Here is a 231,346-nt window from a genome sequence, read left to right as displayed (position 1 = left end):
AATACACATCTTTTTGTCTCTAAATCCTCTCAGTTATGCTGCTATCAGCTATGAAATCCCTAAACTTAAATATTCATTGTTTGTAACTGATATTTTATGTCCTTGGAAGAAGAAAAAGTTTTGAAATGGACGAGTGCCCTGGACTTTTCTTGGATGTGAGAGAAATCCTTTAAGTATTTTGGAGTACAATTCCGATAATGTGTGGTGCAGGGAGAAATTAACCTCCCAGAATATTTGGATTCCTGCTAATTAATATTGCTGTCATCCTGGAGTATTGTGGCTTTGGATATTGATGCATCTGTTGTAATGACTCTCATATTTCGCCAAGTGGGCTGTGTGGAAAGTTGGGTATACCACATAAGTACTCAGTAGAGCCCCTGTCAATACCAAATAAGTGGAACCAGTAAAAGATCATTCTTAAAGGGAGGGAGTTCTAGATTCTAGTCCAAAAATCACATTAAAGTGGCAGTTAAATGAAGAATATGAAGCCATAAGTAAGTGTTCAAGCCACATGTGATTAGAATTGTACCCATTGGTCTCACCCCTGATTAATCCCACCCAGTGCTGGATTTATGTATAAGCTAAACAAGCTATAGCTTAAGACCCCACTCTCTTGGGCCCCCCAAAAAAATTTAAAGGGAAAAAACCTGGATGTACTTTTCCAAAATATAAGATAAAAAACAAATAAAATAAAACCTACATACAGCAACAGTGTTTTGTGTAGGCGTCTATGATGTAAGTAATGGGCCCTGCCTGCTCCCTAAAATATTCAACACAAAAAACAGTGACAATTTGTGGTTGACAAAGGACAGCTGGACATATAAAGGGCCCCATTCCCTTCAGTAACTTAGGGCCTCATCAAACCTAAATCCTGCCCTGATCCCACCCCTGCTCTGTGCATTGGAGACGGTAAGCAGAGGAGAGACGGCCCGTCCCCATGTGATTTAGACCCCTGCATGAGTACAACAGACTTCTATCTGGCTCATCATTATCTGCACTGACTGGCAATGGTTCTACAGGGTTTTGCGCATGGGGTATTCTCAACCCTACAAGGAGATGCTAGGCTTGAACCTGGGACCTTGTTCGTGCAAAGCTATTGCTCTCCCTGAAAAAAGTTCGTTATTTCTCTCATCTCTAGGAATAAACATATAGAGTGATAATTGATTCAACCATCTGGTGGGAACCATTTGAAGGAGAACCAAAATTATAATACAGCAAATTAATCAAGTTGATTCTGTGAGTGGGCTGGAATCAAAACAACTTCCAGCAGGTATTTTAACTGAAGTTTGATTGTATAGTTTTAGCTGAGCTTTACTTGTGATATATAATATATCTGTATCCTTGTAAAATGCTTAGAGACTAGTGTTGTTAAGTGGTATATAAATCATTTGAATAAATGAATAAATAGCATGATCACAATAAATGCACTTGACATAGAGCACATTTTGTGACTTAATATTGTATGTATCCAAGAGTCAGGCTTTCCTTTCCTATCCCAAAAATTGAAATTATGCTTTTTCAGTCTCGTGAAGAAAATTTTGATCAGTGCTTTGACTAACAACCATTTAAAAAACAACCTCAGAGGCTATTTTACAACTGCCATACATCCAGATTTTCCGGGACATTACCAGGATTTCAAACGTGAAATTTCAGGGTGTCCTGGTTTTTACTTTTTGAAATATTGCCACCCTATTACAACGATGTATGAAAAAGCTTTCTTGTTTTCCCAGTAGCTTCTTCTCTAGGTCCATAGTATTCCCTAGACACTAAATAACAGATAAAGTAACATTGAGAATCATTTTTGCAGCTATGGATACATGTTTTTGTTGGGGTTTTTTAAATATTTTAATTTAACTATGCTAAAGAGGAATGGATACTTCTGTGCAATATTCTGGTTTTATGACAGTTGTATAGCAGAACAGATAATATACGACTGCTTGTTTTCCTCTGGGTTTAGAATCCATGTGTTGCATATCTCAATCCTTTCTTTGCTATTTCTGGCTTTGACCTTTGTAGAAGAAAAGTTTAGACCCAACCAATCTTGAGGATTAGATCATTGTCTACTATTTTTTTCTCTATGAGCAAAATTTTTGACAGTCTGAATCAATATCATTCCTATAAAATACTTCGTTCTTTTGTAATCCTCCTGGGGCAGAAACTGTGACATTTCTGCGTCCTATGCAGTATCTCAGAAAAATGTTGGTGCCACTGTCAATAGTAGCAGATAAACCAGAGGCTATGGTTATTACTAAACATGAGGGGAGAGGAATAGTATGGCCAGGTAAACACACCCACACAACTGGGCAGAAATCCTGTTGGAGTTTAGCAGGTGTGCCACTTGTATTCATTGTGCATACAAATATACAATGCAATCAAAGACAGAAAGGGTATGGAAATAATAGAAAATACTAACATAGCAACACTAAAAAAATTGATGATTTTTAGAGCAGCAAGCCATAAACCTAAAACAAAGTAGTCAAGTAGATCTTTGTCTTTTCTCAAACCCCCTGCTTCCTAAACGGTGTATTCAGTTAGTAATTTTCTGAAGATTTTAAATATTCAGACTAATCTAAAACATTTCTAATTCAGCATAAGACTAAATCACTGAATGGGTAATGGAAGAAAAGGATGTGCATTTGATAGAAACTAAATAAATGCATGACAACTTCAGAAATAAAAGATTGGTTATTTCCTCTCTTTTCTGCTCGTGACAATGTACACTGCTGATTGCTTACAGGAATGAAGGGATTCTGCATTTAAAAAAAAGTCTTATGGAAGTTTGTTGTATGATGCCAATGCCTGGGAAAAGGATGATAAATCATCACCTAAAGATAACAGACAGAGCACACAGACAGCTCCAATGCACAAAACAATGACAGGGAGCCAAACAGAGTCATGAGTTTAAGCTTGGAGATGGAGAACAGTGATGAGAAGGTCAGGGTGAAAAGTTTATCCAAAGATTGGTATCGAAGGCTGCTTGCGAGCTTTCACATGGAAGGCCAGAGATTAGTTTCTGCTCTGACAGATCTCACTCCTTTGCTTGCTTTTAATTAACTTTGTCACCATCCCTAAAAATAATTGTAACACTTTTATCAATGATCAGCAGCTTGCCATCTAAATTGCTGGTGTGTGGAGGGGCACACTCTCAGTCACCCATTTCCATGATAATCTGAGATGCGTGAGAGCTTCATTCTGTAATATTGCAGCTGCAAATTGCTTGATGGGATGAAATATCTTCTCTCAGTGAATGTTCTTTGGGTTGAAACAGAATCTGTCTCCGCTGTTAATATAATGGTTTTTCAGGGGGGAATTGTATCTCAGAGTTTGGAGGAAAGGCAAAAGTCCTAGAAAAGTGCTACAAAAGTCATCAAAAGCTCTCTTCTGCTGGAATAACTCGCTATGCTACAAGACGTCCTGAGGGCAGTTCAAAACTTGCAGAACAAAGAATGTCTTCTGACATCACCTGAAGGTTTTGCATATAGATTCCTGTTTTTGAGTTATGTGACCTTAATATGATGAGTGGGAACCATGCTTGGACAATGAATCTTGCTAAGCTCTACTAATAAGATTCATATAAAGGTTTCAACAATGGTATTTTTAATTCTTAAGTATAATCTTTTGCGGCTAAGTTGATTGCATGGGATTTAATGGGATTTGAAACTGAACATTCTGTATTATGTCCTCTTCTTTGGGCTTAATGGCTTATTATCTTAATTCTGCATTATTGGGTGGTTAGGACTGAACCTGGAGAATTCAGTATTCACAGTGGATTATGATATTTTAATAATCCACTCGTTAGCTCATAGTCCCAACCTATGAGTCACTATGCTGGCAAATAGACAAATGCTGAAAAATTAAATGAGGATGGTAGGTGTACCCATTTGTTCATTTAGCTCAGTATTATCTATTCAGGTTTTCCATGTGGATCCCTGCTTGGAGATGTATAAATCTGGGACAGTTTTCATGCAATAAATATGCTCTGCCACTGAGCTTTGGCCCTTCCTCAAGGGAGAAGGGAGCGGAAGGATTCAAGATGGATTAAACTGTTTTGAAATGGGTATATTGCCAGGTGTTGTGCCTACCCTTGACTGGTATACCTGGTGCTATACCAGCTGCACTGGCTCCCGGTGGAGTACAGGATCAGGTTTAAGGGGCTGGTGTTAACCTTTAAAGCCCTATACGGCCTAGGACCCTCGTACCTACGGGACCACCTCTCCTGGTGTGTCCCACGGAGGACCTTACGGTCTTCAAACACAAACATCTTGGAGGTCCCGGGCCACAGGGAGGTTAGGCTGGCCTCAACCAGAGCTAGGGCTTTTTCGGCTGTGGCCCCGATCTGGTGGAACGTTCTGTCACAAGAGACTAGGGTCCTGTGGGACATGACATCTTTCCGCAGGGCCTGCAAGACAGAGCTGTTCCACCAGGCCTTTGGCCAGGGCACAGTCTGACCCCCTCCTTTGGTAATCCTCACAGAACTCTAGCCCAATGGTTGCCATTAATTTGATTTGGAATTGATTTTAGAATGAATTGATTTTAGAATGCTGTGTTACTTTTATTGTTGTTAGCCACTCTGAGCCTGGCTTCGGCTGGGGAGGGTGGGATATAATAAATTATTATTATTATTATTATTAATAATAATAATAATAATCATACCAGACATGGAGCCCTCAGTGGGTAAACCAGACATTCCTCAGGTCAAGGGCCTTGAGGAGCAGACAGGACCTCTGAATCCAATGATGATGGATCCTGGATCACTTGGTCTTTTTTCTCAACTACTTCTCTCAAACCAAACCAGATTGCTAATTTAGTATAGGTTTCCTGAAGTCATTGCTGTTAATGACTTGTCCATTGGAGGGGGTTGCACCAGATGACGCTTTGGGTCCCTTCCAGTTCTATGTTTCTAAAAGATGGTGCCACGCTTGGTAGCCTGAGTACAGTGGACAATCCCAGTATTATCTTGGTACTTAAAACCCAGTCATTGGCTGAACTGGTTTGGGTAAGGAGGGTGGCAGTGGAGAAGGTTGGGTTGAAAGGCAGAAAATCTCCATTTGCAGTTCAACTCTTGGCAGGATGCAGGCTGTTGCGGTTTGTTTGTTTTTTTAAGAACTGCTTTCAGACTGAAAGGTCATACCTGCCACCAAGGGTGAGCAACCAAGTAGCTTTTGTGCACCTTTTTATGTGATACGTTCTGATCGGTATTGCAAATCCTGAGCAGTGTTCCTGCTGAGGTGCTGACCCACACAACACACTCAGAATGTGAGAAGATATATGCTCCCTGCTTCTTGCTGTTCTTATTTTGCTAGAGGTAAGGCAGAGCAGACAAATTCACCTCCCTGCTTTTTCCGGCGAAAGCACTGAACCTTTCGATTTTTAATGGGCAAAGTCTAGCAGCAAAACAACAACAAGCGTTGCCCCAAAGGGAAAACTAGGGAAACATAACAGGTGTTCCAGAGTGTACAGGCCTCTGCAGAAGCATGACCAAATGCAGAAACAAGCGATATTCCTCAGCAGCATGTTTCAAAACCAATTTATTTCAAAAGCACTCAGCAGTAAACCGCCAAAGCAAAGTGGTGCAGCTTCTTGAAGGAGCAGTAGCTTATTACAAGTCTGCTTTATGTATTGTCTTCAGGTCAGGATCACTTTATGGCCTATATACAGGGCAGTTTGTGGGTTTCAGTTCACACACAAATGGAAGAACCCATGGCTGTATTTTCCATTCAATAATAGACCATTGCATATTCACTTTAAAGTGCTTCCATATTTTACTGCAATATGTTTTTTTTTTTAAAAAAGGAACTCTTTTCTGGCTGAACTAATCCAAGTACATGTATAAAGGTGAGTAACCTCAGGCCCAAGGATGGATGCTTGGATGGAGCAAATATATGTGTTTACAAAAACAAACTTTACATTCATTGTCCTGCCTACTTTTGCCTCTGGCCCCACCCACCGCCAGCTGTGGCCCCCAGAAGGTTACCTAGAAAAGAATGTGGGCCTTGGGCTAGAGAAAGATGCCCCACCTCTAGCATAGGCCAAATGTCATAGTGCTGCTTCCTGTCTCCCAAGGCTACATTGCAAGACATTTGTGATAATTGTTGGGGTTCAAATAACCTGTTTATGAAGTGCAGTGGGCAGAATGAGGGGGGCTGCTGACTTGAAAAAGGATTTACAATAAAGCACATGCGTGTGCGCATACACAGAGTCTTCTGTTTAAATTGCCTACTTCTGGATACAGACAGGCTTTGATTTTGCATGGGTGTTATGCATCTGCAACAGTCAATGCACACATTTTCCTGTCTTGGGAGCATGGGTGTGACCCCCCCCCCCACATGGAATAAGGATACCTTCCATGAGTCAGTTATTCTATCATAATGTAATTTTAAAGACGGTTCTAGACTGGACAAGGCATACGGAAGCAGTGAACTGATAAATATTTAGATGTATTTTTTAAACGGCCAAGTCACCTTTTTGTCAAACTTTGGAAATATAAAGTTAAAACAGGAAGAATACAATAGATATAGGACAATAAAATTGGAAACATTTTAGAAGCCTAGTAAAAAGTCATATTAAAAAATAATAATGCCATTGGCATTCCTGTTTCAGGAAGTTTACCAAGGTTCATCTTTCAGCTCCCTATGGGCTGACCAGATTCATTCTGATGCATAACCACTTTATTCCACACCCTCCATTTTACAGCAAGCTACTTCCTGACACTGAGAGTAGGTTATATGAATCAGCCACAAGTGGCTTGTAAAATCATGCAGTCTAGTTACATTTTTCAAATATGGTACAAAATCCCTTCGGATATTGCCTCTAAACAATGCTTACCATTAAGTAAATAACAAAGCAAAACAAACCCAGATGGAGTGAACAAGCAAACCATAAGCAGTGCATTAGTCCACATTTCATTCATTATACTGGACAATTGGACTATTACTGAGAAAGGTATACCATGTATTGGACTTAACAACTGCATTTTATAACTTTTTACAACAAATCTCTTTTCACTGATAAGTTTGTGCAGTGGTTGATGCTGTTATTTCCTTATATAATTCTGCAGTTCTGATAAAGTTACACATGCCATAAATGACTCCTCCTTTATGGATGCTTCTGTTCCAGGATCCAACAAAACATTAATATCACAGCAATTGATACTGGATTAATAATGCATGTATAGTATTATGAATCTGTGGATGTAAAGGTAAAGGTAAAGGGACCCCTGACCATTAGATCCAGTCGTGACCGACTCTGGGGTTGCGGCGCTCATCTCACTTTATTGGCCGAGGGAGCCGGCATACAGCTTCCAGGTCATGTGGCCAGCATGACTAAGCCGCTTCTGGCGAACCAGAGCAGCGCACGGAAACGCCGTTTACCTTCCCGCTGGAGCAGTACCTATTTATCTACTTGCACTTTGATGTGCTTTTGAACTGCTAGGTTGGCAGGAGCTGGGACCGAGCAACGGGAGCTCACCCCGTCGTGGGGATTCAAACTGCCGACCTTCTGATCGGCAAGTCCTAGGCTCGGTGGTTTAACCCGCAGCGCCACCCGCTGTAAGACATCCTAAATTCCAGGTCAAGTTAGTGTTAGAATGTAATTGAGGGCAATGTGTTAAAACTGGTTGCTACTAGACCTGTGTGTTTTAAGAGGTGTGTTAGATGCTTTTAATTCTCTGGAAATAGTATGTGTGAAAAAACTAATATGGGTAGCCAAAGTTCCTAGGCTGTTTATTAGACAACTCACCAAACCTTTAGAATCTACATGTGTTAGAAACTAATAGAGTCAGGTAATTTCCTTTGAGATGTTAGTCTGGGGTAATGGGATCATTAGCACCAGGATCAAAGGACTAGATGTGAAAGGGCCAATGGGTGGGGGCTTCTGTCTGTGTTAGAAAAGGCCAGTGCTTAGGTTAGTGAGCTGGGATGTGACTTGAGGGACCAAGGATGCAGCTGTGCCTATGGGAGAAGCAGGACTCTCTTGGAATGCTGATGCTGTGAGCCCCTCCATTGTAGGCTCGAGTCGTATGTATTTGTAAATAAATCATATATCATTAAGGCACCACACAGGGGTCAGCAAACTTTTCAGCAGGGGGCCGGTCCACTGTCCCTCAGACCTTGTGGGGGGCCAGACTATATTTTAGAGGGGGAAAATGAACGAATTCCTATGCCCCACAAATACAGTGGTACCTCTGGTTACATATGCTTCAGGTTACATACGCTTCAGGTTACACACTCCGCTAACCCAGAAATAGTGCTTCAGGTTAAGAACTTTGCTTCAGGATGAGAACAGAAATCGTGCTCTGGCGGCGCGGCAGCAGCAGGATGCCCCATTAGGTAAAGTAGTGCTTCAGGTTAAGAACAGTTTCAGGTTAAGTACGCACCTCCAGAATGAATTAAGTACTTAACCTGAGGTACCATTGTAATCCAGAGATGAATTTTAAATAAAAGGGCACATTCTACTCATGTAAAAACACACTGATTCCCAGACCATCCACAGGCCAGATTTAGAAGGCGATTGGGCCGGATCTGGCCCCTGGGCCTTAGTTTGCCTACCCATGCAACCACAGTCTCCACTGTGCCACATTTTCTGAAAGGAAACAGACCATGGGTAAATGTCTGGAACTCCCTGGAATCTTGCTACCACTCAGCAGAGACTGGGAGTGGCATGTAACAATACTGTTTTAGGTTTAGTTTGGTAAGATGGTAGGGAGACCTCTAAAATGGTAAATAAATTTAAGCTAAGTTATCAACAGACAGTGGTGCTACAGTCTACATATGATATGTAGGAATAAAATGCAGTGCCAGTTGTAACCCCTGTAAAAAGAATCCATTTTCTAAAGCTGTCAAAGTCTGAAAGCATTTAAGAAATAGGAACTCTTGAAATGAAAGGGATTGAACTTTAAATGCAATGCACTCAAGAGTGGGGCAGTCACATTTCTGAGCTGGTGTTTTGCTTTGAAATGGGCAAAGTGCTCCTTGTTTCTCAAACCCTGGAAGGGGGGCCATGGGCACAAACTATCAGAAAGGTTTCCTTCAGGCTTGCGCTCTTGTACTGCTCTCAGTCAAGTCGATGGAGTTTGTGCAGGAAAACCTCCCCATGAATGGTGTTCAAAGCTTTTTAAAGCCCCATTCCCTGGTGGGGGAAAACTCAGCATTGAAGATTCTCAGGCTAAATTGTGGTTGTGCTAAAAAATAATGGATACTAAATGCTTTTATTCATATTGAATTTGCTGGGCGACGGAGCAACTAGGACAAGTTTTTTCTAGTTACAAAAGTGTGTAATATACATTTTAAATATTAATTGTAGAGGACAGCAGTAAAATATGTACCCTTGTTGAAGCAAAAGCTTGTTGTTAAAGAAGCAAACATAAACATGCTGTTTAAAAAGCAGCAGCGTATAATGAGAGATTGATTTGACAATCTGTTTCAAAAATACCTTCCTCTTGCATTACTTCTCTGGTTCATTACCCTTTAGGGATTACTTCTCTACGTAATTGCCCCCCCCCAAAAAAAATTCTAATGCATGTACTCTATTTTTTGCTCCCCCCAGCATTTTATGCTACCTGCTAATAGTGATCTTGGTTCTATTGCCGAATCCCACTGAAATGGGAGACAATTTGGCCAATAGTAGGATGGAGTCTTTTCTCATGACTACCTCTAGCATTGCACCTACCATCTGCATAGAAATCTAGCCACCAATGCCATTTGCACAACACTGTGTGTGCAGGCTGATGGTGTGCACAAGACATTGCATTCAACAGTCCTGTTCAGTGGTGTGGTCTTCAGGGGAAACCCAGCCAGATGGGCAGGGTATAAATAAACAACAACTTCTTCTTCTTCTTCTTCTTCTTCTTCTTCTTCTTCTTCTTCTTCTTCTTCTTCACTCTGGGATAGCCAGTGTGGTGGACTCCAGTTTTTGTTGGCCTCTAATTGACACCCCCTGCCCCCTCAGCCAGCATCAAGGGTGTGTGGGAGTTATAGTTCAACAGCAACTAGGAGGCACCCTGTTGGTCCCTCCTGATAGTCCTTTTCCATGCAGAACCATGACATGCTTAAGTAGCTAGAGAAAGCTAAAGAAAGGACCACACTGCTACGGTTAAAGTTAGAGTATTCAAGAGTTGCAAGGTGGCTACAGCTCACAAGCAACCAGCAACTTCCCAAATATGTTCAGGTAGGTAGCCGTGTTGGTCTGATGCAGTCAAAATAAATAAAAAATTGTCCCGTAGCACCTTAGAGACCAACTAAGTTTGTTCTGGGTATAAGTGTGCATACACACGAAAGCTTATACCCAGAAGAAACATAGTTGGCCTCTAAGGTGCTATTGGACAATTTTTTATTTATTTACCCAAATATGTGTGGGATGTAATCCATTGGTGCAGTCAAATGCAACATTCCTTATTTCCCCAGAGTGGGCAAAGGCAGGGGAACATCCAATCAGTGTAATGTCCTGTTCCACTGGTCTGGAGCTTCCTCTCCCTGCATGTGACCTGGGAGATGGGCGTGGCTCTGGCTGGCTCCATAAAAGAGCTGAGTCACGCAGAGCATTTTCTCACTTGCAGTTTTGTCTTGTTCTATCTTTTGCTGCCATTCTGCTCTCCTGCAGCCATTTTATTGTCTTAATGTAATTTTGCTGTCTGCTGGCTCTCAGCCAGCAGCACATGAGTTCAGTCTCCCTATGAGATGAATACACACTTTGTTGCGTAACAACTAAGTAAAGCCTGTCTTTCAGGGATCATATCGTGAACTGAAATGTGAGTAAACTTTTTGTTACTTTACTCAGAAAGACTATCATGTCTTTATTCTTTTAAGAGGGATTTAAGGGGACACCAGGAAAGAATCTTAACTAAGAGATTTAAACGAATCTGCAAACTTGCTTCCAGCTATATTGAGGGGAATCTGCTCTGCTACATCACTTACTAGCGTGAGTGAAGGAAGTATAATACTTATTTAATATATCCTTTCCTACTATCCTTAACATTCCCACGATATGGAGGTGGGAGGTACGGCTGGTCCACCATCCAGACCATAATACACAACCAACATGTAGGCTGGTAATGTTGCTTGAGGCACTTCATTAATTAGCAAGAAAACTGACAGTCACCTTCTCACACTGCAAGAGCTTAAACACTTACAAGATTAAAGCAAAGTTGAAACACTTTGTACCTTCAGAGGTGGGACTTCTTGCCGGGATTTTGAGGAGAAGACACATTCCTGATCTTCAGACAACAGTTTTTATAGTTTCTAAGCTGCTTAGGCCCAGCCTCAAAGCATCATATCAGGAAACATCTGGTTTTACATCCCCTTTCCTTCTGCTTCTAGTTCAGCTAGATCAATTCAGCCTTCTCCTTTGCAAGCACCTTAAAATATGTGGGTAGCTCCATCTGCTGCTGCCGCTTTGCCGGTGAGTCTTGGAGAGGACCGCTCCCCCTGCAAGCCCACTCTCCACCTTGGGCCTGGGGGCGGCCCCCAGACTCCACCTCAGCATATAAGGCTCCAAGGAGGCCTCGGGACATCGCTGCTGTTCTTCTGCCAGTGAGTCTTGGGGAGGACCACCCCACCTGCAAGCCCATTCTCCACCTTGGGCCTGGGGGCGGGCCCCAGACTCCACCTCAGCATATAAGGCTCCAAGGAGGCCTCGGGACATCGCTGCTGCCGCTTTGCCGGTGAGTCTTGGAGAGGACCGCTCCCCCTGCAAGCCCACTCTCCACCTTGGGCCTGGGGGCGGCCCCCAGACTCCACCTCAGCATATAAGGCTCCAAGGAGGCCTCGGGACATCGCTGCTGTTCTTCTGCCAGTGAGTCTTGGGGAGGACCACCCCACCTGCAAGCCCATTCTCCACCTTGGGCCTGGGGGCGGGCCCCTTACTCCACCTCAGCATATAAGGCTCCAAGGAGGCCTCGGGACATCGCTGCTGCCGCTTTGCCGGTGAGTCTTGGAGAGGACCGCTCCCCCTGCAAGCCCACTCTCCACCTTGGGCCTGGGGGCGGCCCCCAGACTCACCACCGCCACAACTCTAAGGACACTGCTGCTGTGGCAGCAAATGTTTAAGCGTGTTATATATTTTAAAATGTTTTAAAGGGGTTTTACTTTTTATTTTGTTGTACCACCAGAAACGGTGGTTTTTTATCCATGTATTTTTATTTTGTTTTGTTTTATTTTGGGTTGGGGTGGGATGGTTTGTTGAGTGGGGTGGGGATTGGTTTTGTTTCGGTGTATTTTTTGTTTGCTTTTATATTCTGTAAATGGAGGCGAGTATGAGGCTTGGGATTCCTACTGTGGAGGGGCGAGGGAGGTATGGCGGTGGGGGCAGATGGCATAGGCGAAGGGGATCGAGATACGGATATGCTCGTACCCCTTCCAATCTGCGCCCCATCCCGAGAGACGAGGGTAGGGTGAGAAAGGATTACTCACCTCCGTCACTGGTGTTGTGCAATGCCAGGTCTATAGGCAATAAAACCGCCACCCTGCGAGATTTCATCATCTCGCAGGGGGTCGACCTGGCTTGTGTGACGGAGACCTGGGTGCGCGAAGGGGTAACTGTTACCTTACGAGAGATGGCGCCCCCGGGTTTCTCCGTCCTCCACCAGTCACGGACTGTGGGCCGGGGGGGAGGGGTGGCATTATTAATCCGGGAAGATTGTTCTTTCAGGGCTCTACCACCGCCATCGATCCCCGGCATTGAATGTGTTGGCCTAGTGTGGGGCTCCGAGGTGAGCTTGGCTGTCTGGCTGGTGTACCGGCCACCTAGCGCACCAGCAGCCACCCTGTCAGGCCTGCTGGAGGCGGTGGCCGGCTGGGCCTTGGAGTTCCCTAACCTATTGGTACTGGGGGACTTCAACATCCATGCTGATGCCACTCCCTCCTCACAGGCTCTGGACCTGGTGTCTTCCATGGCGACACTAGGGCTCTCCCAGTTTGTTTCGGGCCCCACACATCAAGCAGGCCACACGCTGGATCTGATCTTTGGCGTTGGTATAGATGTGATCATGTCTCCTTCGATGAAGGTGCCATGGTCTGATCACTACGCTCTGAAAGCCAGGATTGATGTTCCACCCCCACCCTGCTTAGGTGGTGAGCCGATTTGGGCTCGCCCGCGGAGGCTGATGGACCCTGATAGATTCCGCCAAGCCTTGCGGGACCTTGCTCCCCCTGGCGACTCATTGACTGAGCTTGTTGAGGGCTGGAATACCCAGCTCCTGGCAGCCATCAATGAGATCGCACCTAAGCACCCTCTGCGACCCCGCAGAAACCGGGCTCCCTGGTTTACTGAGGAGCTCCGGAAAATGAAGCGGGACCTCAGACGGCTAGAGCGAGTATGGCGGGGTGCCCGTGACGGAGCCTCAAGAACATCTTATAGGGTTTTTATGAAAACCTACGAGATGGCAGTGAAGGCCGCTAAGAAGTCCTACTTCTCGGCCTCCATTGCATCCGCTAGCTCTCGCCCGGCACAATTATTTAGTATAATTCGGTCTTTAACGTCCCTCGAAGGACAGCCAAATTTAAATAACAATTCGACACACAGCTGTGAGGCATTTGCGAGCTTTTTTGCGGAGAAGGTCCTGTCGCTCCGCCATGACCTCCCTGCCAATTTGGATACAATAAAGGAACTGGAGGCCCCTCGACTGTCCTCGGGTCCAGTACTGGACCACTTTGACTGGATATCCCCAGCCGATGTGGACAGACTCCTCCGAGCTGGAAAGCCCACCACTTGTCCTCTCGACCCGTGCCCGTCTTGGCTGATTAGAGCATGTCCAGACGAGGTGCGGGCCCCCCTGGGGGATATCATCAATTTGTCCCTTGGCACCGGGACATTCCCAGGGGAATTGAAGGAGGCAGTGGTGCGTCCGCTCTTAAAGAAAACATCATTAGATCCCTTAGATCTATCCAATTACCGCCCAGTTTCGAATCTTCCATTCCTGGGTAAGGTGATTGAGAGAGCGGTTGCTGAACAGCTTGGTAGGTTTCTGGATGAAACATCGGCTCTGGATCCATTCCAGTCCGGCTTCCGCGCTGGTCATGGGACCGAGACGGCTCTGGTCGCCCTAACAGATGATCTTCGTAGACAGCTGGATCGAGGTGGGTCGGGGCTGCTGATTCTTCTAGATCTGTCAGCAGCTTTCGACATGGTCGATCACGAACTTCTGGACCACCGCCTCGCCGACGTGGGGATCCAGGGCACAGTCCTTCAATGGCTGCGCTCGTTTCTCTCTGGTCGGGGACAGAGGGTGGCGCTTGGGGGGGAACTGTCATCCCGCCACTCCTTGGTGTGTGGAGTGCCTCAGGGTGCGATTCTCTCCCCGATGCTTTTTAACATCTTTATGCGCCCCCTCGCCCAGCTTGTCCGGAGTTTTGGGCTGGGCTGCCATCAGTATGCTGATGACACCCAACTCTATCTGTTGATGGATGGCCATCCTGACTCGGCCCCAGACACACTGATCAGATGCTTGGAAGCTGTGGCTGGATGGTTACGTGGGAGCCGGTTGAAGTTAAATCCTTCGAAGACAGAGGTCCTCTGGCTGGGACGGGACGATATGGGATTGAGGGGGCAACTCCCATCTCTTGCGGGGGTGCAATTAGTGCCAGCACCGTCCGTCAAGAGTTTGGGTGTAATCTTCGATACCTCCCTTTCTATGGAGGCGCAGATTACAGCTATAACAAAGGCGGCATTTTTTCATCTCCGCCAAGCTAAGCAGTTGGCCCCTTACCTCTCTCGCCCTGACCTAGCCACTGTGATCCACGCGACGGTCACCTCCAGACTGGATTATTGTAACTCGCTCTACGTGGGGCTGCCCTTGAGACTGACCCAGAAACTCCAGCGGGTGCAGAATGCCGCAGCGAGACTCCTTACGGGGTCCTCGCTGCGAGATCACATTCATCCGGTGCTATACCAGCTGCACTGGCTCCCGGTGGAGTACAGGATCAGGTTTAAGGTGCTGGTTTTAACCTTCAAAGCCCTATACGGCCTAGGACCCTCGTATCTACGGGACCGCCTCTCCTGGTATGCCCCACAGAGGAACTTACGGTCCTCAAATAAAAACATCTTGAAGGTCCCAGGCCTCAGAGAGGTTAGGTTGGCCTCAACTAGAGCCAGGGCTTTTTCGGCTGCGGCTCCAACCTGGTGGAACGCTCTGTCACAAGAGACAAGGGCCCTGCAGGACTTGACATCTTTCCGCAGGGCCTGCAAGACAGAGCTGTTCCACCAGGCCTTTGGTTAGGGCACAGCCTGACTCCCTCCTTTGGCAATCTTTACAGTACTTTAGTTCATGGTTGCCATCAATTCTGATTTTAATTAATTCTTATGATGTTTTTATAATGTTGCACTATTTTAGTGTTGTTAGCCGCCCTGAGCCCGGCTTCGGCTGGGGAGGGCGGGATATAAATAAAATTTATTATTATTATTATTATTATCTGTTGTTCAGTTAGTGTGAGATATATTGATCGAATGACTGCCAAACATTTCAGTTTTAATCTAATCAAAGCCTTACTGTACCAATGTACATATTGGCTACAGAGAATTCTGAGACTGGAAATGACCTTTCTAAGAAGCACTGTACACTAAAATGTAAGTCCAGCTACCCTGTTTTTGTTAACAAACCGTAACTTTTGACTAATGTTGACCAGGTGCCTGTTCTTCCACTGTAAAGCCATGCTTCTCCTCTTCATGCCCCCTACAGAAAAAATGAATGATAGGTATAAAGTCATTCTCTTAACTCTTATTCTTCCACCAGCTTTTTTGTTTTTGCCACAACATTCCCATCGTCCCTGTCTTCAGAAGCTGAAGCAGTTTAATGCACATCTGCATTGACAGTATTCCCCTGCGACCTGTTCTCTCTCTCCCATTTCTGGGACAGCCTTCCATAGTGAATGACTTGATCACACTTTTTTTGCATGTTCTCAATAAAACTTCATTTCTGGAAGAGCTCTGATCTTGTCCATGTTGCTCCTTTGAGTACCTTACAAGGGCACACTATCTTGACAAAACAATCCCAGTTACTCACGCCTGGTTCCCTTATGTTTTAGATATGGCATACTAGTTCTAGGTCAGATGTGCCATCAGACAAGGCAGAACCCTGCCCTCTAGAGTGTAGCAAAGTTTTCAGATGACTGAGATGAATTGGTGTCAGTCATCAGTGTTCCAGAAGCACTTGTTCCCTGAGCATGGAGGAGGAGTCCGCAGATGTGTTTAGACACATGAATCCAGAGCTAATGTAGTAACACCTGCCAACAGCACTGAAAGGGCAGCTCGGCTTCAGTTACACGTTAATCAATAGCATTCTTCCTTTCCCCCTGCCCAAATTTCTTTTCCTTGTCCCTGTGTAGGTAAAGTGAACAGACAATTCGTTTCTGATATACAGTTGGCAAATTCACCTTTGAGAACGGCTGCAGTGTTCAACCTGCTTTCATCTTGCTGTTATTAATTGGTTTCAGATTCTTGCACAGCTTGGATATTTAAACAAGATCTACTATATATTTACTCAATAAAACTCCTTTTGGTCCTAAAGCCAGCAATTAAAAAGGGCAGAAGATTTGCTGTTTAGAAAAGAATGTAGGCTTATACATTGTTGACTTCCTGCTGCCATCTCCCATTAAGAAGCAGAGTGGTCTATATAATATGAGTTCAACAAGTTTGGAACATAATTTCCATTTGAACAAGATTGGCAAGATGCCCCATCATAAGACACGGCTATTTTCATGCAGAAGTATTAAAGCATAATTACTTGTGTCTACAGTTATGAATATAATTATGTGTGCAAACTCCCCAACTGTGATAACCAGGGCTTAAGTTCAGAGGACGGCCAACATCCATTTGAGGAGGAGATGGATGATCATTATGATGATTAATTTGAAAATGAACAAGTCAGACCACATATGCCGGAGCAAACTGAATAAACATTTCATTTCATGTGTGAAATTGAGAAGTTTCTTTTGGGGTTGCTATAGTTGACAGTGTCTTGTGCAAAAGCAGTGGGCTGGACTCCATTCTATGGCTTGTCACAGGAGACATTTCTCTGTTGGTGTGGATGTGCCATTTGGGGTGGTCCAATGTTTATGTGGACCAATGCATAGCCACAGTTCCCTAATTTATAAATGCAGACTGAGGTCATTGTGTATTAACATGGATTTGCATAAAAATGACCCTTTTTGCCCCAGAGAATGATAAGAAGAATAAGAATAAGAAGAATAAGAATATCTTTATTGTCATTGCCCTTTGATGCAATTCAAAGGGTAGATGTATAACATGGGGCATTATAATTCATATTTAGTGTTGTATTGTGACTGTTCACACACTCTTTGTTGAATAAGAAACTTCAGCATCATAAAACACACATGCAGCCGTGAAAACTACAAGATCACCACCTGTTTTCCAGCTATTGAGTTATATATACATCTTGCAAGAAATCACAGCCAACCTATTTGGTACCACTTCATCATTTTGGGTGGCGTGGCGCATGTACCAGTAATGCCATGTTGAGAAAGGGTAGGGCTGTTCACGTGGTTTTGTGTAACACCCTCATCTGGCCAGTTCTAATTTGATTCCAAATGCCAAACTAGCTTTAGAAGCAAATCCAGAAGTTTAGATTTGCTCACTGCTGCTGCCTCCTCACCACATTTTCTGCTGCTCTTGTGCCCACCGTTGCTGTTACCTCCAACAAAGATCACAACTGCTTACTGCTGCCTTTAAAAGAAATGAGCATACATTTTATACAGATGATAAACAGAAGCCAGAATCAGTGGGTAAAATTGTTGGGGAAATATGCATCTGAAGACACAGGGCACGATTCTATGGCTGAAGCTAAGCAGGCCTGACTCCATGAAAGAACAGTTAGTCTATTAAATAATTTGGAAGCAGGGGGCTGAGGGGGGGGGATAGCAGGTAGATCAGCTATCTCCTTGAATGTGCCAAATTTGTCCAGTCTGGAGATGATCCCCAATGCAGGCAAAGGTGGTCCCCCTAGATCAGGCACCCCCAAACTTGGCCCTCGAGCTGTTTTGGTACTACAACTTACATCATCCCTAGCTAACAGAGCCAGTAGTCAGGGATGATGGGAACTGTAATCCCAAAACAGCTGGAGGGCCGAGTTTTGGGGTGCCTACCCTAGATACTTTTGGTCCAACTCCCACCAGCTCCACTCAGCATAGCCAATGGTCGGGAGGGATGGCCATTGCCATTCAGCAGCATGTGAAGGAGTACAGGTCATCCCTGCCACAGAGAAATTGCTATGTTTAGCATTAGGCTTTGCAAAATTGAAAGGGCACAACAGTGCCATATTTGATTTATTTCAGGTAAGATGTGTGGGTGTTAAGCTTCCTGAATAGATTGGTGTGGAGAACTGGAGGCAGCTAACAATGTAAACTAATTGAGTTGAATGAGCAACTGCTCCTAACAGTAGGCTCTGTAGGGGGCTGTTGTGGTGGAGAAGTGAACTGTGGAAAGTTTTTGAGATGTAGGCAGCCACTCTATACATACTCACCTGGATTAAATGGGGCTTATTTCTGAGTATACATGCACTGGTAGCTGGGTGAGAGTAGGATAGTTTGAGAAACTCCTGAATCTGTACATTTTTTCTGCAGTTGGAAAGTGAATCTGAGAGATATTTCAGGTCCTCTTGAAAGCTACACATTTTAGTAGCTCATTCTCAGAGTCTGCCCTAACAGTTCCCATTTATATGTATTCAGAGCTCGTTCTTTCCCAGGATAGGCAGGTAATTGTGGTTCTGCATTTTTATTATCTTAGGATGTGTAACCCAGATTGCTTTATACTGCCGGCTCGATTTAAAAATTGGACTGCATACCTCTGAGAGCACCTGACTATTAAGTTGCACCGCAGTGCCGTGGGTCTGTCTTCTGAAGTATTAGGCAGATTTCAGTAATAAGTGAGTCAAACGCAGTATCAAAGCACCACTATTTCCATCATCCAGAGGACACACTTCTCAAGGGCATCGGCAACTTGCCATGGATTCCTCAGTGCTGCTTTCCGTGCTGTTCTAATGCATGCATGAAAGGCAATCCCGACTCCCCAGCTTGTCTGCATATAGCAATTGACACAAACAGAGGATTGGCTCCTCCTATAGCCAGTATGTAACACATTTCTACGGGGCTGGGCCTACCACACGCCCAAGTCATTTTGCTACCTGAAGCAAAGGACGAGATGATTCCTCCTGCATTCCACACACACAAGCCAGCTAGAGCATAAAATGTGGAATTTGCTCCCCTAACTTGGATGTCTTTAGAGGGAGATTAGGCAAACTGATGGTGAGTAAGACTGTCAGTGGCTACTATCCTTGGTGGCTGCGTTGTACATCACATTCCAGAGGTGTCCTGTCTCTAAATACTAGCTGCTGGGAATTGCAAGTAGAGGGAGTGCTGCTGCCCCGATGTTCTGCTTATGGGCTTCTCATAGGCATCTGATTGGCCACTGTGGGGCCAGGATGCTGAATCAGATGGCCTTTTGGTCTGATCCAGCAGGCTCTCTTTATATTCTTATGACAGTTAAATGTTACTCTGGAAATAGAATAGCATCCTCCCTGGCACCTGAGGGTAACAGGCTAGTTTAAAGGGTGCTGTTTAGAGAGGCCCTTGAGGGCAATATGCTAAATTAGGAGAATGTTGGCTCCCAGCATCTGCTGCCTGAGGCGGTTACCTCACTGCCTAATGACTGACCATTCGAAGGTCTTGTAACATGAGAAGCAAGCCTTGTTCTATCTGGAATGACCTCTTGTGAGAGGCTTTGTTTGATAGCAACCCATACAGTTAAAATTTAAACTTCCCTACGCACAAATGTCAGCAGTGTCTTTATCACCTGTTCATTTATGACAGTTGTTGTATTGTTTTGGTCCCTTATTCATCCTCAAGATCTGAGTTACAGCTAATAACTTTTCATCCTTTTTTAAAAAAAGTACTGAGCAGAGGAAAAAAGAAGAGTGCTGCATTTTCACTTTAAAAATGAACAAAGAATGCACCTTCACTGAGAGTGGTTTGGTAGGTGGCAACAAGGGAGAGAATCATTTTGGTTGCAGCCTGGTGTTTATGCAATGCACTCCCCAGTGAGGCCCACCTGGCACTGACATTAACATCTTTCAGCACCAAGTTAAGATGCAACTGTTTCCCCAGATTATGATAGTGTAGAGAGAGAACCAGTGTAGTGTAGTGCTTAGAGAGTCAGACTAGGACCTGGGAGACCAGGGTTCAAATCCCCACTCAGCCAAAAACCTTGAGACAGTCACTTGCTCTCGTCTAACCTACTTCACAGGGTTGTTGTGAGGATAAAATGGGAAGGATGAGAACCATGTAGCTCTGTGCAGGAAAGGTGGGATAAAAATGCACTAAATATATAAATAATCATGCACACTTCTGCTTCTATGTGGCTGGGGTTTAAAAGGTTGTTTTGTTTTTCATTATTTGATTTTATTGTTTTTACTATTGTTTTATTTTTAAATTTGATGGTGGCTTTTGTGTATAAAGCCACCAAGAAATGTGTTGTGTTGGGCAGCTAGTAAATCAAATAAATAATAATTGTCTATATGTCCAAACGGTTTGAATCGTCCAGGCTATGCACTTATCCACCTCCAAACCAAACTTGACATTAGTAAGTTGCACAGTTTTGAATGTTCTTTGCCTGCGGAAATTCTCTCTTAAATCTGTGCTTTATTATTTCCACTATCACAGACTGTTGAAATGAGTTATGCAATGCCCAAGGTGATGAATATACTACAGTATTACATTTACCGGTGTGTACACACATATATCATCACCCAGAGATTTGACCATGGCGTGTCCTTCATGCCGAGAGCTCTTGCTCTTGTCATAAATTTCCTCGCTGAGTGCCAGCAGCCAGGAAGCCTGAGAAGGAATCATTACTTCTTCCTATGAAAGCAGAATCCTCATCTTACAGTAGCTCCAGATATTAATGTCTTCAAGCCTCCAGTGTATTGCACTCAACCATTGCATGCTCTGCGTACCCAGAATGCCAGCTCTGTCCAAGGAGGTGTGTGAATTCAATCGATCCCAGCTTCACAGATGCACAGTAAATGCACTTGCTGAGAGCACATATTAATAGACTGCCTAAACAATCCACTTCAAAGCAATTAAAATATGAGATGCTTTAAGAAATATACTCTTTTGTGCCTGCTCTTCTGGCTGAGTTTAAAAAACTGTTGAGCAACTCAGGGGAGAGGGGTAAGGTAAAGGTAAAGGGACCCCTGACCATTAGGTCCAGTCGTGACCGACTCTGGGGTTGCGGCGCTCATCTGGCTTTATTGGCTGAGGGAGCCTGCATACAGCTTCCAGGTCATGTGGCCAGCATGATGAAGCCACTTCTGGCAAACCAGAGCAGCGCACGGAAACGCTGTTTACCTTCCCGCCGGAGCGGTACCTATTTATCTACTTACACTTTGACGTGCTTTCGAACTGCTAGGTTGGCAGGAGCAGGGACTGAGCATCGGGAGCTCACCCCGTCACAGGGATTCGAACCGCCGACCTTCTGATCAGCAAGTCCTAGGCTCTGTGGTTTAACCCATAGCGCCACCCGCGTCCCTGGGGAGAGGGGTACTATAGTGCAAAATGCCAGAAGTGTACTACATCCATCCATTATCCCATAACACATTATTGGGTATTTTGTGTTTTTTTATATTGTGATTTTATGTTGTGAACTGCCCTGAGATCTACTGGTATAGGGCAGTATACAAATTATAACAACAACAACAACTACAACAACAACCTGGATTGTGGCTGAAGACTCCATCAACATGCTTGAATGTTCCACTGGTTTCTAGAGGGTTTGTGGTATAGGTATGTACCAGCTCCTAGATTTGACTTGTTTCTGTATCCCTGCAAATAAAAAAAAAAAAATGATGACCTGTTTCTGAGATGCTCTGTGCTTTCTATGCCTCAGTCTCTTACTTGGGTTCCATGCTGCTCTGTATAAAACAAAGCTCTAGTTTATCCATTCACAATAATGAGGCATCTAAAAACACACATAATTTTTCTGCTTTTGGCCAAAGTGGATGAAATTTATAGGCACAAGAGTCCCCATCATTTGGGGTGGATAAAGACTGCCAAATTGCAGACATATAGGCCAGGGTCTTTCAAGTTGGGTATAAAAGGGGTTTACTTTCCTCCATAATCCATATTAGGGCAATACAGTTTTTCAGTCTGCAGATTTGAACAAGCTTTCTGGTGCTTGTTTCTCCATTAGACTTCACAGTGTGAAGCTATATAGAATGTTGCTTGTGGAGTTCTGAAGATCTCTGTGTTCTTGTTGCTGTTGCTGTAGCGGAGTAACATGGTATTTTTAAAAAATAAGGCTTTTGACATTGAAAAACTCCTCTGCTGCTGTGCTTTAGCAAAAATAAATAAAGCTAGAGCTCTTTAGTGGGCAAAATTTTGTGAATCTGTACTAATGATGGTGATGATAATAAATATATATATATAGTGCATACTATTAGGCATTGAATAATTCTTCCTAAATAATAGCTTTAAACATTAAAGTTTCTAGCTCCTATTATTAATATTTATTATTTACATAATGCTTTTACTCTGCATGCTGTTTACAAAGTGCAATAGGATTTATCCCAGGCCTGAAGGGCTCACAAAATAAAATTCGATACAGGGGAGGCAACAGAGATATGTGAAAGTATCCCTTCAAACATCTAATTATCTGTGCTACTCTACCCTCCAGAGTGAGCCAAAGTGACTCATACACACTTCCAGGGGCTTAGGAACACTTACAAAGCAGATTTCAACTCCATTCTAAATGATTTCAGAGCAATCTCCCTTTTGCATCCAATTATTTTGGGGTGTTTGTTTTTCTAGTTAATGAAAACTGATTCTCGGAAGACCTCTTGCCGCTTTGATGATATAAACACGGATAATGATTTAGATTCAAAAATCTTCTTTTCCCCCCTATGGCGCTTGCCAGTTATTGATAATGTGTAATTAGAGACAATTTCATAAGGGATGCATAAATGAGACAGTACATTTGGACCTCTTGAAACACCTGCCCTTTCAGTTTCTTCAATACAGTTCTTTCTTATTCTTTATTTTACAGTAACTTTCCTCTGCTGTTCTGGCATAATTAGTGTAGTTTCATACAACTTGGTGGAAGTTGTGAGGAGTCAATTCAACACTATTGAGAATAATCCTGTCTCAGCTACTTGAAATAGTTCCTTTCTTCCTTTCACTTTCTCAGTTGTAAATGTACAATGGTCACTGACTTTCCATTTTACTGATTAGGAGTTGCCTGTAATGTCACTCTGTCAAATTCTTACAATTTCTGACTCCTGTTGCAGCTCCACACACACCACTTTAGAGAGTTGTGACTCTCAGGAGTAGCAAGTGGGGTCATATGGAGGCTGTAGTGCAGGGGTCAGCAAACTTTTTCAGCAGGGGGCCGGTCCACTGTCCCTCAGACCTTGTGGGGGGCCAGACTATATTTTGAAAAAAATAAAATAAAATGAATAAATTCCTATGCCCCACAAATAACCCAGAGATGCATTTTAAATAAAAGGACACATTCTACTCATGTAAAAACATGCTGATTGGGCCATCTGCAGGCTGGATTTAGAAGGCAATTGGGCCAGATTTCGCCCCCGGGCCTTAGTTTGCTACCCATGCTGTAGTCTGTCAAGGAGCTTGGAAACTACAATTCTGCCCACTTTTCTTTAGATCCAAGTATCTTTGCAGCTCTGCTCTGCTAATTTAACTCCTGCAGTGGAAGAGAAATCTATGGTCTCAATTAAGGCCTAAATGAACAGAATCAAATTTGCCAAAAAAAAAAAAAGGAAAGAGAAAAAGATAAATACAAGAAAGAAAACTGAAGAATGAATAAAGTGTAAATCTGACATAATACATACCAACTTCCAGTAACCATTGGTACAGCATTTGCTTCCAGGAGAGGGTGTAACTAAGACTTTTAGTTCTTTCCAATTTAGTTGCACCCTGCAGATACTGGCCCATATTGCATATGGCTGTGACAAGCTGTGCCCCATAATTCCTTCCTTATGAGGGTTTAGGATGTGGTGCTTGGTGGCAGCATGAATCCTTTGCAAAAATAAAGCAGAGCAGCTCTGAGCACCTCTGAATGAGAAAGAGCATTCTGCAGCCTACCATTCCATCACAATCTTTGGCAGAGATCGCCTAGTAGCTCAAGCAATTCTCCGTCTGCATCCCACCGCTAAGCTCTTAACAAGAAACCACAGCAAAGCATGCCATGGCTTGAATGTCTGAGTTTACATTTTCTACATTAGGACAAGCAGTTGATTCAGTTTAATTCACCTCCTTTGCAGCTTAGGAAGCTCACATATATAACTGTGCCTTAATGGAAAGTTGAATCAGGTATACTGAAGAGGCACACCTGATCAGTGGCAATATACGACCATCGGGTTCAAATGAATCTACCATGTGAACTCCTGGGCAGGGCAGGGACAGAAGAGCATCAGTCTTTGTGATGGAAAATTGATGCTAGGCTTTGTGCCACCTGCAAGGCTGCTGCGGAAACATCTGTGCACTGGGCCGCTGAATGTGAAATAACAGAAGAGCAGCAGCTAGATGGATGGATTATCCACCTCATTCTTTCCAACCTGTTAGCAACTGAACAGTGAGCAGGAAATTGAATTGGGAAGACGTCTCGAGTGTGATTCTGCAAGGTTCATTCTTAGGTTTTGTGCTTTTCGCCACCCTCATTACGGGTGGGGTGAAGTCATTAGAAAACCATTAAAGTGGGCTAAATTTAATTCATTCGTGTTCTGGTGTGGCTGCACCTGCTGTTCCCTCACTGCCATTTATTTCCCAGCGTATGCGAGTCTGAAAACAAAACAGATAAGTCATATTTATTTCTCGTTAATGACCACTTACTGTCATTTGGTTGTGCTGCCTGCAAGATGAGATAAAAGGAAATGGTGGGAAGTTAAAGGGGACGTTCAATATTCCATTCTCCATTTGCTTGGCAGAGGCAATTCTAGTCGTCGGACAGGCTTTTAGTTTTGTAGTCAAGGCTACAATAGCTTTGTGGCACCTTGTGTGAATCGAGAGGTTAGAGGCGGACAAATTTCCTAACACCCACATTTCATGGCAGCTGGGCAACTCTCCTTCCTTTTTGCTGTACTCATCCCAGATGCATATGGAGGGTGTCCATATCATCAGAATGTGGGTGCCAAGCATGTGCATGTCTGGAGTGGGGGCAGCAGGGTCAATCCCACTTCCCCTCTAGGTATTTAACATATTTAGCATAGGCACTGTGGCAGCTTATGAAAAGGTCTAGAATACCTTCTACTCCTGCAAAGGAAAATGAATATTGTAGAACTGAATAAAACGCAAAACAGGTCAGCCCAAGGTTCATCTAGTTCAGCCGACTGCAAGGCAAGAATCACAACCAAAAAAATTCCTGTCCATCCAACCTCTGTTAAAAAAACTTTCGTGAAGAAGAGTCCACTGCCTTCTGAGGTAGTCCTTTCCAATATCAAACAGCTATCGCTGCCAGACATAAATGTATACCTGTATACCTGTGGCTCTGTATACCTGAAGGAGCGTCTCCACCTGCATCATTCAGCCCGGACACTGAGGTCCAGCTCTGAGGGCCTTCCAGTGGTTCCCTCACTGTGAGAAGTGAGGTTACAGGGAACCAGGCAGAGGGCATTCTCAGTAGTCACGCCCACCCTGTGTAATTCCCTCCTATCAGATGTCAAGGAAATAAACAACTATCTGACTTGTGGAAGACATCTGAAGGCAGCCCTTTTTTAATGTTCAGTGCTTTATTGTGTTTTCAATATTCTGTTGGGAGCAACACAAAGTGGCTGGGGCAACCCAGTCAGATAGGCGGCATATAAATAATACATACATTCATACATACATTTTATCATTGAAAGTTATTCCTAATTTTTAGCTGGAATCTCCTTTCTTGTAATTCAAATGCATTGGTTCAGATCTTACACTCTGGGGCAACAGAAAACAAACTTGCTCCATCTTCCATGAGCTTGCTCCATCTTTTGTTATGAGGTGACTGGAAGAACTCACCTGTGAGAAAAGGCTGCAACCTTTGGAGCTTTTTATGTTAGATGAAGAAAGGCAAGTAAGGTGTATAACACCTTACAATACAATAGAGATGTGTAACATTATGTATGGTGCGGAGAAAGTGGATAGTTGTTGGTTTTTTGCCCTGTTTCACCATACTAGAACCTGAGGTCATCCAGTAAAGCTGAGTGGTGGGTGATTCAGAGAAGGCAGAAGGAAGTAGTTCTTCACGCAGCTACCACAAGATGTGGTGGTGACCAGTGACTTGGACGGCTTTAAAAGGGAGATTAGGCAAACTCATGGAGCATAAGGATAAGTCTACATTGGCTGCTAGGTATCATGGCTATATTACCTTCAGAATCTGAGGAAGTATGCCACTGAATGCCAGTCGCTGGGAAGCACAGATGGGAGAATGCTATTGGGTTCCTGTCCCACCTCCCATGAGCATCTGTTTGGCCACTGTGGTGGGATGCCGGACAAGATGGGCATTTGGTCAGATACAGTCAGGCTCTTCTTGTGTTCTTAACTTGGGGTCATCACTGAAATTGACAGGCACAAGTTTCAGGACCAATTGAAGGAAATACTTCATCATACCGCGTTGGAATTTATGGAATTCTTAGCCGCAGCATGTAGCGATGGCACCTGTCTTAGACAACCTAGAAAGGCAATTAGACAAATGCACTCAGGACAGGTCTATCAATGGTTATTAGCCATGACAGGTAAATTGAACCTCCCTTTTCAGGAGTCAATAGTCTTGCAAGTTTTCTGGTTGGGCACTGTTGAACAGAAGATGCTGGACTAGAAGGATCTTTGGTCTGATCCAGGATTACTCTTCTCATGTTCTGCTACACAGGTACATATAGGACCAGGCTCTCAATTAAAGTTGTATCTGTTCTGTCTATGGTGCCCCACACAGAAGAAATAGGATTATGGTAAAATATTCGACAAAAGCCATTTTTTTCAGGATGAAGGATGACCTTTCACTGACACCATATTAAATCTTAAATAAAATGATAGACTGCTTTGCTTTCTGAAGCTACGTCTTAGAAAGGAAAAGAGAAATGGAAAACTATTTCAAGAAACTGGGGTGGGAGGGACAGCTATCAGGAGAACAGGAAGACAGAAAAACTTGGGAAGTGCCAAATGAAGAGAACAGGCCAGAAGCAAATAGAAGTTTCTTATCAAAGACTTGAGGATTTTTAATGCCATTTGCCATTTTAATCATTTATGAGACTGGAAAGTTACCTTTCTATTCTAGGTCAGCCCCAGCCTATGAAAAAGAAATAGCCTTCAAATGAGACCCACCACTAATGAGATGAAAATCCTGTTTCCAAGGATGTTGCATTTCCTTCAGGTGAGGATATTTAATCTTTGTTGCCATACTTTGAGCAAGCCTTTGCATCTTCCCTGTAAATCCAAAAGTGAAAATGGAGTAGGGTTTATCCCATTAGTTAACCAGAACAGCTATGAAAAATATAAACATAATACAAAACTACTAAAACTGGGGGGGCGGGGGGCGGATCAGTCAATGATCAGAGTGTGATTCTGTCATCTTTCAGCCTCCTCAAAATATTGCTTGGATTAGCACACTGTAATACCTCTTGAGCTATTTGAATTTCAACACACTTAGCTCTGTGTATGTATTATAGTCCATTGCCACATGGAAGGATCTATGGAAACAGACACCTATCCAACCAGTGAAAATTATTAGAAAAGGAATAAAACAAGATAGCTCAAATTTCCTCCTAAAACCAGAAAGCTGGAGAATCCATCTTGCCCAATGGTATCAGTGACTGGCTGCAGTTGTGCAGGTTGTGGTCAGACAGGAATCTTTTTCAGCCCTGTCTGGAGGACCAAACCTGGCGTTCTCTGGATGTTTGCTCTACTACTGAGCTACAGATCTGTGCATGCGAACAAACACACGCCATGTATCTTGCACCTCCAATAAAACATTCCCTGAAATTTTACAGCCACTGCAGTATAAATGTTATAATAGTTTAAAACAAAGGGATTCATCAGCTTTAATATAGCATAACCTTTTAAACTTTCCCCTTGAGATGAGCTCCTGTTTTGTAGAGAATGTCCCATAACAAGTTAAATTTAATAACACTCTCCTGTCAACAGCACACTGAAACGTAATCAAATTATTCCAAATGGCTTCAGTACAAAGTCTAGGATGTTTGTGGATTAAGTAATAACTGTAAATTCCAGGTGGTAACTCATATACTGTATATTGCAATTTTCTTCTTCCCTTCGGTTCATAGCCTGAAATTTTTGGCATGGACGTTTGCTGTGCAAATCTGATTTTCAGCTTCTAAAAAATAAACAACAAGTGATGATATGTGTTTCTGGCTGTACCCTTTCAAAGTACAGGTGTCAGTCAAATATTATGCCTGAGTAGGAGCAGCAGGACAAGCTCCAGGGCCTGATTTAATTACAGCAATTTGTTTTGGAAGCTGGATGTACTTTGGGGGCTTTCAGTTGACTATTGTGGAGGAAGGTAGTGTTGGAGCAGAAAATACGTTGCGAGGGCTAGAACTGCACTCTCACCGAGGAAACGTGTAGCTGTAACAATGCCAAACAGGGGCAGTATAAAAGCAGAGGCTGGTCTCACCACTTGCAATTCTGTGTTGGATGGTGCCACACCCTCACCACCTTCCAACACCTCCATTATGGAGGTTCTACAAACAAGTTCCACCAATGTAGCTGAGATCAAAATGCATGTGTGGTGACCTCTGCAGATCACATGGAACAGAAGCTGGGCTGTCTGGAAAATTGGTGTCTCTGGTGTTGAGGACTAAAAGAACTCTACACATAACCTCCTTAAAGTCATGAAGACAATGATGGAGAGCCCTGCAGAAATACAATATGCATTGTCGGGGTGTGGTAAAGAGAGGCGTGGGGCAACCCAGCAACATTAATTGTGACCCACCCAAGAGATCTGCTGGAACTTCCTATGGATTGTTCTTTGGATATTGAGAGACACCATTGTTCACCCAGCCCAGCCCCTCATGGGATACCTTTACTTTTTCTCACTGTGGGGTTTCCCCCCCCCCGCTTGTTTGTTTAGTTAAAACTTTGATTAAAGTATTAATTATATATATAAAAACTAGCTATGATATGATACCTATTTAGGAAAGCTTTTAATGTTTAACAGACCACTGTATTTTAATACTTTGTTAGAAGCCGTCCAGGGTGGCTGGGGAGACCCAGCCAGATGGGTGGGGTATAAATAATAATAATAATAATAATAATAATAATAATAATAATAATAATAATAATAATAATAATAATAATGTATTATTATTATTATTATTATTATTATTATTACCTAACCATCTTTCAGAAGTTACTGATATGCATACGAACCACAGAATAAGATTTTTTAAAAGCTAGACTGGCTTCCATAACTGTATTGATCAGAATTCCACTTGCCAGAAATGATCGTGTAATTCTCTATAAATGACATTTTACAACATCTAAGCACTAATAGAAAACACTTGTCCCACATTAGGAGTTCATTAAGCTCATCTTAGTGTGCAGTGAGATGGTTCAGGTTTTATGGGAAAAATACTCATCATAAAATCTTTACTTGTGTTCAGAGCTCAGCTACATTTTTTTCTCCTTATGAAATTTGTGCTGTATTGTAATTTACTAGTTTCCCACCAAGAATGTGGCTCTTATTTCTTGTGGATCTCTTAGCAGTGTAAAGATTATTATCGGACGTTACTAGCATAGCCTTCCAGGTAGAGGCTACTAGTTCAGCAGGGCGAGTGGGGTCGTGCCTGTCTTCTAACATACAACCAGCTGGGGCAGCTCTGCCTGTCATTGGCTCTCATCCCTTGCCTTGCACCTGACCAGACCCAATGGGCAACAGCCACCAGTGTTCCCGTCTTATTTTGGAAAGGCTGATGTACCTTTAACAAATGAAAGACAGCAGGAAATTTGGGAGGTACAGCTTTTCCCTTCACTGCATCTTCACACAGCCAACAGCTTCATCTATTGGCTTTCAGCTGGTTGCAGCTGGTAAAAGTCCCGGAGGTCTGTCTAAAACTTGACAATCCTACATGTCTGTACTTAGGCAAATGTTGCTATGCATCGTATTTCTGTGCCTTAGATTCTACAGCTTCAAAGTAGGGGGGTTTTCATTTCATAACGTAAGCTATACATTTTGTGTGAGATTTTTAAATTTGAGTTTAAGGCTTGTAAAGGACCATGCTGGGGAGGGGATTTTGAAAAATAAATCAAGCAGCAAAGGAAACACAGGGCTGTTATGAAAATAAAAGTGGGAACAGGAAGACACAGCCTTGAATGAGTAAAACCAAGATTAAAAAAATATACAAGCAGCAACAAATATGCACAATTTCATAACTCTCAGCAAACTCATACACAAAACATTTTGCCATGCAAAAAGTATCCATGTCTACAGTGTGTAGGAATTTTAACTTGCTGCTGCTGTAAGCTGTTTGCTGAATCATTTTCTATTATTGTGTATGTTTACTGTATATTGGTAAGTGACAGTCCAGTTCTGACAAGCAGACTAGTAATGACTGGGTGGGGGACAAGGAGAACCGGGGATGGGATTGCAATAGCACTTTTTTTTCTAAGCAGGAAGGAAGCCTAATTTTTTCTCAGGGGAATTACTTTTGAGTAAAATAAAAACACCAAAGCCAGCCAATTACATTCCATTCTGCAAAGGCAGCACACTTGGGAAGTGAATGAAATAATTTGTGTGTGGAGGACAGTACTTAAGCAGACATACTCGTGTATCCTCCTCTAGCCAGTTTCAGGCCAGAAACCATTAGCCTCTCCTGCTTTTTCTCCTCTTGCGGGGGGGGGGGGCTCCTTCCATATCCCACATGGAAGCAGCCATATTTTCTTCCTCTGATTGCTTAGCAACAGTGAATAAGCGCCCCTAGCAACACCAGTGCCTGCCTGCTGAGTACTGAAGCCTTACAGCTGCCTCTGCATTTTCTGCTCTAACTTTCTTCAAATATATTTGATAGATTTCATTTTTTAAACGCTACAAATCTGGGCCCCCTGCTGTACCCCATGTGGACAGTCTTAAGGCTAGATATTATTTGAAATTTAAGTGAATCTGCTTTGTGTTGTATAACGTGCTCCAGTGCAACAGAGTCCAAAAAAGTTCCAGTTCAGGGTTTACACAAAGCTTAGGAGCTCTAAAGGGACACGGGTGGTCCTGTGGTCTAAACCACAGAGCCTAGGACTTGCTGATCAGAAGGTCAGCAGTTCGAATCCCCATGATGGGGTGAGCTCCCGTTGTTCGGTCCCGGCTCCTGCCCACCTAGCAGTTCAAAAGTACGTCAAGTGCAAGTAGATAAATAGGTACCGCTCCGGCGGGAAGGTGCACTGCTCTGGTTCGCCAAAAGCGGCTTAGTCATGCTGGCCATATGACCCGAAAGCTGTCTGTGGACAAATGCCAGCTCCCTTGGCCTATAGAACGAGATTCGTGTGCAACCCCAGAGACATCTGTGACTTGACCTAATGGTCCAGGGGTACCTTTACCTTTAGGAGCTCTAAATACTAGAGAGAGTGAAGGCAGGTTCAAATATAGATTCTGGTGAGGTTTTCTCATGCCTCGTGTGTGTTAGAGTTTTTTAATCAATAAAATGGTTTTGCAACCATCCTTTGTGTACAGAAAGGATTACACTATTGTTCCAGATCGTACTGCCGAATCTCATGCTACCGGTGATAATACTGCCATCATGCCCTGATTAGCAAACCAAAGAAGCATTTATAAACAAGCAGGATTTCTAAATCCTTTTAAGTGTACAACAGCTTAGTACACAATGCGGAGTTTTGCTTATTGAAAATTGGTATGCGCAACACCACCTTCTCTGTCACAACATAATGCTAAATCTTTCCCAGGCTGACTTGAAAATATGACCTTGACATATTCATAGATCACTACACAGTTGTTTGATGCTTAGAGACAAGAGCTCAGAAGAAAACGAGGAGTACAGGCCTAAACAGGCCTAATAGCAAACGAAACTAGTGCTGAATTTTCCAGACGCTCAGCTGTTTTGGGAGGATAGGGAAGCATATATATATATATATATATATATATGCTCATTTAGTGGCGAGGAAGCTACTTTCTGTTCACTGGTTTTTTTATTTGTTTTGTTTTACCTATTCATAGCTGTTGTTTCCCGTCTGCTACTACTTTAGGTGAGGAAGAAGGAAAGGAACCTCCCAGACAATTAGATCAAGGTTCTCTCCTGCCTTGTTACATTTCATGGGCAGTTTCATTGCCTGTCAACATGGAATTGCAAGATACTTTGACCCTAATCTAACTCTAGCAATGTGAAGTCACTCACATTGGCACATGAAAAAGGTGGGAGGGAAGGACATCAGTACAGGAAAGGATAAGAAGAGGGATCCTCAGAAGATGGACAGCAGGAATTCATTTGTTCAATCGGTTTTGAAGTAACACAATGAAAATTAGCACCCCAAACTCTTTGGAGCAGCTCCTCCCTTGAGGAGGAGCCTCTTGGCTTGAAATGTTTTCAGTCCGTGTTAACAAACCGTACACTCTTTAGGTTTCCTCTTCTCTTAATTGTGTGACTAGTTGGGGACAGAATGGGGACTGGGCTTTGCATCTGGAGATACATCAAGCTACGCCCCTCATCAAAAATAGTGTGGTGTAGATGGATGGCATTAACATGTGAGTGTCGTCCAGACACACTGCATGACTTCCAATGGGATGTGCATTTGAAAGTTTGTCTTCTCTTCCAACCAGTCAGCTATGAATCACTGGATCAGGGCAAGGCCCTGTTGCCCCAGTTGCCTCAGCAGCTAAGAATCTCCTCAGTCTTCCTCTGACACCTGCCCCCCTCAAAACCCTTTTATAGTGGGGTTCAAAACCAGCAAGAGTGGAGTGAGTTGCACAAAGGGCAAACGTTTTCATGAAACACATCCCCCCCATTTTGTTTCAGAATTATACAAAATGCCCTTTTAGCATTTACACAATACTGCCTCAGGAGTCAGTTTAAAATTGCTTAGATATAGAACAAGTTAAAGTGGGATTTGTAGCAAAATGTTGCAATCTATTCTTACCTTCTAAAGGGATCACTCATGTTCAGGCTTCCAGTCATTGCCTTTTCCAAATATTCCATTTTAACAACCACCCCACCCACATTTTTCATTTTTTGTTTCTCACTGGCACGCAGTAGCTACTGAACATACTGATTTTTTAGCTGTTGTGTGTGGTTTCTGATTCATTTTTTTCATCAGGTGAAAAAAGTACTTCTGCAAACTTCATGCAGATACCCCCATCATGTTTCTCACCAGTCTTGTTGTGAGTACAATATTGTGTGCACTGACAATATGTGTTTGCTATGTGTGGGAATTATAATGTTGATGTCTTCAAGCTACAGTATTCCATTTTTTTTAAAAAAAACAATCTCCTGTCAGATATTTGTTTACGTGCTCTAAACATTTCTTTGGGAATAATTAGAGCATTTTAGGTTGAGGTTCTCTAATGAGGTTTTGACAGGCAGAGATCTAAAAATAATGAAAGCAGAAAAGAATACATCCAGATAGGAACTGATTGCATCTTCAGTTAGAATAACAAACAGGGTGGGTGTTCCAGAGGTCTTTTTTGATATATAAAACCTCTGCCACATTAAAGTAATAAATGGCTTCAACATGCATTGCCTGTATTTTTCCCCTGTGATGTGGCTACATGATGTGGAAATGTCTGCATGTGGATGAGTGAAGAACCAAAAGGGGTTCGCCCACACTTAGAACATCGTATCTGGATGGGAGGAAAGACTGGCAGTCTAATTCATTAGCTTAAGTCATGAATGAAAATGGCTGGTAGTCATCTAAGGCATACCCAGAGAAGACCCAGGGAAATCAATTGATTTAATTTTACTCAGTGACTAATGTTCAATATCACTATTACAATAGATTAATGGTACCATTATTCCTAAACATCCTGCCGAAGATTTCACAGATACAGACATTCTGTAATTTGATATTAACTATCTTCATTCCTAAACATCCTGGGAAAGCGTGCCAGGAGTGCTACATAAAGATTTTCTGGGCTAATTATCCCAACCATTTTACCTAGAAAAATAAGCATTTCCTATTGTCTTATACTACAAATGTAGGACATAACACATTCTTCACATGCTGATAAAACTATAGTGAAGCATACACTTTTTGTGAAATACGAATATATAGTTTTAAGCCTATTCATTCACCTGGGGAGTTACTGCAGTATTTTGTTTTGTTTTCATTTACAAGAAACGAAGGACAATGATGGAAAAGAAACTGGGTAGTGACTTTTCAAAGATGAATGACTGAATTTTCCACATTTTTGTGGAAGTGTGCTGCCTGAAGAATCACTAATAAAAACTGTCTGTAGTCATTGCTTTCAAAACTAATCAGCCTCTACCAAACATATGCAAGTTGGAACCTGTTAGCATAGCCTTGCCTTTCTGTTCTTGCTACCAATTACCCTGAAACATAAAAGTGATGTAGGATACTGCCAATACCTACGACTTGTTTGATAAAGTGTTATTTGTTTTTATCTATATATCCAAAAATAGCATTGCTATAATCAACTCAAAATGCATATTTTACTTAGAACACAGGAATCTGTAGTTGAGGAAATGAAACCATTCAGCCATTTTGTGTTTTGTTCTTAGTTATGAAATGGTTTGTTTTCTGTTTAGAGACTATTCTTGCCAGTGGATTGGAAAAGTCATAGAAGATTCAAAATGTGACTTGATGGGTGAAGGACACTGTTCATGGCAGCCCTGAGATCACTGAATGAGACAATATTTTTAACTGTTTTTAGAATGTTGGGTTTTTGTTTTTTTAAAAAAAAGTTTGCTTCCTAGAACTCCCTTGGAAGGAAGCATAGCATACAAATTGTTATCATGGGGTTATGATAACACAGTTTCTCCATAATAGGATTGTATACAGCTACATCATGCCATTTTTAAAAAAATGGTGAAAGGTTCCCTTTGGTCCTCAGTATAAAACAAGAGTAATCATTTTCATTTTCAAAATGTATATATTAGAATTTCACTATTCTGTGAACTTTCGTTGCTGTAAGATGACAGTACTACAATGTATGGCACAACTGGTTTTTGATCATGCTCCTCTCTTGCGTAGGGGGCATCACTTGAGGATAGGAGTTGTGTGACTTTTCCTATTTTTCATACTCAAAGTGATTCGCCACACTCTCTTGTTCTCTGACATAGGAATAAGCTCAGAATGCCGCCGCTCAGGCTTAATTGTTCATTTCTGCTTCTGTTCTCTTTCTAGAAGACAAAGACTTTCAATTACATTCTGCTGATAAAACATGACACATGAAGTAGCACAGTCCCAGGATTTGATGTGTAAAACAAACTAATTTTGATTTTCACACACCCCCCCCCACCATTGCCACCAAAAAAATCTAGCTGTTTCTGGTTTTCTGCTTCCTGGGACTGGTATTTTCACTGTTTGCTTTGAAGCCTTCTTTATATATTGAAAATATTATCTGGATAAGTCTATAATGAAGAACAGTGCAGACTCTGTGCCTTCTGTGCCCCTTGGTATTGACTCATTCCAGCAACAGTTTCAGGTTAATGCCTTTGTATATATGCACAGTGTTCTTATGCATACCCTTGGGTATGTGGGCAGTTGAGCTCCCATAAATTACAACACGTACTGCTTGAACAGCTCAAAGGTGACCAGAGGGCAGGCTTGCACAGTTTGTGACCCATCTAACCTGATGGGCTGGTATTTGTAATATATTATGACTGGGTCCTTTGCAGCCCCCTGACTTTGCAGATAGAAGATTCATTGAACTCAGAGAGCAGTACTCTTTATAGTGAGTAGGACTGCCAACTCTCGGTTTCAGCTTCTGCCCTCTGCTTTTATGTGCAGACATCAGCTCAGTTTTATATTCCCTGTATTAAATTCAGGGCAGCATTCTGGAGAGAGGAAGGTTGACAATAAAGATAAGCTTGCATGCACACATCTTTGAATTTGAAGCTGATGTCTCTGTGACCAGCAGATTATGGAGAATATTTGCAAGAGATATAAATCGGAAGCAAAGCAAAATTCATGTCAATAATATTCAGGTAAAAATAATAATGCTAAAGTATGGGTACAGTCCTCTTTTGAAGCTGCAATGGTTGAGGGGCTTTGGGATTTGGCGGGAACTGTCCTATGGTAGCGAAACACCAGCTATATCACCACCATGGTATGCAGACAGATTTCCCTGATGTATTTGCAGAATGCTCCCCTAGCAAGACTCCTTTGCTGCTGAAAGGCATGCTGATGGAATGGCCAAAAGTGTGGTCAACATGGAGAAGGGGCACCCTCATGCTATATCTTCTATTTCTTCAATCCATGCCTGTACCTCTGCTCACAGTGCAACTTGACACCATCCCCAGATCTGATGCAAAGGATTTCCTTCCTGTTGATTTCAGTGGTGGGGAAACCAATTTTTTAAAAGCTCTGTGCCATGTGGATGATGACCTCTCCCACCTGGCCACAATACAGCAGAGCAGAGGTTACAGTATAATGCAACAGCAATCACAGCACACCACCACCAGTATATAAACCCCACACAGGAAGACCACAACCAAAGGGATAGGCTACATGGGATGGAGTGATAGCTCTCTGGCACCGTGCTGTATGCCCTTGGAGCATACAGTGGAGACCTCTGTAATGGGAACTGTGGAGGGAAAGGCACTTTGCCCACCAGCACTGTCATGTGCATTGTGCATATTGAGGAGGTGTGTTATCATCGTGGCCACACCTCTAGGCTCACAGGAGTGTTGGCTCCTTCCATTCCTGGGCAGTGTGGGGGCATCACTTCCATCTTTTGTTAGGACAGATGAACAGTGGTGACATCTTCACAGTGCCATGCATTTTATTTCCAGCTTATTTCTCTCTTTCCTCTTGAGTTGAACATGTGTTGGATGTGGGGGATGTTCTAATGTAGTGGCGGCATATCTTCAGGCTCAGCATATTTGCAATAAAAGATTGCTCTGCTGATTACGCTCGTGGGTCTGCCATTTTGTTTTGCCTCCAGTCATAGATGTTATCAATAACCATGGACAGAGGCAGTAATGCTTCTGAATACCCATTTCTGGAAACCACAGGAAGGGAGAATGCTCTTGTCCATGGGTCCTGCGTGAGGCACCTGGTTAGCCACTGTTACAACAGGATGCTAGACTAGATGAACTATAATAATAATAATAATAATAATAATAATAATAATAATAATAATAATAATAATATATTACTTATACCCTGCCCATCTGGCCAGGCCTCCCCAACCACTCTGGGTGGCTTCCAACAGGATATTAAAATAAAACATAAAGCATTAAAACCTTCCCTAAACAAGGCTGCCTTCAGATGTTTTCTAAAAGTCAGATAGCTGTTTATTTCCTTGACATCTGATGGGGGAGGCGCATTCCACAGGGCAGGCACCACTACCGAGAAGGCCCTCTGTCTGGTTCCCTGTAACCTCACTTCCCACAGTGAGGGAACGACCTCAGTGTCCGGGCTGAACGATGGGGGTGCTCGGAAACATTCTGGGAGCCAATGTAGGTCTTTCAAGACCAGTGTTATACGGTCTCGGTGGCCACTTCCAGTTACCAGTCTAGCTGCTGCATTCTGGATTAGTTGTAGTTTCTGATTCACCTTCAAAGGTAGTCCCACGTAGAGTGCATTGCAGTAGTCCAAGCAGGAGATAACTAGAGCATGCACCACTCTGGTGAGACAGTCAGCCTGCGTACCAGATGAAGCTGGTAGACAGCTGCCCTGGACACAGAATTGGCCTGTGCCTCCATGGACAGCTGTGATCCAACAAACCTGATCCAACAGGCCCTTCTTATTTTCCTAGTTAGACAAAATAATAGAATTTTTGTCCAAACTGTATCATAATTAAAAATAATACTTTGTATGCACATAACACTTCATTGTTCAAAGGACCCTTTAAAGTACATCAGTCTTATTATCCTCGCAGCACAGATGTGACCTAAGCCTAGAGATAGATCACTTAACAAGCTTCTCTGTTAAAACTGGACCTTTATGCTACACCAAGTCTTATATATAAAACGCAGAAATTAATTGGCAAACCTTTCTGGAAATTATTATTCAGATTTCAAATGTGTCAAGGCCCTGAAAATGATCTCCTCTACCTTTAAACATACTCAGTCTGCTCATCAAATATCCTTCTGATATCAGTGGCTTTGCTGCAAGTGTACTTATTTCTTCTCTAAATCATTTCGTACCATTAATGCAAGACCTACAGTAGCCAGAATTCCTGTTCTAATTAAAGTGCCTCTCTCCTGCTTTCTATTTCACATTGACGAGGACCACACATTCACATAAATAGTTCTGGAAAGGCTCAAAAGCAATTTAAATCTACTTGTAAAAATGCACTTTTTAAAGTGCTCAGAGTATTATGTTGCCCAGTTTCAATGGGGCAATTTTTTTCAGGGGCTGAGACAGTGCCAACTCCAGCTTTGGGGGGGGGGTCCTTGGGCAAGATGCACCATTTGAGCATCATTGGGTAGAAAGGTGAGGTGTAAATCTAACAAAGAAAAATAAATAAATACGGTGAGTCAAATAACATCACTTTTGTCAAAAGCTAAACTGCAGCACGGGTGGTGCTGTGGGTGACACCACAGAGCCTAGGACTTGCCAATCAGCTTGTTTGGAGGTTCTAGCAGGGGAGCGCAGCTATCGTATACCCTTGACCGAAGAACAGTACACTCCTTCTATCTGGGATGGTCGTCCTCTTCCACCGAGCGCGCAGCTTCGGGAGGGACGCACATGGAGCGGTGAGGGAGGAAGGGGACACCCGCCTAGCCAGCCAGATCAGCCGAATCAACCCTGGCGATCAATGGGGTGACAGATGTCACAGCCAGATCGCCCTCACAGGCCTTCTGGGAAATAATCTACAACGAGTTAAAAAAGGTATTTAAGTATACCTTCCACAAGAAACCGGAGGCCTTCCTCTTGGGCATAGTCGGCCAAGGGGTGATAAAGAAGGATAGAACTTTTTTCCTATATGCAACAACAGCAGCAAGAATCCTTATCGCCAAACATTGGAAGTCACAGGAGCTACCCACACTGGAAGAGTGGCATACGCAACTGATGGACTATATGGAGTTGGCTGAAATGACTGGCAGAATCCGAGATCTGGGAGAAGAAACAATAGAAAAGGACTGGAAAAAAATTAAGGACTATTTACAAAAACATTATAAGTTATATGAATGTTGAGAATTTGCTGAATTTTGGAAGAATTTGCTTTAGCAAAAATTTCTGAAAAATGGTGGAAATTAGGTTATAACTATGAAAAGACCAAAGTTTTAGAGTAAAACCTTTTTAAGTTTGATGGTAAAATAAGAGGTGATTTAATTATGAGTGCTCTAAACCTAAAATGTAAATTAGAGGAAAGTACAAAAAACGCATGAAACAAGGTTACAATTTGCTGTTATTTTTATTGTAAAGAATGCAGAGTACGGAAGATGTGGGGAAGTCCAGTAGATCATGAAAAAACTGTTCTGGAAGGATGAATATTTTCTTTCTAACTTTTTTCTTTTTTTCTGTAAAAATGCTTTTGTTGTGTTATTGATGATATATTTGAATCTGGAACCTAGAAAAGAGCAAATAAAAAATATTATATATAAAAAAAGGACTTGCCAATCAGAAGGTCGGCGGTTCGAATCCCTGCGACGGGGTGAACTCCCGTTGCTCGGTCCCTGCTCCTGCCAACCTAACAGTTCGAAAGCACGTCAAAGTGCAAGTAGATAAATAGGTACCACTCCAGCCCAGAATTGGTCATAACTGGACCTAATGGTCTGGGATCCCTTTACCTTTACCTAAACTGCAGCACAATGGAAACAACACTATGTACAATGAGCCTGGGTCAAAACAGAAACTGATACCTTCTTACATCCCTAACACTAAACAGTTATTTTGTCTGGCAATCTGTGCTTGACATAGAAGCATTATGGGCAAACCTGGATGTGGGGTTTTCTTGCCTCACAAAAGTTTTGTGCAATGCTGATTATGCCTACGAGGCCAACTTGCACATACAAGTGAATTTCAAATTGTCCTTGACAGATTGGGGATTTTACAGTAGAAAATATACATTTTTACAATGAAGTATGGATCACTTACAGTTCTTGTCAGAAAAATTACTTTTTGAAGCTGATATACTGGTTTCCTAGAATGGATGGAGTCTCTTGTCTGGGTTGCATGCATGAGTCACCACAATGAAGGTTGCAGTTGGATATAAAACACAGCAGCATCATATAACTATGAAGAGAATAAGAGCACTTAAGTAGCTTCTGTCTGCTCCAGTAGGGACATTTCAGTGGCAGAGTATGTGTTGTTAATAATTAATATAGGAAGAGGCCATTCAGGTTTTATTGTTTTTGCCTTTGCCGCTTGAAAGAGATTCCACTTCAATGGAAGTCACGTCAGTGTAGTAATTTCAAAGGCTTAGTCCTGATTCCAGGTGGGGCGGGGGGTGTATTGTTTTGTGGCTCTCCACATTTCAGGACAACTTGTGGGCAGTGCTAGCCAAAGACATTTTGCTGCCTGAGGCAAAGATGATCCCACCCTTCTCCTTTTCCATGCCCTGGCTTCCCTCCAAAACACACAGATAAAGACCTATAAGTGAGAAAGAAATGTTTATGCAGGCAAGTCATGGCACAGGCTCTGCAGCAGACACAGAGCTCAGGAGGTCAGGAGCAGGGTGACATGTTCAGAACTGGATATAAGTGCCAGAGATTTCCCAGCTAGTTTCCCTACCTCTCTGTCTTGAATTTCTGTCATTTGTATTGCTTGTATTTGAACTAGTGTGTGATTCTTTGTAGGCCACCTTGGGGCTTTTTGGGAGAAAGTCAGCATATAAATAAAACAGTAACATAACATGCCTCAGCTATTTCCAAAGTCCAAAAGATGCTAGTGGTACACAATTCCTACTTGATACAGTACTCCGTAGTGAGTATGTGTGTATCTGTACACTATAAACCAGGTATAGGCAACCTCAGCCCTCCAGATGTTTTAGGACTACAACTCCCATCATCCCTGACCACTTGTCCTGTTAGCTAGGGATGATGGGAGTTGTAGTCCTAAAACATCTGGAGGGCCGCGTTTGCCTATGCCTGCTATAACCCCCCCATTCTTCCTGAAATTTAAAGTACAATGAAGTTTAATCACTACTTGTCTGTCTGTTTTCATTGACCTGCTGAAGCAATTTCTTATTATTGTAGTTCATCCAACTTTCAAGTTTTGATAATTAATTATTTTCCTCCTTGTGCTAGTGTTACGTTTTCTACAGCAGCTATGCCAAGTTTGTCAGGCTATCTTATCGGTTTAGCATTCCAAACTTTTGGTCATTTTCATTACTTGTGGTTGAACACTGTCCAGTTGGCTGGATTTCTGGCCAGAGCTGCATTTAAGCACCATCTCCTGTCTCCTAAATGCCACATTTCTGCTACAGCAACACAAATCAGTGCATGCCCTTTTAGGATCACCATCACATTCACTCCTGCTCAGTTTGTCATCCATAACCAATAGTGGAGAGGGTGCTGTTTTAAGATCTGGGGGTTGGTTAAAATTAGACGCATTGGTGGCTGGTCCACTAGTCCACTGAAAATATCTAGCAATTTAAAAAATGGTTCTCAAAATCTCAAAGCTGTACACCCTTTCCTGCCCCACATGTTTTTTATGCTTCCTTGTCAATCTCCTTTTCTCTGGCCAGTTAGCTCTCTGCACCACTCAGCCATTCCTAATCCAAAGGACAGCTATTCAAGGAGGTATCTCCCATGTGTCTCCAAGCAGAAAAACTGTAGGCCTGCCTGATTTCCAGCTTGCCTAAAAAAGTCCCCACACCATGAGGTCCATCCAGCATATTAGAGGGGAGACAGGACTGCGTCAAGGACAGCCTCACTTGTCACTTTTCCCCAGGATGATGAGGATTAATGTGCCCTCTTTGGTTTTGATCAGAAAACCAGCTACAAATTCACCTAACAGTTACCTCAACCAGCCCATATTTTATCAGCTTCTGCACGAGAATATAATGGGGGACTTTGTCAAAAGCCTTACTGAAATCAAGATACGCTACATCCACAGCATTCCCCTGATCCACCGAGCTTGTAACAATAAAAAGAAAGAAGGAAATGAGATTCATCTGGCATGAGTTGTTTTGAGAAACCCATGATGGGCCTTAGTAATCACAGTATCCTTTTTTAAAGTGCTCACAGGCTGACTGTTTAATTATATGTTCTAGGACCTTTCCTGGTATCGATGTCAAGCTCATCAGCTGGTAGTTATCTGGACCCCCCCACTTTTGAAAATGGGGACACCTGCCCACCTCCCATCTGCAACCCACCTCCCATCTGCAGAGACCTCACCTATTCTCCAAGAATTTTCAAAGATTATATATATATTTTTAAAAATAATATTTATTAGTTTTCCAACAAATTGAATTGTTCAAGTTGAATTTTCAAAGATTATAGACACAGACTCTGAGATTACATCTGCAAGCTTCTTTAGCATCCTTGGGTGCAGTTATCAGACCCTGGATATTTGAATTCATCTAGGAATTATTCCCTTACCACCTCTTTTCCTATCTTGGGCTACAGCTCTCTCCTTGGGTTACATTGCTCTCAGTATTTATATGTAAAATGTTTGGTGTGGATTCCAAGAGTTCAGTACCTTACAAATCAAGGTGGGTAAAAATTTGAAATGGAGAATAGATGGGCTCAAGCTCCATGCTATTACATGTAAGGAAAGTAGTGTTGACTGCTCTTGTCTGCAGTGGTCTTGGGATCCTTGATTCTGAAGAGGCCATCAGATTCTAACCCACTCACTGAAATATTGATCAGAATGGAACCTAAACACAGTGGAACACACTTTGCTATCCTTTCTCCCTTTCACCAGTGACTCATTCATGTTGACAAAGTGCATTTACCTCCTCCTCTGCCTGTTCATGTTGCAGTATTGAAAGTCTTAGGTTTGGACCCAAGAGCCCTTTGCAGACTCTAGCCATCAGCAGGCCTCTCTGATATGGCACTGAATTACCTTCTTACTTCTGCCCACAATTCTTTTTGTCCGGGTCTTTCAGTGGAAAGTTTTCACCAAAGATATAAAGCAAACAAGTTATGAAACTGATTACTGGCTTGCTTTGAGCATTTGCAAAATGACATAATAGAAAATGTATGATTTAATCCTGGTGCTTTTGAATGAATGGAAGTTAGCTTAACTGAGAGGTGGATATTGCACACTTTTCCCTAATAAAAGAAAGAAAGAAAGAAAGAAAGAAAGAAAGAAAGAAAGAAAGAAAGAAAAGAAAAGAAAAGAGTATAATTAGGAGACAAGAATGTTCTATATTAAGAATTCCGGAGGATAAAGGCAGCTTAGATAGATATCTGCCTTCATGTAGCACATACTGCAGAAGTACTGAGTCTTGTTCTTTGTGTTCTGAATATAGCCTGCTTGAATTCCTGAGGTATCAAAAACGCTAGTAGCAGCATTTTAAACTGGTCAGCTTGCTGGTTCTTGCTTGATGGAAATTCCCCTGAGCGGAGCTGAACTTAGCACCTCCTGCCAATTCAAGTCAGAGCAATCCTTCATTTGCTGTGCGTAGTATAGCGCTGTGCTTGACTTCTTCCAACGTAGTTCTTAAGTTCTTAAACAGAGTCAAGAGCAAAGCAGAAAATGAACACAATGACTGGGACCAAACAGCAAGCAATGATGGGAAGCAGAAAACAACAAGGAAGGACTGGGAAGACTGGCCAGCAAAATACTGACATTGATTGCAATAGAAATTTGGTGAGACAACCCATTGTTTATACTGGCATGTTGTGCCTCTGCATTTGAACAGGGAGCCCAATTGTGAGTGGCTACAGCAATAAGTGAAACTGGCAAGGAGGAGTCTACAGAAGAGTGAGTGTTTTTTATGCTAGTAATGATGTGACGGAAGATGCTGGCAGTGTGTGTGGTCTACTATTGTAGAAGAGGAGCCTTCTAAAGCCTATATTAGTATTAAGGGTTTGATGGCTAAAACAAAACATTAGGGGTTGGGTAAAAATGCTTCCTGAACAACATAGAAATCAATCATATTTTTTGATCCTGTTGAATGCAATTGTTTCTGCTAGTTGCTTCTCTTCAGAAACATTTCTCTCCACTATTCATGGTGTCTTCCTCCTTACTGTGATCCCAGCCAATCAGGAATCAGGTAGTGAACAGCAAGACATCAGTAAGAGCAATAGTTTTCAGTCAGCCTTGTTGCAGATCCTGCATTTTGTTCCTTTTTGTTACAGTGTCTCAATCAAATCATTTTCTCCACTTGACAATGGCAGTTTTAGTCAGCTTATGTGAATGTTTATTCATCCTGTCACATCGTATACTTGTCCATTTATTTACTTACTTTCATTTGTTATCATTTTAAATGCAAAACATAACAATCCGATACAAAATATGATTCACTATGTGAGATGCTTGGTTGTGTGGATCTGCTATCTGTATGGATCTGCCATTCCCATGCTGTTACAAACCGTTGCTGTGGTGGATCCATGTTGACATCTGCAAATGATGTCAGCACTCCCATGGCAGCATGGGTAAAAGTTGACACTTTTGACTAAATATTCCACCTATCATTCTCAGGAACGGTTGTGAGAACAGGCATTCAGTCTCTACCTGAAAGAGTGTCTCCACTCCCATTTTTCAGCCTGGGCACTGAGGTCCAGTGCCGAGGGCCTTCTGGCAGTTCCCTCATTGTGAGAAGTGAGGTTACAGGGAACCAGGCAGAGGGCCTTCTCGGTAGTGGCGCCCGCCCTGTGGAATGCCCTCCCAGCAGATGTCAAGGCAATAAGCAACTATTTTACTTTTTAAAGACAACTGAAGGCGGCCCTGTTTAGGAAAGTTTTTAATGTTTGATGCTGTATTGTTTTTAATAATCGGTGGGAAACTGCCCAGAGTGGCTGGGGAAACCCAGCAGAATGGGCGGGGTATACCGTATTTTTTGCTCTATAAGACGCACCGGACCACAAGACGCACCTAGTTTTTGGAGGAGGAAAACAAGAAAAAAAATATTCTGAATCTCAGATGCCAGAACAGCAAGAGGGATCACTACACACTGAAAGCAGCAATCCCTCTTGCTGTTCTGGCTTCTGGGATAGCTGCGCAGCCTGCATTCGCTCCATAAGACGCACACACATTTCCCCTTACTTTTTAGGAGGGAAAAAGTGAGTCTTATAGAGCAAAAAATACGGTAAATATATTATTATTATTATTATTATTATTATTATTATTATTATTATTATTATTAGAATTGTGAGTTTAACCCCTTCTTTTGCTACAGGTACTTGATTGGGATTCCAGTAGGATGTCAGGCACCTGTTTCTGTAATTGTTATGGGGGTGGGGAGGGTGTCACGTTGAAACCTGAGGCGGTAATTGCTGAGTGTGTGGCCTGTCACATGGAGGCCAAATTCTGAGGTCCTTCTTTTTGAAATCTCAGTTATCGTGGTTTGGAAGCTGTAGTCAGAATTTCAGCAACAAGTGTTATTCTGTTCTCATCATGATGATTGTTTTAACGTCACAACTATTTCACACCCCTAGATACCTGCTAATGATGGCAAGTAGTACACATTTTCATTGAATTTTCATTTCCACCTTCTATTACTGTGATAATATGTGGAATATTTTCATGAAAGCCTGCCTTCTGATTTGCAACAGGGGTATAAAAACGTTTCCCCTTTCTGTGCAAATTTAGCCCACCCCACTCACCTTGATGCCCAAGGTTTGAAATGTGTTTCTTAAATCAGAAAAGCAGCAAAGGCTGCAACTTTTAGGAGGTAACAGCAGCTGTAGCATATAAGCTTTTGCTTTGCCCTCTGTGGAAATATAGAGCCCTGGCTGAACCTTTCACATCTATGTTTAAATCAGTACATTTTATAGGTGATGTTAAAAAAAAAAAAATCAGGGCAAGAGAAATCCTTTTTGCAGACTTGCTATTGCCTCAGAATAACCCCAGGTTGTGTTAAGCATTCTAACAAGAGGTTTTATTCTTGTACCAAGAGCAGCAGCAAAAAGATAATCCTTTGAATTAATGAGCATTTTAATAGATAGTGTTCAAACTATAAATGGATCCTGGAAGCTTGTTTTTATATAAGAAAAGGGCAAGGGCGCCAGAAGAGCCTGATTTACATCAACGCTCAATTGGTACACTTGCAATGTTTTCCCTTTCCCTTTTTGTTATCTCAGTATAGTGAAGACATAAAAAGCAGCAGAGAATTTAAAGAGTAGCAGTCCCACATTTAAGTCACAACTTCAATATTCATATTTGATGACAGTGCAGTTAAAGAAGGAAAGTATTTAATATAGGGAAAAAATGAAATGTTGGAGTGAACTTTCGAGATACTGGAGTATATTTGTGACTAAGTACAGTAAGGTTGCAGCAAGAAACGTATTACCGGCTTTCATCTCTTTCCCCTAGATTAAAAAAAATACATTCTAGCTTTTGTTTATTCCAGGCACTATATGATTGCGTGGGGGGGGGGGTCGGAACCAGAGATAGAAAAGTAATGGGAATTAATTGCCTCATACGTTTTCTATAATGTGGGGTCACATCCACACCATGCAGTTAAAACACGCTTATATCACGTTAACAGCCACAACTTCCTCCAAAGAATACTGGGAACTGTGGTTTGTTAAGAGTGCTGAGAGTTGCTCACAGCTTCAATTCCCATCACCCTTTCTTTGCAGGAAGCCATGTGACTGTCAAGGTAGCATATAAGAGGGTTTTAACTGTATTGTGTGGCTGTGGCCTTAAAGAGCAAATATTTAGCATCTATACGTTAATATTTAACACATGTACCTATCTAAAACATAGTTACTATCAATTTAGGGAGCTAAAATATGGAGCCGAACTATACTTTCAGTTGACATGGCTGGTTTGTGTGATTTATTCTAGGAATGTATTGTAAAATCTGGACTTCATTTTGTGTTCTGCCCCTATTTCATGTGCAAATGCTAATACCATAGCTTGTTAAGCACCTAGTCACGATGGACAAAGTGAATCACATTTATAGCTTATTGATTTCAACAAGAGAGTTAAGCATATGCTCACCTTTTTCTTGCTGAAATCAATCGGACTTCTTTTTCACTAGATTGTATACCTTCTAATTTATTTTTAAAGAGTATTTCTCTACTGCCCTCTTGCAAAACATGAGGCTGGCTTACAGCAACATTTTTAAAAAATCCCTTTAAAAGCAATACAAGTAGTGCTTTTTTTCTTAAAAAATTGTTTAGGGGTCCTCTTATTTTCCTCCTCATATTGAACTGCTGCCCCTCAATGAGGCCAAACTTAGAGTCACAAAATGTTTAGGGGTTTGCATACCCCTGCGTACCCCCAGAAAAAAAGCACTGGGCAGGGTCATGGGCATCAGTCCCCAGAGATATGGTAGTGATAGGTACTTATTTACATCAGTCACTGGCCTTTGCCAGTTTGAGTATGAAACACATCATTGTCATTTGAGAATAAAATATAAACAGCTATATACTAGTAAGATGTGGAAACCTGGAAATTGCAGGAATCCTGACACAGATGATGGTGCAGGATTGCTCCAGAAGCAGGTATTCTCTTGCTCAGGGTGTCTGAGGTCATGTGCAGCTGATGGGGATTGCAGGCTGAAATAAAATGAATGGTGCTATGATTAGGGGGGAAACAGGACACCATATAGGTACCATATGCTAGGAATGGCCAATCCAGAGGCTTCATCTTGTCTGCCAATTTCAAGGGTCTGCTTGAATACTCTTGTCACTTCTCAGGCATAAGTTCTAGGTAGCTTACTTGACTATGTCCTGGCCAGAGGGTCCTTAGTCCCCGAAGCTCTACAAAATGTAAAGTTTTGTTTGGACAAATATGTCACAATGACTCTCCTATGGACCATTGCCATCTCTCCATCTCTACTCTCAGAACATTTTATACTTAATGGATGGCCATCTGTCATGGATGCATTAGTTGAGATTCTTGTTTGAGATTATCCTTGGGGTCTCTTCCAACTCTACAAGTCTATGATTCTGAATTTGCACATGTGCACCTGCTCTACCAACAGGAATTTCAAACTGGATGTTCATGTTTCCAATATGCTCCATCCTAATTGCTTCGCATTCACATTTAGATGCACTAATTTCTTTTTTTTAAAAACCCTATAAATCTCAATGAAAGTTGCAAAGCACTCACAAATTCGAAGCACAGTTGTTGTTGTTGTTTAGTCCTTTAGTCGTGTCTGACTCTTCGTGACCCCATGGACCAGAGCACGCCAGGCACTTCTGTCTTCCACTGCCTCCTGCAGTTTGGTCAAACTCATGCTGGTAGCTTCGAGAACACTATCCAATCATCTCGTCCTCTGTCGTCCCCTTCTTCTTGTGCCCTCCATCTTTCCCAACATCAGGGTCTTTTCCAGGGAGTCTTCTCTTCTCATGAGTATTGGAGTCTCAGCTTCAGGATCTGTCCTTCCAGTGAGCACTCAGGGCTGATTTCCTTCAGAATGGATAGGTTTGATCTTCTTGCAGTACATGGGACTCTCAAGAGTCTCCTCCAGCACCATAATTCAAAAGCATCAATTCTAATATATAGTTATAGTTTTGAGAATGATCAGGCATGAGTCAGGGGGATGCAAATAGTGCCTTGGAATTGTGCCCCACAAGCATATATGACCATCTGAACCTTACAAAGACCGTTTAGAGTACAATCCTATTTGTAACTAGCAGGTATGCTGCTGCAGCCTTAGTAGCGTTCCCAACCTTCACTTTAAGAACGAATTTTAAGAATGTGGCTGTGGGAGGAAGGGGATCCCACAGGAGCTGAATACCAGCAGACTTGTTTAACTAACTATGGAATTTGGTGCCAATGCCTAAATTTGAACACTTTGGCCCGTGTTCCTTGTGAATCAGCTCTGCCCCTGAAATAGGATCTCCCTCAGCAGTGCCAGTTCAATTGTCAAGGTCAGCCAAAGCACAGACATTTGAGCTCTCTTTCCATTTAATTAAGGGGCTGCATTTAATTTCTCTTTCCTTTCTGCATTCAATAATTGCAGGCAATTAATGTCTAATGCTACTGTTATGATCAAGACAGGGCAATGAATATATCTGTCTCCAGTATTTAAAGACCAGTCTCCACCAAGAGAAGTCTATATGTAAACATGTTCATTTAGAAGTTATGTCTCGTTGAGTTCAGAAGGGCTGACTCCCTAGTGGTTGCGTTCATATTGCAGCACAAGTATTTAAAATCTATGAGATGTGATGATTTTGTAAAGAAAGCAAAGCCGTTTGCCCCTTTGCTTATACGTGAATCATGAGAACAGGTCACAAAGATCCCATTAAGATATACTTGCAGCTATACGCAGCTGTCACTCACCCATGGAACCATCCCACAGTGATTGGACCAAAACAAATCAAGGACTGCCTCTCCCCTTTTGAACTTACCTGGACCCTTTAATCATAATCTGAGGCCCTTATTTGTGTGCCTCCCTCCTTGAGAAAGTCAGAGGGTGGCAACACAACAATGGGCCTTTTCTGCAGTGGCTCCCCATTAGTGGAATGCTCTCCCTGGGGAGACTTGACTGGCACCTTCGTTACATATCTATAAGCACTAGGTGATAATGTTTCTCTATAATCAGGCCTTTGGAAGATTAACATTCAATAGCCTTTTAAATGTGCTTGTGGGAAGTGGGTTATTGGTTTGTTTTTGTTTTATTGTGTATTTTATGTTCTCATTTTGTATTTTTATATTGTGATCTTTGGGTGAAAGGCAGTATACAAATTTACCAATACAATGCAATGCAATACAATACAATACAATACAATACAATACAATACAATACAATACAATACAATACAATACAATACAATACAAATACAATGAATGATCTAAGCCCATGAATGGGGAAAGTTGTTCTTTGCATCTAGTTGTTGTCTAGCCAGGGGAGAAGGCACTGACAGAGTTAGCAGACTTTGGACATTCCACTATCAGAGAACAAATTATGGGAGGTGTGGAAATTGGGGGCCCTTAATTTACAAGCCTGCCTATGCCCCCATTGCCTTATCAAAACAGTACATTTTGTGTTATTGCCCCATAGGAAATTGAGTTGTGCAGCCAAGTGAACAGGATTTACCACCACTCACTTATTAGCTGATGAGTGGCAAGTTAAATCCTGCTGATCTTTGTGTCGGGAACCAGCACATGTAGTCAACAAAGAATTGAACTCCACTTCCACGTCCATCAGCTGCTATCACCCACCCATCAACGGGATGCCACCCCACCTCACAGGCCAAATTGGAACCACTATGGGCCAATATTGACCCATGAGTTAGAGGTTCGCCACATCTGCCTTAGCTCCCCCATCCTCCTCCCTGTAATTTGAGCGCAGCTGTCAAGTCAGTGAGAAGAAAGAAGAGAAGCAGAGGCAGATGTTTGGTTTTGGTGTGAACCTGCAGGGACCCACCCTTGCCCTCCTGTTTCTCTCCTGCTCTGACCCTCCTTACTTGCTGCATAAGAAGTGACAGTGAGGGGCTGAAGAGCTGAGCTATTTGGTGCCAAGCAGTTTTATTACCCCTTCAGCTTTCTGCCTTCTTCCCAGACCATTACATGAGAGCCAGTGTGGTGTAGTGGTTAAGAATGGTAGATTCGTAATCTGGTGAACCAAGTTCGCGTCTCCGCTCCTCCACATGCAGCTGCTGGGTGACCTTGGGCCAGTCACACTTCTCTGAAGTCTCTCAGCCCCACTCACCTCACAGAGTGTTTGTTGTGGGGGAGGAAGGGAAAGGAGAATGTTAGCCGCTTTGAGACTCCTTCAGGTAGTGATAAAGCGGGATATGAAATCCAAACTCTTCTTCTTCTACATGCAATACCTATCACATTTGTGAGCTGTTGGTGTTCTTGCTAAAGAGTGCCTTTGATGGACATGACCAGCAGGGTCCCTGGGGAAATCGCTATCCGGAAACATACTGATTGGTTTTTAAATGCCAAAGCATTGTAAGGCCACATTTGTTGATTTTCTTGTAGACAGAGCTCATGTTGCTGCTTGTTTGATTGTTTAGTTTTTTTTTTTTTTTTGGGGGGGGGTGTTCTGGCAAACATACTCTCCCTAACTGTGACTGTGGAATCCTTCTAACACTGAATCTGCATAATGGGGTGGCAATGTTTGTTTAGTAAAAATATATATTTAAAAATCACTTCACAATAATTAGATAATCTGAGGGCATTTGCTGTCATAGGCGTCCTCCTGGCATTTTGGAAAAACATTTTGCCCATCACTCAGAGAACGAAGCCATGATTATCTCGCCCCACAAAGCACCAATAATAGCTGACGACTAATTGTAGTTAATAGCTGGTCAGATTGCATTTTTCACTGCAGACCCTTTGCTCTTTTTCTCATTTTGGCTGCCATCCTAGACAACCGCATGTCTGGGCAAGGCCTTTGCATGGGCTCTGCACAGTCAGGGGTCTTCTCAGATATTTAGTGCAGTTAATCATTGCCTGGTTTTAAATAGAAATGCAGCCTCTTACAGATGGACGGATCTGTCAATTTCGGTTTTTCTCACTTTCTCATTTTCCCACTCTTAAGTTCTCCACATTTCTACATCAGTTTGTGATTTATTTATTTATTTAAAAAACAAGTCCTCATGAAAATTTACTACTATAAATTTCTACTAAGTTAGTTATCCTTGCTGTAGCAGCCTAGGGCTTGATCATGCGGAAGGCAGCCCTGTTTAGGGAGGTTTTTAATGACTGATGTTTTCATGTATTTTTAAACTTTTGTTGGAAGCCACCCAATAAATTGTTGTTGTTGTTGTTGTTGTTGTTGTTGTTGTTGTTTGTATAAAATTATGCATAATAGGTACAGTTTTGCAAAGCAATTTCCCTTATATTTTTGTGTGCTGTTTCCATTGATATGTGCATTTCGTCCATGCTTTCTGTACTTTTCTATGCATTCTGTACACATTACTTGGCGGTAGAACTGCACTACAAAATTTCAATAAATGTGAATTTCAAAGGATGGTTCATGTATTGATTGGAAAATTGCAAATTTGGTAGGTTCAGCTATAAGTATGAACTGAATCTAATTTGTCCCCCATCCCCGTAGCCTCTCCATTCTGTTGAGTAATCAGTTGCAATAAAAACATTCAAAACATTTCTGGAATAATGTGCGCAATTTTCATTTCTGTGACAGGGACTAGGATGGTGTTTCAGCGCTGGCATGGGAAGTATCCATGTGAACTAGGAAAGCAATGCAGTTTTGCACATTTATGGATGTGATGTGGTACCAACCATAGAGAAGTGACTGCAGCTGTAGCATCAGAAATCCCTCTGTTATTTGCCTGGCATATCACACACAGGCAATGTGTAGACTGCCAGCACTGTGAAAGGGTATTTTCTGCACCAGAACTGTAAGCCAACCTGGGAATTTGCAGAAAGGTGGGGGCTGAGAATCCTTCTAATAACATAATACAAGGCTTCAGCATCATCCCATTGAATTGGTTCCCACGTAACACTAAGACAAACCATAGCTTGGCATGAATTAGTGTGGTTTCCCAAAGAGGAGATTGTGACTGCTGTGCTCCTCCCCCAGTCCTCCTGCTGCTGCGCGCCATGAGCCAAGCCTTGGTTTGGCTTAGCACACTGTACAAACCCAGGCTTGTGGTTTGTCTCCTCCAGACAATCCATGAGCTGTAAACACAAAAACTGGTGGTTACAGCTCATGGTTTGTTTGGAGCGAGATGAACCACAAATCTGGGTGCAGACCATGCACTGAGCCCCACCATTAAGCAGGAGGACTGAGGACAGCAACCACAATCTCATCTACCGGAACCCACACAATCATGTGTTCATCCTGTTAATCAGCTGACTGTCCAATCTTCTGAGCCCTTTAAGCTACACAGAACTTGATCAGTGAAGGAATGCAAAAGTGATGCCCCCTTGGAGAGCAAGATTTCAACTGGGTATTACCTTTCCTGGGGTGGATTATAGATCCCTTGCCCAAGCTATCTGATCCAGGTTGGGAAGGTTTCAGCACTTTTCATACTGGCCATGGCAGCTTCCTGATTTCAATACCCACAGCACAAAACAAACCCAATATCAGCAATATATATATATATTGCGGTTTGCAACCTGGACTGCCTAGCTCTGACCTCAGACTTCACTTTAATTGCAATTTGTTGACTTTGAAAGGTTTCTGTCACTGAAATCTGGCCACTCAAAGGCTCTTTTGCAAAGTCCAAGCATCTTGCTAGAGCCAGCGCTTTGCTGGGAGGGGATGAGCGCCATCAGAATCATTACTAGTTTTGCCTTGCTGGTCTTGAGTTGACCTTCAGCCATGGTCCTCATTGTGTGTGCGAATGTTTTAAAGTCATAGATTTCAAGCGCTTCTGAGGGCAATCAGGGCGTCAGTCCCACCACTTCACGGCTTGCTCTTTATTTGTTGTTCGTTCGTTCTTTTTTGTTTCCCAGCGCGGCGTCAGTAGCTGGAATTCCATTAGTCAGTTTCTAATTGCTGAAGGTGAAACAGATGCCAGTGCTGATAAAAAAGCCATGTTTTGGACTTTCCTGCAGTCGCAACACCTGTTCGTTTCCCCCTCAACTCTGCTGGCACTGAACTTTTCTCTTCTAAATGCTATAAAGTCAGCACTCTGTACCAAACCATTTCCTCAAATTGAACTGGCTCTTCTGTTACAGCTGGCAGCACTTGGTTGGATTTTTAAGCTGATCATAAACTGTGTGTAAAAGTCTCTCATCAGCTGCTTTTAGGTAGTCAAAACAAGCCTCAACATTTTTATCAAGGATATAACATACACACGGCTCCACAAACATGGGATTAACTAGTAGAGATGTGTGAAAGGATTCTGGTTTAAAATCAAGTGTTCTAAACCTCAAGATGAACTACCCTCCCAAGAATGCATTTATTTTCTGAAATCTTCATAAGCAGGTGTGTAATCACATGGTTATATGTTCCATACTTCTCTGAGAAGTAAGAAGTTTCAGAGGAGGACTAAGCAGGTCGGCCTTCCTCTGCAGTGTTGGAGACTTGGGGCTCCTTCAGATATCCTTGTTTGGGCCAGCATGTTTGGGCCAGCACTGGGGAAATATTGCAGAACAGCTAATAAAGCAGAATGATATGTGGACAGTCCAGTATAAATCCACCACCAAAACACTATTACAGTGGTACCTCGGGTTAAGTACTTAATTCGTTCCGGAGGTCCGTTCTTAACCTGAAACTGTTCTTAACCTGAAGCACCACTTTAGCTCCTGCTGCTGCCGTATCGCCGGAGCACGAATTCTGTTCTCATCCTGAAGCAAAGTTCTTAACCTGAAGCACTATTTCTGGGTTAGCGGAGTCTGTAACCTGAAGCCTATGTAACCTGAAGCGTATGTGACCTGAGGTACCACTGTATTGTGTCGATGATGATGCAAAAGACACCAGCAACCACTGCCCAAGTGTTTTCATAGTATCTCTTCAAATAATATGACTCTGTCTTGCCTATATTATGTGCCTTGTGCTTCTCAGTAAAGCAAAGCTTGGCAGGACAACCCCATTTTCCATTATGCCAAGACTTTTCTTGAAGGGAAGGGGACACAGCATCGACTGGGAGTATGCTTACCCCACCCTTCCTCAGTGCTGTTGTTGGACTGAGGGAGAACTCTCTGTGAAATCCTGGAGAGAGAGACTGCCAGTCAGTATAGACAAGCTAGATGGGCCATTGGCATGACTCAGTATAAGACTGCTTCCTATGCGATGCTATTAGTGGGGCTTCTTCCAAATCCTCAGCCAAAATATATTCTGTGTAGGACTGCACCATAAATCTCCCAATGAAAGATAGAGACAACTTGATTTTATTCTGTTTTATTAGGTCCAGCCTCAGTGGCTTTAAAGGGAGTATGGGTCAATTCAAGTGTAGTTGTCAGGATGCTGTCAGTGGCTCCTGACTGGTTGCCCAGGAAAGAATAAAGACAAGGAAAAGTTTGTTACTGTCCCTTTTTATTTCAGTCTTTACAGAGAGAGACTATAGAACCCAGCCTCTTGGATAATTACGTTGTCCCAAGTGAATCTCCAACCCCTGTCTCTCCCACTTCTTCATTTGTCATTCTCATTGTCTCCTCTCTGGGTGCTACTTCATGCCCTCTGTCTTTGAGCTCTTTACTCTCCTACTTTTAGGGCTTGCCAGGTTCTGGGAGATGGAGGGTCTGGAATGCTTTCTAATGACAACTTCTCAGCTGGGTGTTGTTCTGGCTCTCCCATTATTTCCCAACTTTCCCCCTCATCTTACCTCCCTCAAACCCTTGTTGTAAATCATCACCATCATTTTATTTGTGTGCCGCCTTTCCATAGTTGAAACAATGCTCAAGGCAGCTTACAACATGACAAGATTTACATAATTACCAACATAACAAAAGTCATCGTAAACAAAACACATCAAAACGTACACAACCAAATGGAAAACCATTTCCACATAAATCATAAAATCTAAAACTAAAAATACAACATTATTATCAGTAACAATTTAAAATGGCATAGATTAAAGAATAAAAACAATTTTAAAAAGGAGCCCTCTCTGTTGAGCAGCAGCAGCAGAAGCAGCAGCAATCCTTTATGGAGCCTGTCAGGTCCTGCCCCAAGCCAGATGGAGAGAGGCAGGGCAGGGTCCTTCAAGCTCCCAGCAGGTCAGTCCTCTATACTGGCTCCCTCTTCCTCCTCCCTGGAAGAGTCAGGATTCCCTTTTGCCCGGTCCCTGACATAAAGGTGTGTGTGTGTGTGTGTGTGTGTGTACACCATTTCAAGGATCTTAGTTTGAACAATAGAACAGGATTTGTTTCTAACTTTGAAGATCTTTTCCCCTGTGCTTTGTAACTTTTCTCCTTGTACCACTTTCATTTCTCTGTACTGTCGTTAAGTGCCATCAAACTATAGTGGAAGCTTTCTTTAGTCAATGGGAATTCAATATCTGTAAATCCCCATGAAAGGCTTCCGGAGCCTGCAAAGCTCAGTAAAATAAATTACAGCACCATATCTCAAAGGCAAGACATTAAAATTCTGTTCAAGCTCTCCACCCCCTACGTGGTTCATTTTAGGTTGCTCTGTACATGCAATTACCAGCTAATTAATCACCAGTTTTTAATATCACTGTTTCTTAAAAGTTATCATTTAGAAGAAAGGAGGATGTGCAGTACATTACACATAATTAATATTGTCATTGTTAGAGCAATCATGGCTAGTGTGGAGTTGGTCACAGCTATTATTGCAGCTAATAAATGCTTGCAACATGCAGTACAATGGGATGGCATTGCAATGGCACAGTTTTCTTTGCAACTCTATAAGATACAGTAAGTGGCTTTCAATTAGGTTATCAACCATGTTTTCATTCTGTTTCTATAAGCAATGTACGGGTGATGTGTTATCATTCTGTAATCAATTTCCAGAGGGGTTGCTGCGTTAGTCTCGTGCAGCAAAAACAACAGAGTATTGTAGCACCTCAGTGGCTACAAACGGTATACATTTTTGCAAGTAATGCCTCACTTCATCAGATGCATGAAGCGTTATCCTAAATTACAGCTATAAATAAGTTTGGTTGGGCGGGGTTGTAAACAGTGAGGTCAGAGGGAAATGGAACGCAGACGGTATATCCAGCGATAATTGTGCTATTCACATTGGCCATGCACAAAGCCGTTGTTGGCGATGACACAAACATATGGCGTCGGCAGGCCAGTTAAGACATGTAATGTGATTTTTACAAACCTTTGTCCAATTCAGTCCCCCAAATGGTAGTGTAGAACCTCTTGATGCATTTTAATCCAATCATTTCACATCACAGTCTCTCTTTGAAGTTCCTTTGTTCAAGGATGCGCACTTCAAGGTCAGTTTCAAAGAATCTTTATTCAACATATATGCCCAGTCTATGGTACACATGCAGTAAATACAGGCCATCAGTGTCAAATACAAAGCACAATCTGAATAATGCAATTTCCAAACAATGAAAAGAATCTTTTAGATAGTCTATGAAGACCCATGTACAATGAAATACATTATTTTAATTATGAACAGTCCTATACTCCATGTGTGTTAGCTGCTCCATGGAATATTCCTTGTTTTCATCTTACTATTGGAGGGATAGGGAGTTTACCTTAGAACTTATTCCCTTCCAAAATGAAGGAAAATGTATAATGGAAATCTGCATAATAACCCTCATTTTTTTATTTTATTAATTGGCAATGCACAGTAGATTTATCATGTTGAAAGTTTTATAGTTTGTCTCTGCACCCACTCACCCCAACTAAAGAACCAAATAGCATTTATAATAATCAATAGAATTCTCTGTGAAGTGTTGGAATTACAAAAATGGAAGGCATTTTATTGATTATCTAGTCAGTCACCTGTAACAGACAGATTTAACTCTCTGTGCCATTCAGACTTCATATAACACAGTTTCCTTAGGTCCAAAGTTCATATTATATCCCAGTGGACAGCACTCTCAAACTAGAAACTGTATGCTTTATTCATCTTCTCTTAGCAGATGGCTAGAATGGTTTAGCTCATTTTCTGATTTTGGGTTCTAAAAAAAACAAACAAAACAAAAAAACCCCAAAGAGGTTTGGTAAAATGATGAGTTATTGAAATTTAATGGCAAGCATAATCAAAATGCCATTAACTACTCAGGGAAAAAATCACTTTTGATGATCCTCAAACAATATTCTTTATCTTTAAGTTTGACTAACAATGCAAAATGAGTCAGTTCAGCCATTTATAAAGGCAATGTTTCTATAAATACTGCTTGAAAACAAGGAATCACCCACCCACCCTGGTCTGTCTGAGACCTCAGAAAGCCTTTTTATAGTCCTAGTGCCTCATAACATCCACTCCTCACAAGTAGAGTGATCTCTCCATTAGAACCAACCTCAAAGTCTCAAAATGTATGGCATATCCAAAGCAAAGGCAGATTGACTAAACCTAGAGGCAAAAATGTTAAAGGGTAGGCCAATATGGGCACAACCTTTTCATGCAATACCTGCACCACTTAAGAACATAAGAACGGGTTGTTGAATCAGACCAATGTCCCATCTCATCCAGTTTTCTGGGATAAAGATGATGATGATGATGTTACAAAATCCATGGAGTCAGCATCTCAGATCACCCTTGCTCATTCTGTATACACCACCTCCATCTTCTCATGCCCTTTCTATACTCTAGCCTTGACAATTGTTTTCAGTTGGGCATAAGAACACAGAAGCATAGGGAACTATCAAATTCTGAGGCAGATGACTGGCCCATCTAAGTTAAGTATTGTTTACCCTGACCAGTTTTCCAGCATTTTAGACAGGAGTCTTTCCCAGCCCTACTTGGAAATGTTGAACCCAGGACCTTTTGCAAACAAAGCAGGCACTCTCCCAATGATCTTTGGCCCTTCCTACCCCATCTTCCTCAGACCCAGTCCTAAAGCCTGCAAAATTTCTCCTGCTTAGCCACAGTCCTTTAGGGCAACTTATCCTGTGTCCCACATAAAGAGGTGTGGTTATCGTCTGCCAGAATGAAGAAGAAGAAGAACCATCACACTTTTTGTTAGTAAGGACAGTCTTTCTGAACATCTGTCAAGGCTCTTACAGAAAGATCCAGCTGACAGAATAAGTGCAATATTTCCAAGAACGAGAAAATGAGCACACCTTTTAGGAAAACTTGAAAGTGTTGCCTGACAAGCTGAAAGGGTTGACAGTAGATGCAGGCAAAATAGATGAAACAGAGCTGTGTTGTAAAAATTTAATGATCAGTACTTGCTAAGAGCTTTAAGAATTAGAGCAGAATGGGGAGAAAGAAGGGGAATTCATTTTCTGCTTTTTGTTTCCAGGCATACCATAATATTTAATGTGCATTTGAGGAGAAGAAAGAAGTTTTTAAAAGGTGATATGCATTGCACATTAATAAATATCATTGAATAATGAACACTCAAGAGAATAGCATTTGGATTGGTTTTGGATCTGGCTGATTCATTGCTGACTCTGCTTTGCCTCCTCCCTGCTTTCTTAACACCCTGTTCCAGGGCCCTACATTGGCTACCACCAGTGGGAACAAAACCAGTAGTACCCTCTCCACTGCCCTTTTTAACATTCCAGAATGAAATTCTAACTATATTAGGAATGCTTATAATTATAAAACTTGCATCCATGATTATTTTAATTACGATGACAAAAATGGAGCACCATGGTTGCATGTTAATCGAAATGAGTATAGAAAAACAACAACACAGAACATTATAATGAGGAATGGAAAAAACAAAAAATTGCAAAATCCATGAAGCATGGTTTAGGATCGACATAACTCCAGGCAGAAACATTTCCAGACAGACAACTAATAAATCTATGTTTGAAAATGTATCCCATTAAAATTGTTTTGTTAACATTCGTAATTACTAAGAATACTAACAGTACTGTTACCTGGGTTTTGAGTGGTTAAAAGAAAGAACAGTTTAATTGGAGGGGAAAGAGACAATAAGCTTCACTGTTCTGCATAGGTAAAAAATGAAGGGAATATTAATTAAGTGCTGATGAGATAAGAAGGTTCTTCCTGTCCTCCTTTCTGCACTTGTCATGTTCTTATCCACCATTTTGCCAAATTCCTGTAAAGAGCAAGTTGCACATAAATTATTACAGTCAATGTTGGTCACCAGCTTTTTGGTTTTTTACTACCAGAAACAGGCTCACCAGAAGCCTTTTAAGCTCTGTTGCTCCTTTCTGTTCAAGCACTAAGTTATTTCTGTAAATGTTCTGCATGTGTACAGATGGCAGCAGCAGGCCTAGATGGGTATCCATCATTCATTGTACTTCAAAGACATATTGTAGCCAAAGATTTGTGGAACAAGCCACCAGGATTTCACCTGACACACAAAGACAAAATAGAGTACTATGACTTTTCCATATCCTTTCCCCTTCTAAATCAATAGGAAGCAGCCGCATTTATTGAATCTGTCAAACAACGTAGAATTATTGAGCATGCAAAATAGAGCAGGAGCTTAGCTGAACAAGACTTAAGAAAACATCATTGCTTACATCAACTTTGTTGATAGAGGTTCTTTTTCTTCTTTTTTTTAATGCCCATTCAAACTGTTGGTTACTATTAAAATCATTCTTTACTCCACAATGAATGAAACGTGGTCAGGTTTTGAGTGGTAATGAAATTTAGTATAAATGAACAGGACCAAAAAGGAAAACAAGGGATTGTCTAGATGCTTGTCATTACTCGCTGACCCATAAATTTGAATTAAAATGGGGAAAGGAAGCAAGTGTTTGGGCTCTACATGTCTAATCTCAGGAAACCTTTGCTTATGTCTATGGGCGTATGTAAAGAGCGCAGACGCTTCAGTAGAGGAGTCAGTGCACAACAAACATTAGCCTTGAAACTTATCAGGAAAAATTATTCAGCTTGGCATTTTGTCAGTTAGTTTAGGTCAAGCCTAATAAAAGTTTGATAAGTTTATAATTTATTTTGAGATGACGCATAATCTAGGCTAATACTAAGCATTACTATTTCACTTCCTTCCATTTATAGTCAGAGTAACTTACATGGGGTTCCAAGGAAGATTCCCATCCTAATGCTCTTCAACAGCAGCAATCATATGTCCTTTGGGCTTAGGAAAAATAGGAAGCTGTCAGACTGTCCATTTAGATCAATATTATCAGCAGCTGCCCAGGCTGAGATCTTTCACATTCCCTGCTGGTACCTGATCCTTTATTAAAATGTAGATGCCAGAGATTGAACCACCAGCCTGCAAAGCATTATGTCAGGATCACAACTGACCCAGGCACTGGAGAGAATTATTCATAGAAAGAGGCACACGCACACGCGCACACTCATCCTCAACATCCTTTAAATCAGGAGTGGAGAAACTTTGTCAGCCCAATGGCCTCATATCTTCTGGACAGCCTTCTGGAGACCACACTCCTGTGCTGAGTGAGGCCAGGGGCAAAAGTGGAAAAAGCAATGGATGTGAATTTTACCTTTGCTCAGTTGAGGAGAGCATGAGGTTTACAAGAAAGCAGTCAGTATCAGCACCAAGAACAGGACCTTGGATAGCTCCAAAGGTGGCAGCACTGGTTGAAGCCTCTACTCCTAAGCCTAAGGCAACTACAGACCATGTTATCTCTGCAAGAAGCTGGAAATACCCTGGACCTCATCCTCTTGCATGGATCATGACACTAGTAGTCCCACTCATTCTATCCCACATTGTTCAGGAAAACAGTTTCCTTGGGAGAACCGTCAATAGCTGACTTGGGAACCTCCTGCTTAGAGAACACAGCTCTGCCACAATCCCCAAGTTAGTTTATCTTAGGACCCAAGCAGTTACATTACTGAGGCCAGTTGTAGGAGGGCTTTGCAATTCAGGATAAATTCATTACTGATCATAATGTGGATTGTTCTTCCAAAGGGTCTATGATGTTTGAGGCAGCTTGGCTAATTACTTGTTGGATTCTTTCATCACAATTTTTGGCGGAGAACCAGCGTGGATGTGGAAAAAACACCATCAACTGGTGAAGATGAAGGTGCTTGGATGATCTCATCTGCATTCTGTCTATTGCACTTAGCTGAACTAATCAGATAACACCAGCATTTTAAAAAAAACAAAAACAAAAAAGTGAGACAGAAACAGCCAACTTAGGGATGTGCTTTTCATGCAAGCTGAAGACATTTACTATCTTAGACAGCCAGCTTGCTGAAGATTTATATCAAATGTATGGCCCAAAGTGATCTTGCCTTTATTCACTCTATTGAAACATAGCTCTCTTAATCCTATGAGTGTTCACCTAGAGATATATAGGTGTAAGAGGAGAGCACATTTCATTTTGGAACAGAAATGGTTTCATTGGTTACATTTGTCTTTGATAGCCATTCTGCATTTTATATTGAGGTGGCAGCATTCTGGAACGTAGCATTTTCGATAGGGGTAGTTAAGCCACATTTTTGAATGCTCTTCTTGCTTCCCCCTCCAAAAAGTAATTAACTGCGCATCATAGATAAAGCACAAAGTTGAAGCATGTTTGTATGAGAACAAAAAGTATACAAATTTATGATCGCATTCTGAAAAATGCACTCAACACTGTCTACCACTTTGTTTTCTTTGTAGGCTGGCTCTCTGGTTTCCCAATGCTCTTTATAATAAATTCAAATTCTACTAGACTAGAATTATAGACAGGGAGATAATAATTAGGGATATGGTATTCAGCAGCCATGCTGCTAGATACTTGGAAGACTTGGGGCACAGGCACAAGGCACAAATTTGCAAAATATTTGCATATGCTAATTTATGTGTATAGGTGCAGATCTGGACTGGCTTCAGTGTGGGGGACAATTGCTGGTTCTTGCTCTCAGGGCTAATCCTGGGAAACGGTGCCAACATGTTTCCCCATGTGCCTTGTGCCTTTCCCCTCTCCTCACAGGAACCCTTTGAGGTGGGTTAGGTTGCAAGGGAGTGACTGGCCCATGATGATGCAAGAAGCTTCACCATCATCATCCTCCGCTAGGCAAATTATGAGAAAGTAGGTAGCTTTTGCCACTTTCTTGGCAGGATGCCTACTTGTCCTATAAGCAGAGTTTAATTTGGTAATTTAGCAGCAGATTTGTGGCCTGGCACAAAATTCCTGGGGCTTATACCTCTCTTTGCCCAACCTTTTAATAATGCCCTTTGGTATTCAAATAGCTGGACTTTTCCTATATAACTGACATATTTTCTTAATGAGAGCAGATTGTAGAGAAACTAATGGCTATATCCAGTGCTAGCTCTGCTTAGAATAGACCCAATGAAACTAATGAACATAGCAAACCTAGGCTCATTAACTTCAATGGATCTGCTCTAAGCAGAACTGAGTTGGCTACAACCCTAAATTATTTAGTAGTCTGGAGTGTTTCTTAAAGATGTTCTTAATGTTTTTAAATGTTTTGTTTATTTTAATTGTATTTTTTCTCCCTTATTGTCTGCTGCATTGAGCTCTTTTGGGAGGAAATGAGATGATTGAAATTAAATAAATAAATTTTAAAGGTAAAGGGACCCCTGACTATTAGGTCCAGTCGTGACCAACTCTGGGGTTGCGGCGCTCATCTCACTTTATTGTCTGAGGGAGCCAGCATACAGCTTCCAGGTCATGTGGCCAGCATGACTAAGCTGCTTCTGGCGAACCAGAGCAGTGCACGGAAACGCTGTTTACCCTCCCACCGGAGCGGTACCTATTTCTCTACTTGCACTTTGACGTGCTTTTGAACTGCTAGGTTGGCAGGAGCATGGACCGAGCAATGGGAGCTCACCCCGTCGCAGGGATTTGAACTGCTGACCTTCTGATCGGCAAGTCCTAGGCTCTGTGGTTTAACCCACAGCACCACCCACGTCCCACATCTTAACCTGTTGCTTATTAGAACTTTGCAATAAAAGCATAACATATAATTATCATTATATTCCTTAAAAAAAACACCTCCCCAGCCTTCATTTTAAAAAGTGAACATGAATAATGATGGCTGGCAAGAGACTGGTGCTCTGAACTATAGCAGAGCAATAAAAAATATGGAACAGTAAAATAGGGTACACATGAGTGAAGGCTTTCCGACTGTCAAGATTAAGAAATAAATAAGAGTTCACAGAGAGAATGAGCTGACAACAGCTGCTACTCAGCATTGCTAGAGAGAGCAGAGTTCATCCTTTATCTTGAAAATGTGGACTCTCTGATTGAAGAAAACTGTAAACAGGTTCTGAAAAATAAGAAATGTCTTACATAAAAATAAACACCATTGATATGCTAAGTGCAACCTGCATTTCTAATAGAACAGCTAGAAGTGGGGAAAAGAACATAAAATCAAACTGAGCAATGTGATGGTCTTTGTTCATTTCATGTCTCTAACTACTCAGGACTGGCATCAGAGTTTTTCTGTTTGAAAGATTCACCTAGTTGGCCTACTCCACCTCCAATGGAAGTTGGAAAGGAGAGTGAGGAAATTGTGTACAAAATTTCATTGTATGGAAAAGCAATATATACATACAGTGTTGTGGTGTTTTTTTAAAGTAAGAAGTTGTTGCTGGGCACAAATGTTGAGCACGGCTTCCTAAGGCAGTTACTCTAGAGCAGGGGTGAGCAATGTGGTGCCCTCCATATCCTATTGAATGACTACAACTCCCATCAGCCCCAGTCAGCGATGCCAATGGTCTGGAATGATATGAGCTGTGGTCCAATGAAAGCTGGAGGGTGCTATACTAGTTATCCCTGCTCTAGGGAAATACCGCTTTGGACAGGAGACTGCTGCCCAAGAGCAATCATTCTAGGAAAGCTGAACATAATGTGAATGTCTAGTACCATATTGGAGGTAATTTCCCTGCTCTTCCCACTACCAGCTGAAAAAAATGGCAGCAGAACAGTTGTGAAGCTGTTGGTTGTATGGCTCAGGCAGAACATTTGTCAGCCCAACACTATATGCAGATTCAAAACCCAAGGCATAGTCTTCAGCCTTTCTCAGAAGGCAGGCCTTTAGACTCTGGATTGAATGAAATACTGGTGAGAACAGAAGGCAATATTCTTTAGGTTGCTTTGCAGTCACAACAGAAAATGCAACAAGGCTTTGTTTTAGGATGATGCAGTGGCGTAGGGCAATTTAGGGGTGAGTGTGTTTCCACAGTCATATAAATTATGCTCAGAAGCATGATAAGCATTCCACATTAATGGCACCAAGTGCAAGAGGGAATTTGCTGGCATGATCCCCTGGGCAGAGCTGCAGAAAAAGCTGATGAACTCAGGTGCAGAATCGTATTGAAAACTGGCATAAAAGAAATAGCAATAATTTCACCCAACTTTACAAAGAACAGATAAAAGCGACCTGCTGTTGAACTGATTGATTTTCATGGGAATTGGATAAGCCTTCATGCTAGGCTGAGTTTTTTTTTATGTATGCATGATCTAGTTCACTCCCAGCACAGTGTATACTGCAAGAAAATAAAATGAACACTACTGCAGCACTGCCAAATAATATTTATGTAAATATAAACACAGTCAAATGATTGCTGCATAAGAGAAAGAGCACATAAATGTGTCTGTTGATATTCATTGCAAAAGTATCAGTGACAAGATCATCTGTCCTTGCAGAATTTGATAGTGCAGAAAGGTTCATAAACTTTGTCCCAGTTAGTGGTCAGCTGTCAAGAAAACATTATTGAGCATCTTACAATATGATAGCGTTTCCTAACTGTCTCCATGAAAACGGCGGCTCTGAGGTGTAGGGAGCAGCAGGCGAGGTGCTCCAGGAGGCTGAGGCAGGCAAGAGCCCACAGCCTAGCTCCCTAGCAGGCCAGGGGGGCTCACTAGCTCTAGGAGGAGGGGTGTGATTCCTCAGCTAGATTAGGCTCAGGACAGGTGAGGGTCACCTGCCTTATCAAGCCCAGATGCTACAATCAAGTACAAAAGGGAAGCAGAGCTGAGGTGCTGTGTCTGCTCAACAGCCCATGTTGATCAGGCATAGGCAAACTCGGCCCTCCAGATGTTTTTGGCCTACAACTCCCATGATCCCTAGCTAACAGGACCAGTGGTAAGGGATGTTGGGAATTGTAGTCCCAAAGCATCTGAAGGGCTGAGTTTGCCTATGCCTGATGTTGATGGACCTCAGCTTGGATGCTCCATGATTTCTGTGCTTTGGTTTGGACTTTGGACATGTGGATTGACCCTGGACTGGGGGACTTGATATACTGACTTGCTGCCAGGTAGGCCAGGGTTCAGGACAATGAGTACAATGGTACCTTGGGACCTCATTCTGGAGGTCCGTTCTGAACCTGAAACTGTTCTTAACCTGAGGTACCACTTTAGCTAATAGGGCCTCCCGCTGCTGCCGCGCTGCTGCTGCGCAATTTCTGTTCTCATCTTGAAGCAAAGTTCTTAACCCGAGGTACTATTTCTGGGTTACTGGAGTCTGTAACCTGAAGTGTCTGTAACCTGAAGCCAGTGGCGTAGCGTGGGGGGTGCCAGGGGTGCCGACCGCACCGGGCGCAACATCTGGGGGGGCGCGAGTCCAGAGGGAAGGGACAAGTTCCTTCCTCCGCCGGGCTCCCCGCCGCCACCGCCAGCCTTGCGCCCTAGCGCGCGCGTCCCCCGCCGTCGCTGTGGCTGCGCTCCGCTCACTGCTCGCAGGAGGAGCAGCCGCTGCAGCAGCGCCAACGCCGCCACCGACACCGACGCCTGGCCGGGCACGGGCAGCCTCTGCACCCTGCCGCCGCCGCCATCCCCTCGGCCCAGCCACAGGTGGCGGCTGCTTCTGCCTCCATCCTCCTCCGGGCAAGCAGCGTTGTTTGCGCGGCAGCGGCAGCGGCAACTCGCAGGTTAGGGGTTGGGGGGGCGCAAATTACTTGCCTTGCCCCGGGTTAGGGGGCGCAAATTACTTGCGTTGCCCCGGGTGCTGACAACTCATGCTACGCCGCTGCCTGAAGCATCTGTAACCCAAGGCACCACTGTACTGTATTGCAGTAGATAAAATCTTGTTGGCTAAGCTTTTACACAAGTTTAATTATGTTGGAAGAAATGATCCTTGCATTAATATTTAAAATAATATATGGCTCCACTAGTGTAAGCCAGCAAGACATTCAAGAGGACATCTGATGTAGCGCATTAGCTCTTTGGAATTAATCTCTATGTATGGTTTAAGAACATATGCATCCACCAGAATACAGAAAAGATTTCTGAAAGTCAGATCATGATTTCAGCTCGGGTATCTATTCATCATATTCCCTATGTATAATGCAGAATGCTTAGTTCTTCTAGACGTGCATAAAGGATGCTACCCAAGGTTGATAGAGAAATGCAAGAGTTCTATCATCTTCTTGGGGAGCCAGAAGGATGTAGCCTCCTTAACCGTTAAACCAGGAGATATTCTACCTAAGATTACTTATGAGTATTCACTGAGTTACACCAAGGGTGGGAACCTTTATCAGCCCAAGGGCCTCACTCCCTTCTTGGAAATCTTCTGGAGACAACATACCAGTGGTGGGCAGGGCCAGAGATCAAAGACATATTCCACCACGGTAAGAACAGCCAAGGAGGCTGGTAACTGAGACTAGTGAAGAGTGCTGCCTGGGGACAGGTGGTGTCACTCTGGAAAATCCCAAGGACCTGAAGGGTCATATCTGGCCCTGGGGCCTGAGGTCACCTATCCCTAAGCTATACCATCTTTTTGAGGAGTCATGAAGGCAGGATCTGTTTCATCCTGAGTTGCATTGTTTTTAATTTGTCTATAAGCTGTCTTGGAGAGCATTAGTAGAAAGTAAATGCCATAAGTAAAATAATGGAGCTCTGGTTTTCCAGGCGCTAAAGCACACCTCAGTATCACATGGTAGCAACATCTTTGCCTGAATCAAATGAGTGTGGATGTTATCAGGCAGCAGGAGAAAGCCTTGCATCTCCAAGGCATGGATAAGCATAATAAGCTGCTTAACGGTTTCATGAGTTGAGGGTTTTGATGGTTACCCCTTGGGAGGCGTTGTGCTCTGAGCAAAGGTGCTTCTCTATCATTAAAGTCAATTGGACTGGATGAGTCATAGCTGCAAACTATAGGAATATGTGCATATGCCTTCCATGAAAGTGCCTGGGGTTCAGAATGAAACCTGATAAACTTCGGCTAATGTGTCCCGTGGCTAGACTACCAAGCACATCATGGAAGCAAACAAATGACTTGAAGATTTGCTTTTCTTATAGGAAACCACACAACTAAATAAAGGCATTTTTTTTTTGCAGTCTAAATACTGTACAGATTTTATAATTCAGCCTTTCTTTTTCCTTATTATAAGGCATCCTTTATCTCATTCCTGTTCTCTGGAGTACTTATCTATTGGTATGTGAAAGCCACTTTAGTATTTAATCACTAAAGTAATAAAGCTTAGTTCTGAATGCTTTCACTAGCAGTCCAGGTTTTCTCCACCATGTTAGCAGTGTTTTCCACTATCTGGGATAATGAACAGATTTCCCCCCCCAAAGCAGATCTTTTTGACAATGTTTATTACCCATTAATATACAAAATAGCCCTCAAGGTATTCTATTAAGAAATAAAATGTGGACGATATAATTGTGTTCCTAATTATATTCCAAATTATACCCCCATGTTGTCCTATAATGCTCTTCTTTGTGAAATCTTCATTTTGAAATTAATATCACCCTCGGCTTTCAGGCTGGAATGGAAAACAAAAAAATAAATAAATGAAATGATCTAATAAACATGTTTTCTTTCATCAAAATGTGGGGAATTTTTTCCTCAGAGTTTTGATGCCAGTACCTAAGAGGAATAACAGCAGGGCAAGATTTGCCAAGTTCAATCAGAAGCAAACTTAGTCTAGTTCATTCATAGGGAACCTCTGGCCCTGTGGGTCAAATTAAGCCCATGGACTTCTTAATTTGGCCTTAACTTCCCCATTTTGGGGAATTCATACCTATCTAAAAGTGGTTCACTTGCCGTAGGTAAGAAGCAGACAGCTGTTATACCTGAGACCTGTTGTCCAGTCTCATGAGCTACAAGTCTACTCACACCAGGCATGCAACACTGCATCTGGGAGTGTTGTTGTGGCCGGCCCAGGATAGGGGAGAACTGGGCTGCTTGGTGCATGCATACATACACCCCAGCACCAGCCATCTTTCCACACCTGCCCAATTTGCTCTTTGTTCCAATGTAGGACCACCAGTCACTTCAGGGCTAAGTAGAGATTTTTTTGCCTGCCTGAACCTTTGCAAACAGTGTGTCGTCATCCCCCGTCCCCCCACCTGTGCTAGTTTCAGGGATGTTGGTGTTTAGGGGGCAGTGCTGTTAAATAAGTTGATTTGGTTGCATGGTTAAGTTGGCCACATGGTTGGCAGAGAGGTGCAGGAAATGTTAAGGTTAGATGAGGTAACGGGTGGTCACCCTTTGAAGGTGAAGGGTGTTTCTGGAAGCCACCTGCTCTGGATTGTGGGGTCCTTGGCCTGTATATGGAACATTCTTGAGGCTCACAGCTGCCTGTGTTGAATGGTTTCTTTAAATGTAAAGGTTCATCATTGTTCCACCCGATGTGTATGTCTTTAAGGGGCCAGAGCAAAATAACGAGACCCAGCTTTACAGCTGTGAAACATAGCAGGTGCTGCTGAGTTGTACTGATTAAGCTGTCAGCAATTGGGTGTAGTATATAAGGAGCAGCACCTAGCTCTCCCATTACCCTGGGGGATGGGTTGGGTCTGGTTTGTTTGTTTTTAGTGTAATGTTTGTATTTAGTGTAAATGGAGTTTTTGTTTTTCTTATTAAAACCTTGTTTAAGTCATTTTTGAGTCCCTTTTTAATGCATGGTCTCCCCAGCAAGCTCTCTGCAGCGCTACCATACTGCAAATAGCCAACATCCTGCAGCTGTGGATCCCAGGAGGGGCTGAGGTAGGAAGGTCTCCTTACTCACCATAATGTGAGGCCCAGGCTTTGAGGCTATGACTTGTCATGCCCCTTGAAATGGACAGGGTTTTGCTCACCCAATGTTGAAGTTACATTAGCTTCCTGCTCTTCTCATTTGCCCCTGCATATATTTTAAATAAAATGTGGCCGTAGTTCAACCTGTGACTTGTGTCTTGTTTCTTTAATCCTGGGTTTGATTAAGACATTTTTATTCCCCTTTGTGATTTACTGCTTTGAACAACTGCTTGTGTAATATCTCTCTCTCTCTCTCTCTCTCTCTCTCTCTCTCTCTCTCTGTGTGTGTGTGTGTGTGTGTGTGTGTGTGTGTGATCTGAATGTATTCACTCTTCTGGAAATATTTAATCTTGCAAGTTGTTGTTTTACTATACAGTAGTAGTATTTTTTTGAATTTTAATTGTATTTTATCATTTTATGACTGTGAGCTACTACATAACAATGCTATTGGGCAGCCTTATACAGATCTAGCAAGCAAGCATGTTAATATGGCCAGCTCTGTTGCCATCATGCCATTACTTCATCTTCCTTTAAAAAAAAAAAGCTTTTCAATTATTCTTCATGTCATACATTTTGTGATCATCTTCAGTTTAATTCATATATCTTAAGTAGTCATATTTTGGCCACAAAAGATGTCTAAATAGCTACTGCTGATGACTTTCTTTCTTTCTTTTTTGCTACATGTGCTAAAGGTATGCACTGACCACAATATTTGACTTGTATCTGTGGCTCTGGGACTAATCTGTTTTGGAACTACTCTGTATCTTTCCAGTTCAACTTGTTATTTGGGACCAAATTACATCTGTTAAAAACAAAGTTCTGTTTTCCACAGGGAGAACAAGGGAGGGTATCTCTAAAAATGGCCGTAACTTCTTTTCCTTTTCAAAAAGGGGGTGAAGCTTGCAAGCAGATGTGGCCAGTGTGGCCAATGCTCAGGGATGATGAGAGTGGTGGCCCAGCAACTTCTGGAATGGTTCCCCATTCCTAACTCATGGCATCTACTTTAGCCCCAATTCTACCCTAAGGTTGACTCCATTTTCCAGACAGTGTTTCTGTATCTCGAACAGTAGCATCTCTGGCACAATCACAACAGGTGAAGATTTCCACATCAATAAACCTCAGTCAATACACTTCATGTGTTGAGTTCATGTGCCACGTGGCTGTAAAAAGCAGTTTCCTTTTTGGGGGTGGGATGTGAGGATCTTCTTGACCCAACCTCTCAAATGAACCAGATTAGACCTTGGTTAACATCTGTGCTGCTTGCTTGCATTTCTCTCCAGGTCCTCTGTTCCTGCCCCCACATTCAGTCTCTTGCAGGAGTCTCAGAGGGCAGGTGGCTTCTGCCAGTCACCTTCTGCCTGACAGAAACAGCCTGCCCTGGGGGAATACTGACAAAATTTCATCACCTCTCTAATGGTGGCAATTCCCAGATGGATAAAGGAAACCAGACAGATGGAAGTGAAATTAAAGCATGAGCCACAGCAAATGCTGCTGCAGACACCATGGGAAATATACCTGCAATAGAAAGATGGTGTTATAGGTGATCTTTTTCTCTCCACCGTGTGCTGTTATATGGGCTTCCTGGGAGTCCATGGGAGATGCTGAAGGTTTTGTTTTCCTTTAGCAAGAGAGGCCACTCAGATCGTGGGGTGCCTATGTCACATTTGGTTTCATTTGCAAATCTACAAGCAGAGCCTATTGGAAACAAGCAGGCTCCTTTGAAATGCACCACAACTAGCGGTCCCTGCATCAGATTCCTAAACAGATACTGTTTCCTCCACTTTCAGCTATTTAATTGCACTTAAACTCTGTTTTCTGCTTGTCTTTCACCATGCAAAACTAGCACATCCCAGCCGTTACACTGATTGTGTGGAAGTAAGGAAGAGTGGAAATGGGACGGATGCTCCCAGATTTAGACATGGATGGATCCCACACGGATCCCTTGGGGAGCTCGGCTAATAGGATGATGGCGATCTCAACCCATTGGGAAATCCATCCACAATTTAAAAACATGTGCAGAGAAACCGTTTAGCGACGCTGCACCCTGTGCCCACACCTATGTGAGCGTAAGCCCACGGGGCTTACTCTCAAGTAAACATCCGTAGGCTTTCACTGTCCGATCCCTTTCTTAAAAGTCCCGGGCGCTCCCGGGTTGCCCATTGCCCGGGCTGCGGAGCCGGCGGAAACTCGCAACAGTTATTTTTCAACTTTCCAGAACCAACGGCGTGGACAGCGCAAGAAGAGCAGTCGCGTTGATGAATCTGCGAGGAGAAAGCCGAGGAAGCTGCTGCAGGTGACGCGAGAGGGTCGCACTTCGAGCCTCACCCGCTTCCTTTTCAACCTCCTCGCCTCGCTGCCCCCCTCCCTCTCTCCGCGTGGAAGCACCAAGTTATCTCCCGAAGAGCCTCTGCCGGGCGAGATAAGGCGCAAGGCGGGAACCTGCTCTGGGGTGGCGGCGGCGGCGGCGGCGCGTTTGGTCCGGAGGCGGGAGCTGCGCGAGGGGTGGCGCGAGGGAGGGACGCAGCCCTTCCACTGCGCCAACCTGCAGTCTGGCGGCATCCATGGAGTGGGAGAGGGCGCGCGCCCCTCGCTTCCTGCCGCCGCCGCCGCCGCGTGCGCCCCTCCCTCCTCCTCCTCCTCCCCCCCTGCGCGCGCGAATGTGTGCCTGGCGCTCTCTGGGCCCGCCTTCCTTTCCGTGGCGCCCGCTGCCAGCCAGTGCCGCAAGGAGCCGTTTCGCGCGCCACTCGCTACTCTCGGCTGCCGCTCGGAGGGGGGCAACAAGCGGCGGTGGCGGCTTCCCCCACCCCGCCTCCTCCTCCTCCTCCGCGGGCACTTTGGCGCCTTTCCCCCCCTGAGCTTCCCGCTCTTTTCCCTCAGGAGGGTCTCGTGGGTTCTTCCGCCTCGGCTCTTTGTTTCCCGCCCCAGCCCCCCCCGCCCGCTGCTTCGCCTTCCCAGGGGTTTTTCTTCTTCTTCTTCACCTCCCGGTTCCTTCTGCCGTCGCCGCCTGGACGTTGCCTTGTCATGTCAAGATGGAAGGCAGGAGCGACTGGCTCGCCTCGTCGTCCCGCCACGAGGGCTTCGAGCAGATGAGGCTGAAGAGCCGACCCCGCGAGCCGTCGCCCAGCCTCACCCGGGTGGGCTCCAACTTCTACAGCTCCGTCAAGCAGCAGGACTACAGTGCCAGCGTCTGGCTGAGGAGGAAAGACAAATTGGAGCATGTAAGCCACTTTCCCCCCTTTTTGCTCCTCCCTGCTCATTCATTCTCACCAACAGCCCTGCCAGGCAGGCCACTCATTGCCCCCATTTGGACAGGTGGAGGGAGAACCTCATGAGCTTTCCGCCGGGTGAACCGTTTGCACCCGGGACTCTGTATGGCACAGGTCCAATGGGATCGTAGAATCGTAGGGTCCCCAAGGGTCATCTAGTCCAACCCCCTGCAGTGCAGGAATCTTTTGCCCAACGTGGGGCTCAAACCCAGGACCCTGAGATTAAGAGTCTCATGCCCTACCAACTGAGCTATAAATAAACATTGGTTCTGAGCATAGTCTGTCCCAACCCGGAGCTTCGCCCTAGAAACCCCAAATAGGTTCAACAACATGTGGGGGCTCTTGGGAAGAAGGGTCCCTAAGGCTACAGTGTGATGCACAATGGCTTGGAAGTAAGTTCCATTAAACTCAATGGAGCTGTCTGCCAAGCGAGCGCGCACAGGATTTCTCTGCAAAAGTGGGAGACGAGGTTCATTTCTCTTTAGGAACAGCAGGACATCAGAATAATTTGAACGGTCTGGATCACAGCCCTTCTGAATTGCGAACATGTCGCCTTGTGTTTTCTGTACGTGTATATGCTTAGTTCCCGTTCTGTGGACTATTGTCTACTGCAGACCAATTTCACATCCCTTCCCTCTCCATGCGTGTACATATGGGACAGCTTCAGCTCAAGCTGGGAAGTTACAGTACCTTTTATGATGTTGCAGAATTCCCCTCCAAGCGAGTACAGGTTGGAATGTTATGGTGATCAGGATACCTGTGTTTTGCTTTTGCAATCCTTATTTCCTATTTGGAGCTGCAAACATTCTGTATTCCAGACATACTTTCCCTCCCCATCCCCTGTGTGGGATTTTAAGGCAGTGTGAAGTAGATTGCTTTCCAACATCAATTTCTGCAGCAGCAATGCATGTTAACTAAGTGGTTTTGGGACCAGGGAGAAGCTGTGGCTGGCTGCAATGAATATTTTATGGGGATTTTAAGGTGCTTGGAAATATTCCTGTGGTTCAGATGATTCAGAGCAATGGGCTCTTTTGTTCTTATGTAATTTGTAACAGTAAGAAATTGGATGAATGGCACCCTAGGTTAGCATCATCTGAATAGAGTATTAGATGAAGTCCGTAATTACATTCTCCCCCTCTAGGCACAGATATTATGTTTGCTGCATGCTATTGGGGAAGCATTGCTGGGTTTTACATTGCAGCAGGCTTGCTTAAGAAGACATGCATGCAGTTCGAAGCTGACTTTGTGACATAGAAGACAAGTATGCTGCTTTTATAAAATACATCAAAAATATTGCAATGCAAGCAAGTTCCTTGAAAGAAATACTTGTATCAAAACATGTCTTTTGCAGACCTATTGACTCATTATAGTACCCACACATTATTTACACTTTGTTAGAAACTGATTCAGTGCCAAATGATGTAATCCAAAATGCAAAGATACAGCAGTAGAATAGCTGGAAGCTACAAAAAGTATTAAAATTCTTATCTGCATTACTATAGAGTATTATTTATTTGGGTGAGATCGCTAAAGGAAAGGATTGAGTATTCAATTAAAAAAAACCTCCCCAAAAGGTACATGTTTGTGGCCAAATATAAGTTGCAGACATGGTGATGAATGGCATTGTCAAGATTGATCAACTGTGGGATGTACTGTTCCTCAGCTGTGCTACTAGTATACCTGTCTATCTTGATTCAATAAGACTTGCCAATAGTGGCATGTGAAGTTTAATGAATGGCTGGTGGCTTTTCCTGAAATCTGGAATATAGAAATATCCGTTTTCTCAACATTGGGTTGCATCCTATGTTAGTTACTCAAAGTAGACCTATTGAAATTGATGGATATAAGTGAGGTCCATTAATTTCCATGGTTCTACTCAAGAGTGCAACTTAGCGGGATACAACCCACAGACTTTTACATGAACTACCTGTGTAGGTGAACTATCATTTTGCAAATCTTAACATTGCCCATTTCTAATCATAACAGTATGATTACTATCAAAGAAACAGCTAGAAAATTGCAGTGTGGGAATGGAGAACCAGAGTAGCCATATAGGCTCATTAAAACATTAAAACATTTCTGGTACACAACACCAGCACTTGTTTTATTTAACTCACTTGGATTTGTGAACTGCTGTATAGTGGTACCTCGGGTTACAGGCGCTTCAGGTTACAGAGGCTTTAGGTTACAGCCTCTGCTAACCCAGAAATAGTACCTCAGGTTAAGAACTTTGCTTCAGGATGAGAACAGAAATCGTGCTCTGGCAGCAAGGCGGTAGTGGGAGGCCCCATTAGCTAAAGTGGTGCTTCAGGTTAAGAACAGTTTCAGGTTAAGAACAGACCTCCGGAACGAATTAAGTTCTTAATCTGAGGTACCACTGTATTGACAATGGATAGCAACTTTTATAAAACAAAATTTTAAAATGTGCATAAACTTATGCAGAAAGTAAGACGGTCTTGTAGTGTCTTTGGAAGATGCTTAAGCTGTCTTTGACAAGAGTTGGAGAATTCTTTGATATAAGATGCACTCATATCCACATTTACCTAGGAGTTTTCCCAATGCACTAATTTCAGTAAATATGGGATGTTAATGTAATTATTTGACAGTATTGTATAATAAAGCTTGTGTAAAGACCATGACCATTTGAGTTCAATGACACTAAACTGCACACTTATTCAGTGGAACGTACTCCCAGGTATCCATACAAAGTATTGTAGCCTTAGTTAAACTCCACATAGTTTTGTTTCATTTGGCAGAAGGGAGATTAGGTTGAAATGTAGACATGGAGCACATAATGGTCCTGCAGCAATGTGAAAACATTTCTTATAACCTTTTTCAGATAGATGCAGTACAGTACAGCGGTACCTCGGGTTACAGATGCTTCAGGTTACATACGCTTCAGGCTACAGACTCCACTAATCCAGAAATAGTACCTCGGGTTAAGAACTTTGCTTCAGGATGAGAACAGAAATTGCGTGGCGGCAGCAGCAGCAGCAGGAGGCCCCATTAGCTAAAGTGGTACCTCAGGTTAAGAACAGTTTCAGGTTAAGAACAGACCTCCAGAATGAATTAAGTTCTTAATCTGAGGTACCACTGTATTCATTGGGATTGTGCAGTAATCTATAATTGTGAATGCACTGTGATATAATGCAGTAGCTGACAGAGGGCAATGGGTTTGGTGTCATACCTATAGGGCTCAGATGTGGTCTTTTTAAAGGGCCCGCCCCTCAGTTCTGATTTGACAGCCTGTCTTCTGCTTGGGTCTACCTCCTTACATAAGAGGCTCTCCTCCCTTCAGTTAGATGAAGACACCAGAAAGGGAGGATCAATGCCAAGCTTTTTCCATCAGCTATTGAACCACTCTTTGAGCAGCAGAGATGATACTCGCTGAAAGGAGGCTCCCCACAACAGTGGCAGGAGAGGTAAGATAACCTGGGATACTTGAGACATCAGCTGTTGATGCCCATACCCTGGCCTTGTTACGGCTGAGATAAAGAATACCCAAGTGTTTAGGTGTCCCCGGAGCAAAGTACATTCTGGACCACTGTGGATTTGGGGCATTCCTTTTCTTTTCCTCTAGGGCTTGAAGGATGAGAGGAAATCCTGATGTTGATTCTGGCCATTATGATACCGTGGGTCATGATATCTTTGTGTTTATGGTAAAACTGATGATGGTCCATTGCTCCATGGATATCGGCCATGGAGCTTGTTGGATCTGAAAGAGTAGCCCACTCTTGCTTTTAATAACAATGACAAAACCTGCTATGTTTTGCACAGGGGTGGAGCCTCCCTGTCAACATGGTTGTTACCTTTCATAATTATCCACATTTTGGGGTCTATGTAGCACATTACAGAGAATGAGTCTGTGATGCATTTATATTGACACTATACTTCAGATATTATATCCAAGTTCAGCTAAGTAAAAACCTTTAGCTGATCTCACTGGAATTGCACTTGAGACAAGTTGGTCAACCATATGCTTCTTGTGAAAAATGCCTGTAAGCTAAGGGCAGAGCACACTGAATTGTTTTCAGATGATAAGAATGATTTTCTGATTTGACAGGTTTTAGCTTAGTCAGTATGTACTTTGCAATATACTTACTGAATGGTGAGCTCAATATATAGTCAACCAAAGTACTTGTAAATTCAATATGGCTAGAATATGTTGGACAATTTTATCTAAGTTTGTGCACATATGTGCATTATTTCATTATTTGAAATTTCATGATCTGTCTTGAGTGCGCAAGATATGTTTGATACTAATGGGTAAGGAGATGTTAATAGCCTATAAAAGAACATTACACTTTGTACATTTACAAAAGGTACAAGACCACCTGGTGCTGAGTCATAGAGACAGACTAGGGTTGCAGTTGGTGTACTGCTCACCTTGCTTCCTACCTGCCTCTCTGGTCAACCTGGCTGAAGTGATTTCAGCAGTGATGTTGGAGAAGCCCAAGGCTGTGGTCCTGGATGAGCTCAATACCCACACGGGGACCACTACTAGCATTTCTTCTCAGGACTTCATGGCTTCCATGAAAACAACGGGATTGTCTCAAGTGGTCATTAGTCTGACCCACAGAGTAGGGCATACTCTTGATTTGTCTTTGCCTCAAATGATGCAGGTTGTGGTCTGAATATTAGGGACAGGCTGTGTAACTCTCTGGTCACAATCAGACTACTGGACCTGCCTGCAAGTGCTCCAATTGGAGAACAGCCTTTACCAAAGGTGCCGTGGACTTAATGGGTTGGGTCCACCTAAGGAGCATTATTAGTGGAACCTTTGTGCAAAGACTTAACTAATGCAATTGGGGCTTCCCCCCTTTCCACTCCCATGTGCCCCCGCCTCCCAAAGTTGTTGGGGGATGGAGAGAGCCACCAGAACAGTTTGTGGGAAGACAAGAGGTGGGATTGTTCCATCTGGCAAGCTGAAATGCTTGCACAAATAGTATGTAATAGCAACACTGAATTCCACCCACAATGTCTGACCTCCCCTATAAGGATAAGAGGTCCATTCAGTCAGCCCACACCTGGTGGCTTATGGACTCCAAGGGAGTCCTGAATGCTCTGGGGGATGTTCCAGTGACTAGATCTAACAATCCTGTCAAAGCTCTGCTCTTGCTATGGTATGGCAAAATGAGGTGTGCTGTTGACATTATCATTCTCAAATGCTGCAGAGCCAATTTTGCCTCTTGGTATTCCCAGGAGATTTGGATGTTGTAGCAACTGAACAGAGTGCAAATGGCAGAAATCTAACTATGAGGCCAATCATATAATCATGCCTATTGTGTTGCATTATTGGTAGTGAAGACAGCATATTTCACTGTCTCCATTGCATCCTCAAGTAGCCATCCAGTGGAGCTTTCTAAGATTGCCCATCAGTTATTATCTCCCTTAGCTAACCATACAATAATACAGATGTGGACATTGTTGGCTTGCTGTGACTTTTGCAAAGCACTTTGAAGGGGAAGTTGCTCATCTCCATGGAGACATTGATACTGATTTGAGTTCAAATCCAGTTGAGGTATTCAATGCTACATATAATTCTATTCTGTGAGGTCTGTTTCAGCTAATGTGGCCTGATGACACAGACAGGGAAGTTACAAGAATGAGGCAGATTACATGCCATCTGGCTCCTTGTCCTTCTTGGCCGATGAAAAGTAACCATCGGGTTCAGGATGTGGTGAATGTATCTTCATGCTGGGAAGTAGTGCCTGGTGCCCGTTAAGGAAGCAACAGAGCAACCACTCCTGAAAAATCCAACCCTGGACCCAATAGTTTGCAAACTACTAGTTGGTTGGTAGCATCCTCTTTTACAGTAAATCATGGTATACGCCCCCTGCGCTCAATAGACACTACTTCTAAAAAATAAAGAAGCTATTGCATTGCGCTGGAAAGAACATTACCAGCATCTCATTAACCACAACTCCCCTGTAGCTGCCGAGGTCCTCTCACAAATTCCGCAAAAACAAATTGAAGATGAGCTTACAGGATCTTCAATCTGGGAGAGTTGTGTACAGCTATTAACCAAATGAAAAACAACAAAGCCAGGGGACCTGCTGAAGTCTTCAAAGTGGGAAGAATTGGATTTACACAATGACTTCACAAGTTCAACATAAAAATCTGGGAGAAAGAGGAGAGCCCATCAGACTTAAGGGATGCTAAAATTATCAATCTCTTTAAAAAAGGTGATTGAACGGGTTGCAGAAACTATTGAGTCGCATCTTTATTAGCTGCAGCTGGCAAAATTCTTGCAAGGATCTTGGCAAACCATCTCCTAACTATACCAGAGGCTACCCTTCCTGAATCCCAAAATGGTTTTCAACCTTCTAGGGGGACAGTGTACATGATTTTCACTGCTTGACAGCTTCAAGAAAAATACAGAGAGCAAAACCAACCCCTGTATATGGCGTTTATAGACCTACCTAAGGCCTTCAACACTGTAAATTGTAATGCCCTGTGGACTGTCCTTCTGAAAATCGGCTGCCCAGATAAATTTGTGAACATCCTTTGGCTCCTTCATATGGCAGCAACAATCGTGGATAACAATGGCTCTCAAAGTGAGCCATTCACAGTGGGATCAGGTGTTAAACAGGATTGTGTTATCACCCCAACTCCATTTATTATTTTCATCGCCATGATTCTACACTTTGTCGAAGGGAAATTCCCCACCGGGGTAGAAATCATATATCGAACAGATGGAAGGCTGTTTAACTTGAGTAGGCTGAAAGCAAAGAATCTTCTTTGACGATCACTCGTAGCCGAGTAAGATTGTCTTCCATAATTCTGGACCCACATGTCCTCCCACAGTGGGGACATTGGTTCCCGAGTTGATCATAGTGTGGATTTGCCAAGCGTGCCTTCCTCTTATCACGTTTCTCCCTTGCGTTCTGAGTTTGTGTGTCTTCAAAGTCCACAACACCTTTGGTAAAGGCTGTTCTCTAACTGGAGCGCTCGCAGGCCAGTGTTTCCATGTGCCGGTTCATGACTAGGGGCTTCCAGATTTCACGATCCTGCCCCCGTTACCATTTGCCGATCGCCATGGAACTTTTGGGGTTTGGGTTGGGTTTTGGGAAGACGCCTCTGCGTGAATTTGTTTTATGTGTGTAGATCAGTGCATAACTTGTATCATAGAGCTTCGACATTCTGATGACAACATAGTGCGTGCACACTCAGCGGATGACCTCCAAACCATCCTAAATATCTTCACAGAAGCTTATGAAAAGCTTGGCCTATCACTCAACATCCAAAAAACCAAAGTGCTGCACCAATAAGCACAAAGCAACCCCTCTGCAGCACCACAAATCCAACATAACAGTGTAATGTTGGAAAATGTTGATGTCTTTCACAACCTGGGCAGTTATCTTTCCACAAGGGCCGACAATAAATTGTCTGAGCTCTGTGAGTGCAGCTTTCTCCCAACTGAAGTGCAGAGTGAGGACCAGGACATTCACAGGGAAACCAAAATGTTTGTTTACAAAGCTATTGTACTACCAACCTTTCACAAGTACACTTGTGAAACATGGACCACTTATAAACACCATCATCAACTTCTCGAAAGATTCCATCAACGGTGTCTCTGAAAAAGTTCACATATTACTTGGGAAGACAGGCGAACTAATGCCAGTTTACTGGAAGAAGCAAAGAACTTTGTTGGACTGGTCATGTTGTTCAGATGCCCGATTAAAGTCAGTGAGATGGAAATTTGGAACACTTTTGTCCATACATGCTTCCATTCATACAGGCAGGGTCAGTTTCAGAATGTAGTATTGGGAGGCTGCCCCCCCCCAGCAGCTATGGGGTCCTACAGGGTACCAGCTTGTCACCCATGCTGTTTAACATCTATATGAAGCCACTGGGTGTGGTCATTAGGATATTTGGAACAAAGTGCCATCAGTATGCTTATGACACCCAACTCTGATTCTTTGAAACATCTGAATCAGGTTTTCTGTGCAAGTCCAGAATCAGTGCCTAGGAGCCAGTGGGTTAGATGTGGGCCAATAAATTGAGACTGAATCTTAGGAAGACAGAAGTCCTGTGAGCAAGTGGCTCTACTGTCCAGGATATAGGCCAGTTACCTGTTCTGGAGGGGGTTACACTCTCCCTAAATCAGGCATAGGCATATGGTCATCCCTTACCACTGGTCCTGTTAGCTAGAGATGATGGGAGTTGTAATCCCAAAACATCTGGAGGGCCGAGTTTGCCTATGCCTGCTCTAAAGGAACAGGCAACCCTGAAAGATCATTGCCAGTAAGTGTATGCAGTACTGAGCTAGGTGTACCATTGGTCTTGTGTATGGGCAATTCTTAGTTTGGTGGTTCACCAAAGCAGCCATGCAAAGAAATTCAAATATCAGTTAGTCATGGAGTGAGCACTATATTTTTGTAATAAACTCTTGTTTGGTTATGTAGAATTAGGCATTAAGGGCTGTGGTGCTAATGGACAAGAGGAGTGAGTAAACCAGTCAAATTTGGAAATACTTTCTGAAGTTTCAAATGCTTCCCCCCTCCTCATTCTTCTTATGCAGGATTCTGGGATTAGGGGAAGCTTCTCCTCAAAGCAAAGACCAGGCTGGGCTGACTGGGGTCTGAGAGGAACTCACTTTTTTGCCAGAGCAGAAGGTGTCAGAGTGTTGGTGCCCAGGAGAAAAGAAGTGGACACTGGCTTGCTGGGGGGAAGGGGCATCAGCTGGGCTGCTCAGAATCTGGGGCATTGGAAGGGTGCACAACACCCTTGAAAGTCAGTATTGGGGCTGAAGCAGCAGTGCTGGAAGGCTATGTTGGAAGCAGAAATTAATTTTTATTCATATGACTAATTCATGGAAAATATTGCTTTATTTGTGTGAGATGCGTGCGCATGCACGCCCACGCACACTCACTGTATATGCACTTCTGGGGTAGTTTGTCCACCTTTGGTCCCCACTCTGCTCTTAGCTCTTATCTGTGGCTCCTAGAAGCTGTCAGCATGTGACAATGGCCACACCCCAGGGAACGTCTTGGACTAGCTGGCTAAACCGGGTCAGGGTAGCCGATGGGTCTCAAACCCTTGTTGAGTTAGGGACCTCTTCTGCTTGTGAAAACAGACTCTGGCAGATTGAGTGTACAAGACTAATAGTGGGGCTAATGGTTAAGTTCTGCATGAGCTTTAGAGGGAAATCTGTACCCGCTGCCTTTCAGGACATCTTCTGGAGAAAAAAAGAATAAGGAGCAAACCCAAGGCAAATCCAGAGTGAAGTCTTTAAGAGGGTTGGATGGTGTCTTGTACCCCTCTTTCTGACAACTGCTGTAGCCAAGATGGTGCCAAATGTATTACTCTGCTCTGCTTTGGACAACATCAGTGAGACTGGGCAGCCCAGGATCTTCATACACACTGCCTAGGCATGTGCCCTGGAGAGGTCACTTTGGACTTCAGCCCCGGAGGCACACTCCATTGCTACTTGAGACAGATGGATGCCAACAATATTGTTTTAGAGATAAGCACCTAGTTACAATATTGAAGGTCCTCAATACTATTGTTTTCAGGGGCCAAATTAAGCAACACAATTTTTGGAATTCTGATTTAAGTCTAATGGACTAGAGTCAATGTAAGCTTTCATTTCACACACTCCATCTGGATACTGAAAAGCTGACTTTGTGGGGTCTAGCTTCTAAGCCAGAAATCTCTTTCAATGATTGTTCAGTGGGATTTCCACACAACTCAACCCATAGCACCTTGGCATCTGTTGTATCTACAGCTTCCCATGGGCCTAGTATCCACCCTGATTTCATTCATGCAGCTGTTGGTGTGTAGGGTAGACTGAAGACAGAACTCACAGTACCCTTTAACTGTAACTGGCAGCTTATGTAATCCTATTGTGCTAAGGTTGCTTTTTGATTGTAATATAAACTCTGTCAAGCCAAAACTATATCTAACATCCAAACAATAAAGTGGAAAGAGGTCAAAAAAGCTCTATTGTTGAGGGAGTTGACAGCTTGAAGGTCTCACAAAAGCAAAAAAAGAAAGATATTTGATCAGCAAAATGCAGTAAATCATTAAATGTCTTCTCCAGCACACTCTCTACTATGAAGACATGACTGGAATCAATTGTGAGTCAAATGAGCAAGATAACGTTTCAGCTGAATATAAATGAAATTTTCAACCCTTTTGTATTATTAAAGAGTGCCTAGAAAGAAGGCATATCATAGATGATGTTACAGTAAATGGTATAGCATCTTGTATCGGGTAGTGCAACATGATTCTAAAAGTCTGAGGAGGAGCTCAGAACGATGTAACCGGAAAACATTTTTTCCAACTCCCCCCACATTAGGTTACCACAGTGGGTCTAGTTTTTTACTAGTAAATGTTATTTCCCCTGATTTCTGATCCCAGCATTCCCCCAAGAAAGATTCAGATGAATCACAGGCCAGCCCCACCCAAGGGAGTCCTTGGAACCCCCTTTTACATCCTGAGGGTGTGGCTTTCCTATCATCTTCAAACTCCACCATAGAAGATGACTGCTCTGCAGCTTCTCCTTCATAACCATGCAAGGGTGTGCAGCTGGAGAACCACTGAAGTCCCTTTAAAGGATTACAAACAGTTCTGCCAGCGGGTGGGGGCAGAACCACTGGAAGCTCAAGCTGTGCCAGCCTTCACAAGGCTTCAAATAACTCTGGTCTTTCTACTGCTCAGCAAGCAGAGCACACTCGGAGCTACCCATGGTTCTGATTGCTGCTCACTGGAACCTGCCAGAACTCAGCCTGACTTGACCTGATCTGACTTATTATAGCTGGACTTGCCTCAGCCTGACTGAGTTTGACCTAAGCTACTTGACTTGCCCTAGCTGAAAATCATTTGACCCACAGTACCCTGGCCCATCCTGATTAAGAACAATTGATCTGCTTGAGTGGGCCCCACCTGAATCTGCCCAACTTACCTGCTTCTTCCCTTGGATCAGGCATGGCCAAACTTGGCCCTCTAGCTGTTTTGGGACTACAACTCCCATCATCCCTAGCTGATAGGACCAGTGGTCAGGGATGATGGGAATTGTAGTCCCCAAACAGCTGGAGGGCCAAGTTTGGCCATGCCTGCCTTAGATGGTAAGGAAAGGAGGTTATTGAACATTCTGGCACTGGGCAGCCCTCCACCTGAAGGCCTCTTTTCTTGTTCCCCCAGACCCAAACATCCTAAGTGGCAACACAGTTGGGGGTCAGGGGATGAAATTAGGTTTCGTCTGTCTCTCAGTTAGCAACCACACATACAGAAATCCTCCTCTATCTGTATTAACCTTCAGAGTCATCCAGCAGTTCTTTACTTGCCAAGGCTGTATTTCTGAACAGCGGACAGCAGAGCAAGAAGCGCCATTACTCAGTGGTAGAGCATCTACTTTGCATGCAGAAGGTCCAGGGTTCAGTCCCTGGCATCTCCAGGTGGGGTTGGGAGAGGCCTCTGTCTGAAGCCCTAGAGAGCCACAATGAAGACAATACTGAGCGAGATGGACCAAGGGCCTTGCTCAGTATAAGGCAGCTTCCTATGTTTGGGATGGATTCAGATGACCTGTTCTGTAGTGTCTTCTGTAGTGAGTTACAGTCAGCCACACCAGGATCAAAATGAATTGGGGCTTGCTTGAAGCTTTCTGATGGATTTTGACACCAACATGATTTTTGGCAAGTTGTGTTGTTTTTTTAAAGTGCTGTTACATAACATAATTGTCAGAATCGATCAGGTGCTGACCCTCTTTTGAGCTAGATTGTAACCGGATCCCACAATATGGTGGTTGCAAAAGTGATCAACAGGTCACCCTTAGTGTCTTGTACCTCTCTTCCTATATCTCTCATATGGCATTGGACGTAGGGTTCCTAACTTGCTGTGCTAAAATATGTACTCCAGTTGCTCAAAGCTTCTCTTCCCTCTGTGAAGGAGAGTTCCACTTTTCCTGCCGTATTCTTAGGGCATTTTAGAATTTATTTAGGATTTAGGTGGGTGCAGGCTTTTGAGTGAGGGCAGTGATTTGTTTTTCTGTCCAGTAAAACATTTCTTCAGCCTCCTGTATCCTCCCTGGCTGTCCAGGCTTCATTTGAGAAAAGCCCCATGGGAAGACTTGCTGCATGATGTCATCCCCCCCGGTTCTAATTGAAGTGCAGGTATATAGGAAAGCTGCAGAATGCAGACCACTGGTGAAATTATTTGTAGATTGAAAGAAATGACACCCCCAAATACCTCTCAGTCACATCAAAAGTAAGGTAACAATGACAAAAGCCCATGGGAATTTTGCTTAAAATTTCTCTCTCCCTTTGACAATTTTCTTATGCAATTTCTTTTCTCGTTAATTGATGGAGATTTCATTTTATTTTATTTTGGGTGGGGAGTGGGATACAGGATAAATTTCTGGCATGGCATTATTAATAAGTGCAATTTAATAACATTTGCTCTGATAATTGCGAAGATTTGCCCAGAATGATCAATGAGCATTTGTAGCAATACTGATGTAATCCAGATAAATTCTAGTTTGAGATCATAAAAATAAATTAATTGGAGGACACAAGAATCTGCAGAGGAATCAGCAAAACCCATCCCTGCCTTCCTTCCCCCTCCTCCTGAATGGATCCAAGCCAATTGCAGTTGCAGTTAATATTGTTACATTTTAAAAATGCATCTCTCCATTTGTAGATAACCATTACTGCCTTTTAAAGTGCAACAGAAGTAGAAGCTTATTTAAAGATATAATGGTGGAGATGGATGTTTGCTTGGTAAAAGAGATGAATGCCTAAAGGTTCCAAGTAGCCTCGTGCCAATTTCTGGTTAAGCTTGCTTTATTATAATTACATTCTTTGTAAAAGGCTCTAATTCCATGTATTTTTCTAAAACAATAAAAACAGTAGGGTTCCTTTTCCAGTTATTGCAATAATAATTAAAACCAACATGATTGTTATAGGAAATGAGACATGGCAAATTGCTAAAAAAAAGTTTAACAGTAACTTAAGGTGCAACAGTAAGCACCTTTGTACCAGACTCAGAGGGGTGTGTGTGTGTGTGTGTGGGTGTGTGTGTTGCATTGGATTTGGTGAAAGTGTCTTTCTCTCTAGCCCTGCTAACCTTTGCCTTTGGAATGATGCCAGTGTTGCCCTGCAGCTGCAGACCTCCTCCTTTCAACTATAAAACAGACAGACAGCCCTGTGCCAGTGGAATCCCCACTAGTGGCAGCCCAAGAAAGCCCAGAAACGCACAATTCCAGGAGAAGGCGGAGGAGATTATGATGATGATGAAGAGTTTGGATTTGATATCCCGCTTTATCATTATCCTAAGGAATCTCAAAGCAGCTAAGAATCTCCTTTTCCCTTCCTCCCCCACAATAAACACTTTGTGAGGTGAGTGAGGCTGAGAGACTTCAAAGAAGTGTGACTAGCCCAAGGTCACCCAGCAGCTGCATGTGGAGGAGCGGAGACACGAACCCAGTTCACCAGATTACAAGACTACCACTCTTAACCACTACACCACAATGGAGCAGCAAAAGGCTGAACTAGCCTAGAATTCACTTGATTCACATGACAGGATTGATTTGGGTCCGATCCCTGTAGCAATTTCAGGATGACACTGTGATTTGTATCCCCCACCCCAGCATGTGTGGCAAGCCTGCAAATGCAGCAGTAGCTCCACTACACCATTAAAAGCCTGTGTGAAGAGGGATCCTTTGTTTCCATTACTTTTTCGGTCTTGACAAATTGCTAAGTCTTATGTTCCGAATCATTCATACATTATGCACACTTCGTATCAAACTTTCGTAATTAAAATTTTAGAGATAATAACAGAGTGATTCTTTGGTCCCACTGTGCATACGTAACATAGAAAAGAGTCACAGGCCATCAGTGCAGGAAACGGATGCTATACACACACAATTTCCCTCTCTTGAAGTTGCCCAACACTTTCTGTATTAGTACTGGGTGAAGTTTCTTAGTTTGCCACGGACACATTCCTGGTGTGCACTAGGCCTGTATCCTGTGCACAAAGGATTGCGGGGGTGGGGTGGGTTAGGAAACAAACCACCGCCTCTACAAATAAATTAATTACTGTTTGGAAGAATTCTACAAATACAGCTCAGTATTCTCAAGATGATTTAAAATCTGCAGAATCTTTTATAGATTCCTAAAAGTCCACTCGGGAATCCCTTGCGGGATTATTCTGCTTTGGAAAAACATGCCGTTGGTATTTATTTTCCACATAATGGTTTAGGGCCAATTCTAAGTATCTGAGTCAACCGCTTACCTGGAAAAACATTAGGGAAACAAGGCGTTTTGAAATGGTTATGTTCAATATGGTACACCCAATCTCTCAGTCTAATATACTGTACCCCTCTGTATGGCAGCTGTTATAAAACTGCTTCTTGGTGGCCCGGCTTCTACATCTCATTGGGGAAGGATAAAATCACTAGCATGTATGTTGTCTGGATCATGCGATTACTCGTTGTGCCAGCAGCTCCAATAGATGTGCCAACCTGGTAAGGTAAATAGCTCCATGATAAAGTACAGCTGCCACAGTGATGATGTGCAGATTGTCACTACAGGTGGGTTGACTGTGTTTCATCAAGCTGAGAGCTTATTACAGGGACTAGGCTCTCTTTAATTTGCAGCCTAAGACTAACGGAAGCAACAGAGGAGGTTGTAAATCCCAGATGATCTGTTATCGACAGAGGAGGGAAACCCAGAGGTCTAATTGCTTAACTCCTTTGCAGGTTTAGAACGCTGGCTGCTCCACAGTGGCAACCATGACAAGCAATTTATTTGCTTTATTTATTTATTTATTTATTTGCTTCAAAATCCATTGCGATTACCAAAAAATAAAATCATGTAAGTAGTATGTTTAAGAGGAATACACTGTGTTACAGTCAGCACAGGAAGCTGGTATAAGAAAAGAAATTCTGTTGAAGGAATACAAAATAATGAAGGACAAATGAACTAGAAATTGTTGGGGTGGGGCAGTTGCCGTGATTTCCAAATGGTGATTCTATTTTTGCACTTACTGCCATCTATCTTCTTAATAAATGATTAGTTACATTAAAATTTAAAAGAAAGCGCTTACTTATAAAAGACCTTCATTACATTTTTCTCTGCTGTAACAGTTTAACTTCTCAATAAAAAGTGGATGACGGATGGAAGGGTTGTCTTCATCCTGCCAAGGCAATAAACAAAGGCATCTGCACTGTTCGGAGATTTCATACTTCCTTGGTCTTCATGTTTTATTCTCTTTTAATTGGAAATGAGCACCTGCTCATATATTACTTAAGCTACCAGTCACAAACAAATAGCAGACACGCTGTTTCCTCTTGGGATGAATAAATTATGTGAGCAAGTGAAAGAATACACGGATGTGTCTGTGTCTGTGGCTACATAGATATGCTTTTCAGTGAGTGACAGAAAAGGCACTCTGTCTGCAATTCTGTTTCTGTTGTTTCACGTAGTCAGTTTCCTAAAGGAGAAGAAAGCCAGTGAGGGAACACACAATTATAATCTATGGCAAGTGGAGGGGAGCTGCTGCTGCAGCAGTAATACAGTTTGTCATGTCCCTTCCTGCTGCTGTGTGGCGTAAGCAGAGGTTCACTATGGCAGCATTCTGTGTGAGGCAAGCAAGCCAGAGCTTCATGTGTATCTTAGGTCCAAACTGTGTGACTTCTGTGTTCATACTTCCCACAGTTTCTAAATGGTAAATGCATCTGCAAGACTCTCAGGTAGGGTCCAAACTATGTTATTGAGGAAGGGATATTTTGGGGGAGGGATATTTTAACAGTGCCATTTTCCCACTCTGCACTGCCCTCCCCACTGCTATTAGTCTCTTTGTGGGGAGTCATTTACATATCCCATATGGGAATGTGGTAGCTTCCCCCATAGCAAATAACATCTTGGGAGGGCAAAATGTCAACCAAGGAAACGGCAAAAGAAGCTACTGCATTTTCTGTGAACAGAAGCTGTGGGAGATTATGGGGCTTCCAATGAAGGGATGTAGAACCCTACATTCTCACTCCCCAATCCCCAAATGCTAGCATGGCAGTCTTGTATGAAGGCTTTGCCTCCCGCTAGGAAACAGCTATGTTACTCAGTTGCCCACCATTCTGTGGATGAAGGGCGGGGGGCAGAATGGTTGGGTGCTGAACAAGCAACAGGCTTGAGTGAGAGAGGAAGAAGAGACAGAAAGAGCTGCAGACGTAGGACAGGCAGCTGAGGAAGAGGTTGCAACAGATTCGCAGGAGTTTGCCGGTCCTACTGTATTCAGCTCCCCTTGTCCCTTGTCTCTTGTCTCCAAGGGCACGGAGGGCTTTGCATGTAGCAGAGCAAAGGGCACAGCGAAAACAGGAGCCCGCTCACTGACTGAGTATAACACTGATGAGAAAACAGCCTGCCGGGGTGGAGACTTACGGGGAAGTGGCAACTGCTTTACCAGAGCCAGTTTTTCCCATAGGTTTCTCTGTTTGTATTTTGTTTCCTTGGATAAAGATTCGACTTTACTGCTCGTCTGTGTACTGACTTGCAACTGAACCAGCCCTGACAGCTGTAATTTAAGGGGTATAGAGTAAATATGGCTCGTATTTATGGTAAAGGTTCTGTTAGTTTTGTCTGCATTTGATAGAAGGGCATTGCTCTGGGAGCCTTTTGGCTGAAGGGCAGTGTGTACATATGCATACATAAATAAACTAGTTATTTCAAATCATTAATGAGTGGTGTGTGTGTGTGCTGTAGCTCAGTATCAGAGCATCTGCTTTGCCTGCCAGGTTCAATCCCCAACATCTCCAGGTAGGGCTAGGAATGTTCTCTGGCTGAATAGCTTCCAGTCAGTGTGGACAATACTGAGCTTGATAAACAAATGGTCTGACTCGGTATAAGGTAGCTTCCAATAATGTAGTTTAGGGAACCCTCCAGAGTGTGCGGGGGTTTTTTGTGTGTGTTTTGCAGGTGTACTCTGTAGCATGTCACTGATGCAGCAGCAACAGTGCTGGACTGTGCACATAACATTTCACTTTCTTAGTTGTTCTGCAGTGCTCCTGTGACGTTGTTGCATTATTGTAATCTGGAAGGGCACTCTTGCACTACTGCACAACAAAAGCAGGGCAAAAAATAAACCAGAACAATTGTGATATAAATAGTTACAGGATTTCAGCTGGGTATTAGGGGGCATGCACTGATTGGAAACCAAGCAGTATGTCTGGTGCGGAAGTGTACGTGAACAGAAACTAATTAGGTGAGGAAGACTTAAGTTCACATATTCTTTCAATTTAACTTGCCAAGTTCCCTGTAACTGAAAAAAACACACACACGTAGACTGCTGGAACTTCAACAGTACTTTAGCTTTCGTTTCTGATAACTCTCTGCTAATATAATGGGATGCTTTATTTAGTGGATATGTCCCCTCCACTTGACATTTAGGGTGCCCTTTCTACTTGTCATCCTTCCTATCTACCTCTACTCACCTTTTAACATTATAACTTGGCCTTCTCATTAAGTCCCTCCCAGTGATGGATTTTAAAATACTTCCCTTCTTTGAAATGCTTTCTACAACCACCTAGCTTAGACTTCTATATTAAGAGTGTATTGGCCAAGTTGCCTATACCTCCTAACCGTCTTCTTATTCATGGGCAAGGAAAGAGTTTGGCAGTCACACAGCTCTCATTTCAACCTCTGCGTGTACTGAACAAAGTGCAGATATTTTTGTATGGGATCTCATTCTTAACTTCGGTTGCAGCATACAGTGAGCTCTCTAGAGAGCTGGGCATTTTAACAATTCTGAGTGAAACTAATATCTTTGGGAGTTTCCAGCCAATTAACTAACTCAGCTTTCATCTGCCTCAGCTTCTGTGCTCTTAGGTCTTTCTGATTAATTGCTCCAGGCTGTTCTGCTGGTGAAGTGTTTTTAAAATTTTGTGCTGATCTGTTACTTTTGATGCTGGACTCACTACTAAGCTATGATTACAATCTTTCCAGAGTTGCTGTTTCACAGGGCTAAAAGGAACATAAGAGAGAAGACTTCATACTGAGTAATACAATGACCAGACCACCACCATTACCGTTAGCTGCAGGAGAGCTTTTTAATCATCTAAGCTGCTTCTTCAGAAGATGACTTTAGGCCATCAGATACCTGAGTTTCACTGGAAATCAGTGGTGTTCATACTCCTGACATTTCTATTACAGTGGTACCTCGGGTTACAGACGCTTCAGGTTACAGACGCTTTAGGTTACAGACTCCGCTAATCCAGCAATAGTGCCTTGGATTAAGACCTTTGCTTCAGGAGGAGAACAGAAATCATGCTCCGGTGGTGCGGCAGCAGCAGGAAGCCTCATTAGCTAAAGTGGTACCTCAGGTTAAGAACAGTTTCAGGTTAAGAATGAACCTACAGAAGGAATTAAGTTCTTAACCCAAGGTACCACTGTACGTTGAATCTAGTTTCAAAGTTTTTATTCATTAAATGTCAAAGGGATTGAGACATGCTTGACTATTTTAAATACTTCTGAAAATGCCATCCCATAGCTATTACATATTTCCTCCAACAATGTCGCTCAATCCCCACAATATTGCTATATAGTACCTTGGGTTAAGAACTTTGCTTCAGGATGAGAACAGAAATCGTGCTCCAGCGGCTAAGCTAAAGTGGTGCTTCAGGTTAAGAACAGTTTCAGGTTAAGAACGGACCTCCAGAACGAATTAAGTACTTAACCCAAGGTACCACTGTATATGGTTTATTTGCACATATATACAATCTGAACCTAAATGATGGGATTACAGAGCTTTCACTTTTAAAGCAGGCCTAGCCTCCTCCATAAGTGCAACGCTGGATTCAAAAAGAACAGCAAAAAAGCTATCCTCTCCATTTCTGTTGCAGCTTCTCCCAGCTAGCCTCCATTGTGTTCTGTCACCTCCTTCGCGGCTTGCAAAACTGAGGTTTTTTTCCTGTTTGCTTATGTTATCCACCCTGAAATCCTGAACCCCTTTGGTCTCTTCCCATCAATGCACAGCTGGAAGAGACACCCCTCACCTCCTTGTCTGACAGTGTTTGCTCTCTCTTGATGGTTTCATCGATGGGCCATCACTTAGCCAGCCCTGACTGCCCCCCTGACTTGTTAGCATAAACTAAACCCAGGAATTTCAGTGTTTGGCACAGTTTAGTCAAACCTTGATTAATTCTAACTCTTATGGGAAACTTGTGCCCACAACTCCCCGCACCCAAGATCTATAACCATATGGTACTAGTTTATTTGTCTCTAAATGCAATTTGTTACAGGCGAGATATATTAAGCTTCAAGTAGGCAAAACAATACATGGACTAATGATGAACAAAGTAGCAACGAGAAAACTCTGGTGGTATTGTGGCTCAGAACAGATATTAATTTTTTAAAATCCTGACATTTGACTGTTGAAAAGACAAATAATTTGTCCTAATCCTAGTTTCCATGTCGTTTGTGTTCACTGCAGAGTTAAATGAAGTCTTCAGATGTTGCACTGCTCATGTGAATATATCACTCATGTGGACAGTTATACATAGTAGTTGGCCCAGATTAGTAACATCTGCACAACCTTTCATGCCATCTTTTGTCTGCTGTCTCATTTGTGACAAAATGGTAATAGCTTTCCCATGTTCTCTGGTTAAACATGAAACCACATCATGATGCAAATATATATACAAAATTTCCCCCTGCTTCCACTATCATTTAGCCAGGTTCTAACTTTAAAACAGTGCATAGTAGGCAAAGTGATAGCCAATGTCCCACACCAGACCCACTGCAGTCAAATATCCCATTTGACTGTAGACTGAGGAGTGTGCATGTGCCTAAACACAGCTTTCACTTATACAGCTTCCTCACTGAGAGACATTATGAACAGTATGCAGAACAGGAAGGAAGTGACAAGGAGCACAGATGTGGTGGGAAAGCTGATGGGATAAAGGAGCAGGAGGTGGGGGAGAGAAGAGCAATACACAGTTAAATGTGATTGTAAAAGCCACAGAGCATGCAAAGCTGTTGTAAATTATATGACCTGCAAAGAGTGGTGTTTGTATAGAAAAGCAGTATTGCAGAATTTAAGGAGAAAGAAACTTTGTATTAATAAACGCGGGTGGTGCTCTAGTCTAAATCACTGAGCCTAGGGCTTGCCAGTCAGAAGGTCAGCGGTTCGAATCCCTGCAACAGGGTGAGCTCCCATTGCTCAGTCCCAGCTCCTGCCAACCTAGCAGTTTGAAAGCACGTTAAAGCGCAAGTAGATAAATAGGTACCGCTCCGGCGGGAAGGTAAATGGTGTTTCCGTGCACCGCTCTGGTTTCACCAGAAGTGGCTTAGTCATGCTGGCCACATGACCCAGAAAAACTGTCTGCGGACAAACGCCGGCTCCCTTGGCCAGTAAAGCGAGATGAGTGCCGCAACCCCAGAGTCGTTCGCGACTGGACTTAACTGTCAGGGATCCTTTACCTTTTTAAACTTTGTAAAGGAAAGACAATATGAAGCAATTGTTTTTCTAAAAAGAAGTTCCCTGTTCATTTCACCAGTAGTGTTTTCACAGACTAATGTAGTTAGGACAAGATGCCGTCTATTTTCTTCATTGTTTGTTAGCTTAAACGTCAGTAGCTCGAAATAGAAAAACTATCCCTCTCTCACATTCATACCTGTAATAGAGAGAAGGGGAAAATGGAGATAATGTGAGATGCAACTCAGCAAAAAGAACATGTGTTAGTGGAAACTTGTGATTACGGGAGGAAAAATCTGCCATTTGCTGAATGGAACTCTGAATATGGCACCCTCTCAATACAAATGAATTTATTGTGTGCATTCATTGAATGCATCCCTGTGGTTCCTTGGTTGAGCTGCTAGTGAGGGGATGGAATTAATTTCATATAATTATTTGAACTAATCACCCAAGTCTTTAACTGCAGAACTACAAAAAAAACCACACAAGTTCTTCTTCTAGAGGGGTCTAGGCCAATGAAAGCTACTTGTGGTCTGACCTGGTACAGAGTTAGGTATCCCTAAGTTGATTGTTGTTGTTTTTTTGAAGTTATGTGCATCTAATTCTGCATAGGAATGGGCTATGTCCCAAATTAGTTATATATTTGACTGTGAAAAACCTCCTGAGAGAAGAATCACAGAAGAGAATAGGAAACTGGATCTGGATAACTTTACTAATACCCATGGCTGGGATTCCTTTCCCTTTCTTTCTAAATGTTTATTAATTATAATGATTATTTTGTCGGCATGAAAGAATAAAACAAGTAAAAGTAATGGCAACATTCATTCAGTAATTTAGATTTAAATACCCGAGAAAATTGAAGCATCTCCCATACAGCTCTGTTCCTGAATTCTAATGAGCTGGCTTGCACAGCTAGTTCTAGAACTGCAGCAGCTAGTGAGAAAGCTCTGCCCTGAGCCCCTATAATGACCTAGAGTGGGGTTTTATTGGGCTGACACTCCTTGCATCTACAAAATAATAATAATTAATAATAATAATAATATATTATTTTGACCCCACCCATCTGGGTGGGTTTCCCCAGTCACCCTGGGTGGTTTCCAACAAAAAGATTAAAAATACATTAAAACACCAGTCATTTAAAACTTCCCTAAACAGGGCTGCCTTCAGATGTCTTCTAAATGTCATATAGTTGTTTATTTCCTTGACATTTGATGGGAGGGTGTTCCACAGGGTGGGCACCACTAGCGAGAAGGCCTGGTTCCCTGTAACTTCGCTTCTCACAGTGAGGGAGCCACCAAAAGGCCCTTGGCACTGGACCTCAGTGTTTAGGCTGAGCGATGGGTGTGGAGATGCTCCTTCAGGTATGCTGGTATACAGAAGCTGACTGTACAGTACTGGAAACCAGGCTGTTTGGTGGAAATGAAAACTGAGGGGAGGGGAGAAGAATGGAATGGATGTAATACATTACTGCCACCTTAAGTTCCTATTGGGTACATTTTGCACATATCATTTTATAATAACAGCAACAAATTATATGTACCCTGCCCATCTGGCTAGGTTTCCCCAGCCACTCTGGGCGACTTCCAACAAAAAGATTAAAAATACATTAAAACACCAGTCATTAAAAACTTCCCTAACACTTAAGCCTTTTAATATCAGAAAGTACAGTGGTACCTTGGGTTAAGTACTTAATTCGTTCCGGAGGCCGGTTCTTAACCTGAAACTGTTCTTAACCTGAAGTACCACTTTAGCTAATGGGGCCTCCTGCTGCCACTGCGCCGCCAGAGCACGATTTCTGTTCTTATCCTGAAGCAAAGTTCTTAACCTGAAGCGCTATTTCTGGGTTAGCGGGGTCTGTAACCTGAAGCATATGTAACCTGAAGCGTATGTAACCCGAGATACCACCGTACACCACTAGTCAATACATGCAGTTGTCTCTTTTCTTCCATCTTTTCTCCCATAGGTATAGCTTGGGAGAGCAATTTTGAGTGGAAAAACAGTGTCATGGGAAACCAGACCCATTTCAACTTTTTACCTTTCACTGGAAGCCTCTGAGGCTGCTTTTCAGCTTAAAAAACCCACAGAGAAACAGAAAGTTTAGGGGCAGAAATGCACAACTGCATTAACATCTCATTTGGGTCTCAGGCAACTGTGAAGGTGAAATGTTACCACAATCTACTTCAGAAACCAGTTCCAAAGCAAGAAGCTGCTGGAATGTGAATTAAGCACTTATGCCACCTAGTGGTGTTCAGCTGTGACTTCAGTTTTCTGTAGGAGCAGCAGAACAAAGAATGTTCATCTTTCTGTGTTTAGGCCAGTTTGTATGGTTGAATGGCACAACACGACAGCAACATCTGACCATTAGAAGGTGTGTCAGCAGTGTGGCACATAAACACACCAGCAAATCAAAAGGGCTTGCCGGAACAGTGTAAGAGCAACCACTGGGGCTGTAGCAACCAATACACCTACCTACCTTTAAATAAAAGTCTGTGTCTACTGCACATTTTAAATCAGAAAATAGTGGAAAGTAAAAATAAATTAATAAATGCAAATAGTGGCAGAATATTAAAATTCAACATTTTAATAAATAACTTTGAATGAGGTAATAACAATATTATATCCTAACACTTGTAGGAACCTGTATTTGAGTTTGCTTATTTCCTCTTTCCATCCAAACCATGTTCCTTTTGTGTTACGGCTTTTTAGATTGTAAGTCTGAGGGCAAGGGCTGTCTCTTTTAAGTGATTTATAAGTTGCTCTGGGAGTATTTTTGGCTTAAGAACAAGCCAATTTTATAAATAAATAAATAGATAGATAGATAGATAGATAGATGATGATGATGATGATGATGGAAGGAAGGGTTGGCTATGGCAGAGGTGCCTTGCTGGAAGCCGAGGGATCACATACACTTTGGAGGCTTCAGTTATACACATGGAAAGTTCCATGAGCATAGAATTACCACTAGTAGTAGGGTTCAAAATGAGATATTCTAGGGGAGAACTGCATCTACCTGTTCCTAAGCTGCTTTGTTATGCCAACTATATACTATGCCCAAACCTGATGAATCTTCCAGTAAGGACCTAGCACTCCTAATGACCAAAAAGACCCAGATGTGCGTGCGCACACACACACACACACACAGAGAGAGAGAGAGAGAGAGAGAGAGAGAGCCAGCCAGCCAGCCAGCCAGCACTGAAGACCCTAGTATACTGGGAGGGCCCTTCCCAGGCCAGCCTACAGGGTTTCCCTGGAAGGACTCTAAGGGTGGAGAGCAGAGCTGAATCACCCCCAACCCTTGAGAGTGTTGGTGCTAGAAGGTCCAAGCCCAGGCGGCTGATCAATGATGGAGCACATGACTCTAGAGCAGGGTGGTCCAGTGCATGGCCCAAGGGTCGCATGCAACCTTTGGGGCCCTTATGTGGCTCTTGGCAACATTTCACACACACACACACACACACACACACACACACACAAGCCCTCATGCTGCTTTGCCAAAGCTTGGTAAGCATAGCACTGGGCTTTGGGAAGGAGGCATGAGCGCTCTGGTTGGGTCCTAGTGTTCTCTTGCCTAGTTAGCGCTTTCTCAGCTTTGAGAAGGAGGAGGGAGGGCTCTAGGACCCTGCCAGAGCCTTGAACCTCCTTTCCAAAGCTCAGCATTTCTATTCTTATTCAAGTAATCTCTCTCTCTCTCTCTCTCTCTCTCTCTCTCTCTCACACACACACACACACACACACACACACACGGAGAGATATATGAGAGATTTTCTTGGTTTACAAAAGTTATGTGCATTGTCTCTTTTCTCAGATTGTGAAGTCTTTTCTAAATATCAGTTACATATGATGTGACACATTGGTGTTGTATACAGAAATGTCTGATCTTTCTAGCTTCTGACCTCTGCCCCTGGCTCTGCCTTTGGATCATGAGCAATTCCTGACTGCTCTCTTGTGCTTGACCTCAAATTCACCTTGACTTTGCTATTGAACTCCTCTTGTGACTGGTGGTAGTTGTTGTTCCTGCTGCTGTGTTTTCAGAGATTGAAACCAAACCTAGCTAGAGTAGGACACCATCTCACCCCCTGCTCTGACCAGTGTGAGCTGGCAAGGTTTTGGAAGCAGTGGATCATACACCTCTACCCCCCTCCTCTCTAAACTACCAATGAACTTGTGCTGTGTTCATAGATGTTCATGGCCAGTTCATTAAGGTAGTCATTATACAACATTAAATCTCTGCACTACATTTTCCTGGAGCACTGCAAAAATAGTATCTGTAATGAGTGCCAATGGCCATGTTAATCAAATAACTTATGTGCGCTTCTCACACAGGCACAATTTGATGAAAGCACGGAGTCTATTGCTTTTAGAATACAAAGTATTCAGACTAGATTAATTACTTATTCTCCGTCCTTCCCCCCCCCCCCATAGATTTGAAAATGCTTTTTCTTTACATCCTTCAAGAAAAATACCCAGATTGTATAACAACAGTACAGCAGCACAAGGTATCATTTTTAATGATAGGTTTTGTCAAAAGACAAATTGGCTGTTTAACTTCAGCTAAGAGGTTCTGCAGCGCTGTGGCACTCTCTAGTGGCCAAAGGGAAAGAGAGGTTTAATCATTTCTCCATGTCAATGAAAGACTCAGCCAAGAGAGCACAGAACAAAAGCATGGATTATGGAATATTGATCGCTGCTGCTGTTGGCTTGGCTTCCTGTTTGAAAAGACAGACAATATCAGTAGCTGAGATCAATGAAATTGGGCTTTGTTTAGCCATTTTTCATGTCAACAAGACATGTTTATCTATCCGGCTTACTATTGTATAATATCAGCATAGACGGTAAAATAATAACATATCCTAAGTCTGGTCTGCATGTTGCTGCAAGGCTACACAGTCTTTTAATAAATCTGTGAACTGTTGTTGGTTTTATGCCACTAGTGGCCAACCTCTATATCACAAATCAAGCTTAAAGTATAAGTGGCGCTTAGGGGGCCCTGACTTGCTGTGCTTCTAGGGGGGCAAACCTGCTGCTATGACATAGCCAGGCCTGTGGAATTTTCTGCTCCTATCCAATTGCATTACATAGGAACATAGGAAGCCTCAGTCAGATCAATGGTCCATCTAGCTCTGTACTGAACACTGGAATGTGAGAGCATGTTTTATGTTTTACTGGGCAATTTGGAAAACTACTGACACCTTGCTATGTTACCTGTACAATTACAATAGTAAAAATTGAAATTAAAGTACAGTGGTACCTCGGGTTACATACTTAATTCATTCCGGAGGTCTGTTCTTAACCTGAAGCACCACTTTAGCTAATGGGGCCTCCTGCTGCCACCGCGCCGCCGGAGCACGATTTCTGTTCTTATCCTGAAGCAAAGTTCTTAACCCGAGGTACTATTTCTGGGTTAGTGGAGTCTGTAACCTGAAGCGTATGTAACCTAAAGCGTATATAACCCGAGGTACCACTGTACATCACTCTGCTTTCCATTCCCCGGTGGTTACAGGCCTAAGGTACTGTAAGTCCCCTAGCAATCAGTCTCATGTTGAATGCAAGCAGGACTTGCACATCTGTAAAACATGCAATAATCAGGCCAAAGTAAGATTAGTTGAAGCCTTGGAACCTTGGAGCCTTACAGCAAGGATCTTTGTAGTACAGAGATATATCACTCTGGTTAACGCATGTGTGGAGAAGAACCTTCTGCCCTCCGGATGTTGCTCAAATACAAATCGTATCATCCCTGGCCATTGACTATGCTTGCTGGTGCTGATGGCAATTGTAGTCGAGCAGCATCTGGAGGGTCAAAGGTTCCCTATGCCTGGGATAAAGAAACCAAAATTTGATGCCTATGATACAAGCAATAAGACCCATTTCGTAGTCATGTTATGCCTCCTATATATTCACGAGTCATGTGCTGTGTGCGTGGTGTTGGGGGAAGGAAGTACCTCTGGTGGGGGGGGGAATGTTCTCCTCCTACTCGGGGAGTTTGTCCACCTTTGTTCCTCACCCTGCACTCAGCTGTCCCTGTGGTTCCTAGAAGCTGTCAGCATGTGAAAGTGGCCATGCACCTGGAAATGGCTTTTGCTGGCCAGACGAGGGTAGCCAGTGGGTCTCAAAGCCTCAGTGAGTTAGGGACTTCCTGCATGCAAAGGCAGGCTCTGGCAGACTGAGCAGACAATACCAATAGTGGGTCCAACAGTCAAGAAGGCAGTTATTGCACATGCTGTAGAGGGAAATGAGGGGCACATGGGGCTCATCAACCTGGGAGGGTAGCCCATCTAGGAGAAGGAAAGCTCTGATCCTAAATCCCCACGGCCTTGTGACTATACTCATTCGTGAGAAACGCTGCAGGAGTAAACCCTGAGGATGGTGCCTTGTGGGACATCTTTGGGAGAAGTAAAGGAGTAAACCCTACACAAATCTGGAGTGGGGTCCCTAAGATAGATGGATGGTGTCTTGTACACCTTCTTCAGGCAACTCTTGCAGCCAAACTGGTGCCAACAGTACTGCTATGCTTTCCTTTGGACTACAACAGTGAGGCCATGAGTAGGGCCTTATAATCTGAGCATTCCAGGCTTGCACCCCAGAGAGGTCACTTCAGTGCTGCTAACACAGCAAAAACAACATGGGAGGCAGCAGTTATGAGATGATGCTGATAATAATAATAATACCGATGCAGCCAAAGCAGTTTGACTTCACCCCTGGAATTACATTCCATTGTCTCACAAAACAGACAGATGCCAATACAACAGATGTGAGGTAGGTTAGTCTGCGAGTTGGTGACTGGCCCAAGTTAGGAAGTGAGCAAAAACAATGGGAAATGAGTTTAAAATATGAAACTGTACATGCCCAGAATACCTTATTTCATGAATTTCTTTTTGGGGGGATACCCTATTTTGAGAACTGCACCAGAGCTCCCAACCACTTCAGTTAAGCCTTGGAAGAGAGGCCTGTTTGTACTTCCTAAACTAGGAGTATGCAGAGTCCCCTGACTTCTGCTTTCCATGGATTTATTTGATTCTGCAGGGAAAGTTTTTGTCTATCTTTTTAGAGAGACGGAACCTTCAGTTTTATATAGCAGGATATATCTCTTTCCATAAAATTTAATTAGAATCTTCAACTGAGGATCAAACTAGATTAACACGATACTTTTAGGATTTGCACTAACACCCACTTGTCTTTAGTAGTAAGAACAGCTTTGCTATCGATAATGAAATTTTTTGAGATCCTGCCCAGTTGCTTAATAAAGGCATGGGCACTTTCATTTATTCCAGTGCTGTCCTGCAGAACACCTACCTGGACAAAAAGCAAGAGTCTCCCATTATGGTTGTGAATGGCCCCAGAAGAAATGCACATGAATGTAATGGTGGGGTCAACAAAACAGTTCAGTACCTAATGCTTTGATGAAGATTCAGATGCAGTTCTGTAACTTGGAAACAATGGCATAAAGTTACAGTACTAGATTAGTTTCAGTTCTGTTTTAAATGGAGGTGATAATTATGGAGAGAATTCTGTTTGCTGATTTGTTTATTCATTCATCCGTCATTATAATTTATTTTCCACTGTGCATCCTACTATCATCCCAGGACATGTTACAGAAAATAGACCAATCTCCAATAAAGCAGCAAATAGTTGAAGGAAGGATAGCTCAGTTGGTAGAGCATGAGACTCTTAATCTCAGGGTTGTGAGTTTGAGCCCCATGTTGGGCAAAAGATTCCTGCATTGCAGGGGGTTGGACTAGATGATCCTTGTTGTCCCTTCCAACTCTGCTATTCTAAGATTCTATTATTAATATGCATCAAAAAATATCTATACACAACAGACAGCAGCTCCATTTCATAACTCCTATTTGACTCCCACAAAAGTCCAGGTGAATAAATGGGTTTTCAGCTGGCAGCAAAAAAATAAACAATTACAGGGCTAGGCAAAACTTAGGGAAGGGAGTTCCATAGCTGAGACAACACCACTGAAAAGACCTGGGTCACCACAAAATGTGCTTGACATCAACGTGATGGCCAGGAGAGCTTTCCTATTGGTCTTATTACATGGGCAGGCCAATATAGGAAGGCCTGGTTCTAGGGAGGGGCCAGATGGCATCTAAGGGGCCCACTGTCTGTCCGCCCTCCAGGACGCCAACAGGGAAGGCGCTGCCTCCACATCAGCTCCTTGCTGCCCACATGCTGAGCACATCTGTCCAGGCAAGCCCTGGGAACCCAGCAACTGGAAGACCATGAAGACCGTGGGGTGATTCAGCCACCTGACTCTAGAATGTGATGGCTACCTGCTCACTCGCTCACCTGGCTGCGCTCCTCCCTGCTAGGACCCAGAGTAGCAACTGCACTTTTAAATGGGAGCGTAGCAGGTTCCTTACATGGAGGCCAGCCACCACTAAACTGGGTTATGTGACAGCAGACATGAATGGCCACAGCACATGAGAGCTGAGCTTGCTACTTGTTCCTGTGCAAAAGCACCAGCTTGCTCACTTCTGAATTTTCCTTTCTGGTATTGTTGTAGGAGATGCTATTCCTGTTTCCTGGAAATCCTCTCAGGCAGTGCTTGTCCTTAGCAGCAAGAGGAGGAAGCTGTGGGTTTTCCCGCCCTTCTGGCAGGGCCAGAGCAAGGAAGACAAGGGTGGGGTACAAAATGCTTTATTTTTATGTCAGTTGTATACCACTGATGTTAGAGGCAAGCCATGGTTGTTATGGTGGCCATGAAGTTCTGAGCTGGCCTTGAGGGCTAGAAACTTACTTTAAAAACAAAACAAAAAAAAGCGTAAACTCAGAGTCTGGGTCCCAGTGGCAGCTGGTGGACACTGGACATGGAGGCACTTCTTGGAAACCAAAAAGATTCCAGAGGTGCAAATAGGCTCCCAAGGCATAGCCAATTTGTTCTGGCTTTCTTCCCATCCTCTTCCCTTACAAAGATTCTGTCGACACTTAAGCTTTGCAGTTGTACAAATAATTAGCACTTAACCGAAAACTGTTTTGCGTTGTTTTGGAAGGGAATTCCTTCTGTCATAAGTTACTTCTCTCAGCGGGGGACGGGGACACAGCAAAATTAACCGGGCTGCCCCTGCCCCTGCCCCCAGCTCATTCACTTTTATGCCCTCTTAAGAACATAAGAAGAGTCGCTGGTCCCATCCAGGCCAGGATCCTGTTCTCAGTGCTCAGCCAGATGCCCATGGGAAGCCTGCAAACAGGGTCTGGGGGAACAGCACTCTGCCTACCTGCACCTCCCAGCAATTGGTGTTCAGAGGTATCCTGTCTCTGACAGTGGAGGTTGAAGACTTGCTCCATCACGGCTAGTAGCCATTAATATCCTTATCCTCCATGAATTTGGCTAATCCTGTTTTAAAGCCACCCACACCCTGTGTCTAATGTAATCCTTACTCAGCTCTTATATTGCCTTCTAAATGGAGTGGCAGGCTTCCAACCCCAACCCCACCCCCACGCCCGGGTCTCCACTCACATATGCTTGGACTTTAAAACAAGGAGCAAGCTTGCCTAGGATCAAAGTTTCCAACTTCCTTCTATGTAGGCTTTTTAAGCTCTAACCAGAGAATCCAAAAGAGCAGTAGACTTCCCCAAGCCAATGTCTTCTTTCTGGCAGGATCTTGAACCTCAGTTTGCTTATTCGACCCTCCTAGCCTCAATAGACAGGATTGGTGGGAAAGGGGAAGAGTCCAAGCAGGGCTGAGCAACTGGACCCTGATTCCTCTAACGCAGTGTTTCCCAACCGGTGTTCCGCGGCACACTAGTGTGCCGTGAGACACCGGCTGGTGTGCCGTGGGAGGGAGGCGGGCGAGTCGGGCGGCGAGAGGCGGCGGCGGCGGCGAGGATCCGCGTCGAGCCGGGGGCGGCTCCGCGGTGCTGGTGCCGAGCGGCGGGGCAGCGCGCGCAAAAGGGAGGCGCGCGAGACAGCGGAGGAGGAGGAGGCCGGCATGTCCGGGCAGCAGCAGCAGCAGCAGCAACTCCCGGCGACGGCTCCTCCTCCGCCCGCTATCGCCGCCACCACCACAACAGCCGCTGCCGCCGTCCCTCAATCCCTCGCTCTGCTGCCTCCTCCCACCCCGGCAAGGGGAAGGGAAAAAACTTTAACTTTTGTGCGTCCCTCCCGGCGTGACGCTGCGCGCTGACGTCACGGGGCGGGGCTTTAATGGTGGTGTGCCACGAGATTTTTTCCCGGTAAACAGGTGTGCCGTTGCCCAAAAACGTTTGGGAAACACTGCTCTAACGGACCAGCCTCCACTGGGAAATATTACATCAATGTGTGGACGTCAATCCAGTTCCATAATTGCTCCAGTCCAAACAGCTTGCATAAGCTTCACATAATGAATATGTGACAATAAGAAGTTCAAACATTTGGGTTTCATTGAAAAATATAGAATGCTTGACTATGAGCTTATTTTTCTATGACTCCTCTGAGGTTTAGTGCCTTGGCTTGGCTATTTTGAAAATATAGCCCTTTTAGCTCACTGGGGTGCACTTATATGGAATAGCAGAAGACTTTACCCACTTGTGCAAATCTGTGCCTGTCACACCCATGTGCACTGAATTTAATGTGTAGTGATGTCTCTGCAGTTAGAGCCCTAAGTGCTTAGGTCTGATAACTTGCTATCCTTACCCTAATATGGGCAGTATGCTTTGAGATACATATGTTAGGCTTTATGTATGTGGACATCACAATGCTATGTTACATCCTACATAGCTGAGCCCAAGTGCACAGGGCCCATGTAGAGTGATCACAGTCCTGCTGCCTGTTGTACATTCAGCATACTTGGGCATGGTTGTGTTAAAAGGGCAAAAGTCTGCCTGCTTCCCTGGAGTTTGTTCATTTTTTTAAAGAACAATTCATTCTTTATACTTCCTTGTAGCATAAGGTTATTGTTTTCCACTCAGCCTTCTCTTGCATCAGAGCAGACAATGTCAGCCACCCAACTGACTCTGAGATTTCCAAAGAAGAAACATGGTTTGTCACAAAGCCATTTGGCTTTTGACCAGTTAGTACACTGTCTCATAGCAAAAGCAGATAATTATATCTATAAGTTATTTGGTATACTGGGTCATTTTTTATTCCCTTGAGTTTCTGAGTCATCTAATTGCTAGCATTTGTCAGGTGAATTTTTTATTTTATTTTAAATAGAAGCATAGTGCAAGAAAAAAATAATAACCAATTGGTAGCACGTAGATACACATTTTGTTTGCCAACACATTTTATGGCTTAGTTAGAGGCCCTGGGGATTTAGGAGAATATCAAGTTTGGATTCACTGAGCACTGCAAGTCAGGATTTGGGTAGCATGGCAAACCTTTGTGTCATCTGGCCCGGTGCCATTCTGCATAATACATGCTTTCCATCAACCCACTGAAGAAGCTTAAAAACTATGTGTGAATTGCTTTTGAATAAAGAATAGGGAGTCATTCTCTACACACAGTAAATAAAAATGCAAATAAGATGTATCTTCTTCCTCTTCGAACTGCACAAAACTATGCTATATGAACATTCCAAGCCCTCCCTTTTCCTTGCCTGGATTGGCTGATGATTTCCAAAACATCAAGGCTAGCAATTGAATGACTGAAATATAATAGGTGGTGATGCGTTTTCCACACATAAAACACTCTGTTCCTCTAAAGCCTCCGCTGGCTCCTCTAAGCAGCACTACAGCCACAGTTCCTTTAGCACTGCTCGACTCTACTGGATCAGAATGGTAAGAAGCAATTTGGTTTTTAGCAGCCTAAGAAAAAATATTACAAGCTAGACAGGGATATGATGTATAGAACTTGCTAGTGAAAACAGCAGAGTGCAGTTATTTAAACCAAGCTGCAAGTGGCTAACAGTATCACTATCAATATGCTATTGGAGGGGGAAGGCAAGTTGGTGACAAATATCTCTGGCACTGATAATATACAGTTTAACAAAAGCCTTTCTAATGAGAAGATTGCTGTTTAAAAGGAATCTTGATTCAGAAGAGCAGGTGTGTAGGTGTTCTCAGTAACATAGTCAGGTATAATTTGGTAGATTCGGATGTAAATAAAACAAGTGTTCCAAGAACAGGGCTGGTGTAGATTTATTTCTTGTGGCTTAATGGCATTTATTGATTTTGCTACCTTGCATATGACTTTGAGTGGATGAATTCTGTATTCTTGCCATTTGTAATATGTTAAACCATAAGGTGAAGTATTCCAGTAAGTAAACAAATGAAGCTTAGGGTGTGTAAATGTTTTTAAAATTGGCAAACAAACAAACAAACCCCCAAACCCCAGAGCAGTAAAAGTATCTTCCACACTGCAAGAAATGCTTGCCTGTTTTCTTTCAAAACAAATCTTTAGACTCTTTGCTGTAAAATAATTACTAGGGGCAGGGGAAAGAAAATTGCATTGCCTTCATTGTAAGCTTTTGGATCCACCCTAACTGGAATAGGAAAACACAGGATTTCTTCATTAAATATGCAATGAAGGCAGTCTTCCGTATGAAAATTTAACCCTTTGTTTTAATAATTTATTTGAATAAAATATGATAATGAAATAATAAGAGCACCAAGGCAGAAGAAATACAAAGCATGAACATTTAGCAGAAAGCACTAACATGTGCTTATTGGACAGCTGACAATATATTATTCTCTTTGTCATTTAAATGAAAGAAGAAAATATGTGGCATGTTTTTTAAATGGGCAGGATGTATCAAGCAAACCACCAGATAAAATAAATATCTTAAAGATTTTTTTTTGCCTCTGATGCAAGTGCATGCGTGCAGACACATATACACATAATTCCAGGTGTGGTTTCAATAGATTCCAGGAATGCAGTGCCCAATAAATTAGCTGGCATTTGTCAAGGTATGGCTGGATTTAAGAGTGGATGTATTAGAAGGGAAACAGATAATAAAAAAAGCTGTTGGAATGCCAACATGTTGTTTTGGCAGAAGCTAAGCCCTTCTGACTGTTTACTCGACGTGAATAAAGCCTACTTTGAATGTTTAAGAATCCTATCTTTCTTGAAGGATTTAAATTTTCTGCTTGCATAGTAGACCCTAACACAGTGAGACTAGAGTGTTTTGTTGTTGTTGTTTAGTCGTTTAGTCGTGTCCGACTCTTCGTGACCCCATGGACCAGAGCACGCCAGGCACTTCTGTCCTCCACTGCCTCCCGCAGTTTGATCAAGCTCATGCTAGTAGCTTCAAGAACACCATCCAACCAAGAGTGTTTTACAGTAGTGCTTTCCCCAAAATATTGTACTTGGTCATTGTACTAAGTGTTGTGCTAAGATCAACAAATAATGTTAAAATAACTGTTGAGCGTAAAGTTGAAGCGAAATCTTTTTTAAGCTAAGCTAAAGTGAACTGTGACCTCAGGACTGCAACCCTATAACACTTACCTGAGAGTAAGCCTCATTGTACTCAGTGAAGCTTACTTCTTCTTTGAATTAATATCTATTTTTATGGATACTTGTCCAAAGATATACAGTGGTACCTCGGGTTAAGTACTTAATTAGTTCCGGAGGTCCATTCTTAACCTGAAACTGTTCTTAACTTGAAGCACTACTTTAGCTAATGGGGCCTCCCACTGCTGGAGCATGATTTCTGTTCTCATTCTTAACCCGAGGTAATATTTCTGGGTTAGTGGAGTCTGTAACCTGAAGCGTATGTAACCCGAGGTACCACTGTACAAACGTTCATACCCTACACACCGAATCCTATGCTTCTGAATAGACATGTATAGGATTGCAGCCTATGTCAAGTGGTGGAAAGTGTAGGGCATGGGCAACATTCAAGACAGCATTTGTTGTGTGGGTTTTTTGAAAGATTTATCATATCAAATACTATGGCACTAAATCAATAATACTTGAATACCGTTTCTGTCAAAATATAAAATAACTAGAGGCTGCATCCCCGTTCTCTCTGCTCACCCACTTCCTGCCATTAACCACACATTAACTCCTTAGAACTTCCCCTTCCTACCCCCCCCAATGTGGCTACAGAGCTCATTTTTCACTTTCCCGACCCCATTTCCGAAGCCACTTCTCTGTTCTGTTCTTGCAGCACAACTTTGCACTCCTGTTTCCCCTTTCACGACTATGTCCATTCTCCCCCACCTCTTTTTGTGCAACCTCCACCTTGCACACAAACCACCCCTATGGTAACTTCCGGCATCTTCCTCTGTCCAGCCATTGCACCCTTTTTGCCTTCTGCCCAGTTATAAAGCCACTATCACTTCCTCTTCTTCAGATCTGTCTATGTTCCTGCTTTCATCTTCAAACCCAACCCCATGCCTCCTACTCCCTCTTTTTGTAACCCCTTTTGCATTCTCGTGTTCACCGTCACTCACTTTCCCCCTCCACTCTTCCCCTTTTCTCAACTCTCCCTTGTACACAGATCACTGACGTTTCCGTGTCTCTTCCTCTCTCCTGTTGTGCAGCCCCCTTTGTACACACACACCATGTTGATATACATTGTTGTATCTTTGTAAGATGAATAGACTCTTTAAAGCAAGCTGGTCAGTAAGCTTCTTCTGTTAGAGAAGGTTAAGTTCAGTTGATGGATGTTGTACATAGATGGGTGTTTGCTTGTTAATAAAGCATCTCTTCTACATTCATACACTGGATCTGAAACTTCATGTGTTGAAGATAACACATAATACTAAATCAAGTGGCTACTATTGCTTATTCAAAGTGGCATCCAACAAGACGTGGTGTTTGCAATGGATGGCCAAATGAATATGGAGTATAGCAGGGGTCAGCAAACTTTTTCAGCAGGGGGCTGGTCCACTGTCTCTCAGACCTTGTGGGGGGCCAGACTATATTTTTTTCCGGGGGGGGGGAGGAACGAATTCCTATGCCCCACAAATAACCCAGAGACACATTTTAAATAAAAGAACACATTCTACTCATGTAAAAACACGCTGATTCCTGGACCATCCGCAGGCCGGATTTAGAAGGCAATTGGGCCAGATCCGGCCCCTGGCCCTTAGTTTGCCTACCCATGGAGTAAAACTGTTTTACATTGTGGAACTTGATGGGAAAGATCTGCAATAATAAGCAGTATGAGATTGCACCAGAAGCAAGTGATCCCCATCCATGTGTGCACAGGTGAGAGAGGTTGGGCAGGGCAGGAAGCATATGACTGAGTTTCCTTTGGATGTGTATACATTCTTTCTGTGTTTAAGCGATATCTAAATTTAGTTTTCTTAATTATTGGGACAGACTGAAATACCATATATTAAAGGGAAAAAATTAAAATATATGACCTGGGATTTATTCTTGGTAAAGCGTTTGTATTAGGGGAAAAAAGAACATTCATCAGATTTTTAGGTTTCACAAGTAACTTAAGAAATAGTCCAGTTGTCTTTATTATTTGTTATTGCTACCAGACAGATAAAATATTCTGGCCTAAAACACTCCAGGAGCTTTTCTACACTGCTGTTCTGGAAAGATGTTTCGTTTATGTTTTGAAACTCTGTTCCTCAAAGTGGCATTTCTCCAAATACCAATTCTCCTGTAGCATTTGTTACTTCAGTCTCAAGTTACCTGAGATTCAGATTCATTTTTATTGCCTTTATAATGTTGTTATAGGAACCGAACTTGTACTGTAGTATTCTGAAGACTGAGAATATAGGGAGTTGCTATGGTAACCAACACATAGCCTGAGAGGGGATCCTCTTAACTCTTGTTCTTGGTGGGCAAGAAAAAACAACAACAGAGCTTAGGGAAGAACAAGATCTAAGGCAGATAAAAGCATTGAGTACAGTAATCTCAAGGCTACAAGCTCAGAATAGTTGTATAGAGCATGTTAATTCTAAAGGCTGAAAGGAGGGTATCTCAATGTTGTGTGAGAGAGAAACAGAGCTAGTTTTATTTTACTTTTATATACCCTCGACCCAACCCTTCAATCAAATTCCCAGGGCAATTTATATGAAAAATACAACAAAACAATTAAAATGACAAATTAACAAGCTTCCTCTGTATTAAAAATATAAGAATTTACCATGTTATAATCCACAATATAATTTCAGATACGGGGCTTATAGTCATTTTTAACACTGATACTAGTTCATCTGACAACAAGCCACACATAACATACTTCAAGATATTGTACTTTATTTAGTCATGGGGCAGTATCAGTGGATGCTAGTCACGATGGCTATATGCAGCTTCCAGGTTCAGAACTGTAAGTCACAGAATCATAGAATTGTAGAGCTGGAAGGGGTTCCAAGGGTCATCTAGTCCAACCCCCTGCAATGCAGGAATCTCAGCTAAAGCATCCATGACAGATGGCCACCCAACCTCTGTTTAAGAGCTTGAATACTAGTTACTAGGTAACAACAGGAGAAGTCTATTGCCCTTATGTGTTTGTGGGCTCTTCATGTGCATTTGGTTTGTTACTGTAGGGTGCTGGATTAGATTTTTAGGCCCATGCAGCATGCCTCTACACACACACACACACACACACACACACACACACACTGTTTTAACTACCAACCATAAACAATGGCCATATTGTTTCAATAGTACATTGGAAGGTAGTGCCTCCTTCCTGCTGCAGTTAGTGAAGACCTCAGTTGATAGTTGTCCGAGTGCTGGTCTAATTTTAGTTTTATATCAGTGTCCTGCTTGAAGTGTTAGGAGATAAATTTATCTTAACTAAACTCTGGTAGCACTTCAAAAGCAGTTTAGTTCAGCACTAAATTCTACACCCTCAACCCTATAATTTATTATAGAAATAGTAATAGATAGAGGGGCACCTAGGGTCTAGCATGCTAACATGACAGAGATGTTTTCCTTGAAATGGCAGACACCTTTCATGCTGTGGAAATTTCCCCGATTTTTTTCCACAACCAGTGTAGCATGCGGGGGGGGGGGGGGCTAGCTGCTGATCCGTGTTTCTTCTAGGTATATACTAGGGTGTGTATTAGCTCTCTATATGAATAGAATAACAGGCAAACGGGGGGATTTGGGGGTCTCTCCCCCTCCCAAGTGAAAGTGCAATCTCAATAACTTCCCACTGAGTAAAATCTCCCTCCTCCTCCAAAACCTTGTGTAATTCTATTTCTGTTCTTTTCAGTGATACAGTTCCTTTACAGTACTGTATATTTCATTTTTTTTCTAGACCACTAGGCTTTGCAAGAAGTGAAGCTACCCAAAATGTTACCTGGATTTTTGTTGTTGTTAAAGCACTGGTGTAGGCTTTGTTTTTTTTTTTAAAAAAAAATCCTATCTACATTGGTCAGCTATAACAAAAAAAAACCACCCCCCCCCCAATGCCAGAGATCTTCAGAATTCCACAGGCAGCATTTTAAGACAGCTTCCTGTTGCCAGCCCTGTTTTAAACCTGTAAAGGCCTATTGTAGGAAATAGACAATACTAGAAATGAAGTTTGGTGTGAAGTTGCAAAATTTTAAAAACTGTGCAAGCAAGAATAAACACCAGTCTTCCATGTCTTTTAAGTTAAGAAAGAGACAAATTCCACTCTCCCATAAGGGATCATGGAGGAAAGTCAATCCCATTTACTCTGTCCACAAAAATAGCACCTGGGTTTATTTGTCTTCAGTTTTGGCAGACTTCGTAACACCCTGAAGGGGATCCTGTTTCTGTAAATTTCACCCACTTTGGCCAAGGGGGTGGAACCAATAATATTTTTTATAGTGAATGGGGAAACACAAAGGCAGTTGTGGATGGTGAGATGGAGGCATTCACCTGACCTCTGGTTGTCTGCGTCACTGCTGCATGTCATGATGGAGAAGGGGAGGGGAGAGGCAGCAGCAAGGTCATCATGGTGCAAAAGGAACGGTGGGTGTTTCAGATTGGATCCACCAGTGGGTTTGTACCAAGCTGATCTCATACTCATACTTCTGCCCGAACATCACAGTGACCAATGCCAACATACACTGGCACACTTAGGGATCTGCAGCGTGTTTGCAGTTTGCATAACAGACCTCAGCAACTCAGCATTTCAACTAATTACTTTATTTACATATAAACACACACGGAGCACTGCAACATGACTCCCCCTCTCTCTTGCATCAAACAGCAAAGAGAAAAAGAACCCACTAGGTACGCTTAGGAGTTTGCTAACACAGCTGTTGCAGATTTAGCTGTGGTTAGTGGCTCGACGCAGGTCTTGAAACCTGCGTTTCAAGATAATTTCTGTGCTCAGCCTCCATTCTAGATAAGGCTAATATAGTATGGCTAATATAGTTTCATTGAGTTGAGTGATGTGCTTGTCTACTGAAGAGCAGATGCCAGAACAAGAAAATGTTGACACCGTTTTTAAGCAGCTGTTTGGTATAAAGATTTCCACTAAAGAGCATACATTCAGACTGCCACTGGGATTGTAGGGTTGTATTTAGAAGCCATTCATGTTCAATTTGGTAATATGATGTCTGCATACTTAAACTATATAGAGATCCCTTATATTGCATCCGGACCAATTGTCCATCCACCAGGTTTCAACCCTGATCAGCCGCAAGGTCTTGAAACATCTAATAGGTTAAGAGCAGTACTGGTTTTCCCTTAAACAGAGGTTACAAGGCTCAAATTGGGATCTTATATAATGTGCAAATACTACATTTTAGGCCCCCTAATATTGATCTGTGTCCTTGCTATGCAGAAATATTTTAAATAAATTACTCTAGCTACTTTATGATATCTTTTAAGAAGCCATTTAAAGCAAATGGTATTGGTCCCTTTAGGAGAAGATACGTAGCTAAAAGGAACACTGGTCATGCTTGGTATGCCAGTTAATGTTCTTAAAATAAAGTGGAAATAGACGGGAGATTAAAGGTTAAAAGATTGCTAATGGATGCAATGTGGAATGAGACTAACTGCAATACTATTTATGGCAACTGCACAGACTGTCTTTTTGTAAGCTAATGGAATGTCTGCATTTTCTGTAGATCACCTTTATTTTTCAAAAAGAGTAATTTAATGACTTACTGTGATCCTTTTCAGGGGCATAAAAAATAACATTATATATCTCCCAACATACAGTCTAGCACACTGAAAATAATACAAAGGACTGCTGTCTCCTTTATGACCCTGCCTTCCCACTTAAGTCATCTTTGAAGGCTCAGTTCTGTATTCCTCTCCTATCACTATTGAGAGTCTGGGTCAGAGCCTGTTAAATTCCTGCGTAACTCCTGGAGAATCTATGGCCCTCCAGATGTTTTGGACTACAACTCGCATCACCCCAGCCAATAGTTATGGTTGATTGAAGTCTAACAATAAATGGAAGGCCACAAGTTCACTATCCCTTAGTTATGAGCATGGTTATAAGTTCGTTGTGCTGATTTCTGTTGCTGTCTCTTTTTAATATTGCTTTTCATAGAATCATAGAATTGTAAAGTTGGAAGGAACCTCGAGAATCATCTTGTCCAACCACCTGCAATGCAGGAATCTCGACTAAAACATCCATGACAGATAGCCATCTAACTTCTGCTTATAAACCTCCAACCTCCACTGTCAAACAGCTCTTACTATCAGAAAGTTCTTCCTGATATTTAGTCAGAATCTCCTTTCTTGTAACTTTAATCCATTGCTTCGGGTCCTCCCTTCTGGAGCAGGAGAAAGCAAGCTTGATGCTATCACACCTCTTCTCAGTCTCCTCTTTTCCAGGATAAATATACCCAGCTCCTTCAACAGTTCATCATAAGGCTTGGTTTGCAGAACCTTTATCATCTTGGTCAGCTTCCTTTGCCCATGTTCCAGTTTGTCAACATCCTTCTTAAACTGTGGTGCCCAGAACTGGCCACAGTATTCCAGGTGTGGTCTGACCAAGGCAGAACAGAGTGGTACTATTACTTCCCTTGACTTGACATTATACTTCTGTTGATGTAGCTGAAAATAGCATTAGCTTTTTTTGCTGCTGCATCACAATGTTGACTCATGTTAAGCCTGTGGTCTACTAAGATCCCTAGATCCTTTTTACATGTCCTACAGGTAATCCAGGTGTCCCCCATCTTATATTTGTGAATCTGGTTATTCTTGCCTAAGTGTAAACCTTACATTTGTCCCTGTTGAAATTTATTTTATTAGTTTGTGCCCAGTTCTCCCATCTGTTAAGGACGTCTTGAATCCTGATTCTGTCTTCAGTGGTATTGGCTACCCCTCCCAGTTTGGTGTCATCTGCAGATTTGATGAGCATCCCCTCAATTCCTTTGTCCAACCCACATTTTGCCAACTTCTCTGCAATAACCATCCATTGACTTTAATGCAAACAATGTGCAACTATTTCCAGATTTCCAGATGTCTCATTTATTGCTTTGAAAAAGTGCAATTAGCATGTTTGATGCTGAAATGATTTTTTTAAAAAATCAGAAGCAGATACTTTTTATAGTGCCCATCTGCCATACCAGTCAGTAATTTTTTCAGATGGTAGGTGTGCAATTAAAATAATTCTTGTAATCTCAGCAGCAAGTATCCTTAGAAGGACATTTCTGCTTTGTGCTGATATGAAAAGATGGAATAAGATATTTATCAGGAGGTTGCAGTAATGGTCAGTTGGCCACAAGGGTTTATAAATAATAAATTGGACTTATCAATAGCAAAATAGTCTGTCTTAAAAATTTACGTATTTTTAATTTGTAGGTTTTTGTTAGTATTTTTTCCAGCATGCAGCTTTAAGCAGCATCACACAAGTTTCCTCTTTCTTTCAGTGCTCGATTTCTCTCTCTAACTCTTATGGCTGTGATGTTTGAGGCTTGCCCTTATGTTCTTAAGAAATCATAACATCTAGTTTATTTGAAAGCATAAAAAAGTATTTATAGTGTTTGAATTTTTTTGTTCTTCTTCAGTTGTTTCTTTTTTCCATGTTTTTGGTACTACACAAAATCTGCAAAAAAAGAGAGAGAAACTTTTAAATCCCGGTAATTTCCATGAAAGATTATCCAGAGAAACAATGATATCCCTCAATCCTGAACCATGACTCCAGTACATTCAAATATTAGCTGTCCTGTTAACTTAATACATGAGGAATCACTCACAGGGCTAGAATATAAATGCATATTGGTGGGAACTAATTGGGAAAGAAAGCTTGCATGAATCTACAACTGAACACATCCAACTTTAATTGCTTTTTTTGTTTATCTTTTTAGTAGTAGTAGAAGATGTTCAGTTTAGACTGTCATTACCTTTGTACAAATTTCCATATACTTCCTACTGGCTTTTGCCTTTCAGGATCATGGAATCAGTTTTATATTTTACTTAATAAAGGCTTACCTTTCACCTGTGCAGCCATAGGGAGGTCCCCAGCTATAGTCCAAAGGTGCATGAACCTGTTATTTTGCTGCAGCTGAGCAGGTTTGGATCTGGGCAGTGCTTGAAGGAGGAGCTTTGTAGTTAATTATATAAGTTCCCATGTTGTATGATGACCTCTGTTGGGAAAGAAGCAGAGGAAATGTGTCCCTGATTACGTTCCTGGACCTCTCAGTGGCTTTTGATACCACCGGCCACTGTATCCTTTTAGAGCTGCTGTCCGAGTTAGGGGCTGGTGGCATTGTTTTGTGGTGGTTCTGGTCCTACTTAGACTTGGTTATAACTTGGGCAGGGGGCTTTATAGCGGCCAGTGTCCCACCTATATGAAGGAAGAGGTCTCCACTCTGGGGATATATAGATGTGAAACGTCTGAACTTGACGGTTAGTTACTTTAATTGCCTTGCTATCAACACTCTATTGCAGCACCAGTACTAGTTTCTTTGTGTCAGGATAGTGCCTTTTGAAGGAATAAGAAGTAGCTAAAGTAGATATCTGCAATAATTATTCCGGGCTAAGTTATCCATTTTGATTTCTACATTAATTCTCAGAATGTAGTAAGTCAGTCAGGAAGTTGGAGGAGCATGTTTTTGTCTCTCTTTAACAAGAACATAACACTGACCCCGTTTCAAGTGTAATACATAATACCTCTGTACAGTGGGTGAATTCATCTGTAAAAAAAAGTACAAAATTTCATTGATTTTTATGGCCTCTATTTGCCCCTAATATATTAAAATATTGTGCTTGAGCTTCTGTTGTTAATTCATGATAGTTCATTTTTAGCAGGAAATACAGCAGTTCAATATATTTTTTGAATTGCATGAAATTGTTGCAAGATTATGTAAATAATCTTTAAATAGCCATGAGGTAGGCTGAAGATGAAGAAACACAAGTTAAAGATAAGACTTCAGAGGCTGTGTGTGTGTGTGTGTGTGTGTGTGTGTGTTTGTGTGTGTGTGTGTGTGTGTGTTTGTGTGTGTGTGTGTGTGTGTGTGTGTGTGTGTCACTGTCAACAGTGATGTACCTACCCTCAATTGTTCATACAGATATGTACTTGGATGCACATCTAGTTTATGTCTGCAGTTATGCCTGATCCAGCTGGATTGAGTTGATAATTATTGGTAGCCCCTGGATTTCCTTCTTTTTCTTTATGGAAAGAAGTATACACTTCTCACAGTACTTTATGTAAAATTGACCTTGAACTCAGTTGGTGTATTTTGAACAAGCAATGGAGTTTGATGTGACAACCACATTATCCAGTGTGATGCTCCCATAAGATAAGAGAGGTTGGCATGAGAATGATTTTTTTTGTCACCTCCCTGTGAGCATGGGGAATATCTTACCCTATTATTTATTCTTCCTGCATACTTAAAATTATTTTTATATACAGGATTTGTTATCACAGGGCTCATCTTTCAGTTTCAAGGTACTCTTTTGTACGCTCACACCTTGGTGCCAGTGATTCAATTTTCACCTCAAATTTGGGATGATTAAAAAGTTTTATTTAAAAAAAGGCTTTGTTCCATATCATACTTTAGTGTATGCGATGCTTAATAAAAAATACTCCCAGTAATATATGGAGAAGATATTTTAATACAGTTGTATTGAGACAAAAAGAGAAGGGGGGGAATGTGAATGTTTCTGTCAGGCTTATGACACTACTTTGTTGTGTTTTATTAGTTTCATGAAACCTCCTTAATCAAACCAATTGCATTCTGAAAGAAAATTGTATTCAATAAAATGGTTATGCCTACATTTATGACATAAAGGCTTTTATAACAATTGTGATATTATTACTTCACTTCCTAGCATTTTTATTTTTTCCATTTTAATCTCTTTCAGTCCCAGCAAAAATGCATTGTAATCTTTGCACTGGTCTGCTGCTTTGCAATTCTCGTTGCACTGATATTTTCAGCTGTGGATATTGTTGGAGAAGATGAGGATGGTCTTTCAGAAAAGAACTGTCGAAATAACTGTCGGTAAGAGGTAACAAACAAAACTTCTCTTTTGGGGTGGCAGCAATATTAATATGCGAGGGAAAATTAGAACGTTACATGGTTATAAGTAGAGTATGAGCATTCTTTGACTGTTTTCACAGGAGGAAAGGCGAAGTGAATAGATAGTACTGTATTGTGCTGTGCTGGCAAAATGTTTGCAACAGTCAGAATGCCATACTTACTGCCAAAATGTCTCTCACCTGACAGCCCAATCCACAAGCTATTTAACTCTTTTTTGTTATACCACCTTTTCATATACCACCTTAAGTTTCAACTGGTGCATATTGTCTACAGTCTGACCAGATTAAGGTTACCAGATTTTTTTCAATCAATCCGGGGACACTTTTCAGCTTCATACTAAATAGATGGATTTTGTCAGGGGACTGATTTGTAAATCCAGGGACTGTCCCTGAGAAACGGGGATATCTGGTAACCTTAGACCAGATTTCACATTCATATTACAGAAATATATGTTCCACCTAATTATTAAATACACATTCACATAAATAACTCCAGGAAAAAACACCAAAGGTTATTTAAGGCTTGTATGTGAAAATTCCTTTAGTATCTGTCTTCAAAGACAAGTGGCCAAGTGGGGTGGATTCAGAACACACATATATTAGCAGAGGCTGTGCCACAGTGGTCCTCCTTGTTGCTGAAAGCTCCATATTGTTCAGGGGCATGCACACATGTGTGAGCACATGAGTGAGACCATACAATGGTGCCTAGTGCATGGTGGCCTACTTCTTTGCCTACATTGAATCATCAAAGAGCTGTTGATTGAAGCTTTTTTGTATTGTCCAGTATATGTTGGCATTTACTGAAGGTGAGGGAGTTTTAGACCCTTTGGAAACCCACTGAAACATTCTCAGTGGCATCTAAATTAGCAGAGGTTGTGCAAGCCCTGGGTGGCCACCTAGACACAGCGGTGGACTTGGATCCTGGCAAGATGGAGGTACTGTGAGTGGGCTGGTCCTGAGTCCAGACAGTTGGTCAGTTGTCTGCTTTGAAGGAAGGTTGTACTCCTCCTGAAGGAGCAGGTTCATTGTCTAGATGTGATGCTGGATTCATCTTTGTCACTAGAGGCCCAGGTGGCCTTGGCAGTTAGGAGTGCCTTTGCCACTTTAGTTGCAGCTATGGCTTACTGTGGTTCAGGACAGCCTGACTGCTGTTGTCCATGCTCTTGTAACCTCCAGATTGGATTACTGCAATGCACTCTATGTGGGGCTGCCTTGAGGTTGGTCCAGAAACTATAGCTGGTGCAAAATGCAGCATCTTGACTGCTCTCTGAGGGGTCATCCATACTTCCACTTGTCCTGTGCCTAGAAAGCACAGATCTGAGCATCTTTGCATTTGCCCTGTTGCTTTCCCCTAGAAAACCCGCTCTTTAGTGCTGTATCGGAACAAATGGCAATCCGTGGAACTCCCAATTGCTGTTTGTTCCAATTCAGCACTAAACTGTGGGCTTATCCAGGGGAAAGCGTAAGGGCACATGGAAGTGTCGTGGATCCCTGAGCAGCATATTACCAAGCACATTGCTCTGCTGTTGAAATAATTACTTTCTTTAAGCGAAGCCAGTCACAGTGACCTGAGGAACTAATACAATCTATATAGCTGTTGCTCCCAGTACAGGTGGAGCAGTCCATTCCTGGAGCAGTCAATTTCACATGTGGTTTGTTCAATAAGTCCATTCTGTCCTACTTTCGTATAAATCTGTGCTTTTTAAAAAAAATCTGATTGCAGATTTGTATTTAACTACATGTTTTACCACATAAAGAACTGGTGCTGTTGGAAACTCCTGATTATTTACTAAGAGGAAAAGGAACACCCAGTGTGTCTTAACACTGCCATGCTTCTTCTTCCTAATCTAACAACTGATTGGGTCCAGAGATCTCTACACAGTCACAAATCTGTATGCATTTAGCAGGCCCAGAAACTACATCCTCTAGAGCTTTTTGTGCCACTGATGGTGTGCTGGGGGTAGGGTTTATTTTTTCTCCACTCACGTGGCTTTTGCATGTTCCTGCTTCCAGAATGTCTTTCTGCAGACTGTTTCCAGATCAAGGTGACAGTGTTAAAAATATAAAACCAAATGAGTTGCTTTTCTCCTTTCTGTTCATGCAAGGTAAAATGTTTTAATGTGTTCTGCAGCACAAGTTTCACTGACCTGACAGCTTATGAAGGTTCTTGCTCCTGTTCTTTTTCAAATATAAAATTTACTCTTTTTTGTCTAACCTGTGGTGTATAGTACAGCTGGCTCAGAGTTTTACTCATGAACATTTCTTCACTTTTCTCTCTGGAAACCTTCAGCAATAATCCATTGCCCATCTTTACACTCTTTGTGCAGGAAAATAATAATGTTTATTAAAACAATTTTGTGCAGACAACAGTAAAATGATAATTTTTCTTTTGATAGAGGCACAAAACAGCTCTCTATTCCCTGGTGAACATGAAGCTTCACATATACAGCTGGAATGTACAGTTTCGAAATGCCAAACAGTCCAGGAGAGAGCAATAATCCTCATATGTTATTTCTTTGGTTGCTTTACAGTTATTATATTTTGGGGGTGGGTGAGCATAAGAAGCTATACCAAATCAGTTCATTGGGTCCATTTAACTCAACATTGCCTTCACTAACAGAAAATGGCCCTCCAGGGTTTCAGGCAGGGATTTCCCTCCTCAGCTCTGCAGGTGCCAGGGGGTGAAAAATGGAGACCTTCTGTGTACACATCATATAATAATAATGCTAGCTGCCAGATCTCCTGGCTGGAGAGGGTAGGGATTGTGCAGATGAGCTCTGAAGGAACTTGTCTGCCATAACCTGCTATGCCCACAGAAAAGTCTGCAGGTGTAGATCTAGTAGTGCCTGTGTTTTTTCTGCTAGCTGTAGCTTGGGTTAAGTATTATAGAGGCGGAGCAGAGGAGGACATGCATCCATTAGATTCAAAGCCCCACCACCCATTCCCCCAAGAGGCCCCAACATCAGGCCTTTTACCTAGGCAAACCTAAAACTGGCATGGGTAATTTACACCCATTGGTTTCAAAGCGGTTTTTTTTAAATAATAATAATAATAATAATAATAATAATAATAATAATAATAATTGTCAGGGGTTCAGGAGCAGAGACGCAGAGAAGGGAGGAGACAGAGAGCGAGGGGGAGGAATACGAAGGAAGGATGAGTGGGGATGACGACCCGAGATCACCGAGCCTGTCTAGCGAGTCCGAGGATTCCCAGAAGGGAGCGCCAGCAGCCAGAGCAAGGGGGGAGAGCAGGGGGACACCCCAGGAAGAAGGGTCCAGAGAGGGATCAGAAAGCAGCAGTTGGAGATCGGGACCCACGTTCCCAGCCGGGAGCAGCGGGGAGAAAGAGGACCAGATATCGGGCTCCGGAGACTTTCAGAAGGAGGGAGGGCATGAGTCAGGAGTAGTCACGCCCACCTCGGGGAGCGAGGAAACGATCAAGAGGAAAGTGGAGAGTTGGGCGCGCGCGCCAAGTTCAAATGTAACGGAAGCTGGCGCAGCCAGCAGCCCAGAGAGTGAACCGAGTCCCAAAGCCCGCCGCAAGGAGGCGGAAGGGTCAGGGGGGTCCGCGTCAGAAGAGAGTAGGAAAGGAGAGACCCAGGGGGGCAGGAGGACCCAGAGACGGAAGGAAAGGCGCAGGAGGTGGAGCAAGGCTAGGGTATTAAGCTGGTGCGCTAGAGGCGGAGACTCAGACGGGTCTTCGTCGTTCTGACCTAGAAGAAGTAGGGCTGCACGTTGCAGTTTGGAAATGGAACCTGTAATCCAATAAAGACTCTTTGAAACTGAACGCGGGCTGACTTGGTCCTATGTGAGCTGGGACTGGGCGGCAGCCCCGACAGTAAGACCCGTCTCTCAAGCTTCTGACACCTGATACCTCGCAGCGGAGACAGAAGCAGCTGGAGGAGGGGATCGGTGTGTGGGAGCAAGCTCACGACGGTTGGCAAAGATGACGGAAGCAGAGAAAGTTTCAGCGCTGCAACAGGCAGTTACCCAATTGAATGCGGAGGTACTGGCATCCAAGAAAAGGGAGGAGGATGTGGCAGCCGCCTACCGAGATCTCCACGCCAGGTTTGAAGCATGGGTTAAGCATGGGCAGCCAGGACCCAGACCGGAGGGGGTTGGGTTGGCACGGAGAGCAGGAGGGCTGGTGGCTCACTTCGATGGGAATTTACAACAGTACCCCAACTTTCGAGCAGATGTGATGTGCGCACTGCAACTGCTGGCAAAAGACTTTAGAGATGAGCAAGAGAAAGTGGGGTTTATACTGTCCCATTTGCATGGGGATGCGAAGGCGTGGCTGCGCAATTTGTGGAGGGATAAAGATCCGGCGCTTCAGAGTGCAGATGCCTTTATCAAAGCGATGGATGCATGTTTTTTGTCTACCATTGATGTGGATCTTGCCCGACGGGAGATTCATGGACTGAAACAAGGGAGGGCGAGGGTCCGACAGTACCACGCCCGCTTTTTTGCACTGGTCAGTGCATTGGAATGGGACAGGGACTCGCCCCCAGTCAGGGACCTGTTCTGGGAGGGTCTCAGCTCTGCTGTGAAGGATGAAATTGCGAGGGGGGAGAGGCCCCGAAGCACGCAGGAGGTGGTCCAAAGGGCGCTGACTGTGGGGGTGAGGCTGGAAGAACGTCCATGGTGCAGAGATGAAGGACGTGGAGGGCGCGAAGCAGCGAGAAGTTTCTCTTTCGTTCCAAGGGAAGCAGCGCGTGCGCAATCCACACCTCCGCCAGGAGAGGGAGTGGAACCTATGGAAGTGGGAGGCGCCAGGGCTCAGTCAGCTAGCAGAGCCTCTGCACCGACAGCAGTCAAGACTAAACCTCCTAGAGGGACCAGGAAGTGTTACATATGCGAGAGCCCTCAACACTTGGCGAAAGAGTGTCCCCAGAGGAGCTCCAAGCACACTGCAGCCTCCGCAACGGTGAAAGTGGCCACACAATGCAGCGAAGCCCAGCAGGGAAACGACGATGTCTGGCTGGAGACAGAGGCACTGGGGCCCAGCCAGACGCATCAGTGAAGCAGTCCCCAGCGATATTGCAACCCACGGACCCCCTCCCACCCAAACCAGTAGTGCAGCTCACAGCGTCTCTCCAGCTACCCAATGGCGTCACTATCGAAGTGCCGCTTTCTGTGGATTCTGGAAGCAACGCAGACTTTATAGCACAGGATTTTGTGGAGCAGCACGCTATAAAGCTACTGCCTGCCACTCTGCCCCTGCAAGTCGTCACAGTAGATGGCAGAGAGTTGCTAGGGGGGCAGGTGGTGAAGCAGACGCCACCAATGGTGATGCAACTTGGTAACCACAGGGAAGTCATCAGTTTTAATGTCACCCGACTGTCGGACACGCCCATTGTGTTGGGCATGAGTTGGCTGGACAGGCACAGTCCAACGCTGGCTTGGTACCAGAGACAGCTGATCTTCGGCTCCTCTTACTGCGCAGAACACTGCATCCTGCCCAGGCAGGAGGGGGAGGAGGAGGACTCACAACTGCAGTTGGGAACGTTGCAAGCAGTTCCCCACAAATACGCGGACTTTCTGGAGGTCTTCTGCGAGAAAGAGGCAGACAGGCTACCACCGCACAGGCAATATGACTGCAAGATTGACCTCCTGCCAGGGGCGACGCTGCCGAAGGGGAAGCTATATTCCATGTCTGAGGACGAACTACAGGAACTCAAACAGTTCATCGATCACAATTTGCAGCGCGGTTTCATCCGGGAGTCCAGCGCAGTAGGGGGCAGTCCTGTTTTCTTCGTGAAGAAAAAGGACACGCCCCAAAAAAGATTGGTCGTGGATTACCGCCTCTTAAACAGAATGACCAAGCCCTCCGATTTCCCTATGCCCAGGATTGACGACCTGCTGGCGACGGTGCGCAAGGGACGCGTGTTCACCAAGTTGGACCTGCGAGGAGCGTACAATCTCATCCGTATGAGGGAGGGCGATGAGTGGAAGACAGCCATGTTCACGCCTCTGGGCACCTACGAATATAGAGTTATGCCTTTTGGATTGCAAAATGGCTCCCACGTTTTTCAAGCTTTTATGCATCACGTGTTGGCGGGACTCCTCTACAAGAAGTGCGTCTGCTTTCTGGATGACATCCTGATATTCTCTGACTCGCAGCAAGCACACGACCAGGACGTTCGGGAGGTGCTGAAGAGGCTGCAGCAGCATAGACTGTACGCCAAACTGGAGAAGTGCCAGTTCGACACGACGGAGGTGGATTTCTTGGGTTACAAGCTGTCGGACAAGGGGCTAGCCATGGACAGCGCCAAGGTTCGTGCGGTGTTGGATTGGAAGAGCCCGCGCAACCGGAAAGAGGTCCAGAGGTTTGTCGGATTCGCCAATTTCTATCGCAAGTTCATCAAGGGGTTCGCGATGCAGACGGCAGCTATTACGGACACGCTAAGCTCCAAGAAAAAGAAATTCATCTGGACGGAGCAGGCGGAGCGGTCCTTTCAGACACTCAAGCGTCTCTTCGCGTCGGAAGAGCAACTGCTGCATATCGACCCCAGCAGACCGCTGAGGGTGGAGACAGACGCGTCCGATAGAGCAGTGGGAGCGGTACTGCTGCAGAAGGACCCGCAGGGGGTCTGGAGGCCGGGGGCGTTCTACTCCAGAAAGCTCAGCAAGTCGGAGCAGAACTACACCATCTGGGATAGGGAGCTGCTTGCCATTCATGCAGCTTTCAAGGCGTGGAGGCACTTCCTGATCGGCGCCAAGCACACGGTGCAGGTCTGCACGGACCACAAGAATCTGGAGCACTGGCGCACGGCTCGGTTCCTGAACCAGAGGCAGATCCGTTGGGCGGAGTTCTTTGCTGACTTCAATTTCCGAATTGAGTACGTCCCGGGCGACACCAACATCATGGCGGATGCCCTGTCCCGAAAACCGCAGTACCTCGAAGAGGCGACGCCAGCGGCGGCCATGCACATCTTCGCGCCAACAGCGTGGGCGTGCGCTTCAGCCACAGTAGACCTGGATGCGGTGCGAAGGGCGTTGACGGACGACTCATTCGCGCAGGCGAAGATGGCAGAGGTGCACAAGGGCACGGCGAAGGGCGACGAGTTCCAGATACGAGACGGCTTGCTCTTACGTAAAGGGGCCGTCTACGTGCCGGGAGACGAACTTCGCGCCCGGGTACTGCAGCAGCTGCACGACGCACCCACGGCCGGGCACTTTGGCACAGAAAAAACGGTGGAATTGGTCGCAAGAGACTTTTGGTGGCCCAGACTGAGGGGGGAAGTCGCGGACTACGTCGCGAGGTGCGACACCTGCCAGAGGGCCAAGCCGGTGCACAAACCACCGGCGGGACTGCTGGAACCGCTGCAAACGCCGTTTGAACCATGGGAGAGGGTGGCCCTGGACTTTGTCACGGATCTACCCAGCTCGAGAGGCAAGACAGCTGTACTAGTGGTGGTGGACTTGTTCACCAAGATGGCACATTTCATACCGTGTGCGAAGGTGGCCACGGCAGAACAAACAGCCAAATTGTTCATAGATCACGTGTTCAAAGTGCACGGGCTGCCACGGTCTATACTGTCCGACCGCGGACGCCAGTTCATCTCGAATTTCTGGCAAAAGCTGATGGGCTTCCTGAACGTCAAGATCAACCTGACATCGGCAAGGCACCCGCAGACCAACGGGCAAGCGGAGAGGGTCAATGCCATCATGCAGCAGTACCTGAGATGCTATGCCAATCAACAGCCGGCGACGTGGGTGGATTACCTGCCGCTCGCCGAATTCGCCTACAACAACACGAAACACGTATCCACAGGGGTGACGCCGTTCTTCGCCAACAATGGGAGGAATCCCAGAACCTTCCCGGGACTGGACAGAGTGGGGGAAGGGGAACCACAGACGGCGGACGCTTTCGCATCTGAGTTGCAAGAGGTCCACGATCAACTCAGACGGCAGCTGGAGCTGGCGAAGCACGCATACAAGGTCCAAGCTGACAAGCACAGGCGAGTGGGCGAGGAGATCCGAGTGGGAGACTGGGTCTGGTTGGCAGCCCATGCGGTGCCGACCCGATCGTTAGCCAAGAGGAAGCTAGGGCACAAGCAACTCGGTCCATACCGAGTCGAAGCGCAGATCAACCCGGTGGCTTTCCGGCTGGTGCTACCAGAGGGTTCCAGGATGCATCCGGTGTTCCACAGGTCGGTGCTCACTCCCTACAGGGCACCGCACAGGTTCCAGGAACCAGGAACGGCACCGAGTCAGTCTCCGGAGCGGACGGAGGTGGGAAGATTGCCACAGCAGGACCCCATCAACGAAGTCACGGAGATTTTGGACTCCAGATGGGGGGAAGACGGAGTAGAATATCTACTAGCAAGGGAGGGCACCCGGGCCAGTACTAATAGCTGGGTGCCGGACTACGCCTTGGAGGAACCCCTGCTCAAGGATGAGTTTCATGCCCTTTTCCCACACAGACCTATGCCAGCGGGCTTCTTCGACGACTGGTTGTTCACGCCCACGCTTTCCTCCAGCACGTTCCATGGCTTCGACTCGGAAGGGGAACCCGCACCGCGCACACGTTCCCCAGAGGGGTCACCGGAGGGTTCGGCGTCCGACAACTCGTATTGGTGGGACGATCGGCCAGAGGAGCAGTGGCGCCGGAAGTGGCAGGAGACACCAGGTCCAGCGACAGACGCAGAGACGGACATGGACGTTTGCGGGGAGGACCTTGGTTTCGAGCACGGCGGCACCGAGATGGAGGCGGAGGAGACCACTGTTGACGAACGCGGGGAGGAAGACTCGTAGGTCTTCAGTTGGCGGCCAGCAACGGGGAGCGAACTGTATCCGACATTCACTCCCGTGATGACGGAGCACCCACCAACCACCCTTGAAAGCGGGGAGGGGGGAAGGGGGGGCTTCGAGGGGGGGATGGATGTCAGGGGTTCAGGAGCAGAGACGCAGAGAAGGGAGGAGACAGAGAGCGAGGGGGAGGAATACGAAGGAAGGATGAGTGGGGATGACGACCCGAGATCACCGAGCCTGTCTAGCGAGTCCGAGGATTCCCAGAAGGGAGCGCCAGCAGCCAGAGCAAGGGGGGAGAGCAGGGGGACACCCCAGGAAGAAGGGTCCAGAGAGGGATCAGAAAGCAGCAGTTGGAGATCGGGACCCACGTTCCCAGCCGGGAGCAGCGGGGAGAAAGAGGACCAGATATCGGGCTCCGGAGACTTTCAGAAGGAGGGAGGGCATGAGTCAGGAGTAGTCACGCCCACCTCGGGGAGCGAGGAAACGATCAAGAGGAAAGTGGAGAGTTGGGCGCGCGCGCCAAGTTCAAATGTAACGGAAGCTGGCGCAGCCAGCAGCCCAGAGAGTGAACCGAGTCCCAAAGCCCGCCGCAAGGAGGCGGAAGGGTCAGGGGGGTCCGCGTCAGAAGAGAGTAGGAAAGGAGAGACCCAGGGGGGCAGGAGGACCCAGAGACGGAAGGAAAGGCGCAGGAGGTGGAGCAAGGCTAGGGTATTAAGCTGGTGCGCTAGAGGCGGAGACTCAGACGGGTCTTCGTCGTTCTGACCTAGAAGAAGTAGGGCTGCACGTTGCAGTTTGGAAATGGAACCTGTAATCCAATAAAGACTCTTTGAAACTGAACGCGGGCTGACTTGGTCCTATGTGAGCTGGGACTGGGCGGCAGCCCTGACAATAATCAAGACTTACCAGGCCAAAGAGAAATAAACACATCTCTCCAGCCTTCTGCTCTGGCTAGTGCAAGCGGATCACCCACCACTTTACCCCCTCACATGTACATTTAATACTTGTGCCCCTTGTCAAACCTTAAAATATTTAAAATTCTATTTTCATTTTTCACAAGGGTACCAGTGTACATCCTCCAAATGTACAAGTGGTGCAGTGGTTAAGAGCGGTACTCACGTAATCTGGGAAACCGGGTTCGCGTCTCCGCTCCTCCACATGCAGCTGCTGGGTGACCTTGGGCCAGTCACACTTCTCTGAAGTCTCTCAGCCCCACTCACCTCACAGAGTGTTTGTTGTGGGGGAGGAAGGGAAAGGAGAATATTAGCTGCTTTGAGACTCCTGAAGGGGAGTGAAAGGCGGAATATCAAATCCAAACTCTTTCTCAATTCCATGGGAACTTTCCATAGTGTTCTTTTCCATTGAGGCTGAATTGAAAGAAAATAAGCACTGTTCCCTCTTCTCTTGCTTGTATTCCCTAATATTGCTCTTAAACGTATGCCCACAGGTCCCCCTCCCAAGCTATTGCTTCCTTGCTCCCTTCATGACTTTAAAATCTTAAATCAGTAAAAGCATGGGACTGAAACAAAAGTGACATGAAAGCGTCCATTATGGTGTAATATGTCAGCATTAATGGTATATTTAAATGCACCCCAAGGACTCATGACCATGTATAATTGCATGCAGGTATAAAAACAAATGCTGCTTTAAATATGCTACCACTTCAAAGTTTGAATGTTCAACTTAAAAAATAGCATCAGTGCCCATTTATATTATGGTAAATGTGAAGGACAAATTGCACTTAGCTTAAACTCAATGCTGGTATTTTGCTAACACTTACAGATGAAATATCCATACAAACAGACTTGATAACTTGATTCCCTATTCCAAAGGCATTGTTAAGTTGGATGACAGATAAATTAATGCCTGAGGTTTCTTGCTTCTACAGTAATGTTGACTGTGATTTTCTTGAGAAAATTCCTTCAGGTTAACCACATAGCTCAGCAGCAGAACATTTGTGTGCATGTATAATGCCGCAATTTTATCCTTGTTCTCTCCAACAGAAAGTGTCTTAGTAGCATAGTTGGGAAAGATATCTGCCTAAGACCAAGAGGTTCATTTGCACTTAAGGTACAGAATGATGGCCTAATTGGGTTGGGATTGAGGAAGTGAGTGTTAACTTCTCCAAAACATGTCTGCCAGATTCTTCACGAACTTGAGGGGTGGGTTGTGGCATCATGATCCCAGAACCTAGCCCCTTGCAGTATCCTGAGGAAGGCACAGATGAGCAAGAACTACCAGCTACACCACTCAGGGGCGGGCAGAGCAGCTTCTCTTAGACTTTCCAGAATTGAGGAGACAGCTCTCCTGCCTTCCTCAGACTCACAGGACGAGCCCTCAGCAACATCCTTGACACCTGCACAGAGGTGCCAACTTGAATAAAATATTGTGGGGGCACAGGTAAGCCCCACCCCCGCATAATCAATCACATGACACATTGCACACACATCATTTGGATGGGAATATCCATCAGCTTTGTAATGGCCTGGCTCCTACGCAGCTACAGAATTAAACAAAGGGCATTTAAGTCACCAGAGTCAGCTCCTCAGGTAAGTGAGGCCAGCTGCATTACAGGACTCGCCAACCTACATAAGGCTTCAAATGGTTCTAGCTCTTAGCAGACAAATCTTTCACAGGTTGGCCAACATGGTCCACTGGGAACTGTCCAGAGTCCTGATGTCCTTAGAGAAAAACTCCTTACCTTTGCCTGACCTCATGTAAAGCACCAACATTTGTGGTTTAAACTACTGAACCTCTTGGGCTTGCTGATCGGAAGGTCAGCAGTTTAAATCTGCACAATGGGGTGAGCTCCTGTTGGTCTGTTCCAGCTTCTGCCAGCCTAGCAGTTCAACAGCACACCAGTGCAAGTAGATAAATAGGTACCACTGGGTTGGAAGGTAAATGGTGTTTCTGTGCGCTATGGCTTCCATCATGGTGTTCCGTTGTGCCAGAAGCTGTATAGCCATGCTGGCCACATGACCTTGAAAGCTGTCTGTGGACAAACGCCGGCTCCCTCGGCCTGAAGCAAGATGAGTGCTCCACCCCAGTCACCTTGGACTGGGCTTAACTGCCCAGGGGTCCTTTACCTTTTATATATTAAAGTTCATTAGATGTGTGTTGCTTTATTCTTTGTATAAAAATGCACACCATGAAAGAAAGAACCTTTGCCATTCAATAAACTAGGTTGGAATCAGTTTTCAGAATATTCATTGGATTCAGATTTAGTCGTGCTTAGAATAGACTCTCTGAAATCAATGGAACTTAAGTGATTTCACTGCATCTACTTACAATCCTAACCATGTCTACTCAGGAGTAAGTCCTGGTGAATTCAAAGGGGCTTAATCACAGGTAAGTGGGATTTCAGTCTGTCTGGATCCAAACCGTTGTGCTTAGTAATGATTATTCTAAGCATTTTGGGTTGCTGTTTACAATCCTGCAGATGGAAGAAAAAAGAGGACTGATTATGTACCAGAAACATCCTTAATACTGTTCAATAAATAGATTTCACACAGGTCCCCAAGGCTTGTATATCTTGCTTACAAAGACAGCCATGAGCGCAGGATATTTGTAACAGCTTTTGACCTTTTGCCTCTGAAGCATTTAGTATTTGACATGCTCCAGCTCATTGTAGAATGAATACTGATTGTGACAGTCAACTGGTGCATACATCTAGTTTCTCCTGTAATAAATATCCCCCTTCTTGTTCAGTGAAAACAATTTATCACTACTTCATATAAACAGTTTTTTGAACAGGACAGAAAGTATGCACAGGAAAAAAGTGATGCTTGTTTTAAAAGCCATTTGTAAAGTTAAGCCTGACAGAATGCTAACAGATTAAATAGCTAATGAGGTTAGGTCATGGAGCTTTCATATTCCAAACTGCCATTTTCCTTGAGCATATTTCAAGAGGTTTCTGCATATAGTTTAACTTTTGCCGATTTACATGACTGAAATGACATTCAAATGCCTGCGAGCGATGACTACCCAACAGTGGTAATTTCCTAGGGAGCTATATAACTTAACTCAAGTAAGAATATCTACATGGTAGGAATATTTCATGTGTTACCGCCTAATAACATGGCAAAGCACTTATATATGTTGTGTAACATTTGTTGACTTAATCCATAGCAAATTCCAGCTGTAAAGAAATAGTCTGCAGCATACATTTCCTAAAGTGAGGGAGAAGTGCAGGTACATGTAGTTTGACATCCAGATACACAGCTGAAAATGTAACAAAGACACATGATTGATAATTAAACCCTCATTTCATGTTAACAAAATTAACTATAATTTTTTGCCCATTGCTTTGTGATATATTGATAAATATCTATATCCATATCATTCATATACTGTGTGTGTGTGTGTGTGTGTGTGTGTGTGTGACCCCAGAATATATTTGAGCATAAACCCCATTTTCATAGAATCATACAGTTGGAAGGAACCCTGAAGATCATCCAGTCCAACTCCCTGAAATGTAGGAATATACAGCTGACCCAGAGGGGAAGCAAACCTGCAACCTTGGTGTTATCAGCACCACGCTTTAACCAATTGAGCTATTTTATCGGCAGTTATCTGCAGGAGTGGAGGAAAAGCCACATTATAAGTAATCCTGAGTATTTTTGTAGAGGACAAATGTTATTCCTACGGAGGCCTAGTTCCATTGTTCCATTATTCTTTCAATACGGTTGGTAGAGATAAACTTGCTCTCTATTTTTATCCTAGAACAGAAGTGCAAATTCTAGGTCACATACTGTCCCTCTTGCTCAACCTTTCTGTTCTGTTTCCCAATCTATTATGTGAGGGTGATAATGCTCGTCTGTTTACGTCACAAGAATGTTCTGAGGGTTTAAGTAGATAATGGGGAAATGGAACAAGTTATGTATTAAACAGCTTCATCCTTCTAAAAGCCTTCTACTTGTTGCCATATTTTTGAGCAGAGCAGCCTTTTCTTCCATTGTTGTTTCTTCTTTTTTTTTAGCCACCATTTTTGTTAAGGCATGGCTGATGAGACCGAACTGTTCCCATGAGACTTCTCTGGTTTTACATTTCATACAAAACCCAGCAACTCATTGTGACGTGAGAGAAAAATTAACAGGTTCACCATTGCAGAAGAACCTGGAAGTATAATTTGACCAGCAACATTATTTATAGTTCTAGTATGTTTATTTTTGAAAGTGCTCATATAAGATGCTCCATTTTATTATTTTTTTACAGAAAGGTAATAATCTCTATTTTGTATGTCCATAGATGAGCTGGAATGTGAACTGGTCTCTCAGATGAGAACCAATCGTCATAGCGCTGCAATTGTGTACCAATTGTGTACTCATCTATGTTATTTATTGACCCCTCCTACGTTCACTTCAGGTTTATTATTTTAATAGCTCTTTTCAGAACACATTTCATATATCATTGTAACACCCCTCTGAGCTAGTTATAATATTTATTTAAAATATTTATGGCCAGCCTTGAGGTAACATTTGTTTTTCAAATGTAGCGTTTAAAATAAAGAAACAGAAAATGAGCAAGCATGCTTTCTCTAGAAACTGTTCTGGTGAAACTGCAACTATCCATTCCATTTTTATTAAAGCTGCTACTAGACAGTATGCTTTCAAGGTGGCTGGCCAGATGAACAGGGTGTTTTGCTGTTCCTTTTCTGTTTCTGCAAATCTGGAGCCACCTGGTGTGGCTTATTTTATTTTATTAAAAGGTTTACAAACTTATTTTCAGGATTATTATGCTCAAAGTACAAAGCAGTTACACAGCAAACATAAAAGCATATAAGATCAAATTGAAATTCACTTAAAATGGCAACAATTAATAAAAATCAGATTGAAATAAAAAGACATCTTAAGAGGTCTTTTAAAAGTCACCAGTGGTTCATAGGGGAGGGAATTCTATGAATAAAGAGCTACCACTGAATCCCTAGTACCTATCAACCTAATATCTTTTACTGGTGGGCTATAGAGCAGGGAGCAGGAAGCATCTGGGACTGAAGGAAGGGAAGATTGCAGTGACATGACTCACCCAAGTATTTTGGCGTGCAAGATATGAAAACCAGGGGACGGTAGAGTGTGCATATTCTTGTGAAGAAGACAGCAGGGTTTTCACAGAAATACGGGCATCATAATAGGAAAAAATAGGGGGCATATGAATTGACTATGCATTTGAGGAACTACCGGTAACTGTGCTAAGAAATACAAGTTGTTTTAATTAGGTGCTAGGACTTGATATATTTTTGAGCCAGAGTTCGAGTCCTAATATCTACGTGAGTTTCCTTCTCTTTGTCATTCCAAGTAAGAAAAAGAAAAGACCAATAGCTAAGAAAAGTTAAGCAATGAATGTGTAAGCTGGATGCATCACCTCCTCCCTGACAGAGAGGGGAGGATCATGAGCAATTTTTAGAACAAATTCTACACTCTCTGACATGTTTAGCCACACGTAGTTGGAAAGTGTCAGCAAATTATAGGAAACTATTTCAAGAGGTTTTCCAAGATCCAGATAGATGCTACTAAGTCAGATCTTTTTTTAACATCTAAATCTGCTGTGGGAACAAAATAAAGTTTTTACTATTGTGGGTCCCCAAATCTCTTGACACATTAAAAAACTGATGTAAAGAAAAATATATAAATGTTTTTTATAAATATATAAATGTATCGAGCATGTGGCAATACATACCTTTAAAATGCCTTGGAAGTAAAATACTTCTAAGACCAGAGGTGGATTGGGGGGGGGGCTATAAGAAACCAACACTTACACCCCTGTGAAATTGGAAAAATTTAAATCAGTTGAGTAGTTTTGTAAACTGCCTTCCTTTCTTTGTGTCTTCTCAGGGTTGCTCTTGTGGAAAATATTCCTGAAGGCATAAACTATTCAGACAGTGCACCAGCCCATTTGTCTCTTTTCCAAGGCTGGATGAATTTACTTAATATGGCTAAAAAGTCTGTTGACATAGTATCTTCCCAATGGGACCTCAGTCACAGTCATCCATCTGCATTCCAGGTATGCTTTATTTTAAATGTTCATGGCCTTGATCAGGTGCTTGGTTTGCATTTTACTGTTCATCCTCTTCTGTGTCTGAACTCTTGAGATACAGTTTTGTTAAGAACGTCTTGTTTGCTTGTTCTCAAAATGAGACTTCCTTTTCGTAAGAACCAGTTGCCTAGAATAGTTTCTCTCCCTCAGCATTTTAGGGAATGATGCTCTGAATAAACATACTTTTGTATGCAGATTTAAGAAATATACATATTTTCGTAAGCAATTTCCCCGAATATGATGCATGTTTAAATGTTATTTTCACCAGCATATGAATTTTATGCACACTTTACCCTAATATATGCATTTTTGTACACGTTACTTGACTGGAGAACAGCACTGCAAAATTCAGAGAACCTCCAATTTAAAAGGAAGTCTGCACTTCAGTTTGTGAATTTGGTAAATTCACTTTTAAATGCAAGTTAAATTTCTTCCTAATTTCAGATCACATGAACAGTTTAATGCTGAAATGGAGAGAGAGTCCTGGAAAACAGATTTTAGAGAGACACTCCCTAATTCTAGCACAGAAATATTTTCATATTTTATTGTAATGATATTTTCTTTTAAAAAATAAATGAAAAGAAAGAGTACAACAACAACAACAACAACAACAACAACAACCACCCTGCATACACTGCCATGCACTTTCAACTGGTAAACATATTCATGCTTTCATATATCATCTACCAGGGATGGGCAGACATGGAATCTAATTTGTGTTTACCAGACCCCCTGAGATCCACCAAACAGAGTTAGGTGAAAAATGGTGGCTCCAGGAAGTGGAAGAACACTAAGAATTAAGAAACAGCGTGCCTCTGAACACATGCTAAGCGCACAAATTTCCAATCAGTACCTGAACCAAGTTCACACATGCTGACTGCTGTTTTATCAAACACACCCCGCATTCATATTTAAGCAACCAAACTAGGGTAGGGTGCGCCTTTCAGCTGTTGTTAGATAGTTGGGAGTCATAAACCCTTTCCAATTTCCTGCAAGATCCAGCAAATCCAAATCTACCTTCTACCCCCTCCTATCACATAACATCTATCATAACTGTATAACATGTTAACTGAGATCCAAAGGGTTTGAATCAGGAGTGCCTTAGAATCAATGTTTACTTATTTAGCCTGCCCCTTTATGGACAATTCTTTGCAGCTTTTTCATGTCTAATTACTGAATTTTACAAAAAAAAAGGGGGGGCAAAATTAATAATAGCATTTAAAACAGAAGCAGTCATTTAGGATCTTTCAGATCCATTTCTTTTTTCCAACTGTAATACATCAGATGCAGATCAGTACGATTTAAGTGACATGCAATCAGATGAAGGATTGCATTTTTAAGGAATAACAACTAAACTTTCAGGTCCAGGTGTTAGTCATTTGGTTACTCTAACTGAGCATTCTTTCGAAGTTTTGTTTACCACTATTGGAGTCAAACAATAGCACATTGTCCATTGAAACAAATGCAGTAAAATGCAAAGCTATAATGATGACATTGTTGGCACTGATGTCATTAGTGCAAGGGCTACTGTGGAAGTTGTGAAGGAGTATAAAGATCCAATTCGAAAATGCAGAACTAAGTGGAGCTTCTCTAGAGTCAAATGAAGAAGAAAACCTTTGCTCATGTGCAAAGATCTATATGCACTGTCCAGTTTCAGAAAATGCAAGAATCCTTTGGACAAGGATGGCTTTTGGGCTGGGATGTTGTTGCTGTTTTGTTGTTGGTTTTTTTGTTTTATTTTATTTATTTATTTATTTATTTTTGATATATGATCAGCTTAGTTGTGTATCTTATAATGTTAAATTTATTGTTTATGACTACTTTTTTGTATTGTAGTTACATATTTTTTCATGTTGTAAACTGTCTTGAGCATGGTTTGAACTATGGAAAGGCGGCATACAAAAAAAATTATGTATGTATGTACCATATTTTTCGCCCCATAGGGCGCACCGCCCCATAGAACGCACCTAGGTTTTTTTTTGGGGGGGGGGGAATAAAGAAAAAAAATTATTTCCCCCCCAGGCGCGGGGCTGGCGCGGGGGAAACCCAAGCTTCCCCCAACCCCAGCCCCCAGAACAGCCTGCTATCCACAAGCCTAGGGAGCCCAGAGGGAAGTCGCGCCGGTCTCCCCAGGCTTGCGGAGAGCTGCGCGAAGCCCGGGCTCCCTAGGGTTGCACAGAGCTGCGTGAAGCCCGGGACTGCTGGCAGCTCTGCACAGCCCTTGGGAGACCGACGTGACTTTGTGCTGGGCTCCCTAGGGTTGCGCAGAGCTTCCTGAAGCCTGGATTCGCCCCATAGGATGCACACACATTTCCCCTTCATTTTTGGAGGGGGAAAAGTGCATCCTATAGGGCGAAAAATATGGTATTTAGGATAGAACTTGCAATAGTATACTCTTTTTCATTTGATACTGGGTTGCATGTTCCATATTTGTTGCATGACAAAATATGACACTTTTTAACAATGGGAACATGGTTAAGCGTTCTTATAGAAGGTTCAATAATATGTGGAAAATTCATATTCCTTGACTTTATATCCTCTTCCCAGTTTTTATAAGTTGACTTTGGGGGGCTAAAGCTTCATAGCCATGGCCAGCATATAAGAGCTTGATTCTCAGAAATATCAGAAGGAAAAAACCACCAGCAGTTGGGCATCCCAGGGCCAAATTATATACGATGACATGGCAATATCACATTTGTTTATGTGTTTATCCCATTCACATGTAAAGCAAGGGGTTTCCAGGGTGGGCAGGGGCTATAATGGAAATGGCTCAGTCCCTGAGCAGAGCTGGAACCTCTCATGCTCTGTTTTCCTGTGAAGTAAGTTCCAGTTCTTTAAAATATGTGAACAGTGAACTGGCCTTCCACAGTTGCATCTATTTTTGTCCTTAGAACACATTGCTGTGTAAGATAGCACTTCAGCTTAAATCATTGCCGTGCTCTTATTGCATCAATGGAAATTTTTGAAGCAAAATAAATAAATCCAGAGTGAAATTCCACCTACGTGAGGCTCTTAGCATCTCCCTGGAGTTGAGACTGCAAAGTGACAAAATATACGAGAGAAATTATTTATTTAGATTTCACCATCACCCTATTCCGAGAGTTCAGAGAAGATTGCAGTATCCCCTTATCTTGTTTTGCTCTTATAACAACTCTGCGAAATAAGCTAGGCTGTGAGATAGTTGCTTTTTTAGGGTTTCTTGGAGACCTTCATGGCTGAGCAGGGATTTCAAATTATTTTAACTGCATGGCATTAAGAAGTTGCATACCTTGCAAAGTGCTCTTATTGTAGACACAGAATGTTATGATGCCTCTTATGAACGTCATAGAATCAGAATCATAGAGTTGGAATAGACCACAAGGGTCATTGAGTCCAACCCCCTGCCAAGCAGGAAACAGCATCAGAGCACTCCTGACATATGGTTGTCAAGCCTCTGCTTAAAGACCTCCAAAGTAGGAGACTCCACCACACTCCTTGGCAGCAAATTCCACTGTCAAACAGCTCTTACTGTCTTCCTAATGTTCTTCCTAATGTTTAGGTGGAATCTTCTTTCTTGTAGTTTGGATCCATTGCTCCGCGTCCGCTTCTCTGGAGCAGCAGAAAACAACCTTTCTCCCTCCTCTATATGACATCCTTTTATATATTTGAACATGGCTATCATATCACCCCTTAACCTCCTCTTCTCCAGGCTAAACATGCCCAGCTCATGATTTAGTAATTTTAAATGCTTCTTTCAGAAGACAGATTCAAGTTCCTCTGAAGCATAAAACATTATATCAAAATAGACACCTGAATGTATATTAATTGATGTTGTTTATTTTTGTGTGTCTAGTCATCATTCCCAAGCATGTCTCCTTTGTTGTTTTTCCTACAAGGGGCAGCATCTGTTTGAGAAGTTGCAAGACCTGTTGTCTCAAAATGTAGAGATCAAACTAGTGAGTGATATTCTTCACAAGGAATCCAAATTATTAAATGACCTGAAAAACAAGGGTAAGATCATGGTTTTTATGTTGCTATATATTCACATTAATATATAAGAGTTGCCTTTGCTTGTTCTTAATATGTGGGATGTTGATATAGGCCCAAGTTAAATGCGTAAAACCATTGACTGGATTGCACACTAAAAAATGAAGCCTTTTTAAGTTTAACTAATTTTTGTGGGAAAGTTAAACACGTGCATAACTATTACCCACTTAGATAAACTGAACTTCAAAATGTTTAAAAGTAGCTGGATTTTTTGAAAACACTGATATTCAATATGGAAGCAGTGCTGTTAGATTAAAAGTTTTGAACACAATGCTTATGATTGGCAAGACTTTTCCAGTAAGCATTGTAAGTGGTGATATCAGTGCCCAAGAGTAATTTACTACTGGGGACATAGTATTGTCCCAATGATCCAAATGTTCAGGGAGATCCTGAAATGAAGAATGAAATCACTGAAACATCCAAAAGAGAAAATACAGTGATGGATGACTTCAACTACCCTCACATAGACTGGCTACATATGTGTTCCAGTCATGACAAAGAGGTAAAATTTTCTAGATACCCTAAATGTTGGTCATGGAACTGACCAGAGGAACAAAGCTCTCGGGACCTGGTGTGAGATATAAGTGTTTTTGAGCGAACTAGGAGCAGTGACCATAGTGCTATTAAATTTAATATAAATCTAAATGGTCAATTGCCTAAAAAAATCAAATCCAGTAATTTCCCCAAAATGAGGGAATTGGTAAAAAGGAAGTTGAAGGACAAGTCAAGCAGATCAAATCACTCAAAAATGTTTGGCAGTTGTTTAAAATGCACTCCAGTTGAGCTTCTAATACAGTGGTACCTCGGGTTAAGAACTTAATTCGTTCTGGAGGTCTCTTCTTAACCTGAAACTGTTCTTTACCTGAAGCACTACTTTAGCTAATGGGGCCTCCCTCTGCTGCTGCACAGCCACTGTTCTCATCCTGAAGCAAAGTTCTTAACCCGAGGTACTATTTCTGGGTTAGTGGAGTCTGTAACCTGAAGCGTATGTAACCCAAGGTACCACTGTATAGTATATTGCAGATTAGGGAAATGGGGGACATCCCCAAGGGGATGCCAGCATGGTTAACTAACGGAGTCAAAGAAAGAAGAAGAGGCAAGAAGGCTTCCTTTAAAAAATGAAAGTCTTCTCCAAATGATGAAAACAAAAAAGTAACACAAACTGTGGCAAAAGAAATGCAAACAGGCTATAAAGGGTGCCAAAAAAGAATTTGAGGAGCATATTATATTGCTAAAATACATAAAGACTACCACCAACAAAAATATGTAATTACATTAGTAGAAAGAGAGGCGGCTGGACCCTTGAATGACAAGGGAGTCAAATGTGTGATAAAGAAGGATAATGAGATTGCAGAGAAGGCGGATGAATTCTTTGCATTTGCCTCCACAGCAAAATATATAAGGCAAGCCACTGTGCCTGAACTAACTTAGAAAGGGAGTCTGAGGAACTGAGAAAAATAGTGTTGATGAGAGTTGAAGTTCTAGGCCTAATAAACAAAAAGGGGGAAATGACAGATTACTGGATCCATATGGCATCCAACCAAGAGTTCTCTATATTTTAGAAAAGCAAGTTGTTCATAAGATCAGCCTCAATACCCAATGACTGGAAAGTGGCCACTGTAACAACCATTTTTAAAAAGGGATATGGGAGATGGGGATTCCTAGAAATTATGTTAGTTAGCTTAAGTTTGAAATTCCTGCATTGCAGGGGTGGACTAGATGGCCTTTGGGATACCTTCCAACTCTACAATTCTATGACTTTTCCCCTGGAAAACTGGTGAGAGGTATTGTTAAAGATAAAATAACCAAGCATATAGAAGAACAAGTCTTGCTGCTGCTGAACGAGCATGGCTTCTGTAAGGGTAGGTTAGATTACTGCAACCCGTTATATGAAGGGCTGCCTCTTAAGGTGGTTAGGAAATTTCAGAAGAATTCGGTGGCCATATTGCTCAGCAGGGCAAGACAGTTTGAGCATATTACACAGTTTCTGGCCTGATTGCACTGGCTGCCAGTTAGCTTCCAGGCTCAATTCAAAGTGCCGGTTTTGACCTATAAAGCCTTAAACGGCTCAGGACCTCAGGACCTCAAGGACCACCTTTCCTCATACAAACCAACTCAGATCCTATGATCATCATCTGAGGCCTTTCTTTGTGTGCCTCCTCCATGAAAGCTCCAGAGCATGGCAGCACAAGAACAGGCCTTTTTTGTGGTGGCTCCCCATTTGTGGAATTTTCTCCTCAGGGAGGCTCACCTGGCACCTTCATTATATAACTTTAGGTGTCAGGCAAAAACATCAGGACTTGGGCTGATTGACAGCCTATGCCGACCTTTTAATTGCATTTGTGTGAGGAGGGTTATTCGTTTGTTTTTGTTTTTATCATGTATTTTGTGTCCTCATTTCCAATAATAATACTTCTGGGAAGCAGTTGCTGGAAACCTCATGAGGGGAGAGTGGTGTTGCACTCAGCTCCATCTTGCAAGCTTCACATAGACATCTGGTTGGCCACTGTAAGAATAGAATGCTGGGTGACATGGCCCACTGCCCTGATCCAGCAGAGCTATTCTTACATTTTCTAGAAATCTATTGTAATCACATGACTGCTGGTGAATATGGGTTTCTTGGAATTATTCCTACAGCCAAATTGTTTATCTTCATTGTGCCACTTATAATATACCTTATGTGGGTATAGTATACATCCATTAGCTTTTATGGTTTGTGTGTTAGGGGCAGCACTATAATGGATAAATATTAATGTACCAATACTGCATGCTTCAAAGTTACTTAAGTTAGCTTCTCTTAGGATCCAAGCCAAAGTCAAATGTGTGAGCCATATGGAGCCAAGTTAACTGACATTTTTAGTTGGCTTGTAACTGGCAGTTAAGAATTTTAATTGGTTTTAATTGTTTCGTTTAGTAGAAATGTTGCTATAACAGCACTATTGAGACTTTCAGGCTCATTTTTTTCAAGACAGATTGGTTACTGAATAGGAGCGCAACAGATATTTATTTTCTGTTATCCTTAAGAGATAAAGCAAGTTTGTGTCCTGCTCATTATATGATAAGGCAAATACAATGTAAGACCGCTAGTACTATGCTGGTGTCAGTATCACATGATTCCAAACTTCCCAGGTGATAATTTTAAGCTGTTTCCTTGATATCAAGATAGCACCAGACATTGTTGCCTTCTTTGCTTACATCAGAAGTGGCTTGCTGCATGGGGTAAAGCCATTAGCTCCTTGGCAGACGGGTCACTGGTAGGGAGAGGGCAAGTGTCAATGAGGAGCTTGGCACAGTGCTAGTGCAACAGCAGAGCCAATCCAGTGCTCCTGGTGGTGTGTTTATATCATGCCAATCTCCCCACCACCTCAACCCTCTCCTTCCTCAGGAGAATGGAGAAACTAACTCCCTGGTGAGAGACTACAACATCTGGGCCTTTTTATGTTTCAAAATCAGACGTAGCATGTCTCTGGATTCCAGTTGCTTAGGAACAACATGCAAGAGAAAGCTATTGCCTTCGTGTCCTGCTTGTGGGTTTCACATAAGAATCCTGGTGTGGCGCCGTGGGAAACAGGATGCAGGACTAGAAAGGCTTTTGGTCTGATCCAGCTGGGCTCTTTTTACGTACTCATGTGCCAGCAAAATCAGATTTTCACCAAATTTACAGAAAAATAAATTTCTTATAGCAGAGCCATTATATTTTTCAATGCCTATGTGCCAAATGAAAGAACCACATCATTTAGAACATGCATTTGATTTTAAAGTGGCCCACTGCTGCTTTCTGTGTGCATTAACCATGTCCTAGAGTTATGCACTAGAGACTAAAACTGTTGCTTGCATAATTTCTGAGACATGAATTAACCACTGGCTGATCACTAATATGACATGAGCAAAAGTTTAAGGAAGGGGAGACCAATTCCAATAATTTTGATAATTCTGTTAAGTCAGGAGGGTTGCATGGTTATGTTGACTGTGGGAAAATACTTTTGCTACAGTGCTATTGCAATTTTTTTTTAATTCAATACTTGTCTCTTTTCACTTCTCCCACAAAAGACTAATGATCAAGGTGACTGATGGTTCTTTGTAATCACAGAATCATAGGGGTAACCAGCACAGAATCCTCCATATAGGCCCAAGGTCAGGGATGGTAGAAATTGTAATCTAATCCTGGAAATAATAGGTTTTGGGAAAGTTGAAAGGTCATATACCCCATACACCTCCCCAGGTCTTTCCCTTACTTGTAATCAGTTATGTGCTTGGAATGCATGGCTCTATTTTAGTAGCCTTTTTAGCTTTTTTTTTATTTGGATAACAATTGGGGTTTTTGTTTGTTTGTTTGTTTGTTTGTTTGTTTGTTTAATGAATATGAGTCATTGATTCTTCATCCCAGAATTCTGACACCTGCAAGCAGTCTTCTCAATGACTAATTCAGTTTACAATCTCCATCTACAGACTGAATATACAGACCTCCAGATTTCAACATCCAACCTAACTTTTGTACTCCCACTCCGTCATCCCTCTAACCCTTGATTTATGTTATCTAGCCTAATGCACAGATCTGGAGAACTTGTAAAAATTACTCACTTTTTTGAGACATTGTGGTTTGTCCTAATAACTGTGTTGCCCAACTGTGGATTTTGGAGTGCTTCACTTCTTCTATCTCATGATGATTATGTCAAAGTGCATGTATTGAAAAGGTCCTTCTGCAATGTGTAGTGATTTTACATGCTCTGCAATAAGCATTCAGGTCAGTGAGGCTTTAAACCATTATAGTGTCAACATTCAATACATTAGACGCTCTATGGGAACGTAACCTTATTCTTGCCAAAGTTCCACTGAGAGCCAAAAGCTAGAAAGAGGTAGGCTCAGTTTCACAGCTTTTAACATAAAATTATTCTGAAGCCCAGGGTTAGATGCATTGGGTCTATCTGGGAGGTGGGAGGTGAAATGTAATGAAAACTCCCACCTTAGAAATTTTAAAATATATTTTTTCTGTAATTCACTAGCAGCATCAAAATCAGGCTCATTTTCTCATTCACTTTGCAGGGAAGTGTGAAACCCAGAACCTGTGATGAGATGGTCAAGAGAATGAGGGTAAGTCACCCTGGAATGAGAAAATAATGTGCAAAGTTAGATAAAGATAAAATAAAAGGGTGGTGTTTTTTTAAAGAGGCAAAGAAAAACAAATTTGGAAAAATAAAAAAAATTATGAAAATCATCCTTATGTTCCCATGGAGCTTCCATATATGAATGTTGACACTTCTGAATTCATTGTGACCCAATGGATTGTGGTAGACTTTGGTCCCAGCTCCCCCATAGATCTTGCAGAGTGAATTAGATTCCGTTTCTAACAGCCTCAGTAATAAAGGGCAACATTAAGTCTCATTCAAATGCTCAACAAGCAGCATGGAGGCCACCTGAAATTTAATTAGCATGGTAGCTCTCTGAGAAAGCCAGCCATTTGTGTGCAGTATCTTACTAAACATATCAGGCACCACAGTACAGATTTCTCCACTTCCCACAAACTGTCAAGTGGAATATTTCTGAACAGTGGATCCTCATGGTGTGTCACTGTACACTATACATATATATGTAAAAATCAGTTTAAAATGCAATTAAATAAAACAACTAATAAGAACAGTGCAGCAGCAGCAATCTAGAGTAGTGCCTGGGAGAAAATGAAATGTTTCTACTTGGCGGTGGAAAACCTGCAAGGTCTCTGCCATTTGTGTCTCTAGGTAGGGAAGTGAATTCCAAAGCTGGAGTTAGACCAGTCTGGTACTCAACACCCAATAGGCTAAACCCACAAAGGGACAATGAGAATGAACACACACACTACTACTACTACTACTACTACTACTACTACTAGCAGTAGTACTACATTTTTACTCCTTTTTTTTTTTACCCGAACATGTGCCCTTAACACCAGCTTGAGCTGCTGTTGTTCAAAAGTCAAGCTGTTGTGTAAAAGAGGAGATCAGGTTTTTCTGGTCAGTTAGAACACACAGTTTTATTCTTGTTAGATCAGCTAGGTGTTCTTTTTGTATTTTGCTGATAGTTCCGTTTTTGCTTACCTAAGGAATGTTAGATTGCGTTGAAAGAAATAATTTCTAGCATTATTTGATACCGTGCTTCCAGACAAATAATGTATTTGTATGAAAAGTTAGATTATATTCTGTTTTAACAGCTCAATTTGTTGTTAATCTTCTGTGATTAGAGCTGCTTCTTAGTTCACACTGCCCATATGCTTCAAAACAGTAGTTTGTGTGTGAGTATTTGCTTCAATCTGGCGTTCGTCTGGTGTGAAACATATGCAAGACACTTTACAAAAATAAAATTAGAGTCTCTAAGTTTACAGTGTAAGTAGGCAGCAACAATATCAAAGGCTAAGGCTGCAGTACTGTACATTGAATTCAGTATGGCTCACGTCTGAGTAAACATGGGTAGGATTGCACTGTAAAAGTGGAAAATAAAAGCTATTAATTAATTAAGTATTTATAAACAGGTTTTCATGCTTACAACCCTTGAAATACTTTTTTCTCCATCTCTGCAGTCTTTATTCTAGGGAAATGGGGCCAAAACAAAATCTTAATGTCTCACAAAGAGGGCACAGGGATCCACAGTGGAACATAAGTCTCTCCAAATTGGAAATGCACTTAAATGCTTGTCTCTTATTGTTTCTTTTACCAAAGAAGTCACTATAAAAGGGACTTTCCCCCTTTGGGAGCTGTATTCCTAAGCTGAGAAAACGTATTCCATTACTGTGAAGGTTGATAGTGTAAATCAGGATTTTCTGGTACCAAATTAAGAAATGGGACAGTCGTATGTATGGGAGCCAAGTTTTAGTTACATTTTTCAAAGCTTTGATTTTGTTTTCTGTAAACAGATATGCAATAAAATGTGGGCAGATTTTCATAGATGTTCTATTTAAGGTTTTGATTGACATACTTAATAGCTTTGCTGTCTGAAATGCATGAGCAACAAATGTAGTCAGTTCCTTGGAGCATAATTTTCTGTTAAGCAAAGTTGACAGAAGCCATCAAGAGCATCCTTATAATTGTACAGGCAATGCTCAGCTTATGCTGGGCTCATGTATAGTGCCTAAAGTTTAGGATAGTGCCTAAAGCCAAAGTAATGTATAGTCAAAACACATTGGATTCAATGGAAGGTGGAATTGCCAAGGCTTCTTTTCCTGGACACCCACTACCTTTCCGGCTCCTTTTCATTTGTTTTTTGCCGAGTGTGTATAGCTTAATGTACACAAGTTAAATACACACGTTACAAGTTACCTGTAGTTGCTTCAGTGGCATTCCAACAAAAGACAAAATAATTGAGTATTATGATGTAATCTGAGATTTGGAAAAGTGGCAGTATTTTTCACTACCACCACTTAGGACTAATCTACATCAGTCAGTTAAAATGTTAAAAATGTGTTATAAAAATGTGACACCATCCATCGTCAATGGAAAATTGCATTGAGAGCTATATTACCTTTTAAAAGCATTTTTATAGATCGGTGTAGATTTTTAGTGCAACTTTGCAATATAAATAGGTAACGTTAACTCACATAAATTCTCCAAATGCTATGAATTATGGCATTTTTAAAAATTTAATAGAAAAATAAATAATATGCAAGTTAAATTGTATCATTACACTATTATAGTGGCTGTGCAAATGCGTGGCTGAAACCCCTTCACCTCTTTTGCAAAATTGTTGATATTTTGAGGAAGAGACATCAATAATCGTTAAGGGAGGGTATTGGTAAGGTTGCCATATTTCAAAAAGTGAAAATCCAGACACAAAAAGGTTTTTTGGCAAAATCTTTAAAAAGACAGTTTTTGAGCTATTTTTAATAAAATTTGGCGAAAGGTGAGGAACCACCATAAAGAACGAGACCCAAGGGTATGGAAAAATAAATGAAACTAAACGTTAAGCTGAAAGTGGTGAGTATATATGTTGGAAGGGAGGATAATAAGTTAAAACATTCCTTTTTTTAAAAAAGGTAAATTTAAAGAAAGGATCAGAAATATTGAAATATTGAAATATTCTGTGGGTTTCACATGCTTATGTAGCAGAGACTGGAAACAGTCCTACCTCTCCACACCCTTTCAATGGTCAGGTGTTAAAATGGCAAGTAAATTTCCCTCCAGTGGTGGAGAGCTGCTACTACCAGTTCTCCTACTAGCAGTAGACCATCAAAGAGAGAGTTGTGGGGAGCCAGTGGCTCAGTCCTTGAGCCTTGAAGCTGGCATAGCAACCCTCCCTGCTTTTCTAGGCTTTTCCTCCTTGGGGGGCTGGCGCAAGCTGGCATGGCTTTAGATGCAACAGTGGATCCATTGCTCCACTCCTTGCAGGACACATGTTGGGAATGTCCTGCTGGACTTCCCTTGAGTCTGAAATCATTCTTGCCAGGATCTCTCTTTTTAAAATATTGCATTCCTGAAGAACACAAAAACAGGCCATTTTTCAGTTTAGACGTTTGAGTCAGATGTGCAGTAAAATACGTAGCCTTGTATTATTGACTTGTGCATCCCTCCATTTTACACTTAACCACATTTGAATGCAGAGGGTTTGTACTAATGGAACTTCTGGAACACCTCCAGACATTTGGCATAAAGCTAAGAAGAAAGCTTAAAATGTCTGGAGATGAGTTGCTTTACCATTGTGCCACTGGAAAATATCCAATATGAAATGGTTCTTCTGTCAGCAATTCATCTACTATATATATATATATATATATATATGTTTTCGTAGATTTTCACGGGTACAGGAATGCAGGTTTTGGTGTCCTCGGGTGTCTTCCCGTGTAAAAGTTGGGGTGTCTAGGCGACGTTTCGACGAGGTCTCACTCGTCATCTTCAGGCTGGTGCTTTCGGCTTCTTGTTACTGGAACAGAGCGGGATCTCAGTGTTTGAGTTCCTATAAATACTGTAGAGGGGTGTGGTGTATTGCCTCAAAAGTTCTGGGCAGAGGGGAAGTTCCCAGGCTAGTGTTCTTTTCTTCTTTTGTTCCTTAATTACTTGAGGGATATCTTGAGTGATTTCTTGAGTGATATTCTGAGTACCACTTAGGTGGGTCATTAGGTGTGGATTAGTTGCTAAAGCCTTCGTGTCTTGACCTCTTGAATTTGTGAAGAGTTTTTCTGGGAAGATGGCTGTACTGCACTTAGTTGTGCTTTGGCTTGGCTTCGTGTATAGGGGCGAGCTGTGGTTTTGTGCCCTGTGCCAGCCAGATCTGTGTAGGGATTGTAGGGATAAAATCCAGTTGGAAAACCAAGGGGTCTATGAAATACCCTGCAAAGTCTGCCCAGCCACGTACATTGGACAAACAAACAGACGAATAAATGCACGTATCGCAGAACACAAGAATGCCGTCAAAAAAGAAGAAAAATCTTCCTCTCTTTTCCAACACATGAAAGAAACAGGACACGAAATTAATTTTGCAGATTCCAAATTGCTCTTTAACATGGAACATCACCACAAGAGAATAATCATGGAAGCCATCGAGATAGAGAAACACCCTCACAACATGAACAAGCGTGACGACACGTCCCGCCTGCCAGACATCTGGAAATTAGCCCTCCCCACAAAAACCGACACCAGATCCAGAGGCACACAGAACGCCACCACCAATCAACCACACCAGACCCAAACCCAGACCCTCTCCACAGATAAATTACAGACACCATCCAGTAACCAAACCATAGTGGCACCTCCGGATGCTGCACCCCCCTGCAATCCCTACACAGATCTGGCTGGCACAGGGCACAAAACCACAGCTCGCCCCTATACACGAAGCCAAGCCAAAGCACAACTAAGTGCAGTACAGCCATCTTCCCAGAAAAACTCTTCACAAATTCAAGAGGTCAAGACACGAAGGCTTTAGCAACTAATCCACACCTAATGACCCACCTAAGTGGTACTCAGAATATCACTCAAGAAATCACTCAAGATATCCCTCAAGTAATTAAGGAACAAAAGAAGAAAAGAACACTAGCCTGGGAACTTCCCCTCTGCCCAGAACTTTTGAGGCAATACACCACACCCCTCTACAGTATTTATAGGAACTCAAACACTGAGATCCCGCTCTGTTCCAGTAACAAGAAGCCGAAAGCACCAGCCTGAAGATGACGAGTGAGACCTCGTCGAAACGTCGCCTAGACACCCCAACTTTTACACGGGAAGACACCCGAGGACACCAAAACCTGCATTCCTGTACCCGTGAAAATCTACGAAAACAAATATCTCACCTCTACGGGGAGGAAACCTTCCAGCTGACAAGAACCTACGAGAAACTAGAAATCCGAAGAGCCACCATCTTATGTGATCTCTTGTTCCTACGCAACTGCCGAGACAACAACTTAATTCCCACATGCTTCCAACTTAAATTCCACTCTAAAACCCCAGCTACCGAAAGGATCCTGAAACGAACTGAACTATCCCTAATCAGAAACGAACTACATAAGAAAAGATACCTACTAAACCAAACCAACAAAGATCTGCTCACTCTTCACCTCAAACTCTGTAACAAAATCCACCCTGCACTCTGGGACAAATGCAAACAACTAGCCGTCTGGAGAGCTGAAACTGAGACCTCACATAAGACAGACACACACACCAACAAACTCCACAAACTAGAGAGACGCCAGAAGCCCAGCCACCCTCCACAACAACCCATGAAACAAACAGTACATAACATATCAGACAGGATCCTCACCTCAACTGAAACCAAAGTACTCTCCAAAGGTTTCAACTTTGCAGTTACCCCGAGACGCATCCCCACGGAAAACATCATATGCGGAGTCGAAGCTAGCCTAACCAAAATCAACCCAGATGAAGCCAATAAAATCAGACTTGAAGTCACCAACATCCTCTGCTCCAGCAAACCACCCAGAAGCAATTTACACAAAGAAGAACAGAAAGCACTCACCAACCTGAGGAAAGACAACAACATAATCATTCTCCCAGCAGACAAAGGTAATGCCACTGTTGTGATGAACACATCGGACTACCAAGCAAAACTATCAAATCTACTCCAAGACCCTACCTACCAACCTATAAAAACAGATCCCACCACCTATCTGGAAAAAACCACCAAATCCAAAATAAAAGCCTCTCCTATCAGTGAAGAAATCCAGCTAAGAATCATCCCCAGAGAAAAATCATCCAGATGCCCCAAACTCTACGGCCTCCCCAAGATACACAAAGAAGGAACACCACTCAGACCAATAGTCAGCTCCATAGGCTCACCTCTACAAAATCTCGCTAAATTTCTCGCTAAGCAACTTCAGCCCTATGCAGAATCCATCTCTTCACACGTTACAAACTCCTTCCAGTTCATAGAAACAATAAAGAAGCAAAACCTACATCCCGATGACCTACTTGTGAGCTTCGATGTTGTATCTCTCTTCACACAAGTGCCCATTAATGAAGCCTTGACAGCCATTCAAAACAAATACAATCCCCCCGAATACATCCTGGACCTGACCAACCACTGCCTAACCAACACGTACTTCATCCACAATGGACAAAGATACAAACAGATAGAAGGAGCACCTATGGGATCACCCCTCTCACCGGTCATCGCAAATCTGTACATGGAACACTTTGAAACCAATGCTTTAGACAAGTCAGAACACAAACCCAAACTTTGGCTCAGATATGTTGACGACACCTTTGTAATTTGGCCACACGGGAAAGAAAAACTAGATAGCTTCCTCACACATCTCAACAGCCTACACCCCAAAATACAATTCACTATGGAAATAGAAGCCAACAACCAGCTTCCCTTCCTTGACGTCCTAATCTACAAAAAACCTGATGGCTCCCTAGGACACACTATCTACCGGAAAAAAACACACACCAACCGCTACTTACATGCTCAATCACACCACCACCCTGCACAAATAAACTCCGTAGCCAAGACCCTCATCTCCAGAACCAAACGCCTGGCTGACAAAGACCACTTGACAACTGAGTTACAGAATCTCTCAAATGTGTTAATCGCCAATGGATACCAGCAAAACAGGGTTAAGAAGCTAATCCAAAAAGAAACACCCCCCAAAAACCAAGACACGGAAGAAAACAATGGCATGGCCCTCCTTCCTTATATCAAGGGCACTACAGATAAAATTAGCAAAATCCTCCATAAACACAATATCAAAACAGCCTTTTGCACCAACCAAAAAATAGCCAATATCCTCAGAAACCCCAAAGATAAAATCCAGTTGGAAAACCAAGGGGTCTATGAAATACCCTGCAAAGTCTGCCCAGCCACGTACATTGGACAAACAAACAGACGAATAAATGCACGTATCGCAGAACACAAGAATGCCGTCAAAAAAGAAGAAAAATCTTCCTCTCTTTTCCAACACATGAAAGAAACAGGACACGAAATTAATTTTGCAGATTCCAAATTGCTCTTTAACATGGAACATCACCACAAGAGAATAATCATGGAAGCCATCGAGATAGAGAAACACCCTCACAACATGAACAAGCGTGACGACACGTCCCGCCTGCCAGACATCTGGAAATTAGCCCTCCCCACAAAAACCGACACCAGATCCAGAGGCACACAGAACGCCACCACCAATCAACCACACCAGACCCAAACCCAGACCCTCTCCACAGATAAATTACAGACACCATCCAGTAACCAAACCATAGTGGCACCTCCGGATGCTGCACCCCCCTGCAATCCCTACACAGATCTGGCTGGCACAGGGCACAAAACCACAGCTCGCCCCTATACACGAAGCCAAGCCAAAGCACAACTAAGTGCAGTACAGCCATCTTCCCAGAAAAACTCTTCACAAATTCAAGAGGTCAAGACACGAAGGCTTTAGCAACTAATCCACACCTAATGACCCACCTAAGTGGTACTCAGAATATCACTCAAGAAATCACTCAAGATATCCCTCAAGTAATTAAGGAACAAAAGAAGAAAAGAACACTAGCCTGGGAACTTCCCCTCTGCCCAGAACTTTTGAGGCAATACACCACACCCCTCTACAGTATTTATAGGAACTCAAACACTGAGATCCCGCTCTGTTCCAGTAACAAGAAGCCGAAAGCACCAGCCTGAAGATGACGAGTGAGACCTCGTCGAAACGTCGCCTAGACACCCCAACTTTTACACGGGAAGACACCCGAGGACACCAAAACCTGCATTCCTGTACCCGTGAAAATCTACGAAAACAAATATCTCACCTCTACGGGGAGGAAACCTTCCAGCTGACAAGAACCTACGAGAAACTAGAAATCCGAAGAGCCACCATCTTATGTGATCTCTTGTTCCTACGCAACTGCCGAGACAACAACTTAATTCCCACATGCTTCCAACTTAAATTCCACTCTAAAACCCCAGCTACCGAAAGGATCCTGAAACGAACTGAACTATCCCTAATCAGAAACGAACTACATAAGAAAAGATACCTACTAAACCAAACCAACAAAGATCTGCTCACTCTTCACCTCAAACTCTGTAACAAAATCCACCCTGCACTCTGGGACAAATGCAAACAACTAGCCGTCTGGAGAGCTGAAACTGAGACCTCACATAAGACAGACACACACACCAACAAACTCCACAAACTAGAGAGACGCCAGAAGCCCAGCCACCCTCCACAACAACCCATGAAACAAACAGTACATAACATATCAGACAGGATCCTCACCTCAACTGAAACCAAAGTACTCTCCAAAGGTTTCAACTTTGCAGTTACCCCGAGACGCATCCCCACGGAAAACATCATATGCGGAGTCGAAGCTAGCCTAACCAAAATCAACCCAGATGAAGCCAATAAAATCAGACTTGAAGTCACCAACATCCTCTGCTCCAGCAAACCACCCAGAAGCAATTTACACAAAGAAGAACAGAAAGCACTCACCAACCTGAGGAAAGACAACAACATAATCATTCTCCCAGCAGACAAAGGTAATGCCACTGTTGTGATGAACACATCGGACTACCAAGCAAAACTATCAAATCTACTCCAAGACCCTACCTACCAACCTATAAAAACAGATCCCACCACCTATCTGGAAAAAACCACCAAATCCAAAATAAAAGCCTCTCCTATCAGTGAAGAAATCCAGCTAAGAATCATCCCCAGAGAAAAATCATCCAGATGCCCCAAACTCTACGGCCTCCCCAAGATACACAAAGAAGGAACACCACTCAGACCAATAGTCAGCTCCATAGGCTCACCTCTACAAAATCTCGCTAAATTTCTCGCTAAGCAACTTCAGCCCTATGCAGAATCCATCTCTTCACACGTTACAAACTCCTTCCAGTTCATAGAAACAATAAAGAAGCAAAACCTACATCCCGATGACCTACTTGTGAGCTTCGATGTTGTATCTCTCTTCACACAAGTGCCCATTAATGAAGCCTTGACAGCCATTCAAAACAAATACAATCCCCCCGAATACATCCTGGACCTGACCAACCACTGCCTAACCAACACGTACTTCATCCACAATGGACAAAGATACAAACAGATAGAAGGAGCACCTATGGGATCACCCCTCTCACCGGTCATCGCAAATCTGTACATGGAACACTTTGAAACCAATGCTTTAGACAAGTCAGAACACAAACCCAAACTTTGGCTCAGATAGGTTGACGACACCTTTGTAATTTGGCCACACGGGAAAGAAAAACTAGATAGCTTCCTCACACATCTCAACAGCCTACACCCCAAAATACAATTCACTATGGAAATAGAAGCCAACAACCAGCTTCCCTTCCTTGACGTCCTAATCTACAAAAAACCTGATGGCTCCCTAGGACACACTATCTACCGGAAAAAAACACACACCAACCGCTACTTACATGCTCAATCACACCACCACCCTGCACAAATAAACTCCGTAGCCAAGACCCTCATCTCCAGAACCAAACGCCTGGCTGACAAAGACCACTTGACAACTGAGTTACAGAATCTCTCAAATGTGTTAATCGCCAATGGATACCAGCAAAACAGGGTTAAGAAGCTAATCCAAAAAGAAACACCCCCCAAAAACCAAGACACGGAAGAAAACAATGGCATGGCCCTCCTTCCTTATATCAAGGGCACTACAGATAAAATTAGCAAAATCCTCCATAAACACAATATCAAAACAGCCTTTTGCACCAACCAAAAAATAGCCAATATCCTCAGAAACCCCAAAGATAAAATCCAGTTGGAAAACCAAGGGGTCTATGAAATACCCTGCAAAGTCTGCCCAGCCACGTACATTGGACAAACAAACAGACGAATAAATGCACGTATCGCAGAACACAAGAATGCCGTCAAAAAAGAAGAAAAATCTTCCTCTCTTTTCCAACACATGAAAGAAACAGGACACGAAATTAATTTTGCAGATTCCAAATTGCTCTTTAACATGGAACATCACCACAAGAGAATAATCATGGAAGCCATCGAGATAGAGAAACACCCTCACAACATGAACAAGCGTGACGACACGTCCCGCCTGCCAGACATCTGGAAATTAGCCCTCCCCACAAAAACCGACACCAGATCCAGAGGCACACAGAACGCCACCACCAATCAACCACACCAGACCCAAACCCAGACCCTCTCCACAGATAAATTACAGACACCATCCAGTAACCAAACCATAGTGGCACCTCCGGATGCTGCACCCCCCTGCAATCCCTACACAGATCTGGCTGGCACAGGGCACAAAACCACAGCTCGCCCCTATACACGAAGCCAAGCCAAAGCACAACTAAGTGCAGTACAGCCATCTTCCCAGAAAAACTCTTCACAAATTCAAGAGGTCAAGACACGAAGGCTTTAGCAACTAATCCACACCTAATGACCCACCTAAGTGGTACTCAGAATATCACTCAAGAAATCACTCAAGATATCCCTCAAGTAATTAAGGAACAAAAGAAGAAAAGAACACTAGCCTGGGAACTTCCCCTCTGCCCAGAACTTTTGAGGCAATACACCACACCCCTCTACAGTATTTATAGGAACTCAAACACTGAGATCCCGCTCTGTTCCAGTAACAAGAAGCCGAAAGCACCAGCCTGAAGATGACGAGTGAGACCTCGTCGAAACGTCGCCTAGACACCCCAACTTTTACACGGGAAGACACCCGAGGACACCAAAACCTGCATTCCTGTACCCGTGAAAATCTACGAAAACAAATATCTCACCTCTACGGGGAGGAAACCTTCCAGCTGACAAGAACCTACGAGAAACTAGAAATCCGAAGAGCCACCATCTTATGTGATCTCTTGTTCCTACGCAACTGCCGAGACAACAACTTAATTCCCACATGCTTCCAACTTAAATTCCACTCTAAAACCCCAGCTACCGAAAGGATCCTGAAACGAACTGAACTATCCCTAATCAGAAACGAACTACATAAGAAAAGATACCTACTAAACCAAACCAACAAAGATCTGCTCACTCTTCACCTCAAACTCTGTAACAAAATCCACCCTGCACTCTGGGACAAATGCAAACAACTAGCCGTCTGGAGAGCTGAAACTGAGACCTCACATAAGACAGACACACACACCAACAAACTCCACAAACTAGAGAGACGCCAGAAGCCCAGCCACCCTCCACAACAACCCATGAAACAAACAGTACATAACATATCAGACAGGATCCTCACCTCAACTGAAACCAAAGTACTCTCCAAAGGTTTCAACTTTGCAGTTACCCCGAGACGCATCCCCACGGAAAACATCATATGCGGAGTCGAAGCTAGCCTAACCAAAATCAACCCAGATGAAGCCAATAAAATCAGACTTGAAGTCACCAACATCCTCTGCTCCAGCAAACCACCCAGAAGCAATTTACACAAAGAAGAACAGAAAGCACTCACCAACCTGAGGAAAGACAACAACATAATCATTCTCCCAGCAGACAAAGGTAATGCCACTGTTGTGATGAACACATCGGACTACCAAGCAAAACTATCAAATCTACTCCAAGACCCTACCTACCAACCTATAAAAACAGATCCCACCACCTATCTGGAAAAAACCACCAAATCCAAAATAAAAGCCTCTCCTATCAGTGAAGAAATCCAGCTAAGAATCATCCCCAGAGAAAAATCATCCAGATGCCCCAAACTCTACGGCCTCCCCAAGATACACAAAGAAGGAACACCACTCAGACCAATAGTCAGCTCCATAGGCTCACCTCTACAAAATCTCGCTAAATTTCTCGCTAAGCAACTTCAGCCCTATGCAGAATCCATCTCTTCACACGTTACAAACTCCTTCCAGTTCATAGAAACAATAAAGAAGCAAAACCTACATCCCGATGACCTACTTGTGAGCTTCGATGTTGTATCTCTCTTCACACAAGTGCCCATTAATGAAGCCTTGACAGCCATTCAAAACAAATACAATCCCCCCGAATACATCCTGGACCTGACCAACCACTGCCTAACCAACACGTACTTCATCCACAATGGACAAAGATACAAACAGATAGAAGGAGCACCTATGGGATCACCCCTCTCACCGGTCATCGCAAATCTGTACATGGAACACTTTGAAACCAATGCTTTAGACAAGTCAGAACACAAACCCAAACTTTGGCTCAGATAGGTTGACGACACCTTTGTAATTTGGCCACACGGGAAAGAAAAACTAGATAGCTTCCTCACACATCTCAACAGCCTACACCCCAAAATACAATTCACTATGGAAATAGAAGCCAACAACCAGCTTCCCTTCCTTGACGTCCTAATCTACAAAAAACCTGATGGCTCCCTAGGACACACTATCTACCGGAAAAAAACACACACCAACCGCTACTTACATGCTCAATCACACCACCACCCTGCACAAATAAACTCCGTAGCCAAGACCCTCATCTCCAGAACCAAACGCCTGGCTGACAAAGACCACTTGACAACTGAGTTACAGAATCTCTCAAATGTGTTAATCGCCAATGGATACCAGCAAAACAGGGTTAAGAAGCTAATCCAAAAAGAAACACCCCCCAAAAACCAAGACACGGAAGAAAACAATGGCATGGCCCTCCTTCCTTATATCAAGGGCACTACAGATAAAATTAGCAAAATCCTCCATAAACACAATATCAAAACAGCCTTTTGCACCAACCAAAAAATAGCCAATATCCTCAGAAACCCCAAAGATAAAATCCAGTTGGAAAACCAAAGGGTCTATGAAATACCCTGCAAAGTCTGCCCAGCCACGTACATTGGACAAACAAACAGACGAATAAATGCACGTATCGCAGAACACAAGAATGCCGTCAAAAAAGAAGAAAAATCTTCCTCTCTTTTCCAACACATGAAAGAAACAGGACACGAAATTAATTTTGCAGATTCCAAATTGCTCTTTAACATGGAACATCACCACAAGAGAATAATCATGGAAGCCATCGAGATAGAGAAACACCCTCACAACATGAACAAGCGTGACGACACGTCCCGCCTGCCAGACATCTGGAAATTAGCCCTCCCCACAAAAACCGACACCAGATCCAGAGGCACACAGAACGCCACCACCAATCAACCACACCAGACCCAAACCCAGACCCTCTCCACAGATAAATTACAGACACCATCCAGTAACCAAACCATAGTGGCACCTCCGGATGCTGCACCCCCCTGCAATCCCTACACAGATCTGGCTGGCACAGGGCACAAAACCACAGCTCGCCCCTATACACGAAGCCAAGCCAAAGCACAACTAAGTGCAGTACAGCCATCTTCCCAGAAAAACTCTTCACAAATTCAAGAGGTCAAGACACGAAGGCTTTAGCAACTAATCCACACCTAATGACCCACCTAAGTGGTACTCAGAATATCACTCAAGAAATCACTCAAGATATCCCTCAAGTAATTAAGGAACAAAAGAAGAAAAGAACACTAGCCTGGGAACTTCCCCTCTGCCCAGAACTTTTGAGGCAATACACCACACCCCTCTACAGTATTTATAGGAACTCAAACACTGAGATCCCGCTCTGTTCCAGTAACAAGAAGCCGAAAGCACCAGCCTGAAGATGACGAGTGAGACCTCGTCGAAACGTCGCCTAGACACCCCAACTTTTACACGGGAAGACACCCGAGGACACCAAAACCTGCATTCCTGTACCCGTGAAAATCTACGAAAACAAATATATATATATATATATATGCTTTCGTAGATTTTCACGGGTACAGGAATGCAGGTTTTGGTGTCTTCGGGTGTCTTCCCGTGTAAGAGTTGGGGTGTCTAGGCGACGTTTCGACGAGGTCTCACTCGTCATCTTCAGGCTGGTGCTTTCGGCTTCTTGTTCCAGCTCTGTTCCAGTAACAAGAAGCCGAAAGCACCAGCCTGAAGATGACGAGTGAGACCTCGTCGAAACGTCGCCTAGACACCCCAACTCTTACACGGGAAGACACCCGAAGACACCAAAACCTGCATATATATATATATATATATATATACACACACACACACACACACACACACACACACACACACACCGTATTGGCCTGAATATAAGCCTAACTTTTCCCCCAAATTCCCACCGTGAAAATTTAAAGTGAGGCTTAGTTCCCTGTCCTCTCCCCCAAGGCCGGGAAGGGAGAGAGCGATGAAGGGGAAAGGCCGCCAGCAACACAGTGCGGCTCCCCTACCCGCCTGTCCAGTATGCAGCCAGGAGCAGTGAAGAATGGAGCAACTTGTATTTGGGTATTTTTTCTTTTTTTCTTTCCCCCCCTTCCAATTTTAAAGGTGTGGCTTATATTCGGGTGCAGCTTATATTCAGGCCAATACGGTACTCTGTTTCTTATAAAGATATTTTTTTAAACCCCTGCACTTCTTTATTAGTTGCTACCTCTAATAAGACCCAATGATACTAAATTCACATACTATAAAGTAAGTTCCATGAAATCTGTAATGTGTTACTCCAAGTAAACATATTGAGATCTCATAGTATAAAGCATCTGCAACTGAATTATCTTCAACTGCACTGCGAATATTTCTTCTAGCCATATTGACTAAGCGCAAGGCAAGAATAACATGGTGCCTCAAACTCTTGACGGTTTGATTCTCAAGTATTCCTAAGAATAGAGAATTATAGGTGGGAGGCCATGTCATTTGTGTGTGCAGAAAATCATCTTACAATATGCAGAGTGGCAAGATCTTAATATGGCTGGGATGGCTTGTGAGAGTAACTGCTTTCAGGTGGACGAGCAGAACAATCCACAAGGGATTTCAATGATTCCAATGGGGACAATGTCTTACTTTTCCCTGTTTCTCTGAGGGGAAAAAAGTTGGAGAGTCTTGGCAGGCTAGTTCCAACAGGGAGATGCTTTGTCTGCCTTACACATTTAGTTTATTATTAAGTAGATCACAGAATCATAGAATTGCAGTGTTGGAAGAGATCCTGAGGGTCATTTAGTCCAACTCCCTATGGGGCAGATAACAGATATTAATTCTTAATATATTTCTAAGGGAATTATGCATTGTTGAATTAAATAATGTTTTATATATGACACATTTTGAAGGGGTTGGAGGAGTCAGAAAAATATTCTGCTGGTATACAATCACAGTATCACAGCAGGGAGACCAAAAGGAGCACTCATTAATTAATACGATTATATTTTTAATTGAGTTGCCACAAGGAACCATTTATGAATATGGCATTATAGTAAGGGACAGACAGAAGTGCTTAATTTTGTTTTGTTTTGTCTTTTAAAAAAGAATGCAGTTGGGATAGTCTTAGAGGCTACAAAAAGCCTTTGGGTGCAGATGTGGCCTACAGGCTTTGAGTTAATCACCTTGTTTTTAAAGGTTTCTAGGAAGCGTAGTTCAATCTAACCTACTTTTCCTTAATTAAACATTGAAATCTTTGCATGTTAGTTATTGTAGCTATTGTAGTTAATGTTTTTACAATTGACACTGTAAATAATGTCAGTAGATGGCCTTGGGGGGGGTTAGTTTCACCAGTTCTGCATAAGAAATGTCCTTTATCAGGGGTCAGCAACCTTTTTCAGCCATGGGTCAGTCCACCATCCCTCAGACCATGTGGTAGGCCGGACTACATATTTTTTTGGGGGGGGGGGAATGAAGAAATTCCTTTGCCCCACAAATAACCCAGAGATGCATTTTAAATAAAAGCACACATGTGCATGCACACGAAAGCTCATACCAAGAACTAACTTAGTTGGTCTTTAAGGTGCTACTGGAAGGAATTTTTTATTCTACTCATGTAAAAACACGCTGATTCCTGGACTGTCCATGAGCTGGATTGAGAAGACAATTGGGCCACATCGAGCCCCCAGGCCTTAGATTGCCTACCCCTGTCCTTAATACACATGTACCATCCAGGCCAGGGATCAGCAGAGAAATTTGTGGTGCCTGTCAAGAGGAGGAACTGCCTTCTCCTTCTAAGTCATGCAAGAAAATGGATTTAGAGAGATTAAAAGCTAATTTCCTGACTGGACATGGACCACTGCACAAAAAAGAACTGGAAAGAAAGTGTGTGGTTCTTAATGACCAGAGAGTTCTGTCTCTGTCTAGCCAACTGTCCTTCCGGAAGGACTCTTATTACTTCAGCTCATGCTTCTGAAGAGCTGTAGCTGATGACTATTAAAATTCTTTGCTTTTGACAAGATTCCCAGATATTACCTTACAGTACAGTGTAAAATGTAGCTAGAAAGATGTGATAATAAATGTAGCTATAAAGTTCCTGTAATGGAACAAGGCCCACTGAACAATAGCACAGGGTTGGACTGCGTCTCTGAGTATGCCTTCCTAAGTCCACTTGCACTGAACTCCATGCTTAAGATGGCATTGTGAAACTCTGAAGTGATTGACTATGTAAGCTTTTGTTTGTTTGTTTGTTTGTTTCCTTATGCACAACTTTTAACTGTTATGCTCTTGTATTCCTTAGGTGCTGAAGTGATTTTTATAAACATGACGGCTTACAATGATGGCCATCTGCAGACATCATTCTGGATTGTGGATAGGCAGCATGTATACATTGGAAGTGCCAGTTTAGAATGGAAGTCACTGTGGCAGGTACTTTCAGTTTATTTATTCATTTAGAGCATTTTTTTATCTTGCTCTTCAGTCAGAGGGGCTCTCAGCAGGGACAGACTTTAGTACAGTGGTACCTTGGGTTAAGAACTTAATTAGTTCTGGGGGTCCGTTCTTAACCTGAAACTGTTCTTAACCTGAGGTACCACTTTAGCTAATGGGCCCGGTCCTGCTCAGCCCCTCTTCACTACACTGGTTACTTATTTTAAACTGTTTGGCACTTATCTGTGTTCTAGGACTTTGTTCTTATTTATGGCAGAACCTATGAGCTATTGCTTCTTTACCCAGCTAAAACTAAGAAACATTGTAATTAGTAGAAACGATACTAGTTCCCAATTTGTTCTAATTATGACATCTTGCATTGTGGCAGTAAATTAAGTACGGTCTGTGGTCTAGGGGTGGCATTTCAAGTCTTTATCTGTATTGTGTTGATGCAAATGTCTTTGTTCCTTAAGGATGTTCTTGAAAATTGTGCTTTGCACGCTAAACTTACACAATCTTTAGTTTTACAGAAAATATGCAGGAGTAAGGATCCGATGGATTTAAAGAAAAGACCTATTACGCGATTTTTAAAAATTGGAAATTGTGCTTGTATTTTCAGCATCTTAAAATCCCTCAAGGAACCATTCTTATTGATCAGCATTTGTTTTCAGATGTACTCATGTGTGAAAAACAACCCATTCAGTAATGTTTCTTGGTTGCAGTAACATGCTGAAAAGCGCTCTTTGACTTTGTATTTGTCGCGCACTAGACTGCAGTGTTCTGAATAACAGGAGATTTTATCAAATCATCTCTGTATTTGCATGTCTTTCATTCTGTTCCTTTTTTGAAATTCCTGTCAGAAGCAATAGCTTAAATTGTAAGCAGTGGGCAATTCTTTTAGAAAACTCTAGACTGATAAATATGGTGAGTGCCAATAATCTGTCTCTTCCCATGCAGCTGGAGTGGGAAGTTATCATCTATCATTCTAGCCTCTCCCCTGGAGATGTAACAGAAGTGAATCTTTTCGTTCTAACTAGCCTGTATATTGCATTCTAGCAAAACCAAAGAAGGAGCTAATGTAGCTTACTGATTCCTTTTGTAGTAGATACAATGATATATAATTTTAAATGCATTTACTAATTAGGCTGCAAAGCAGTTTTAACATGATACAGACTAAAGCATGATTCCCCAATGGGGGCTGTTCTGGAACCCACATGTGGTCTGGGCATATGGACTGGCTGAAGAGCAGAATCAGAAGTCATGGCAAGCGAGGAGCTGACATTGCAGGAGGAGATCTGGGGGTAGTAAGAGCATGGTCAACAAATATATTCAACTGGGGGCAAGTGCCTCAGACTATTTGGTGAAAAGAATACTCCATAGCTCACATTCCTTACCCATCCCTGCTCAAGTTTTGATTTGCATTGAACTTTGGAGAAAATAAAAACAGTAAGAGTCTCTCCTATTCTTTCTGATATTCTCCAGACTTCTGAGATGAGATGACTCTTGATCAGGTGCCCTGGGTGATGTATGAATGCTGGCTGTTGCTGATCTTTATTGATAGCAACCACAAATAGAGGCTTCCTATTTGACCTAATAGGACAAGGGTCCTGGACCTCTGAGTAAGATTGTACAGAGCTGTGAATAGGCGAATGGATTTTCACTACTCTTTTCTTTTTTTAATACTTTATTGACAATCTTATACAACAAATATACTGTATTTTTCACTCTATAAGACGTACATTTTCCCCTCCAAAAATTAAGGGGAAATGTGTGTGCATCTTATGGAGCGAATGCAGGCTCCTTGGCTTCAGCGATAGTAACGCGAAGCCTCTGAAACACAGTGGGAGCGCTCCCGCTGTGCTCCGGAGGCTTCGGGTTGCTTTCACTTAAGCCTGGACAGCGAGAGGGGTCGGTGTGCACCGACCCCTCTCGCTCTCCAGATAGCCGCCTGAAGTCTCCAGAGCGCAGCGGTAGCCGGAAGCTTCTGGTTGCCTTCACGGAAGCCTGGAGAGCGAGAGGAAACAACAGAAAACAACATGTTTCCTCCAGTGTTGTTGCTTGGTGACTCTATAAACTTGGGAAATGAGTTGGACTCTGTGATTTTGCTTTGATCGAGCTTTATTATATGCTCTGACTCAACTTATCAAATAAAGTTTCCTTCAACAAACAATCACTTTAAAGCAGTCCATCTTTAGAATGAAGTCTCACATGTAACCGAGTACAAGTGGCACCAATTAAAAACCTCTTGCGCTTATGGACTGGGCCAGTTATAAATATACAAAACAATTCATCTCTCAATGTTTCCAAGCCAGAGTTTACAATAAGATTTGTTAGCCAAGGCAGGATTTGTTCTGTTCAAGAGAGCTGCATCTTATCATTATGGAAATATATATGGTGAAAAGAACACTATATCAGTCTTTTACTGTTTTGAAGCTAATGAGTTTTTTTGAAGTTATGAAAAGGCCCAGCTGGCTCTTTTAAGATAGGACATTAATGACAGGCAGCTGAATTAAGTTCTTTTACTGTACATCAAATAATACTGAAAGGAACTATTTTTTCACATTTCCACTTGGGATGCTGTTATGCTGGAATTTGATCCAGTATGACTATGATAATTTTACACATCAGTGCCTGTTTTCCAGTTTTGGAAAGACAAACTACCAAATTTATTTATTTATTTAATTTCTATGCTGCCCTTCATCTGAAAATCACAGGATGGTTTACAGTAAAAAAAAAACTCTCTCTATATACTGTACTATAATAACGTTAAAAAACACACACCATAATAACAAGGCTTTGAACAACAGTGTAGATCCTGTGCCTTGAAATTATAATTAGGTCATTGCTATACTGCTTGATCAGTTTAGTTTATTCGTTATACTAGTTTAAAATATGTGGCATTGCATTGGAATGCTAAATAACGACAACAGATTTATGAATGGTTATTGTAATCTGCTAGTTTTAGGACTAGGCACAGCACTGCCCACAACCCAAGATCACAACCTGACCTGGGGAACACCTGTTCCTCCCTGGAATGTCCTGTTTTGATGGACAGAAGGGAAACCTCTGTGCTAGAAGAGTCACACAGGTTTCACTCTGTAGGCGGTGGCTAGCAGGTCTGGATGGAGGCACACCTCTACCCAGTTGACACTCCCTACCCTAGAGCTTTTGGATTCCAACCGTAGACTAGGCCCTATCCATCATATACACGTGGACTGCACAACTATGTATTTCTCCTAATGCCAGGGCGACTGTGAAGTTGCAAGTGATGTTTTCATAATTGTGTCCATTAATCCTCCATACAGTATTTCAAAGAACTATAATTAGACAGTGCTTAAATTTTTAATTAATGCAAGCATTATATCATTCTCACGATGGATGGCTCCTTTCCCGTTCTGAAATTAGAATTAGAATTATGAAATGAGAGATCGGCTTGTCTACTGCAAGTTGTATTGGCAGCATTCATGTGCTGCATGATTGCAAGAAAACCTCTGATCGGTTTTTTAAAAAAACATAAGAGCATTAAAATTATCTATAAAAACAGGTATGTAAAAATATTCAAAAGATGATAAAAATAAACAGTAGCTAAAGAAAAATAAAGCACATGTCTGGATAGGCTTACATAGAAGAGTTGGCTTGGTAAAAATGAGTTGCATAAAAGAAAAATTCCACCAGATGTGGCTTTTCCTGTTACTGTAATTAGGAGATGTTAGACTTCATGAAATTTTCTGTTCTATGTGATTTTTTAAAAGCACAGACCTAAGTACAGCCTTAAACCTATTGGTTTCAATGGCCCTAAGCAAGCCTACATTTCTATAGGACTTAGGCCACAGTCTGGACCTGCTACCCCTAGATTTTCTACAGGATTATTACCAATAAATTATTTCAAGTGATTTTTAAGCTGATGTTCTCTCCCCGTTTTGATTTCAGCTACATCATCACATTTCCCTTCTTCCTTTCTTTTTATCTATGGCTTATTAGGGTTTTCACAGAATTACAATAGAATTACAGCCCCTCCTTTCTTCCCCCCAGTTCCCAGCATCCTTCCCTCCAACCTCTTTCTCTCTCTTTTTGTAGCTACAGTATTTTCATCTCTCATCTTCAGTTGTCTGATGTCCCGCAAGAGATACAATTTCTTCCAGTCATTGTCTTGTGGACTCAGAAGTATGAAGCACTGGAAATGGAGCCACTGCTAATGGGATATGCACTCTTCTTTTGAACAGAATTTTTTGTGAATGTGCTCATGCCTAAAGATTGAAAAGCAGAAAAGTCATGATGGTGCCACTTCTTGCATCAACTTTTAGTGGACTTTAGGGCAACGTGTGACACCTCCCCCCAAAAAGGAACACATCAGCATCATAGTGGTGGAATGCGGAACATAACAGTCAGTGAAAAACTTGACAAAACTCTGCCCCACCAACAAAAAGCCTTGGTAGGCTGCCAAAGCCTTGGGGGAGTATATGGCCCGTTAGCAATGCATTAACAATCCCTGGCTCTCTCTAAGTGCATGAAGATGATGTCTTACGATGTTTCTTGTGTTTGGAATATGGTTACCAGATTTTTTTCAATGAATCCTGGGACACTTTTTTCCCCTGAAGCTGAGTAGTAGGGGGGATGGTGAGGCAAAAGACCCTAGGCCCAAGCACACATGCATATTGTATAAAACTGCAAAGCCCTTCTTTCGCACCCTGTAAAACATAAATGTGCAGGGGTTTTTTTAAACCGGGCAACGGCGTGCCGCCCTCCCGTGATTCCCAAGCCTTCCCCAATCTCCTTCCCCCTTTGTTTTGACAGATCAAGGGAGGCTCGAGAGTCACGGGCGGGCGACCATTGCCCAGGAGGGGCCAGCCTAGTAGTGCAGTTGACTCCAGCTGACTTCAGGAGCAGCTACTGAAGCCAGCCAGAGCCAACTGCGCTACCAGGCTGGCTCCGGGCTGCTGAGGCTGCCGCTGCCACGTTTCCTGGGGACAGATTTGCAAATCTGGGGACATTCCGGGGACGGAATTTGTCCAGGGACAGATTTGCAAATCCGGGAACTGGGGACGTCTGGTAACCCTTGTTTGGAAGTATTTGCAAAAAGTGTTGTGGAAAATGCAGCATAGCAATATATGTGGGATGTAACCAAAGCAATAAAACAGAGTAGTATAAAGCTACAGTAAATCTAAGGAAAGGACTAAAAATGCAATCTAGCTGCTACAAGGGGAGAATAATACATATTTATCACTTAAAGTAATATACTGTGCAGCTGTACACAGATGAAACATTAGCTGATATTTATATTAATATATTCAACTTCCTTGGGGTTTTTATTCCAATCACAGTAGGTAGCAGGAAAAATAAAAACATTTTGCATTCATATTTATATTGAACAGGATTTTTTCAGTAGGCTTAGGCTAAGAAAAGCAAACAGTACTTTCCCCCAGGAAATAGAAAGTAGATATTGAAGTTGATGTTAGTACATGATATTCAGCTGTGAATATCAAGTTGAACCAAGTTGAGTCTCATAAAGAGCAGTAGTTTTGAGGATATAAAGGACTAGGCAATGAGTAATATGCAATTATTAACAACAACATCATCATCATTATTAGTGATGTGTAGAAAATTTTCTTTCTTCCACCATGTTCCGCTGGATATAAATTTAACTTTCAAAAAAATCAAATACTTGTGTTGTGTCCCAAGATTTACTTTGTTAAAGCAGGACTCCCACATTATCACATTATGAGAGTTGTTTCCTAGTTCTGCTGGATCTCTCAGTGGCCTTTGATACAATCAACCATAACATCCTTCTGGACCGTCTAGAGGGGCTGGGAGCTGGGGGCACTGTTATACAGTGGTTTCGCTCCTTCCTCCTGGGCCGTGTTCAGAAAGTGGGGGGGGGGATGAGTGTTCAGACCCCTGGGCCCTCACTTGTGGGGTGCCTCAGGGTTCCGTCCTCTCCCCCATGCTTTTTAACATCTATATGAAGCCGCTGGGAGAGATCATCAGGGGGTTTGGACTGGGTGTCCATCAATATGCAGATGATACCCAGCTCTACCTCTCTTTCAAATCAGAACCAGTGAAGGCGGTGAAGGTCCTGTTTGAGTGCCTGGAGGCGGTTGGAGGATGGATGGCGGCTAATGGATTGAAGTTGAATCCTGACAAGACAGAAGTACTGTTTTGGGGGGACAGGGGGTGGACTGGTGTGGAGGACTCCCTGGTCCTGAATAGGGTAACTGTGCCCCTGAAGGACCAGGTGCGCAGCCTGGGAGTCATTTTGGACTCACAGCTGTCCATGGAGGTGCAGGTCAATTCTGTATCCAGGGCAGCTGTCTACCAACTCCACCTGGTACGCAGGCTGAGACCCTACCTGCCCATGGACTGTCTCGCCAGAGTGGTGCATCCTCTAGTTATCTCCCGCTTGGACTACTGCAATGCGCTCTACGTGTGGCTACCTTTGAAGGTGACTCGGAAACTACAACTAATCCAGAATGCGGCAGCTAGACTGGTGACTGGGGGCGGCCACCGAGACCACATAACATTGGTCTTGAAAGACCTACATTGGCTCCCAGTACGTTTCCGAGCACAATTCAAAGTGCTGGTGTTGGCCTTTAAAACCCTAAACGGCCTCGGCCCAGTATACCTAAAGGAGCGTCTCCACCCCCATCGTTCTGCCCGGACGCTGAGGTCCAGCGCTGAGGGCCTTCTGGCGGTTCCCTCACTGCGAGAAGCAAAGCTACAGGGAACCAGGCAGAGGGCCTTCTTGGTAGTGGCGCCCGCCCTGTGGAACGCCCTCCCATCAGATGTCAAAGCGATAAACAACTACCTGACATTCAGAAGACATCTTAAGGCAGCCCTGTAAGTTTGTAATGTGTGATATTTTAGTGTATTTTTGGTTTCTATGGAAGCCGCCCAGAGTGGCTGGGGAAACCCAGCCAGATGGGCGGGGTACAAATAATAAATTATTATTATTATTATTATTATTATTATTATTATTATTATTATTATTATCAATGTGTTAGCCATTCGGAAGAATACTTACAATATTAACAATATATTTGAAACTTCTTTACAGTAAGGTGCTGGCCTAATAATGCATTTATTTCGCACAGGGGCAATCACACTTGAGACTATCTACTCAGAGTAATGAACTTCTGACCAAATTATGTTGACCAGTTGAGATATTTTTGCTGGGCAATGTGCTCTCAATTATATGCACTTCTCCTTCACAGATGAAAGAGCTTGGAGTCATTGTATACAACTGCAGCTGCCTGGTGTTAGACTTACAAAAGATATTTGCCTTGTACAGCTCACTAAAATCCAAGAGCAAAATCCCACCTCTTTGGTCTAAGAGACTGTATGCAGTATATGGCACTGAAAATAAACTGGCCCTTGAGTTGAATGAAACCAAATCAGAAGTCTTTGTTTCGGTGAGTCACGTTTGTGTTGGTTTGCTTTGGTTTTGTGTGCTTGTGCTCTTTGTTTATTATATTCTTTTTAGACAGGTTGAGGTGTTAAAGCCCTATGTAAGTTCAGGTTGAATTAATATTTTCACATTTCCTCTTAAATAACATCTGACTGGCTCCCATCAACGCCTTAGAACTTGGCTGCCACTGATCTCTGACACAGTCTATATTTTTATTATTTAGAAGCTGTCCACAATTCCAATCTACAGCTGCCTTGCTAAAATGTGCTTAAGAAGAATGAAATGTGTGATGTGTAACACATAAACTAACCACTTCCTGCTCTCTTCAGAACCCATTTAACATTTTTTATAGCTTCAAAGAAGACTACAACCCAATTATTCAGGCATGGGGAGAGAGTATTAAAAACCTCATGGCCACAGGTTAGCCACACTGATTTAAATCTATTTATTTATTTATTTATTTATCTATCTATCTATCTATCTATCAATGACTGCTCCAATAGTCTCCCAGTGGCCAATTTTTTGTGGTACACCAGATTTGTCATTTAAAAAATGAAAATTATTTTAATTTATTTTTTAGTTATTCTAGGTTATTGATCCCATTGGTACCTACTGTTATACAGAAGGTTTTTAAATTTGTCCATTTCAAAAACATTTTTTTTAGTTTTTTTAAGAAAACCTAATTGAGTTTTTTTTTAAAAAAAACTTTTTAAAAGTTTTGGACCACTCTTGCAAGTACAAAAAGCATATTGTAACCTCCTAAGACCTCCCAAATTGTTCTTGCCTACTTCTACACTTTTGCCATTCCCACTTTAACATGTGGCACCTGATTGAGCATGGGTCAAAATGACCCTCAGCTTCAAAAAGCTTACCAGCCCTGATTTAAATGAAGGCAATTTCATTCAGTGATTTAAATCAGCAAGAAAAGAGACCTATCCACCTGAACAAAAACAAGTCACATGCAACTTCCGTTACAGATCCCTTATAACCTCTCTTTTATTAGTTCTTAAGCAAGTAGAACCTGCAAAAATATGATGTCTGGAGTGTTTCTGTCCCAGCCAGTCAGCAGTACCTTTTCTAGAATACTACATACAATCCCCACCCAGTTTTCTATTTGTTCCCCCTCCAGTCAGTCAGCAGTCCACATCTCCTGAGAATGCTCAGTCATCATCAGGTTTTAAGTCCACCCACCTACAAAGGGCTTGTCCCCTGAAGAGTTGTTTTGTATTTCTGCAAGTTCAAGCCTGCTGATATCACCCTCCCATGTGAGAATGGTGCTATTGTGGCTGCATAAGTACAGTCGTACCTTGGAAGAAACAGCCTAGTTCTCAAATGTTTTGGCTCCCAAATGATCGAAAGCAGGAAGTGACTGTTCCGGTTTTCAAACGTTCTTTTGGAAGCTGAACATCCAACGGGGCTTCTGCGGCTTCCGATTGGCTGCAGGAACTTCCTGCAGTCAATCAGAAGCCGCAATTTGGTTTTCAAACGTTTTGGAAGTCAAACGGACTTCTGGAATGGATTCCGTTCGACTTCCAAGGTACGACTGTATCCACTTGTAGAATTACAGAGCTATAGACTTGGAAGGAGCCACGAGGATCCTCTAGCCCAGGCATCCCCAAACTCGGCCCTCCAGATGATTTGGGACTACAACTCCCATCATCCCTACCTAACAGGACCAGTGGTCAGGGATGATGGGAATTGTAGTCCCAAAAACATCTGAAGGGCCGAGTTTGGGGAATCTCTCACCTAACATGGGGCTAAGAAGTTTGCTGTTAATATACAGGACAGCTCGTAGCCATCAGAGAACACATTTCTGGATAAAAAAACCCACCAACAGTGTGCATACATTATCATGTGGTAAAGAATGCCAGCAAGAGTATTTTACCTTGTATGTCTTGACTACCTCTTTCTCCTTTTTATGCTTTGTGCCTGCAATTTTAAGTCTGGGTGCTCTATCTTCAGCAACCATTGTGGTATAGTTGCTAAGCAACAGAAAATCATCTCTCTGATAAACACAAAAGAACATGTACTTTCTGTGTAAGGTCGTGGAAGCTGCTGACTGCTTTTCAGTATTAATGACTTTACTGTTTGAATTATTTATTATTGCATTATTATCACACAGACAGCCAGGGTGTAACAGTGATATAGCTATGGCACACACCACACATGCCAGACTGGGTATAATTTTTGCAGACAAGGAAGAAAGGAAATGGAATAGAACCTAAAAAAAAGTAACACAATGGAAAATGTAACATAAGCATTGAAGGCTTAGCTTGCCAGTTGCATTAAGCCAACAATAAATTTTTCAAGTTTCATAGAACAATGGCTTTCAACAGCCACAACTATCATTATCTTGCTCAACATGTTGAGCAGATATAGTTAGCCCTAATTTGAAAAAATATGGTTTTTGACAGTGGTTTGGTTGCAGTAGCTTCTGTGCAGGAATGTCAGGAAGTAACATGTTGTTTTAGCACTTTAAAAAATTAGGATACACATGCTGGCTCTTTATGGGGGTCTGTTTAAAATGTAAGGAATACAAAAAAATCTATTAGGTCTTTTGCTGGGTCTACTTGATCCTACATTTCAGTATCAGAGATAAGGGTTGTATTCATATTTGAAAAGGTTGGGCTGAATCCTATGGCACATCAGACAGTAACTTCCTCAGATTAATTTGGATGTAACTGCTAAACTTTTTTTAAAAAAATGAGGAAGTGTAATAGCATTTGTATTAATTCTACACTGAAGAAATATGAAAAAGTAAATCCTATCCTTTGTACAACTTCTGATATAAATTTCAGCCTTTTTATCTTCACAGAATTCTCCCAAACTCCTATGCCCTAAGGACAGGGTTTTGGATGTTGATGCTATCTATAGTGTTGTTGATAATGCACAGCAATTTGTGTACATAGCTGTTATGGATTATCTGCCTATTATCAACATCACAAATCAAACAAGGTTGGTGAATACCAGAAATCTACATTTATCTGACAGTGTACCAAGAGATAAAAACTGTTGCTTCTGAAATCAACAGCTATTTAGAGATTTTCATGGGGCAGTTCTTCTCTTGGATGTCAATGAGTTTGCAAATATAAAATCTAGAGCAAATATCATATTTAGGGCAGGGAGTGATATAAATGTAATTGTAACAAATCATGTCTGCTCCTGAACAGAAATTGCTCAAATAGCATACTAGTTGAGAAGAGCACAATCATTTATTAGCTATGGGTCTCTTAACATTAAACAAATAAATAAATAGAAGATGATAGTTGAGCATCTCCAATACTTATCCACAGAAGACATGCAAATGTTTTCTTTTTGATTAGCTCACCAGACTGCCAAAATGTTCCACTGCCAGAGAAAAATAGGTAACATGCCATTTGACATGCTGTTTATTTCCCAAGCTTAAGTTCTCAATTAAGTGTTTTTTCCTAACATGTTACTCATTTAAAATGGACAACTGGATTTTAAGCTTCCAACAGTTTATAAGTTTTTAATCCTAGCAATGCATGTACCATAATCTCCCCATCACAACCTGCCTATTAATAGTGACCACCTGGGGAAGAAGGATTTATTTTTCCATGTTGCGTGTGTAGTCCTTACATAAGGGCTATCTGCTCCCTGCAGGCACCATGAAAAACTGTGGAGCCATATGAACCACCAGCCTCTATTCCCCCATTTCAGTGCTTATATTATAGCTATGGAGATATATATATTGGCAGTGGTGCCCTCCCCATGGAATGCCCTCCCAGCAGATGTTAAGGAGATAAAGGATTACAAACATTTTATAAGACTTCTGATGGCAGCCCTGTATTGGGAAATTTTCAGCGTTTGACGTTTTATTATATTTTAATATTTTGCTGGAAGCCGCCCAGAGTAGCTGGGGAAACCCAGCCAGATGGGTGGGGTATAAATAATAAAATTATATATATATCCCCTAAAAATTGGAGAGGGATTTTACTAGTGACTCTGCTCTACCCATACCCTGAGGTCATCTTGGAAGCTCTTCTCCCTGTGCCTTCTCAATCAGAAGTTTGGAGGTTGTCATAAGTGCTTTTTCAGTGGTGGCACTCGGCTACGGAGTTCTCTCCCTAGCAAAGCCCACCTAACACCCACATTGCTATCTTTTTTGTGCCAAGTTAAGACTTTTTTTCTTTTCTTTCAGGTCTTTTAAGATCTGGTTTTAAGTTCCTATGGTATAGTAGTTTTAATCTATATATTTGGTGGCTACATAGATTATTTTATTGTGCTGGTTTTCAATTTCAGTTTTCACACTGGTTGTTTCTTAAGCTCATTGTGGTTTTTCTGTACTATGGTTTTATTGATACATTTTTATTCTGTTTTTATTCGTATGACACCTAGACAATTTATTTTATGAGATTCTCATAAATAAATAAACAAAATACTAATTATCAGTTGGAAAGTTCCTTGCCAACCCTTTCAGTCCCTGGTATCTCACCACCTAGAAAGTTCCTAATGGCAGTTCTATATGATGCAGCTGGTGAATTATCCTTCTTGAGTTCTAGTCCTCTGGCCAGTCATATAATGCAGAACTCTGTATTCTGCTAACAGCTGCACCACAGTAGACACAGCTGGATGAAGTTCTTGTTTTCTTTAGTTTTCCTTGAGTTAGCAAATCCTTCTTCTCTAAAAATTATGTAAATAACATTGGATGCTCTTTCCCTAGGTATTGGCCATATTTGGATGGAAAGATAAGAGAAGCTCTGATTTTACGCAATATTAAAGTACGACTCCTCATAAGTTTATCAAAAGACACAAATCCACTCACATTTAACTTTGTTTCATCTCTTAAAGCAATTTGCACCGAAGTTTCTGGCTGTAGGTTAAAAGTTGTAAGTATTCCTCATGTTGTCTCTTATAAACCTAAAACAATTTCCAAGTAAATTTGTTCAGCTGCCTAGTGAGGACTCCATGTTTGACTTCAAATAACTGAATTACATTTTGAAGCGGATTATTAAAGTGTAACACAGTGTCTTCTTTTCTGTCAACATAAAAGAATAGCAGACTAGTGCCAAATACCTCTGTCTAACAATGGGCAATCTCACCCATTCAATGCACCTTCTCTGCTTAGATTGCACTTAGTTTTTGTATTGACAATTCCATACTCTGTGGCTCCGATATGTGGCTCTTTTCATTAATGCTGATAATATAAATTGCTCTGAAGAACAGCATATCGCTAAAAAGTATTGGGTTCACAAGTATTTCTTGGCTCCAGAAATGTTCTGTGCATCTTTTACACCTTTTGTCTTAATTACATGAAGGGAGAAGCTTCCTCAGAACCTAGCTTCCTTTCTGCGTAATACACACATGCTTCATTCAGACATAATGCCACTTGATATGAATGCCCCTTGGACTTGTTGCTTTCCCACTCTCCTCATCTAGCATAGCCACAAGGAGGAAATTAGAAGCTTTCAATTCTGTTTTTAATTAACTGCACTTATGACTGAAACCAGTCAAACCGTGATTAGGGTTAACTATGACTGAGGGAAACAAGCCGTCTTCAAACCACAGTTTATGAAGATACTTTCCCCTCAGATAGTTAAGTCTAGCCACAGTTTTGGGTGCAGAATGAGACAAATGTTGTACATTTTCCAGCGTATTAAATGCCAGTGTGTGGCCATCATAAAACAATTTTCTCTATAGCTTAGGGGTGCCGAGAATAAAGAACATTGACTGAACAAAAATCTTGCAAGTGGCAGCCTACCAATGTCTTTAAACCATTTATCCATTTATATTTTTTCTTCTTTCACATCTGTATTCAGAATGCCTGGTACAACCCAGAAGAGCAGTGAGCTAGGAGTGGGATATCGCAAGCCAGAAGGGTGTATGGGTATTCTGTTTGTCAGTAGTCAGCACACATTCTGGGTTTACCTGCAGCTGTACACCTGCAGAATGTTGATGCTGATAGTTTTCTGCCTTTGTCACTGCCTTCAGGTGTTTCCCAGGTAATCCCCCTTCCGTATAGGTCATTACTTACTTAATTACATGTAGGCAATTAGACACCAGGCTTTTGAAAGCAACCTGTTAGTTCCTTTGGAAATCTTCCAGAATGCAATCAGCAAAGGTATCATTTCCCATAAAATCCTTTTAAACTGAGGTTAGTTCATGATCTTTTTTTATTCTATAATTTCACTTTTTCAAAACCGGTATGTTATCATCTTTAAGTTTTCCTTCTGCAGTGCAAACAACACATTCTCTTTCACTATCTTGATATTCTTTAATGCAGAAATTCTTTGACCTTGAAGAAGAAAGTGCTTGTTATTTTAAGGAACAGAAGAACTCTTCCCTTCCTAAACTAAATCGCAACAAATATGTGGTGACTGACACAGCAGCTTATATTGGTAAGTAAAGAATTGAATAATCTGATTCCAGGCTGTTGTTTGTACATACGGTACAAATCTAAAATAACAACTGACTGCACAATTAAGAATTAGATAAACTTCGGCTTGTTGGTAAATGTTAAATGCAAAAAATCAGAAATATATAACAGTATCCATCACCCTCTCACCCTACTTGTGAGTCATTGAAAACCTCATGTAGGAAAGTAAGGTCCAGCTACTTTTAGCATAGTGACATGCATAAAGGAAAGCATTTCAATGGAGAAAGGTGAGATTAAGAGCAATGGCTCTTCTAGAGAAAGCTTACACCCAATGTTACCATATCCTTGTATGTGCTTTCATTTATTTGCAGGTAATTTTGACTGGGTTGGGACCTATTTTAATCGTAATGCTGGAGCTGGCCTTGTCATCAACCAAACAGACACAGGAAACAAGACCAGCATCATCAAGCAACTGAAAGCTGTGTTTGAAAGGGATTGGTATTCAAATTATGCTAAAAGTTCGACCACAAAAATTCCAAACTGTTTAAGCTTCAAACATAACAAAGCAGCAGCAAATAAGACTGCCCAAAGCAATGTGAATTGAAGCCTGTTCTGCTGTTCACTGCAACTAAGGGAGAAATAGAATGGGACTGATACTGATCTCCCCTTTCATATTCACAGACAATAGACTTTTTAAACAAAGCAAAAGAAAATTTATAGGAAAAAGCACACTTATATAAAATGTTCTTTAAACTATATTCTCTATACTGAATTATTTACAAATATTAGATTTGTTACTGCTGAAACTGAATGTCATTTCTGCTTTATTGTTGGTTTGGAGGTATCACATTTAAATTTAAAAGCATGCTTTGATACTTTGGTTTTAGAATTATTCCTACCTCTCTTTTCTGATTAGCATAAACAAGGCAAGTTTGATTACTAAACAAAATTCTTAGATTGGTTGATATTAAAGTACAGATTTTACCCGAAGGAAAAGATACAGGTATAAGCAAGCTTTTTATGATATGTCTCCATTATGTGACCATCCTGAAGCAATTTTTTTGTTTCAGCATTATTGACCTGATTTATCCCACTATGCCCAGTCCAAATGTATTAAAATTTATCTATTTTCTTGCTTTGCTCCAGTCATGATGCAAAGGGCACAAGTGAATCAACTTTAACTGTTCAGTCAATGGGATACTAGTCCAACTAACTCTGATTTCTGACAAATATTTATTATGATTCTCTTGCTTCATCACTGTAAGTAGGTATGTTTAAAAAAATTGTTTTATTTTTTTACATTGGGCAGCAATAGTGTGTATGTAATTTTCTTCTTCAAAGTAGCATATTTGTCAATTTGGGGGTAATGATTACCATTCGACTAAAGTAAACATGTAACTTTGTTTCTGTAGAACTAATATGTACCAGCATTCCTTTGGTTCACCTGCTTTGTTTTTCATGAAATAGGGCATTACCCAGCATAAGCACAGAGCCCATGCATGGAGGCTTCCCAAAGGTCTTGATAGAGTCCTGTTTCCTGCCCTCTCTGCCTACCCTGGCAGTGCAACAGATCATAACAGAGAAAATGAGACATTTGAGCATGTCTCCATTCTCCCTGTTACTTCTGCTCTCTCTGCCTATTGCAAATTGCTTATGTTTGGAGCATGAATAATCCGCATGGTGCGGATGATGGATTGCTGGACAGAGATATGAGAAACGTGCACAGACCTCCATTTCTCCTAGTGTCAAGCTGTCTTTGTACATACTCATCTGCATACATAGGTAGCTGGTAGAAGGTTGTTGCAATCGTAGTGCAAATGGACTGTGCTCATGAAGTTTTGACGCACATCTGAAATGGCAGCTTTTGGAAAAAGCTTGTAATGGGATATTGATTGAAATCAATTTGATTAAACAGATTTTGCCTACAGTCACTGGAGATTCTATTAGCAAAGAAGTGTTGTGGATTCACCCATAAAATGGTGACCCCCAGTGTGAGATGTTTCACTATTTAAAAAGTCCTCTTTTTACCATTTAGGTTACCTGGGGGGAGGGGGTCCAAATGATTACAGTTTTATTTTCTTCCAGGTAAATGTTTTTAGCCTCGAGTTCTAGGCATCACTTTGGCAAGTTCTAGGCATATTTTTCCCTTTAAACAACAGATTTATTTCCTAATATCCAATGCCATCAATGATGCCATTAATAAGTAGCAGTTTGTAATATATCACAATTTGACCTATAGAATTTCTGATTCTAAGAATCCAGTTCAGTTTTGAAATCATAGATTGTGTCAATCCTGACAAGATAATTAAAATCTCTATCTATACATACATCTGTTCACTTCTAGTATTGAAATGCATAGCTTACAATGTAGATGGTAGCCCATGGTAATCATTTTAGCACAATTTCTCAGAGCAGATTCCCACTGCAAAAGTTGGACCAAAATTAATCTGTGTGACTCTCTCATCAAGTATCAGCTAGTGCCAGCAAGTCCAAACGCGCAATATTCTTATTGTGGGAAGAAAATATGAAGCATTATGACCCACGTCATGGGGTAAATAACAAAAGAATCAGTCACATGCCTGGATTCAAAATGCAGGTTTAATCTCACTTTCCAGCAGAAGAGAGCCCCCAGCAATTTGAATTCACAAAAGTCAAGCAACGGTATAGCGTTAGTAATCTAGGTTGTTGGACCCTTTTATCACATTTAGTCCACTTGCAAACAGCACTCCACTCTTTTTACTCCCCTTGCAATGACCACACACTCTTAAGTAACTTTAAAATTCTTTACTTAAAAGTTCCAAGGGTCAGATTTATGTATTTATCCAAGCAGCAGCAAGTGCAACATAGGCAGAATACTCTTTGGTACAAAATACAGAAAGATAGCTTCAAACATGTGTTCTAAGTTTGGAGCTTGCTCAGGCATGTCTTCCTTGGTTAGTTACATGGCATAAGGGAGAGGGAATAGAGATGGCTTCACTTTCTTTCTAATCAAAGAAGGTGTGTGACCTAGCTGAGTCTAATAATCCAGCTCTATGTCTTAACCCACTCGTGCATAGTTACATTTGACAGCAATTTCCCACACTTATGCCAGTGGTTCCAGGCCAAGGTTGCCAGTGTTTCAGCTGTGCATTTGGGTGGTTTGTTTATTGTTTTTCATAGTTTATCTACTTGAATGGTGTTTGCTAAATGGCTTTATCAATAGTAATGCTGCCGTGAGACTAACAGGCATAAACACACCGAAGTGTAATAATTGTAAGCTACAATCCTAAAAGCAATTATACATGTCTGTGCACCATCAATTTTTAAGGAATCTGTATGTGTGTAGGACTGCAGCCACATACAAATCTCTGGGCACTTAGATGCACAATGAACCTCTGGTGCATTCAGTTATCCACATTCATATCAGCTGGACCAACTGCATTGTGTACACATTCATTTTCAATGAACACAAAAACCAGGCAGAGCTCTCAAGTGCTGAGCAGAATGCTGGATGTGAGAAACAGTGTTAGAATTGTAGCAACTCCAGTGTAATAAAGGTTTTGTTGATACAGCATGTTGTCCAAACCACAGAGCATCCTTGGCAGTAAAAAAGAATAGGGAAATGAAAATATATTTGATTTCAAAGACAGTCAACAAACCATCATTTATTTCAGATGACCTTAGATGAAAAGTCACAATCACAATCCTGCTCAGTTTTCTAGTATATAAAAGGCTGCATGATATGACTTGAGACTACTGGTGGGGTTTTGCATTAATGATCTTGCAAGCAGAATCCCATCAATGCACTCCCACCCAAGCCTTCTAATTGCTGCTGGGAATTCTGGTGTGTTCTGTCATATTGCAATACTGATTTCCCCCCAAAAAATCCACTTTATTCTTAAATCAATATAAGCTATAACTGTTGCTTGCTAGAAATGCATGCCTTCCAACATGTTGCAATGGAAAACCAGAAGCCCAACTTCCGGGGCTGCAGTTGTAACATGAGTCTTGTGACTCGCATGAGACCACAGCCCTGAAAAAAAAGCTGGGGGGGGGGGACCCAGGATCGCAGCAGCCAAAATGTGACTCCATTTTTAACATGCTTGGAGATCAATGTATGGTGCCAATATAAATAGCTTTATGTCAGGGTTTGTGTGCCTCTAGCTCCAATGTCTTCCCCATATAATCTCCAGTAATGCAAGCTGAATAGCTGCAATGTGCTGTGCGTGGGGACTACCTTTAGAGAGTCATCAGAAATATCATTTGGGGCCCAAAACGCTGCAACAAGGATGTTAGTGCTTGCCATGGGATGATGATAACACCTATACCGATGCAGCCACACTAACTGCTGATTCATTTCCAGGCACAATTCAAAGTGTCGGCGATGACCTTTAAAGCTCTAAATGGCTTGGATACAGGGTTCCCGAGGGACTGTTTCCTTGCATTTAAGCATGCCTGCTCCTTGACTGGAGAGGTATTTTCCATTCCCATCTGTTGCTGAGACATAATTGGTAAGGCCTTATTGGTGAGCGTGCCCAGATGAGAAATAACTTACCCAATGAGACCTCCCTTACTGTTTTCCACTGACTGGCTAAAACAGCAGGCATTTGTTCTGGTAGGCAGCTGTATTTTGATATAGATCTAACAATTTCTTGTTTCCTGCTATCATTAATCAAAACACTTGTCCACTCTTGGGAACAGCTGCTTCCTGCCATGTTTGGTGTATTTATAATACAACTATTTTGGGTTGTATTGAGAATGAATAAAAAAATGGGAATAGATAACACATAATTTTGCATTAAGACTGCGACCTTATGCAAACTTACCTGCAAGTAAGCACCATTTAATTGAGTGGCACTTTCTATTGAGTAGACATGTACAGGATTGCACTGCAAAGCTTATAATTACGGTTTCTAAGCATGCAATAGTACTGATGTACGACTGCATTTATCTTCAAAGATTATTGTACTTTTACAACTCGATCTGACAGTTCTGAAGCACTGAACAGATCAATAATTTTGTTGGCTTCTCTTCTTTCCTAAAACTTTAATCATTTCCACTACTTTCCTTTGGATTATTTGCACTTTTTTAAGCATCTGTCTTCGAATATGGAGCCTAATATGGAGAAGGTGTTTCTCCAAGCAATATCTTACATGTGCCAAACAAGCAGAAGGGGACTATTAATTCCTTTGTCTTGAATCCGATTCTTTTGGCATTGTAGCCCAAAACTGTGCTTATATTTTGTTCCACAGCGTCATGCTGATTAATGTTTAGTTCATCTGCTGTGACGCCTTAAATCCTCAGCAGAGCTAATATGCAGCTAGATATACCAGGTAATTACAAAAATCATTAAGTGGCCATGTTCATCCATTAGAAAAATCCAAATGCCACAGTTTGACAATACCTTTATCTGGACCAACTAAATTTCACAAAATACTGTGCATAATGCAAAATACTGTCTTTTAGTGCTCCAGAACGCTCATTCGGGCTGTATGTTAAATAAGTAGAGGAAAAGCTGGGCATGATGTTGGAATGCAAAAGTCTGTCGTTCTTTACAGACTTTGCAAGTTTGTAAGATAACATGGGAGGTGTTGCTTACACTGAATAAGGTTAGTCTCAATTAGGTACAAAACCTAGTAGATTTCAGGTTGCACAAGGACTGCTGTTCTTACTACTTCTGTCTTCAACCAAACAGAGCACAGCAATTCCTTTCTAAATTTGTGGATGTGCTGAGTCTGCAAATTCATTTTGCCACTCTTGTTTATCTGTTTCAGTAGAACTTTGATAACTCTTTCCTTTCCAAGATCTAGCTCACAACAGAGTTCCGCAGATATCAGATTGGTCCTTAGTTCCAGTTACTCCAAAATTTGATTTTAGCATATTGTCCAAAATATATAATTGAGAATGATTTATAGGAGAAGTAAAGAAGTAAAGGAATTTCATGATACTTCAGAGAATAATGTAAATCTCTTCAGAAAATGAGAGAAAAACCCATTCCCACCGCTTCTTTCTTCCTTATTTATTGTTTTCGGTGCTGCCATTAGATAATGTACCAGATATTCAAACTGCACCAAAATGCTTCCCTTCATTAAGTGATCTGATCACATGTCTTGACGCTTTCTGGGGATATTGCTTTGGCTGCCTTTGGGCAGAAAATGTCATTTATAAATATTAATAAGATAATAAATAAGACCAAGAATTCTGAGTGCAGCTTCTTATATTAGAAGGCATCCACCTTATTCAAACTGATAAATACATGGCTGTGAAGGCAGAATCTCACTGAATCACCAATTACTCTATCATTCGTGATATTCTGCTGACAGTGTTATTTATTTTATTATGATTCTCAGGGTGGTTTACAATAAAATTCCGTAGAAAATGCACTTTAAGCAAAATATTTATAAATATGTGTAAAGCAATAAATAATATGGCTTTTTAAAGCTGAAGCAGCATAAACAATAGCAAAGCACATAATGGATTAAAAATTGGGGGGGGGGGGTTGCTTGGTCCCAAAACAATGACGTTGGTGAGTTTCTCTTGGGAGAGCATTTGAAAACTGGGGCACTACTCCTGAGAAGTCACTCTCAATGGTAGCCACCTGCCTTATCTTAGATGGCAGGGCCAGCTGTAGAAGGTCTTAAGCTTCAGGAAGATACATATGGAAACAAATGCTGCATCAAATATTGTAGTCCTAAGCTGCAAAGGGCTATAAAGTTCAAAACCAATACTTTGGATTGTCCTGGAAATGAACTTAGTACTAAGATGTCATCTGAATTCCCCAAACCATCCTACTGTGCTGTCACCCAAACATATGCAACGTGGCAGCTTTGTATGATGCCACTACGCACCAAAATATTGACAGTGCTGCTGCAAGTGAAACCACGGATGCTGGTGATTCCATCTTGTCCTTTATTGCCAATGAAAACATGAGACCAGACCATCCTGACTGCAGACATTGGTCATGTCTACAGTGACCCAAGACCAGACAGACAATTAGCCTGTCTGCCCAATTTTTACATCTTTGTTAGTGGAGGAAGTCTTAAGGCTAGGTCCAGGAATAATTTCACAGGGTTTTTGCATGGCATGAACAGCATCTTCTTTTCGAAGAGTTAGCACACATTCTGTGGTGTCGCTTAGCCTGCCTCTCAAATTTCTCTTTCCCTTGCTGGAGCCATGCATGCCTGCTTCTTTAGTATGGATTACAAATACGTGCCTATCGCTGAGTTCAGCAGTTGATTCTTTTTGGCTTCCATATTTATGCGCCTTTATCTTATAATATACCTCTGTGGATGGAGAAGGATCTAGCCTATGCATTAACATAGGAATCAATGACAGATTTGAGCCTTATGAAGTGTAAGCAAGCTAGACACCTGAGCTCCCACACCCAGCTGATTTAGATAGGGGATCTTCTGGTTGCTCAGAAACAGGTGCCTTGTCAATATAGTTGTGCATTGTTAGAAACATATTTGCTTCTGTTCCATCTGAAATTCAATTTCTCCTTCTCCTGTCTCCTACCTTTGCGCTAGAACTACTTCTAGATTGTCACTATTTTGTAGAATGAATTCATCCATATACTGGCAAATTTAGGTTGGTCAATAAACAACAGACATTGTTTAAGAGCCACACAAACTGTAAAAATCAAATCAGTTAACAGGTACAGTGGTACCTCAGGTTAAGTACTTAATTTGTTCCGGAGGTCCGTACTTAACCTGAAACTGTTCTTAACCTGAAGCACCATTTTAGCTAATGGGGCCTCCTGCTGCCGCCGCACCGCTGGAGCACGATTTCTGTTCTCATCCTGAAGCAAAGTTCTTAACCCGAGGTACTATTTCTGGGTTAGCAGAGTCTGTAACCTGAAGCGTATGTAACCTGAAGTGTTTGTAACCTGAGGTACCACTGTAGTCTGTATCAAGTATAACACAGACATTGCAGATTGTTTGTTTTTAAGAAGCAATTTTAGGTAGAATGACAGAGGAATTCTTTCTATTCCAGCTAATGGGTTTTAGGTAGAGTTTGCTTTCTGGGGTACTATTGTAGCATTTGCTGTAAAACAATGGAGTCTCACGGAACCCCGTCTTGTGAGTTAACTTGGCAACATCATATTCTGTTACTCCTTGGAAGTAACTAAGAACTTCCTGGCCAATATATAGCGAACATCCATATTTGCTACTCCATAGATACAATTGGAATTTAGAATAAAGCTTCCCATTGACTTTTGAAGTCAGGATGTATTAAGGGAATTACCGTAACATGTATTACTGTACACTGCTTCTGTACTTTCACTGCAAAGCAGTCTATAAATCTGCAAAAAAAAAAAGTCACTTAAAGACTGTGTTAAGTATTAAGCAGTATAAAAATATCTGAAATGAAATTTAAAATACTGTAATTTTCAGTAAGAGATTCCATTGGAAACTTTCAAATTTCAAAGTTCAGAGGCTACTGTGAGCACATACAGGAACATCCAAGTGCATTATGAGGAACCTCCAGTCAGAATTGCTTTCTTTATTATATTTCTTCTACAGGAATTTTTGGGAGCAGTCAAGTAAATTAGAGCCCAAATACTTTCCTGTCAATGCCTTATTTTAAGTGGACTGGAACTCATTTGGTACCTCCTTGAATTAATATAAGGCTGACTGCATGAAACCAGGCATTTGAGATTAATTCCTTCATTGCAAATATATGGGTCAACAATTTCTTAAAGGGCAGGCATTTAATGGAATTTTAATCTAAACAAATTCATAGAAGGTTGAATTTTTTTCATCTGTTCCATTCAACAAACTTTAATGTATATGTCATATTTTATAATTGCCACTTTTCTGAATTTTCTCACAATGTTTAATAAGCAATTTCTAATTCTTGCTATTTCATAGAAGCAAGACCAACCGTTCCCTCTAAAACCTAAATCACAATTTTTCAACACCTGGGAGCTTAAAAAAGAAAGGAAAAAAGAGTGTTTTCCCCTCCTGCTCATTTTCTCTTCTGTGATATTGACCAACCTTATTACATGTGCTCCTTCAGGCAAAAAACACATGCAAACTCATGCACTGATTGGGAAAAAAAGACAATGTCTGTCTGTGAGGTTTCAGATATATCTGGAATTGTTTTTGCTTGTTTAAGTGCTGTCACAGCTACCACAATTTAGAAGCTTAATATATGTGTTATCTTGGCAAGCAGAGAAGGCAATCCTATCTCCCAATGTTGATGGTTTGGGGATAGAATACAATATTGCACAGGACTGCTTCCTGTGCCCAGGAAGATTGAAATTCCTCACGGACAGTAACAAACAAATCTGAAACAGAACAGCTGGCAAGGTTTGAGATGTGGCGATGAACCTGCTGTTCCTCTCCTCACTATAACCCCACTTAGAATAGCTCTGTTACCCATTTTCTTACTTCATCATTAAGACACAACAAATGTCATAGGAATCAAAGAACAGGTTTACCTGGCTGCTCTATTTTCCCCATCAAATTACAGTGAGATTCATGTGAAGTTAGACTGTCTATAAAGACAGCCAATGAGTGATGAATTCTGACACCATCATCCTTTTGATGGGTTGGAAAATCTTCTTTGCTAAACTAGGAAAGTATGGTGTGGGTGGGTGGTTTTTTTAAATAACCCAGGAAACTTGTGATTTGCCACAACAACTCCAATACAAACAAATAAGACAAAGAGGTTGGGGGATGCTGTTCCCTCCACCCCTAAATTACTATTTGAAAATCATGCATAGAATTTACAGGGGGAAGTAGTGTTTTGTATAGCACCATAAAATGGATGTCTGTTACTTTATGCATTCTTCTGACATCAAAGAGCAGAGATGCTTAAGCTCTCTTTGAAAACTGCATGGCTAGCTTATGCAGTAACTTGATGTGATAAGATACTGTGTTGTTTTCTAAGACTGTAATGTGTAGTTTGGACATGTAGCTAGAATCAGGGTTTAGGAGTTGTGGGCATGCTGCTGGCTACCTGCAGTATCAAGCATTCCCAGGTTCCTTTTAACCTGGATTTGCAACAACCACAACACCGAGAACACCTAGAGAGGCTGATGGAAATTCACAAGAGGGAGTTATGAAAAAGCATGCATTATTTTGCAATTTGCTTTTAGTCCCTAAATTCTAGTTCTTTTTATGTCTGAACTATAAGCCTAAGAAAAACACAGTGAATATTTTATTTACTTGAGGCAAGCCTTACAGAGTCTCCAAGCAGGAGTCATTTGCATTGCTTAGACCTGTTGCATAGATCTGTTTTCTAGTGCACACGATAAATGAAATTTGCCACTGCAAAGTATTTTTAATTACCTCTTTTTTATTTGAGCAATCAATGTGCTGTGATTGGGGGGAAATCGAAACACAGGGCAAATGCTGCATGCTTATATAACATTAGTTTTGTTATGATATAACTTTTATGAATGCCTATGCACTGTAAATGCTTTAATACTAGAATACTGAATGTTTTGTACCCCTTTTTTGTAATTATGCTATATTTATTGCATGGTTCTTTTCATGGTTCTGTTGTCCCCATAAAGTACAACCAAGGAACATGTGGTATTTTATAACATACAAAGTTCAATGTCAACTTAATCCATTACAAGACATGGTTGCACCAAGACTTTTTAAAGAAACAAAACATGGTAGGAAATGGGCTTCCTACCAACAATGGGCTTGGTTCACAGCAATACATGAGTCCGTGATCTATGTGTCTGTAACATTGTTGATTTTGTATAAATGGGACTAGAGGCCTTATCGGATCCTGGAGACACTTGCATAATCCAGTAGGGCTGTACAGGAATTAGTGTTTGCAAAATCAAAAGGGTAATCTGCAAGAAGGTGTGATCTGTTTGGATAAAACCTGTATATCAGATACATTGGCGCAAGGCCACTTTGTCTGATATAAGAGATAAGAAGAATAAGCAATATCCTTAGTTGTTGTCATAGACATTGCCACACAGCAAGTGGTAACTATTTTGCCTGACATATGCAACTGTGCATAGTATTATCAGGAAGAAATGTAGTAGAAATAGGTCTACTATAGATCTGCAAAAATTATTCCATTCCATTTATATTGCAAAATAGATAATTCCAAACAGAAATATTTCATTTGGTAAGACACTTTTGAACATGTGAGGCTTTTTCTTTATGAATAATAATTCTCGGGGATCCGAACAGCTGCTTCAGTTCATGTTCAGTGAAAATTTTGGCAACTTTTCTTGAACAGCAGAGTACAGTGGAACCTCGGGTTGCGAACGTGACTCATGTGAGAGGCACATTCGCAACCCGCAGCGCCGCGCCTGCACACACGTGGGTCATGAGTCAGTGCTTCTGTGCATGCGCAAAGCACAATTTAGCGCTTCTGCGCATGTGCGAGTGCCAAAACCCGGAAGTAACCCGTTCCAGTACTTCTGGGTTTGGTGCGGTGCGCAACCTGAAAACACATAACCTGAAGCGTCTGTAACCTGAGGTACCACTGTACTGTTAAGAGCTTAGGGATGCTTCTAAAGCAATGTAACACTCAGCAAAGCAGCTCTTGGAGAAGAAATATGCTTGATTGTCCCTTTGGAATCTCAGAACAGGTTTTCATGCATCTCTGGATCCTACTGTATTTCTTACCTTTATAACAAGTTTGATCAAGTTTGAAAAATGTGTAAACACAAACAGGTTTCTCTAAAATGAACTTCCTTACCACCAGAGTGAAAAGTGCAATTTGAGGGGAGGGGCAAAGACTCTGTACCTAATGACAAGATATATGTTAGGTGTTGTTCCACTGCATGGCGCTCGTCACAGAATGGGGAGGCAGAAGGAGGGAATGGACTATCCATCTATTTTGGGTCTAAAAGATAATCAAAGCAAAGGGCATGGAGTGTCCTTCTTCACTCCAGGTGCCTTGGATCAGGGCCAGGGGGTGCAATCATCACTCCACTGAAGTTACAGTGGTGAAAACTGGTTGTGAACTGGGCCCATTGTTTACAGTGTTACTAAACGTAACCAAAGATCATTTGAACAAAAATTGGAATACCAAAGGGTTGGATTGATCCAGAAATAGCTTTTTATTGTATTGATAGCTTTCATATCTGAAAAATCACTGAGTGAGGTGGCCAGAAAATTGGTGTTAAAATTTTTGAAAGAGGGCTGGTAATATATTTATACTGCTGCAAACTAAGTTACCAATGAAATAACACTAAATCCAAGTATTGTGTAATGAATTGATTTCAAGCTATGTAAGAGTTGATTTTCATGCCGGTACTATCGACTTCTTTTTCCATCGCTTTGATATCCAAGAATACCTGATATTCCATAGAATGTATTCCACCCAGCATTTTGTTCAGGCCTCTGTTTTATTTTCAAAAAGCAAGTTTTCATGCCGAGCAGAATAACTTTCTCTTTACTTCACAGAAATAAAATAAACGTGTTTCAGTACATTGCGGTGCCTCTTATTTTGGTGCAAAATTAGGGCAGCCTGCCTGCCAATGGCATGAGCTCCCCTGGTCTTTGTTCTGGTCCAAAGGGACTGTTCAGTCTGGTGAACAAATGCATATGATTTGATGGGAAATCCCACCAAGAACTGCTGTTCTTGTCCCAGACTGAAATAGAAATGAAAGAGAGAGGGGGAGAGAGACAGACAGAGAGAGAGAGACTGTCCCCTGTGGTGATGGCAAAATGTTATTTGTAGATTTGTTCATTTTTTATTATTTTAAATGAGCTAGGATCGACTGCAGGTCCCTGTACTATGCAGTGCAGTGCAGATTCTGGATTTTTTGCTATGTAGCGTATGAAACAGCCCCTGCTTTGTAGCAGGCTCTGCACAACCTTCCCCCTGGATCTCTCAGCTGATCTTCTCTTCCACTGAATCTGAGATTTTTAGATAGTGGTAAAGGATATGTTTTCACATACAGATTTAGTTGCCACAGAATAATGAGTATCTGTTAGTAGGGAGAGGCGGAAAAGAGGGAGGTGGGGATGAAATTGAGGAAGCTAACAGAGATTGTGGCTGGCTTGCCAGAATCTTCACATGAGTCTTTCACACTATGACACTTTACGGCAAGTCTCACTAGTGCATACTAAGAACAGGTAACACATAAAGGAGACAAGAGAAGGAGCTTGACAGAGCAGATGACTGGCAAATGATTCAGGAGGCTGTTTCCATATGGACCTGTGGGACCATGCAGACCCCTTGAAATTCGTACTTTGTGGGATATTTACTGCAAAGCACAGAAAAGGGCTCTTCCTTACACTTGCTTGTTGGTGTCCTGCAAAAGTATCCCTTTGACATTTTCCCCTTTTACCATCAATTCTCCAGACAAGACAACGGATAGAAATGAATCATTTTATTTCAGCCACTTGGTTCCATGCAGTTGAGTTTTCATCAACCCCACCTACTTGCTTATACAAATTATGTTTCTTGGCTTCCTCAACACTACTGTTAATGCTCTTGGCAACAAAAAGCTGGATCCAATACAACTGGCTTTTTTTTTTTGCCTGTTCATTAAAAGGGCAGCTCATTAAAAATTACATAATGAACACCAGTCATAAGTTATACACTTGACCTGCAAAAACACTGTGTGCAAATTGTCTGCCACATTGGCAAATGAGAGCAATTCAAATATCCCAGACAACCCACTGGTGAGAAATCAGTTGGGGGCATTTGTACTCTTACAAGGCAATCCTGTGCATGTCTACTCAGAAGCAACTCCCAGTGAGTTCAGCGGGATTTACTCCCAGGAAAAATATGCATAGGATAACAGCCTTAATTCTCTCAGTATTGAGTGATGCCAGATTAAGGCCACACACTCAATCTCTCCTCTTTCTCCAGCAGTACTTCCTTTCGCCTACCCTGAACCTACAGAAAATAAACTCCTGCATAGTTATTTGTTTTAAGCATTTCATCCTGTCTTTCCACATATGCACCCAAGGCAGCTTATTAAGTGTAAAAGCAAATCTATACTATACCTATAGCCTAATTACTATTTTCTTGCTGCGTAAAAGCATACTTTATTCCCCATACTGCAGTCAGTAGTGCAGTTGCTAGTTAACTGATGGAATCCACACCCTGGGGCATTTTATTATACAAGAAGTTCCAGCTGTTTCAGAGGTGGCATTCGATATTTTTTACTTAAATTGGTTTTTATGACATGCTTGTAACCAGAGGATGTCAAGACCTCCTGAATCTTGAGTAAAAGTCTGCTGGCAGTGAAAGCAGTTGGGGGGGGAGGGGGAATTGTCCACCAGAAACTGCACAATGATAAAACTCCCTCAAGTAACGGCTGTTAATGATTAGAGGCTCACTTGGGCATGAAATTAGTCGTTTCTGGCATGTGCGAATAATGGGCAGAAGCCTAAACTGCAATGTTAAGCCTGAAGGCTTCCATTATTTCTAACTGAGTGAGTGTGTGTTTATGCGTGGGAATCTCCAGTGTACGTTCTCTCTGGGCTGCTGCAGGGGATGTCTTTGTAGAAAGAAGCAAATTCCCTCAGTTGCCCAATGCAAAGATAACAGACAGAGAAGCGGCAAAGAAATACGAGACAGCTAGGAGAGAGCTTGTTTATATTTGCATTCATCAGTTCAGATCCAGCTAAAACCTCTCACGTGTGCCAGGACTGGGAAAGACCTTTTCTCCTCCTGAGAGCTTGGAGACACTGCTGGGCTAGTTGGACCAATGGAACACCTCAGTATTGGGCAGTTTCAAGTGATCATAAGTGGTGGGTATATAAGGCAGAGGTTCAACTACACAAAGAACAACAACATTGTATCTGGAGTAATGGTCAATATGGTGCCTTCCAAAGATTTGGACCACAACTCCAGCCAGCAGGAGACTGAGGAGCAACTTCTGCCCTCCTTCCACCCCATTTTTCAGAATCCCAGTTCCATCCATATTAAGATGCCTGGGTCTTTTTGGCTCCAGTAGTTGTGGGTAGTTTTTGGTTTTTTGTTTAAGGATCAAATATCAAGGTCTTCGCTTCAGACCCTGGAGAGCTATTGCCCTAGATGGACAGAACACCGTCGTTGTACACCACCATTATATTTTTTATGAGATTTGGACAGAAGTATTCAATGAAACAAGTCTCATTACAAACTGTAGCGTCCATGGTTCACCACACTTAGCTTTACTGACTGTTTTCCACAGAGAACAAAAGGAGGTACATTCTGAGGAGCCAGTAATATTTCTACTTGTGACAGCCTGAAAACTGGTGGTGCAAAACTGGAAACAATTCCTGAACTTGCAACTTTCCTTGTGGAGACAAAGAGTATGGACAGTAGTGTTAACAGAGAAACTTTCAAAATATGGGAAAGGTCTAAATGGAACCTAAGACTCCAACAATTTTATGGAAATTGGGTATCTTTTTATTACTTTTCCTGTCTAACAGTCCTTCAAATTGGCACCCTCCATCTACACATAGACAACTGTGGTGCAATGTACTTTGTGAAATACAGTCGTAACTTGGTTAATGAACGACTTGCGAGTCAAACATTTTGGCTCCGGAATGCCGCAAACCCAGAAGTAAGCGTTCCAGTTTGTGCACATTCTTTCGGAAGCTGAATGTCCGGCACAGCTTCCGCAGCTTCTGATTGGCTGCAGGAGCTTCCTGTAGCCAATCAGAAGCCGTGTCTTAGTTTCCAAACGTTTTAGAAGTCAAATGGACTTCCGGAACAGATTCCGTTCGGCTTGCAAGGTATATGGTTTCTTCCTCAGTGGGTGGGAGGGAAGCTCTATTTTTTTTTTAATAAATCTTTACTGTTGTATTTAGCATCATTTTGATACTTCTGTAAAACTGAACAGAAGCATTCATTAAAAAATAAATAATACTTTTATGCATCTAATAAATAATAAAGAGAAGCCTGATAAGATAGTTTCCTATGTACCTTAGAGGGAAATGACTTGCTTCTGATCATACTGAATACTCAATGCTGCAACAGAATTCACAAGTGACTGCTTGCACTCAGAAGCACCAAATTAGTCTCCACATGTAAATGAAGGCAAGAAGGATCTGGTGCCCGGTGGACTCTTCTCCATTGAAGGTTTTTAAACAGCAGTTCAATGGCCATCTGATAGGGATTCTCCAGTTGTGTTTCCTGCATTGCAGGGGGTCAAGCTAGATGGCCCTTGGGGTCCCTTCTAACTCTACAACTGTGATGGATGAATCTGTGATGGAAGTTGAGTTTAGTTCTTGGTACCCAAAGAAAACATGCAGAATGTTGAGGGAAAGAGTTAAAGACATTTACTGCTCTCCCCATTTCCTTTTGCCCTCACTCACTGCAGAAAATACATTCAAACACCAAGACACTGAACTCAGTCCTAAAGCCTGCCTTTAGAAAAAGGCAACCACTGCTAAACATGTGCTTAATTCTTTCAACAGATACACACACAAACAAGCATTGAGGGCCGGCCCCACCATTAGGCAGACTGAGATCAGTGGCTGCCTCAGGCAGTTAATTCTGAGTGTTGTGAAAGGGCAACAAACTAATATTACTTTATTAGGTGATAATATTATTATTTGCCTCAGGTGCCAAAATAACTTGACCAGCCTTGGGAGCTGTGTACCATGACTGGGGGACTGGGGCATTGGCCGCTTTGTTTATTTATTTCATAAAGTTCATTTCATAGCATTTTAAGCCTCAGGCAGCCAGATGTCTTGGGCTGACTCTGCAGAGGGTTGCTGTTTTGATCACAGCTGCAGACCTGTTGGAGAGATACTGCCCCCGTCCATCTAACACAGTACGATGGGTTTGCTTTTCCTATTTGGTGGTGATATTCAGTCTCTAGCAAAACAAACACCAAAATAGCCCCAAGCAAAAATAACTAGCTGTCTTGTTGCAGGTGGCCACAGCTGACTCTAGGCCCTTAATGAACATGCTGGCGGTGGGTGGGCAGCTTGCTACAAATAGCAAAGAAGCAATGTTTTGCATGCCAACAGATCCCAATCACAGGGCCCCTTTAAGATTCAGTAGGTCAACCCTCTGCCTGATCTGACCCCATTCCATTTACTTCCGATCCCCTCACCCATGCTCTTTCAAAGTCTAGAACAAGCAGCAGATTTGTAGGCACACACTAATCCTAAATATACTTAAGATACCTTTGGTTTTGAGTCCATATGGCATCAGGGTAAGACCCTGTGCATGTCTAGGCATGGAAGGAGCACTGGAATGGTTCCCGATTCCATGGTCTCGCCAGAGCAAAAAGTGTCCTTGCTGGTAGCAACTTGGCTAGTGCGTCTGTGAGTCTTCCGGTAAGCATCAGAATAACTTTAAAGTTCTCATCAGTGCTAGTTGAAATTGTAAATATATTTGCATGTTTTGCACACATGCTGGGAAGTCACATCCATTATTGGGTGCATGCCATGAAATATTGGTGTACGCTCATGATTCTCCATACAAGGGTTCCATACATTAGCTCAAACTCAGGACGAAAGGAAGAAACATGCTAAGAGGAAGGCACGCTTGGCAAACCCTCACTGTTATCAACTCCCACCCGGAAACCTATGTCCCCACTGTGGAAGGACGTGTGCATCCAGAACTAGCCTCTCACAGTCACTTACGGACTCACTGTTAAAACCATGTTCATGGAAGACAATCTTAATCAGCTATGAGTGATCACCGAAGAAGAAGAAGAAGAAGAAGAAGAAGAAGAAGAAGAAGAAGAAGACATTAGCTGCCTTTGAAAGAAATTCCCCATGAAAACTTATGCTTTCTCAGGGTACTGTTGCAACTTTCAGAGGCACGGCAAAGATCAGAAACTAACTGCTACTCTCCCTAATTAGATTGTAGGTCCACAAAATGCCAAGCAACTTTTTCCCCCTCATTAGAAAAGAATGGTAGGCAAGTCCTACAAATTGCCATAAAAGACTTCCTGGCATTCACTTGCAGAAGGTATGTGTTAAAACAACCCTTCAGCATCTTAATTAGCTTTTGCTTAAAAAAAATAATAATTAAAAAGTGCAAAAACTCATTAGCTGCTATTTCTGTCTTCCCCAGATCAGTCTGGGAGGCCTTAGTTGAGAAACCTTAGCTGGCAGAGATGGATGTTCACATCGAGTGCTGCTCATCTATCTATTGCCCCTGGGATCCCTTCCAGAGTACTATACACCTCAAAAGCCCAGGTCTGAAGTGAGCTCAGCCCTGCCTGAATGCTTATTCCCAGTTGTGATCATTTGTCTTTTGGTAACATTGCCATTTATGGAACCACGAGCATCTTTATGTGAAATGCTGAATATAAGTCAGGAGACAGCAACTCCTGTCAGGTATTCCATGGTACACTGGTGTTTCAACGATCTGTTTACATCATGGGCAGAAAAAGCTAAATAAGGGCTTAAATTGACAACAGTGCAACCCTCTACATGCTCTGTACAACTGGAACGTCTGAAGGGTTGAAGGAGACGTGTAACACCTTTGCTCCACCTGTGCCTTTTGCTTAGATTTTATTTTCATTTTAAAGCACATTTAAATTGCGTGGCTCCCCCCAAAGAACATTGGGAGTTTGTTAAAGGTACTGAGCATTGTAGCTTTCTGTGGGAAGCCATGGCATAAAGGTGCTTTAAATTACTGGGGTGGATCATGGAGAAAATGTCTAGCAGTGACTAGGATGGGTTCATTCAGACTTCCAATTCGTGCTGTGATTTGTAGGCACAGGTCTATGCTTGCCAAGCATTGGTCCAAAGGGTTCTTGCTGGGTCTTTTGTTCTGACACTTCCCTGGAGAAATCCGTTCTTTACTACTGAATTGGAACAAATGACAATCTGCAGAAAACCCAACGGACATTTGTTCCAATTCAGCGAGAAACAGCGGGTTTTCCCGGCAGGACAAAAAAATCCATTATAGTCATTAAAGGTCAGTGCTGCTGAATACTGACTGATACTGTTCACAGTGTACATGTTAAAATTCTATGATAATAATAATAATTGTATTGAGCAATGAGTCAGGAATCTGCTCCCCCAGAATTTTGTTTTTTATCTGATTAAACTGGCCTGCAGAGCTCAGGGAAAGGTTTGCAGTCCAGGCATTAACTAGATAAGAGGTGATTTTAGTGTGAAAATATGTGCATGCCTATTAGGGAGGATGGGACGTGGGTGGCGCTGTGGTCTAAACCACAGAGCCTAGGGCTTGCCGATCAGAAGGTCGGCGGTTTGAATCCACGTGACGGGGTGAGCTCCCATCGCTCAGTCCCTGCTCCTGCCAACCTAACAGTGCGAAAGCACATCAAAGTGCAAGTAGATAAATAGGTACCGCTCTGGCAGGAAGGTAAACGGCGTTTCCGTGTGCTGCTCTGGTTCGCCAGAAGCGTCTTAGTCATGGTGGCCACATGACCCGGAAGCTGTACGCCGGCTCCCTCGGCCAGTAAAGCGAGATGAGCACCGCAACCCCAGAGTCGTCTGCGACTGGACCTAATGGTCAGGGGTCCCTTTACCTTTACTAGGGAGGAAGTTCCATTGAGCACACTTCTAAGGATTGCCCTGTCAGGGAGATTTTTTTTTTTTAATGGAAATGGCAGGTGATCAAGTAGAGGCCAGCCCTACCTTTAGGCAGACTGAGGCAGCTGACTCAGGCAGCAGATGCCTGGGGGGCGGCAGCAGTCCTCACACTATTATCCTCTAAGCCAGCTTTCCATTATCTATCTTCTCCTTCACCTTGGGTAGGAAAATGTCTTAGTCCAGTCCAGACAAAATCATGGGGCAGAGTTTGGATAAGTCACATTTTGGGTTAGGGGCACAAAGGATCTTTTCTCCTTCTCATCAGGCTGCTTCTCTGGACCCTTGTTACAGTGGTACCTCGCAAGACGAATGCCTCGCAAGACGAAAAACACGCAAGACGAAAGAGTTTTCTGTTTTTTTAGTCATTCTGCAAGACGAATTTCCCTATGGGCTTGCTTCGCAAGACGAAACGTCTTGCGAGTTCTTGCGAGTTTGTTTCCTTTTTCTTAAAGCCGCTAAACCGCTAATAGCTGCTAAGCTGCTAATAGCAGTGCTTCGCAAGACAAAAAAACCGCAAGACGAAGAGACGGATTAATTTCGTCTTGCGAGGCACCACTGTATACTTAGTACAATGCAGGGCTTGTCCAAGTACTCATTTTGTTCTGATGGGCAACTAGCAGAATTGCATCTTTGGGTGCTATTTCTCCAAAGGGCTTAGAAATGAAACAACACATAGTTCCACCAGGGAGGCCCCCTCCCTGCCCTGTAATTCTATTTTTACTCAGTCAACAGTCTTGACTGCAAAGCCAGCAATTACTGCTGAGAAGGCTTTGTATGTAACAGGGCTTGTTGGGTGCATTAGCTGAGAAGTGCCTGGTGAAGGCGATTTCATAGTTTCTAACTCCTTACATGTCTTCCACTAAGACAAAGGAATGGAATCTCATTGAGAAACACAAGCATGCCATTGCCCCATTAGTATAGGCTGAGCAACGTTGTTTTTGGATAATGGAGGGAAGAATCAAATCGCTGTCTCTTAGAACCGAGATCTTGTAGATGTGTTTGTAAGGAGAGTGACTCACACCTTTCTGAAAGGAACTTCCTCTTCAAGAGAGTTTAAGGAACATATAAGAACTGTCACTGAGCCACGTGACAGGAAATGCACATTGAAATTACTCTGCAACAGCAAAAGTCCCCAGTGTTCCATCTTCCCACCAAACACTCAGCTGTTTCTCTCGTTAAACTGAGAACAAGGCTGCCCAGAACAGAAAATAATATTTGTATATATTCAGAATTGGGAGATGTTTTGCTTGTTTGGGAGCAAACACTGAAAGAATTGTTTCTTCTACGGCATGCCATAACTAGGCCTGTTGGTCGCAACACTAACCACTGGCTAGAATTTCCACACACTGAATGTGTGGCAGGCATCTGTCTCTTCTACTGTTCATTTCGCAGAACATGCAAGTCAAGACATCCATGCCAATGGACAAGTATGCAGGGCTACCATTGCGAATTGGGTGTCAATGTGGCAGCTGTGGCTCTGTTGTGTGTGGCAGAGGGAAAAGATGGCTGCCTTCTCCTCCATCATGTACAGACTGATGGCACTGCCAGTAATCTATCAATTGGGTCTGATTCAAAATCACTTGTATAAGTGCAATTATTTGTGTGTTTGGTTGTAGTCCTCATCTACATGCAAACAGATACACAAAGGAACTCGATGACAAGGGCAGAAAAAAGCTTTGAAATTCATTTGAAAGTCTATTACATTATAAGCCTCTCATATTTTCCCAGTACAGAGAAATGTCACCTGAACATACAACTCTGCTCCACCAAATGTCTGTCATAAGGCTTTGCAGCAAGAAAATGGAATAGCATATAAAACATTTCCCTTTCATGCTCCACGAGGTTCAGATTTGAATGTTCTCAAGATCAATGTGAACTGAATTAATCAGGAGTTCAAAGCCTGGCAGCCTTCTGTTAATGCAAAATTAGTTCTCTGTGTTTCTCAGACCACTGTGCTATTTTCTGCACCTCCAATAGTCACACAGTTTCTTTCAGCATATTTATTTCCTTTGTAAAAGTCTCCAAAGATTTTGATGAGTATACATACAATACTCTCAGAGTAAAGTCACAGGGAATTCAAACCAGAGAGTATGCTTTTTCTCTCACCACTACAATTCCTTCAACAAGAGAGAATCACAGAATCCATGGGTCCCACAGCAGGAGACCAGGGCCGTGCTGAAGCTAAGCAGGTTTGTTCCAGTTTGTATCTGGATAGGAGATCTCTTGGGAACCCAATGTATATCACCTTGGGTCCCAAGATGGAAGAAAGGTGGGGGTGGGTAGATAGATAGATAGATGATAGATAGATGATAGGTAGATAGATAGATAGATAGATAGATAGATAGATAGATAGATAGATAATGGGCAAATGAAGGCATGGATACAGATTTGATTATAGATTCTCCTACTGGACAGTTGTAGATGTTTTAGCTAGTTCATCTCCTGCATCACAACAGAATCAGCTATCTTTAATTTTATCTGAAGACGGTCTGATTGTTATTCAAATGCTGTGCATCACTGCCATGATGCCATAAGGACATTTCTCATCCTCCTCCGCCTGGAATCTTTTAGCATGAGAAAGTTTGTGCTCCAGGAGGAGAGCTCAGATATTTTTACAGTCTGTATTGCCAATAATGCATCTTTCGTAAAAAACAACAACACCCTGCATTTATTCATAAGAACAAAGAAACACATCAATAGCCAGTCAGGCAGGGGCAATCATTTGAATGTAAAATGGCTATTTGCTGCTTCATCTATTGCACCAACTGCATCCACAAATTCTTAAAAAGCTCTAAGGAACTTCTTACATGGGTGCAACAAGAACTTCATTGGCCCAGAAATGGCTGTTGTATTTATAGAACATGGTGATACAGAATCACAGGACTGTAGAGCTGAAAGGAAAACCCTCAAGGGTCATCTAGTCCAACCCCCTGCAATGCAGGAATCACAGCTGAATCACATGGTGTGCTTGTTTCTTTTGGAAGTAGTAGTGGCAGGAACAGTGGTGGGAGCTGATGAGCAAACAGGTATCAAGGCCAGTCCGTTGAGACAATGTAAAGCAGGAGGGAGGCCTATAACCTTTGTATTTGGCTTTGGATGTCCACAGTTCAAACAGAAAAGGTTGAAAGACAAATACCAATTCAAATGCCTGCCTCATGAGAGGCCCTGGAGGAAAATGTAATGCCATAGCATACAGTGTGTCTGCTTCCCCCTTGGAAGCAAGTTTTTGAAAAGGCATTCACTTCTGTGATGACAACTGCTATTGGATCCCTCAGCTTTCCTTAGGATTTGCTCTCATATATGCATCACCACATTATGTCACCTCCTTAATAAATGTACTTCTTCTCAATTTAGACAAACAGTGCTGTGTTTCTTATGGAGAGTTTGGTTATGGCGCTGTTCATTTCATTGAAGGTACCTAAGCAATCACTACTTCTAGGTACACAGTATTACAGCAAATACAGTATAAAGTGTTTTCCAGCACCTTAGCTGGTAGGTATTTATACACCAGTTGTGGAGGAGGAGGAGGAGGAGGAGGAGGAGGAGGAGTTTGGATTTGATATCCCGCTTTATCACTTCCCGAAGGAGTCTCAAAGCGGCTAACATTCTCCTTTCCCTTCCTCGCCCACGACAAACACTCTGTGAGGTGAGTGGGGCTGAGAGACTTCAGAGAAGCGTGACTAGCCCAAGAAGCTGCATGTGGAGGAGCGGAGATGCGAACCCGGTTCCCCAGATTACAAATCTACCGCTCTTAACCACTACACCACACTGGCTCTCAGTGCACTCAGTGTACTCAGTGAAGTTAGTGGTAAAATAAATGTAAAAGGGGCACATAGTCACAATTCAGTTATAACTAGGATGATATGGGTGGCGCTGGGGGTTAAACCACAGAGCCTAGGACTTGCCGATCAGAAGGTTGGCGGTTCGAATCCCCGCGACGGGGTGAGCTCCCGTTGCTTGGTCCCTGCTCCTGCCAACCTAGCAGTTTGAAAGCACATCAAAGTGCAAGCAGATAAATAGGTACCGCTCTGGCGGGAAGGTAAACGGCGTGTCCGTGCGCTGCTCTGGTTCACCAGAAGTAGCTTAGTCATGCTGGCCACATGACCTGGAAGCTATATGCCGGCTCCCTCGGCCAATAAAGCGAGATGAGCGCCGCAACCCCAGAGTCAGTCACGACTGGACCTAATGATCAGGGGTCCCCCATTTGCCTTGGTGTCTTCTCCTTAGCTGGAGCATTTTTTTGCTCCTCCTTTTCTTCTAATTTCTCTCCTCATTGCTTTAATCTTCCTGTCTCCTCTCCTTGCAAGTTCACTGTCTTTACCTCCCCCCTCCCAGGCAGCCTCCTTTATCGCTAGAGTCCCTTAGCTCCCCTCCCGATCGCTTGCTGATCAGCTGCTTAGCAGCTTTGTTTCAACACCCTCTTCCCTCTTTCTAAAAAAAAGAGCATGATCTGCTTTTTGCCCCTGGGCAATTCGGCTCCAGGCACCATGCATTCACTCCATAAGATGCACAGACATTTCCCCTTACTTTTTAGGAGGAAAAAAGTGTGTTTTATGGAGCAAAAAATATGGTAAATAAATGCATGGGTAGTATATGTGGTTCTTCCACTGGGAACTGTGGATGTCCTGCCACATGGGCCAGGATGCAGCACTGTATTGCTCATCAGTGCAAAACACTTCCTTCCAGCATTTGGAATGGGAAATCATTTCTTAATACCAGCTCATCTTTACCCTACATACAGGAGCATACAATCTGGATGTAAATTGCTAAAACTGAAGCTTCATCCCCATACTGTACTAGACCACTAAGTATGTTATGCCACCTAGTGACTGAAGTTGTGAATTACATTCACATCGTACATTACAAATTATGCATAAAGAGAAAGGCAGTAACTTATTCACATCACTTGGGAAGACAGGCGAACTAATGCCAGTGTACTGGAAGGAGCAAAGGTCACCAGTGTCAAAGCAATGATTCTTCCAACATCAACTTCATTGGACTGGTCATGTTGTTCGGATGCCTGATTATTGTCTTCCAAAGCATTTACTCTATTCCCAACTCAAGAATGGAAAGCGAAATACTGGTAGACAACAGAAGAGGTTTAAAGATGCTGTCAAGGAAAACCTTTAAAATGTAGTATAAGCACTGATGAGTGGGGAACACTGGCCTGTGAGCACTCCAACTGGAGAAGAGCCTTTACCAAAGGTGTCATGGACTTGGAAGAAGAATGAACTCAGAGCAAAAAGGAGATATGAGCTAAGAGGAAGGCACATTTGGCAAACCCTCACCATGATCCACTCCTGCCCAGAAACCTATGTCCCCACTGCGGATCCAGAATTGGTCTCCACAGTCACTTATAGACTCACTGTTAAGACAGTGTTCATGGAAGACAATCTTACTCAGCTACAAGTGATTGCCAAAATTCAGTTCTCCAGCATATTGCAGCACAGAGCACAGTAAAGTGCAAAATAATAAGCCCTTTTTCTTTTAAAATATGAACCCTTCCTGCTGTTTTAACAAACAGCATTTTTATTTTTTAAAAAAACCCTGATAGCTCTAATGGCCTCTCATTAGATAAGGAGCAAGCATGGATCAAGGTCACATTTTAGGATTCCACATTAAAAGGTTTTCTAAATTATCAACAGCTATTCAGGGGCTACCGTCATAAGAGGCATTATAGCGCAATTACAAGCACAAGATTTTATATAGTATTGCCAATTAATGCCAATTAATCATTTAACAAAAACCCACACAATTTTAGTCCACATAACCCTAAAGCAAATAATTTAGAGATTTCTTCCTTGGTATTTACAACTGTATAATCTCACGCATTCAAACAACAAAGAAATCAGGCAGAAAGAGAACAGTTTTTGTTATCAAGCATTTGTGTTAACTCTTGTTTAGGCCCATCTGAAAACAAAGACTCAGTTAAATATTTATCTGCACTAATCAGGTCCTTTTATAATTTGCAAAGATCCCACTATCATCAAACAATGCTGTTGTTCAGTTCGCTCCCATTTTTGGACAAACAGAATGCAACAAGGATTGTGAGATGTTGTGAAATTTTCCAAAGACGTTTGGTGACATAGAAGGCTTTGCACTGATTTTTCTTTTAATTAATTTTTAGGGAGCAGGGAAATAGAGGGAAGGGAGATGATTACCTGCCCGTATAATTCCAACTCTTCCAAGCTGCTACTGTAATACAGTGGTACCTCGGGTTACATATGCTTCAGGTTACATATGCTTCAGGTTACATACACTTCAGGTTACATACACTTCAGGCTACAGACTCCGCTAACCCAGAAATATTACCTCGGGTTAAGAACTTTGCTCCAGGATGAGAACAGAAATTGTGCTCCGGCGGCATAGCAGCAGCAGGAGGCCCCATTAGCTAAAGTGGTGCTTCAGGTTAAGAACGGACCTCCGGAACAAATTAAGTACTTAACCCAAGGTACCACTGTAATAGTTATGGCCCTGCTATAGAGCGGGAGATGTTTTCATCACCATTTATAAACTGCATTAATAGTTTTTATGGTTGCAAGTGTAACCAAGGATTCCCTGTCCGAGCTGCTTCAGGTCGTGGCGGATGTTCTCCTGGAGACACCTAGTTTGGTTGTCCTAGGGGATTTTAACATCCACGCCGACACGACCTTACAAGGGGCCGCTCGGGACTTCGTGGAAAGCATGGCCTCCATGGGGCTGTCCCTGAATAAGTTGGGCCCAACTCATAGTCATGGACAGGCCTTAGACCTGGTATTCACCTCTAGCAACGTGGGTGATCTGACACTAAGTAAAAATGAAACCAAAGAAGTGCCATGGTCAGATCACTTCCTGGTGCAACTGGACTTCTCCGCGACCCTTCCCCTCTGCAGGGAGGTGGGACCAATTCGGATGGTCCGCCCCCGCCACTTAATGGATCCAAATGGTTTCCAGAGAGTGGTAGGGGATGCTTTATCCCGTGTTGATGGCCTTTCAGCTGATTCCCTGGTGGCCCGCTGGAATGCGGAGTTAACCAGGGCTATCGACTGTCTGGCTCCGAAGCGCCCTCTCCGATTGCATGGAGCCCGGACAGCCCCGTGGTTTTCTTCGGAGCTGAGGGCGATGAAACAATCGCTGAGACGGCTAGAGCGTCGGTGGCAGAAAACTCACTCCGAATCTGACCGGACACAGGTTAGAGCTCAACGTCGAGCCTACCAAGTGGCGATAGCGACGGCGAAGAAGACTTTCTTCGCCGCCTCTATTGCATCTGCAGAAAATAGTAGCAGGAGACTCTTTCAGGTGGTCCGCAATTTAACGGAACCACCTTTACCATCGGGGCCTTGTAAAGACCCCAAGATCTCCTGCAACGATTTTGCAAAGTTTTTTGCAGATAAAATCACTCATATTCGGAAGGAGCTAGACACCACCGTGGGAGCAGGGCTGGGGCGGGAGAGTGCTAGAGCCCTGTCTGGTCAAGTTGCATGGAATCAATTTCAATCCGTTACCCCCGAGGTTGTGGACAGGCTGCTTGGACGAGTGAAACCAACCACCTGTCTCCTTGATCCTTGCCCATCCTGGCTTATAAAAGCTAGCCGGGAAGGGCTGGGCGATGGGCTCTGCGGGGTGGTGAATGCTTCCCTCTGTGAGGGAACATTCCCAGATCCGCTGAAAGAGGCGGTCATTAAACCGCTTCTTAAAAAACCATCTTTAGACCCGGCCAGTATGGCCAACTATCGCCCAGTCTCAAATCTTCCATTCTTGGGCAAGGTGATTGAGCGTGTGGTTGCTGAACAACTCCAGGCACGCCTGGAGGATGCGGACCATTTGGATCCCTTCCAATCAGGGTTCAGGCCTCATCATGGGACTGAAACTGCCTTGGTCGCACTGGTTGATGATCTCCGGCGAGCTAGGGACAAAGGTGAGAGTTGTTTCCTAGTTCTGCTGGATCTCTCAGCGGCCTTTGATACAATCGACCATAACATCCTTCTGGACCGTCTAGAGGGGTTGGGAGCTGGGGGCACTGTTATACAGTGGTTTCGCTCCTTTCTCCTGGGCCGTGTTCAGAAAGTGGTGGTGGGGGATGAGTGTTCAGACCCTTGGGCCCTCACTTGTGGGGTGCCTCAGGGTTCCGTCCTCTCCCCCATGCTTTTTAACATCTATATGAAGCCGCTGGGAGAGATCATCAGGGGGTTTGGACTGGGTGTCCATCAATATGCAGATGATACCCAGCTCTACCTTTCTTTCAAATCAGAACCAGTGAAGGCGGTGAAGGTCCTGTGTGAGTGCCTGGAGGCGGTTGGAGGATGGATGGCGGCTAATGGATTGAAGTTGAATCCTGACAAGACAGAAGTACTGTTTTTGGGGGACAGGGGGCGGGCTGGTGTGGAGGACTCCCTGGTCCTGAATGGGGTAACTGTGCCCCTGAAGGACCAGGTGCGTAGCCTGGGAGTCATTTTGGACTCTCAGCTGTCCATGGAGGCGCAGGTCAATTCTGTATCCAGGGCAGCTGTCTACCAACTCCACCTGGTACGCAGGCTGAGACCCTACCTGCCCGCTGACTGTCTGGCCAGAGTGGTGCATGCTCTAGTTATCTCCCGCTTGGACTACTGCAATGCGCTCTACGTGGGGCTACCTTTGAAGGTGACTCGGAAACTACAACTAATCCAGAATGCGGCAGCTAGACTGGTGACTGGGGGCGGCCGCCGAGACCACATAACACCGGTCTTGAAAGACCTACATTGGCTCCCAGTACGTTTCCGAGCACAATTCAAAGTGTTGGTGTTGACCTTTAAAGCCCTAAACGGCTTCGGCCCAGTATACCTGAAGGAGCGTCTCCACCCCCATCGTTCTGCCCGGACACTGAGGTCCAGCGCCGAGGGCCTTCTGGCGGTTCCCTCATTGCGAAAAGCGAAGCTACAGGGAACCAGGCAGAGGGCCTTTTCGGTGGTGGCGCCCGCCCTGTGGAATGCCCTCCCATCGGATGTCAAGGTGATGGACAACTACCTGACATTCAGAAAACATCTTAAGGCGGCCCTATTCAGGGAAGCTTTTAATGTATGATATTTTAGTGTTTTTTGGTTTCTGTGGAAGCCGCCCAGAGTGGCTGAGGAAACCCAGCCAGATGGGCGGGGTACAAATAATAAATTATTATTATTATTATTATTATTATTATTATTATTATTATTATAGTCATTAGGACTGAACGTCCCATGGGTGAGGTCACGTAACTTCTGATGGACAATGTAGTCCCATGCTGAAGTGTTGCTCTACCAGTTTGTTCCCTATAGAGTTGCTGTCTCATCATCTTCCATGTGCTTCACAGATGTACAAGCAAAGTTACAGCAGAGAAATTGCCCCATTCCACCAAGGTCTCTCATTTAATAGGAAATGCTCCCCCCCACCTGTTCATATTTCTCTCTATGAAAAGTACAAGAACCCTGACAAGACATGAGGTTTTGATGATATAAGGTAATCATCAATCGTGTGATCTGTTTGGGCAATGAGTTTTGGCTCTCTTTCTGGAGTTAATACTCATGATTTGTGTTCTTAATGTTACTTTTGCACAAAGAGGTGGTGTGTAAGGAGTTCTGATGACGTGGCTAGGATTGCCTTTACTGTAGCCATTCACTCTCTTTCCTTACTACACCATCCTCTGCTTTCACATTACAATTATTACACTTGCATTCAATCTTTCTTCCATGATGAAGCTGGAGGTGGCATGCACAAGGCTCAACAGTGGTTTCCTATCCAAACAGACTTGTTTAAGCTTTGGGGAATTGTTGCATCATATCCCTTCAGGGACGCGGGTGGCGCTGTGTGTTAAACCTCAGAGCCTAGGACTTGCCGATCAGAAGGTCAGCAGTTCGAATTCCCGCGATGGGGTGAGCTCCCGTTGCTCGGTCCCTGCTCCTGCCAACCTAGCAGTTTGAAAGCATGTCAAAGTGTAAGTAGATAAATAGGTACTGCTCCGGCGGGAAGGTTAACAGCGTTTCTGTGCACTGCTCTGGTTCGCCAGAAGTTGCTTAGTCATGCTGGCCACATGACCCGGAAGCTGTCTGCGGACAAATGCCAGTTCCCTCGGCCAATAAAGCGAGATGAGCGCCGCAACCCCATGATCGGCCACGGCTGGACCTAATGGCCAGGGGTCCCTTTACCTTATCCCTTCAGGACATGCCCAACTCATGAATGCCCTCATATGGCAAAACTACACTGTCTTAAGCTGCTAACAGCTGGGCTAACACTGCAACTTCAGGATGGTGTGCTGGTTGCAAGCCATCTCATCCTTTTTGCACTGCATAGGAAATAATGTGTGTTGGCTTTTATGCATCGCTGGCAGACCAGAGCAGGAGAAGCCAACTCACTGTCTGGCAGTGAAGCTCTGTCCACTAGCTGGCCCCTAATTGGCCAGTTTGGATACAAGAATTTGAGGGAGGCAGTCCCGTCTTGCAGCGCAGCTAACCAGAGAAATTCCCAACAGCTGGCTGAGATCATGGGTCCCAGCTGCCAGGGATGGTGACCGATCAACATGGGGCCCCAACAGCCGCCCACCCAGGCGTGGGGGCAAGTAGCCATTGCCACAAAAAGCCTTTCTACAGATAGTAAATGGAGACAGAAGGGAGCAGAGCAGGAACACGCAGATTGCATCTAAACACCATTGGAAACAGGGAATGCTCCGAGCCCCTAAACCCATCCCCCATGGAAATAAAGACACAGTGGAGAGAGAATTTAGTTTAAAGGTTAATGGGCAAATTTTGGCCACAACTTTATTAAATACACAAGTGTGTCTGGTATTGGCTTAGGCATTGGTATCAAAACTATAACTGGCTCCTGCCCATCCTGCAGGAAGCCTGGAAGGGTAAACAACCAGCAGGGGGAGCTCCATCAATGTATATTGATTGGTGTTCACCTCTGGGGTTCACGGGGGTCCTGGCATGGCCCTAGCCCCTCCATGGACTTCAGACAAGATCCAGACCCCCAAATTCCTTTAACGAAATACCCTATGAATTGGAGGGGCAGGTGATGGCTGCACTTCCCCTCCCCACATTCCCCTAAATGCCTAACTGCCAAATGCCTAACTGCCAAACCTTACAAAGTTGTGGCGATTGCTAAGAGGTAGACAAAAACCAAGTGGCCACAGCCAATCTGCCACATTGGAAAAATTCCTACCCAGCCCCCGTTCCAAAACAGGCGACCAACCGAAGTCCAAAGCAAAGCCAGACACGACCTAACTAATGGGTGAGTGGGCGGGTGTTCAGCAGTTCCAAGCAAGAGAGGGTCCCCACGTAACACTGCCGAATAAATACCCCCAACCCCCAACCTTGCTACGCTGCCAATTGACTAAAGGCCAGTGACATAACTGTAGCACCATTGGCTGGAGCGGGGCAAGCCCCGCCCACAAGCCGGTTAGGAAAGAGTTCTAGAGCCATGCAACTTATCACAACTAAGGCTAAGTTGTATTGATTTCAATAGGACTGAGGCATGAATAGACTTCTGATGGCATGAACTAGACAGAATATGCAGTTTAAAGAATAGGTTTGATTTGGGATGCAAGGTTCAGGGGCCAGCTCCACCAAAGAAGCCTTGGACAAGTCAAGCTTTGTTACCGTTCAGGGGAGAATAATGAATGATCTCGTGCATGAGCAGAACAAGACAAAAAGTAAAAATAAAATGCTGTTTTCAGGCAACAGGATGATGAATTACACTTAAGCCAAACACTCATCTGCATTATGCAAGCATAGTTTTCAACGGATGCTTCAACTGCTTACGTAGACACATGAGAACTATCAGAATTCAATTATGCAAGAGCAAACTGAGGACTTTAGAAAGGCCCATAAAATACAGCAATGAGACTGGAGCTGATAAGGGGACCTGATATCCAACACACAGATCTGGTTGGTTGGTTTGTTGGACAACGTCCCTCCACGTGCCCAGAAATGCAGCCACCTTGTGTGTGAGGTGAGAAATCACACACACCAGGGTGGGAGTTCTCTCCATGCCCCACACTGCTCACATCTGCCAGCCACACCCCTTACATTCTCAGTATTTGCTGTTTGGGCACAAAGTTTACTTGGAATAAATATTGCAATTTTGCATTCAGCTTGAATTATGTAGGTAATAATCAAGGAATTGTCAGAGGCAGCATTCCAAGTATCAGAGTGGGAGTGGAGAATGGCCTTAATGCCCAGATTGAAAGAAAGTTCATTAACATAATTGGTTGTTGCTATTCATTTTTTTATATATTTCATAAAAGAATCCTCATGAACTATATTGTAAAATTCAAATAAGTGTGAACTTTTTGTGTGAAGACTGGCTGTGTTTGAGTTCTCAGTCATACAGTTTCAGAAAGTCACAATCTGATAGATTCACTCTTAAATGTGAACTGAATTGAATCTCTCCCCCTTCTCTAATTAGGAGGGAGCCATGATCCCTCCCACCAGCCGTCATTAAACAGGGCCACAGGGGGATTTCCATTACTGACACATTACTTTTTTAAAAAATGGTTGATGTTTTATTGTGTTTTTAATATTTTGTGGGGAGCTGCCCAGAGTGGCTGAGGCAACCCAGTCAGATGGCCGGCATATAAATAACAAAATTATTATCATTATCATTATGACAACGCAATACATTATTTAGTTTGGACGAGCTCATAGTTCATTTCCTTCTATGTCATGAGCATAGCATCAATTGTGTGAACATCATGCAATTTCAAAGGACAAACAGGATGATATAAATTTCTTTCAATGAAGGTGAAAAGAAAGCTGAGAAAATAAAAAATATTGTACAAATAAAAGGCCGAAAGCTACTAAATTTCTGGATGGAAAACCCAGAGGAGTTAAAAATTAAGCCCGGGTTCAAGACTACAAATAACAGGAGCTTCCATCTCAAATAAAGTCGGCATCTCTTCGTTTACATGCTCAGCCTAATTTAACTCTTGGGAAATCCCCTGAACCTGATAGCTAAATGCTTCAGATAGCAGCTTGATGACACAAGTGCTTATTCAAATGCAGATAAACTCTTGTTCATTTTTTAGATTTTGCTAAAGTCTGATTCCTACTCCTTACCTGTGTCTTTTTGCATAATGAGCACTTTTCTCCTGAACGCAACCTCACAAAATAAGATGTAGTGCTTCCTGGATATATGTTGCTTTAGCGGAGATACAGTAAAATCTCACTGCAAGAATTATACCTTATTTATCCCACCCATTGTCCTTGGACCCACTTTTATTTAGCAAGATTTATACACTGCTTAATCGGCATTTCATTCACAGCCAGCTAATTTTACCCTGGTGCCAGGAGTACAGTCTGAAAACACACATGAGGCCCCCACCACCTTGATGATGCTAAGCAGGTCTGGGTCTGGTCAGTGCCAGGGTGGGTGGCTGCCTGGGAACCTCCTACATATGCACTGGGTTTCATGATGGAAGATGGCATATAAATGCAAGAAAGGTGTGTCCGTATATATAAGGGACTAATTTACGGGGGGGGCACATCTTTAAAGTTAAATATTACAAATATTATGCCTGAATGTATCCTTTCAACTTGACAGTTCAGGGAAGTTACCTAGCTTTAAAAATAATATAAAATCATCTCCTTTCCCAGTTTCCTCCATTCCAAAGCTATTTTCCCCTTGAAAAAGGACTCCAGGAAGTTCCCAGAGGTGACAATTGCTGGGCTCATTGTTAGCCAAAGGAAGCCAAATCTCATCACCTGACTCGCCTCAGGCTCCAGACATGCAAAGGAACTTCTATTGTACTTTTGGGTGGTGGGTACTTAAGACATATTTGTCAATGCTAATCTTATACCTCAATCTTGCCCTGCCATGTCTGCTTATGCTAATCTTGTACCAAGGACTTGTCTGGGCATCTTTGCCAAGGTTAACCCCTCCCCTTTTGTGACATGTCAGTGATGTAGCAATGATGCTGTACGAACTGTATTCTGGGATACGGTGGGAAAGTTTTAAAAGTCTTTGTCACCCCATCCTCGGGGTTCAAAATTGCTCTTTGAACCTATTGCGCAATAAACTTTGGTCTACAGCTATTTGCTCCGGTTGGCTGGACTCCTTCCTTTATTCCGCAGGGACCCGCGGGTTCTGCCCGATGAGCTGGGTGACTGAGCAGCCTCACACCTAGATTTTTTCCTAACACTTTGCAGCCACCCTTGTAAAGTCAGGGGAGGGCTAGGAGCAAATTAACAAGAGTAGCAATGGTAATTTTGAGGGCTGAGGTAGTCAGGCTGCCAGCGAGAGAGATCACTGATGAAAGTGAGGAGAGATATATTGCATTCATGGGCAGGCTAAATTCAGATGCAAGCCTTTCTGAACATAAGAGGGCCATTTATGCAGGTGGTTGTCACATGTTGTAATGAATATAGGGGTTACTCGTGCGTAAGTTGCCGCCACTCCTGGCTAAGTTGGCTTGTTAAACCTTTTCTGTATGGACAGCCCTTCACTTCGTGGCTGCCTCAGTCGCTAGCAGAATCCGTCAGTGGGCGTCTCTTAAACCTTTTCCAGCATAAAAGCTGTTTGACGCCAAGTCTCCTCCTACTCTCCCTGCATGGAAGTCTTCTGCACAGAGAGGGTGTGGGTAGCGGAGGACCCGTGCTCTCCCCGCTGGTGTCCAGCGAAGAGTCCTAGAGCCCTCTCGCCGATTCCCCCATCGGCCCCCCTTTATCCCTGGTGTTGCGCTGATTTCCTTCCCCTGCTGATGAGCTACCTCTCTCCCTGCTGGGTCCCTCTCCAGCATCACTTGAGAGCCTTCCCTCCGCCTCTGGCTCCGATGTCAGTTCCCTGACACATGTGTTTGTGTGTCTGTTTCCCAGAATCATTCCACAGGATGGAAATACTGTAGGGCTATTGTATCACTACTGTACCAGAGCTAGTACTTGTAAGCAGTGCTTTTTTCTGGGGGTGTTCAAGGGTAAGCACTGGTTAAAACTGTGGCACTTACTGTGGCAACTTCATGGTAAGTATTGGCACCTTTTTTTCTAGAAGAAAAACATTGCTTGTAAGGATCCGGAGAACCAGCTGGTGGCACAAGAGACTATGTAAATACGTGGAGGGGAGGGTTTTGTTTTTCTTAGCCAATAAAGAGAGAGAGCAGGCAATCCTGAGGACAGTACACATTTGTCAGTTATTGGTCCTGGCTCTTACCTTCTGAAGGTGGCTCCAAGATGTGGGTCAGATTTGTCTATGCCTGTAAATGGAACATAATGGAATTTAAAGTCCTCCCCCAGCTGAAAAAATGAGATACTATGCATTTAACAGTTGGGAACAAAAATTATTGCTCAGTTCCAAACCAAACTTTGAACAACTTTATGCTGTATGTAGCACTGTGATTTTAATTATACTTATATTAACTGCAGCGACACTTACTGTAAGCACTGTAGGAAAGCAGACCTGATGTTGGTCTGGCAGCAGCAACTCTGCAGCTTAGCCTAATGAAAAAGTTTACCTGAATGGGAAAAATTAAATGAGCATGTGTTTTGCCCTCCAGTAATGCATGGGACTCTCTGGCATGACACTATAGGCATGTATAGACATGTATGTATATGGCTATGTATGTTATGGCTATGACACTTATGTATAGGTGATGTAATTGTCTTCTGCAACAATATATGCACTTCTCATCTGAGTTGTTTATTTATTGTACCATAAAATAAAAATAAATAAATGATAAAATAGGAAGTTGTGCAATGTCAGATCTGTTAAGCTTTTGGCTTCCCAGATGTATAGAGCTTGAAAGAACGTGAGATAAATTTGATCTCAAACTAATAGGTTTCTAAAAAATCAGTTTATATTTACAGTGGCTTAGATAGGGTGACTCAAGTCTCGGTAACCTCATAGACAGACTGCTGTAGTGGGCTCATGTGGTGCTATCCTTGTGGGTGGTTCGGAAGTGCAGCACAATTCTACAGCCTGGATGCTATCCCTTGAGCATTGGTTACTGATCACGGATAACAGCTGTGTTGAGGGAGCTGCACCAGTGGCCAGGATGCTACCAAGCCATTTTCAAGGACTTACTGTTAGTCCTAAAGAACCTGGGACCAATGTATTTACAAGGCCAGCTTATTCCCTACAGGGAGGAAGAACCAAGAGGGAGGAAGAACCAGGCACTAGCAGTAAGTACCAGAAACAATTCCACTTTTCCATAATATATTGTACGTGTTGCGGGTTTAGAATTGTAAGCCAACCTTATCTCTGAAAGCTATTCTCTCTCCATTTCACAGGACTGTTGTGGTAAAAGCATGCTTCTTTGGGCCATTTAGTGGATGACTGAGATGTACCTAATATCTATATCCTAGGACCCTTGTATCTACGGGACCGCCTCTCCTGGTATGCCCCACAGAGGAACTTACGGTCCTCAAATAAAAACATCTTGAAGGTCCCAGGCCACAGAGAGGTTAGGCTGGCCTCAACTAGAGCCAGGGCTTTTTCGGCTGCGGCTCCAACCTGGTGGAACGCTCTGTCACAAGAGACAAGGGCCCTGCAGGACTTGACATCTTTCCGCAGGGCCTGCAAGACAGAGCTGTTCCACCAGGCCTTTGGTTAGGGCACAGCCTGACTCCCTCCTTTGGCAATCTTTACAATACTTTAGTTTATGGTTGCCATCAATTTTGATTTTAATTAATTCTTATGATGTTTTATAATGTTGCACTATTTTAGTGTTGTTAGCCGCCCTGAGCCCGGCTTTGGCTGGGGAGGGCGGGATATAAATAAAATTTATTATTATTATTATTATTATTTCTTTCTTTCATGGAACTGAAGGTAGAATACAACTTTCCATCCAGGCACTTGATGAGATCTAGACCTGATTAGTTTTAGCAAGGTTGCTGTATCATATGCCCTTTGCCAGGCCCTAGGTAAAAAGCAATTCCTCACTTTCCTATTTCCAAGAACACAGCTACAAAGTTCAGTTTCCTTTCAGTTTTTTTCCTGGAAGAGTGCTGTTGCACTCATGTCCCGCTGGTGGGCTTCCCGCAGACATATGATTAGCCACTGTGGAAATAGAAAGCTGGACAAGATGGGCCTTTGGCCTGAGCCGGAACGACTTTCCTATGGTCTTATGGGAAAGCAGAGAAGATTTGCATTGTCTTTGTAATATTTGCTTTATCTATTAATATATATACAGGAAAGCATGAGGCGGGAGCACCCAGGAACTTCTACAACAGGCAGCAGATTCACTGATTCCTACACTGAATTCCCAGAGAACTTAAGCAGCTTACCCAAGGCTGCCCACCATCCATTTTCTGCTAGAAACTCTCAGCTCTCGCTTTGTCTGCCTCTTTTAGTCCCTCTCCTTTCAACTGCTAAATTGCTTTTTCACACACATTGTCTGAAGACTGCAGATGAATTGCCAGTTCAAGGAAACATCCACAGCCATTAGAATAATATTCTTGGGTCTTGTGCCATATCCCTGACTCACATTAAGTGACACTGTATTTATATGAAGCCATAGTAATACTAATCAGGTGGCCAAATTCAAAACAATACAATAAGCAGGTTTGTATAGACAATCCCAGGAGTTAGTTGAGAAGAGTAGAGTACAGGCAGGCCCTCCCCCTTTATGCATGTTCAATATGTGTGCGACCATGTATATGTGCATTGTGCCAAACCCAGAAGTGACCTAGAAATGTCATAAAGATGTCACTGAAATGTCACTAAAAGGGTAGGGCAGAGTGTTCTTCAATGGGTCGAATGGGTCTTCAGAATGGGTCTTCAGAAGTCGAATGCCTTGCAAGACGAACATTTTGGCTCCCAAACGCCGCAAACCTGGAAGTGATTGTTCCAGTTTGCAAACGTTCTTTGGAACCTGAACGTCCATTGCTGCTTCCATGGCTTCCGATTGGCTACAGGAGCTTCCTGCAGCCAATCGGAAGCCGCGCCTTGGTTCCCGAACGTTTTGGAAGTTGAACAGACTTCCGGAACGGATTCCGATTTCCAGGGTACAATTGTATATGGGATTTCACTGACATGCACAGTGCCTTGGAATGTAACCATTTACATTTATATTTGAGGAATGACAGTACTATCCCTTCCCCACCCCACATCAAGATCAAGATCTGCTCAAGGCATTTGGCTCCCTGAGATGAAGCAGCAAATAGGGCCCTTTGCCCCCTCTTCTGAAAGTCAAAGTTTATAGTGCCCCCACTTGGCACCATCATTACATATCTCTATATATCTTTAGGTGCAAGGCAAAAACTTTCCTCTATAACCGGGCCTGGGGCGATTAACCATTTGTGGCCTTTTAGAAGTAGGTGGGATAGTTTGAATGTATGCCTCCCTTGGTTTTAGTGTCTCTATTGGGGGGCAGCGTTGGTTGATGGGTTGGTTGTAAGTTGCTTCAGGTTGCCTCAGGCAAGATAAACCAACTAACAAATGTAATACTGTAAATAATAATAATACCCAAGACCAGCCAAGTTAGTTTGGAACTTGAGGCAGAAAATTCCATAACTACCTCTCTCCTTCCATTGCAGTAAAAATTCAATGATAGCCACTTAAATAACCATCCATTTCCTGCCCTTTCATGACCCTTTCAGGCCGAGGGAGCTGGTGTTAGTCAGGCCGAGGGAGCTGGTGTTAGTCCACAGACAGCTTTCCAGGTCATGTGGCCAGCATGACTAAACCGCTTCTGGCACAACAGAACACCGTGATGGAAGCCAGAGCGCACAGAAATTCCGTTTACCTTCCTGCAGCAGTGGTACCTATTTATCTACTTGCACTGGCATGCTTTTGAACTGCTGGGCTGGAAGGAGCTGGGATAGAGCAACTTACAATGCCAGCACCTTTTTAAGGACTAAGTGCAGACTAGAGTGCTTTACACATTTCCATCACAGAATTGTAGTGCTGGAAGGGAACCTAAGGATCATTTACAGTCCAACCCCCTGCAATGCAGGAATGTGCAGCAGTCCCATAGGAGATCGAACCTGCAACCGGTGTCATCAGCACTAAGCGCTAACCAAGTGAGCTATTCAGGCTCTTCCAGCACCTACAACAAACTGATGGTAATAAGAAACCTGCTGCTCAGTCCTTTGCGCATTTAGGTAGAAGTCCCACTTCATTTGAGCCTCAAATAAACCAGGGCAGTGTTGTAGCTGTAAAGCTTACACAATGCTTTCTTGAGCGAGTCCTACCTTGACCTGTTCTCAGTAACTTGGAGCAAAACCATTCATGGCGCAAAGAGCTTTGCCTGCGCAACTTTTCCAAAGGAAGCAACGTCACTGCTAAGGGCGCGATCCTACATAGAGAGAGATGGGAGTTTACCCCTCTCGACGCAGTGGAAGGGGACTTCCTCCAGACTAAACATGCACAGCAGCCACGGTAGCGGCACGGGAGGAGGAAGCAAGCGATGCATGCAGCTGTGTAACCCCCCCCCCCTTCCCCACACGAAAGCAAGCTGAAGGAGAAGATCTCCTTGCACCGTTGCAAAGCGCAGCAAATAGCAACGAGCTGCTGGACTTGCAGCCGATCCTCTATGTTTCCTAAGATGTAACTCCTCCCCCCCCCCGGGTTCAACAGCACTCCCCTCCCTCCAGGTTGCAGCGTGGATCAACGGGTTTATTTTGTAAAAGACACGAGCTTTGTGTCACACAGCAAACTATTCCCAAGAAGATCTAAACCAAAGAGCGCCCGGCAGCAGCACAGGCCACAGCGCGTAAAAGAAGCCATGCGCTGCGCGCGGGGCAGAGACCCCTCCCCACCCTGTAGGTTAGAACGATGCCTTCTTCTGGCCGTGAGGCACCCTGCTGCTGCCTTCCCTAACCCTGCGGAGGCCAGCCTGACCCCACCCCTCACCGCTTATGGAGGGGAGGGGAGAGGTAGGGCAAGGAACGAGGCTGATGTCACCAGCAGGTCTTTATAAGGGGGCTCTTTTTAAGAACGGTGCATTTTGACGGCAGCTGATCCGGTGCAGGAGTCGCTGGTTAAAAAGGAAAAGCAAAGGCAGCCTGCGTTCCAAAGGGGAAATGCAGCCTTTACATAGCTGCCAGCATGTCAGACCGTTTAAACAAAGAAAGAGTTTTGGTAAGTTGTTGCAGACGGAGCCTTTTACTAACCGACCAGACTCCAATCCGGCTGCACATTTATTTGGGAATGAGATCAACTGGAATAATGTTGGGGATGGCACGGTGGGCTCTAGGTGTATCAAGCTACTGATTTGGACTAGGCTACAGATTGCACTCAAAAGCCTGTTGATTGCAATGGCATATGCTTCCGGGCATGCAGAAATGCAGACAATTGATCCTTGCTTTTCTTCTGCATAGCAACCCGAGTTGAAGAAGTTGCAGGCATACGAGGAAAGTTCCCAACAAAAGTCCCGGTAAGTATCTATTCTGTTTCCTTTTCCTTTGCCGATTACTGATAATTGCACATTTTCAAATTATCGAGGATTCTGTGCTTATTTAGTCACTAGCAAGTCACACTGGGATCAATGGATCTTTCTGCCCAGGAAGTGTGCTTAGAATTGCCGTCCTAGTTCTTGAGTACTATTGTGCAGCATGCTCTATTGCTACTTCGCTTTAAAATCTGTTTCCTTCTTTCTTAAAAACAGGTTATTGTTGAAAGGTACCAGAAAGAAAAGTACCTTCCCCTGCTAGACAAAACCAAGTTTCTTGTGCCTCAGGAGCTGACCATGACTCAGTTTATAACTATCATCAGGTATGTAGCAAGGTCTTGATAGGCTTCTAATTTTGTTGACTCTCCCTGCTCCTCTGCCTGCTTCTTTTGCTAATCTATTTTTGCAGCAAGACTTCTGAAAGAACTTGGAAACTATGTGATAATATGTACTATATTACTCAGCACATTTCTGTGATTTTTCCCCTCCATGCTTTGATGGGGCTCAGATCATTTGAGTTCTCTTGCAAATGATTCCTTCTTGTTTGCACAAGGCTGTGGTAAGAAATCTGTTAGATTAATGTCGTCTTTCCTACTGCCCGCTCCCCCTTGCACACACACACACACACACACACACAGACAAAATTTTGAGATATATTCTCAGTGTTTGTATCAATGGTGATTAAAACACACACACAAGAAGAAGAAGCTTGTAGTTCCCAGATTTTAAAAATAAGAAAATCTTTTAGCAAGGCTTCGGATTATTTATTCTAAACCCAGATCTGCTGATGAAACCTCTTGGAGACCAGGTTCCAAAGTGTTCTGCTAGTATTTGGGGGGGGGGGACTGATTACTTGTGACATATTGCAAGGTAAAGGTAAAGGGACCCCTGACCATTAGGTCCAGTCGTGGCCGACTCTGGGGTTGCAGCACTCATTTTGCTTTATTGGTTGAGGGAGCTGGCGTACAGCTTCTGGGTCATGTGGCCAGCATGACTAAGCTGCTTCTGGCAAACCAGAGCAGCACACAGAAATGCTGTTTACTTTCCCGCCAGAGCGGTACCTATTTATCTACGTGCACTTTGATGTGCTTTCAAACTGCTAGGTTGACAGGAGCAGGGACCGAGCAACAGGAGCTCACCCCGTCACGGGGATTCGAACTGCTGACCTTCTGATCGGACAGTCCTAGGCTCTGAGGTTTAACCCACAGCGCCACCCGCATTCCCTTAGATATATTGCAAGCTGCTTTTAAATCCTCCCCAGTTTTGAGAACTGTTTGTTATAAGGGGGGGTCGGGGAGGACTGTTCAAGAACCATAGTTACGGCACCCAGAACTATTTGTGTAGTGCATGACTGTGTTTCATTTGAGTCATAGTATTCCAAGCCTTCTCTGTCTGTAACCCTTCTGTCTTGGGGATATAAGGAGCCTGCCATAGGAGACAACTCCTAGGGCTGTGGGGGTTTCGGCCCTCACAATAAAATATTTGAAAGGGGTTGGGGGCCCCAAGTTGGTGGCCATTTTTATTCAAATGGTGAGTGTGTGTGTGGGCACTGTATCATGTGATCAATTATGCAGGGCAGGGCTTACCTGGCCCCCCACAGTATTTTATTCAAGTTGGCTCCCCTGGAGCCTGCATTAGGAAGTCTAGCTAATTAAGGTTAGCAGCAGTTGCCCAAGGCCACAGACTGCCCTCCCCGTCCCTCGCTGCACAATATCATTTTTCCTGAGATGCTTTGGCTCAAACCCAGACTGCGTCACATTCAGCCCTTTTTACCCTGCTGTTTTGGAGCTTTTAGAGGTCCTTGGAGAGCTTCAGACAGGAGGCAGCAGTCTGTAAATTTTGTGAGAGAGACCCAGCGCAGATGTGACTCATGCTTTCTAACTACTTGCGCATTACAAAGATTGTGGGCATTCTAGAACAGCACCTTTCCATCTTCTTTCAGAATCCAAGTGGAGAAAAGTAATGTCAGACGTGGCCCTGAGCTACAGCCTCTCTGAAGTCAGCTTAGGAAATGTGCTACGTTTCAGCAATCTGCCCTTGGTCCTAAGCAAGCGGTCTGACCTCTCTGACTGATACAGTTGTTTGCCTTCTCAGTTCACAACCTTTCCAAGGTGGAGTGAAATACAGAGCAGAGTACTAGGATTTTTCTAGGATTTATCTTGTAGGATAGCTTTCCTATCCTACAATTCGTATCCTACAATATGTCAGTAGTAGCTTGTTCCCATATAAATTGTTACTGTACATTCTCAATAGTAGCTGATGAAGTTGGCACATATCCAGTGTTCTTACCCCCAATAAACATCCCACTCACTAGCTTCTTTGTGTGAAAATTAGTACCTTATTAGAAACATGTTAAACTTTTCCGCAATGCTTTTTTTTTGGGGGGGGAGGAGGAAGCAGAGCAGCGTCTACTGGTTTCCCTAAAAACTACATTTTTTAAAAAAAGACTGTGTGTGTTTGTAACAATAGATATTTGTTTGTTTCAGTTAGACAGTGGGGAAGGAGTAACTTTGCACTATGCTACCACCTAGAAATGTCTCCCTTTTTCTGGTGTATTCCTCTTGGAAGGCTAGGAATTGTCATAACTTTAGGTATTTCCTTTACCACCTAAACCTCGCTTCTGCTGATCTAGCTGTAGGATATAGATAATCTGTGTAAGTATTTGAGTCTGACACTTCTATAAACCTCTGGAAACCAGCTAACTGTCCTACTACCAATAAGCCTAGGTTCAAATACTTGCTCAAACTATGAATCTTTGATCCATTTCACAAATCAGCCCTGTTCAGATTCTACTATCTCAGTCCAATAAATAATCATTGTACCTGCCTGATATCCCCTTCTTTTTCCCTCATGTACCATAATTAAACCATAATTTAAAAGCTTTTAGGGGATTTTAAACCAAAGTTTCCTGTTGCATCCAAACTGAGAAACTGTGGCTTTAATCTTATAAACCAGAATTAGTTCTGGTTCCAAACTATAATCTGACATAGCTTGAATGTAGCTAGAAACTGTGCTTTAACAAACACTGAAATCTGTCTAACAGCAGTGCAAGAGAGAATGGATATATAAAAGGGAAGAAGAAGTGCCTGCACATTCCAGTAAACCATGATTTATTAGACAAATATAATTCTTTGCTTCTTGGGGGATGGGATACAAATTTATTAAACTTCATGTTTGACTCTGCACCAATGTTATGTGCACTGAACATTCAAGCTAAACTGCTGACAAAATGTAAAGATCAGGAGTTACAGTAAGCAAAAACTTTCCCAAAAGTGATGAGCTTAAATTAGGGAGAGGATTTTCTTTAATGGATTTTGTTTGTTCCATCTTGTATCATTTGTGGCTACGTATTAAAGGACATTTAGCTACCAGTTTCTGTAGCTGAGGTCAATGCTGCAGATGACTTTCCCACTCAATCCATAACTAACTTGATGGACCCTAGGGAAACTGTAATCAACCTGTTTACTATTTCACTTGGCCTTTCTGAATATCTAAATGTCCCAAAACTTGTCTGAATGGTCACTGATGTGCACAACTGGGTGCGTGATGGTTGATTCCCCCTACCCAATTCCTAATGGATTGTCTTATATATCTATTTAAGGAGAATTTGTTTAAAGTTTGCTTACCACCAGCCAGCCTATACGTGGAGTAAAAGTAGCACCCCAGTTTTCAGTGGCAAAACTTACACAAGCTGTAAAAAATTCTCCAAAAAAGCCAGATTCCGGGTTCCCTCACCCTTACTGGGCCATCTTGATGGACTGGAGGAATTTACCCACCTGTCAATCACCCAGTGTCACTGTGATGTCGTACAGCCCACTTTTCTTTTGTAGGTGTTAAAACAGTGTAAACTTCCCTTGAGTGAAGCCTGCCAATAAGAAATGAGCCCAGTTATAAAGTATTCTCAAGGGTACAAAATCACTGAGTACATTGTCCTGGATTAGGATTGTATTGGCATAGCATGAAACAACTTGCACATTTAAAAGACTTTCCTTCTCTTTTCTTTGTTAACCAGAAGCAGAATGGCGCTGAGTTCTACGCAAGCTTTCTATATGCTGGTAAACAACAAGAGTTTAGCAAGCATGTCTCTAACGCTGGCAGAAGTCTACCAGGATTACAAAGATGAAGATGGGTTTGTGTACATGACTTATGCTTCCCAAGAGATGTTTGGAGGCCTCTTAGCTGCTGGCAAGGGGAAATGTAAGGAATGTCTCCAGAAAACATAAGTATTCTCTCGGGTGACAGCTATGTGGCTAGACAGCTCAGCTGTGAATCATGCAAGCTACCTGAAAATGAAAGGTGCTCTCTCTAAATGTGGGCTCCTCTCGAAGGATTCATGGTCCAGGAGTTGGCAGGACCCGACCAAAGAACCACCTGATGGAACAAACCATCCTAAATGAGGGACACGGACAAGTACTTTGTATTTCGCTCCTTTCCTGTCCAAAAAAAGGTAGCAGGGGATGCACTTCAGTGTTTAAAATAATAATAATAATAAATGGTGTAACTGCTTTTAAAGGTGGTGTTAAAACCACCACTGGAATACTTGCTTGCTTCCAATTGTGGTTGCATCTGTGGTCCAAAAACAGGTATTTCTGGATGGTCAGCAAACAGTTCCTCTAAATGAGTAACTGTGGTCAGTTTTGAAATCCGAACAAATCTATGGCTATGACATCATCTTCTTCGAGGGGACACACACACCAAAGGAAGAAGCACACAAGTGCAGAGAATGCCCCCACTGGGTAAGACCAGTGAAAACTAAAGGGATTTTTAAAACCAGGTCACATGGTCTGGGCAGGAATGATCTGCTTAGCAGCTAAGAATAATGTATGCACTAAAGATTTTACTGTAGCACTCTTTTGATTCTAATCTATGTTGTTGAGCACTGCAAAACATAGAGCCATAGCTGGCTTTTCTGTGCCCCTGCTCTTGTCTACATATACCTCCAGGAGGAATACCCCTAAGGATGGATTTACATGATACTACACACACACACACAAATCCATGTGGGAGTGAGTTTTAATGAAAGGGCTGAGGCAATGGCATGTAATGGGCCTCTTTCAGGCAGCCCTGCTGCACATGGATCCCACTGCGCAGTGCTTGTAAAAAAAATCAGGAGTTGGTAGGGTGAAATAGAGCTCTGGCTAGGTAGGGAGTTCAGGAGCACAGCTCTCCAAATGGAGATATGATCAGTATGTGAATATTTACTGTGCCATCTTGTGGCTGTTTAAATTGAGGGGTGGGGAACAGGCGTCTTAACTAACATTGGAGCTGAGGCAGCAATCCTTGAAGCTCCAACAGTGGTTTTATCATGAGGCTGTGTTCTTGCCTTTTGAACTCTGTGCTGAGCTTTCTGTATTTGGGTTTAAGATAAGATTGCTGCATAAAAAGGGCACCCTGTTAAAAACATGACTCCCGTCCGTAGCTAACAAAGTGCAAGGCAATTAGAAGCTCCTTGGTCCTTAAACCTTGTTGCTAAACTTAACCGCCTGAGCCTCTTGTGTCAATGTCATGTTTAAGATGGTCGCCTGCATTTCAAGGGAACTTAGCTGACTTGGGGGCTCTCTTGAGTTGACAGGTCCTAGTCTCGCATAAGCCAGATGTCTTTAGAAGGGGTGCATCACAGACTATCGGAGTAAGAGACCAGGGATGGGGAACTTGCATCCCCTCCCATACGATGTTGGACTCCCATAATTTCTGACTATTGATCGATGGGAGTCAAATCACATCAGTTGGTTCACAGGTCCCCACCACACCCTTGGAAAACACCTTCATGGCTCAAACAGTATTTTAAATAGGTATTCACTGCAATGTGGACACAAATTCCTCCTATATATGGCACACTACTTGGTTTAATGGACCGCTAGCTCTAAGAACCAGGAAAGGGCCTGGATTCTGTATACAGTGTCACTACGTTAAGTGGTACTGAATTATCACTAGTTATGTAAATAAAGAAATATATATATATTGCAGTATATCTGCCAGCTTTCCCCCAAAAATAAATAAATATGGATTTAGGCTTGTTGAAGAGAAGTGGAATTGCAAACCCATCTTAAGATCGGTTTTCATCTACCAGTTACATATCTCAAAAGCTATTCTCTGTTGGCATCCTTGATGTATGAGTCGTCCTTTATTTGTTTGTTTTAAGAAGCTGCTGTACTGGCCTACCAGCGTTCCTGTTTGAAAAGAGAACCTTGGCAAATGTTAAGAGTATGTGCTGTCTAGTCTACATTTTATGATTCTGCCTGCAGCTGGTGTGTGTACTTGTACTGTATGTACTTTGTTGAAAGCCATTTTTTAAGGGGGGTGGGACTTAAAAACAAACAAACCAACGGAGTTTTTGCCATTGAAGAGCTTAAGGCAACATCACCTGTTTAGCAACAGCAGCATTCTTGTGTCTTTTCCGATGTCACTGCCAGCCAGGGGCAGAGAAAGGGGGGGGCGGTGGGGGCGGGCTGACCTGGGTGTCACCACTGAGGGGAGTGACAAAATGCCGGGCGGCACTCACCACGAGGCCTGCAGGACGCCCGAGCCATGTGTCTCTCCTCGGAGTGATGCAGTGGCTTGGGCGCCCGCAGGCTCTGTACTACCCCAAACGGTCTGCCCACTGCCTTCCCCCCAGCTGTAGGGCGGCTGAGTGGGAGGAGGCAGGCAGACTCCTCAGAGACTCTGTGGAATGTCCTGCCCCGGCTGACCCTGCAGGTGGCTGGCCCCACCCCTAGGTGCAGGCCACGTGTGCTGCCCCAGGTGCCCGATTGACTTGCTGCACCGCTGCTGCCGGCGTATAAAAAGATGAAGAGTCAGAGTAGCTGGAATGGATGGTAGTTTTCAAAAACCTCCTGCAGGAGGCTTCTCACTTTCCAGCCAGCTGCTTCTTGATATCCTGTATGAGAGACTTAAATGGACATGCTAAGCATTTTAAACTCTGGAATAGTTACCTTACTCCTCTAAAGTAAAGGGTTGAAACAGTGGTGATGTCACTATGGGAAGGATGGACTGAAGGAGAATTAAAGCAATGTGCCTAAACTTCTCTCGTCTCTAATCGTGTTTCTGGTTTCCTGTGAGTGAATGCAGTTTGAAGTACAGTAAACCTCACAACTTACATGGGGATAAACAGTACAGTGAGGAGGGGAGCCACCTGATATCAATGGGCAGAGAGTTCCAAAGTGCCACATTAAATATTAATTTTGTACAAATGTGGAGCGGGTATTCTATGGCCCCTGTAATGGTGCCAGTCCCACTGACTGAAATGGTCAAGTGGGTATATGTTTTGTTTCTTTGACTGTCTTCTGTACTTCCCTTCATCTGAGGATCACAGGGCAATTTACAATATAAAAACACAAAAATACATACCATAGTAACAATGCGCCCCTCACCCAGTATATATGGAGTAAAGCAGGCTTCCTCAACCTCAGCCCTCCAGATGTTTTGAGACTACAATTCCCAGCATCCCTGAACACTGGTCCTGCTAGCTAGGCATCATGGGAGTTGTAGGCCAAAAACACCTGGAAGGCCGAGGTTGAGGAAGCCTGGAGTAAGGTGATCCTATAGGTAAACTGGTCCCAAGTAGTTAAGGGTTGTATGTACTAATAGCAAACTGTTCATTGAGGCGAATTGCTAATGCTGAAAGGGAAAGGCATGGGTCACTTTCTCCCAAACAATTGAGAGCAGTCAAATAATATTTTAGTATGGATTGGCTGCTGGATTTATTAATGACCAAGAGCGGTTCTCTACCTTAAAATGATCAAAAATTGCAGAAAGGGAATAAAGAGTAACTGCACTTTCAAGAAATATAAATAAAACCAATGTGGTGGAGCTTTGGGGAGGTTAAGCATCCTCTGCTGATTATACGCAGGAATGAATGACTGAACACTGGCTTGGTCTGGACCTCCAGATGCATCCCTCTCCCATCTTCCCTGTAAATGTACATTCAGTGTGCTAATAAAAATGGTCCAAAAAGACATACATCCCATGTAATAGAGATTAGAGATTAATATGTCCAGTTCTGGGCACACAATTTGATGTTGTCAAGCTGGAATGTATGCAGAGGAGGACAACCAAGATGATCAAGGGTTTGGAAACCAAGCTTTATGAGGAAGGGTTGAAGGAGCTGGGTATGTTTAGTCTGGAAATGAGCAGACTGAGAGGAGATATGATAACCATCTTCAAATATATAAAGGGCTTTCACATGGAAGATGCAGCCACCTGTTCTGGAAGGGAGGACCCAAAGCAATGGCTTCACGTTACAAGGAAGAAGATTCTGATCTGATTAAACATCAGGAAGAATTTTCTGACAGTAAGAGCTGTTCAACAGTGGAACTGCCCTGAGACCTCCAGGTATAGGGCGGTATATAGTCAATAAATAATAATAATAGCAGTTGTGGACTCTCCTTCTTTGGAGGTTTGTAACAGAGGTTGGATGGCCATCTGTCATGGATGCTTTAGCTGAGATTCTGGCATTGCAGGGGGTTGGACTAGATGACCCTTGGTGCCCTTCCAAGATTCTATGATTCTACAAATTGATTTAGAGCAAGTTTGCGAGGCAACCTGACAGCATCCCCCCCATGAATATGACTTAATTAAAAAAAAAAATCTGTCTTGCAACTGATCTCTCTAAGGGAGGCCTGCAATGTTGCCTCAGGCCCCTAAGGCATCCTGAAATAGGTGTAAAATGCTCCCATGATTACAGCCAGCATTTTACACTTAATTTGGCACAGCTGTTAATGTTTTTCAACAGCAGAAAAAGAGCCCAGGTTGTTTGGCCTTCCCTAGGCAGGGAGGGAGGTGTTCAGCTGCAATAAAGCTGTTAATATTTTTCAACAGCAGAAAAAGAGCCCAGGTTGTTTGGCCTTCCCTAGGCAGGGAGGGAGGTGTTCAGCTGCAATAAGTGAGTAATCATCCCTGCTTTGTGCCTCTCCAATAAGCAGGTCACAGAAAAAGTTTACAACACTTCTTGCCAAATCAGCTGGGCTGAATGATGATGACGATGACGAGTGTGGGCATAGGGTATTTTGTATTTGTTGGTCTGTAAAACCTGAGGCAGAGCATTGCTAAGTGAATATGCCTTACCTGCCTGTCCAACACAATTTGCAGGAAATTCCATCACAACAACTGCGAAATGGTAAGAGAATGTAGTAGGCATGTGTGTCTGTGTGTATGCCGGAGTCCTGCTTCTACTTTTAAGTAGCTAGGGCCAATTGCACATTCACTGCACAAATAAATAGAAAGTGTGGGCCAGAATCTGTAATGCTGATAATGCAATCCTGAAAATGACTGTGGTTCAGGAAAAGCAGACATGACTGTGTGCCACGTATTTTAACGTTTCCCTGCAAAAAATAAAGCCACGTCAATCGAGAAGTGCATAAGTCAATAATGAAAGGAAGACACACAGAATAATTCATGAATCTCAACTCTTAATAGTTCTTCAGCAGAAGCCTTGGCCCCACTGATAACCTTAAGCAGGCACTCCAAGCCCGCCCACCCCTCCAGCCGTCATTTCCTTGCAGTTTTACATCTGTCCAGTGCTGTGCTTATCAGCTAATAACTGAAGAGCGGACCTACATTTTCCTTGCTTCTCGAAGGAGCATTTTCCCTCCCCGATTCGCAAGTGGTGGTTTTCAATCAACAATCCTGCAGACGGTCCATCAAATGAGGGAGTATAATGTTCAAGATATCCTGGCTATGGGCAGAGGTGCACCTAGGCTCCCTTGTGCCCTTGGCAAGGAGGTATATGAGAGACCATGGGCCAGAAACTCAAAAAGTTTGCTTTCTGTCACCTTTTGCGCTCCACCAGTGACTTCCTGCTTCCCTCTCCTCGCTGCTTTCCCTCCTAGCCACTCTTGAGGCAGAGTAGAGAGGCACAATTTTGGCACCCCTATTTTGAAATATACTTTTAAGGTTGCTTTATTTTAAACATATTTGGTATCTTTTTTAAGGACAGGTTTTTTCCTGCCTAAATGAAACACATCTGTTCTGAACACATTTGCTCAGAAGCAGTCTCATGGATTTTAGCAAGACTTACTCCTAAGCAAATGTTTCTGTAACTGCATAAATTTGCCCTTAGGCACGTAGATTCCACGTTGACTTTTATGAAAGGCTTTGCTCCCTAATGAGAATGGAAGGTGTTTTAGAGGCAAAGCAAAAATACATTTAAGAGTGCAACATAGAGTACACCTCGTTGCCCCTTAACGATGCCGTAAACCCAGGAGAATTGGTCAAGGAATGTTTTTTTTAAAAAATCTAAAGCAAGGAATAAGATTATCTTTGCTGAGGTATATGAAGCTGTTAATATTTTACATGGTAACTGCTTATATAGCAGGTTTATGAGCGACACACACAGATAGATATCTAATCTCTCTCCAGTTCTCAAAAACTTGTCTAGTACTATTCCATTGTTTACAGCTGATGGGTTTGTTATTTGTGATACCACCTGAACAACCTGGCAGTGGAAACTAAAGCACGACTGCAAGTCTATTAATACTTGTGTGGCATGATCTTCAAAAGCTTGTCTACATGGTAATAATGCTTCTAAACAATGGTGACACATGCATTAGTTATGTACAAATTGGATTATTGCAAGATGGTCTATATGGGGGGCTTCCGTTTAAGAGATTTCAGAAGCATCAGTTGGTCCAGACCACAGCAGCAACAATGTTAGTAACTCCTTGTTGCATGGGAGTTTTTCAATTTTGCTTCATTTTTAATTTGTATACCATATATTCTACATTGCTATACACAAGGTGGCTTACAACATCCAAAAACAACAAAATACACAAGATTGCGCGCCTGATAATCCAAACCGATACAAATCATAATAAAAATTATGGCTTAAAATAACCAATTTATATCAAATAAAGTAATACTCAATAATTCATTATACAATAAAATCAACTCTCAAATTATCAACAAATAATAGACAGAAATGCACTATCGACAATTCATTGCTAAATCATTACTACATTATAAGTAAAAATAACAGCAAAATTACAATACATTAAAACCATGTAAAAATATCAAACTGAGGAATAAGGTCACAAACCTATAAAATTATTAAAAGTTTTCCCGCCCCCTAAACTCTTCTCTCTTCCCAGTTGCTCTGCTTGTCTTAAAGCCCTGGCCTGGGAGACACAGCTGGAATTGACTGCGGGAGGGGAAGGCAAGACTCTTTTGCCTTTCTACACACCTTCCCAACTGAGGGAGCTGACAAGTTGTTAAAGTGAGACAGAGGAGGACAGTGTTATGGCTACTCACATCTCTGTGGCGATATCACACCTATCGTGTGATATCTGCACTGTTTGCCAGTTTGTTTCCAGGCAGAATTCCACGCCTTGCTGATGACAGCAAACTTGTAACTTACGTGCTGTGTGTGTTGTGTTGCATTCTGGGGATTTCGCCTAAAGCCAAAATTGCGTATAGTCAAAAGCCGCTGGGTTCAATGGTGTTGAGTACAAAGGCCTCCCTTCTTCAGGCAGTTACTTTTCACAAGTTGGAAGCTAATGAGAATGTGTTTCTTTCTGCTAAGCCTCCAAACCCACCCCACATTTACTTCTCTGTATTTATAACATGTAAATATGGCTTGTGTCCCATCTAAGGTTGGAACATCTTGCCTCATGAAGTTTGCTTGGACCTCTTTCTTGGTTTCTTTCCCCATTTGATTTTTGTATTCTGGCAGTCCTGCCATCGGAGGCAGTAAAGGTTTTATGAGTAGGATTTTGTTTTGCTTGCCGGAACAGCCTTTATTCCATATCATCTGTTTTGAACTTTTGCCACAATATTTAATTGCTGTACACTCCCATGTAATGTGTTTGCATTGGAACAATGGGATATAAATATGTATCAAATGAATATTTATCAAAAGATAAATAAAAATAGCCAGGAAGAAGACATGGCTGATTCTGTATTAAGGTATTTAGGCCAGTTTTTATTTTCTGTATACCCCTTTCCCCAGACATTAATGTGGTTCTGTGTCATTCTGATCTTGGGAGACGCATAATATTGGTAGACCGTATGTCAGACACAGGAAACCAAAAGCAATTCAGCAACAAACCACAGCACCCTCTGAAATTAAATCATGTTTATAGCTGAGTGAAAAGATGGATGTGTTCATTGCAGCTGCCCTCTGTGAACTTGCTTTCTAATCCAACACAAATATTAATTTGTGTTTTGAAGTCTTGAACATCCCACATGATATTAGACACAACACACTCCAGCTGAGCTGTGATTAAGTTTGGGAGCTATTAGGCAATCTGCAGGTTGCTTAGCAACCGCAACAATCTTTGGAAAGTGGTCATTCTTTAGAAGTGCCAGGCCTGCAGTAACATTACCTCAGCCTTGGACTAAAAAATTCTAAGCCACATACCCACAATGAGGGAACTGGATTTTTGCTTGGTGCAAAAATTGAAGAACTTAATAATTCTTCAGTAGAAGCATACTATGTAAAACCAATTAAATTCTTTTTAAAGACAACATGGAATACAATTATTAGTATTAGTACTATGGGGAGCTGGCTTGAGGCACCAGGCCTGGTGGCAAACAAACTGTGTTTTACAAATATGTCTGTAAACGTGACACGAAGTCTGGCAATATCAACCGCACCGTGTGGGAATCTTTTGCAGACGACCACAGTGCCTGGAAACAGAGTCTGGTTGTGCATCCATAGCAGTGACCAGAGGAGGAATGACCGCTGGGAGGAGTGCAGAGAGAAGCATCTGCCCCCGCTGCAATAAAACATGTCTCTCCTGTATCAGTCTCTACAGCCACAGCAGCCTTCCAAGTTTGACTTCATCCACAAAGGTGTCAGCATCGCCCTAGAGCCAGTGCACCAACTGGACTCATGCACCTCAACCCCGACTGGGCTAGGCGAGCTGGGTAGCACCGCCAGAGACCTCCTTTCTCACAGGAACAGGTCACAGTGCTGTGGACTCACAGCTTAGAGCTGAGAGCACCGGATTCACTGTCTCAATAATACAGTCGTTGCGCAGCAGAGTTTTGCAGAGTCTTGCAGAGTATAAACCACTCGGAGAGCAGCTCTGTAGAATATCTTCCTTTTATTCTGTAACTACAACTATGATACAAAACTATATACAGAGCTGAATATTCTAAACATAAATCAATGCTACACTGAGAGTCTGCAGCTGCACTTAGCAGCAATCTTATCTCTAGAATCTCTAACACTCTCACTTTCTCCGATACACTGACTGACTGTCTCTCACTCACACACACTGATATGTTGTTGGGCAGAATAAGTAGATAGGCAGGACACGCCTCCTCCTCTCTGGAGAGTCAGCAGAGACCATCAGGAGATCATCAGGAAATTCTTGGGTATGGGAGGGGTGAAATCTCCTCATCCTCCCCCATTTCATCCGACCATTTCAAGAATCTTTAACATAACTGCAATTTACATAAAATACACATTGTGACAATACAAATGAATAAGCAGCTTCTGGAAAAATCTTCACACACATTTCTTCCTCTCAAATGCAAATTGACATCTCTAATTAGGCAGATTTGAACAAACCACTTTTCAGAACTCAAATACACGCTTTCCCCTTCAAATATCAGGTAAGGAAATAAATGCAGCATTTTGTGCTATTACTCTCAGCACACTTCATGCCTGGTTTAAAAACCCCACCAGAGTTGCTCGTGACCGCAGTCTTTGCAAACTCTTCAGAAAACCTTTTCGGTGGTACACCCTTGGTTGTTCTCTCGGATCTGCGCAAAACTCTCTGATCCTCTTGTTCTGGTGCTTCCTCCTCTTTGGGAGAATGGGGAGCTAAAGTATATGAAGCTGCTAAGTCTGAGTCAGCGTCAGACTCACCTGAGGCTTTTGTGCTCTGATAATCTGTGCCATCATTTGGAACTACATTGGCATCAGGATTATCACCACCAACAACACTTGCCTCCCTCTTAACTTTCTTTGCCCCTTTTGCACCATCATCACAAATGGGATGGCACTGAAAAACGCCAACTCTGTCCCATTGTGGATTGTCATCAATACTCCTGGTCAGCCTTATGGTTTTCGTGTCTGTGATCAGAACACGATAAGACCCTTTCTCATATCCTAGGAAAACACCATGTTCTCCACGCTTGCTCAGTTTGTCACCCTGCGAGGTGTGCACCCAAACCTCCGAACCAAAAATTTTAAAATGCTTTACACATGGCTTTCTTCCGTGAAGCATCTCATATGGGGTGCAATTTACACTAGACTGGTATCTCCTGTTATACACATGACAGAAAAACGAAAGAGCTTCGGCCCAAAAAGGATTGGGTAGCCCTGAATCATGTAACAGCGTTCTGATTCCTTGCTGCAGGGTCTGGTTTACTCTCTCACATAAACCATTCTGCCAGGGTGATCTGGGCGTGGCCGTCCTATGCTCAATGCCCTGTTCAGAAAGAAAACTCTCAAACTCTTCTGAACAAAACTCTCCACCCCTGTCTGTGAAAAGACAACGTACATTCTCATTATGTACATTTCTGAGCCATTTACAAAACTGGCGAAACTTGGTAAAGGCTTCAGACTTTTTCTGCAGCATATAGATCCAAACATATTTTGAATAGGAATCTATCAGAACCATGAAAAACCTTGAATTGCCTCTAGAGAGCACTAGAGGCCCCACTAAGTCTGCATGAATGACTTCATATGGTTTCTTGGCCTCTCTCCCAGACTCTGTACCTTTGGGAGCTTGCCTTGCCTTACTCTCAGCACAAGAAACACATTTCATGTGGTAGGGACATTCTTTCAACTTCATACCCTGAACCATATCAGGCATTTTTGCCACAGCCTGGAAATTCAAATGACCATAAATACGGTGGTAATAATGAATACATTGGTCATGCAACTTCTCATTCTTATCTACAGACAAATTGCAACACTCTTTCTCAGTTGCTTCTGCAGTGCCTGTACCTGAAACAAAAGGCAATTGGTACAATCCATTTACACATTTTGCATGCAGAATAAGCTTGCCATCTCTAAGAATTTCACAGCGAGATTTAGCAAACACCACCTTAAACCCTTGACGATCAAGCTGGGAAACACTCAACAAATTGTCCTGAATATCAGGTGCATACAGGACATTCTTAATAGTTGCATTCAGGCTCTTTAAGAACACAGTTCCCTGAGCCACACTCGTGAGAACTGTCCCATCTGCTTGATGAATTTCTTTCTCTTGCTTCTCAAGCTGAACAAAGAGATTCTTATCTTTGGCCACGTGGTTTGAACAGCCAGAGTCAACCACAAAGAAACCCCGCCCACGTTGACTGGAACAGCGAGAGATCAAGGCCTTTGAAGTAGCAGGTGCTTGGGGATTTCTTCCTCCTCCCCCTCTGCCTCTGAAGTTTCCCTTCTTCTTTGAAGACTTCTTACACTGGAAACTCAAATGGCCTTGTGCTCCACACAAAAAGCACCGCTTCAATTTCAAAGCTTTAACAGCAGCAGTTTCACTTTCACTTTCCCCTGCTGAAGACTCAGGCACATTTTCAAGCATATTTTTAACAGCACAGTTTTCCCGGCTTTCTCTAACAGCCTGTCTGCGATCCCACTCATTCAGAAGCACGCTAGACACATAATCTTCTGTTAGCCGGTCAGAAGGCATTGTGGAAATCTGGGCAGCTACTCCATCATAAGACTCATCTAGGCTATTGATCATCAGCATTGCAAACACAGCCTCTGAAATAGCCAGGTCTCGCTGAACAAGGTCCTGTCTGAGACGCTTTAATTGAGATAGATGGCTAGGCAAATCACCACCTTTCTCCAACTGCAGCCTGCACAGCTTCTTAAAGAAAATCACACTGGAACCAGCATTCTGCCTCAGATGCATATCTCTCAACTTATGCCAAACAGCTTGTGCAGTCTCTTGACCCTCTAAGTTCACCAGCAAGTGGTCTGAAACACTCAAAACAATTGTCCCTCGGGCTTTCATATCTGCAGCATGCCATTCAGCCCAATCATCATCATCCTTATCTGGAGGGTCATCTATCGTGTGAAATAGCTTTTCCCTCTGTAAAAGCGCTTTCATCTTTACTTGCCAAACTGCATAGGTTTCAGGCGTGAGGAGAGGAAAGGACAGAGCCATCTGGCCAGAATGTGCACAGGCCATGTCTGCTATTACTTAGAGCAAGACACTTCCCTCGTGCAACAGATAAAGCCTTGACTCCCTCAGCCACTCTCTCTCCCACTCAGAGCGCAATTAACAGGCAAACAGGAATGCTATCTTCTTCCTTTGGCAGTCAGCAACATACCTCCATAAATCAAGCAGCAGCAACAGCAACAGCGGCAGCTTGAACACTCTGCTCCAAAACAGCTCTGCTTCTGGGCACCGCAAATCAGTCCAGCATGCAGCGTCCGTTCCACCGTCCGGCAATCAGCAACAGAAACCTTTGGCGACTGGGACGACTGGGATGACTGGGATGACTGGAACAACGTCAGGTCAGACGACTGGAACAACGACTGGGCCCATAACCGATGTCAGCATCGCCCTAGAGCCAGTGCACCAACTGGACTCATGCACCTCAACCCCGACTGGGCTAGGCGAGCTGGGTAGCACCGCCAGAGACCTCCTTTCTCACAGGAACAGGTCACAGTGCTGTGGACTCACAGCTTAGAGCTGAGAGCACCGGATTCACTGTCTCAATAATACAGTCGTTGCGCAGCAGAGTTTTGCAGAGTCTTGCAGAGTATAAACCACTCGGAAAGCAGCTCTGTAGAATATCTTCCTTTTATTCTGTAACTACAACTATGATACAAAACTATATACAGAGCTGAATATTCTAAGCATAAATCAATGCTACACTGAGAGTCTGCAGCTGCACTTAGCAGCAATCTTATCTCTAGAATCTCTAACACTCTCACTTTCTCTGATACACTGACTGACTGTCTCTCACTCACACACACTGATATGTTGTTGGGCAGAATAAGTAGATAGGCAGGACACGCCTCCTCCTCTCTGGAGAGTCAGCAGAGACCATCAGGAGATCATCAGGAGATTCTTGGGTATGGGAGGGGTGAAATCTCCTCAAAAGGCACACTCCTCCATTGTCTTCCGAGACAGACAGAGGCCAACTTTAGTCTACTCTTCCTCCAAGAAACTCAAGCCAGATTACTTGGTTCTCTACCCCCACCCCACTGCCTCAAAACCACTGAAATATTTGAAATGATAAGAACATGGGAATAGGCTGCTGAATCAGGCCGATGACCCATCCAGGCCAACAATCTGTTTTCTGTACTTCGGATCCTGCACTGATCACAAATGGGTGAACTGCACAATCTCTTAAGATCTTCTCCATCAGATTCTGTGAACAAAGCAGACTTATTCTGGTAATTTAGAAAACCAATGCATGCGTACAAATGAGGCATGAAAGGAGTGCAAGGAAAGAATTGTTAGAGGACATTCGGCACAGAAACATGTGTGTATACCTTTAAGAAGTTTCTGGGATTAATTGGCTGCAGGTGACCGTTGCTATAAAGGAAAAAAGCTGAGTTTTGTTGCTTGCCTGCAGGAATAACATCCACCAGAGTTTGTCTTTATTTGCTTAGTAATAAAGCTTTCATTTTAGTTTGGGTTTTTACACCTATGTCTCCTGGAGTCCATCTGTCCTCTGCCACCGGCTGGAAATTCCCCTCCAACAGGTTATGGGCCCAGTCCCCAGTCCTGAGTGGGCAGAGACAGAGCGTGAAAAGAACCCAGAGACTGGAAGCAACTCAGCGTTTCTCAAGCAGCTGGCTGTGTGAAGGCATCGGCAGGGAGTGTCTGTTTGGGACCAGGAGCCGAACTTTTTTCTTCAAGCCACGTGTGAGTAAGAACTGAGTGGAAAGCTGAAAGCTGGGTGGTGCCATGGCTGGACTTGGAGCTGGAGCTCAAGGGGGAGCTTCCTATTTTCCAGTAGAGAAACTGGGAGAGTCCAATTATATGTCATGGAGTTTACAGATGCAGGCGTTTTTAAAGAAAGAACAATGTTGGACTGTTATTGTTAACCCTCCTGTAAAAGGGGAGGATGAAGAAGTAGATGAAGCAGACCAAAGGCTGGAGGACAAAGCCTATGCCAATTTAATTTTGAGTTTAGAGAAGTCTCAGTTATCTCATGTGCGAGACCTTGAAACAGCAAGTGAGATTTGGCAAGCACTGAGAGCGATACATATTAGAGACACTGCTGGCAGCAAAATTACTCTAATGAGAGCTCTGTACCGAGCCAGACTAAGTGAGGGTGAATGTGTTTCAACACACCTTCAAAGAATGCGTGGTTTGTTTTCACAGTTAAATGAACTTGGGGAACATTTTTCTGAACAGAGAAAAGTTTATATTGTGCTGTCTTCACTTCCTGAGTCATGGGACAATTTAGTGATGACTCTGGAAGCAATCCCAGAAAGCCAATTAACAATGCATTTCTTAACTGGCCGTTTGCTTGATGAGGAGGAAAGACGCCATGAGAGGAAGGCCACAACCCCTCACCGTAACTCCAGAAATGGGAGGCAGTCCAGTAAAAGATATGCAACTGATGAGGAGCGGCATCCTAAAGAGGTTGTAGACCACAGAGAGGAAGCAGCGTTCACAGTTAGAAGATGCTATCGTTGTGGGTCAACTAAGCATTTAGTACGACAGTGCACTGTGTCTGTGGGAGAAAATACAAGACAAGGGCGGCCTGCGTTTGCTGGGAAGCGAGGAGACAGGAAGAATCGAATCCAGTATGTTTCCGCAGCAGTTCGAGGCACCAGTCACGACGTTGGACAAGACTGGATTTTAGACTCAGCAGCGACAAACATTTTTGTCAAGTCTGCACAAACCCTTGTAGAAAAGCAGCCTTGTAAATCTGTAAATGTGGTACTAGCTGATGGAACAGTGCATGAGTCAGCTGGAAAGGGTAGTGTGAATATCAACTGTTTAAGTACCAAGTTTACCAATGTTTTATGTGTACCAAGTTTAGAAAATAATTTGCTTTCAGTTACAAGTCTTGTTAAGCAGGGATTTAAAGTAACCTTTTCTGGTTCAGGCTGTAGAATAGAGAAAGCTGGAAAAGTGGTTACAGCGTCGCTACAAAATGGTTTGTTTGTTTTGAAAGACCAGCTAGTAAGCGAGTCTGGGGCATGTGTTAAAGCCTATAATAGAGCCTTGCATGATGAGTGTCAGCATCTGTGGCATCGTCATTTGGGGCATGCCAATTTCCGCAGTATTGCGAAAATGCCAGAATTAAGCAAGGGAATTAAAATGAAAAAGTGTTCAGTTTTTCTAGACTGCAATACCTGCAAGGAGTCTAAAAGTAAGCGAGGGTCTTATCCTGAAAGTACTAGAATAAGCAAGAGGCCATTTGCTTTAGTACATTCAGACCTTTGTGGGCCATTTGCAGAGTCTGAAGGAGGAGCAAAGTTTTTTTTGATTCTTGTGGATGATTATAGCCGATATACTTGGGTATATTTGTTAAAATATAAAAGTGAAACTGGTCAACTGATTAAGAATTGGGTCAACTATATAGAAAGGCAGTTTCCCTACAAAATTACCCAGTTGCAAAGTGACCGTGAAGGTTGAGGTTGATGGACCAGCCTCCACCATGAGCTGCTTCTCTCCATATGGCTCAAGCTGCTGCTTCTGCAAGCAAGCATGTTTTATAGCAGCGGCTTCTTCTGCAACCTGGGGGGGTGCTTCTGAACAAAAATGACA

General features: G+C 42.9%; 2 protein-coding genes across 2 annotated transcripts; both read left to right on the top strand.

Moving 5' to 3' along the window:
* Positions 1–72,057: 72,057 nt before the first annotated feature.
* On the top strand, positions 72,058–184,357 carry PLD5 (phospholipase D family member 5). Its single transcript, XM_083496897.1, has 11 exons — positions 72,058–72,692; positions 116,224–116,360; positions 131,985–132,153; positions 136,062–136,176; positions 158,102–158,229; positions 165,438–165,635; positions 168,447–168,586; positions 170,316–170,481; positions 171,876–171,990; positions 172,340–179,606; positions 179,850–184,357. Exons 1-10 carry the CDS (start codon positions 72,504–72,506, stop codon positions 172,570–172,572), a joined length of 1,590 nt encoding a protein of 529 aa, XP_083353023.1. The 5' UTR covers positions 72,058–72,503; the 3' UTR covers positions 172,573–179,606; positions 179,850–184,357.
* A 26,568-nt stretch (positions 184,358–210,925) lies between these two features.
* MAP1LC3C (microtubule associated protein 1 light chain 3 gamma) lies at positions 210,926–218,865 on the top strand. Its single transcript, XM_083495988.1, has 4 exons — positions 210,926–211,396; positions 211,636–211,691; positions 211,923–212,029; positions 215,719–218,865. Exons 1-4 carry the CDS (start codon positions 211,339–211,341, stop codon positions 215,927–215,929), a joined length of 432 nt encoding a protein of 143 aa, XP_083352114.1. The 5' UTR covers positions 210,926–211,338; the 3' UTR covers positions 215,930–218,865.
* The last annotated feature ends 12,481 nt before the right edge of the window (positions 218,866–231,346 follow it).

Source organism: Podarcis liolepis (assembly GCF_965112155.1).
Source record: "Podarcis liolepis genome assembly, chromosome: 3".
Taxonomy (NCBI): Eukaryota; Metazoa; Chordata; class Lepidosauria; order Squamata; family Lacertidae; genus Podarcis; species Podarcis liolepis.
This window is presented reverse-complemented; position numbering and strand designations above follow the sequence as displayed.

Excerpts from the sequence above, each read along its gene's own strand:
- PLD5 (XM_083496897.1), top strand. The coding sequence starts at position 72,504 with ATGGAAGGCAGGAGCGACTGGCTCGCCTCGTCGTCCCGCCACGAGGGC. Across the intron at positions 72,693-116,223 it reads GGAAAGACAAATTGGAGCAT|TCCCAGCAAAAATGCATTGT; the intron begins GTAAGCCACTTT and ends AATCTCTTTCAG. Across the intron at positions 136,177-158,101 it reads AAATGACCTGAAAAACAAGG|GTGCTGAAGTGATTTTTATA; the intron begins GTAAGATCATGG and ends TGTATTCCTTAG.
- MAP1LC3C (XM_083495988.1), top strand. The coding sequence starts at position 211,339 with ATGCAGCCTTTACATAGCTGCCAGCATGTCAGACCGTTTAAACAAAGA. Across the intron at positions 211,397-211,635 it reads TAAACAAAGAAAGAGTTTTG|CAACCCGAGTTGAAGAAGTT; the intron begins GTAAGTTGTTGC and ends TCTTCTGCATAG. Across the intron at positions 211,692-211,922 it reads AGTTCCCAACAAAAGTCCCG|GTTATTGTTGAAAGGTACCA; the intron begins GTAAGTATCTAT and ends TCTTAAAAACAG.